The 288,358-nt window shown below is 45.9% G+C and overlaps 1 protein-coding gene across 3 annotated transcripts; it reads right to left on the bottom strand.

The window, feature by feature from the left end:
* Window positions 1-121,959: 121,959 nt before the first annotated feature.
* On the bottom strand, window positions 121,960-240,942 carry LACTB (lactamase beta). 3 transcript variants are annotated; one of them, XM_069222004.1, is made up of 7 exons: window positions 240,505-240,942; window positions 232,014-232,080; window positions 229,137-229,327; window positions 220,864-220,935; window positions 220,302-220,617; window positions 213,105-213,270; window positions 121,960-124,265 (listed from the first exon to the last, which is right to left on the bottom strand). In XM_069222004.1, exons 1-7 carry the CDS (start codon window positions 240,673-240,675, stop codon window positions 123,680-123,682), a joined length of 1,569 nt encoding a protein of 522 aa, XP_069078105.1. In that variant the 5' UTR covers window positions 240,676-240,942; the 3' UTR covers window positions 121,960-123,679. The 3 variants fall into 3 exon arrangements, with proteins under 3 accessions (XP_069078105.1, XP_069078103.1, XP_069078106.1); XM_069222002.1 differs by having other exon boundaries at window positions 213,105-213,303; window positions 240,505-240,840; XM_069222005.1 differs by lacking the exon at window positions 240,505-240,942 and having other exon boundaries at window positions 213,105-213,303; window positions 229,137-229,362.
* Window positions 240,943-288,358: the final 47,416 nt, after the last annotated feature.

The raw sequence follows: 288,358 nt of genomic DNA, 5'->3' as shown, positions 1-288,358 counted from the left end.
CACTGTATTGCATAGATATGGTGCATTAATACCCTTTCACTTTGGCATAGGGCAGCACAGCAAGGTGACTTGCTGCGGTGCCCTACATCTAATCCCCATAAATATGCCCTTAAGTGTGCACCAACGGCAGCTATAGAGTAAAACAAATAACTACACTTTCCAGAAAACAAGGCACTTTCTGAGATGCTTACGTTGATTTTGCTTGTCAAAAAGAAATCACAATGTTTTTTGTAACTATGAGCTGTTACTATTGGAGGAAATCAAAGGTGATTTAGAGTGGCGGAGGAAATAAGAGTATTTCTTTCAAGCGCTCATGTTTGCATCAGAATCCAAGGGCCTGATTTATACTTTTTTAGCGCCTGATTTGCGTCATTTTCGGACGCAAAAGCGGCGCAAACTTACTTAATTATATTTTGTATGTTTGCGCCACTTTTGCATCAAAAAATGACGCAAATGCGGCGCTAAAAAAGTATAAATCAGGCCCCAAATGTTCAAACGTCTACACCCAGGGACTCGCTAACAAAACGTATTCCTAACAGAATGAAACCCCTCTGCCCCACCACCCCACCTTTGATAATGTCTAAAGCTGAACAAGAATGTTTCTGAAAAGAAAGGATCTTCTCTGCTGGCTAACCAGTCAGGAATACATTTTAAATTATTTTACAAAGTATAGAGACTGATTTGCAATAATGAAACGAGTTGGTACAGCCAGTACTTCTGGCTTGCATTTTGAGTTCTGGTGACAACATTAAAAAGCCTGCTACACTAGAAAAACACAGCAAAAATGATTGCTCTCTTTATGCATCTATAAGGTTAAGGGGCACATTTACGAAAAAGCTGGCATCACAGTGCAGATGTGCTGGGTTACTCTTCCCTAGTGTTGATGCACAAACAGGCTGCCTAGCGTCACACACACTCCTTTGTAAATGATGTCTAGCATGGATTTTGTATTGTATTTTGTATTCAATACAAAATACTATGCCTAGACTACCTTTAAAACTTTTCACATATTGTATATGTGCTGTACAATGCCAAAAAAACAGGCAAAGCTTGAAAATGTGGTTGAAATAAAATATGACTCGTTAGCGTTGCCTCAAGGAGGTATTACGTTTTGGTGCAAAACCCTGTCTGCCAATTCTTAATAGACCGAGCTTTGCATAAAAAACCATGTAAGTGAGAAAAAAACAATGACTGTGATGAGAGGGGAAAGAAGCGTTAAAGAGAGGACAATATGTGGGAAAATTAATGAGAGTAGGGTAGGAGATGACAAGGGAATCAGAGGCATTATAAGAGAGGTAGAGAACTAGCAAAAGCTGGGAAAAAGTGGGAAATTGCAGAGACAAAAAAGAGAGTGCAAGGAAAAGAGAGTTGCTGAGTGAGGTAGAGCTAAAGTAAGAGAAAAAGCTAAAGAGAGACTACGATTGAAAGAAAAAAACATACGTAACAAAAAAAATAATTCTGCAGTTTAAACATGTTTCCATGCTATGTGTATGTGTGTGTGTTGCCATCTAGTGGCTTGACCTCGGATTGCATGTTCTCATTTCCATCAAACGTTATAGACCCCCAAGTCCACAGAGTACCTGCAGCTCGGGACCATCTTGATATTGTTATATAGTGCTTACTACCCCTAACGAGGCATCAAAGCGCTTTTCGGCGAGTAGCACACTACTCCGGAACCCAACAAGAATTAGTGATGGATTAGTATCGGGAAATATGAGTACAGTTTTAGTATTATTATGAGTTAATTTGAGCTGTGGATATGAGAGTTTGTTAGTTAGATTGACAGGAGTAATGGAGGGGTGGAGGAGGAAAGAAATCCAGAAGTGTTAATTGGGAGTATATCCCTCATTTACTCATCCCAGGGGCTTGGGATGAGTAAAGGGGGATGGAGAAGGGAAGATTCTGTGGAAGGGTTAGGAAGATCATAGTAGCAGGGTGAGATAAATGAGGGCAAATTTAGTAGGGTTGTTTGGGAGGTCATGGTAGTAGTACATGCCCGTCATCACTGAAGCACAACTAGTACCCTTATGAACTAGGTAATGGAAGAGAGTATGATTAGTCTTGGGGGGCGGGTAACCGATCAACATTGGGTTCACTCTGAACATTTTAAGAAGTGACTAGATGCTGTATAAATAAAGTTGAACTTTTATTCCACTCAGTTACAACAGCCCCTGGCATGTCAGCCATCATATCATTGTTCTCTTCTCCTCACCTCCATCATCATTGCAGAATCTTCCCCCAACATTCTTAAAAGTCATCCTTAACCAACCTCCACCACCTTACCAGCATTCCTTAACTCTCGTAGAGGTGTACGTTCTGCTTTCATTCAAATCATACAAGCAGCCATGCGCTGACAAGCTCTTAGAGAGCCCTATCAGTGTGGCCTGGAATCCCTCTATGACATAGCAACATAGGGTAACAAGTTTTGTTATCAACTGGTGTGTCATAGCAGTACCTTACCAGATACAGAAGCTGGTATAAACGACATGCATAACAATATATTTTACCACAATCAATCAATCACAACATTTGTAAAGCGCACTACGTACCCGTTAGGGTTTCAAGTACTGGTCGAAGAGCCAGGTCTTAAGAAGTCTCCTGAAGGTGAGAAGGTCCTGGGTCTGTTGCAGGGAGGTCGGAAGGGTGTTCCAGGTCTTGGCGGCAAGGTAGGAGAAGGAACTGCCACCGGAGGTCTTGCACTGGATGCGGGGAACGATGGCGAGGGCGAGGTTGGCAGAGCGGAGTTGGCGGGTGGGGGCGTAGAAGTTGAGTCTGTAGTTCAGGTAGGCTGGTCCGGCGTTGTGGAGTGCCTTGTGAGCGTGGGTGAGGAGCTTGAAGGTGATCCTCTTGTCCACGGGGAGCCAGTGGAGGTCTCTCAGGTGGTGGGAGATGTGGCAGCGGCGGGGTACGTCAAGGACCAGTCGGGCGGAGGTGTTTTGGATACATTGGAGGCATCGGATGTCTTTTTCTGGGATGCCTGTGTAGAGTGCTTTGCCGTAGTCTAGTCTGCTGCTGACGAGGGCCTGGGTCACCGTTCTTCTGGTTTCCGTCGGGATCCATTTGTAGATTCTACGGAGCATGCGGAGGGTGTTGTAGCAGGAGGAGGAAACTGCGTTGACCTGTTTGGACATGGTGAGGGCGGAGTCGAGGACGAAACCCAGGTTGCGTGCGTGGTTGGCTGGCGTTGGCGGGGCTCCCAGCGAAGTGGGCCACCAGGAGTCCTCCCAGGCGGAGGTGGTGCGTCCGAGGAGGAGGACCTCCGTCTTGTCGGAGTTCAATTTCAGGCGGCTGTGTCTCATCCACTCGGCGATGGACTTCATTCCCTCGTGGAGGTTGGCTTTGGCGGTGTGTGGGTCTTTGGTGAGGTAGAGGATGAGCTGGGTGTCGTCGGCGTAAGAGAGAATGTTGAGGTTGTGCTGACGGGCCAGTTGTGCGAGGGGGGCCATGTAGATGTTGAACAGCGTCGGGCTCAGTGAGGAGCCTTGGGGTACGCCGCAGATGATTTTGGTGGCTTCGGAGCGGAAGGGTGGGAGGCGGACTCTCTGGGTTCTGCCGGAGAGGAATGAGGAGATCCAGTTGAGGGCTTTTTCTTGTATTCCGGCTTCATGGAGGCGTGTTAATAGGGTGCGATGGCAAACCGTGTCGAAGGCTGCTGATAGGTCCAGGAGGATGAGGGCTGATGTTTCGCCGTTGTCCATTTGCTGTCTGATGTCATCTGTGGCGGCGAAGGAGTGCTGTCTCGGTGCTGTGGTTGCGTTTGAAACCGGACTGGGAGGGGTCCAGGATGGAGTTGTCCTCGAGGTGGTGGGTAAGCTCAGCGTTGACGATCTTCTCAGTGACCTTCGCCGGGAAAGGGAGCAGGGAGATCTGTCGGAAGTTTTTGAGGTCATTGGGGTCTGCCTTGGGCTTCTTAAGGAGGGCGTGGATTTCGGCGTGCTTCCAGCTTTCCGGGAAAGTTGCTGTTTCGAAGGATAAGTTGATGACCTTTCGAAGTTGGGGGGCGATGGTAGAGTCGGCTTTGTTGTAAATGTGGTGGGGGCATGGGTCCGAAGGGGATGTCGGTGATCTTTTGATAGAAAAAGGTGGACAGGGCGTCGCAGAGTTCTTGGGATGGTGGGATGTCGTTGACGTTGGCGCTGGGGTTGGAGAGCTCTTTCACGATGCAGAAGAGTTCTTTGCTGTCGTGTGCGTTGTTGTTCAGGCGTTCTGTGAAGTGGGATCGTTTGGCGAGTCTGATTAGCTGGTGGTGCTTGCGGGTGGCCTCCTTGTGGGCTGACAGGCTGTCGGGTGTGTGTTCGAGGAGCCATTTCTTCTTTAGTTTCTGGCAGACGCGTTTGGAGGTTAGGAGTTCGTCAGTGAACCAGGCGACTTTTTTTCTTTCTTGGTTGTCTGTGGACCTCTTGAGTGGTGCAAGGGTGTTGGCGCAGTCGTTGATCCACCGTCGTAGGTTGAGTGCGGCGGTGTCTGGGTCGGTGGAGTCGCTGGGTGGGTTCTGGGAGAGGGTGCTGGTCAGCTGGTCCTCAGTGACTTTGCTCCAGCGACGGTGTGGTGCTTCTTGAATGTGAAGTGGATGCAGTGGTGGTCGGTCCAGTGAAGTTCGGTGGTGTGGTTAAAGGTGACGTGGTTGCTTGCGGAGAAGATCGGGTCAAGCGTGTGGCCGGCGGTGTGGGTGGGTGTGTTGACCAGTTGTCTGAGGCCGAGGTTGGAGAGGTTGTCGATCAGAGATGCGGTGTTGGCGTCATTGTTGTTCTCCAAGTGGAAATTGAGGTCACCAAGGAGGATGTAGTCCGTAGAAGGGAGCGCCTGGGTGCTCGTGAGGTCGGCGATGGAGTCGCTGAAGGGTGCTCGTGGTCCTGGGGGTCTGTAGATGAGCGTTCCCCTGAGAGTGGTGTTGGGGTCGGTGTGGATACGGAAGTGTAGGTGTTCGGCGGTCTTGAGGGTGTCATCTGTGTGGGTGTGAATTTTGAGGGTGGATTTGTGGGCGATGGCTATTCCTCCTCCGATTCCGTTGGGGTGATCCCTTCTGATGATCTTGTAGCCGTCCGGGATGGCTATGGCGATGTCAGGTGCTGAGGAGTCGTTCCACCAGGTTTCGGTCAGGAAGGCTACGTCTGGGGAGGTGGTGTCGAGCAGGTCCCAGAGCTCGATGGCGTGCTTGTGTGCGGAGCGTGTGTTGAGGAGTATGCAGTGGAGGTGGTTTGTGCCGGTTGTTGCAGGTTTCCTTGTTCTGTCGCAGGTGAAGTTGCAGGCGTGGCAGGAGAAGGGTCCTTTGGTGTACTTTGGTGAGGCCTGGTAGCATGTTGTGGAGCAGCCGGGGTTGAGGGCGATGAGCTGGTTGGCCGAGTAGCGGCATCTGGTGGTGTGGGGGTCGTGCGGACCAGGGGGGGTGGCGCTGGGCGCGGTCCAGGCACGGACGGGCGCAGCGCCAGCCATTAAGAAGGGAGGGGGGAGGGAGGAGCAGCTGGGAGGTGGGAGGGAGCGGCAAATGGGGGCACGAGGGGTGCGGGCCGCAGGGAGGCAGCGGCGGGGAAACGCGGCGAAGGGGAGCGCACAAGGGGCAAAAGCAGTCAAAAAAAGTCAAAAAGCACAAATGGAAGCAAATGGAGCAAAAAGGCAGAATAAAACAGGGCACAGAATACAGTCACAAATACAGTGAAAACGGCACAATGCACACGAGTCTAGCGATGCAAATGTGGCAAAAAGGCAAATTAAAGCAAGGCACAGAATACAGTCACAAATACAGTGAAAACGGCACAATGCACACGGGTTCAGCAACACTTACCAGAAGCCCACTAGACGGGCCTCGAACACGCTAGCTGCAGCGTGGGCAGGGGTCAGGGACACGGACACAGCTAGATGGTGCTGCGGACGTGGGGGAGCGAGCTCTTGACCAAAATCAGGTCAGAGGTCGCTCACCCTCGACGCGCAGTGCCAGCCATTAAGAAGGGAGGGGGGAGGGAGGAGCACTGGGAGGCGGGAGGGAGCGGCAAATGGGGGCGCGAGGGGGGCGGGCCGCAGGGAGGCAGCGGCGGGGAAACGCGGCGAAGGGGAGCGCACAAGGGGCAAAAGCAGTCAAAAAAAGTCAAAAAGCACAAATGGAAGCAAATGGAGCAAAACGGCAGCATAAAACAGGGCACAGAATACAGTCACAAATACAGTGAAAACGGCACAATGCACACGAGTCTAGCGACGCAAATGTGGCAAAAAGGCAAATTAAAGCAAGGCACAGAATACAGTCACAAATACAGTGAAAACAGCACAATGCACACGGGTTCAGCAACGCTTACCAGAAGCCCACTAGACGGGCCTCGAACACGCTAGCAGCAGCGTGGGCGGGGGTCAGGGACACGGACACAGCTAGGTGGTGCTGCGGACGTGGGGGAGCGAGCTCTTGACCGAAATCAGGTCAGAGGTCGCTCACCCTCGACGCGCAGCGCCAGCCATTAAGAAGGGAGGGGGAGGGAGGAGCAGCTGGGAGGTGGGAGGGAGCCGCAAATGGGGGCATGAGGGGGGCAGGGCCGCAGGGAGGCAGCGGCAGGGAAACGCGGCGAAGGGGAGAGCACAAGGGGCAAAAGCAGTCAAAAAAAGTCAAAAAGCACAAATGGAGCAAAAAGGCAGAATAAAACAGGGCACAGAATACAGTCACAAATACAGTGAAAACGGCACAATGCACACGAGTCTAGCGACGCAAATGTGGCAAAAAGGCAAATTAAAGCAAGGCACAGAATACAGTCACAAATACAGTGAAAACGGCACAATGCACACGGGTATCAATGATAGCAGCACCACCTAGAACGCCCTCCTGCTACGAATACGAATTTTGGAGGGGCCACTGCACTCCACCACTCAAGCACACAGTTCAAGCTCATGAACTTTCTTATATAGAAAGTCTGATTGTCGCATTTTATTACACCAGCAAGTCGATCTCAACATCTTCTCCATCTGATAATCCGATTTAAACACCAATTCCATACAAATAAAATATCCCCAATGTAGTTCCCTTTCTTTCACCGCGCACCTGGCTCCAGAGATCACTCAATTCCGCCTACTTGGTCCTATCAGATGTCTTCGCTTTGTACGATCGGTTCACAGCCTTCTTCATCTTGCCTGTCTAACTGTACCGGCATCCCCCCTTGGCCCCCGATTTATACCACCTTGTCTATATTCAATGGTTATCGCTAGCACCCAGAACGCATAGTACATCCGACTGTGTGCACTTTCTTAGAGAACATGTACCCCCAGATACCCAGGCCCGTATTTATACTTTTTTAGCGCCGCATTTGCGCCGCTTTTTGACGCAAAACGGCGCAAACCTACAAAATACAATGGTATTTTGCAAGTTTGTGCCGTTTTTGCGTCAAAAAACGACGCAAATGCGGCGCAAAAAAAGTATAAATACGGGCCCCAGTATCACGCTAATCCATCGCAGTCATCTTTCCCACCCAACACACCTTCTTTCCGCAGAATGCATCTTGAGATTACTGCTTTATACGTCGCATTTATGAATGCCAGTGTATGTGTAATGCAGTTCCAGAGAGGCTGTACAGATCTCACGGAAATCCATAAATAGGCAAATAAAAGTTATTATAGCAGCTAAATTACGTTTTTCATCATGAATCAGTAATATTTAAACACTATGGGGCATATTTAAGAACCCCTAGCGCTTCTACCAACAAATTAGCACAATTTTTTGACGCTAATATTTCGTTAAATGGCAAAAATACCCACGCCATATTTACAAAGTGGCACAATGCATGCATTGCGCCACTTTGTAACCCTTTGCGCTACTTTATGCCTGGCATAATGTATGCAAAGGGGTGTTCCCCCGGTGGGGGGGGAGGGGCCGAAAAAATGGTGAATGGAAATCTAACAGATTTCCTTGTGTCATTGTATCTGCACTTATAACGCCTGCCCAGTTCAGGCATTAAAAGGGGGCACACCATAGTTTACAATGGGCCGCTATGTACTCTGCAGGAGTAGCATCAACATTTTGCCACTACTACTGCAGAGTACATCAATAGCGTCATAAAAAATGACGCTATTGCCCCCTACCCTGCACCATAGTGCGCCGTATTTTAAATACAGCGCACACAAGGTGGCAGTAAGGGGGCAGTAAAGGGCGCAAGAAAAGTAGCGTTGCACTGTGTGCAGCGCCAGTTTTCAGAAATATGCCCCTATATTTGAAAGCAATTTCCTGCCTCTGTTGGCTGCAGGTTAGGGCGTTCCCGCACCTGCGGCACGTTCTGCTCGCCTCTTCTAAGCGCCTCTTCTAAGCGCTTGAGCTTGCCGCAATAAAATATTGATTTCTTTATGAACTGTTCCCGATCATCATTTCCCTCTTTCACCAGTTTACATCGCTTTAAAATACGGAGCCAATCTGGCCTTATTGTCTGACCCATTGCTGAGCGGTCATTAGGAAGGCGCTGACAACGTGCAAAGCGCCTTAGGACTAAGGCTGTAGTGAAATGGTATGTGATTTAGCGTGAAGTATTACAACACCTACTAAATACTATTACTCGGGGGGGAGGACATTACTGAGTGTGATAAATATCTTCTGTTAGGAGTATTCTTATAGACTTCACCCAAAAACTTTAATCTAATTTTAGGAATTTCATTTTTCGTAAACCAACTAAATAGTTTTCATTAGTTCGTTGTCACCGAGATAAAATTACTTATTAGATATGTTTCTAAAAGAAACACCTGTGCATTTCGCACTACATTAGTGCTTCTTCTGGGGACTTCATCAAACAATGGGGCATATTTATGAAAAGTGGCGCTGCACCTCGTGCAACACCACTTTTCTTGCGCCCCTTGGCACCCCCCTAACACCACCATGTGTGTGCTGTATTTGTAATACAGGGCACCACGGCGGTAGTTAAGGTGACCAGCATCATAATTTTTTACGCTACTCCAATGCTATGCAGGATTGGCATAAAAAATTATCACGCTAATCGTGCAAAGCACCTAGGGCCATATTTATACTTTTTGACGCAAAACTGTGCTAACGCAGTTTTGCGCCAAAAAAATTTGCGCCGGCTAACGCCATTCTGAAGCACCATGCGGGCGCCGTATTTATTGAATGGCGTTAGCCGACCGGCGCTGCCAGGTGTGCGTGACAAAAAACGACGTACACCAGGCAGCGCCGGCATAGGGAAAAATGGCGTTTGGGCGTCCCAAAATTTGGCAAGTCAGGCTGAGGCAAAAAAATCGTCTTAACCCGATTTGCGCCATTTTTTTTGGGCGCCCAGACGCCATTAACATGACTCCTGTCTTAGCAAAAGACAGGAGTCATTCCCCCTTGCCCAATGGCCATGCCCAGGTGACTTATGTCCCCTGGGCATGGTCATTGGGCATAGTGGCATGTAGGGGGGTACAAATCAGGCACCCCTATGCCACAATTTTTTTAAAAAAAAATACTTACCACAACTTACCTTTTCTTCCCTGGGATGGGTCCCTCCATCCTTGGGTGTCCTCCTGGGGTGGGCTAGGGTGGCAGGGGGTGTCCCTGGGGGCAGGGGTTGGCACCTCTGGGCTCATTCTGAGCCCACAGGTCCCTTAACGCCTGCCCTGATCCAGGCGTTAAAAAGAGGCGCAAATGCGGGGTTTTTTGCCCCGCCCACTCCCGGACGTCATTTTTGCCCGGGAGTATAAATACCACGCACATGCCTGGGAGTCATTTTTTAAGACGGGAACGCCTACCTTGCATCTCATTAACGCAAGGAAGGTGTTCACGCCAAAAAATTACGTTAACTCCATGAACTTTGGCGCTAGACGCGTCTAACGCCAAAGTATAAATATGGAGTTAGTTTTGCGTCGAATTTGCGTCGAAAAAAACGACGCAAATTCGGCGCAAACGGAGTATAAATATGCCCCCTAGAGACCCAATGTAATCAACGGGAGCCTCTTTTTAATGCCTGCATTTAGCAGGCGTTAAAAAATGCCCATAAAAATGACGCAAAGGAATCTTATAGATTCCTTTGTGCCATTTTTACACCCCCCAGCGCCCAAACGCCCCCCTTGCATATATTATGCCTGGCGCAGGCATATTGTGGCGCAAGGGGTTACAAAGTGGCTCAATGCAAGCACTGCGCCACTTTGTAAATATGGCATGTGGGAAATGCCACCTCAACGCCACATTACGTCAAAATAAAAGCCACAAATGTGGCGCAAGGTGGCGCTAGGGGCTCATAAATATGCCCCAATATGTTTCTTTTGGACCTGATGCACTATATCCTTTATCACAATTATTTCATAATTTGTGGCAAATACTTCTTACAGATTACTGGAACTTCAAAGGGTTATGAGCTGCACCACAGTATGCAAATATATTTTTGGATAATGATTCTTGAGATTCATAGATGATTTATTCATCGTTTGGTGTGGTTCACAAATGAAACCACTGAGGTTTCTGTGGGGTTTTTGATCGAACGGATATAGTAACACATAACATGTCACAATGGAAGGCAGCATAGCTCAATTGTTTCGCATCTTCGGTCCCAGCTGCACTCTGAATGTGGGAGCATAATTTTCTCCCTCTCACCTTGAGTCTTAGGGTCATTGCGACCAGCGCCTTGCAGCAGTCCTGCTCTGCATGGCTGGACTCAGAATGCTGCTTACTAGGCGTGGATGCATTCTCCCCTCTTCCCATCCTACTTCCTGTTTTTTTTTGCGATTGCATCTTCACAACCACCCCTCGCTGTTGGTTGCGCTCCCATTATTATTATTCAGACCCTATGTGTAGGAGGCTGGACTGGCTTGTAGTGAGTACCAAGGGGTACTTGCACCTTGCACCAGGCCCAATTATCCCTTATTAGTGTATAGGGTGTCTAGCAGCTTAGGCTGATAGATAATGGTAGCTTAGCAGAGCAGCTTAGGCTGAACTAGGAGACGTGTGAAGCTACTACAGTACCACTTAGTGTCATATGCACAATATCATAAGAAAACACAATACACAGTTATACTAAAAATAAAGGTACTTTATTTTTATGACAATATGCCAAAGTATCTTAGAGTGTACCCTCAGTGAGAGGATAGGAAATATACACAAGATATATATACACAATAGCACAAATATGCAGTATAGTCTTAGAAAACAGTGCAAACAATGTATAGTTACAATAGGATGCAATGGGGAAACATAGGGATAGGGGCAACACAAACCATATACTCCAAAAGTGGAATGCGAACCACGAATGGACCCCAAACCTATGTGACCTTGTAGAGGGTCGCTGGGACTATTAGAAAATAGTGAGAGTTAGAAAAATAACCCTCCCCAAGACCCTGAAAAGTGAGTGCAAAGTGCACTAAAGTTCCCCTAAGGACAAAGAAGTCGTGTTAGAGGAATAATGCAGGAAAGACACAAACCAACAATGCAACAACTGTGGATTTCCAATCTAGGGTACCTGTGGAACAAGGGGACCAAGTCCAAAAGTCACAAGCAAGTCGGAGATGGGCAAATGCCCAGGAAATGCCAGCTGCGGGTGCAAAGAAGCTTCTACTGGACAGAAGAAGCTGAGGTTTCTGCAGGAACAAAAAGGGCTAGAGACTTCTCCTTTGGTGGACGGATCCCTCTCGCCGTGGAGAGTCGTGCAAAAGTGTTTTCCCGCCGAAAGAACGCCAACAAGCCTTGCTAGCTGCAAATCGTGCGGATAGCGTTTTTGGACGCTGCTGAGGCCCAGGAGGGACCAGGAGGTCGCAAATTGGACCAGCAGAGAGAGGGGACGTCGAGCAAGACAAGGAGCCCTCTCTGAGGCAGGTAGCACCCAGAGAAGTGCCAGAAACAGGCACTACGAGGATGCGTGAAACGGTGCTCACCCGAAGTCGCACAAAGAAGTCCCACGTCGCCGGAGAACAACTTAGGAGGTCGTGCAATGCAGGTTAGAGTGCTGTGGACCCAGGCTGGACTGTGCACAAAGGATTTCCGCCGGAAGTGCTCGGAGGACGGAGTAGCTGCAAAAGTCGCGGTTCCCAGCAATGCAGCCCAGCGAGGTGAGGCAAGGACTTACCTCCACCAAACTTGGACTGAAGAGTCACTGGACTGTGGGGGTCACTTGGACAGAGTCGCTGGATTCGAGGGACCTCGCTCGTCGTGCTGAGAGGAGACCCAAGGGACCGGTAATGCAGCTTTTTGGTGCCTGCGGTTGCAGGGGGAAGATTCCGTCGACCCACGGGAGATTTCTTCGGAGCTTCTGGTGCAGAGAGGAGGCAGACTACCCCCACAGCATGCACAAGCAGGAAAACAGTCGAGAAGGCGGCAGGATCAGCGTTACAGAGTTGCAGTATCGTCTTTGCTACTATGTTGCAGTTTTGCAGGCTTCCAGCGCGGTCAGCAGTCGATTCCTTATCAGAAGGTGAAGAGAGAGATGCAGAGGAACTCGGCTGAGCTCATGCATTCGTTATCTAAAGTTTCCCCAGAGACAGAGACCCTAAATAGCCAGAAAAGAGGGTTTGGCTACCTAGGAGAGAGGATAGGCTAGCAACACCTGAAGGAGCCTATCACAAGGAGTCTCTGACGTCACCTGGTGGCACTGGCCACTCAGAGCAGTCCAGTGTGCCAGCAGCACCTCTGTTTCCAAGATGGCAGAGGTCTGGAGCACACTGGAGGAGCTCTGGACACCTCCCAGGGGAGGTGCAGGTCAGGGGAGTGGTCACTCCCCTTTCCTTTGTCCAGTTTCGCGCCAGAGCAGGGCTAAGGGGTCCCCTGAACCGGTGTAGACTGGCTTATGCAGAATTGGGCACCTCTGTGCCCAACAAAGCATTTCCAGAGGCTGGGGGAGGCTACTCCTCCCCTGCCTTCACACCATTTTCCAAAGGGAGAGGGTGTCACACCCTCTCTCAGAGGAAGTTCTTTGTTCTGCCATCCTGGGCCAGGCCTGGCTGGACCCCAGGAGGGCAGATGCCTGTCTGAGGGGTTGGCAACAGCAGCAGCTGCAGTGAAACCCCAGGAAGGGCAGTTTGGCAGTACCAGGGTCTGTGCTACAGACCACTAGGATCATGGGATTGTGCAAACTATGCCAGGATGGTATAGAGGGGGCAATTCCATGATCATAGACATGTTACATGGCCATATTCAGAGTTACCATTGTGAAGCTACATATAGGTAGTGACCTATATGTAGTGCACGCGTGTAATGGTGTCCCCGCACTCACAAAGTTCAGGGAATTGGCTCTGAACAATGTGGGGGCACCTTGGCTAGTGCCAGGGTGCCCTCACACTAAGTAACTTTGCACCTAACCTTTACCAGGTAAAGGTTAGACATATAGGTGACTTATAAGTTACTTAAGTGCAGTGTAAAATGGCTGTGAAATAACGTGGACGTTATTTCACTCAGGCTGCAGTGGCAGGCCTGTGTAAGAATTGTCAGAGCTCCCTATGGGTGGCAAAAGAAATGCTGCAGCCCATAGGGATCTCCTGGAACCCCAATACCCTGGGTACCTCAGTACCATATACTAGGGAATTATAAGGGTGTTCCAGTAAGCCAATGTAAATTGGTAAAAATGGTCACTAGCCTGTTAGTGACAATTTGGAAAGAAATGAGAGAGCATAACCACTGAGGTTCTGATTAGCAGAGCCTCAGTGAGACAGTTAGTCACTACACAGGTAACACATTCAGGCACACTTATGAGCACTGGGGTCCTGACTAGCAGGGTCCCAGTGACACATAACAAACATACTGAAAACATAGGGTTTTCACTATGAGCACTGGGCCCTGGCTAGCAGGATCCCAGTGAGACAGTGAAAACACCCTGACATACACTCACAAACAGGCCAAAAGTGGGGGTAACAAGGCTAGAAAGAGGCTACTTTCTCACACTATGTCTCCTGGTGCCACAATCGTGTTGTGCAATACCGTTCTCCCTCTAGGGCATTGTCCCGTTGATCGCGACTGGTGGTCTTCCCCACGTTATTCCTTCCTTACCACTAAGTAATATCCTCAGGCATCATTCTGTAATGTCCTGATGATGATCCTGGTACTTTTATAGGACTGAAACGTCGTCAACTCTTGCACAGTGACCCTGTACTGTGCATATAATATTGAGCAGAGTTGCTGCTATAAACTTACTTGTGACTAAAAGGATTTTCTGATATGTGTCACACATTATTGCCTGAATCTGTCTATATTATATTTTGTGTTTTTTGTTTCTTACCACCATTATGGCCTATTTGTTGAATAAATATGACTGTGTTTTTTGTTTCTTACCACCATTATGGCTTATTTGTTAAATAAATATGATTTTATTTGCTTTCATGGACAATGTGTCTGGTTCTAACTTTTTCTTTTCAGTAAATATATGACTGCTGGCCATAGGCACCCTTATTCCTTTAAAACATTATATACCCCAGGTCCTTATATATCCTCGGATTTCCCTTGCATTTTTTGTGGAAGTTTTGGTAATGGGGCAATCATGTATACTCAATATAATGGATGGATGTGACGAGTAATTCGTAATTGACACTCAGTGTGTGCTCTCTGATGTAATTAATTTGCTAATATGACATGTTAATTGCTAATTAAGGACTTTTCTGTTTAGTAAGTTTGTGTATTTTGAATGCCTTAACCTGTTGTAAGGAAACAGCGCTATTCATTTTCTGACTCCTTTTCATAACATTTTTCTTTGAGGTTACAGCTAATCTCTAATACACATCGCTAATACAGTCTGTTCGGCAAAGGGGCCCTACTCCCAACTTCCATAATATTGAAACCCAGTATGTTGCTTCATTAAAGAGTGTTCTGTCTAGGACAGCTGGAGACAGCACACACAAAGTCACGTAACTATTACCACACTTCCCCAAACAATATGCCTCCCCTACTGGAATCACTTCTGACCCCCCTATCCCTCCTATTCACCACAACTAAATTTGAGTAGTGAGCCTAGCTCCATTCATTTGGTGAACTAGTCATTATGCTGTCAGTAAGGGATGTTTCTGGGTTTCCAAGAGGAGCCCCAGAAAGACTGTCTAGAAAGAGGTGGAGGAAATAGAAGCCTCAACCCCTGACCCACCTCAGAAAAGGTTTTAAAGCCCCTCTGTAATTCCCTCCAAGCTGGCAAGAGGTTAGACACTGTCCCTACAACAAGAGTGGCATGTTCTCTACCTGCTGAAGGAGGTAATCAGCTTCTGTTGCACATCAGATGTCCAGCTGGTGAAGGAATCATACTAAGATTTTATTGGATTCCTCCTCAGGGCAGTAGAGTAATCCTGTGTTATACCTGTAGGGAGAGGAAGGCTCCCGGGTCATGTGTACTTCAGGCAAGAAAGGCTTCAGTTGCACCCGTGGGCTAGAAAAGTATTGTCGATGCTGTTCACTGGAAAGATCCCATGATACTGACTTCAATCTTTCCTGAGGAAACGTCTCACTCTCAGTCTCTTCTCTCTTGGGAGGTGCTTTAACATATGAATCTGTAAGTTGGGTGATGATCTCCTCCATTCAGGGCAAGGCACAGGTGGAAAATATTGGGAAAAGATCAGCTACTGAGGCCCATATTTATACTTTTTCACTCAAAACTGCACCAATTCAGTTTTGCGTGAAAAAGTTTACTGCCGGCTAGCGCCATTCCAAGATGCCGGATGGGTGTCTTATTTATGGAATGGCGCAACCTGGCACAAAGGGTGGGCTTATGCCAGGAAAATGACATTAGCTGGGTGGGGGTGGCAGTATGGGAGAAGGGGGTTTTGCCCCACAAAATGACTTTAGTCTGGTTAGAGTAAAAAATTATGACTCTAACCACCCCAGCGTCATTTCTTGATACAAAACCTACCATACCACATGACTCCGGTCTTAAAAAGACAGGAGTCATGCCCACCTCCCCAATGGCCAGCACAGGGTACGAGGGTCCCCTGGGCATGGCATTGCACCCAGTGCCATATAGGGGGGCCCATTTCAGGATCCCCAATGGCATTTAAAAAAAAAGAATGCAAAATACTTACCTATACTTACCCATCCTCGGGTGTCCCTCTGGTGTGGGTGGGGGTGTCCCTGGGGCGGCCCTCAGGTCCCCTAACACCTGCCCTGACCCAGGTGTTAAATAATGGTGCTAAGCAAGCCTAGTGCCGTTATTTGGGCCTGCCTCCCTCCTGTGCACCGTTTTTGCACAGGATGATAAATAAGGCCCCTGGGCCTTTAGGTCATTTTGTGCCTGGGAACGTCTACCTTGCATCTCATTGATGCAAGGTAGTTTCCGGCTAGCAAAAAATTACTTTAACTCCATAACTTTGGCGCTAGACGGGTCTAGCGCCAAAGTATAAATATGGAGTTAATGTTTGCACTGAATTAGCGTTAAAAAAATGACGCTAATTCAGCGCAAAGCTAGTATAAGTCTGGGCATGAATATGTGAATAAAGGCTCTTCCTGACTTTCCATAAGCTTTTGCAGTACCCCTGGACTTCAACCTTCATTCTGGAATTCTGTCCTGGAACCTTGGCTCTTCATATAGACACCTGGAGGTTTTCGTATTTATTTGGACCTTTTTTCTATTCTGGAATTCTTTCCTGCAAACAGTAGTTCTTTTTTAGGGCAGGCACTTATTTTTGAGGGCAGGCACTTATTTTTTGAGGACCGGCACTTATTTTTCTGCCTTAAACATTTACTGCGAGGAAAAGACACATATGGGAAAGACCGAGGAAGAGAAAAATGAAAAAGCATCACAAAGGGAAAAAGCAGAGAGCTGCAAGAGTGAGCTGAAGGGACAGGGAGTGGCTTCAAATGGATTAAAGAGGCTTGAGATCGCTTTAAGATGTTGTGGCGGGGTGAGGCTACTGGGGATGCTCCTGGCCAGGACACCATCAGCCAAGTTTTGGGGGTCTATCAGGAGTCCCAAGGTCTGATGGGACTGGTACTTTCTGAACTCCGGGAGATGAAACAGCTGCAGAGGGACATCCATAGGGATATGCTTCAACAGTGGGAGGCCACAAATACCAACCTGGCCTCCCTAACAGGGGTGTTGAGGGACATTAGCAGTACTTTGACCAGGGATTGTCAATGCCAGCCACTGGAAGAGAGGCCCTGTCAGGGGAAGAACCTGCCCCAGACACCCTGCTTCTATAGCAGCAGTTCCCCCCACACAAGTGGGGAGGTCCAGCTAAGAATCCAGGAGGTGCAGATGGCCTGACACTGACCACTGCTAGCAAGTGACCACTTCCTGAAGGTATGCCTTTGTGTGCTACATATTCACTTTGTTGACTGTTCTTCAACCACCTTCCATTTCCTACAGGAGGAGTACACTGGACTTTGGACTTCCTGGGCTTGTTTGGGCTTGTTTGGGCTTCTTGGCTTCTCTTCTCCCGGAAGGTTCATGCCGCTGCTTCCCCGCGGCCCGCCCCCCTCCCTCCTCCTCTGAGCTCTTCCCGCTCCTGACTCCTGCTGCCCCCGCCCATTGGCGGTTTCACTCCCTCCTCCCAGCTGCCACTCCCTCCCACCTCCCATCTTGTGCCGGCCGCAGCGCGAGGTTAGAAGCAACCTCTGACCCTGTATCCTTGCAGGCAGGTCGCTTCCTCCTCACCACTGCTCTGGTAAGTGCTGCTATTGTTTTGGGCTTGTTTGGGCTTGTCTGGGCTTGTTTGGGCTTGTTTGGGCTTCTTGGCTTCTCCTCTCCCGGAAGGTACGCGCCGCAGCTTCCCCGTGGCCCCACCCCCCTCCCTCCTCCTTGGAGCTCTTCCCACTCCTGACTCCTGCTGCCCCCGCCCCCTGCACTCCCATTGGAGGTTTCCCTCCCTCCTCCCCTCCTATTCCGGCCGCAGCGCGAGGTTAGAAGCGACCTCTGACTCTGCATCCTTGCAGGCAGGTCGCTTCCTCCTCACCACTGCTCCGGTAAGTGCTGCCATTGTTTTGGGCTTGTTTGGGCTTGTCTGGGCTTGTCTGGGCTTGTCTGGGTTTGTTTGGGCTTCTTGGCTTCTCCTCTCCCGGAAGGTTTGCACCGCTGCCTCCATCCTCCTCGGATCTCTTCCCGCTCCTGACTCCTGCTGCCCTTGCCTCCCCGCACTCCCATTGGAGGTTTCCCTCCCTCCTGCCAGCTGCCACTCCCTCCCACCTCCCCTCTTATGCCGGCCGCAGCACGAGGTTAGAAGCGACCTCTGACCCTGCATCCTTGCAGGCAGGTCGCTTCCTCCTCACCACTGCTCTGGTAAGTGCTGCTATTGTTTTGGGCTTGTTTGGGCTTGTCTGGGCTTGTTTGGGCTTGTTTGGGCTTCTTGGCTTCTCCTCTCCCGGAAGGTACGCGCCGCAGCTTCCCCGTGGCCCCACCCCCCTCCCTCCTCCTCTGAGCTCTTCCCGCTCCTGACTCCTGCTGCCCCCGCCCATTGGCGGTTTCACTCCCTCCTCCCAGCTGCCACTCCCTCCCACCTCCCATCTTGTGCCGGCCGCAGCGCGAGGTTAGAAGCAACCTCTGACCCTGCATCCTTGCAGGCAGGTCGCTTCCTCCTCACCACTGCTCTGGTAAGTGCTGCTATTGTTTTGGGCTTGTTTGGGCTTGTCTGGGCTTGTTTGGGCTTGTTTGGGCTTCTTGGCTTCTCCTCTCCCGGAAGGTACGCGCCGCAGCTTCCCCGTGGCCCCACCCCCCTCCCTCCTCCTTGGAGCTCTTCCCACTCCTGACTCCTGCTGCCCCCGCCCCCTGCACTCCCATTGGAGGTTTCCCTCCCTCCTCCCCTCCTATTCCGGCCGCAGCGCGAGGTTAGAAGCGACCTCTGACTCTGCATCCTTGCAGGCAGGTCGCTTCCTCCTCACCACTGCTCCGGTAAGTGCTGCCATTGTTTTGGGCTTGTTTGGGCTTGTCTGGGCTTGTCTGGGCTTGTCTGGGTTTGTTTGGGCTTCTTGGCTTCTCCTCTCCCGGAAGGTTTGCACCGCTGCCTCCATCCTCCTCGGATCTCTTCCCGCTCCTGACTCCTGCTGCCCTTGCCTCCCCGCACTCCCATTGGAGGTTTCCCTCCCTCCTGCCAGCTGCCACTCCCTCCCACCTCCCCTCTTATGCCGGCCGCAGCACGAGGTTAGAAGCGACCTCTGACCCTGCATCCTTGCAGGCAGGTCGCTTCCTCCTCACCACTGCTCCGGTAAGTGCTGCCATTGTTTTGGGCTTGTTTGGGCTTCTTGGCTTCTCCTCTCCCGGAAGGTTCGCACCGTTGCTTTCCCGCGGCCCCGCCCCCTCCCTCCTCCTCAGAGCTCTTCCTGCTCCTGACTCCTGCTGCCCCCACCACCCACACTCCCATTGGCGGTTTCCCTCCCTCCTCCCAGCTGCCACTCCCTCCCACCTCCCCTCTTAAGCCGGCCGCAGTGCAGACGTCCACAAACATGCAATTGAACTCTGGGACCTCCTGACCACATACTTGCCCGACGTCGCATTCCTCACCGAAACCTGGATGAATTCTGCCTCGGAACCAGTCGTAGCCATAGCCATACCAGAAAACTACAAGATCACCGAAGAGACAGAATCAACAGACAAGGAGGAGGAATCGCCATAGTCCACAAAAACACCATAAGAGTCTCCACCAACTCCCACGACACCATCAACTCCGCCGAGCACCTCCATTTCAAAATCCACATCAACGCCAACAACACATTCAGAGGAACACTGGTCTACAGACCCCCTGGACCCAGACCGCAGTTCTACAACAACATCGCCGACGCCATCAGCTCCCAAGCCCTCGCCTCAACAGCCTACATCCTCCTCGGTGACCTAAACTTCCCCCTAGAACATAACAACGATATCAACACCACCAACCTAATCGACAACCTCGCCAACTTCGGCCTCAAGCAACTCGTCACTTCACCCACCCACTCCGCAGGACACACACTCGGCCCCATCTTCTCAGCCAGCAACCACGTCTCTTTCAGCCACACCACCGAACTCAGCTGGACAGACCACCGCTGCATCCACTTCTCCTACCAGAAACCACTCACCACCCTCACACACAACCCCCCCGACGCAACTGGAGCAAAATATCAACGGATCATCTGATCTCCACTCTCGCCCGGGCCCCACCCCCTGGGACCCCGGACCCCAACACAGCCACCACCCACCTGCATCGCTGGATAGAAGATTGCGCCAACACCCTCCCACCGCTCAAAATACTCCCAAACACCTCCCACAGAATCAAGGCCAGCTGGTTCACCCCAGAACTACAGGAATCCAAACGGCTATGTCGCAGAATGGAAAAAACCTGGCACCTTGACCCTTCCAACTCCAACCACATCGCTTTCAAGGATGCCCTCAGCAAACATCACCAACTGATCCGCACCACCAAAAGGACCCACTTCAAAAACCGCATCGACGCCAACGCTCACAACAGTAAAGAGCTCTTCGGCATCATCAATAAGCTTTCCACCCCCAGGACCTGCTCCAATGAACCCCCGCCATCACAGGAGTTCTGCAACTCACTGGCAACCCACTTCCGTCGAAAGATAGAAGAAATCCACAATAGCTTCAAACCCCAGACCCACCAGCTGACTACAAACACCCAAGAACCCAAGGCTCCAAGCAACACCCACCTCCTCCACACCTGGACGCCCATCAACATAGAGGACACCGCCACCACCATGGCCTCCATCCACTCCGGATCACCATCGGACCCCTGCCCACACCATATCTTCAATAAGGCAAACATCATAATCGCCCCCACCTCTGCAAAACCATCAACAGCTCCTTCGAGTTAGTCACCTTCCCAGAAAGATGAAAACACCCAGAAATCAACGCCCTGCTGAAGAAACCAAAGGCAGACCCAGACAACCCCAAGAACTACCGGCCGATCTCCCTCCTCCCCTTCCCAGCCAAGGTCATCGAAAAAATCGTAAACAGCCAACTATCCCGGTTCCTGGAAGACAGCAAGGTACTCAACACCTCCCAATCCGGATTCCGCAGAAACCACAGCACAGAGACTGCACTCATTGCTGCCACAGACAACATTAGGACCATGCTCGACGAAGGAGAAACAGCAGCACCCATCCTCCTGGACCTCTCCGCAGCTTTCGACACGGTATGTCATCACACTCTCCGCACACGCCTCCACAACGCTGGAATCCGCGACAAGGCACTCAACTGGATCTCGTCATTTCTCTCAGGCAGAACCCAGAGAGTCCGCCTCCCACCGTTCCTGTCATCCCACCGTAATCATCTGTGGCGTTCCCCAAGGATCTTCGCTCAGCCCCACGCTCTTCAACGTTTACATGGCCCCCCTCGCCAACATCGCACGAACCCACCACATCAACATAGTTTCCTGCGCAGACTCAGCTCATCCTCTCCCTCACAAAAGACCCTACAACTGCAAAGATCAACCTCCGCAACGGACTTCACGCCATCGCCAGCTGGATGAAATCAAGCCACCTCAAGTTAAACACAGACAAAACTGAAATCCTCATCATTGGCACCAACCCCTGAACTTGGAATGACTCCTGGTGGCCCACCTCCCTAGGAACCGCGCCCTCACCCTCCACCCACGCACGCAACCTAGGCTTCATCTTGGGCTCCACACTCAGCATGACTCAGAAGGTCAATGCCATCTCCTCTTCCTGCTACAACACTCTGCATGCTCCACAAAATCTTCAAGTGGATTCCCGTAGAAACCAGGAAAACTGTCACCCACGCCCTGGTCAGCAGCCGATAGGACTACGGAAACACCCTATATGCAGGAATAACAACTAAACTCCTAACAAAGCTGCAAAGAATCCAGAACACATCCGCCCACCTCATTCTAGACATCCCACGCCGTGACCACATTTCCCCCCACCTCAGAGACCTTCACTGGCTACTAGTATCAAAGAGGATCACCTTCAAACTCCTCATCCACCCGCACAAGGCCCTCCACGACATAGGCCCATCCTACCTCAACGACAGACTCACCTTCCACACCCCCACCAGCAATCTTCGCTCCGCCAGCCTCGCCCTCGCCTCCATCCCCCGCAATCGCCGCACCATCGCCGGAGGAAGATCCTTATCTCACCTAGCCGCCAAGACCTGGAACTCCCTACCGCTCCACCTTCGCCAGGCCCAAGACCTCTTGACATTCAGGAAACGCCTCAAGACATGGCTCTATGACCAGTAGCCCCTTCCCCAGCCCCTTGAGACCCTAACGGGTAATTAGTGCGCTCTATAAATCCTTGATTGATTGATTGATTGAATGCTGTGGCATCTACTACAATGATTCCATCCACAATCACTGAACCTTTCACTTTTCTGTTCCGTCATGTCCTTTATTTTTATTCTATGCACAAATTCACAATAAATGCCACCTATCAAAAAGTTTATGTCTGCTTTGTTTTGTTTCAATTGTTGCTATGTAGAGATGTAAGACCATGTGAAGCAAATGATGAAGACACAAGATACTAGTGCAAGGAGGTATGTGTTACAGGTACAATGCCCTGCTAAGCATTACAACCAACACACACAAACACATTGGTACAAGTGTCTGATCACACCCAAAATGCTATTTCATTGTACAGCACATAGGCTATCCATATATGTCTAGACTGTCATTGCCAAGAATGGCTGACTTATATTGTGTCACAGTAGATATATGGAGGTACAGTCCCCCAGACCACAGAAGAAAGGGCCTTGTCAGACATTGTCCTGTGGAGAAGGCAAACAGAGAAGTGAATGGTGTCACCAGCGTGAGCCTTATCACATACCAAAACCAAGTAATCCACATTGACATAAACCAAGATATAGATAGAGGGCAGTAAAACAGCCCCTGATCACAGGTCCACCATAATCCAAGGACCATGCATTTGGTGGTATGACATGTCAGTGTTGTGGCACAGGCACATATGTACAGCTACATAGAGGTCATACAAGAAGAGTGTTTAGCCTATTTGAATGGTGACTGCCTGGCTTGCACTTAATGACAACATATTTCATGCCCACATAATCACACAAATGATGCAACTGGCTCAACACAGCACAAAAATAACAAGTATATTGTGCACTTCAGACCTTCCACCCAAACACTATTCAAGCTGCCTTAGCACAGGTCTCATATCCCAGATCTGTGACCTACATTACCTGAAACAATCCATGTCCACTTCCTATGTTGGAACAGCATCAGATACCTGCCAATGTCACAACTCTGAAATGCCCACAAAAGGATGTCATGGTGAAGGTACCTCTACAAAGACAAAACAAAGAGTATGTATTTGAAAACATACCTATTATACAAATTACATAGCAAGCATCTGGAAATGAGGTGACATTGCAATGATACTGACACAAACAAAGCAGCAACATCAAGGTGGGGATTTGTCAAAGGCTAATTCTTCCAACAACATTTGGCTGAATACTGCAGAGAATTAGCTCTCCAGTGTTTTCCCAAAATACTCTACTCCATACATTCTGACAACTACAGTTCTTCGTACAGTCACAGTCACAACATCAAATGATATACACTCAAGAAAAGTATTTGTTAATGAGATCGTCCCGCAAGGCAGCTACTTCCTCTTGACCAATGTCATCCTCACTTGGCATTTCAGGAGGCTCACCTGGTGGCACTTCTGGCTCCCACTCCTCTGGGATGTACAGGGTATTCTTCTGCAGGGCAATTTTGTGGAGTAGAATGCAGGCCACAATGATTAGACACACTTTACCGGGTGAGTAAAGGAGGGCTCCACCAGTGTGGTCCAGACACCTAAATCTGGTCTTCAGGAGCCGAAAAGCCCGCTCCACTACCCGCCTTGTTCTTACAAGGGCCTCATTGAGCGGACTTCCCTTGGCGTAGTTGGATTCCTGATTGGCGTCAATAACCAAGAATGGTTTGGATATGCAGAGTCTACTGTTAAGGAATGGGACATATGTGCAACTATGAGTCCCTCTTATCAGAATTGTCATACCATATATTGCACACACACAAACAGGACAGATGTGACTTACCAACAAGCCAGGCCTTCTGTGGGTAGAGTTGTGACATCAGCTGGGGTATAGTGCTGCTCCACATATTGAAGGCATCATGGACTGAACCCGGATAACGGGCACAGACCTGTGAAATGTATAGGTCAGTCAAAAATACAACTTGGAAGTTGATAGAATGGAAGTTCTTTCTGTTGTGGTATATTTGTTCATTGGCATGCAGTGGGACCAAGCCAACCTGTGTGCCATAAAATAGCCACCACCAAATGTAGGATGCACGCAAATCCCTAAAAGTTAGACTTCACATGGGCTAAATTCTCACGTCAGAGAAACTAGATATAGCTGTCATTGTGCTTCGACTATGCTGAGAGGACATCCTTCAAAACCATACTGAACATAGGTTGGGACATACCACCAGTTTGGGCCACTGTATGTTGGAAGGGTCCTGTGGCTAGGAATTGCAACACTGACGTGACTTGTACAATGGGTGGTATGCAGATTGGATAACTAATAGCTGGCATCAGATCTGGCTCCAACTGACAACATGTTTGCCGATTCAGATGATAAAGGAGGATAATGTGTCTTTCTTCATGGTCTAGAGGTCTGGTAGTGGACGGTAGACAGGTGGTTGTCGCATCCTCCCTCTCCCTGGGTACCTGTATATGACAAGGAATGAGTACTGACATTAGTTACTGTGTCTACAGCAACATACATGATGCATGCCAAGTATAACATGTGACAGGACAATTTAGAAGGGATGGACATGGCAAACAGTACACATCATGTATCTGGACCCAAATCAAAATTGTGCATCACAAATGCCACTCGGATGTAACTGGATGTCCCGAGCACAAAAGTGTCCTTTGACGGGGTGGACTGTGCCCCACTGTAAATTGCCACCTGTGCCCTGCAACATAATACAATGGTGACAACATGACAAGACAAGAAAAGCAGGTTTTTGTGCTCAAAACAACATTTTCTGAGGTGTGATGCAGTTTTCTAAACCCAATCGCGCATTTGAGGCCTCTAAAATGGCGACTGCCTGATGTACTCCACTGGACTTTAGGAACTGCCCGCGACTGCCGACAGCAATCGTGGCGGTTGCTGGCCAATGGATGTGTCCGCCAGTGGTGACGACCACAAATGTGGCAGACGTGGCCACCATATTCTGCAAAATCCCTCACTTGACACCTGACACTGCTGCCAGCAACACCTCCACTACCGAGCTGCTGTGTATTGCCTCTGGGAGCAATCATGCCACGCCCAGGAGGTAATAGTGCCCCTGCCTTCTCAACAGAGGAGTTGGAGAGGCTGGTTACTGGTCCTACCCCTTTATGAACAGCTCTGTGGTGCACCAGAGGAGCAGGTAAGTGTTGAATTCATTCACATTGTGGTGTGTGGTGTTTTGTGTTCCTTGATCCACCTTGTGTTGGATGCACAGACCTTGGTGAGATGGCATTACAGTCATCCAGTGACATCTCTTTCATCATGAATATTGTATATGTGAGACAACATGTATGTACATGACAGCTGGAGCTGAGTATGCATGTTGTAGGTGTCAGTTGTGAGTAATGTGAGCTATGTGTATGTTGCCAAAGAGATTTCTTCACACATTTGCCCTTGCTAGACTGATGTTTGTAAGGAATGTCATCACTCTCTCGGCCCTTCAGATTGGCACACACAACTCATGCCAATTTGTTCTTGGCTACATGATGTATTGTAATGCATGGACGTGATGAGAATGTGGTGTCATGTAGGTTATGTCTGCTCAGCCTGCAGATACCAGGGCCTGTCACATGTATCTTCCAATATGGATCCTAGTCTAGGCTGTGGGGTGTAGGAAAGTACCCTCTTTCTTGGCATGGTTATCCCCACTTTCTGCCTGCTGTCAGTGTGTTTGACTGTGTTCACTGGGATCCTGCTAACCAGGACCCCAGCGATTATGCTCTCTCCCTACTAACTTGGTAACGTGTACCATTTCACCCCACATTTGGCATACTGGTGCCCCCATGTAAGTCCCTAGTATATGGTGCACAGGTACCCAGGGCATTGGGGTGCCAGGGGATCCCCATGGGCTGCAGCATGTATTATGCTACCCATAGGGAGCCCATGCAAAGTGTTCCGCAGGCCTGCCATTGCAGCCTGAGTGAAAGGGTGCATGCACCCTTTTTAACTACAGGTCACTGCACAAGGTCACTGTAATTCACGCCTTTGGCAGGCCCTCCTAGCCCACAGGGCAGGGTGCAAGTACCTGTGTGTGAGAGCACCCCTGCACTAGCAGAGGTGTATCCACAAACTCCAGTGCCATTTTCATGGACTTGTGATAGCCGGGATGCCATTTTATGCGTGTACTTGACATAGGTCACTACCTATGTCCAGCTTCATATAAGTAACTCTGAACCTAGGCATGCTTGGTATCAAACATGTGGGAATCATACCCCACTACTGTTGCCAGTATTGCAAGTATGATTCCATGCACTCTGGGGGCTCTTTAGAGGACCCCCAGCATTGCTCCTACCATTCTTCCAGGGTATTCCAGGCAGCCCAAGCTGCTGCCACCACTCAGACAGGTTTCTGCCCTCCTGCTGCTTGAACAGCTCAAGCCCAGGAATGCAGAATAAAGGATTTCCTTTGGAAGAGGGGCGTAACACCCTCTCCCTTAGGAAATAGGTGTTACATTGCTTGGGAGGGGTAGCCTCCCAAAGCCACTGGTATGCTTCAAAGGGCAAATTTGGTGCCCTCCATGCATAAACCAGTCTACACTGGATCAGGGACCTCCAGTCCCTGCTCTGGCGCGAAACTGGACAATTGAAAGGGGAGTGACCACTCCTCTGTCCATCATCACCCCAAGGGTGGTGCCCAGAGCTCCATCAGAGGGTCCCTGGGTTCTGCCATCTTGAATCCAAGGTTGGCAGGGACCTATGGGAGCATCTGAGTGGCCAGGTCAGGCAGGTGGCATCAGAGCCCCCTCCTGATATGTGGTCACCTAGCTGCAATGTTTAACCATGGAAATGGGTCCACAGGTCCCCTAAAGCAAGCTTTGCATCATTATTTAGCCCCTCCTCCCAACCGTGTGTCATTTTAGCACAGGGATAAATATGGGGCTATGGGGTCAGTACCATTTTTTAGATGGGAACGCCTACCTTGCATCTCATTGACTCAAGATAGGTTTACTCACCTAAAAAATGGCGCAAACTCCAATATTTTGACGTTAGACATGTCTAACATCAAAATATAAATATGGAGTTAGTTTTGCGCCGAATTTGCGTAGAAAAAAAGGAAACAAATTTGGCGCAAATGGAGTATAAATATGCCCCTGAGTGTTTTCTTTCATGTGTGTGAGTGCTGTGTGACTACAGTGGTATTGCATGAGCTTTGCATGTCTCCTAGGTAAGTCATGGCTGCTCATCCACAGCTACCTCTAGAGAGCCTGGCTTTTAGACACTGCCTACACTACACTAATAGGGGATACCTGGTATAAGGTGTAAGTACCTTAGGCACCCACCACACACCAGGCCAGCTTCCTACAGGGGGGAGTCACTGTGGCTATGCAGCTGTGGCAGTGTGCCCACTCCCAGGACCCCTGCAGATCCTGTCATGTGGCCAATATGAAGCTCTGTTGTAATATGCTGCTCAGAATACCTCATTCCTTTGATCAGATTGGGAATGGGTAGAGGGTCGGGTTACAAATCTGTGACAGATGTGCACTTAGCATCATTGTCGATGTGTGCCTCTGACTCCTGACAGGCCCTTTTGTCACCTTCGTACAGGTCATATTCGTCCTGTGCAAGCTCATTGCATAACTGACATTTCCACAATGCAGACAGTGTGTTGATTCCTGGAAGACCATGATAGGTGACTCAGTAGTTTGGTCACATAGCAGCAACGGGACAAAGCATGCCTTTGTTTGTTGGATGCCATCTCTGTAGGCTGGACACATATGTCCAAAAGCATGTTCTGTGGTACAGATACAGAACACAGGAACCCTACCCACTGGAGCAGCGAGTCTGCATTTTTTATTGCAAATGTCCACACATAGACAGGCTAGATACTTTCTGTGCCCACCATACTAGTCCCTTCATTGTTACCCGTGTGTGATGTTTGAGTTCATACTTTGACACTAGCCTGTGGGGACTGTATGGAGAGAGTAATTGTCACAGAGGCTCTCATTACAACATTGGCGGTAAAAGCTGCTTACTGCCGTGCAGAAGACCGCCAACACACCGCCGCGGAAAACCGCCACAGCTATTATGACCCAAATTTCGGAATCCGTCAAAGTTTAGACACCCACACAAGTCCGCCACACCAAAGGTCAGTGGTAACTGGCGAAAACAAAACCTCCACTGTCACGCCAACAGAAATACGCCCACAGTATCACGACACACGAATCCACGCGGCGGTCTTTCAACCGCGGTATTCCATTGGCGGTACACACCGCCGCGCTCAAAATACACACACCTTTACAAAACACAACCACATTGGACAATTACAAATACACATACACACACCACTCCCACACACCCATTACAATATAAAACACACACCCACATCACCCACAAACCCCTACGACAAAATATCTTGAAAAAAGGCCAGAGAGAGACACCACCAGCAAGGACAACAGCATCCACAGGCACACAATACCAACACCCACAGAACTTCGACGCACCTCACACAACACACCACTACATATCAGCACACTTATCACCACACAATCCACCCCACACATCACCTACACCACCCCATGGCACGGCAAAGACACCCCAGGTTCTCGGAGGAGGAGCTCAGGGTCATGGTGGAGGAAATCGTCCGGGTAGAGCCACAGTTATTCGGATCACAGGTGCAGCACACCTCCATTGCAAGGAAGATGGAGCTATGGCGCAGAATAGTGGACAGGGTCAACGCAGTGGGAGAGCACCCAAGAAATCGGGAGGACATCAGGAAGAGGTGGAACGACCTACGGGGGAAGGTGCGTTCCGTGGTCTCAAGACACCACCAGGCGGTTCAGCGGACTGGCGGCGGACCCCCACCTCCTCACCCACAACTAGCAGGTCTTGGCGATTCTGCATCCTGAGGGCCTCGCAGGAGTAGGCGGAGGAATGGACTCTGGTAAGTCAAATCTTAACTATTACATCCCCCACCCTACCTGCATGCTATCACATACCCCCTCCTCACCCCCAGCACCCCAACTCCTCATATATGTCCCAACATCACAAACCACCCATCCCAGCACCAAGCCCTGCATGCAACAACAGAACATGGACACCCATCACTAAAGCATGCACACTGCACATACCCATACAACCCCCTAAACCACCATCACACAAGCTCCCACACAGGAATGCAAGCACTGGGGTACACGCTCACCCACCCATTGCACACCATGACACATACATATGTAATAACCATCCTTTTATACCCCTGCAGGGCCCCTACCCAACGTCACCGGACAGGAGGGTCCACACATGTCCACACCACCAACAGAAGAGGCCCACAGTGATGACAGCACCTCTGTCCAACTGGATCTAGATGACCATCCCGACCCGTCGGGGACCTCTGGACTGTTGGTTCCCCTCACACTGGCACAGGCCATCACAGACCTTCCCCCCTCTGGAAACACCAGCACAGCACCCACCCTGCGGGCCCATACCTCCGTCCCCAGGGCACGTCAATCAGCTGTGTGTCCACCACTACAGGGAACCCAGGCTAACCCACCACCCCAACAACAACAGGGACCTGGGGGCAGTGGTAGTGGGCACACGGACCAGGGGACGGAGGCCCAGAAACACAGGGGAACTGGGAGGGCTGCTGTGCGACAGGGGGCGGACAGGCCAAGGGAACCCACTCTCCACGAGGCCCTCTCCTCCATCATGGGAGCCTACCACCACTCCCAGGAGACAATGGCAACGGTACTGGCCAAGTTTCAGGAGATCCAGCGCCTGCAGGAGAAACAGTATATGGGCTTCAGGGAGGAACTCAGAACCATCAGCTCCACCCTGGGCACCATCGTAGGGGTGCTGAAGGAACTCGTGAACACAAGGAGGGACACTGTGGCACTACAAGGGGCCCCTGACACTAGCATGGACGATGAACTGCCCACCACCTCCGCCGGCGCCAGTGGACAGGACGCCCCGCCACAGGACCACCACACCAGCACCCCACCCCCTGCAGAGGGAGAACCACCCCGCAAACGGTCCATGAGATCCAGGACAAAGACAGAGCACGATGCCAAGACCCCCGCCAAGAAATGAGACCACCCTGATTGTCATCCTACTATCCCACTTTGTCACCCTGCCCATACTTAAACTGCCCAACCTCCACTTCCTATGCCCATTTGGGCAATGCACCTGTGAGACTAATAGACTGGACTCTGCCATGGACATTCCTCCGCCATCACCCCTCACCATTTCACTACCCCCTCCAATATTGAGCACTTAAATAAATACACTTAAAACACAAAACAATCTGCAGTCTGTCTGTTATTTCGAAATAGTGTATTAGCAATTACAGTGACAAAATGCTCTTTCAATTGTAATGTCAACATACCTATGTCACACAGCTCAAGTCCATGAGGAATCAAAGCAGATGTCACACAGTGGGACCCACATCTGTGAAATCGTAAGGGAAAGTGACAACTCAGTGACCATACACTGGGTTAAAACGACAGACAGTAGAGAGGCAGTAGTGTTTAAGTACATGTAGTAGGCAGGTCTGTACTCTTACCTGTGTCTCACTGGAAATATTGCTGGATCACTGAGTCCCTGTTGTTCATGTCTTCTTCCTCTGCTTCCTCGTCTTCACTATCCACAGGCTCCACAACTGCAACAACACCGCCACCTGGACCATCCTCCTGCAGAAAAGGCACCTGTCGTCGCAATGCCAAGTTATGAAGCATACAGCAGGCCACCATGATCTGGCACACCTTCTTTAGTGAGTAGAATAGGGATCCACCTGTCATATGGAGGCACCGGAACCTGGCCTTCAGGAGGCCGAAGGTCCACTCGATCACCCTCCTAGTTCGCCCATGGGCCTCATTGTAGCGTTCCTCTGCCCTTGTCCTGGGATTCCTCGCTGGGGTCAGTAGCCATGACAGGTTGGGGTAACCAGAGTCTCCTGCAAATGGCGAGGGACAAGTATTAGACACACACTAATGGGAACCCCAGACCCAGACAACCATTCCCACTGTCTTGCTTCCAGGTGCTCACCTAATAGCCACACACAGTGCCTCTGTAGTTGACCCATCACATAAGGGATGCTGCTATTCCGCAGGATGTAGGCGTCGTGCACTGAGCCAGGGAACATGGCATTCACATGGGAGATGTCCTGGTCTGCCAAACATACCATCTGTACATTCATAGAATGATAACTCTTCCGGTTTCTGTACACCTGTTCACTCCTGTGGGGGAGGAAGGAGAAACCAAAGCCCCATAGGTCCCATCAATGGCACCTATAATGTTGGGGATATGTCCTAGGGCATAGAAATCACCTTTTACTGTAGGCAAATCCTCCACCTGAGGGAACACGATGTAGCTCCGCATGTGTTTCAGAAGGGCAGACAACACTCTGGACAATACGTTGGAAAACATAGACTGGGACATCCCTGATGCTATGGCCACTGTTGTTTGAAATGACCCACTTGCTAGGAAATGGAGCACTGACAGCACCTGCACTTGAAGGGGGATTCCTGTGGGATGGTGGATTGAGGACATCAGGTCTGGCTCCAACTGGGTACACAGTTCCTGGATTGTGGCACGGTCAAGACTGCATGTGATTATGACATGTCGCTCCTCCATTGTCGACAGGTCCACCAACGTTCGGTACACCGGAGGATGCCGCCATCTCCTCACATGTCCCAGCGGACGGTGCCTATGAAGGACAACAGCGAGCACAGAGTCAAACAACTCAGAGATACGTACCCACAGTTTACATAGAACACCAATCATACACAAAAGGTGGCCTGTATGTGTGTTGAGTCTAGGCCTAGGTATGTGTGACGCAGTTGGAAATGAAGCCATGTGGGCCCCTGAAATGGCGGCTGCCTGACCTCTAAAGTGGGACAATGGGATGTGAGGTAACTGCGCTGGCGTTGTACACCGTCGCGGTAGGCGGTCGAAGACCGCGGCGCAATGCTGCATTGGTTAACATTGGACCCTATGGGTCCCAGGAGCCAATGAAGATGTGCGCCGGCGGTGACGGTGCGCACTGCCGCGGACGTGACCGCCATTTTCTATCTGTTCAATCACTCGATACCTGATCTTCGACAGGAGAGGACCTACACTGCAAGTGCTGCTGTGACCTCGGTCTGGAAGAGACAATGGCTCGAGTGTCTGGGGAAAGGGCCCCTGCCATCACATCGGAGGAGTTGGAGAAGCTTGTGGATGGGGTCCTCCCCCAGTACACGCTACTCTACGGTCCTCCAGACAAACAGGTAAATACACTGTGAGCATGCTGTATGGCTATGACTGTGTGGAGTGCGGTGGATGAAAGATGGGGGGGGGATTGAGGCGTGCATGAAACGACGGTGAGTGCATGTGCATCATGGCAAGGGTAGGGATGGGGGCCAATCCTTTGACGGTGCAGTTGGTAATAACTACTCTTTTTCCCCTGTACATTTCATGTAGGTCAGCGCCCACCAGAAAAAAGATATTTGGTGTGCCATCGCCAAGGACGTACGGACCCTGGGGTCTACCACAGACGGAGCACCCACTGCTGTAAAAGATGGGAGGACATTCGCCGCTGGAGCAAGAAGACGGCGGAGGCTCAGCTGGGGATGGCCTCCCAACGTGGGAGGGGTGCCCATCGCACCATGACCCCCCTGATGTTCCGGATCCTGGCAGTGGCGTACCCGGAGTTGGATGGGTGCTTGAGGGCATCACAGCAGACACAAGTGGGTGAGTACACTCTCATTCTGCTGTCTTTGCGCGCAGTGGAGTTGTCTGGGTGGGGGAGGTGGGCTGTGGGTTTCCCTAGGCCAGGGCGAGTTCCGTAGGCAAGGCCCCTCCATAAGGCAGGCCATGTGGCACCCCAGCCCACCTCTGTAGAGTGCCAAGTACACCTAGTAATGCCCCTGTGTCATCTGTGTGTGCAGATGTCGTCCATAGCCTTGTAGGCCATTTCCCAGGAATTGAACAGTGGAGCCCAAGAGCGCGGCGTAGTGCAGGGGGCATCTGTGTCTGTCGTGTCCGCCAACGGTCGCGGTAATGCATGCACTCAACATGTCTCTCTTCTGTCTTCCCCCCCTTTTTGTGGTCTCCCTGTTCTTGTGTGCATTAGCATCATCAGGCGGAGGAGCAGTGGCACCGGAGCAGGAGGCAGCTGCATCCCACATGGCCCTGGAGGGCGACACTACGGAGTCTGAATTCACCAGTGGGACGGAGGGCGAGGGGAGCTCCATGGCGGGGACAGGAGCTGAGACCAGCGATACAGACTCGTCCTCTGATGGGAGCTCCCTTGTGGTGGCGGCAACATTTGTGCCCCCCGCATCTGCAGGTACAGCCGCCACCCCACCTACCAGCACCGCCCTCCCAGCAGCCCCTCAGGCTTTGCCCCATGCCCGCTCACCCAGGAGGGTGGGCATCACCTTCGCCCCAAGCACCTCAGGCCCTGCCCCAGTCACCCCTGCTGCCCTCAGTGAGGAGGCCATTGACCTCCTCAGGTCCCTCACTGTTGGGGAGTCTACCATTTTGAATGCCATCCAGGGTGTAGAGAGGCAGTTGCAACAAACTAATGCATTCCTGGAGGGCATTCATTCTGGTCAGGCGGCCCTTCACCGAGCTTTTCAAACTCTGGCCTCAGCACTGATGGCAGCCATTGTCCCCGTCTCTAGCCTCCCCCTCCAACTTCCTCCACCCAGACCCAATCCCCTCTACCTCAGCTCATCCCAAGCACACCTACAGACCAACATGCACACACGTCAACACCCAAGGGTAGTTCAGGCAAACATAAGCACCACACATCCCACAGGCATTCATGCAAGCATCACACACATGCAGACACACCAACATCCACTGCCTCCACTGTGTGCCCCTCCTGCTCGTCTCCCTCCTCCCTCCCAGTGACGTCTACACTTACACCTGCATGCACTACCTCTACAGCCACTACGTCCCTCTCCAGCACACCCACCACTACACCCCGCTCACGTGCAGTCACCACCCCCACTACCATTCACACGTCCCTTGTGTCCTCTCCCAGTGTGTCTGTGATGCCCCCTCCCAAGATACACAAACGCAGGCACACACCCACCCAACAGCCATCCACCTCACGACAGCCTCCAGCGCCTGCACCTTCACTCAAAGTCACCAAATGTACACCTCCTACAACCACCACCTCTTCCTCCACTCCCAAACCCCCTCCAGCTACCCGTCCCATTGTGTCCAAAAAACTTTTCCTATCCACCCTTGACCTCTTTCCCACACCTCCCCCACTCCGTCCATCTCATAGGTCCAGAACTAGCACCTCAGCCACAACATCTCCGGGACCAGTGGAGCCTGTAGTCACCGGAATCTAGAATGCACCGGCCAGGGCAGACAGTGTGGCACGGAGCCACAGCACAGACAGTCCCCCACCTATGAAGCATCAGAAGTTGGCCAGTGCCCAGCGGGAGAGGGGGAAGACTCCAGCCACCAAAGCCGCTCCCAGGGGTCCCGGTGGGAGTGTGGAGTCAGCTGTGACACCTTCCAATGTGGGGAAGGGCCACAAGAAACCTGGCAAGTCTGGGAAGAGCAGCACGGCGGAGAAGATCGCCATCATCCCAGCTGCCCAGGAGGCCACCGCCAGCACCAGCCCTGCTGCCCAGGAGGCCACCGCCAGCACCAGCCCAGCTGCCCAGGAGGCCACCGGCAGCACCAGCCCTGCTGCCCAGGAGGCCACCGCCAGCACAAGCCCAGCTGCCCAGGACAGGACCGCCAGCACCAGCCCAGCTGCCCAGGACAGGACCGCCAGCACCAGCCCTGCTGCCCAGGAGGCCACCGCCAGCACCAGCCCTGCTGCCCAGGAGGCCACTGCCAGCACCAGCCCTGCTGCCCAGGAGGCCACCGCCAGCACCAGCCCTGTTACCCAGGAGGCCAGCACCAGCCCTGCTGCCCAGGAGGCCACCGCCAGCACCAGCCGAGCTGCCCAGGAGGCCACTGCCAGCAAAAGCCCTGTTGGGCCATGAAGGACCGCCAGCAAAAGCCCCGTTGGGCCATGAAGGACCGCCAGCAAAAGCCCCGTTGGGCCAAGAAGGACCACAAGCAAAAGCCCCGTTGGGCCATGAAGGACCGCCAGCAAAAGCCCCGTTGGGCCATGAAGGACCGCCAGCAAAAGCCCTGTTGGGCCATGAAGAACCACCAGCAAAAGCCCCGTTGGGCCATGAAGGACCACAAGCAAAAGCCCCGTTGGGCCATGAAGAACCACCAGCAAAAGCCCCGTTGGGCCATGAAGGACCACAAGCAAAAGCCCCGTTGGGCCATGAAGGACCGCCAGCAGCTGAGACCCTGCAATGGAGACCGCCATCTCAAGCACCGCTGAACAGGGCACCGCCATCTCAAGCACCGCTGCATAGGGCACCGCCATCTCAAGCACCGCTGAACAGGGCACCGCCGTCTCAAGCACCGCTGGCGCATGAGTGGCAAGGGCACTGACGCAACTGAGTCCGTCACGGGGTGAATGATGCATTCTGGGCACCATGCCCCCTCCAGAACCAGTGGAGAGATACATCCACTCCCTCTGTCCTTAGCAGGATGAAGCACTCTGGGCACCATGCCCCCTCCAGAACCAGTGAAGAAGGCATCCACTTGAGAGACTGTGGCTTTGCCCTCCCCAGGATTGAACAGTGGGCAGCCCACCCACTGTAGAGGCTTGAGAGACTGTGGCTTTGCACTCCCCAGAATTGAACAGTGGGCAAACCACCCACTGTAGAGACTTGAGAGACTGTGGCTTTGCACTCCCCAGGATTGAACAGTGGGCAGCCCACCCACTGTAGAGACTTGAGAGACTGTGGCTTTGCACTCCCCAGGATTGAACAGTGGACAGCCCACCCACTGTAGAGACTTGAGAGACTGTGGCTTTGCACGCTCCAGAATTGAACAGTGGGCATGTGGCCCCCTCGTGGATTTGTCGTCGTGCACTCAAGTGGCTGAGGTGCCCCCCTTTCCCTCCCCCTGAGGTGCCTGTTTAGTTGCTGTCTGATGCCCCTGCAGTGTTCTCTCCGTCATGGTCGGGGATCTTGTGTGGGCCTTGCCCATACCGCGTGGTCCCGGTGTTCCACGGACTTTCTTAGAACACTACCTGGACTACTATGCTTGGTATATATTATGTACATGGTGCATATACCTATTTCTGCCTACTTGCTTTTAATATATTACAATGGTTACACTAATTTTCTATCGTCTTTGCATTCTTCTGGGGGGTTTGGGGGGGGTGTAACTGTGATGTATTGATACGCATTAGTGTGTGTGTTGTAGTGAGTGAGGGTGTGGGTGGGGGTGTTGCGTGTGTGTGTCCCTGTTTTTTCCCTCCGCCCTCCCCTGTGTCGTAGGTGCAGTACTCACCGTGGTCTTCGCTGCCGGCGTTCGTGCTCCTGGTAGAGGAGCAAGAAGATGAAGGCTGGGAAAATGTAAAGCTCTGCTTCCATGGCGTCCTCGTGGAGTGTGTAGAGGTGAGCGTTTTTCCTTCGGAATTCCTGTTTCCGCCGTGTTTTTATCTGCAGTGAATCCGCCCCGGAAAAGGTGGCGGATTGGCCTGTCATAATAGTGTGGGCGGTACATTGTCTCCAGCCTGTCTGTTGGCGGTGACCGCTGCGCTGTTTGTTTGTACCGCCGTGGCGGTCGGAGTGTTAAAGTGGCTCTTTGTTGGCGGTTTCCGCCATGGTCGTGATTCAAAAATGTTTACCGCCGGCCTGTTGGCGGTCTTGCCGCCGCTTTAACACCGACCGCCAGGGTTGTAATGACCACCAGAGTGTGAATGTGCTGGTCCATACATGCCTAAGGAGTCTACCTTTCAGAAGCCACAGAGGTGTGATTTGTCTCATAGTGGCTCACACCTTATTCTGGTTGCTAGAGAATATCCCACAAGATGTCTGTAAGCCTGCCTCGTCATTTTATAGCCTGAGCAGTGTGGTCTGCAGATTGAGAAATGCATGTTTGTCGTCATGGCCCTGTACTTATTGCCTTTTATGTGTCACATTTGGGGAGTATTGACAAAATGGGAAAGTTCAAGCTTGGTGTAACTGTATGTGACTCAACCATTTGTGATAAAACATGTGATCATGATCTCTTGATTTGTCTTTTGCATCCATGCAGATCAACACCCATCAAAAGAAAGGGATATGGAAAGCCATGACCAAGAAGGTGCGGACCCTGGGGGTCCACAGCCAGTGGAGCGCCCACTGCAGAAAACGATGACAGGACCCGAGACGCTGGGCCCAGATTGTGGAGGCCCAGCTGGGTCTGTCTCCCCAGCGTGGGTGGGATGCCCGTCGAAACATGAACCCCCTAGTGGCCCGCATTCTGGCGAGGGCATATTCAGAGCTTGATGGGCGTTTCAGGGCAGCACAGCAGCCACAAGGTGGTGAGTACAAGGCATATTCCTGCCTGTCACATTGTCAAGTGATTGAGTGAGGTTCTGACTGCCCCCCACCACTCCTGACAATGTCACACAGTAGATGTGAGATAATTTGTGTTAACATATCAAGTGCTTTATACTGATGAGCCTTGCTTATTGCACCAGGGACCTGGGACAAAACTAGATGGAATCCTCAAACCACTTGCTCTGAAAGGACCACATATGTCTGTGTACAGTTATCAATCATCTACTGCTTGTTGTAATGTGTGTATTTCCTATGCAACAGACCACGACTCCTTAGTGTTCCAGGCCAAAGATAAGTACGTAATGGATTACTGTCCTTAGCCATGTGTCTGTATATATGTGTATGTTGGCATCTGCCGCCCAGAAGCTTGTTTTCTTCAGTGTATGATGTGTGCTGGTGCCTCACTGCAGTCTGTAATGTGAAGTTGTCCAACATACATGTGACAGGGCTTACATTGTTCGTTGGATGCAGCTATAGATCTCTACTTTACCTTGGTAAGTGGAGAATGTCCATTAACATGAATTATGTGCCATCACTGTTGCAAACATTCCTTGTGCCTACATGTCAGCATGTGTCTCTTTCTTTTTAGGAAACATCTGTAAGCTGCAGTTTCATGCATGGTCTACCTCTGTAGATGGGATGCTGTCTGTATTCCCTCACATATATGTGCATGGCAAACTGTTTGGGTAATAGTTAATTTTCAATGGGGCTATATTTCAGGTTGTGCCACATACAGGAGTGTGTCACCATTGTGTATTGTCTGACACATTCCATCATGCGTCATAGTTTGTCATTTGGCATGTACAACTGCATGAGCAATGAGGGGCATGACAGGTAGGGCTAGAGTTTAGAGCCACAATGTGAATAGCTAGGACCTTGATGTGGCATTAGGTGGAAAAATATACTGCACATGTGGAATGGTTAAGATAAGTGCCCTGACTGTTGGCATGCATCATGGAGTGACTTCCGGTTATGGTTTGGGCACATTTGTTTGGATTCAGGCATTCATCCACAGACAGACATCTGGGTTTGCATGACCAATATGGGGACAGTGCTGTAGCTTCCCACTGGGCAACAGGTTGAGGGCATTCTACAAGCCCTTGCAACTTCTTTGTCTCCCCAACATGCAAAGGACTAATGGCTTCTACTGAAGCACTCAGAAAATGTAATTGTGAGGGGTACGAAACATTAGTGGTGATTGCCCTGGGGCTTTCCGATTCATTGTTTTGTGTACTTTGGGGACATATCTCCCTGACATATTGGACATTATGTCTACAGTGTGCATTTCCATGCCACATGTATGGCCTACCTGAGTAACATTGATACTACCGTCTTGATTCTATTGGAATAAATATTACTTGGTGAAGTGTACATTGTTGATATGTTTCCAGTGGGATATGGGCATTTCCATGTCACCTTCTCCAGGCTGTTGAACTTTTCTCATCAACATGGCTGAGTTTTGGAGCCTAATTTCTAATTGGTCGGTCATTATGTATGTGACAAATAGATGTGTGCATGACCTTGTGTGGGATCTGTGGAAATTGATTTTGGCGACTGAGGTCTGCTCCATGGGGCAAATATGTGTAAGTGATAAGGTCTCCTAGTTGTTGAATGGTTATTGTGAGTGCACAAATTCAGTCATGCAATTGTAGTTATTAAGAACAAATATCTGGTCAAAAAAAGGTGGAAGTGTATGCCTTGACTCTCACAGCAAAATTAATTTCTCAAACAAAGGAACCACATGTATTCAATCCGGTATCCTTAAATTAATTCATATTTTATTTCTCTACTATAATCTGTTGGTTTGATCACAAATTTCTTATGGTTTTTGATAAGTACTAGGTGCTCCTAAAAATAAAAACACAGTGAAGGTGAATACTGTGATGCATAAAAGTGCCAGTGTTATATACAATATATACAAAAAATGTGGTTAAAAATAGAACGTGAGCTTCCAAAAGGCTCTTTCAATCCAGGAGTCCTGAAGTCACCGAGTTATTTAACATCAATCCAAAATAATTTTTTTGTTGACGTTTCGACCCTTTATACAGATATAAATCAGCAGCGGGTCATCATCAGGACTGGAAATCTCTCTATTTTGGTAGCACCTAGAAACAAATAATATTTCTGTTATAATTGTTTAAGAAGTTTATCTCTAGAAAAACTTTATTTTTAAGAAACTTTTTCTTATATATTTGTATAAGATAGAATTTCACTCAACTATCAATTCCGATTTGTCTAATTTATTTCTTACATTTATTTCTTGGTAATGATTTCCAAAATTATTGATCGTCTTCCTAATAAGAAAATAAATAGGTTTTGAGAATATTTTATTCCTTAGTTTTGTAAAACTCACTATGCTGCAATAATCATCAGCAATAATAGTAAAAGGAATAAATAATATTGTTGAAGATTATTCTGTGTTTAAAGTTACTTACAGCGGTCAGTGACATCAATCACAATGCCTTACAAGTGCAATCTTGTTAAAGAAGGAACGCCATATCTTTAGAGTCTCCACCAGGTGTTACAGAGTCCCGTCATCTCAGCACTCTGTCTTTTTAAATGTGTAGCAACAGTAGTGACAGACCCTGAAAGAACACACAGGGTAAGGATCGTAAAATCTATTCCTAAAATGTACATAGTCAACGAATCGTGGCAGCTTAGTCTAAACTTACTTCATAACTTCTCTACGGCTGCACAGGAAGATGCCAGACTTCAACCTTCTGTGTGCGGCCTCACCGGCCATTTAAATAGAAAGTGCTCGTGCGTAACAAAATACATTGAGCAGTGCCCTTCTGCTCCGCCCGGCGGAACTGTTACCTTGTTTACGTAAGACGCTAGATAAGCGTCCTATACGTAGCGTCTTGAGTTAAAGGTGCCCTCTCTGGTCCGACTAATTGTAAAAGCCCGTTCTTTAATGGCGTGTCTAAGAACTATTGTATTTATATCAGCTGGTCTATTTTATGAGTATTTGCATGGGCGTAGGAAGTGTGGGGGACGCGGGGGATATGTCCCCCCCAGATTTTGGAGTGGGGGGGACACGGGGACAAGGGTGGGGGGGACGAGGGGACAGAAGAATTTTCCCTTCTCCTTTAATTTGCAGGGCCATTAGCGCATGAAAGCGCTACCTATACTGGCCCTGCACTTGACCTGTGACCTGGCTCCAGGACACTCGCCCTCCTCCCTTTTGTTGTGCTGCAGCACACAAGGGATTCCTTCTCACCTTGCCATCAGCTGCCTGCAGTCTGTACTTCTGAGAACAAAGGGAGACGAGAGGCCCTTTGTTGATTGCTGTCTGCATCCTGTCCCTCCTGAGCCAACCCTTCGTGTCCCTTGAAGATCCAACCCTGAAGACAGCAGCAAGATTTGAAGAAGATAAGGAGGTTTGGGTAATGAAATAAACTATTTTTAGATTTGAAGAAGATAAGGAGGTTTGGGTAATGAAATAAACTATTTCTAAGTAACTCCCTTTCTTTTTAAATACAGTGCTGTGTTGCAGAGTATCTCCCTTTCTAAAAACAGTGTTGTTGAGTTACTGTGAGATATGAGCAGGGCAGGCTTTAGCGCACTAGTGGCACCCTGTGCGCCAATGTTTGTTAGGGCCCCCCTTTCTGTCGCCTCTCTCTCACTCTTCGCTCCTCTCTCTCCAGCCTGCCTGTCCCAGTGCTAATTATTGTCCCCTAAGTTGACATCCTGCCCCCCCAACATTTCGGTCCCCTGTCTCTCCCTCAGCCTTCCTGGTATTTGTGAAAGCCTGCTCTGAAGGCTAAGGGCCGTCTGTAAATATCATTTCCTGCCAATGGCCTGTGGATGCAAAGCCAGCACTGTGGCAGCTCACAGGCTTTACAAGGACTTCACAGGCCGCGGTTGAACAGAGCCTGACACTGCTGGATAGACAGCGGAGAGACCAGCACAAAGCATGGGTCCCAGGAAGAACCAGATGGCCAGAGAGATGGACAGGGCTAGGTAAGGCACCTAGGGCGATGCAACCGCTGCTGCTGCACTTGGTGCTGACTTAGGATGGGGGTGCTATGTTTGCAAGTATATTGTGACTTTAAATGCACCTGCTGGATGTTCCTTGCCACCAACAGTTTTCAGGCAACAATACAAATTTCAAATTAATTCAGGTGATTAATGGTCTTTCTGGAGAGAGATTGAAGTTTTGTCTAGTAGAAGTTTTGACTCATCATAACGTACAGGGTTACTATGCCTGCTACAAAGGATGTCTACATGCAGATCACAGAGTGTATATAATGTGAATAGGTCAGTGGGTTACTGCTTTTGTCAGAGGCAGGAAAGTACCCTCTTTTTGGCATGGCTACCCCACTTTTTGCCTGTTGTCAGTATGTTTTGACTGTGTTCACTGGGATCCTGCTCACCAGTACCCCAGTGCTCTCTCCCACTAAATGTGGTTGCTTGGACCACACACCCCACACTTGGCATACTGGTGCCCCTTATAAGTCCCTCGTATATGGTACCCAGATACCCAGGGCATTGGGGGATCAGGGGTTCCCCATGGGCTGCAGCATTTATTATGTATTATGCCACCTATAGGAGCCCATGTAAGCTGTGTTTGCAGGCCTGCCATTGCAGCCTGCGTGCGTGAAAAGGTGCTTGCACCTTTTCACTTCAGGTCACTGCACCAGGTCACTGTAAGTCACCCCTATGGTAGGCCCTCCTAGCCCCGATGGCAGGGTGCAAGTGTCTGTGTGTGAGGGCACCTCTGCAGAGGTGCCCCCACAAACTCCAGCTCCATTTTCCTGGACCTCTTGAGTGTGCGCGACGCCCTTTTACGCTTGTACTAGACATAGGTCACTACCTCTGTCCATGTACATAATGGTAACTCCGAACCTGGGCATGTTTGGTAACAAACATGTCAGAATCATACCCGAATACTATTGTCAGTATTGATTGTATGATTCCATGCACTTTGGGGGCTCCTTAGAGGATCCCCAGCATTGCTCCTACCAGCTTTCTGGGGTTTTCTGGGCAGCCCACGTTGCTGCCACCCCTCAGACAGATTTCTGCCCTCCGTCTGCTGCTTGAGCAGCTCATGTCCAGGAAGGCAGAACAAAGGATTTCATTTGGAAGAGGGAGGCAACACCCTCTCCCTTTGGAAATAGGTGTTACATGGCTTGGGAGGGGTAGCCTTGCCAAGCTTCTAGTATGCTCTGAAGGGCACATTGGTGGCCTCCTTGCATAAACCAGTCTGTACCAGTTCAGGGACCTCAGCCCCTACTCTGACACAAAACTGGACAATGGAAAGGGCGTAACCACTCCCCTGTCCATCCCCACACCGGGGGTGGTGCCCGGAGATCCTCCAGGTGGGCACTTGATTCTGCCATCTTGAATCCAAGGTTGGCAGAGGCCTCTGTGAGCATCCGAGTGGCCAGGTTAGGGAGGTGAAGTGTCAGGCCCCTCCTAGGTGGTCACTCTGCTAGGCAGTGGCGTAGCGTGGGGGGTGCAGGGGGGTCGGCCGCACCGGGCGCAACATCTGGGGGGGGGGGGGGGGCACGCTCGCACTCGCGAGTGCTAAAATCCACGGGTTAGGGGGCGCAAATTACTTGCCTTGCCCCGGGTGCTGACAACCCACGCTACGCCACTGCTGCTAGGTGACCAATTCCCCCTTACTGGGCTATTTAGGGTTTCCCTCCTGGGTGGGTCCTCAGATTCAACGTGCAAGATTCCAGCAGGACTCCTCTGCAACGTTTACTTTGACTTCTGGCCACTGGAACCGCAACTGGACTTCACAGGAAACTACAATCTGCAGCTCCAGCAACAACTTCGACATTGTTTCTCCGACTCCTTCCAGCAACTGCAACATTTGCCCAGCTGTGCTTCCTCGGAGGGCAGCAAGTCTTCAGTCTGCATGAGAAGAAAGAAGGAAAATTCCTTGGAGTGAAGGAGTCACTTACCTGCATCCGTAGGCACCAACTGCAACAACAACCGGCTGCGTGGATCTCCTCTCCTCCTGAGCTGCGTGGATCGTGCATCAGAGGTGGTAGTCTGAAGTGGTCCCCTTGGTCCTCTCTTCCATCTGTCCAACTGTGGAGTAGGTAGGTCCTGCCGTCACATGCAGGACAGTACCCCCATGCACTGCATCTCTTGCAGCTACCAAGGCTTGTTGTTATCTCCTCCACGGGATCTTCAGGCTCCATGTAGCCTCAGCCCCCAGCACTCTTCTCTGTGAAGCACAGCCCTCAACGTGCTTCGCCTGCAATGTGGGACCTCTCTTCGGGTGTGCTGCGTAGGCCTCTCTGCAGCTCCTGGGCTCCTTGCCTATAGGTCTTCCGTGGGGGCTGCCTCTCATTCTCCAGACTCTCTGCCTTGCTGATGGTCACCTGGGACTCCCCTCCATGGGTTGAGTCCCCCTGGACCTTGCTGGTCCCTGGAAGCTCCACTTTTCTCCTACTGCGACATTTGCTTTTGCCAAGGCATTTTGGTGGGTTTTCCACACCCCAGACTGACTGTAATTCTTCATCCGGTGTGGGACATCAACTGCATCACCTAGGAACTCTTCATCGGCTCCATTGTTGCATTGCTGACCATCTTCGTCTCCCTGTCAACCAACTCCTGCATCCACAGATAGGTGGGTAGTGGCTCCTGCCACGACCAGACACTCCTACGTAAACTGGACTTGGTCCCCTTCTTTTCCAGGTGTTCCTCCTCCAGGATCCACCTCTAGTCTCTTGCAATCCTGTCTGCGTTTTGCAATATCCTTCTCTGAGGTCCTTTTGGTGGGATTGTACGACGGAACACCGACTTTAAAAACAACTACTGCCTTAACAACGAGTTCGAAACACCGACCTACTTCTTACTACTAATGATTTTACCACGAATGCCTTAACAACGATATTTCGTTGTAAAGGCATTCCTGATAAAAGCATTAGTAATAGGCACCATTCACCCTACATCCCTTCCCTTTTGGTGGGTTGGGGAAAAAACAGTAACTTACCTCTTTTCTCCTGGTCGCTGGGGGGCATTCTGGTACTTACCTTTGGGGTTTCCTAGTTCCTCCAGATCCCCTCTACCGATTCCACTTCCTTGGGTGGGGACCCGGCTTTTGCATTTCACTTTTTTAGTATATGGTTGGTCCCCTCTAGGCCTTCAGTATTGCCTATTGCTTTTCACTGTTTCCTATAGCTTTTTATGCCAATTTCTGATTGCTGCTGTACATATAATAGTGTGTTACTTACATCCTATTGGAGTATTGCCTATCTAGTGTTTTAGTGTTTGTGTTACTGTGATAAGGAACCTTTATTTTCGTAACACATGTTTCTTTCAGGTGTGTAAGTGCTGTGTGACTACAGTGGTATTGCATGATCTTTGCATGTGTCCTAGATAAGTCTTGGCTGCTCATCCACAGCTACCTCTAAAGAGCCTAGCTTCTAGACACTGCCTACACTTCACTAATAAGGGGATACCTGGACCTGGTATAAGGTGATAATACCATAGGTACTCACCACATACCAGGCCAGCTTCCTACATCAGAGAGCTCCTTTTTTGTCCCCTGCAATTTATAAATTAAAACTGAATATAGAACAGTGAACAATGAACTCCTCAAATAGCTGCATGCAAACATCAAGGTGTAGATTAGAGCATTATGATTTCCCCCCACTTTTTGATTAACTTAATGTTGCAAAACAAGTTAATTTGAGCGCAAATCAGTTCTTATTATTAAAGAGAGCCCCCAACCATGGTGTTATTTTTTAAATTCTGAGTTTGCGCTTCTCCAGATGAAGCACTCAAACTATACCTGCTACCAGTATGGATGACCTGTGACACCTACACCTTGTAGTCCTCTGTCTTATGTAACATTTCATATGCACTGATTTACACATATATGATGAATGTCTCTGCGTAATATCTGTGTGATGTAAAGTGCTTTGACACCCTAGACTGGCATGAGGGATGAATGATGGAACAACACATGCGTATATCGTGCATGCCTTAACATTGCGCTCTCAACAAAGACTGTGTCTTTACTACTATGCCTGCTTTACAACGAATTTCATTATAAAAGCATGTTTGGTGAAGGAACATGCGTGGTCAATTCTCCCTACCCTGCCCCCTTACACCTGATACAGTACTCCACCCCTCCAAGCACTTAAAACTGCCCCTGCCCTAAGCCCTAAACCCGCCTGCCCTGTCCTAAAAACTACCCTGACCCCCACTCTGAACCCTAAAACCTACCCTGAACTGCTCTAAAAACTACCTTGGCGCCCCTGCCACCACCCTGAACCCTAAAACCTACCCCACTCTGTCCTAAATACTACATGACCCCCACCCTATACCCTAAAACCTACCCCACACTGTCCTAAAAGCTACTTGAACTCCACGCCCTCCTCCTGAACCCTAAACCCTACCCCACCCTGTCCTAAAAACTACCCCGACCCTACCCTGTCCTAAAATGACCCCAACCTCCCACCCTAAACCCGGCCACAGCCCTACTTACCTTTCTCTCCTCTGCTTCTTCCTGTTCCACCCGGACAGCTAGACCGCTTTCTATGCTGTAACCACGCATATGCGTGGTAAAGATATGTGTGGTAAAGGCATGCGTGCTAGACCCATATTTGTGGTAATGGCAGCGTGGTCAATGCATTGCATTAATTGCGTTGTAAGGGATATTTCCCGGTATGAGTGGTGCTATAAAACTAATGACATGCATCTGAGAGAGAGTGGTGACGGATAGTAGTGAAGGAATCCATGGCGGAGGTGGTCACTAGGGGGCGCCAACAAACAATGTCGCACAGGGCGCCACCAGCACTAAGGCCAGCCCTGTCAGACAGCACAGCAGTTCACAGGAACGCGGCAGCACAGAGACTGCCACTTGACAGTCAGACAAGGACCTAGCAGCAATCATAGGCCTTACTGACCTTCATAGGCAGGCAGGGGCCCAGAGACTGACACAGCCTGACTAGAAAAAAGGCTCCCAACAGGCACCACAGTGCATGGCAGGCAGCACAGGAATCAACGGGTAGAACTGCGCCCAGCAGGCAGTACAGGCCTCTTAGGACTTCACACAGGCAAACAGCATCACAGAGTCTGTTGCTGCCTAACAGGCAGCAAAGGGCCCAGCAGACAGGGAATTGCAGGCCACACAGGACTCGACTGGAAGCGACCGCCTTCCCCATCTCCCCCCACCACGGCAACCCTTCTGGGTGAAAACTTTGTGCAGGGGGCCCACCTCAAGGTTGTCCCTGTCCCCCCCAGAAAGTTAGTGTCTCCTACGCCCCTGAGTATTTGTACCGTGATTTCATTCATATGTAGTATTTAGAGCGGGCAGTATCCTCTCTGGTCCCCACAAAAGGTTATTTTGTATTTATACAAAAAGAATCTATTACGTGTTCGCGTCTTCGTGTAACGAAGCACTATCTGGTCGGGCTATTTTTTAGGGTGCTAAGTCATCTTCCCCCAAAGACGCTGGTCACGATGTAATCTAGCTAAGTTATTGCTACGCTTTTGAATTTCAAATGCATGATTTAGAAACAAATTTTGAAACGTTAAATCAGTAATCATGAACTAGTTTATTCCATAGATGTTTATAACGCAATTTCTGTTTACATTATAAACTTCATAATTTCAGAGATGCCCAAATGATGTAACACATGTATGATTAATAAAAATGAATTACAAAAAGTTAATTATAAACACATTTTTGGAACGTTAAATCAATAATCATAAACTAGTCTATTTCATAGATGTTTTTAACGCAATTTCTGTTTACATTATAAAATCCATAATTTCAGAGATGCCCAAATGGTGTAACACGTCAATCATATGTTTCCTTTCACTAGGGATCTAATGTTCACAGGTCCTAAGAATCTAATGCAGGGAATAGGACAATTATATATATAACATAAGATACATACATTTCTGTTGAACATGATACCTATTTTCTAATAGACACAGGCGTAGTCACAATTAGAAAATAATGTAGTTAAATTGTCGAGGCTTGTCTCCAATCCTCTAAAGTATTGAGTCCATTGCTTATAGTTTTGCATTTTTCCATCCAGTATAGTTCACGTATAGAGAGGAGATTATTTTTATCCCCTCCTCTTGGGCCTAAGGTGATTTGTTCAATGATTTGCCATCTCAACTCGTCACTGTTGTGTTGGAGTCTTTGATAATGTTCCACTATGGGCACTCCTATAGTTTTACATTTGATTCTGCTTCTATGTTGTAAAATCCTACATTTCACTTTCTGTGTCGTTTTGCCAATATACATGAGATTACACGGACACCAGATCACGTAAATAACATCATGTGTATTGCAATTAGTGAATGAAACCAAAGTGAAAGTATTGTCCCTATAGCAGAAATCCGTTGTATTGAAACTAAATTTGCATGCCGCACAGTGTCCACATTTATAATGTCCCAGTACAGCTGGAAGACCCACAGAGTATTGTTTGGCGTATTTTGTGTTTGTGGTAAGAGTGCCCTTGTCAACTTGTCTTTTAAGTTCTAGCCCTTCTTGAAAGAAAACAGGGGGGGATCTTGTGTATGAAGATGTTCCCTGACCAATTCCCAATGGTGCATGATGATCTTTTTAATGTCATTACTGGCCGGGTTGAATGTAGTAAGACAAGCTAGACTGTTATTTCTCTCTTTAATTGGTTTAGGCTCTGAAAGACATTCTCTATGATTATACCATGCTCTCTTTCTTGCTCTTTTTACCAGTCTTTTGGGATACCCCCGCTCTATTAGTCTTTCTATAAGGGTATCTGATTCTTTAAAGTAATCCAACTTTAAAGTAATCCAACTTTTTGAACAATTTCTCCGGATCTGGAGGAACTGCCCAAATGGGAGATTGTCCCTCAGGCTTCTTGAATGATTGCTGTTATAATGTAATAAAGTGTTCCTTTCTGTCGGTTTCCGGTAGTGAGAGACAAATAGCTTATCTTCATCTACTCCTATATTTAGGTCTAGAAAAGGGATGTTTTCCTTATTATAATCCATAGTAAACTGTATGTCAGTTGACCTTTTGTTCAACCACGTATGAAACTCTTGTAATTCTGTATTTGAACCTCGCCAGATCAGAAGAACATCATCGATATATCTGGACCATTTCCTTATATTTCTTAAAAAAGGATTTGTCTGATTAAAAATATTCTGTGTCTCATAGTCAGCCATGAAAAGGTTTGCTAAATTCAGTGCAAAACTTGCTCCCATAGCCACACCTTTCACTTGGTAATAAAAACAATTGTCAAATAGGAAGTAGTTCTTCCCCACAGCTATTTCCATCAGAGATACAAGAAACCCAGTGGGTACTTGCATCGGTTGAGTACGAGAATCAAGCACCTCAGTTATTACCCTAAGGGCCTCCTTTTGAGGAATGCTAGTATACAAAGATTGTATATCCATTGTGACTAGAAAGTCTATGGCCCATATTTATACTTTTTGACGCACAACTGCGCCAACGCAGTTGTGCGTCAAAAAATTTACCGCCGGCTAATGCCATTCCAACGCGCCGTGCGGGCGCCTTATTAATGGAATGACGATAGCCGGCGTTGCGGACTGGTGTGCGGCAAAAAAAATGACTCACGCCAGGCAGCGCCGGCATATGGGAAAATGGGAGTTGTGCGTCAAAAAATGGTGCAAGTTAGGTCTGAGGCAAAATTCAGGCCTCAAACCGGATTTGCGCCATTTTTTTTGACGCCCAACCTCCATTGACATGACTCCTGTCTTAGCAAAGACAGGAGTCATGCCCCCTTGCCCAATGGCCATGCCCAGGGGACTTTTGTCCCCTGGGCATGGTCATTGGGCATAGTGGCATGTAGGGGGGCCCAAATCAGGCCCCCCTATGCCACAAAAAAAATCGGAAAAAAAAACTTACCTGAACTTACCTTTACTTCCCTGGGATGGGTCCCTCCTTCCTTGGGTGTCCTCCTGGGGTGGGCAAGGGTGGCAGGGGGTGTCCCTGGGGGCAGGGGAGGGCACCTCTGGGCTCCTTCCGACCCCACAGGTCCCTTAACGCCTGCCCTGACCCAGGTGTTAATAAACGGCGCACATCAGGCTGTGCGCCGTTTTTTAAGGCCCACCCCCTCCTGTGCGTCAAAATGACGCCAGAGTATAAATAAGGGGCACAGGCCTTAAAGTCATTTTTTGGAAGGGAACGCCTACCTTGCATATAATTAACGCAAGGCTGGTTCCCCCTTCCAAAACATGACGCACATGGTGGAATTTTGACGCCCGCGTGGTCGGCCGTCAAAGTATAAATATGGGGCAGGGTTTGCGCCGATTGTGCGTCAAAAATTTTTACGCACATTCGCCGCAAACAGAGTATCAATATGCCCCTATGTTTTTCGAGAACTCAGCATCCTCATACATAGTAATCAGATGCATGCTGTCCCTCACATTTGCACTTGTCATGGGTACAAAGGGTTTCCGAAAGAAATCTAAGTATTGGCACAGGGGTTACAATAAGGAACCACATCCTGACACAATAAGTCTACCGGCAGGGTTTTCCAACCTATTGTGTATTTTTGGCAGCGTATACAATACAGGTGTTCTAGGATATTTCTTCTTGAGAAACTGATATTCATTTTTACTCAGGAATCCCTGATCCAATCCCAATTTTGTTATCTCTGCAATTCTTATCTTCAATTCCTTTGTGGGGTCTGATCTAATTTTTTTATAACAGTTTGTATCACTCAATTGGTTCAAAATTTCTTGGCGGTAATCTGTTGTATCTTGTAGAACTATGCCTCCTCCTTTGTCAGCTGCTTTTATTACCACATCATGTCTATTTTTCAGCCCTTTCAAGGCTGTGTTTTTGTTATATGTAAGATTATATTTAACATATTTCCGTTTTTTGCGCAAAATATCAATATCTTTCAACACCATCTTTTCAAACATCAATATTTCCACTGGCATTGCATAGGATAGAGGTGTGAAGGAAGAAGGTAGTCACAAACCGATCACATCTGTTCCATCTCTACCTGAGCATCCCTTATAGAAATTATTTAGTTGAATTCTTCTGAAAAATCTTTGCATTTCTAATTTAACCTCAAAACAATTTGTACGCACAGTCGGTACAAATGATAAGCCCTTGCTCAGTACCGATAGTTCATGTGGTGTAAGTTTATGTCTTGAAAGGTTAAAAATAGGGGCCATATAAACCGGATTCACTGCATTAAGAATAGACTGTTTCTTAGAGAAGATAAATTATCAGTCGTAGTTTCATTCACCAGGAGTACTGTTGACGCCTTGTTTCTCGTTCTACATGGGATTCCTGAAAGTAAACATGGCCTCTGTTTCTCCATCTGCCTCTCCCTCTCGGTCTGTTCGCTTCTGCACGGCCTCTCCCTAAAAAAGCCTCTGGATCTTCTAAATTGGCCACAGAACTGGGCCCTTGCAGTTCACCGTCTGAACTGTCTGAAGCAGATGTTTCTGAAAAGGTGGTATATCTCCTATATCCTATTCTGCCTCTGTTTACAAATCTTCCAGAATCGTCCTGTTTATAATAATCTTCTTGGAGGTAAGGGTATGTTGCAGGTTTATCATATTTGGCTAGATCTTTAGCTAATTTGTCAAGCTTCTTACGTTGTATTATAAAAGTGAACTCACTTGCTGTTTTCTGCAGAGCTTCTAGAACCTGTCGTGCATTAACTAATGCAGTGTCTTCTAATATATCCCTTGTTAAGTCAGCAATTTCTTTTTCCAATTTTGTTATGTGCTCTAATGCTGTGTCAATCCCTAAAACCATCCAGTGTCTAGAACACTGGTTGGCTACATAACTGAAATTACTTCTGCAATTGTAGTTGTCGGAGATCCAGAATTTCCTGTGGACAACTGTTGATAATTCAGATGGCATAGACACATGTATGGGCCACTTAGGTAGAGTTTATTGCTGGGGCCTACTTGGTATCATGGTAATGTTTGCTAATCAGAGCTGTTGTTCAAGTTTGATGATGGATATGTGGTGAACCTATGTCTGTTTGTCTTGGCAGCATCAGCACAATCAAGCAGAGGAGAAGGGGCACAGGCAAGTGGGGAAGCATCTGGCTATGGTACCTCGGGTCAAGACATAACTGACATAGAGAGACCCAGTGGCCCGGGGGGGGGGGGGGGGGGGGGGTGAGGGGAGTGTCATGGGGGGAGACCAGATCTACATTCTCAACATCATCAGATTCTTCCTCCAGTGACCACTCCTTAGTGGTGGCGGACCCATCAGGCCATCCCCCTGTACCATCCATGTCTACCATCCCCGTTCTATCACCGCCCTCCGTGCTGCTCCCCACCATGTTGGCCGTGCCAGCTCACCCAAGAGGGTGGGCGACTCCTTCCCCGCAGGCACCTCCACCCAAGCCCTGGTTTCCCCTTCTGCCCTCAGTGAGGTGGCTATTGACCTCCTGAGAACGATCTCTGTGGGTCAGTCAGCCATTGTGAATGCCATCCAGGGATTTGCCACCCAACTACAACAAACCAAAGAGATCTTTTCAGCCTCTGGCCTCCTCACTGATGGCAGCCAGTCACCCCCATCTTCGGTCCCTCCTCCAGCTCCCTCTTCCCATTCCAAATCCCTCTTCCCCTTGTCGCGTAGGCTCTCATTATTCTAATGAGACTACTGGATTTGAGCGGCAGCCAACAGTGGTCAGTGTATTCCCAAGACTGGGACCGGTGCACGATAAGAAGGACCAAACTCCTTTTTCACAGCAACCTTTTCACATACTAGATCCCCAACTTTAGGAATCCAGCCGGTAGGTATTACTGGTACATCCTTAATTCCTGTGGAGGAAGCACTGGCAGAAGCGTTGTTGTCACAGAACTGTTGTAATTCCTGTAAGACAGTGACATGTTCATTTATGTCAAAGGGTGTTTCTGCCGCCTCCATGCCAGGACCATCAAGATCTGGAACATACATTCGAGTTCCGAACAGGCACCCATATGGAGTACGACCTCCCAGGGACCTTCAAGGCAGATTGTTATGTGGAATCGCATTTCGGTTCTTCACCAACTTGGGCCTAATGGGCCCTGTGATTCCCAATGACAATTGGGCCTATCTCTGTGGGACAATGTACAACTAACACAAACTATGCTTACTGATATGTTTCTGATATTGCCTGAAACGCACTATATTGTAAGGCTTGCCATTAGAACAGCCACCATGAAATATCATTGTCATTGCATGCTAGCTGAAGCAGTCTTCCCTCTTGAAGATACCATTTGTGTACGTGCTGTTCTCAGTTCTGTCATAAGATGTATCACGCGATATTAGACACGTAGGACATATTAGGTAACTTCCTTGTCTGTGCTTCAATTTACTATATATGGTGCGTTATGAAGAATTGACTGTAGCACCTTTAGCAATAGTGAAGAATTGATCATACTTCAATGTCAAGGACCAATGAAATGCTCGATTCTGTTTGTGGTTTGATATTATAAAAGATCATGCATTACTTCCTTATTCAGACTGTTCGAGCTACGTTTATGCTGCTCAGTCTCCATGTACATGTATTTGTTGTTTCTAAATAAACCTTTTTGCCAACCAGGAAGAGCTAGCTAACAGTTGTTTGTATCCTGAGATGGGTATCTAAAATTCACCTTCTACATTTTGGTGGAGAATGCGCCGCTCGTCCTTCAGATAGCTCTCTTCAGCCCAGCTCCTGCCACTGCGCAGCGGGGGGCTACGGCATCCTGGGGGCTGCTGGACGGGCCCCTCCTGCGTGGGACACTGGAGCTGTAGTGAGTATCTGTTGCTTCCGTGATCCTTCTCCGACTGCTCTCTCTCTAGTGGTTTCTGTTGTTTTTTTACGAAACGGGGGGGAGTGGAGTGTTTTGTTAATATTTCTGCTTCATAGGTTTAGTAATGGACTTGTGGATAATTTTTATATATACCGTTCCCCTTAGCCTGCTCTTCTTCATGATAATGTTTTTTATTTGTCTGCGCTGGCATGCGGATGTTATTTCTCCCCACATTACGGGCACCTCTACCTCGTGCGGATTTTCAGATGGTGGCCTATAGCTCTTCGCCGCCTGCTGGCATTTTGTATTAATATCATTGTTTCTGTCTTGCTGCACTATTTACTTCCTTCCTTCGTTGTGACTGCATAAATAGATTAGGTTTCCCGTGTTTATTGTAGATTGTTATTACTTCAAGAAGAGGTTACGTAAGTGAGGCAGCTAGTGGTGTTGTCTCGGAACGCAGCGGGAGGCGCTGTGTGATCACTGCTTCGCGAAGCAGTGACATCTCCAGCCGGCGGGAATGGAGAGGGATACTCTGGCCAGAGGGGGGTGGTAGTTGTCCACCACAGTGCTAAGGGGCAGGTGGTGCCCAGGTGTTGTGGAGTGGTAGTTTTCTATTCCAGTGGAGCAGGCAGGAGTTGCCAGGCTCTTTCATGTTTTCTATTCTGTTCCCTACCATATTACAGTCTGTGTTCTGTTTTTATTGCATGTTGGAGTCAAATTTTTTGAGTTTGATGCACAAAAACAAAACAATGTGGTGAAATAATTGCGGTGTGTATGGATGAAAGTGGCTTTGAATTATGAATGCATGGGTAGAAATGAGTGGTGTGCTGTATGATTTATTTGAATGCATGCATTTGCACTTTCAAAGACAGGAGAGAGGACTGTGACAGTAGGAGGCATTCGGAAGGGTGGGTTCCTGGTTGACATAAATTAAAAGGGGTATATAGACACTTATGAAACCTGACTGATTTTAGCTGCTAGGATACCAGGACCCAGGAGAACTAAGTGACTACCCCACAACAGTGCACTATCACCCCTCTGCACCCACCATACACTGGTACAAGGGGTGGGACCATTGCTATCTGTCAGGGCAAAGTTTTGTAGTGTCCCTCTGTCTTTTGTTTTCTTGTTATATGTGAGTTGTAGGAAGTTGGCTCGCTATATACTATTTCAAAGTAAGAAATAGCGTGCACAGAGTCCAAGGGTTCCCCTTAGAGGTAAGATAGTGGCAAAAAGATAATTCTAATGCTCTATTTTGTGGTAGTGTGGTCGAGCAGTAGGCTTATCAGAGGGTAGTGTTAAGCATTTGTTGTACACACACAGGCAATAAATGAGGAACACATACTCAAAAGACAATTCTAGGCCAATAGGTTTTTATATAGAAAAATATATTTTCTTAGTTTATTTTAAGAACCACAGTTCTTTCACTCACTCAGGTATCTTAGGAACTTTGAATCATCACAATAGCATGTACAGTTTTGGCAAAAATGGCAATAAGCTATTTTAAAAACGGACACAGTGCATAAATCAACAGTTCCTGGGGGAGGTAAGTATTCGTTAGTTTCACAGGTAAGTAAAGCACTTACAGGGTTCAAAGTTGGGCCCAAGGTAGCCCACCGTTGGGGGTTCAGGGCAACCCCAAAGTTACCACACCAGCAGCTCAGGGCTGGTCAGGTGCAGAGGTCAAAGTGGTGCCCAAAACACATAGGTGGTCATTACAACCCTGGCGGATGGTGATAAAGCGGCGGTAAGACCGCCAACAGGCCGGCGGAAAAAAATTAGCTATTACGACCGTGGCAGAAACCGCCAACAAAGACAGCCACTTTAACACTCCGACCGCCACGGCGGTACAAACAAACAGCATGGTGGTCACCGCCAACAGACAGGCGGAGGACAATGTACAACCCACACTATTATGACAGGCCAATCCGCCACCTTTTCTGGGGCGGATTCACCGCAGATAAAAACACGGCGGAAACAGGAATTCCGAAGGAAAAACGCTCACCTCTACACACCCCACGAGGAACGAGGACACCATGGAGCCGGAACTCCAAATTCTACCTGCAATAGTCTTCCTGCTCCTCTACCAGGAGCACGAACGCCGGCGGCGAAGACCACGGTGAGTATTGCACCTACGACACAGGGGAGGGGGGAGGGAAAAGAGAGTGACACTCACACGCAGCACGCAACACACACACACACTAATGCATATCAATACATCACAGTTACACCCACAAACCCCCGGAAGAATGCAAAGACAATAGAAAATGAGTGTAACCATTGTAATATATTAAAAGCAAGTGGGCAGAAATATATATATACACCATGTACAAAATATATACCAAGCATAGTAGTCCCGGTAGTGCTCTAATTAAGTCAGTGGAACACTGGGACCACACGGTATGGGCGAGGCCCACACAAGATCCCCGACCATGACAGAGAGAACACTGCAGGGGCATCAGAGAGCAACTTAACAGGCACCTCAGGGGGAGGGAAAGGGGGGGGGCACCTCAGCCGGTTGAGTGTACGACGCCAAATCCACAATGGGGCCACATGCCCACTGTTCCATCCTGGGGAGTGCAAAGCCACAGTCTCTCGAGTCTATACATTGGGTGGGTTGCCCACTGTTCCATCCTGGGGAGTGCAAAGCCACAGTATCTCAAGTCTATACAGTGGGTGGTTTGCCCACTGTTCCATCCTGGGGAGTGCAAAGCCACAGTCTCTCAAGTCTCTACAGTGGGTGGTTTGCCCACTGTTCCATCCTGGGGAGTGCAAAGCCACAGTCTCTCAAGTCTATACAGTGGGTGGTTTGCCCACTGTTACATCCTGGGGAATGCAAAGCCACAGTCTCTCAAGTCTCTACAGTGGGTGGCTTGGCCACTGTTACATCCTGGGGAGTGCAAAGCCACAGTCTCTCAAGTGGATGACAGTCTCCACTGGTTCTGGAGGGGGCCTTGTGCCCAGAGTGCTTCATCCTGCTAAGGACAGAGGTAGTGGATGGATCTCTCCACTGGTTCTGGAGGGGGCATGGTGCCCAGAGTGCTTCATCCTGCTAAGGACAGAGGTAGTGGATGACATTCTCCACTGGTTCTGGAGGGGGCATGGTGCCCAGAGTGCTTCATTCACCCCGTGACGGACTCAGTAGCGTCAGTGCCCTTGCCGCTCATGGTCCAGCGGTGCTTGAGATGGTGGTGCCCTGTTCAGCGGTGCTTGAGACGGCGGTGCCCTGTTCAGCGGTGCTTGAGACGGCGGTGCCCTGTTCAGCGGTGATTGAGGCGGCGGTCTCCATTGCAGGGACTCAGCTGCTGGCGGTCTTTCATGGCCCAGCGGGGCTTTTGCTGGCGGTCCTTCATGGCCCAGCGGGCTTTTGCTGGCGGTCCTGCATGGCCCAGCTGGGCTTGCGGTCCTTCATGGCCCAGCGGGGCTTGTGCTGGTGGTCCTTCATGGCCCAGCGGGGCTTGTGCTGGCGGTCCTTCATGGCCCAGCGGGGCTTTTGCTGGCGGTCCTTCATGGCCCAGCGGGGCTTGTGCTGGCGGGCCTTCATGGCCCAGCGGGGCTTTTGCTGGCGGGCCTTCATGGCCCAGCGGGGCTTTTGCTGGCGGTCCTTCATGGCCCAGCGGGGCTTTTGCTGGCGGTCCTTCATGGCCCAGCAGGGCTTTTGCTGGCGGTCCTTCATGGCCCAGCGGGGCTTTTGCTGGCGGTCCTTCATGGCCCAGCGGGGCTGGTGCTGGCGGTGGCCTCCTGGGCAGCTGGGCTGGTGCTGGCAGTTGCCTCCTGGGCAGCTGGGCTTGTGCTGGCGGTGGCCTCCTGGGCAGCTGGGCTGGTGCTGGCGGTCCTGTCCTGGGCAGCTGGGCTGGTGCTGGCGGTCCTGTCCTGGGCAGCTGGGCTGGTGCTGGTGGTCCTGGGCAGCTGGGCTTGTGCTGGCGGTGGCCTCCTGGGCAGCTGGGCTGGTGCTGGCGGTCATGTCCTGGGCAGCTGGGCTGGTGCTGGCGGTCCTGTCCTGGGCAGCTGGGCTGGTGCTGGCGGTCCTGTCCTGGGCAGGTGCTGGCGGTCCTGTCCTGGGCAGCTGGGTTTGTGCTGGCGGTCCTGTCCTGGGCAGGTGGGCTGATGCTGGCGGTCCTGTCCTGGGCAGCTGGGATGGTGCTGACGGTCCTGTCCTGGGCAGCGGAGCTTGTGCTGGCGGTCCTGTCCTGGGCAGGTGGGCTTGTGCTGGCGGTCCTGTCCTGGGCAGGTGGGCTTGTGCTGGCGGTCCTGTCCTGGGCAGGTGGGCTGGTGCTGGCGGTCCTGTCCTGGGCAGGTGGGCTTGTGCTGGCGGTCCTGTTCTGGGCAGGTGGGCTGGTGCTGGCGGTCCTGTCCTGGGCAGCTGGGTTTGTGCTGGCGGTCCTGTCCTGGGCAGGTGGGCTGATGCTGGCGGTCCTGTCCTGGGCAGCTGGGATGGTGCTGACGGTCGTGTCCTGGGCAGCGGAGCTTGTGCTGGCGGTCCTGTCCTGGCAGGTGGGCTTGTGCTGGCGGTCCTGTCCTGGGCAGGTGGGCTGGTGCTGGCGGTCCTGGCCTGGCAGCTGGGCTGGTGCTGGAGGTGGCCTCCTGGGCTGCGGGGATGATGGCGGTGGCCTCCTGGGCAGCGTGGATGATGGCGGTCTTCTCCGCCGTGCTGCTCTTCCCAGACTTGCTGGGTTTCTTGTGGCACTTCCCATCCTTGGAAGGTGGCACAGCTGACTCCACACTCCCACTGGGACCCCTGGGAGTGGCTTTGGTGGCTGGAGTCTTCCCCCTCTCCCGCCGGGCACTGGCCAACTTCTGATGCTTCACAGGTGGGGGACTGTCTGTGCTGTGGCTCCGTGCCACACTGGCTGCCCTGGTGGCCGGTGCACCCCAGATTCCGGTCACTACAGGCACCACTGGTCCCGAGGATGTTGTGGCTGAGGTGCTAGTTCGGGACCTAGGAGACGGACGGGGTGGGGAGGTGTGGGAAAGAGGTCAAGGTTGGTCAGGAAAAGTTTTTGGGACACACTGGGATGGGTAGCTGGAGGGGGTTTGGGAGTGGAGGAAGAGGTAGTGGTTGTAGGAGGTGTTAGTTTGCTGACTTTGGGTGAAGGTACATGCGCTGGAGGCTGTCGTGAGGTGGATGGCTGTTGGGTGGGTGTGTGCCTGCATTTGTGTATCTTGGGAGGGGGCGTCACAGACACACTGGGAGAGGACACAGGGGACGTGTGAATGGTAGTGGGTGTTGTGACTGCACGTGAGCAGGGTGTGGTGGTGGGTGTGCTGGAGAGGGACGTAGTGGCTGTAGAGGTAGTGCATGCAGATGTGAGTGTAGACGAGACAGGGAGGGAGGAGGGAGACGAGGAGGAAGGGGACACAGTGGAGGCAGTGGATGTTGGTGTGTCTGCATGTGTGTGATGCTTTCGTGAGTGCCTGTGGGATGTGTGGTGCTTATGTTTGCCTGAGCTTCCCTTGTGTGTTGACGTGTGTGCATGCTGGTCTGTAGGTGTGCTTGGGATAGGCTGAGGTAGATGGGATTGGGTCTGGGTGGAGGAAGTTGGAGGGGGGAAGCTAGAGACAGGGACAATGGCTGCCATCAGTGCTAAGGCCAGAGTCTGAAAAGCTCGTTGAAGGGCCGCCTGACCAGAATGAATGCCCTCCAGGAATGCATTTGTTTGTTGCAACTGCCTTTCTTCACCCTGGATGGCCTTCAAAATGGTAGACTGCCCAACAGTGAGGGGCCTGAGGAGGTCAATGGCCTCCTCACTGAGGGCAGCAGGGGTGACTGGGGCAGGGCCTGAGGTGCCTGGGGCGAAGGTGATGCCCACCCTCCCGGGTGAGCGGGCACGGGGCGTAGGCTGAGGGGCTGCTGGGAGGGCGGTGCTGGAAGGGGGGGTGGCGCCTGTACCTATAGATGGGGGTGGCACAGATGTTGCCGCCACCACAAGGGAGCTCCCATCAGAGGACGAGTCCGTGTCACTGGTCTCAGCTCCTGTCCCCGCCGTGGAGCTCCCCTCGCCCTCTGTCCCACTGGTGAAGTCCGATTCCGTTGTGTGGCCCTCCATGGCCATGTGGGATGCAGTTCCCTGGTGCTCCGGTGCCACTGCTCCTCCGCCTGATGATGCTAATGCACACAAGAACAGGGAGACCACAAAAAGGGGGGGGGGCGACAGAAGAAAGACATGTTGAGTGCATGCATTACCGCTACCGTTAGTGGACACGACAGACACAGAAGCCCCCTGCACTACGCCGCGCTCTTGGGCACCACTGTTCAATTCCTGGGAAATGGCCTACAAGGCTATGGACGACATCTGCACACATAGATGACACAGGGGCATGACTAGGTGTACTTGGCACTCTACAAAGGTGGGGTGGGGTCCCACATGGCCTGCCTTACGGAGGGACCTTGCCTACGGAACTCGCCCTGGCCTAGGGAAACCCACAGCCCACCTCCCCCACCCAGACCCCTCCACTGCACGCAAAGTCAGCAGAATGAGAGTGTACTCACCCCCTTGTTGCTGCTGTGATGCCCTCAAGCGCCCATCCAACTCCGGGTAGGCCACCGCCAGGATCCTGAACATCAGTGGGGTCATGTGCGACGGGCACCCCTCCCACGTTGGGAGGCCATCCCCAGCTGAGCCTCCGCCGTCTTCTTGCTCCAGCGGCGAATGTCCTCCCATCTTTACTGGCAGTGGGTGCACCGTCTGTGGTAGACACCCAGGGTCCGAACGTCCTTGGCGATGGCACGCCAAATATGTTTTTTCTGGTGGGCGCTGACCTACATGAATTGTTCAGGGGGAAGAGAAAGAAAGTTATTACCAACTGCACCGTCAAAGTGATTGGCCCCCATCCCTACCCTTGCCATGTGGCACATGCAGTCACCGTCGTTTCATGCACGCCGCACTCTCCCCCCTTCCTTCTTACATCCAGCCCTCTCCACACGGGCATAGCCCATACATCATGCTCCCAGTGTACTTACCTGTTTGTCTGGAGGACAGTAGAGTAGCGTGTACTGGGGGAGGACCCCATCCACGAGTTTCTCCAACTCTTCCGATGTGAAGGCAGGGGCCCTTTCCCCAGACACTCGAGCCATTGTCTCTTCCAGACCGAGGTCACAGCAGCACTTGCAGTGTAGGTCCTCTCCTGTCGAAGATCAGATAGAAAATGGCGGTCACGTCCGCGGCGGTGAGTATCGTCACCGCCGGCGTACATCGTCATTTGCTCATGGGACCCATAGGGTTCAATATTAACCAAAGCAGCATTGCGCCGCGGTCTTCGACCGCCTACCGCAACGGTGTACAACGCCAGCGCAGTTACCTCACATCCCATTGTCCCACTTTAGAGGTCAGACAGCCGCCATTTCAGGGGCCCACATGGCTTAATTTTCAATTGCGTCACACATACCTAGGCCTAGACTCAACACACATACAGGCCACTTTTTGTGTATGAATGGTGTTCTGTGTAAACTGTGGGTACGTACCTCTGAGTTGTTTGACTCTGTGCTTGCTGTTGTCCTTCATAGGCACCGTCCGCTGGGACATGTGAGAAGATGGCGGCATCCTCCGGTGTACCGACCGTTGGTGGACCTGTCGACAATGGAGGAAAGACATGTGATTATCACATACAGGCTTGACCGTGCCACAATCCAGGAACTGTGTACCCAGTTAGAGCCAGACCTGATGTCAGCTATCCGCTATCCCACAGGAATCCCCCCTCAAGTGCAGGTGCTGTCAGTGCTCCATTTCCTTGCAAGTGGGTCATTTCAAACAACAGTGGCCATAGCATCAGGGATGTCCCAGCCTATGTATTCCAACGTGTTGTCCAGAGTGTTGTCTGCCCTTCTGAAACACATGCAGAGCTACATCGTTTTCCCTCAGGTGGAGGATTTGCCTACAGTTAAAGGTGATTTCTATGCCCAGGGACATATCCCCAACATCATAGGTGGCATTGATGGGACCCATGTGGCTTTGGTCCCCCCCCTTAGGAGTGAACAGGTGTACAGAAACCGGAAGAGTTATCATTCCATGAATGTACAGATGGTATGTTTGGCAGACCAGTACATCTCCCATGTGAATGCCATGTTCCCTGGCTCAGTGCATGACGCCTACATCCTGCGGAATAGCAGCATCCCTTATGTGATGGGTCAACTCCAGAGGCACCGTGTGTGGCTATTAGGTAAGCACCTGGAAGCTAGTCAGTGGGAATGGTTGTCTGGGTCTGGGGATATCCCTACAGGTTAGTGCGTGTCTAACAGTTGTCCCTCGCCATTTGCAGGTGACTCTGGTTACCCCAACCTGTCATGGCTACTGACCCCAGTGAGGAATCCCAGGACAAGGGCAGAGGAACGCTACAATGAGGCCCATGGGCGAACTAAGAGGTTGATCGAGCAGACCTTCGGCCTCCTGAAGGCCAGGTTCCGGTGCCTCCATATGACAGGTGGATCCCTATTCTACTCACCAAAGAAGGTGTGCCAGATCATTGTGGCCTGCTGTATGCTTCATAACTTGGCTTTGCGACAACAGGTGCCTTTTCTGCAGGAGGATGGTCCAGATGGCGGTGTTGTGGCAGCTGTGGAGCCTGTGGAGATTGAAGATGAGGAAGCAGAGGAAGAAGACATGAACAACAGGGACTCAGTGATCCAGCAATATTTCCAGTGAGACACAGGTAAGAGTACAGACCTGCCTACTACATGTACTTAAACACTACTGCCTCTCTACTGTTTGTGGTTTTCACCCAGTGTATGGTCACTGAGTTGTCACTTTCCCTTACGATTTCACAGACGTGGGTCCCACTGTGTGACATCTTCTTTGATTCCTCATGGACTAGAGCTGTGTGACATAGGTATGTTGACATTACATTTGAATGAACATTTTGCCACTGTAATTGCTAATACACTATTTCGAAATCAGACAGACAGACTCCAGATTGTTTTGTGCTTTAAGTGTGTTTATTTAAGTGCTCAATATTGGAGGGGGTAGTAAAATGGTAAGGGGTGATGGTGGAGGAATGTCCATGGCAGAGTCCAGTCTATTAGTCTTACAGGTGCATTGTCCAAAGGGGCATAGGAAGTGGAGCTGGGGCAGTTTAAGTATGGACAGGGTGACAAAGTGGGACAGTAGGATGACAATCAGGGTGGTCTCATTTCTTGGCGGGGGTCCTGGCATCGTGCTCTGTCTTGTTCCTGGATCTCAGGGACCGTTTGCGAGGTGGTTCTCCCTCTGCAGGGGGTGGGGTGCTGGTGTGGTGGTCCTGTGGCAGGGCGTCCTGTCCACTAGCGCCGGCGGAGGTGGTGGGCAGTTCATCGTCCATGCTAGTGTCAGGGGCCCCTTGTAGTGCCACAGTGTCCCTCCTGGTGTTGAGTACTTCCTTCAGCACCCCTACGATGGTGCCCAGGGTGGAGTTGATGGTTCTGAGTTCCTCCCTGAAGCCCATATACTGTTCCTCCTGCAGGCGCTGGGTCTCCTGAAACTTGGCCAGTACTGTTGCCATCGTCTCCTGGGAGTGGTGGTATGCTCCCATGATGGAGGAGAGGGCCTCGTGGAGAGTGGGTTCCCTTGGCCTGTCCGCTCCTTGTCGCACAGCCGCCCTCCCAGTTCCCCTGTGTTCCAGGGCCTCCGTCCCCTGGACCGTGTGCCCACTACCACTGCCCCCAGGTCCCTGTTGTTGTTGGGGGGTTAGCCTGGGTTCCCTGTACTGGTGGACACACAGCTGATTGACGTGTCCTGGGGACGGAGGTAGGGGCCCGCTGGGTGGGTGCTGTGCTGGTGTTTCCAGAGGGGGGAAGCTCTGTAGTGGCCTGTGACTGTGTCAGGGGAACCGACTGTCCAGAGGTCCCCGATGGGCCGGGCTGGTAATCTAGATCCAGTTGGACAGAGGTGCTGTCATCACTGTGGGCTTCTTCTGTTGGTGGTGTGGACATGTGTGGACCCTCCTGTCCGGTGACGTTGGGTAGGGGTCCTGCAGGGGTATAAAAGGATGTTTATTACATCTGTGTGTGTCATGTGTGCAATGGGTGGGTGACCGTGTACCGCAGTGCTTGCATTCCTGTGTGCGACATCATGTGATGATGGTTTAGGGGGGTGTATGGGTATGTGCAGTGGGCATGCTTTAGTGATAGGTGTCCATGCTTTGTTGTTGCATGCAGGGCTTGGTGTTCGGATGGGTGGTTTGTGATTTTGGGACATTTGTGAGGAGTTGGAGTGCTGGGGGTGAGGGCGGGGTATGTGCTGGCACGCATGTAGGGTGGGGGATGTAATAGTTAAGATTTGTCTTACCAGAGTCCATTCTTCCACCTACTCCTGCGAGGCTCTCAGGTTGCAGAATCGCCAAGACCTGCTCCTCCCATGTTGTTAGTTGTGGGGGAGGAGGTGGGGGTCCGCTGCCAGTCCGCTGAACCGCCAGGTGGTGTCTTGAGACCATGGAACGCACCTTCCCCCGTAGGTCATTCCACCTCTTCCTGATGTCCTCCCGATTTCTTGGGTGCTGTCCCACTGCATTGACCCTGTCCACTATTCTTCGCCATAGCTCCATCTTCCTTGCAATGGAGGTGTGCTGCACCTGTGATCCGAATAGCTGTGGCTCTACCTGGACGATTTCCTCCACCATGACCCTGAGCTCCTCCTCCGAGAACCTGGGGTGTCTTTGCCGTGCCATGGGGTGGTGTAGGTGATGTGTGGGGTGGAGTGATAAGTGTGCTGAGATGTTGTGGGGTGTTGTGTGAGGTGTGTGGAAGTTCTGTGGGTGATGGTGTTGTGTGCCTGTGGATGCTGTTGTTCTTACTGGTGCTGTCTCTCTCTGGCTTTCGTTCGTGAATTGTTGTCGTAAGGTTTGTGGGTGATGTGGGTGTGTGTTTTATATTGTATTGAGTGTGTGGGATTGGTGTGTGTATGTGTATCAGGTGTGTGTATTTTGAATAGTCCAATGTGGTTGTGTTTTGTAAATGTGTGTGTATTTTGAGCGCGGCGGTGTGTACCGCCAATGGAATACCGCGGTTGAAAGACTGCCGCATGGATTCGTGGGTCGTGATAGTGTGGGCGTATTTCTGTTGGCGTGACGGTGGAGGTTTGGTTTTCGCCAGTTTATCGCTGACCTTTGGTGTGGCGGACTTGTGTGGGTGTCTAGATTTTGGCGGATTCAGAACTGTGGGTCATAATTGCTGTGGTGGAATTCCGCGGCCGCGGCGGTGTGTTGACGGTCTTCTGCACAGCAGTAAGTGGGATTTACCACCAATGTTGTAATGAGGGCCATAGGCTTCAATGGAAATAGGGGTGCCCCGGTTCCAGTCTGCCAGCAGGTAAGTGCCCGCGACTTTGGAGGGCAGACCAGGGGGGTTTTGTAGGGCTCTGGGGGGGGGGGGGGGGGAATCAGAAGCAGGCACAGAAAGTACACCCTCAGTGGCACAGGTGTGGCTGGGTGCAGAGTGCAAACAGGCGTCGGGTTCGCAATAGGTTTCAATGGGAGACCCGGTGGGGGCTCCTCGGGGTAGCCACCACCTGGGCTAGGAAGAGGGCTGCCTGGGGGTCGCTCCTGCACTGGAGTTCGGATCCTTCAGGTCCTGGGGGCTGTGGGTGCAGTGTGTTTCCCAGGTGTCGGGTTCTTTGAAGCAGGCAGTCGCGGTCAGGGGGAGCCTCTGGATTCCCTCTGCAGGCGTCACTGTGGGGGATCAGGGGGGTCAACTCTGGCTATTCACGGGCTCGCAGTCGCTGGGGAGTCCTCCCTGTAGAGTTAGTTTTCCGCAGGTCAAGCCGGGGGCGTCGGGTGCAGAGTGGAAAGTCTCACGCTTCCGGCGGGAAACGTGTGGTCTTTAAAAGTTGCTTCTTTGTTGCAAAGTTGCAGTCTTTGTGGAACAGGGCCGCTGTCCTCTGGAGTTTCTTGGTCCTTTTAGATGCAGGGTAGTCCTCTGAGGCTTCAGAGGTCGCTGGACCCTGGGGGACGCGTCGCTGTTGCAGTTTCTCTTGAAGTGGGGAGACAGGCCGGTAGGGCTGGGGCCAAAGCAGTTGGTGTCTCTGTCTTCTCTGCAGGGCTTCAGGTCAACAGTCCTTCTTCGTCTTCAGGTTGCAGGAATCTAGGCCCGTATTTATACTTTTTTTGCGCCGCTTTTGTGTCGTTTTTTGATGCAAAAACGGCGCAAACTTGCAAAATACCATTGTATTTTGTAGGTTTGCGCCGTTTTGCGTCAAAAAGCGGCGCAAATGCGGCGCTAAAAAAAGTATAAATACGGCCCCTAGTTTCCTAGGTTCTGGGGTGCCCCTAAATACTGAATTTAGGGGTGTGTTTAGGTGTGGGAGGGCAGTAGCCAATGGCTACTGTCCTTGAGGGTGGCTACACCCTCTTTGTGCCTCCTCCCTGAGGGGAGGGGGGCACATCCCTACTCCTATTGGGGGAATCCTCCAAAATCAAGATGGAGGATTTCTAAAGGCAGGGGTCACCTCAGCTCAGGACACCTTAGGGGCTGTCCTGACTGGTGGGTGACTCCTCCTTGTTTTTCTCATTATCTCCCCTGGACTTGCCGCCAAAAGTGGGGGCTGTGTCCAGGGGGCGGGCATCTCCACTAGCTGGAGTGCCCTGGGGCATTGTAACACGAAGCCTGAGCCTTTGAGGCTCACTGCTAGGTGTTACAGTTCCTGCAGGGGGGAGGTGTGAAGCACCTCCACCCAGAGCAGGCTTTTGTTTCTGTCCTCAGAGAGCACAAAGGCCCTCACCACATGGGGTCAGAAACTCGTCTCTCAGCAGCAGGCTGGCACAGACCAGTCAGTCCTGCACTGAACAATTGGGTAAAATACAGGGGGCATCTCCAAGATGCCCTCTGTGTGCATTTCTTAATAAATCCAACACTGGCATCAGTGTGGGTTTATTATTCTGAGAAGTTTGATACCAAACTTCCCAGTATTCAGTGTAGCTATTATGGAGCTGTGGAGTTCGTTTTTGACAATCTCCCAGACCATATACTTAATATGGCCACAACTGTACTTACAATGTCTAACACTGTAGGGGCATATTGCTCATGCAGCTATGCCCTCACCTGTGGTATAGTGCACCCTGCCTTAGGGCTGTAAGGCCTGCTAGAGGGGTGACTTACCTATGCCACAGGCAGCATTTTGTTTGCATGGCATCCTGAGGGGGGTGCCATGTCGACTTTGCTTTTTTCTCCCCACCAACTCACACATTCTGCAATGGCAGTGTGCATGTGTTAGGTGAGGGGTCCCTCAGGGTGGCACAACATATGCTGCAGCCCTTAGGGACCTTCCCTGGTCACAGGGCCCTTGGTACCACTGGTACCTTTTACAAGGGACTTATCTGTGTGCCAGGGGTGTGCCAATTGTGGGAATAATGGTACATTTTAGGTGCAAGAACACTGGTGCTGGGCCCTGGTTAGCAGGGTCCCAGCACACTTCTCAGTCAAGTCAGCATCAGTATCAGGCAAAAAGTGGGGGGTAACTGCAACAGGGAGCCATTTCCTTACATGAGTGCATGGGTTGTTCACCGCTATTGCTTTACCTGTGTGTCACCGGCCACGGATCTGGTCCGGGTTCCAATACCATACAGCCGCCCCCTGCCTTAGGGCAGGATAGCAAGGGTGTGGTATTCTTACCATTCTCTCCTGACTTTCTGTCATCTTTTCTAAGCCGTAAGGACGCCAGTGGTCACCGTCACTAGCACCTTTGGCACTTTACCCTTTCCAACTTGTGCACGCTTTAGGTGAACACGATTGAGTGCATCGTGGCATGAATGGAAGTAAGTTTTCGGCTTCACTAATACTAAAAGCGGTTGGCAGTAATTATCTGAGTGGATGAAGAGACCCCTGTTTATCCCCTGACATGTCATTGGGTATGAGCGGTGGGTGCAACCTGCCGACACCCGTGTTCCCTGATGTGATAGTAATTGTCTTGTATTAAGTCAGTTAAGGGAGAGTTAGCCATGGGGAACACTCTTAGTAAAAACGATTTAGACGCACATCAACCCACTCCTCCAAAAGACAGTCCTGCATACCAAGTAGCTATTAAACAAGGCCTACATGCATTACTGTTCCTAGACAAATGGCATAGACTGACAGCCAAAAGACCGGATTTACAGTTTCCAAAAAATGGCACCTATGACACGAATAAAATGTCATATTTAAGAAAGGACGCAAGATAAGGGGATTAGAAAGGGACGCTTTCTATTCTTGGAATTATTGTTTACGAGAACTCAGAATGACAGATTACGTAAAGGATAAAGTACACTAGGAATTATTGGAATTGAAGGATGATGTTATATTGCGAGAAAGAGGAGTGACAAGAGAGAGGAGTGACAAGAGAGAGGAGTGGAGAGATAAAATGCTTGAGGTGGTGAGGACATTCCCATGTGTTCCTGTGGTAGGTGCACCACCACAGGAAAACAAGGTTCAGGGAATGGTGGAGGAGGAAGAAGAGGATCCAGTCATAGAGGACCTCATAATGGGAAGACTAGGGGGAAATAAAACTGGGTCCGAGGGGATGGTGCAAAGTGCGAAATCAGCAGCAGGGGCACAGCCTCCGGAGCTATCCTCAGCTCAGAAGGCTGCAGCCCGTGGACTGGCGCAGGGCTTAGTAAAAGAGGAACACAAAAAAGTAGATTTGGAAGAGTTAACAGACCAGCAGATGCTGCGGGAGGTGAAAGAGGAAGTGGCACATATTGCACTAAATTTAGATAAAGAGAGTAAAAAGTTACTCGTAAAATTAGAAGAAAAAAAAAGCCAAATTTATTGAAAACACATTGGAAGCAGCAATTTGGGGATACCTCGGAAGACAGTTTCAGAGGGATACCAGAGCTACATAAGATCATATGGGAGATATGTGTTTTCACTCACAATACAAAGTACACCATTGACCTTATGAACTTGCCTCATGAGGAAAGTTTACTAGGAAATAGAAGGGGCAGCATATCAGGAAGCCGGTCGCAGGGAGGGTCACCGTATATCACACCGAATAACTCCCCCAGCACACAAAGAAAGAATAAGTTTCTAAAATCTGATAGCACAAAGTGTCATGCCTTACTCACAAACCTCATTGATGGTAGGAAAAAGGTGGCAGATTTAAAAACGGACACTACGAGGGCATACGGGGAAGAATTACTGGCCTTAGCACGCGCAGAACTAATGGCCCAGGAGCAGGAGTGCATAACAAATATACACAACATACAAACAATACGGACCTCCTGCCCGTAGAATACAGGTGGGACACCTCCCAGCTGAGTTTTACAGGGGAGGAATTGCAATGCTGGAGTGATGACAAAGTGTATGAAAGATTGGAATATGCCATACTGAAATTACAAAATTGGAAGAAATTGTTAGAAGGGTTACAGACAGCGCAGGTGCTAAAGGACCTGGAGAAAGGAACAGAAAAAGTAACACAAATGCCCCTGAGAGAGGTGCCCTCACCCTCTATAGGAGAGGAGGGCCATATCCCAACATATGTTTATGTACCATGGCATCGCGCTGACTTGTTTGCCTTCACCAAAGATTATCCAAAATTGCGCGAAGACCCACACAAATGATACATAGAGTAGAGTTGAACAGGATAGTGGCGATGGGAGAGATGCTTTGGAAGGATTTGAACATGTTATTCAGTATAATAATACCACAAGATCTATGGGAGGATTGCAAAAAGGTGGTAGAATGGCCAGCAGAAGAACCAGAGAGGGGCAAAGGGGGGCCACCAGGAGACGTGGTGGAGGTAGCAAGAGAAAAAGTGATCAAATACAAACGAGAAAGGTTACCAGAAGAGACAACCAAGAGACAACTACAGATTGTGGGCACCCAGTAAAGACTGGTGTGTGTCCCATGCCCATATTTTATCTTAAAGGAACATCTGCATTTCACTCACAACATAACATGTGTTTTCTCCTGACCTTTGGGTTACCATTTGTTTGGTGAAATAGTTTGTGTGAATATTCCACTGTTACTGAGTGTCATTGTTATTTATTTTTTTAGTCCGGATTTCCGTTTAAGAGTGTACTAGTATATGGGATTAGAAGGGCTATCCAATAGCATCTATTTATTCATACTTATTAAATGCCTCAGTGATGGGACTTTAGATACAGGGACAGTAACACCATATTAATATAATGTTTTCAGTAGATCTACAATGTCACTTCCGAATGTATGTCCTGTGTTACACTTACACTATAAGAGAAGGACTTGATGCATTGATTATTCACTTGACTATACAATGATGGTTGGCTATTACTATTAACATGTGTTTTCCAAATTTATTACTGCAGATTATTTTTTGAAAGTATAATAAGAGAAGTTTATGTTGCGAGTGTGAGGCAGTGATGAGAGGGAGAGAAATTTTATTTCTGTGTACAGATTTATGTCATGTTTCGATATACCTTTCTTCTTTCAGAAGCATGTGGTTACACTCAGAGTAGAGAGCCTTTCCCCCCACGTACCTCGATTGGGTTTTCCTTTCCTGATTAAAAAAATTAAAACAAGATAAAAAAAAAAAAGATAATAAGGAAACAGAAACATTGTTAGATGCATATTACCCCTAGCTCCACTTTAGCCTCACCTAGTTGAGTTACAGATTTCCGATGGAGCACATGTATGGTTTGCAGTGATAACGATTGTGCCTTTGATGTGTGAATATTACTGTCCTGCCTACATTAGTTGAATGGAATGGTGCTACTAATGGTGATGTTGTATGTTACATGTGTTATGATGATCCAGTTTTTGATATGAGTAACAGCTGACAGGTGGTACAATAGACTGTGGGATTAGGTGTGCGCAAAGAGGCGGGGTGAAATTATTTATTTGATTTCGTTACCCCATAAATCAGTCAGATATGTCCTTTTTATAAGATTTTGTGCATCTGCTGAGCGGTTCTGGATTGATGCACTACCACTTGCTTCATTGGTCAAGAGAGGAACCCTTGACAATGTTGTCAAACTGAGCACCGACTGAAATACTGTTTTTGCCTTCAGCATTAGGTGCTACAGGCCCTTCCTGGCTAGACAACACTACCTGGACATGATCTGCAACAGGGTGATTGGGCTTGGGTCACCTGTAAAGTAGGAGGGACTGACCTCCTGGATCCACAGCTCTTACACCAAGAAGGTAGCGGAACATGGACATCCGCAGCAGCAGAAACAAGTGGAACAACTGGTGGACCCACCATCACGGTAGAGTCTCCGCTCAACAATGGCTGCTCGTGCTGCACACCTCCAAGAGACCGAGGGTGTAAGCGGGCCCTGTTTGGTTCTAATACAAAGTAATCAAGTTATCCTTTGATGCCACACTGAAGAGGTACCACCGACTGAGGCACAGCTGATTGCCATTCCATGGTACTGTAACTGCAGGCTGTTGGCTCCGGGAATAGGGGCCCTCTACAACTGCAACATTTAAGGATCTCTTCGCCTCCTCCAAAGAGTGTAACTGCAAGGACTATGAGCACCGTCATCCTCATCAACTGTCAACTTCAACTTCACAACCTTCATCTCCTGCAGTTGTAGCTGAAAGACCTCACCTGGCCTCCATTCTACAATACCTTTTGCCTCAAGTACTGGTGACTTCTGGGGCAAAATATAAGGTATAGGAAATTGATCATTTTGAAATTCTCTTTTGAAATTCAATAAGGCAACAATGTCCGACACCCCTTCAAGGCCCACCAAGAAATAGCCATGGGCACTAGATTTTTGTTGTTGTTGTTGTTGTTGTGCTACTTCTCATGGTGTCTGCTGATTTCTCACAGATCACCCATACTTCAAATAGGAGCATTAAATGACAATGAGACTTTGAACATTAAAACTTTGAACTTCTTTCCCAAATTATCAGTAGAAGTAAGCGCCACAGAGATGAGCAAAGATGCTTTGAGGGACAAAGAAGAATGTTAGAAGAATGTTAAATTGAAAAAGTGAAATATGATGCAAAGCTAAATATATTGTGTCATTTGATGTTTGCGCACACCTGCTCCAACAGTGCTTAGAGAAAAAAAAAAAAAATACAGAGTAGTACCGTACATCACCTTTACCAACTATAGCTATGAAAGACATAGAACAGCATCAACATTCCCTTCCCTGTCAAATAAGAGTTGTCATTGATAATAATGCATAATATCAAGTACAGGTGTAGTTGTCATAATAGGAGGAATGGGTTGTTGTTAGGTTAAGACTGACAACAGCTAAAGCAGTTAAGTGTGAGGGTCTCACAGCCTGGATTCATAGCTCACACACCAAGAAAGCTGTCGGACCAAAGGATGCCCAGCCGCCACCTACAGTGCCCATGAAAGTTTCACCCTCACAGCAGGGATACAACCTTCAAACAACAAGTACCACCAGACAACACTGACAGGACTGCTCATGCTACACTCCTACAGGAGTCAGAGGGTATAAGCGGGTCCTCCAGTGAACAAGTACATCGTTTCAGAACTGCTCGTGTTGCACTCCTACAGGAGTCAGGAGGTGCAAGCGGGTTCTGCAGGATCTCTTCATAGACTACTCGTGCAGCACGCCTCAGAAGAAGTATATTGATATAAAATACCAGCAGGAGTGGTTTCAAGTGCTAGTAACCTCTGATACCACCCTGTAAAATATACCAGAGGAGCATATAAAGGCTACAAGAATGAAATTTCAGTAAAAGGACATTGAGGCAATTGTTATGACACAGATTCCATGATGCCAAGAAGAAGAAAAGAGGAGAAGAAGGGGCCTATGGTAATTACGGCAATTTGTACCCCGATTCCAGCTATAATTATCACAGCGATGTTGATAATATATAGAGAAGACATACAGATACCATTTCTAGACCAAGAACATTATGAGAACGAAATTGGTAAAGATGAGGGGATCCTGGAAGTAGAAAATGTGACGAATGCAAGCGTGGGGAACAAGACACAGTGGGTGAAATACACAAAATGGGATGAAGATGTGGAGAATTACAAGGAAAATACATTTGTGCAGATGACAGCTATGTATAAAGAATTAGTGAATGTGTCCGACTGTTATATTTGCACTCACCTACCGACCACCACCCAGGGGAAGAGTAACTATACTCAGATTCCCCTCATCGAATATATTGCATGTAATATACAAAAAAACATGTTCGGGAGGGAAGAGAAAGGGACAATAAAGAGGAGGCTGAAGAAGGAAAAAAACAGAGGAAAAAGGGATAGCATAATTGCAAATTGGGTATCTACACTAGCAGTGGGTAAAATGCCAAGTATATTAGAAAAGAGTGGAATTGCATATCTGATATCTGTGCTCCAGGCAGATAGCATCCGACTAACTAAGACAAGTGAAGAAGAAGGGACAGAAGGTAAAGGGATGAATACGTGTGGGGAATTTACACCAAAGGCAGGGGAAAAGGAATTCTTGGATGCCTTCAACACAGGAAGGGATAAGGGTCACACCCAGGGTGGGACTAGCATTGAAATGTCGTCAGCATCCCTTGCAATACGCAAGAAGAAGAAAACACTGTGGTGTTTCCGATACCATAAAGGCAGCACTACTACTACCGACAATAGGAGCATAAAGGTAGGAAGTAGTAGCTGCAATAAAACTTCAGGCTTGGACAATATACGGAATGCTCGACAGGTTTGTCCATAAGTCTCACGGCCCCAAAAGGAATATTTATGTGGGTCGTCCGCATATTTTAGATTACCAGTGGGTTGGCAAGGCACCTGCTACCTAGCATTTGTGTTACCTCGAATAGTACATGTAATAGAGTTGCCACAAGATAAAAAAAGGAACACCTGGGAGGGTACGCAGAGAGAGGACGCCCACATGGTTGGATAAGTTCATGGCAGTGCAGGATGTCATCGTGATGCCATTAGGAATAGCACATTCACAATATCAAATTTGCATATTGGCCGAATTAGTGGAGAAATTGGCCAGTTCAACAGCAGCAGCCTTGAGTAACATTACTGAGGAGCTCACAGACATGCGAGCTGTTGTATTACAGGCTTGTGTTAGACATCATACTAGCAAAAGACGGTGGTGTATGTGCCGTGATCCATCAGGAATGCTGCATATATATACCGGACAATAGCGGGAACATAAGGAAGGAGATAGGGGAAATAAGGAAGGTAGAAGAAGGAGTGAAGAAAGTTGAAGATGGGACAGAGGTAGGAGCAATGCTGGATGGCATAGCAGCATGGTTCAGGGGGTGGGGTACCTGGTTGATAGAAGTTCTGGTGATAGGGATAGTGGCATTGATCACATTGTGTGTGCTGATACGGGTTTGTCCGTCCTTCATAGCTCTACTGTTGAAAACAACCTGTCGTAGGAGCCACGAAGATTACCCTAAGCAAGGGTACGAGGAAATGCAAAGAGAAAAGAACAAGGTTGAAATGATGCCAATACATCAGGACCTTTGAGGTCGTCACTGAGTATCAGAGGGCGGAATGTGGAATCGCATTTCGGTTCTTCACCAACTTGGGTCTTTGGCCCTATCTATGTGGGACAATGTACAACTAACAAACTATGCTTACTGATATGTTTCTGATATTGCCTGAAACGCACTATATTGCAAGGCTTGCCATTAGAACAGCCACCATGAAATATCATTGTCATTGCATGCTAGCTGAAGCAGTCTTCCTTCTTGAAGATACCATTTGTGTACGTGCTGTTCTCAGTTCTGTCATAAGATGTATCACGCAATATTAGACACGTAGGACATATTAGGTAACTTCCTTGTCTGTGCTTCAATTTACTATATATGGTGCGTTATTAAGAATTGACTGTAGCACCTTGAGCAATAGTGAAGAATTGATCATACTTCAATGTCAAGGACCAATGAAATGCTCAATTCTGTTTGTGGTTTGATATTATAAAAGATCATGTATTACTTCCTTATTCAGACTGTTTGAGCTACATTTATGCTGCTCAGTCTCCATGTACATGTATTTGTTGTTTCTAAATAAGACTTTTTGTCAACCAGGAAGAGCTGGCTAATAGTTGTTTGTATCCTGAGATGGGTATCTAAAATTGAGCTTCTACAGTTAAGTGCTCTCTGGACTCCATTCAGGTGGTTAAGGCAACTACGACCTGTACCTAAGACTCTGGCTGTTATTGACTGCTTTAAATCACAGTTTAGTTGCTTCACTACACTATTTCCCTCAGGAGGAAATGGAGATGAATAAAGGAGTTGGACCCCTAACAAAGCCATGGCATCCCTGGATGCCCTGGAGATGAAGGCAGGGCCCTGGTCCGAGTGGAAAGCCGCAACTGCATATGTACCAATAAAGACTTGCAAATCTTTAATAACAGTCCGAGCGTCAGCCGAGCGTTGGGGCCACACCCATAAAAATCTGGAGCAGGAGTCAACAGCGACTAGGATGCATTTGCATGCACTATCTGGTGTTAGGGGACCACAATGGTCCAAGTACACATATTGCAATGGTTTGTTGGAAATTAAGAATTAAGAGGGGTGTCTGCAGTGGGCGTTTAGCAGTTTAATTTGTTGGCAGATGCCACAGCAGAGGACATACTGCTTAGCCTGTTTGTATAGATCTGGCCACCAATAACATGCTTGCAACAATGATATTTTAGCCATCACACCAGCATGGGCAGATGCTACCCCCTCATGTGCTGCTTTAATCAACTCTGATCATATGTCTTTGTTGGGAATTGATCGAACCCCTACGCCTGGTATTTTTACCTCAGCGTTTAGGCAGCCTCCCATTCGGTAGGAATATTTAGCAGGAAATGCTTTTGGATAGGGCGTACCTTCAGCTGTAGCTTTCACAGCAGCCCATAGGTCTTCGTCCGGTTTCGCCCCTAAGCGGGTTACTGCAGCAACAGTGGCCGTAGCTACTGCTGAATTTGCAGCTTCATCAGCCAGTGTATTTCCAGGAACGTGTATTCCAACACGCTGGTGTCCACGTGTATGTACAACATGGACCTTTGGTAGCGTTTCCTTCAGATCCGCTACTTTCCCCCACAGATGTCTGTGTTTAATGGTGTTGCCTTTAGAATCTCTGAACCCATTCTGACACCAATAATGCAGGTATTCATTGAAGGACTGGACACAGTAGTATGAATCACAAACAATCAGTGTTAACTGTGCAGGATCCTTATGTTCCAGTGCCATCACCAGAGCCTTTAGCTCTGCTAGTTGTGCTGTGCAATCCCTTAGGGTTTGTGTGAACCTATGTTGGGGACAAAATGTATTATCCTCCATATATCTGCTTATGACTGCGCAAGCAGCGGAGTATTGATGTTTCGTGCCAATTGCAGGTTGCGCTGAGCCATCGGTGTACATGATTCTTTGATACTGATCAATAGGCAGTGTGTTTGCTGGAACTGGGTATTCTAGTTCATATTGAAAAAATTCTTGAGTTTGTAATTTTGGGTCAAAAATGTAGTCTACATCAGTGGCTGTCAAAGACGTTGCCCATTGAATCCAATGTGGATGTAATGCTTTAGCGTTTGGAATGCTGGCTTTGGTGACAGCCTCAAGGGCCGGAATTGGGGAAACAACAATAATGGGCTTGGGCTAGAGGTCTTTCTTTAATGACAGCAGTGAGAATTTTCTCAGTGGGAGCAAAGCGTTGTTCTGCTGCTGAGTACAAATGTGATTTGTGTGCTATTGGGACGGTCTCACCCTCATTAAAAGTTACATAGGTGAAACCAATTACATCAGCAATTACTCTGATGACCAAATGTATTTTTTTGTCCCTTGTGTTTAAGTGTTGTGCTGCTAGCATGTCTGTTTGTAAAGCTCTGCGAATGCATGTGTTCGACTGTCCAAGATTTACTTGAAAAGTCAGGACGTATTAAGTAATTTAAGGGTTTTATGCGTGATGCATAATCAAGAATGTACGTTCTGCCAAAATTTAGGAAACCCAATAGAGATTGGAGTTTTTAATGGTATTTGGAGGTTGTAACTTTACACATGTTTCCAAGAATTGTGTTGCTAGGCTCTTTCCTTCACTTGATAGCTCATATCCCAAAAACAGGACGCTAAGAAAGGCTATTTTTGTTTTTTTTAAATTGAATTTGTAGCTGAACTTAGCAAATTCCACAACAATGCGGGCTACCCGTCTTAGATGTTGCAGCAATTCATTATCTGTGAGATAGATATCATCTATATAGGACAATGCTTCAGGGTCAATGTCGTGCAATATTGAAGTCACACGAGCCGCAAACAGTCCTGGACTGTTCTTGTACCCCTGGGGTAAACAACAGAAATTTTCTGGGAGCTTAATGTGCTGAAACTTGTTAAGTCTCTACTCTCAGGTGCTATATTTTGTCAGAAGAAACCATTGGAAATGTCCAGTGTTGTTTTGTAATTTTTGCGCACTATGTTGTTCATGAGTGCTTTGCTGTGTGAGTTTTGTATAGCATATGTGCGTGTATGACTGTTTAAATGTCTGTAGTCTAAGACTATTCTGTATGAATGGTCCGGTTTAGCTACTGGAAATAAGGGATTATTCATTGGTGAGACATAGGGTTCGATTACGCACTGTTGTTCCAATTGTGTGAGGATTTCACTCACAGGTGTTTTAGCATCATGTTGGATTGGATATTGGGGTTGATTTTTAATAGGAATTACGTGGTAGGGGGAATCTTTGTCCCATCCTACATGGTTGTGATATAACGTGGGTGCCTGCACCAATGCCCAATCGATGCCGTAGGATTCTGCGAGCTCCTCAGAAACAAGAGGCGAGAAAGAAGATTTGATACCATCTTCCCCATATGGGCATGTACGGACAAAGTCAGGTGGCCAATCCTGTTTGGCCAACAAAATATCATATATGTTTACGACGCAATCCAAAAAGATTGTGTCTATTGTGTGCTCTTTATCTCCTTCTAACTGTAGCGTTACTTTATACACCCTATCAGGCGTGGAGACCCGCATGACTGCGGTTTCTACTTGTAAGAAGTCATCAGTTGCTTTCACCTCCAGATGCTCTAGAAGAATCCAGCGAACTATTGTGACCTTTGCCGCGCTGTCTAATAGCGCTAGTGCCCACTTCTTGTTCTTCAAAAGATCCCTCTCCTTGAGTGGCATGTCGAATTGCAACTGCTGCCACCTTTTTCTTTTTGAATTGTGTTTTTTGTTGGGAAAGTTTCTCTTCCTTTTTAACAGAAACTTCTGTTGAGCGTTGTGATTCCTGTCTCGGCTTCACGTACTCAGTTCTTCGCTCTGACCGCCCACCTCTCTCACTGCGTTCTTCCAATGAGTCCTGAAAGGAACAAGATTGGTGTGTATCAGTATATTGATATCTGTCTTTCGTTTTTATATTATCTCTATTTCTGAGATTATATCTATTCTGTGGGGTCTCCGTGTGCAGTGATTCTCCCCTTTCTTTTTTAGGAGTTTTTTTTTTATCCCAGCGTTTCTTAGTACCTTCAGGAGCTTGCTTGGTAGAATCTTTATTAGATTTAACTTGAAATTGTGGTTTAGTTGGTCTGGCCCCCAGACTATCTCGACCAATACTAGAGTAGGTCTCTGCAATAATCTTTGGCAGCTTGCATTCTTGATCCTGTGGAGGAACGTCCCGGAGCCGAATGCACACCGCTAATGCGGCCGTTTCCCTTTTAAGATTACTTAAAATAATTGAGGATACTGTGGCAAAGTTGCCCATTAATTGCATCCCCAAGTCCAGGGCAAGGGGAGCCCCATGTTCATCTTGAATTTGTTTCAACACTTCCGGTAAATTGGCAAGTGTTGGTGTACTGTGTGCGGTAGTACAGAGGGTGGCAAATACCGTGCCCCATGTATTACAGTTGTCTACTGTGGGAACCGTCCCAAATGGCAAGCACATAGTTAATATTCTGTGTTTATCCTGAGGTCCGTATGAGGAAATATTGCTTCCAGCGCATTTATTTTTTGAGCGAACCAAAATGAAATTTCTTCTCGTTTGGTGGGTACTTTACCCATGATTGAATGTACAGTCGCAGGGTTAATGCCTGGCTTTACTGCATGTGGTTGCGCTGGAGCAGCACGTGCTGGCTTTGTGTTTAATGTTTGCATTACAAACTGTACTAACCGTCTGTATATTGCCGTCAGCTCAGCATATAAGCGACGGACTTCAGCAGCTGTTAGGTTCGCTGCAGCAGAGTGAGGTGTATATGTGGCCAACAAAGGCCAGAAAGGACCATCATTACTTAGAGGACCTAACCTAACACGTAAAATTGTTTGGGGTAGGGTGCCGTCAAGCCAATTATTATGTTCTTGATAAGATAGAGGTATTTATAAATATGCATATGCTCTGTATTGTGCAGGTACGTTTGCAGGTGTATAGTGATGAAATGTATTTGTGCTCCCATCAACTGCTGGAAATGTGACCCAAGAATAAAAAAGTTCTGTCCTATAAGCTGCGTGCCCATCAACAACAAATGTGAGTGGACCCCCTGGGCCGTTAGGCCATGTGCCAATAAATGTGCAGTAAGGGGTGGTCTCATATTGACTGCAATTGCTACCTGTTGTTGATTCGCCATTATAAATGATACATTTTCTCAGAGATATGCACACCAAATGGGGATTATCCTTTTAGAGTTCAAGCTTGAACAACCTACAGCGTTAGTTAGGTACTCCCTACTTAGCTGAGGAGGAAATCCTCAATACCACGGACGTCTCCGTATATAGTACTGAGGTGTCTTTGTATATGGTGAGACAGAGATACTCAGGAGGACCCAAAAATTAGAGCATGACCAAACGTTGGCGGCGCCATGCCGCATAGGCTCTCATTAGTCTAATGAGACTACTGGATTTGAGCGGCAGAATCGCCTGCGGTGTGGGAGACTGAGTCTTAACCCACTACAGGTGACTCCTGTCGCCCCAATCCGGGTTGTTGCTCAGGCTAACTAGCAGTGCCTCATCTCTACCCAAGAGCAGGGATGATTGGGCAGCCGAGCGCATGACACAATTGATTCCTCAAGGAAATCGTGGTCACTCAGATCTCATCTGTTTCTCTCAATTACATTGGTCTCACATATACAATGACAAACAAAGGCAGTATGTGTTTCAGTAAGGTTTTAATGAAGCAATTGCACCTTAGATAAGAAAGCATGTACTACAATAAACAAGACGACAAAGCATGACAGGATTAAACTTGTGACCAGGAGAACAAATCATAGAAATAACTCTACCATGTTGTCACTAGAGTCAATAGACTAATTCCTACCTAGGCTATTTTAGAGCACAGCATGTTAAGCTCTAGTTCTGCCCTTCAGGTTCCCCTGGGAAGACATCATCCCCCATACCTGAGCAGCTGTAGCGAAGCGTTCAGCAATCAGCATACAGTCATTGTTATCTGGCTAGAATCTCCCTCTAACGTGTATGGGACATGGAAGTGTTTTTATAATAAAACAGCAGATGTTCTGAGAAAATGTCCCTACGTAAGGATGTGTGTATTCCTATGAATACCAGAGACAAAACGTTTACCACGTTCACCGGCAACCTATCTCACTGCAGCACAGAGCACTTAGTGAACAAGAAGCACAGAGTGAACAAGAATGTCTTGTTTGAGAACGTAGTGCTAGCCTAAGCAAAGAACAGCTAGATAGGGAGACCTAAAACAAGACCGCAAAAGTGGCTATTATTAAAATAATAAACTAAGCTGAATAAAATATATCTAGGTCAAAGTGCACAGCGGCAGGCCTAGTGTGCTAAAATAATGTGCTTGGAGCTAAAACTAAAACGGCTACACAACACCCTACCTACCCAAAGCACACAGACAGATCTACTGGCATGCACATCAACAGCCAACAGTAGCACACACAAACACAAGCACCACAAAACACACTGGCATGCACACAAATAGCAGCCACCCACAGACACAACAACACTCACAATTTCCCTAGGCACCTCCCCACCCCCAGCATCACACACGACATCCAGCATACCCACAGGCACCACACCAACAGTGAGTGACCTACCCACCACACCCATCATACCCATAGACACCACCCCAGCAGATTCCCAGACATTCACCACAAACACCACACCCACAGACACCACAACTGCAAACACACAGACATCCACCACATCCAGCCAACCCATAGACTTCCCCCCAACAGGCACACACACATCCACTACTCCATCCCCCGGCACCTCCACCTCCCGTACCCCCAACACACACAAATGCAGTCACACACCCATCCCATTAGACACCCACTACACACAAGCATATCTCCAAGAAGCACTCACCCACCACATCCACACCAACACAGCCTACAACCACTCCCTCAGCCTCTTAATCCTGACCCCTTCTGATGACTGTTCCCGTGTCCCTAAAAATGTTTTTTGTTTGACCTGGACCTTACCACTGCTGCCTCCTCCCCATCCCAAACCTACAAGGTGCCCACCCAGCTCGCAGCCTGTCCCTTCCACCTCCAAGTCCTCCCCTACAAGCACCCATACCTCTCACCCCCCCAAGAAGAAGCCCACCACTCCCAAGCCCAAGCCCACACCCCCCCTCGAAAATGTAACCCCCGTCCCCACTGCCAGATAATCCCTGAGGTATCTGTCTGCCCCCTTGACGCCCCTTCCTGTGGAGATTCCCTGGCAGTTAAGGAGTCAAGTCTGAGCATAGTGATGTGCATGAAGATTTGATCATGGACTGGCCAGTGACCTTGGACATTTTACATTTTATTTTAAAATAAAACCTAATAGTTGTTTTGTTGGGTATGCCTTTTTCCTGTAATTCCTTTTCTACCTTTATGTTGTTCTTGAATGACTTGTGTTTTGTGCCTACAATTGTGTGTGTTTCAGCTTGCTTGCTGATCAATGTGCTGTTGTTTGCAGTAAGTGACTTTGTGGGCAGTGCTGGTGTCCCACACGACATGGGTATGCTGAGTCTATGGATATGTGGGTGTAAATATGTTGAGTGTATGGATATGTGGATGTAAATGCAACGGTGGTGTCATGGGATTGTGTACTGTTTGTTCAGGTAAATATTTCATCTTGTGTTGTCCAATGTGAGCATGTATGGTGTTAGACTTGTCTCCCTGATATGGCTTATGTATTAATCTGATGTGGGTTAGCTTGAGTTTTATTTGTGCAAACATGGAGTGTGTTCAGTTGGCTACTTCTGTTTGCAATTAACTGTGCATGTGTCCATTTAGGTGTGCGTCCCTTGCACCTAGTTCCTGTGTAGGTATGTCCCATGCAGTTGGAATTGTATGTGCTTTGTTGACTTGCACTTCCATATTGTGCAGATGGGCATGGAATTTGGGACTACGGACTGTTTGTCCCTGTGACACATGTAGGGCCAGTTCCTGTGCACATGTTGTTTGAGGGGTGTGTGCAAAGTGATATGTGTCTCAGTGTAGCCTCCTTCCCTGAGTGTTCCTGATGCCCCCGTTGCTATTATGCAGGTATTGTTAGCATAGTGCTCTTTGTCTATTTGTCTCTCTATGTATTGTGAATACCACTGTCCTGTGATGTGTGTCCCCATTGCAGGGCTGTTTAATGGTAGTGTTGTTTGTGTTCCATGCCACATTGATACATGTATGTGTTGTATGTGATGACAGTCCCTGACCAGAGTGGAATGTGAGTGTGTGAGTTGTATCTGCATATATGTTGTTGGTAATGTATGAGACAATGTTGTGTAGCCTTCATTGTCCCTGAGATGTGTGGTTGTGTGTTTTATGTAGTGTTGCTGTGCAATGTGAGTGGGCTGCCCAAAGGGGGTGTATTGTGACTGCGGATGTGTCCATCTTAATGTATGTTTTGGACTGTGTGCAGGATGTAATGTGTACTTGATGCCCGTGGTGTGCCCCCTATATAATGTGGACGACAGAGCTATGATCTGTTTTTAAGGTTAAGGTGTGTGTACTTATGGTCAGTTGCACCCACGGCAGCGTTAATTTGGTGGTCCATCAATGACCAGCAGCAGCAGCAGGATGTGTGTGATGGGCTCCATGGTGACATTGGACGTGTAAAGCTGCCTTCAGGTCAGTGTATCCCTTTATACTGTTTGTTTCCCCCTGTTGAAATGTGGTGGTTGGCCTGCCACGTTCACATTAGCAGTGTGCAACCTTGTAATGTATCTGGCAGCAACACAGGCTCTGCCGGCCTGTTTGTGCTACCTTGTGACCTTGACAGTATGTGCTGCATGGCAGTCTGTGCTCCATAGCTCCTTTGTGTGGCTTTGAATAGCCTCATGCATATAGAGTAAGGCAAGGTAGCGCAAATCACTAGCTTCCCTTACTCTGCTTGGGAGGCATTCTATGGCCATTGTTTGTGTGTTCCCATGCAACACCCATGGATTTTGATGCTTCTACAGATTTACAAACCCATGTAAACCTGAGGATGGGCCAAAACCTTACACCTCCCGAGGTGAGGCGTAACAAGGCTTTATTTCTCCTTGTTTTTTCCTCTTTCCATGTGTGCTGCATCCTGGAGGAAAATACCTCTCAGGAACCCCTTCCTGCACAAAACCAATCCTGCATGCAACACTGGCAGCGTTGCACCATGGCGCAGGGGTGCCTCCATTTGCGCTAGGCTACTGAAACAGCGCCAGTGAGGGGGGGGGGGGGGGGCTGGAATGCACAGTATTGCATAAATACAGTGCATTACTGCCCTTTCACTTTGGCATAGGTGACTTGCTTCGCTGCCCTAAGCCAAATCTCCATAAATGAGGGCCTTAGTATTTATGCTATGCAGTGCTGCAGAGAGACCCATTTTTATTTTCCAACACAAATAAATGCTCTTTCTATGTGTGTAAGCACAGTAATAATAACCATTTATGTAAAAAAATAATCAAATGTTACATTTCACATTTTTAGGCACAGAGTGATGTTGAGTCAAGAGCCGAAACCAGGATTCAAACCTGGGCTCTCAGATTCCAAACTTGGTTGTTCTAGCCCTTAGGCCACATCTACTAACTCAAAACATACCGCAAACTGAATTGTTTTTAATTTACTAAACATATTTATTAGTGCGTACTGAAATCCATTTTCTCAACCTCACAATAATGAAAGGTCGAGATAAAACGTGTAAACTTTTAAACATACAACTTGCAAGTTACATAGAGCTTTTTGAAGTTGGTGCATAACTAACAGCTATTTCACTAAGTTTGTAACTGGTAAACATTAATCTTTGTAGCAAATGCATTAACTCAATGAGCTGTCTTACACAAAATACAAATGTTAGACCCCCACTTACACACTATGCCCTGCAGCATGCACAATAACTTTCCAAACTATTTTACGATTATTCAAACGTGACCAGAGAATTCACACAGATCCTTTCCGTAAATGTATTTACCCACCAGTGTTATCTTACCAGTATTATAGTCTTAAAATTGCTGGGTACACATCAATCTCTGCTGCAGGTGACCAATTAGGTAAGATAAGGTAACTTTTCCTATCCCTTAATTCCTTGTTGCCCATCTGCTGAGTTTGTAAAATAACAGTAAATTCTCTTCGTCTATTTAGTAGCTGCTCTCCGCATGGTGCTGACCCTTATCCCCCAGTCCCTCATCACCCAGCGCTTGTGGCCACCCCCCATCCAAGTAATGGGCTCCCAAGGTAAGTAAGAGGGAGGGGATGGGTGATTTCCTCTGCATAGCACAGTTCTGTCTAGGAATTATGTGTGAGAGTCTCATTAGGCAGGGCTCTATGTTTTCTGCTGACCAGAGGAGAGGAGTCTGTATTCTTCTATGTCTCAGTCACTTTTACCGTATTCAGCTGTAAAGGGACCCTGGATCTCACAGACACAACCAATTGAAGAATGCGGATCCGTCTGCTGGGATTTAACTTTGGAAGGAAGTGCTGGGATTAAGAATATTTTAATAAAAGAAGCACCTCAATGGCAGACCATCACAGTGATTGATAGCTTCTCTTCTCCATCACACACCAATTCTGCCTTGTGTGCCACACTCCCTACGGGGCGCCCACACAGCTCTACCAATGCACCTCACTCTGTAATCTTCTGCTATTCAAGAACATCCAGTCAACAAATTAGAAGCATTTTGGAAAATTCAGCTGATTGTTGACATCAAAAGAAAGCAGAATTTGAGTATCATCTGCAGAACTCATGAACATCAGGCCGTAAGATCAAATCAACTGAGCAAGTGGGCAGACATACATGTTAAAGAGAGGGGGACTCATGGAGGAACCCCTGAAGAAAGTGCTTTTAATTTTGAACAGAAAGTGGCAGTATATACAGCTTAGGATCTATTAGATAAATATTCTGTAGGAAAATGGCTCCCTGTTGCGGTTATCCCCCACTTTTTGCCCAATATTGATGCTGACTTGACTGAAGTGTGCTGGGACACTGCTAACCAGGCCCCAGCACCAGTGTTCTTTCACTAAAAATGTACCATTGTTTCCACAATTGGCACACCTCTGGCACACAGATAAGTCCCTTGTAAAAGGTCCCAGTGGTACCAAGGGCCCTGTAACCAGGGAAGGTCCCTAAGGGCTGCAGCATGTGTTGTGCCACCTTAAGGGAACCCTCACCTAACACATGCACACTGTCATTGCAGATTGTGTGTGTTGGTGAGGAGAAAAAGGCAAAGTCGACATGGCATCCCCCTCAGGATGCCATGCACACAAAATACTGCCTGTGGCATAGGTAAGTCACCCCTCTAGCAGGCCTTACAGCCCTAAGGCAGGGTGCACTATACCACGGGTGAGGGCATAGCTGCATGAGCAATATGCCCCTTCAGTGTCTAAGTCCATTCTTAGACATTGTAAGTACAGTGTGGCCATATTAAGTATATGGTCTGGGAGTTTGTCAAAACGAACTCTACAGCTCCATAATGGCTACAATGAATACTGGGAAGTTTGGTATCAAACGTCTCAGAATAATAAACCCACACTGATGCCAGTGCTGGATTTATTACAAAATGCACGCAGGGGGCATCTTAGAAGATGTCCCCTGTATTTTACCCAATCCTTCAGTGCAGGACTGACTGGTCTGTGCCAGCCTGCCACTGTGGCGAGCCTTTGTGCTCTCTGAGGCTAGAAACAAAGCCTGCACTGGGTGGAGGTGCTTAACACCTCCCCCTGCAGGAACTGTAACACCTAGCAGTGAGCCTCAAAGGCTCAGGCTTCGTGTTACAATGCCCCAGGGCATTCCAGCTAGTGGAGATGCCCGCCCCCTGGACACAGCCCCCACTTTTGGCGGCAAGTCCAGAGGAGATAATGAGAAAAACAAGGAGGAGTCACCCACCAGTCAAGACAGCCCATAAGGGCCCATATTTATACTTTTTGACGCTAAACTGCGCTAACGCAGTTTAGCGTCAAAAAATTTTGCGCCGTCTAACGCCATTCTGAAGCGCCATGCGGGCGCCGTATTTATGGAATGGCGTTAGCCGGCGCTAGCAGACCGGCGCTGCCTGGTGTGCGTGGAAAAAAAACACGTAGACCAGGCAGCGCCGGCGTAGGGGGAAAATGGCGTTAGGGTGTCTTAAAATGGGGCAAGTCAGGTTGAGGCAAAAAAATCGCCTCAACCCGATTTGCGCCATTATTTTCGACGCCCAGACGCCATTTAAATGACTCCTGTCTTAGTAAAGACAGGAGTCATGCCCCCTTGCCCAATGGCCATGCCCAGGGGACTTATGTCCCCTGGGCATGGTCATTGGGCATAGTGGCATGTAGGGGGGCACAAATAAGGCCCCCCTATGCCACCAAAAAAAATTAAAAAATATAAAAAATTATACTTACCTGAATGTCCCTGGGGTGGGTCCCTCCATCCTTGGGTGTCCTCCTGGGGTGGGCAGGGGTGGCAGGGGGGGTCCCTGGGGGCAGGGGAGGGCACCTGTGGGCTCATTTTGAGCCCACAGGCCCCTTAACGCCTACCCTGACCCAGGCGTTAAATAGTGGCGCAAATGCGGGGTTTTTTGACCCGCCACCTCCCGGGCGTGATTTTTGCCCAGGAGTATAAATACGACGCATTTGTGTCGCCGTCATTTTTTTAGACGGGAACGCCTTCCTTGCATCTCATTAACGCAAGGAAGGCGTTCACGCCAAAAAATGACGCTATTTGCCCATACTTTGGCGCTAGACGCGTCTAACGCCAAAGTATAAATATGGCGTTCGTTTTGCGCGAATTTGCATCGAAAAAAACGACGCTAATTCGGCGCAAACGGAGTATAAATATGGGCCAAGGTGTCCTGAGCTGAGGTGACCCCTGCCTTAAGAAATCCTCCATCTTGGTTTTAGAGGATTCCCCCAATAGGAATAGGGATGTGCCCCCCACCCCTCAGGGAGGAGGCACAAAGAGGGTGTAGCCACCTTCCCGGACAGTAGCCATTGGCTACTGCCGCCCAGACCTAAACACACCCCTAAATTCAGTATTTAGGGGTGACCCTGAACCCAGGAAATCAGATTCCTGCAACCTACACAAAGAAGAAGGACTGCTGACCTGAAAGCCCTGCAGAGACGACGGAGACGACAACTGACTTGGTCCCAGCCCTACCGGCCTGTCTCCAGACTCAAAGAACCTGCACAGCGATGCATCCGACAGGGACCAACGACCTATGAGGACTCAGAGGACTGCCCTGAACCCGAAGGACCAAGAAACTCCTGAGAGCAGCAGCACTGTTCACAACCTGCAACATTTTTGCAACTTTAAAGCAACTTTGAAAGAACTCTCCCTTCCCACCGGAAGCGTGAGACTTCTCACTCTGCACCCGATGCCCCTGGCTCGAGCTCCAGAGAACTAACACCGCAGAGAGGACTCCCAGGCGACTACGACTTCGTGAGTAACATGAGACAACCCCCCTGCACTCCCACAGTGACACCTGCAGAGAGGATCCAGAGGCTCCCCCTGACCGCGACTGCCTGGTAACAAAGTACCTGACGTCTGGACCAAGCACTGCACCCGCAGCCCCCAGGACCGAAAGGAACCAACCTCCAGTGTAGGAGGGACCAGCAGGTGTCCCTCTTCCTAGCCCAGTCAGTGGCTGGCCCGAGAAGCCCCCTGTGCCCTGCCTTCATCACCTAAGTGACCTCCGGGTCCCTCCATTGCTTTCTATAGCAAACCCGACGCCAACTTTGCACACTGCACACTGCACATGTGTTTTGTGTACCTGTTTGTGTCCCCCCCGTTGCTCTACAAAACTCCCCTGGTCTGCTCCCCGAGGACACAGGTACTTACCTGCCAGCAGACCGGATACGGAGCACCCCTGTTCTCCATAGGCGCCTATGTGTTTTGGGCCCTACTTTGACCTCTGCACCTGCCCGGCCCTTTTTGCTGGTGCGGTGACTTTGGGGTTGCCTTGAACCCCCAATGGTGGGCGGCTTATGCCCAGGAGACTGACTGTGTAAGTGCTTTACTTACCTGAGAAACTTAAACATACTTACCTCCCCCAGGAACTGTTGATTTGTGCACAGTCTCCACTTTTAAAATAGCCTATTGCCATTTTAACCTATACTGTGTGTACTACTGCTTTAATTAAAAGTTCCTTACTTACCTGTGTGGAGTACCTTGCATGCTATGTATTTACTTCAAATAATTAATCTTGTGGTTCTAAGAAAAATTAAGAAAATATATTTTTCTATATTAAAACTATTGGCCTGGAGTTAAGTCTTTGAGTGTGTGTTCCTCATTTATTGCCTGTGTGTGTACAACAAATGCTTAACATTACCCTCTGATAAGCCTACTACTTGACCACACTACCACAAAATAGAGCATTAGTATTATCTAATTTTGCCACTATCAACCTCTAAGGGGGACCCTTGGACTATGTGCACACTATCTCTCACTTTGAGATAGTATATACAGAGCCAACTTCCTACATATTCCTTAATCCAAGCTAAAGCAGAGCTATGAATTCCAGTTTCCTAAAGGCGACAGTGCTGAATTTGGTAGATAGATCCAGCAAAGCCAAAGCAAGCTCTGCCCTAGTCCGCCAGCATTTGTAGATCAAGTACCGTAGCCAAAATGGTTACATGATCAAATGTCGATGTCTAAGGATGGGTTTATGGGAGGCAATGCAGAGGAGGCAAGCGCTACCTGGAAAGAATAAGGTGAGAGTTTACGAGAGCGGAAGGGGCGCATTGAGATACAGTAGGAAAGTGGGGTAATAGAACAAGCATTGGCAAAGTCAATGCGTCTCGCTTATGGGCGAAATATTGCTTTTAGCAATCAGGTGGGGGTGGTGAATGGGAGGGCAGGTGGGGTTGGTGAACGGAAGGATGTGTGTGGTAGGTGGGGGTAGTGAATGAGATGGCATTTGGGGGTGGTGAACGGGTGGGTGGGAATGGTGAACGGGTGGGAGGGCAGGCGGTGTGGTGAACGGGAGAGCAGGGGGTGGTGAATGAGAGGGCATGTGGGGGTGGTGAACGGGAGGGCAAGGGATGGTGAATGGGAGGGCGTGTAGGGGTGGTGAACAAAAGGGCTGGGGGTGAACGGGAGGGCAGGTCGGGGTGGAGAATGGGAGGGCAGGTGGGGGTGGAGAATGGGAGGGCAGGTGGGGGTGGTGAATGGGAGGGCGTGTGGGGCAGGTGGGATTGGTGAAATGGAGGGGGGTGCGGGTGAATGGGAGGGTAGGTGGGGGTGAAGAACAGGAGAGCAGGTGGGGGTGGTGAACGGGAGGGCAGGTGGGGGTGGATAACAGGACTGGCAAAAAAGTGTTCACCCGAAATAGGTCCAGTTACTTCAAAAAGAAGATCAGATTTGGGGCAGATAGCAGTTGTACACATTAATGGATTAACAATTACACCATCTTGACAACTGGGGTGGGTGGGGGGGAAGGTAAAGATACAATGTCTGCCACCCACATCCCTACAACTGTACAGAGGGGACCTATTAATTACTAATAACTGCCTAAAAATGCCAGAAGACTGCTGCTTACAAAATAGTCGCTTAAATAAGCAAGTCAGTGATGAATACATGACAAAAACAGAAAAGGCATGTATGAAGACTACAGATGTAGGATATTTGGTAAAAAAAACTGGTGAGGTCCAATAGTCAGAATTTATTGACTGGTTGACCGCAGTTAAGGATGTATGTTTAGAGGTGCGGCCCAGGGATTGTCTAACATTTGGTTGAACTTTCTGTTAATATAAAAGTATTAAAATGAGCTGCACCCTTATTTGTAGTAAATGTGTTAGTGATAAGTAACCATCTTAAGTGAAGGACATCTTGATGTCAAACTCCCTCTTCCTTCAACACTTGTACTGCTATTAACCTGAAGGCGACTCTTCTACATCCAGATTTTGACCTTACTCAGAGCATGCTGCGGCCCTGCCTCCTTTGAAAAATCAATGTCTAGTGATATATGTGAAGGAACTCTGCATGTGACAGAAGTATGACCTGAAAATTTGTCAGTAAGTCAGAGGCACCAACAACATAAATTGAAGGGAATTTGTTAGGTCCGAGAGCCTCCTTAGAAACAGAGCGACACATTCTGACTGTCTTGAGAGTAGTCTGACAAAATGATGAAAAACATTTAATGGTGTTTCCTTCAGCATGGGCATGTATCTGGGTCTGGTAGTCCACGGTATGGAACCCTGCAGAGAGGTCAAGCATTACCAGGAGGCATTCAGCACAATCATTTTGAGCGCAGGGCAGCATCCTAGGAACCAGATACAGGACTCTTAATCCCATGACGATGGTAAAAACCTGAAGTATACGTGGAGTTGAACATATCCAGATGTTTCTAGCACTGGGTCACCACTACTGTTTCTAAAACCTTGGCAGCGACCAGAAGATTGTTAATAAACCTGTGGCAAGTAATGAAGAGCGTAGCTTGGATGTTTTCGAAAGAGGAATAACTAGAGCTTGTTTTATGTGGACTGGCAGTCACTAAGATTGGAGGAGGGTTTAAGAGGACTGGTAGACAGTCTTTTTAAGAGCTTACTGTTAGAATGGTTAGGAGAACATCAGCAGGCATCAGAGAAGTGTCTCAGCATCTCCCAGTCAGCTAATTGAAGACACTTACTGATGGTTTCTAGGAGAATGCAATTTATTGGTCCCGGGGTTCAATCCTATTTCTGCTCCTTCAGCAACTGGATCCTAAAACTTGCCCAATCATTCTGATGTGGATGCACTGTGCAGTCAGTACCCCTTCATATTGTACTGCGATGGCTAGCCACAGTAACTTATCATTAAAGAGGATCATATTTGCTTAGCTGAAGCCAGAGATGGTCCTCAAGTACATTCGACACTGATGAGGGGGGATTGGCCTGACCAGTTTTCTTGCATCTCTTACACAACACATAACTATTCGGAATGTAATAATAAATGATGGATCCCCAGCTACCTTTCTTGGTTGTATGACAGAACCACGCTTGGCAGAACGACGCATGGCTTAACAACACGGTCGGAACCACGACCGTATCTTTACCACGCATGTCTTTACCACACAAGCCTTTACAACGAATTTTGCTGTAAAAGCATGCTTAGTAAAGGTATATGTGGTAATGCCATGTGTGGTTGTGTGATAAAACCCCCTCTCCCTAAACCCTATCCCATCCTAAAAACGACCACACCCTGTCCTAAAAACTAACCCCTACCCTGTCCTAAAAACTACCCTGCCCTGTCCTAAAAAATACCCTGACCCCCTGCCGTAAACCCTACCCTGTCCTAAAACCTACCCTGACACCCCCAACCCCACCCTAAACACTAAAAGGTACCCACCCTGTCCTAAAAATGACCCCAACCGCCCACGCCTGCCCTAAACCCTAAAACCTAAACTGTCCTAAAAACGACCCCATCCTGTCCTAAAAACTACCCCGACCCCCCACTCTAAACCCTAAAACCTAGGCCTACAAACTACCCCACTCTGTCTTAAAAACGACCCTGACCCCCGCACCAAACCCTAAAACCTACAACACCCTGTTCTAAAAACTACCGCAACCCCACCACCCCCAACCTGATCCCTAACACCTACCCTGTCCTAAAAACAACCCCCGCCCTGACACCCCTAAAACCTGTGTTCTAAAAACTACCCCACCCTATATTAAAACCTACCCCGACCCCCCGCTCCTGTCCTGAACCCTAAAACCTACTCCGCCCTGTCATAAAATCTACTCCGTCACCTCGCCCTAAACCCTAAAACCTACCCTCTCCTAAAGACTACCCCACCCTGTCCTAAAAACTACCCCAACATCGTGCCCCCACCCTAAACCATGAAACTTACCCTGCCTTGTCCTAAAAACTACCCCACCCCTCTGCCCCCACCCTATACCTTAAAACCTACCCTTTCCTAAAAACTACCCCACCCTGTCCTAAAAACTACCCCAACCCCCGCCCTAGACCCCTTTAACCTACTTTGTCCTAAAAACTACCCCAACCCACCGCCCCTCCCCTAAACCCTAAAACATACCCCACCCTGTCCTAAAGTACCTGCCCCCGCCCTAAACACTAAAACCTACCCCACCCTGTCCTAAAAACTACCCTGCCTTGTACTAAAAACTACCCCCCTGCCCTGAATGCTAAAACCTACCCACCCTGTCCTAAAAAGTACCCCTACCCTGCCCTGAACCCTAAAACCTACCCCACCCAGTCCTAAAAACTATCCCCACCCACCCTAACCCCACTTACCAGGCCGCCGCGTTCCTCTCACTGTTGTTCCTGTTGTGTGCCTGAACCACAAATATGTATGGTGCCTTACCCCCGCATTTGCGTGGCTCTGGCACATGCGTGGTTCAGGCAAGCACGGTAACGCTTGCGTGGCTACGCTACGTGTTGCTCCGGCCACATAGAAAAGGCTGTTTCCCACCTTTCTTTCCATTTCCAAGTATCAACAGTGTTGGATCCTAGCCAACCCCCTACCACCACTCAATAAATGTTAAAGAACTCAACTGATATGATCAGCACCACTCTCAAGCTGTTAAAAGGGAGCGTTTTCCTGGGGTGCAATGCAGCATTACAGGGAACTGGGCTATCAAATGTACATATTTAGATAATAATTGGACTGGTGTTGCTTGCCTCTAAATTGGTCATGGAACTCCTATTTAACAATGTCCATATAATGTATGCTTAGGAAGTATTAACCAATATATAATACAAGAAAGTTTACAATAAATGTATAAAAACATGTCTATAATATTGGTATTATGATTTAGTTGTGATATGACCAATCTCGTGTCTGAGAAAAACTAACATAGGTACACAACATATTACATCTGAGCAGTGGCATCACATTGCTAGCAGACAGTATACATTTTGGATAATGGAACAGAATTACAACTGCTTTTTAGACAACTGCTTTAGCCTGTAAACTATCCTGCCAGGGGGTGTCTGGGTAGGCATTAAGAAAAAGTTATTTATCTGTAACCGCAGTTCTCCAATATTTGCATCTTTTATAGATTCACATGCTGGAATCATCCCCGTTGATGAGCTGGGTGTCCCAAAGTTACCATAGAGAGCAGTGTACTGTTAGACAGAAAAGCTTTAGCATAGTCACAAAAGTAGCCTATTTGCATCTCTTTAAAAGGATCTAAACTTCAGCATACAGCAGTCTTCACATTACCTTTTTAGTTGAAGAGGTTTGTAAAGTAGCTGAGCCTGAGATGGGAAAGAGGTTGGGTTTCATGTGAAACTATCAAAGATGTTAATATTGAAGAGTTGCAGATCGGATAAGGAATGGTTTCTTACCTGTAACTCCAGTTCTCTCGTAGGGGTATTTCCATGATAGTCATAAGCACTGAATAGTTCCGCGCGCCTGCGGGGACCCCGGAGCACTGTTGTGTAGTATATTCTTAAGTGCAATCATCAGCTCCTTGACAAAAAAGGTCTGTGAAAAACACTTAAGAATAACAATGTGCAGCCTATGTGAACAGCTACACAGGCCAAATTGTTAGAAGAAAAAACAGTTGTAGTGTAAATTTCACGTTTAAACCTCTATTTATTCTATAAATACATAAATAAATACATTCTCATATTTTATTTACACCTCTCATGAGAATAAAACAATGTAGGGCAGTGTAGCCCATAGGCTGCCATTATACAGAATGAAAATAGAGCTGTGCCTTTAAGAAAGTAAAGTCTTCCTGTTTCCCATCATGCACAGCAAAAGGCAGTTGCCTCAGTTCTTTTTTGGAGGCTATTAACCTGACATGAAGAAAAACAAAACATTTGTTGGAGTACCAACCTCCATAATATTCATATTCTATGTCAACTCCACCGGGGAGGAGGGAGGGTTGCTTATGACTATCATGGAAATACCCCTACGAGAGAACTGGAGTTACAGGTAAGAAACCATTCCTTCTCTCGTAGGGGATTTCCATGTATAGTCATAAGCACTGAATAGAGTAGCAAGCCCATCCCCATAACCGCGGTGGAGTAGATATAAGAATACTGAGAAAAACATGAATCATGCAAACAAATTCTTGAGCAAAGCCTGTCCAACCTGAGCATCTGCCCTAGCGTCTGTATCAAGGCAGTAATGCTTAGTAAAGGTATGGACCGACCTCCAAGTGGCAGCCTTGCATATTTCTGCCAAAGGGACATTTCTCATCAAGGCTACAGTAGCTGCTTTCCCTCTGGTAGAGTGGGCTTTTGGCCTACCACCAAGGGATTTGTTTGCTAACTGATAACATAACATTATACATGAAACAATCCACCTGGATAAAGATTGTTTAGATGTGCCCAAACCTGTTCTGATTGGGCCATAGTTAATAAAAAGCTGTTGTGATTTTCGTAAGCTTTTTGTCCTGTCCAAGTAAAATTTCAATACTCTCTTTACATCCAGAGAGTGCAGAGTTCTCTCAGCAGGAGTAGCTGGATTTTGAAAGAAAGTCGGTAATGAAATTGTTTGGTTCACATGGAAGTCGGAGACTACCTTAGGTAGAAATTTTGGATGAGTTCTCATTACCACTTTTGTAGAATGAAAAACCGTGTAGGGTTCCTGAGCGCAAAGGGCCTGGATTTCGCTGACCCTACGCGCTGAAGTGATTGCCACCAGAAAAGCAGCTTTCCATGTGAGATGCTGCAGCGATGCCTTGTGTATCGGCTCGAATGGCGTCAGCATCAGACGTGATAAGACAACGTTCAGTTCCCATGGAGGAGAAGGCTTTCTAATGGGAGGAAAAACCTTCTTTAAACCTTCTAGGAAATCCTTAATAATCGGAATCCGAAAAAAGGACGTTTGTGAAGGACTCTTTCTGTATGCCGTTATCGCCGCCAAGTGAACTTTTATTGACGACAGTTGTAAGCCCGATTTTGCCAAACTTAACAAGTATGGCAGGATAGATTGTTCTCCACAGGAAACCGGGTCAATGTTGTTGTGTAAACACCAAATGCAGAATCTCTTCCACTTGCTTGCATAGGCTGATCGTGTGGAAGGGCGTTTTGCTTCCTTCAGAATTTCCATACAGTCCTGAGGTAGGTTCAAGTGTCCATATTGCACTAGCTCAGGAGCCATGCTGCCAAACTCAACGATGAGGGGTTGGGATGAGATATCTGCCCTCTGAACTTCGTGAGAAGGTCCGGACGATATGGTAGCCTGATGTGTGGTTTGAGTGACCGGTGAAGAAGGTCTGGGAACCACCACTGGCGTGGCCACTCCGGAGCAATTAGGATCATTTTGGTCTGAGCATTGGACAGCTTCTGGAGGACCGCCGGAATCAGGGGAAGCGGTGGAAAGGCGTAAAGAAATGCTCCTGACCAGCTTATCCACAGGGCATTCCCCAGTGTCCCTGGATGGTAATATCTGGAGGCGAAGTTTTGGCATTTTTTGTTTTCTGGGGTTGCGAATAGGTCTGTAGAGGGGGTACCCCAGAGTGCGAAAATGGAATGAACGACGTCGTCGTGTAGTACCCATTCGTGGTTCTCGTTCATTACCCGACTGAGGGCATCCGCTTGAACATTCTGGATGCCGGGCAGGTGAGTTGCCACTAGCGACAGGTTCCTGGCTAGAAGCCAATGCCAGATTGTCTGAGCCTCTCTGGATAAAATTCTGGACCTGGTGCCTCCTTGTTTGTTCACGTAGTACATAGTGGCCACGTTGTCTGTCTGAAGAAGGAGAGTTTCCGTTCTCAGAGAGGGAAGGAAGGCTTTGAGCGCAAGGTGGACTGCGCGAAGTTCCAGCAGGTTGATGTGATAGAGACTCTCTCTCTGTGACCACTCGCCTTGGACTCGAAGATGTTCCATGTGCGCCCCCCATCCGAGCAGTGACGCATCTGTTACGATGGTTTGAGATGGAGGCCGTTGTTGGAACGGAATCCCCACCAAGAGATTGCTGGGTAAACACCACCACTTCAGGGATTGTAGGGTGTGAGGAGAAAGAAGGACTTTGTTCTCCCAATCGTCCCTCAGTTGACACCACTGATCCTCTAGATTTTCCTGCAATGGTCTCATATGGAGGCGAGCATTGGGAACCAGATGGATACAAGACGCCATCGAGCCCAGTAGAGAAGCTATTATTCTTGCAGTGGCTTGAGGTCTTTCCTGCAGTTGTTTGCACTTTTGGAGAATCGATAACCGTCGTTCCTCCGAAGGAAACACCTTTCCTAGCCTGGTATCTACAATGGCCCCTAAGTAATGCAACCTCTGAACAGGTGTTGCTGTAGATTTCAGAAGATTGACTTGAAGACGAAGTTTTTGTAGCAGTTGTAGAGTCCATTCGAAATGCTGCTGTGCCTCGAGACAGCTGGAGGCCTTTATGAGCCAATCGTCTAGATAGGGGTAGACGAATATTCGCTGTTTCCTCAAGTGGGCGGCTACTACCGCCATGCATTTGGAAAAAGTTCTTGGCGCTGATTTTAGGCCGAAAGGTAGAACTGCAAATTGGTAATGGCGTTTTCCGACGGTGAACCTTAGGAATTTTCGGTGTTTCTTGGTTACTGGGATATGAAAATAAGCGTCGCAAAGATCTATCGCACATAGCCAGTCGCCCTGACGTAGATGTGGGTAAATTTGGTGTAAGGCTAACATCCTGAATTTTTCTTTGCGAATCCATTTGTTTGCTGTCCTCAGATCTAAGATGGGACGAAACTCTTGTTTGTCTTTTTTCGGTACAAGGAAATATCTCGAATAAATCCCCTTCCCTTGTTGGCTGATGGGAACGGGTTCTATGGCTCTTTTCTGCAATAGGATATTGACCTCTAACTGCAGAGCTTCGAGATGGTGGTTGGTTGTTTTGGGTGGAACAGATGGTGGAGAACTGGTGAATCTGAGAGCGTAACCATGTCTCACAATATTCAATACCCAGGCGTCTGTTGTGATGCGTTGCCACTCGTCCAGATGATTTGAGATACTTCCCCCTACCGGAGTGGGTAACGGAGGAGGGGGAAGCAAAGATTCAGGGCTTAGACGTGGGAGCTTGTCGAGGTGTCTGGGTCTGAGGTGTTGAACGACCCCTTGTCGACCTTCTGGAGAAGCCCCTCTGATGCTGCTGCTGTTGCTGAGGGCGTGAAGACGTCCAATGTGGAGCCTGATACCTGTGGGTGAACAGTCTTCTTTGATATGGGCGGAATCCTTTTCGCTGTTCTTTAGGTCGCTCCATGCCTACCGCTTTCAGGGTATCCAGCTCCGACTTCATTCTGGCCATCTCATCATCGGCATGAGAGCCGAACAAAGTGGAGCCTGAGAAAGGCAGGTTCTGTATCCTCTGCTGTGCTTCGGGTTTAAGCGATGTAAGCCGCAGCCATGCATGTCTCCTGAGCGCTATACCATGAGCATAGTTATGTGCAGATAGTGTTGAAGAATCCGCCGCAGCACTTATAATCTGGTTAGAAACCATAGCTCCCTCGCTCACGACCTCTAGGAAATCTTCCCTTTTGTCCCTAGGGAGATGCTCCGCGAACTGCAGTATAGAGTCCCAGAGGGATCGATCATATCTCCCTAATAAAGCAGTGGCACTGGCTGCTTTCATGGTGATGGATGCCATCGAGCATACTTTTCTTCCTGCAGCATCGATCTTTCTGCTCTCTTTGTCTGGGGGAGCAGAGGAAGACGGTGACGTCGAATGCGATTTCTTCGCTGCCACTATAACTACCGAGTCTGGTACTGGGTCCGACCTCAAGAATAGAGGATCTTGCTCTGGTGGACCGTACTTTTTAATGAGTCTGGAAGGAGCAGAGTTTGTTGTAGCCGGCGTGAGAAAAATGTCCATTGCTGGCTCAATAAGACCCGGAACCAGTGGAAGTAAAGGTCGTGAAGATGTCCTTTGATGCAAGGTCTCAAAGATCACTGATGTCGATGGGGCCGGAGCTGCTAGCGGGATATTCAGCTTGGTTGCCCCTCTTACTAAGACCTCCTGAAATGTGTTGACATCATCTATGGGAGACACTCTTGGGGACGGTGAGTCCGATAAGGTTGGAGAGTAGTCTCGTGTGGACGATGAAGAATGTCCATGATGTGATTCCTGACGACGGTGCCTAGAGGTAGATGTACGCCTCGAGGAATAACCAGAACGCCCTGCAGATCGCGTTGGAGTCCTCGGAACAGGTTCTGGAGGAGGCGCCGGAAGAGGAGCCGTAGGTGTTACCGGCGTCTGTGGTAACGGCGACTGCCTTTGCGAGAGCTGTGGCGATGCTGGAAGTAGGATAAGCGAGGCCGAGGATTCCGAGGTTGTATAAACCCTTCTAGGCCTCTTAGATGGTCTTCTCGACGTCGAAGCACTCCTCGACGTCGAACTGCGGTGACGGCGAGTGCCTCTAGACGTCGACTCGTCTCGCCGCTGAGAACCTCTCGATGACGAACCTCGACGTCGGTGCAGTGACGGTGAACGCCTCCGACGGCGAACACTCTCTCTCGACGGCGATCTCCCTCGCCGTGTCGACGGCGAGCCCGACTCGGATCTCCTTGGCGTTGAATGTGTTCGCCGTGTCGACGGCGACCCAGATCCTCTCGACGTCGGGTGTCTTCGCCGCCTCGACGGCGAAATAGCTGTCGACGGCGAACGATGCCTTTTTCTCGCCGGCGAAGCACTCCTCGACGGCGAACATGTTGGCGCCGTTCCCTGCTTCGACGTCGACGCTCTCGACGTCGTCGGAGATCTATGTCGTTTTTCAGCAGGTCTGGAAGGAGTCATGGAGGAAACAGGTTGAGCCCTGGTAGAAGTCTGACCTTCTCCTCGCTCTGTAGTGGAATGGCCACTTTTTCTCCTGTCCTCTCTCGCCTGAAGTCGGATCTTCTCTCTATCACGAAGGGTTCTTCTAGAGAAGGTTTTACAAATGTCACACGACTCCGGTTTGTGGCTGGATGGAAGACAAATTATACAGACCCTATGTGGATCTGTTTTAGCCTTCTTTCTTCCACAAGAAGGACATTTATCAAAAAGTGAAGGCATTTCTAATTAGAAAAAACCTCAAAATTCTGTCAGAATTTAACAGATATCAGTAGAAAATGATCACTCAAAGTTAAAAACGTCGAGTGAAAATGAAATTCAGAAGATATTTCAATGAATTTCTGTCACAAAAGCTTTTGTGAGGTAGAGCTCAATGCTTCAGGGTCCTGTCAGCAGGAGCCGGAAAAAAGAACTGAGGCAACTGCCTTTTGCTGTGCATGATGGGAAACAGGAAGACTTTACTTTCTTAAAGGCACAGCTCTATTTTCATTCTGTATAATGGCAGCCTATGGGCTACACTGCCCTACATTGTTTTATTCTCATGAGAGGTGTAAATAAAATATGAGAATGTATTTATTTATGTATTTATAGAATAAATAGAGGTTTAAACGTGAAATTTACACTACAACTGTTTTTTCTTCTAACAATTTGGCCTGTGTAGCTGTTCACATAGGCTGCACATTGTTATTCTTAAGTGTTTTTCACAGACCTTTTTTGTCAAGGAGCTGATGATTGCACTTAAGAATATACTACACAACAGTGCTCCGGGGTCCCCGCAGGTGCGCGGAACTATTCAGTGCTTATGACTATACATGGAAATCCCCTACGAGAGAACTAAATTTTCCTTTCTCCAATATTGGACCTTTCATAGATTCACATGCTTGAATCAGAGTAGCAAGCAGTAAATATAAAGTTGGTAGCAAATGGTGACAGATCACAAAATGAAAACAGGCTCAAATTATTGGAATGAATGACGCAGGACTGCTTGCCCCACAGCTGCATCTCTGTATACTACTGAATCTACACACTAGTGCACTGTATAGGTGTGTCTTTTCTTTCAGGTTGCTGGCCCAGCAAATGCCTGCCAAGAGCACTCTTACTAATTAGGTTGTGGATGTAACATTTCCTTGGAGAGAGTGGACTGCTTTATAATGAAAAAAGACAATTGCAGCAGCCACTCAGCATGCTATAGCCAGTTTTTAAAGAGATTGTGCTTTCCGTAGATGGTTGCCACTAAAAGTTGATCACTACGTCAGAAAGATTAGGTCCTGTCTGTATAAAACTTTGTGAATCTTTTTACATTCAAAGTATGTCAAGCTCTTTGAGCAGTATTACTTGGATTTTGAAAGTACTCCTGTCTTTAAGGCTACTGGGCCCTCATTTATGGTCACCTTGCTGCGCTGCCCTACGTCAATGTGAAAGGGCTAGAATGCACTATATTTATCCAATACGATGCATTCTTGTCCACCCCACCCCCGCGCTGGCGCCGTTTCGGCAGCTTAGCACCAATGCAGCATCCTTGTACCATGGTTTAAGGGTGCCTGTATTGTCGGTAGGATTGCTTAAGTGCAGGAAGGGACACATTCCTGCACAGAAACAATCCATAGAGGCGTTTTCCTCTTTCTGTGTGTGCTGCAGAATCAAAACACATAGCAAGAGGAAAAATTAGGAGAAATAAAGATATTTCTCCTTGTTACGCCTGCCTTGGGGAGGTGTAAGGTTTTGGAGCATCTCCAGGTTTACAGGCTCTTGTAAATCCTGGGATGTGTCAAAATCCATGGGTGTTGTGTGGGGAAACCCACCACAACGGCCATGGAACACTTCCACGGTGTAGAGTAAGGCAACACAGTGATTTGGCTTTGCGTGGCCTCATAGATATGGTGGAGAGGTTTGTGCCACCGTGTCACTAAGAGTGACCCAATGGCGGTGCAGGCCTCTCATAAATATGCTTCTTGGTTTGTTTAAATGAAAGTCAATTGGTATTAAATTAGGTCAATTAGGGATAACATGCATATTTTTTCATAGTAGGACTTTGTCATCTCTAAAATGCAGGAAGAGTTCCTTGATTGTAAAGGATTCAGTTTCGCTAACCCGCCTAGAAGAGGTTAGAGCCAACAAAAGCACCATCTTAAAAAAAAAATTGAGATCTAAATTAAGCCTTGTGATTTGATGCAAAATGATTTCTTATCAATTGGGATAGAAAGGTGTTAAGTTGCCATGGATTAAGAGGAGGACTTATTGGCGGAAAGACTCTGACAAGACATTTAAGGAATTACAATGAGTCTATTATAAAACCTCTTCTAAAGAAGCCAAAGCTTGACCCCTCTGTCTTGGATAATTACAGACCTATCGCTCTTCTTCCTATTTTAGCTAAGATCTTGGAGAAACATGTAAACTTGCAACTGATGAGTTATCTGGAGAGTCATGAGCTCCTACACCCGACTCAAATGAGCTTTAGAGCCCAACATAGTACGGAGTCGGCGCTTCTTACGTGACTGAGTCTGCTCGTCAATTATTAGACCAAGGAGGACATGCTGCTGTCATCCTCCTTGATCTTAGTGTAGCCTTCAATACTGTTGATCACTCTCTCCTTTGTGACAGACTTTCTAAGGCAGGCGTGGGAGGCCTGGCCCTCTCTTGGCTCTCTTCCTTCCTCATAGGAAGAACCTTCCAAGTCTTGGTTTGCTCTTTCTTGTCTGATACTGTTCCTTTGACCTGTGGGGTTCCTCAAGGTTCCTCCCCGAGTCCAACTCTTTTTAATATTTATTTATCATCTTTGGCTAAAATAGTCACTCCCCATAACCTTTCAATGGTCACCTACGCTGATGACACTCAATTAGTGGTTTCCCTCTCTAGTACTGGGGATTCTTCCTCCGCTAATTTGGCCTGCTGTGTGAAGGATATCGGTGATTGGATGACCCAATCCAAACTTAAATTTAATGATGGTAAATCTGAAGTACTGATTGTAGGCAATGGCTCTTCAGCCTCTCCTTTAGCACTGCATTCAGAGGCCTTCATTAGTCTGCCCCCTCCTAAGGCACAGGTATAAAGCCTAGGTTTTTTGCTTGATCCCCGCTTGACGATGGAAATACAAGTAAAAATAATCTCCTCTGTCTGTTTTGGTTTTATTAGAGCTCTTAGGAAGATTTTTAATCTTCTTCCTGTCTCAGCCAGAAGAACTCTTGTCCAAGCATTGGTTCTTTCCCGCCTGGATTATGGGAACTCTCTTTATCTTAGTTCCCCAGAGTATGTAATAAAGAGGCTGCAGATTGTGCAGAACGCGGCAGCTAGACTTCTTACTAACTCTCCTAGGCACCTATCTGCCAAGCCGGCTCTTGCAGCACTTCATTGGCTTCCGATCAAACAGCACATCCATTTTAAATCTATGTGTATCACTCATAGAGCCCTACACAATAGGGGTCCACTCTTCTTCAGAAGGCGGATCTTCATCTATGCTCCCCCTAGATACTTGAGATCATTATCTACTCGGCAGATCTATATACCCCATGTCAAGAGATCATGGGGAGGTAACTCTTTCATCATCAAGGCTGCCCGTCTCTGGAATGCCTTGCCTTCTGAACTCCGCCACGAACCATCAGAATCTCTTTTTAGGAAGAAGTTGAAAACTATTCTTTTTAGTAGCTAATCTGTCTTTTCCTGCTCCTTCCAAGAGTTATTGTGTACTATTAGCGCTGGGATGCCCTAGGGTAGCTATGCGCTCTATAAATCCATAAAACTAAACTAAACTAAACTAATTAGACCAAAGGGGAGGCTGATTCAGTGTTTTCTTAAAGTGTGAAATGGCATTTAGGTGGCCCTTGACTGATGCATGATTTAAACCAGATCTTTTCAAGTGAAGAATGTAATGTAATACCTGCTGGGGAAAATATGATATTTGGTGTAAACTATCTTCAGTAAACTGAGAAAAGAATCTCTTTAATTTTGCTCTTTAAGTCTTATTTGTACAGGCATCTCTGTCCTTACCTAGGATGCCTCTGCAATCATTTTCAACACCTGGGAGGTGAAATTAATTGAATTCTTGAGCCAAGCCATTATGCTCACCAAGCCTGGATTCAGTTGTGGAACCTGACATTGCAGCAAGATAGTAGATCGGGTGATGGTTTCAGCCGAATTCGAGGCTGAACTGAGGGAAGCTGCTTGAACCAACACGGTCTGCTCAGCTTGTCATAATTTACATTAGAAGTATCAACGTGAGGCCATATTTCTGCTACTCTTATATCTTATATGGGGGGAATAGAACATGTCCACAACATGTTACAATTTAAGACACCGAAAGTGCGTAGGCAATTCCTGGCCTCATTTTACAGCAGCTCTGATCATTCAGGACCACACAACTTCTATTCAAAAGTATATGAAATGCTGGACGAATCAAAGAGACGGAGTACTGTAGGAAAGTCCAATCTTTCTGTGCATGGTTGCCCCCATTTTCTGCCTGTTGTCAGTGTGTTTGACTGTGTTCACTAGGATTCTGCTAACCATGACCCCATTCATTATGCTCTCTCCCTTCTAACTTGGTAACTTGTACCATTTTCACCCCACATTTGGTATACTGGTGCCCCCATGTAACTCCCTAGTATATGGTACACAGGTACCCAGGGCATTGGGGCTCCAAGGGATCCCCATGGGCTGCAGCATGTATTATGCCACCCATGGGGAGTCCGTGCAAAGTGTTCTGCAGGCCTGCCATTGCAGCCTGCGTGAAAGGGTGCATGCGCCCTTTTTCACCATAGGTCAGTGCACCAGGTCACTATACGTCACCCCTATGGCAGGTGCTCCTAGCCCAGAGGGCAGGTACCTGTGTGTGAGGGCACCCCTGCACTAGCAGAGGTGCCCTCACGAACTCCAGTGCCATTTTCATGGACTTCATGAGTGCAGGGACCCCATTTTATGCGTGTACTGGACATAGGTCACTACCTATGTCCAGCTACATAATGGTAACTCCGAACCTAGGCATGTTTGGTATCAAACATGTCAGAATCATACCCCAATACTGTTGCCAGTATTGGAAGTATGATTCCATGCACTTTGGGGGGCTCCTTAGAGGACCCCCAGTCTTCTGGGGTTTTCCGGGCAGCCCAAGCTGCTGCCACCCCTCAGACAGGTTTCAGCCCTCCTGCTGCTTGAACAGCTCAAGCCCAGGGAGGAAGAACAAAGGAAATAGGTGTTACATGGCTTGGGAGGGGTAGACTCCCCAAGCCACTGGTGTGCTTTGAAGGGCACATTAGGTGCCCTCCGTGCATAAACCAGTCTACACCGGTTGAGGGACCTCCAGTCCCTGCTCTGGCACAAAACTGGACAACGGAAAGGGGAGTGACAACTCCAATGTCCATCACCACCCCAGGGGTGGTGCCGAGAGCTCCTCCAGAGGGTCCCTGTGTTCTGCCATCTTGAATCCAAGGTTGGCAGGGACCTCTGGGAGCATCTGAGTGGCCAGGTCAGGCAGGTGATGTCAGAGCTCCCTCCTGATAGGTGGTCACCTGGCTAGGTGACCAATCCCCCTTCAGAGCTATTTAGGGTCTCTCTCTCTTGGGTAGGTCCTCTGATCAGCTTGCAAGATTCCAGCAGGACTCCTCTGCAACCTTACTTCAACTTCTAGATACTGGAACTGCGACTGAACCCTCCAGGAACCAACAATCTGCATCCACAAGGAAGACTCTTCTTGCAACATTGTTTCAATGGCTCCTTCCAGCTTCTGCAACATTTTCCCGGCTGTGAGTCCTCTGAGGGTAGCAGGTCTTCAGTCTGCATGAGAAGGAAGAAGGAATCTCCCTGGGAGTGAAGGAGTCACTCCCCTGTATCCGCAGGCACCTACTGCAACGACGACCGGCTGCATGGATCTCCTCTCATCCCGAGCTGCGTGGATCCTGCGTCGTGGGTGGTGGGCTGGAGCAGACCTCTTGGTCCTCTCTGCCAGCTGTCCAACTTTGGTGGAGGTATGCCCTTGCCTTCCCACGCAGGACAGTACCCCCATGCACTGTGTCTCTTGCAGCTGCCAAGGCTTGTTTGCATCTCCTTCAAGGGATCTTCAGGGTACGTGTAGCTCAAGCCCCCAGCACTCCTTACTGCGACCCACAGCCCTCTGTGTGGTTTCTCCTGAGGTGTGGGACCCTTTTCCATTTGTGCTGCGTGGGCTCTTCTGCGATTCCTGTGTCCCCATCCTGTGGGACTCTTGTGGGTGCTGCCCTTGCTCCTGTGGGCTCTTTGTGTCGCTGAGAATTCCCTCTGATTTCCCCTCATGGGTGGAGTCCTCCTGGGGCTTGCTGGTCCCTTGTAGCTCCACTTTCGGCCAACCGCGACATTTGCCTTTGCCAAGGCTTGTTGGTGGAATTTCTGCACCAACACCCGACTGCAATTCTTCTTCCAGCGTGGGATGTCATCCGTATCCCTCAGGAACTCTTCACCGACTTCAAGGCTGCAGTGCTGACCTTCTTCACATCACCGTCAACCAACTCCTGCATCTACAGCTGGGTGGGTAGTAGCTCCTACTTCTCCTGGACTCTTCTGTGACTTCTGGACTTGGTCCCCTTCTTCCACAGGTCTTCCTCTTCAGGAATCCACTGCTGGTTTCTTGCAGTCTTGTCAGGGTGTTGCATTTTTTTCATTTTCTTCCTCGAGTGGTTTGGGGAAAATCCAGTAATTTACTCTTTTCCCCCTGGTCGCTATGGGGCACTGTGGTACTTACTTTTGGGGTTTTCCAGTACCCCTAGCTCCCCTCTACAAATTCCACCTACTTAGGTGGGGGTTCTGTGTTTGCATTCCATTTTTTCAGTATATGGTTTGCCCCCCGTCACTATTGTCTAACTGCATTTGCACTGTTTTCTATCACTTTCTATGCCTATTGCTGATAGCTAGGTTATATCTTTAGTGTGTTACTTACCTCCTATTGGAGGGTTGCCTCTCTAGTACTTTTTGGTATTGTGCCACTAAAATAAAGTACCTTTATTTTTGTAACACTGAGTGTTTTCTTTCATGGGTGAATGAGCTGTGTGACTACAGTCGTATTGCATGAGCTTTGCATGTCTCCTAGATAAGCCTTGTCTGCTCATCGACACCTACCTCTAGAGAGCCTAGGTTTCTAGACACTGCGTACACTAAACTAATAGGGGATACCTGGACCTAGTATAAGGTGTAAGTACCTTAGGTACCCACCATACACCAGGCCAGCTTCCTACAAGTACCCTTCAGAAAGCATGGCAAGTTCGCGGCCCCAGCATTGCAGAAACCGTGAAGTGACACCTGTTTGCAGATCATTGGTTGACTAACTGTAGTCTACCATTCACTTCTCTCAGAAAGACCCCTGTTTCGCCGTTCAGACATTTGAACTTGAAAGGCAACTCACCCTCTTCTTTTATATAGCTATTTCCTAGTCGCTCATATCTGCCCACAGCAAAATGTTTCAAACACTTTGTGAAACGAAAGGTGGAAATTGGCAGATTTATGACCCCATGTATGAGCCATACTGTTGATGGTGTTTCCTGTTATGTTGAAAGGCAGCTTTTCTATCTTTTCATGTTAAGCAAATGGTGTCATTTGCTTCCTTTTTAGCCATTATCTGTTGCTCCATGGACAAATTAAAACCAGAAAACAAGTCACTACTGTTGATGTATTTCCACGGGCCACAGCCATTTTTCAGAATCTGCAATGTCCCACCCAACTGCATGATGGAGTGCCGCTGACTTTGCCCATGTTGTAAAAAGGATATGTCATTCTGAATGATATCAATTGTAGAAGACACTATGGCCCTCATTACGACCCTGAAGGTCCGATGACTGGCAATCTCACCCCGACGGGTTGGCAGTAACGACTACCAAATTATGAGTTCGGCGGTTTGGCCAAGGTCAAACTGCTGATACTCAGGCCGTCCCACAGCTTTTCCGCGGTCCGCCGGGCTGGAGGTGAGCACCTCCAGCATGGAGGACGCCATAATACCGCTAGAGAGATACCACCATTATTTTTCTGGTGGTCACACTGCCAGAAAAAGCTGGCAACAGGAATAAACATTTGTGTCACCAGGACACACTCGCACACATTTCCACATACCTGCACGAACGCAATTACACACTTCTATACACAAACACACCCCACTCACCGATGCAAACGTGACATACACACCCATTCACACTGACATACATAAACAAAGCTGACACGGACGCATTCACTACCACCTCCCTCCTCCCGCGCATACACACATTCACGCCCCCTCCACCTGCATGCACCCTATTTCGGGTGGAAATCTGACAGTAGTCATAATGCGACGGTCCTAAGACCGCCAGCACTGACGGTCTTTCGGCACCTTAGGCTTTGGCGGTCTTGTAAAAAGACCGCCAAAGTCATAATGAAGGCCTATTCTGTTGGACAGAGTATTCATGCCATTATCAACAACAGCTAAAGCCTTTTCCATATTCTTCATCTATCTGCCTTAAACGTGTAGCTGTTTCCATTTGAGAAATTATCCAGATCTCATTATTTATGGCATACAGGAATCATTTGGAGTGGGGCTTCCCTGGACCTAGCAAGAAATCCTATTTGTCTACTTCCTCTTATAGGAGACTAAGATGTTCTTTAACTGCTGCTAAGGTGTTAGTGTGTGACCATTGTTGGCATAGTTTACCCACACTGGATGTGGTAACTATACCAGAATGTTGACCTGAGACATAGTGAGGGTCTGGCCGGCTAATCTTGAAACTCCCTAAGGAATTCACAAAACACGCCTGACATCCATTTGTGTCTATTGGCCACCACCAGACGGGACTTGAAAGTGTGGAATTAAAGGTACCATTCTGAACCCAAGCATTTAGTTCTTCCTCTGTGACATTTAGGAACGATTGCCAATTGGTGAATTTGGCTGGTGTGGGGATACTGGGTGTATTCATTTATTTTATTTTAGCCAACTCTAAGCAGGATGTTTGTTGAACTGTGCCATTTAAAAATATAATTTAGACAGGAATAAGGCATTCTCTAAACAAAGCTTTCCTACCCTGACTTTGCCAATCTTGTGTCTCCCATACACTCTTCACATCAAAAGTGCTCTTCCAGGATTCATAACTATCACCAGGAAGTTGGGAAACAAAGGACTCTAAATAAATTAATTTAGTGTTGGTTAGCAAAATGTTCCTCATTATGGATGGTGGTAGTTTGAAATAATATGACTGCATTTGTAGTGTCATGCCTAGAAAAGTATGCAAATTTGTCTACATAAGCTTTGGGTCTCCCCACAGGTGGGGTCAAGCAATGTTCCCACTGTGTGTAGTTAAATACCGATCTACGTCTAGTTGCTCGGTTCAGAAAGTAATGCCTCCAATAGTGATAACAGAACATTTCCCCATAATTCACTGTGTTCATGTACACATCTTTGCTTTTAAATAGTGTAGTCCTGCAACTCAGCAAGCATAGAAACAACTGTTTGAAATCACAGTCATCGGAAACAACACCAGGTGTAATTACACAGTAATTGAGATTTTGAATACATAAGGAATTTAGATAACTTAAGTAGGCCTGTATGTATCAAAAGGAACTTTATCCCAAACAATCCCATCTGGACTTGGTACTGCTGAAATGTTCACAGGGGACAAGTCTCTTCGGACCTTATCTGAGGAAAGTCACGGTGTTAAAACATCATCCACTGGCTCGACAGAGGAGCGTTCAGGAAGATAATGATCAGTTATCCAGAGAAAGTAAATAGTCACAAAACCAATCCTTAACAGAAAGGCAAGCAATGTCACAATTATCCAAAGCTAATGCCATAGATAAACCAAATAGTTATTTTTAAGCCATATGTACAGCTTACTTGTCCTTGGAAAAGTTTCAGTTTTGCAGGTGCAGATGGAGTTGAAGAAAAATCATCAAGGCTGATGCATTATTGGTGGAGACCAGCCACATATTGGACAGGTCTTGTTGGTGAAGTGGTAACAGGAATCAGCAGAAGCTCATTTTCCACCCTCCCCATGCTCAAGGAGGCATTGTAGCATTGTTGTACATGCTGGTGTATTCAGAAGTGTTGTTGTTTCTTCTTTGAAGAGGTATGTCCTGTTGGGTAGTGAAATGGGTCCAGGGACTGCCCAAGGGACCGATGGGTCTACTATGCAGGATCAGCCCCATGATGCAATTTGATGTTGTCGATGGAGACAAATCTGTTCCCTTTGGAACCTGGCAGCGGTGGTAGAATGACAGTTCTGGTGCCTTGTATTCCCAGGACTGAAACTGGTGCTCTGTAAAATGGTCTGAATTCCTTCTTCACAGCAATCTTCTCACGTACCAGATACCCAACTATAGGAATCCAGCCTGTAGCAGTTGTTGGCAAATCCCTTATTCCTAAGGTGGCAGCACTGACAGATGAATTATCATCACAAAATTGTTGAAGCTCCTATAAGACAGGGAGACATTCATTTATTCCAAAAGGTGTGTCTGCTGCCACCATACTAGGGTTATCTGGATTTGGGACATATATAGGTATCCCAAAGAGGACTTCATAAGGAGTGTCCCCCCCCCCCCAGGGACTGTCTTGGCAGATTATTCAGTGCTCTCTGGACCCCATATAGGTGATGAAGCCAACTGCGGCCTGCACCTAATACTCTAGCTGTTAAGGACTGCTTTAGGTCACAATTCCCCCTCTCCAGAACCGAATTTCCCCCAGGATGATATGGGGAAGAGTAATGGAGTTCAACAACCCTCATCGTCATGTTATCCCTGAATGCCCTAGCGGCAAAAGCAGGACCTGGTCCGAGTTGAATGCTGCAACCGCATATGTACCAATAATGACCAGCAAGCCTTTTATAACAGTTCAAGCATCAGCCGACCACTGTGGCCATACCCACAGGAATCTAGAACAAGAATCAACAGCAACTAAGATATATTTGTATTCACAAGTTGTAAGGGACCACAATGGCCCAGTTACACACATTGTAGTGGCCTATTGGACACTAAGATGGATGTCTGCTGTGGGCGTTTGATGTTTGAGCCTTTTATTTGCTGGCAAATGTCACAGCAAAGGACATATTGATTGGTCTGTTTGTATAGACCGGGCCACCAGAAGCGTATCTGCAAGAGTGATATTGTGAGCGCGACACCAGTATGAGCAGATCCAACACCCTCGTGTGTTGCTTTGATGAGATCTAACCTCTGGTGTTGGTTGGGGATCACTCGATCTCCAACCCCAGGGGTTGTCGCAAAGGCAACATTCTGTGCACTGATATGGTAGGAATATTTTGTAGGGTATGCTTTTGGAAGAGGCTTGCCATCACCCGAAGTTTTCACTGCAGACTGAATTTCATTATCCAATCTTGTGTGAGAACGAGTCACTGCAGCAACAGAAGCCGTAGCTACTGCTATTTTCGGCCGTTTTATCAGCCAGTGTTTCCAATAATGTGTACTCCTACATGTTGGTGACCCAGTGTATGTACTACATAAGAATCTGGTAGCTTATCCTTGATCAGACACGCTCCCCCACAGAGTTCTGTGTTTTATGGTGTTGCCCTTTGAGTCACTGAACCCATTCAACTGCCAATGATTGAGATAATCATTGTAGGACTGGTCACAATAGTACCAATCACACACAATCAATGTGAGGTTTCCAGGATCCGTTTGTTCCAGTGCCAGGATAAGAGCTTTGAGCTCAGCCAACTGAGCTGTGCAGTCCCCTGGGGTCTCTGTGTAGGTATGTTGAGGGTGGAATATACCATCCTTCATCACTTCGCTCATAGCTGTGCAAGAGGCTAAGTACTAATGTTTTGTACCTACAGCTAATTATGCTGAACCATCAGTGTAGATGATAGTTTGGTATCTGTCAAGTGGCAAGATGTTAAGAGGTGCAGGGTACTCCTGTTCGTATTGGAGAAATTCTTGTGTTTGAAGTTTTGGGTAAAAGATGTAATAAACATCAGTGGCAGTCAGGGAGGTTGCTGACTGAATCCAACGTGAATGTAATGCTTTAGCGTTAGGAACGCTTGCTTTGGTGACAGTCTTTAAGGCTGGTACAGGGGTGAAGACAATAATGCGTTTCCCTTGGGCAAGTGTCCTCTCCTTAATGACTGCCATCTGTACAGCAGTCAGAATTCTCTCTGTGGGTGCAAAGCGTTGTTCTGCGTTTGAGTACAAATGTGACTTGTATGCTATGGACAGGCGGTCGCCCGCATTAAAGGTGACACAGGTAAACCCAATGGCACCAGCAATTATTCTGATGACCAAATTTGTTTTGTCACATGTTTAAATGTTTTGCTTCTAGCATGTCCTGCAATAATCCTCTAAGGATGCGGTGTGTTCAACCATCCAGCATCTGCTTGAGAAATCATACAATGGTTTGGTGCATTGTGCATAATCTGGAATGTAAGTTCTGCCAAAGACTGCAGTTTCTCGATAGTATTTGGTGGTTGAAGTTGATCGCATTTTTCTAAAAAGGGTGGGCGGGGCCAGGCTGTTGCCCTCATCTGATAGCTCATATGTCAGGAACAATACAATGAGAAAGGCTATTTTAGATTTCTTGAAATTGAATTTGTAGCCTAAGGCGGCGAATCCTAAGGCGATCTGAAAGACCCTGGCAAGATAAATATTGAGGTCATCATCTGTGAGATAGATGTCATCCACATAGGACAGCGCCTCAGGATCAATATCCAATATTAATGTTACATGGACAGAAACCAATCCTGGGCTGTTCTTAACGCCCTGGGGCAAATGGCAAAAAACATTTTTGTGAGCCAAATGAGAAAGCACTCAGGTCCAGACTTTCATGCACTAAATTTTGGCAGAATTTATTTTTGTATACATTCAAGGTTGTTTTATATTTTTTACGCACTATGTTGTTAAGTAGTGCGGTGCTGTGTGAATGTTGTATTGTGTATGTGCGTGTGTAATTATTTAAGTGTGTCTGTAATCTAAAACTATTCTATATGAATGGTCTGGTTTTGCAAAAGGGAATAACGGGTTATTCGTTGTAGAGACACAGGGCTCAATTACTCCTTGGAACTCGAGCTCAGCGTGGATCTCTCTCGCTGGAGCTTTAGTCTTGTGTTTAACAGGATACTGGGGCCGAGGCTGGGGTGTAGACCTAATAGGTATTACATGATAGGGGGAATCGTTATCCCACCCTACATGGTTGCTGTATAGCGCAGGTCCCTGTGCGAAGGCCCAGTTAATAGCATAGGCTTCTTTTACCGCCTCCAGAACAAGATCTGAGAAAGAAGGCAAAATTACATCTTCCCCATGTGGGAGCTTACCGACGTGTTCGGGTGGCCAGTATATTTCTGCCAATAGGATATCACAATTAAATTCATCCCAAAGTATTACACTAATAGTGCGCTCTATGTCTCTCTCAATTTGGATATTTAAGTCATAAACCCTGTCTGGTGAGAGAACACGCCCTTCCGCAGTCTCGACTGCAAGAAAGTTGTTTGTTGCTGTCGCATCCAGATGATCTTTCAGACTCTGGTGACATATCGTAACTTCTGCCGCACTGTCCTGCCTGGTCACTGCCCATGTCTTGTTCCTCAGCAATGTTCTCAAGTTTGTTGGCTTGTTTTATAGAAATTGCTGTCAACTTTTTCTTTTTAAATTGTAACTTTTGTTGTGGGTATTTGTCTTCTTACTTGTTTGAAGACCACTGTAAGTCTTTCTTTTGTGTCACGTAGCCAGGACATTGCTCTGACCGGCCCACTTTCTCACTCCGTCGATCCGGTGTGTCCTGAAAGGAACGTGAGGGACAGTAATCAGTATATCTGTCAGGTGTCTTTAACGTGTCTCTATTGCTGAGATTATGTCTCCTTTTGGTCCTCTCCAGATGCGGAGAGTCTGCTCTCCGACTTCTTTGGTCTATATTTTGTTTTTATTTGTCCCAGTGTTTTTTAGAATCCTCTTGTGCTTGCTTAGTACTGTCCTTAGGGGTGGTACCCTGAATTTCAGGCTTCTTCGGCTTGACTCCCAAACTATCCCGTCCTATACTAGTATAGGTGTCGGAAATAATTTTTGGTATTTGACGCTCCTGTTCCAACTGTGGAATCTCCCCGAGCCGCTGACGAATAGCCAATGCTACCGCATCCCCAAATCTAGGGCTGGATCAGCCCCGTACTCATTTTGAATTTGTTTTAACACTTCCGGCAAGTTGGCAACTGTCGGGGTACCATGTGTGGCAGTGTACATTGCAGCAAAGACTGCACCCCATGTGGTGCAGTCATCCACTGATGGAACTATTTTGAATGGCAAGCACATTGTGAGAATTCTATGTTCATCTTGGGGTCCCGTATGGAGAAACACTGCTTCCAACTGGTTTGTTTTTTGTGCTATCCAGTGCGGAATCTTCTCACATTTCGTGGGCACTTTGCCCATGTTAGAATGTACCGTTTGAGGGTTAATCCCAGTAATGGCCAATTGGTGACCAGCTGGTGCAGCCCGTGCTGGGGCAATATTGAGGGTCCGCATAGCAAATTCTTTTAATTGTCTGTAAAGTTGTACTAGCTCATTATAAAGTGTGCGTATATCAGCTATATGCATTGCCTGCAGGCCAGGATGTGGTGTGCATGTGACAAGCACAGACCACATTGGTCTGTCATTACTTAATGGACCAAATCTCACGGGTTGCATTACAAGAGGCAGTACGCCACTGAACCAATTTTGATGTTCTTGATAGGAGAGCGGTATCTCCAGATACCGGTAAGCTTGGTACTGCTGCAGTACGTTCGCTATTTTATATGTGTGAAATGTATGCGCTCGGTCATCTTCCTCTGGAAAGATAACTCAGGAATAAAATGTTCCTTTTTGGTAAGCTTCGTGAGCTTCTATGATAAATATGACATCCCTGCCCTCATTTGTTAAGCGATGGGCTTCTAGGTGTTGTTTTAATGCGTGTCTGACATTTTCTGGAATGTTTATGGCGTTAGCCATATTGAGTAATGGATACAGAGAAGGAACACCAAATGAGGAGAAATCCTTTTAAAGGGTTCAAGCTTGAACAACCTACAGCCTAGTTAGGTGCTCCCTGTTCAGCTGAGGAGTATTATCCCCAAGACCACGGACGTCTCTGTATAATGGCACTCAGAGTACTTGCTGTGCGTGAGACAGAGATACTTAGGCTATCCATAAATGAGTGCCAAAAAACATTGTTGGTGGTGCCATGACGTAGTTGGACTCTCGCTCCTAAGCAAGCATGCTGGTTTTGGCATGACAGCACTTTTGTTTGTAGACGAGTGAGTCACTCTTACAACAAGTCACAACTGTAGACCTAACCCTCCCAGCTCACAAGCAGTATCTCAACAAAACTCAGAAAGCAAAGGTGATTTCTGGCAGCCTTACGCATGGACTCAAGATAAGACCTCTCAGGGAATTTGTGGTGGAACGAAAGTTACCCTTTGCACTCATTAGCAACAAGTCTCAGTCAGGAGATGCAGCAAAGTTTTCAATATATTTATCGGCAATGATTAGGATAATGAATAGTAAAAGAAGCATAACTGTGAAGATGAGAGTTGTGAATTCGAAAACCCCCACCATCTTAAAATAAACATGAGCTGTAAAATTCCTAGCAAAGAGAACCTAATCTCTACCCTAATGAGAGCTAGGTATGATAAACCTAATCTGCCAGTACCATGTCCATGAGAAGCACCCCCCAACCCTCGTTGCCTTGGAATGATGTCTCTAGGGCAGATGCTGTGTTGACACAAAGGCTGAGTTGTACAGCACGGTGACGTGCAGTGTAAATGGCATCTGGAAGGAATTCCTCTCATGACCTTGTCCGTGTGAGATGTATTTATACAGATCACGTAAGACCCCTGACACAGTGATGTTCCCAAACAAATGATAAGGAGGCTGTCTTTTGGTGGCAATTATATAAACAATCCCCAACAAGTGTAAATTATGTTCCTATCATACATAAGTGAGAAAGAGCCATGATATTAATACCTATGTACATCACTGATCATGACGTTGATAATGACGCCTTCACAGAATAGCACTGATAATGCAAATCAAAACATTTCTATAACTATAAACAATGGCAGCCATCTTAAAAGAATAAGAACTAAAATGGATTTACCACAATTATTTGTTGTGCCTTCATTGATGGTTACGTTGTCAATGGGTCTGAAGACAATATTGTTGACTGTGACTTCATTGTGGGTGTTATCTCCAAAGAAGTTTACCTGGAGTCAAAGTTGATGACTGGATCTCAGCAGTCTTCAGTCTTCACCAATGAAGTTGTCAGTCAATCAGTCATTCAGTCAACTAACTTTTTTTTAAAAATCATATAAGTATACAACACAATGAATATACTACAATACATAAAAACAGAGAAAAATCCATATATGACAAGAACCAACCGAATTTTAAGATGTCTAAAGCGAAAAAAAAATACATCAATAATACATATTGTCATAAAGTACATTAAGTTAAGTGCTACATGCAAGACTAAGCTACTTTACAGGGCTATCCAGAGGAAAAAGCAAACGAAAAAAGGAGAACAAGCTGGAAAACTTGAAACTTGCCATAAAACCCCTCATCAGAAACCATTACATATAAAAACACAAATTTGGTGTAGATAAAAATTGCAAATATAAAAATGCAGGTTTAGTTTGATACAAAAAAAACAATGGGCAATAAGAGAGGCCTGAAACACCTATGGTGTAGTGAAGCAAATCTAGGACAGATAAGCACAACATGCATTGTGTCACATACTGATACATTATCGTAAATGAAAGGGAGCAAATTAGATGGTTTGTGCCAAACCCCACTTGGAAACAAAAGTTGATAAAAGGTACCAAGTCTAAAATAAGTCAAAAGACGCTTGTGATAGCAAGGCATTTCCAAAAGTAAATAAGGCTCAATACCTTCTACTGATCTGACCATTACATATGATCTAAAGGACTGCTTTGTCAGAGCTACGGCCTCTTCCATCTGCTTCCATCCTGAGGGAAAAAGCCTGCTTTACCCACACAATATATTTTTTCTTAATTCCCTCAGGCTCTGAAAAACAGCATGGACTTCTGAAAGTATTAAAAATTGATTTTATATAGAGAAGCCACATAATCTGAAATGAAATATACAGGCATAGCCAATCCCGGAGAACTAATCTATTTAATTCCAGCTCCTCCTTACACAACACAGAACACCAAAGTAAAAGCGGACGTACTTGAACAAAATAGGAAATACATTTCATGCTTAATTCCTCCTGTACAATTGCTACAGAAGTGTACTGACCTACCCCTAAGAAACCCCTCGGAAACGTAGTTTCCGTGACCTCAATTTTTTCAATAGCAGCATAGCCCTAGATCTTACTACAGGAAGTTGCCATAGAAATACATTTGGTCTTATACACATTCAACATATTTTTAAAGGCCTATGACCAAGACGATCGTCAAAATCACTTAAACCAGAACTAGCTCTCTTTAATGACCCTACGTTTTTTTTTATCAGAGTTGCCAACTAAGATTTGAATTTAATAGAATCCCCAAATAAGAAATTCTTCACCCTACAAAAAGTCAGCCAATGACCCTGAAGTGTTGCACTTTTCTTATTTTTAGGACCCACCACTATGAAGTGAGATTTTTTTTTTATTTGTGGATAGGTTAATATTATCCATAAAAGTAACAAGTAAATCCAAAAGCTGCTGAAGACTTCCGGCTGTTCTAGCAATTAAACCGCGTCTTCAGCATATAAAGGCACAGGGATTAGCCTACCATTAACTCTAGTCTGTTATTGGAAAGGATCCTCCTCAAACGATTAATATACATAATAAAAATGGAGCAAGAATGCAAGCTTGCTGCACACCTCTTTTTAAATGAAAGGGTTTGGAGCACTCACCCTTGTCCCTGTATTGGACCACCCCTGCCAGATCTGTATGAAGGTCTAAAAAAATTAAACAAGAACTGGCTCAACATCCATGGACACCAGCTCAGCCCAAAGCTTCTCACGATTAACCTGATCAAAGGCTGAGCTGAGGTCCATGAAGACCAAGTGTATAGAGCCTTTTCTATCCACTGTATATTTGGAAATCAATAGGTACAGATTTAAATTTTGCTCCACAGTATTCCTACCATGTCTAAACCCGTGTTGGATGTCAGACAAGATTCTAATCTCTTTGGCCCAGCTAGTCAGTCTCTGCAAAATAACACTCCCTATTACCTTAACTTATATATCCATAAGAGAGAAAGACCTTTAACAGGCTGGGTCGCCTCTATTTCCTTTTGAAAAACTGGGATAATAACCAATTGCCGCCACGCCACTCCAAAGGATCTCCGACTGGCTGCATTGATGTGTATGGTAAGAATAGGGGCCCATACTTCAACAAAAGATTTTGATAAGTCTCCTTAGACCCCACTCCCACCCAGCGCCTTACCTGAACGCAGGGATAAAATTGAAGTTCTGACTTCTTCCCATGTAAAAGAAAGACTATCTTCCTGTAAGTCACAATGGGCCATAAACTTGGGCCTATCAAAATCATAGAGGGAACAAAAATGATCTACCCATACCTGAGCAGGAATTGTGGCTGTCTGATCTGAAAGCTGCTTCTTCTTAAAGAAAGAATGATTCAAAATGTGCCAAAACTGGGAACTATCCTTCTGGGTACTAGCTGTCATCAGTTCCTCCCATAGCCTAGACTTTTAAGTTGTTCTTCCTGTCCCTTATGGCGGTTCTGTAAGCATGCCTACACCATCTGACCTCCACCCCATCCATTGTTTTTTTTTTTAAGTGAGAAAAAGCTCCTTCTTAGTCTTAGAATATGAATCAAGCCACTTACAGGGCTTAGAAGGACCAACTGCCCCTGGTTCAGCAAAGGCTGAATTTACAAACTTACAGATAGAATCAAAAGCCTTGCAGATACTCACATTGAAGGCCGCTACATCTAAAAAGATTTTTTTTTAAATCATTCTGACATGTCTGTATCAAATTAGTATTAAAGGACTCAGGCACGATTTTGTCCCATTTTAATCTCCCCCCTCTGTCCTTACTGAAAGTCACGGTCTTATTCAGAGCACCGTTGTCAGCTTGACTTTTCTCCCATGAAAATGTAACAAACAGGGAATTATGATCGCGGAGGACATGCCATTCTGCGGTAGCAGAGAAGAAACTTTTAGAGACATAGCTATAATCAATAGTGGAGCCCTCTAAGTTGACTAAGTTAAAGTCCATGGCCAGGTCATTCAAAAAGTCCCCTTGGGGAGTTTGCTTAATATGGCCCTTATCTGTATCAATCCCTGCATAATCCCTAGAATCATACAAATAACAATCAATGCACAGTCGAAGATTAAAATCACCTGCTATCAAAAACATTGTTCGTTGATTCACATGAGGGGTAACAAAAGCATTTAAAAACTGTGCCAATTCTATCACATCATCTGTGGTCTCTCTCCCATGTATAGCATTAAAATATATTAATACAAAAAATACAATATTTTTGTCCAAAGGTTAACAAAACACTAAGTAAAAAAGGGGATTTAGTCGGGATCACCATAGGGTTACAATCCAAATTTAGTTTTATAAGGGTAACCAGACCCCCCTCTTGTCTGCCCACTCCTCGGTGGGATACCCTTTTTACTAAATGAAACATAGCCGTCCAAGCAAAACTCAAGCCAATTAGAGTCCCCCAGTTTACCCTGAATTCCTGCATATTCCAATTCAAGACTTTTAGTGTCATCAGTGATTCAGGGAACTTTGATCCATATGGGTATCCAGTCAATCCTGTTCGTCTAATCTGCTTAAAGGTTCAAACCCATTACTCAGCGCAATAATGGGTCTTTGAGCTCAGGTGTTGTTAAAACCAGGTCCCTGCCTTGGAGTTGGATTAAATTCTCTCTGTTGAGACACCCCAACCTTCTGTGGCTTGTGAAAAAAAGTCCAATAGTAATGCAATGATATTGCTATTGGGGTCCAGACTGGGCAGGGACTCATTCAAAATAAAACCCACCCTATAAGCGTTTGAAAAATTTACCACAATGCAATCTCCTTTATAGACTTTTTGGGCACACCCAATCCATCCCACCCTTCTAATCATAACGATTTCCTTATCCAATTGAAGATTGAACTGGTTTGTAAACCTTCTTGCTAGCCAGTGAGCCACTTTATTCTTAAGTTGATCACTGGATTCAAGTTGTAGATCTACAGGGGGTATATTTGCCAGAACCAGAACATATGGTGTGCAAGCAGGAGGAAATTGAATAATGACATCACTGGGGATTGGAGCCGGGGAATGGGATGGATTGAACTTTCTGGCTCATTCCTGACCCACTTCCCAAAGGGGCCCAGGATTTAAATCAGAGATACCTCCTTCCCTTGTACTTGGGGCTCTACTGTCCATCAGCAAAGGGGCTGATGAGAATAGAACTAGCAGGCTCGAATCCGATGTACTGTGACCCATTGACCGAATATCTCCTGTCTCCTCAGAAATGTTCAGAGAGTTTGTACCCTTATTGTTACTTGGTGGAAGAACTTGGGCCCAAATATAAAGTTATTGGGGGAATATCCTTTGGAGCTGAGATTTGTAACTGCAACTGAACTTGCAAGTTTTCCACTGTTTTCACTAAAGAACCGACCGTTGCCTCCAGATTTGCTATCCACAAATTAAGAGCATCAAAAGCAAAAAGGTGTTAGCTTGAGATGCGCTATATAGTGTGGACTGTGATGTGACAGGGCTTCTTCACCCACCCTCAGTGGCCTCGACAGGGTTCCTTGAAAAGGTAGTCCCATGCAAAACAGCAGCAATTATCCTGATGTTGTGATCGATGATGTGGTCTTTGCTAATGGAAACGCTGATGGTGCTCTCGTTGACGGCAATGGTGTCATCATTTTTAATTTTGAGCTTGATTCCTTAGCTATTCTCTTCCTTGGTGTGGGTGGCTCAGAAGATGGCTTGTTGGCGGTTTTTGAGGGCATTTTTCCAGTCAGTAAGATTTTTTCAAGAATTACATCAATGTTTGTGACTATAATAAAGCTTTTCTGTTTATGTTTAACATTGCACTGCTCTCTATGGTTAAACTGACACTCCCAGCACGACGATGGTGATGACTCAAGCATATGAATTTATGAAAGCCTCAATATTTAAGAATACTGTTGATAAGTGGTCTGCTTTGCATAACTCCAACAACAGATTCCTCAGGGAGACTAGGCTGATATATTATAATTAAAGATTTGCACCCCTTGCACTGAACCCCTTGAAACTGCATAGAGCAGGGCTACTCCCGCAGTATAGTTGGAGATGAAAATGGCACTGTCCCAAACTACAAGAATAATGGTCTGTAGTGTGGACTTGGGTACCAGAATGCTATGGATCACTCACTACTTCACCAGCCTACCCGTCCACTCTGCATTACGAGACCGACACACCCGGACTAACTACACGTAGACATAAGTGGACAGTCACAGTAACAGCAGTGGCCAAAATCTGCATTTTTCACACTGGCGATCAACTACTGAATTGAGGAATGACTAAGATGTCATGGATTGCCTGTTAAAAGGTAATCTATACGACCAATGATCAGCTGGTGATTTCTGAATTGATTTGGAGTGTTCTTAGATGGTTAGTCAGATATTCAATGATTACCAAACATCAAAGACCTGATCTCCTTGTGCTCCTCTTACATAAATCCATACCCTAAGAGGGCCACACTATTGCAGTCTGTCATTCTAGACAGCATCCTGTGTCTGATGCTAACATTTGGTGCACTAATCCAAAGGCCCAGCAACATACCTATCCGACATACCTTGCTCACCCTCTCAAATGAGTTTATTGAATACATATACTTGCTACATACCCCTTCCCCACACCTATGCCAATGTAAAAGAAGGCCAATATTGCACCCAGTATCTTACAAAATAACGGCCCATCTCACTGCTTCTAGTTCTTGGAAAGTTGCTGGAGGGTCAAATAAATAAACACCTTATTGGCTACTTAGAAGATAGTAAGTCCTGGATCTATCACAATCCTGGGGTCACATCCCCACACAGCACTGAGACTGTCTTGGTGGCGGTCACAGATCATATAAGACTCTCTTGATGCTAATGTCCCATTTATGTTTGTGCTGCTGGATTTATCTGCAGCGTTTGACACTGTGTCCCATGCCAGTCTGCTCCAAAAGTGGTATGAGACTGGAATCCAAGGGGTGGCATCACAGTCGTTCTGGGATTTTCTAAGAAATAGAACTCAAACTATCTCTTTGGGTTCTTTCAAATCTCGCACCAAGCTGATAGACAAGGGGGTCCCTCAGGGCTCATGCTTAAGCCCCATGCTTTTTAACATATATGTAGCCCCCCTTTCCCAAGATTGTCAAATACTTTGGATTTGAAATACTGTCCTATGCCGATGACACGCAGCTTGTCATCTTCTTTGACAAAGACCTGGTCAAAGTAAAAGAACGTTTCTTAACATGGATGAAAGCTATTGTAACCTGGATGACTAAGAACTACCTACAGTTGAATGCAGGAAAAACCGAGATGATGGTGTTTGGTAAGGCCCAACAGCTCTGGTCTTCTGATTGGTGGCCTTCAGAACTAGACGCTGTCCAGACACCCAGATAGTCAAGAACTTGGGTGTCAGCTTGGGCCAAGCCTTAATTATGAATGAGCAGGTGCTGTCTACCACTGGCACTTGTTTCCATATGATGTGTCTGCTGAGGTAAGCTCTTCCTTTTCTTCCTCTTTCGGCGAGGAAAATCTTGGTTCAGGCACTGATTATCAGCAAATTAGATTATGACAACGCATTACTAGCCTCTGCAAATGAGACATTATTAACCAAACTACAAGTTGCTCAAAACACAGCAGCCTGTCTCATCTGCAACCTTCCATTTGGCTCTGCCTCCACACCTCTTTTGAGATCCTTACATTGGTTGTCTGTACGGAAAAGATTATTCTTTAAAATCTGCTGTCTTACCCATAAGTCATTAATGGGGAAATGCCCCATCTACCTAAATCTGAAGATCAAACAATATTGTCCAGTCAGGCTTATGAGATTCAGTGATAAAGCTTTGCTCACTGTCCTGCTTATCAGAAGGTCAAGAGAGGGTGGTAGGTATTTCTCTTATTTAGCCCGCTTTTATTGAAATGAGCAGCCATACCACATTCAAACACATACTGACCATATTAGATTCAGGAAACTGCTCAAGACAGTTCTCTTTTAACTCACAATTTATTTTTTGGCTGAAATGTGACCAAATGCAAGATACCCCACCCGGTGTGATTGTACGCAATATCAAATTAAATTAACATAACATAACGGATCCTTGGGTAGATATTTCCTGGAATGGGATGGAGAAATTGCTACTACATGTTGGTCTGTTTATCAGTGCTCTTTAAACATCTTGTTACATATTATAGGGCCTGTTAACATACAAAATTACCCTTCCATTACTACTGTTTGCCTTCTACTCTAGACTATGTTATTTGATACTGTGACAGTCTTGTTTCTGGTACCCTAAACGCTTAGTAAAGAACTGTTGCAGAAAAAAATCTTTACTGCTGTTTAAACAGTAAAAGGAACAACAATCTTTTTTGTTCATTTTTTCTCTTAACTGTTATTTCCTGAAAATCAACAGTTGTTTGCAGACAAGGAATAATTATGTTAGTTTGTTAATTTTACACTGCACAGTTCATAACACAAAAGCAAGATTCAGACAGAGCTGCTGTCGGCTTCCAAAGTGACAAATCAAACTGCTTAAAATGTTTTTTGCAACAAATTACATGCTGCATTAGAGGATGTTTATTTTCCACAGGATATATTCACATGAAGGATCAAGAGACCAATTATTTTATAAGTTTATGGAAGATGTAACACTATTATGAGAGTAAAATACTTCTATGCTGTAGGTTGAAGGGGAATTGTAATTCAGCAACCAACTACATGCCCTTATAACGAAATTCGGCCTTCGGCCTCCCATATGTCATATTTTTTTCATTTTGTGATAAATATGAGTAATCTTTAGATCCGTCCAGCTCACACATCTCAGTACACAATACTCCTGCTACCACTTACATTACGTACTGTAAGGCAAATGTGAAAGAGTGACAATAGAAGAGCATTAAACCACAACAAAAACTCAAAAAACTAGGGCAAGTTAAACATGTTTATTTTAGATTACTTAAAAACAGTGCAATACTAGAGATGATCTGTATTTTTGCACTCCAACAATATCGCAAAGCATACAGTAAACTGTTGTTGAACAGGGAGAACAAGAATGAAGGTACAGTTCTCTCGAAATCTGAGAGGTTACAAAATTCATGAGCACCCGAAGCAGTGGCTTCTCAATGGAGGAACTAAAGGACACTTTTCAGTTAGAACAGATGCTGGTGTAATGATGGCTGAAAGATGCAGTATAACAAGGACTTCAAATATATCTGTATCTTGTACATGGTAAAGTAACTTTTGTTCTTCCAATTTCAATGCACCCTTTCTCAGGACATGAAAAACAACCCAGGATGGCAGACACCACTCAGAGCAGTTAACCAAAAGGTAAAAATATACGAACGTTTACTTGTGAAAAAGCGCTTTTTGTAACTGGTGAGGCCAGCAACATATAGCAGCTGTTGGAGCCCTTGAAAATGTTAAAAACACATACTTCATAGGGGCGGAAGAGGTGCAGTGGAGCAGCAAGCGGGGTGTGATGGGGAAGTCAATGCAGAGGGGGGAGGGAAGCAAAGGAAAGTGAGAAGGTGGCAAAGGAACAAAGGATGTGCTGGGGGGGGATACGGGGAGAAGGGAGCAAGCAGCCAAAACTCAGCACACTGGAAGGGAGGCGGATACTTCCGGGGGCGTTGAGTAAGTGGAGAGAGAGCAAGAAAACACATGCAGTCATAGAGAGCTTAAAGTAAAAGAAAATAGTAGCTCCCAGAGCCTGAGGATGGATACAATCCCATCAATCCTAAAGGAGGAAATTCAACCTATCCTCCAGGGGAGGAAGGAACACAAGAAAAAGAGGAAAGGTTGATGAACTAGAAGCAAGCAAACAAAGGTGACAAGAAAGCGAACTAGTGGTAATCAATGGAATGGATATTAGCCGAATGCATCGTATGTATGATCCACAGGAGGTTTCTCACAAATGTAAGCCAAACCTAAAAATGACATTAAGCATTGTGCACCATCCTTTTCAGCAAGAACCTGAACACAAAAGCACAAGCTCAGTCGATGGATCAAAAATATAACATAAGGTTCTTTTGATTTTAAGTTGCAATTTTCCACTGAATAACTCATTTAATTTTTTTAAACAGAGTTAGTCTGTAAACATCCGATTTACCAGTTTTATGAAGTTCACATGCTTTTAAGATGCTAAAGTGCAACCTCAAACTAAAACGTGAGCGGAGATTTAACTATCTATTCGTACTACTACAAAGGGTACTAAACCTGGCTTCACCTTTATCCTTCAGGCCAACAAATGCTAAAATACAAACTCTAATTCAAGTTCCACAGTGTCTACTTGTGTCAATATATAGAGTGCAGATCACCAGAGAATAGTTTGTCACTTTAAAAGCATACCTCTTCCATCAGCCCAAGTGGACATCCTACAGTGTGTTTTGGGGTGTTTTGCTTTAGAAGCAAAGAAATGAACATGGCTGGTGTATACTCTTTGCTGTGGTCAAGTGGATGAGCAGATTTCTATAAACAGATTAGTGCAAATTGCACTGTAACATGTCCTTGTCTCACTGTAACGATGGTAATATAAAGAGATGTAAGGCAGTTGGTTATCACGCACCTTTGTCGGTGGCCTTGGTTTGCAATCAGTCGTCGCAACAGCAGCCTGACGCGGACTACAAGTACTACCGGTTATTTTTCAAGTACATTTGTCTGTGACCTCGGTTTGCAAACAGTTGTCAGATTGGTAACATGATGCTAATTTGTCTTTATCAAATTCTCTTGCAATTTTGAGAGCTGTGCTGTTGAGACCAACAGACTGCATGTTGGTGATTAGGGAGACCACCACTCCTCTGGGGGGAAGGTGACCATCAGTGTCTAGATGTGAACTGTCAGACTCCTCAGGAAGGATCAGCAGGACGCTGCTACCACCTACCGCACCCCCAGTGTGGGAGACATAATGTCTCTGCTGGCGGCAGTGACCATACTCTTGCTTGCTCTCCACCGCGGCCCATCCCATGGCGTACTTGCCATCCTTGTCCCAGGACATCTCGGTATTTGGCACTGGGGTCCACATCATCGTAATGGTTCCTGGTTTGAGATAACCAGGTAGGAGCTTCCTGCCGGTGTTCCGAAACCTCTGCACCTGATAACTGTACAACAAGACATTCCCAAATGTGAGCAGGTCGCCTACTGTAGACAGAAAGCCACCGCCAGCCCACTTATAAGAGTTGTCCACATATGGTGCGTTTACCAGGCGGCCTTTCTTATTATACATGTAATATCTGAAAAATAAAATAAAACAATAATGAACAGGCTAAGTGGAACTCAAGAAAGAAAAAAATAAAAGTGAATGCAGTTCTCTCTCCAAATGCCTTATATTGTTAGTCATCACTCTTGTATAGACCTCTACACAGTGAGGAAGCTCAAGGCACCATGGTCAATATATATCTGTATCGACTGCTAATTTCTTATTACTTAGCATTCTAAATGGAGAAATGTACATGTGTATTTCGTTACTACCAACTTCACAAAATGTTAGCAAGAATTTGATAGCAAATGCATTAACAAAATAACCATTTTGGGTTGCTTCTATTAAACTGAACTGTGCTTAAGCAAACCTGGTGATCGTGTAAATAAGATATTATAAAATTCTCACATATCAAAGTAATAATGGTTCTTATTTGTACCAGACCCCATCACCACATCACTTATATAAACAAATCCGAAGTGATTTATCAAGGCCTTTTTTTGGAAGGGTCAGAGGCAAACATTATTAAAAATAAATTCTTTAAACAGTCAACTAGTTTATCAAGCACATGTGCACTAAGAGAAAGTGCAGAATATGGAATTTGTTTAGGAACAGATCTGGGAAAATTAAATCTGGATTTCTATAGTTCTGCAGTTTCAGAAGCCAAGTGAGAGTCCAAAAAAAAATCAAGAGATGTTGGTGTCAAGAAAAAGGTTCCTCTGCAACTGTAAGTTGTTATGTCTCTCATATCCGAGTGTTAACTATTCTTAACTGGTGGGGTTGTGGCCAACAAACAATCCTCTTGTACTCTGCTATTGTCTTCTGGTATCACCAGCGGGAAAGTGGTGCCCAGGTTGTTTTATTTTACCCAGGATGGGTGATGGTTCTGCCTGCTGCACCAGGGATGCTGTGGTCTCATGCTTTGGCTGGTGCGCTAGATTAAGGTACCTTAGAGATGGTTCAATGTGCCTAGTGACTTAGGTGTTTTTGTTGTCACCCTGTGTCCATGTCTCTTGTCATGTGTGTCATTCATTTTTTCTTAGCTGATGTACTTTTTGAGGTTCCCACCATGCTGTGCTACAGTTTGCAAGATGGCGTGAATCTTTTATTGTGCACATCCGAGCGAGTTTGTGTATGTTTGTCTCGTGTGGCTAAATCTGGCAAGAGACTGTCATTTTGTTACTTTTTTTATTTCATGTCCAAAAGATGGAGATGCCTGATGTTCTTTCTCCCTTTAACTGCACGAGTGATGTCAGTGTTGAGAATATGTGATGCATGTGGCATGTACTGTGTCTGTTCTACATCCGTTGGAGGAGCTCATTCCAAGAAGGGTTGAGCTAGAGTCATCAGGGTCCTGTAGCTAAGCCTGGGCCTGCACTTCAGGGTCATCTGCAACCTGTATCCTTATGTGGATTTAATGTAAGCAAAAAACACTTTTTACCTGCTATTGTGTGAATCGCCCGATCTTAACAAGCTACCTAATGAGAAGCATGATCTAATTTTAATTACACAAGCTGCACGCCACAATTAACACTTACACATTTAAAATGTTGTGTTCTAATCTTAACGCAGGTTGAGAGGCAGCACTGAAACGCTACATATATCTCTTCCTGGGAGCCAAATATATTTATAGTCTTTGTAGAACACTATGGGCCTCATTTACAAGGCCGAAGCAGCACACTGCGCCACTGAGGCATCATTTTGTTTGACGCTCCAGTGGCGCAGAGTGCCCAGATTCTGCAGCACACATAGAAAGAGGAAAACACCTCTTGTGATTTCTTTTGTGCAGGAAGGTGTCCCTTCCTGCACAAAAGCAATCATCCCCACAATGCAAGCACCCTTGTACCACAGTGCAAGGGTGCCTGCGTTGGCGCATGGCAGCAATCTGTGCGGCAGCGCAGGGGGAGAGGACAGAAATGTGTAGTATCTTGTAGATGCAGTGCATTGCTACCTTTTCCTGGTGGTGCAGCAAGGCACTTGCTGAGCAGCCCTGCGCCACAGACCTTGTAAATGAGGCCCTAGTTTCCTTTGTTTGGTACACCATAGTGCTAGATGAGACGAAGAGTGCAGAATCCAATGACTGAGAGGACTTTTCCAATCAGTGAGGGGATGATCCCTATCCAATATTCTTGCATCATTAACCCTGGCTTTAGGTAACTGCATGATGAACAGCTCAGTTTTCAGGCCTTTCCTGAAAAGGATCTAGTTAAGTTTCCCCCTGAGGCATGGCTTCAGGGAGTTCTACAGTCTGGTTCCCACGGACCTGCTTCTGTGTTCCATCTGAAGGATCACTCACTGTACTCAGGGGCGGCTCCTTCACAATGGTGAAGGAGCGTCGCCTCCCTGGCTAAGAGCCAGCATGTGCAGGGTGGGGCGGAGCTTGGCCATGGGAGGGGGGAGACGAGTCACTGAGTGCACTTAAGTATGGATATCAGTTTGGCTGGCCGTCTGAGGCCGACCAATATGACATATGCACTTAAACTGCACAGCCTTCCATGCAGTGTCTGAGCTGTAGACCAAGCCACTTAGACCAATCCTGGTGCTGCTTTCATGCTAGGTATAGCATGAGAGCAGGGCCAGGATTGTGTGTGCGGGGGGGCTGTGCTGGTGTCCAAGGGACTGCTGGGACACCATCAGAAGCAGGAGAGAAAAGGAGCAAGACAGCCAGCAGCGTTGGGACAGGTAAGTTTATTTGTTTACTGCTGCTTTTGGGGGGGCTCGAGGGCCCGTGGGGAACTTTCGCCAGGAAACTCTCGGGTGGCTTGAGGCGCGGAGCTTGGAGCTGGATTGAGCGGCTCCTCACCAGTCAGCGGCTCCTCACCGGCGCACACCCCCCAGCACGAGACCCTCCCGCACGCCTCTGCTGCGCCACACCCGAGAGCACCGAGGGACGACCCCAGGGGCCCGGAGACAGCCCTGAGACAGGCTGAGGGATGTCCCCGGGGGGGCACAGAGACCGGCGGAGGGACGACCCCAGGAGCACAGAGCACAGAGAGCACAGAGAGCGGCCGAGGGGTGAGACCGAGGGGCAAGCCCGGGAGAGGCAGAGGCCCCTCAGGACCCAGAGACAGGCTGAGGGACGACGCAGAAAACTCGGGGGCCCCCGGTCTCCTCGGGGAGGTGACCCGACCCCTGGTAGGCCCCTCTGACGCCCTGTTGTCTCCCGGGCGGACTGAGACCCTTGGAGGAGAGTCGAGAGCGCCCCCGGAGACCGCTGTCCCGCAGACCCACTGTGTGTAGGGGTAGCCGGCGACCCGCGCCCTCCACCGAGACCTCCACGGACCTCAAGGGCGCCATATTAGACCCCATCATACACTCCTTCACCTAGAGGGACCCGTGGAGCCAGCGACCCGAGCTCTGGGGACTGACTGTGGTACCAGAGAGAGGTCCTGGAGACTGACCCCTCACCACAGACTGACCCATGGCGCCAGTGACTGACCCCGGTCACAGGGCATCAGAGACTGACCTCGGCCACCAGTGACTGACCTCCAGGCACCATAATCTGGGTACCAGAGACTGACCCCGAGCACCTGAGTCAGGACCCACATCAGAGACTGACCCCGGGCACCACACCCCGGGCACAAGAGGCAGACCCCGGGTACCGGAGACAACCAGCCGCGCACCCCTGCAGGACACAGGGCTGCCGGTTTGGACCGCTGCCGCCGTTGTAGGCTGCCTGCTAAAACACGCTGGGAGGACTACAATACCCAGAATTCTCTGGGTTTCCTGTGCGCCAAGTGGCGCGAAAGTGCTGTTACACCCTCCGGGCCCTTAAATTGCAACAAGGTACACCGCACCGCGGGACGCGCGAGGGCGGCGCCGGGCAAGGGGCGGACCCTCTGTGGCCCTCAAAGGCCTGAAGAAACGGGACTGGACACGGGACTCTGCCTAAACTGTAAATTAGTTGTATTACATCTTGATTACACGGTTTTGTGTTTTGTATTGCTGAATTATAGCTGGTGGTACTTACTGCAACCAACTTATGATGGCTAACTGTAATAACTCCGCCAAAAATCTAGGGGCTACTACGCTTGATAACTACCTGGTTAAGGTGGTTAAAAAGATTAATAGCGATGGCAGAGTCTCCCTAGGGAAAGGAGGTTCCCCCGTTCAGACACACCCTAGTTCCTCCCCAAATATAGTGTCTACCTTTGAGGATCTGGGCGCCAACAATGATAAGGTTATGATACTAACTGAGGCACAGATATATTCTAATCCCTTAGACTCAATGGGTATAACTGGCTAGAGCCCATCTAGCCCCGTGGTTATGGCGGAGACTCCCCCCCAACCAGCAAGAGCAGTTAGGGCTTGTAGAAAGTCATTGGGCAAAAGAGGAGTGGGGAAGGTCAGCAATTCTCGAAAGCCCCTCGAAGCAAAAACCCATACTATTAAAACAAAGGGTCTAGACGGGGGATCTGACAAGCCAGTGGGTTGCCGTCATATCAGGCAGTATATAGAAAATATACTGGCAACAGTAGAGGATAAGTTAGCGACAAAAATGACTGAAATTTTTTGTACATTATTGTTGAAAATTGAAGTACTTACCCAAGAGGTTCATAGTCTGAGGGTACAAGCCACATCGACACCAGCAGATGTACTAACGGTACCTCTAGATTTACCATCTGGAAATTGTGTTGAGCAGGCAATACTCGCGGGCAGCAGTTTAAGACATAAAGCCCCATCTAACGAAACAAGTTTGGAGGCGGAGCCCACTATACCTAGGGAACCCGAAGTGATTCGAGGGTACCTAGAGGGTAGGCCTCAAACAACTCGAGTCCATAAGGAAGCAAGAAAGCACAACAATAATTATAATGTTAGGATTGATCTCCCACCGGAGGCCGCTCCATTTGTATGTATATTGTCAGGAGTCCCAGAACTTAGTTCAGGTAAAAAAGAAGGTTACAATGACTTAAAAAATAAAGTAGCCTTCTGGCTTACTAAGAATAGACCTCTCCCCCCTACCATTGATGGTAAAATCTTAAATGTGAGAAGGGTGGGTTGGCTTGGCCACATGATTAAAGATATTCCAGGTGATCTGGTAATAGTTAATTTCAGGAGTACAAATGTGGTCCCATTTTTGAGAGGCTGGTGCCCGCAACTTGCAGATGGACCAATAGTCACGTGGGAACTCCCAGATTTTTATCCTACGGTTTATCCCGAGGTAAAGGTGCCTCCCCAGATTAACAAAAATGTCACTAACCCTCCCAGGGGTTGGTTCGTACCAGAAAGCATTGAACCCTTGATTACTGCCGGGAGATATGGGCCGTTATCCTGCCTAGATGAGAATGATTGACTCATTGGTAGAGAAGAAATAGTTAATTTAACTTTATTGAAATCCCCCCACATAGAAGATTTAAGTTGGAAGGCTATCGCCACAGATCAAAGTAATAATTCTGACATTACCCCTGTTGGTACATTGTCTGCATTACCCAATTTTAGTACGGACTCACCCACTGCTTTAGCTGAGCCTGTTGACATGTTATCAAGATATATATCCTGGAATATAGCCGGTCTGGAGTCCAGCCAGTGTATTCCTGATTGGAGGGACTTCATAGATCAGGGCGATAGAATTGCATTCCAGGAAACATGGGCTATCACACCGATATTTCGGGTGGGATATCTGAACTTTAGCAAGCCAGCAATTAGAGGCCAGAAAGGGCGTCCTGTTGGAGGTCTTACAATTTGGGTCCGCCAAAGTGCGGGTGTAAGAGTTGAAGAAGTGACAATTGATAGTCCAGACATAATTGCCTTAAAGATAAAGTCCAACCAAGGTACAAACATCCTGTTGGTTAATATTTATGTCAGGGGCCTCCAGGGAGGAAGGGTTTCTCCGACCCTCCTCCTGTTGGATGACATTTTATCAGGATCAACGACCGATGGCCACAAGATTGTGATGGGGGATTTGAATACTTGTTTTGAGCCTTTGGGTATTGAGGACGGCCCGCTCACCGAGGATGAGGATCTATCCTGGGGTATTCCCCAACTCGAGATACCCTCGATTGCTAAGTGGTCGAGCTCAGCCACCTATATCAAGGGGCTATGCCTGGATATGGGTCTAAGAGCTGTTAATGGAAGGGTCAAGTCAGATAGGAAGGGCAGGCATACGTTCAACAACGGCAGACACAGTAGTCGTATCGACTATATTTTGGTCGATGTGAGGCAGTGGTTTGCAGTTGTTGATATGCTAGTTACAGAACGCCCAGAGAGCGATCATGACCCGCTGGTTTTGACCTTAAGGGATTCCAGCTTTCAGAGGTCAGACGGCAGTGGTCCTAATATAACAGAAAAAGAGGTCATTGTGAGCAATGATATGCGCAGGGTACGTTGGCCTAAAATAGCTGTGGACGCTGGGGCCCGTAGGGCGATAAGAACCTTAGTGTCTAGTTCTGTGGAGCTTTTAAACAATTGTGGCTCACAGGACGAGATTAACAGCGAACTTATACGTACCCATTCTGACTTGTTTCAGGAACTTAAAAAGTTGTTCATCAAATTTATCCCTAAACAACCTAGGACCAAGAAATACTCATCCATTACCTGGTTTGATAAAGAGTGTAGTAAGACAAAAAGAGTTCTCTTTGAGGCTATTAAAAACAAAAATCATAGCCAGATTAGATCCTGTAGAAAACTCTTTAATGAGGCAAAACGCAAAGCAAAACAAAAGTGGGACGAGGAACGCTGGCTTATGCTGTCAGAAGCCTGTGGTAAACGCAATATGCAACAGTTTTGGTACCTCATAAAATGGGGTATCTCGCAGGACGCCCACTATAGCCCAGCATCTGTCTCTAATCATCAGTGGGTAAAAAAATGTGAGGATCAGTTTAAGTGTCATACAGTAGAAGTGACTATACCCTATTGTCTTGAGCCCGCCGAGCCGTTAATATTCTCAGCTACTGAAGTTATCAATTGCCTGCAAAACATTCCCAAAGGGAGGGCCCCTGGCCCAGATGGTATTCCAGCTGATATTTTTTTGGAAGACCAGGACCTGTGGGTACCTTATATACTCCACCTGGTGAATGCAGTTGCAGCAGGCGGTAAAATTCCTGACTCATGGTATGGGGCAGAAATCCTTCCTATATACAAGAAAGGCGATCGCTCAGTACCCTCAAATTACCGGCCTATCAGCCTTATTGATGCGATCCAAAAAATCATAGCGCGCCTCATTTTAGGGAGGATACAGAAATGGATAACAGACTCAGATATTTTGACTCCGTTGCAGGCGGGTTTTAGACCTCATGTAAGCACCCTTGATCAAGCCTTTCGTTTTGCCCTTTTATATTGAAAAACAGTTTTTTTGGGTAAGGGCAAGTTGTATGCAGCTTTTGTGGATCTAAGATCTGCATTCGACTTGGTCCCCAGGACTAAATTATGGGATTGCATACTGGAACAGGGAATGCCCAGGGCTCTAGTGCGACTCTTAATGAATCTTCATGCACACACTTATGCCCAAGTCCGCTGGGGTAAGCCTGGTGAGGTTACGGACAGGTTCCATGTCTTGAAAGGTGTTAGACAAGGATGTGTCCTGGCTCCCACTTTGTTTTCCCTGTTTATTAACGGGGTTACCAAATATTTTGCAACACATCCCACGGATGCTCCCCAGATAGCGGGAATGAAAGTACCATTGCTCATGTTCGCCGATGATACCCTGTTATTATCAAAGACAAGGCAAGGGCTCCAGCAGGCCCTACTCAGATTTGAGTTATTTTGTGACGAGCATGAGCTAGAAGTAAATGTTTTTAAAACAAAATTTATGGTACTAAGAGGTCGAACACAAACTGTGGCAAGGGTCAAAATGGGTGGTGCTATTCTTGAGCAAACTAATGAATTTACATATCTGGGTGTGCATTTTAGTGATAATTTTAGTTGGAAACCCCAGATTGATATCCAAGCACTTAAACATGTTCAACTATGCGGTGCCCTTCTTAAGGAATATAAAAGATCATTTACCCACCCGATGTCCCCACTTATGGAAATCTATGGGTCAAAAATTCTTCCCTCAGTCTTGTATGGGGCAGAGCTTTGGGGTTATAGCAATCTGGACCGACTGATGCTGGCCCAAAACAGATTTACAAAAGGGGCGGTTGGTCTTCCGAGGTCATCCCCACGTATCCCGCTCCTTTATGACCTTGGGCTCCAACCGGTGGAAGATCAAGCCAGATTACGGCCCTTGGCCTTCTGGCGGAGGTTGTGGTCTACCCCAGAGCTGTTATTATATGCGAAAGCATGCCTCGAGGTAAGGGACACCCTAGGATCCGATAAGATTGGTTGGTTTAAGGGTGTTAGAACCACCCTTTGTGCCATGGGTCTAGGTGCCCTTTGGCACAACCCAGACTCAGCTACTTTTCCTTCAAAAAAAGAGCTGAAACAACTATATTGGGAATGGGTGGTAGGCATAAGACACTCATCCCTTATAGGTAGTTCCCTTACAACAACATTTTTACAGGTGAAAGATGCCTCTGCAATTGAAAAGTACTGGGATGTTATTACAAAACCTATGGACCGTAAATTATATCACCAAGTTAGAGTGGGCTCAATACCATTAAGGTGTTTAACCTCAACCTGGGGCACTGGAGGCCCAGATAATTGCCCATTGTGTATTGAAATGCGGGAAAATGTGAGCCATTTGTTTTTTGTCTGTCCATTATATGCTGCCCCAAGGAGGAAGTGGTTGGTACCCCTATGCAAAAGTCTGGGCACACAATCGGCTGAGACTGCTTGTAGGATCCTTAAAACTGATCTTTCACCTACTATAGCAATAGGGGTGGCCAAATTCCTGGGGTGGGCATGGATAATTCGTTCTGAATTACTAAAATAGCTACATGTTTTAGATAAGTAAATTATCTTGAACTTTAGAACTGAGTTTTTAAAGTAATGTACTCCTTTTTTTTTTATATGTTAAAATATTTAACAAATGATGCATTAGATAGATTTAATACGTTCTTAGTAGCTTTTATGAAATATTGTATTTATTGTTATAATCATTAGCACTGACAATTTTATAAGTATTATGACGTGTAGCATGTCTTTTATGATGAAATATCGAATAAAGACTTCATTGACTTGATTATTTACTTTTTGATTTGTACCCCCCCCCACGAGGGGTCTTAAAGACACTGGCTCAGTACCATCATCATCATCACACTGCCTCAAGACTATACCCAGCTTAAGTCCGCGGCTCCTCTCATCCACTCTTTGGGTGTCACAGCAACATCACCCTAGTCTGTGCGGCTATGCCTGGTCGCTAATAGGAGCTTCCTGAAAACAGACCTGTCAATTTCACAGGGAAAAGACATTCCCAGGGAAGTCACTGCGTCGTCTCGGGGTAGGAAAAATATTGTGAACCCCTTCATTAGGCACAGGGTTTCGTGTGCATGACAGACACTGACCTTACTGCTAGTGAGGAGTTGCTTAACCCTTTCAATGAGGTCCACTCCAGGGGTGCTTAGAGCGTTTTTTGTCACTTGTGAATTTTGGCTAAGGTTGCAAAACTTCTCATATATCCTTCACAAGTCTTTTTGTGCGTTGCGAGTTAATATTCACGTCCAACAAATTGGAAATCATATGCACAGTTTAACCTACATTTTGCAGAGATTTACCATTCACAAAATCATTGCACAAGAGAAAGCAAACTTTTTAAAATGAATCTTATGCTGAACTATTTTGTTGGTGTTAAATAAGAAAATATACGACATAAAGATATCAGCAAAAGTCCATTGCTTACAAATAAACAAATACATTAATTTTATATAGCGCTAGACTTCTCACATGGGCCTTTCTTTATAGGCTAGTTGCGTAAAATAATAAAAGATTTGAGCCACAAGATGGCAGTGTGCGCCTTTGTTTAGTCTCCTTGATTAACAATTCGGAGCCGCAAACTTCTCTTAGTCCATAAATGTCCTTATCATCCCAAAAACATGCATTTGCAAAATCCAAAAGTCTGGATTACATTTTAGGTCCGGACTAAAATATTGTTAAAAAAAAAAAAAGCCTGCTGCAGTGGGGGAAAAAATACGTGCTTTATGTACAACATGCGTTTATGAGATAACGAATTTAACGTCTAATTAACTTTGAAGACTCAAAATAATACCTCATGCATTTCAGTGGGATCACGGCAAGGCCGCACCTCAAGCACGCGGCTTTAGCCCCCCATTCACCTCTTTAAAACTCTTGCTCGCAACCCCAGCTGCAATTACTGTTTACTTATCCCGAAGGGTTTAACTCACTTTTAGATCCTCGTGCACTCACAAACTCACACGTGTCGGACAGCTCACTGCAAATAATGCTTGGAAACCCCGGCACTTAGCAATACACACAGCTTCCTAAATGTTTGTCCCCGAGGTGCACCACTCCTCTCTCACGTGCTCATCCTTAACCACAGTGAATGTGCACACGGGCAACTGTGCCACGCAGCACGCACGCACTCTCAGGCCGGCCCCCCTCGAGCACATAAAGTTGGCATGTGTTTGTTCTAAAAGTCTTGCTCTGGTTTCCACATAGCTTCTCGGAAGCACCGGACCCACAAACTGTCACTTTCAGGTTCTGATATGCGAAATGTGCACACCCTCAGTAATGCAGACTTTCACGTTTTCAGAAAATCATTCCACAAACCATGGGCCGTAGAGTTAAATTCTGCATCCTAAAATGTGCCAGTCACCAGGAACCTGTCGCCTGCTGACGGTTATCGCAGGATCTGATGCTCAGTCACAGACTGGTGGCTGGAGCTCAGCACTGGAGGTTTTGTGACTGATGTGTCTTAGGTAGTGTTTCTTTCCATCGCTTAGTGAACCGATTTTTGTACTTCTGGACGAATCAAATGCTCAAAAGCTCTATCCGGATTCAAGATTAAGTGACAAGTTGCATTTATGCAAGGTTTCTTAAACTGTTGTGATAGATGTGTTAGATGTTACGTTGTCATGACTGTTTAAAGCACTAACTGCTATTGTGTGCCAATGTGGTCATGGCGGTTGTATTCGGTTGTTGTTACTCTAGGCCAGAGGTCTTCAAACTGGGGTGCCTCAGGTGATCCCAGGGGGGGCGCTAGGGTCTGGCCAAAAGAAGCATTATACAGATAACAGGCCTTTGTTTTAAGCAGAAGCATGTTATATGTCCTGACATATTTAAACATTGCCATATTTATAAAACAATTGTGAAAAATTCTGAGGGGGCCCCAATGATTTTTATTTTTCAACTTGGGGGGCGCGGCATTTACAAGTTTGGAGACCACTGCTAGGCCCTAGGAACCCAACAGACGCGTGTCTGTGTCACACGGAGACATTTACTATTGTCTTCAGACTGTAATGGCATTGTATGGGCCACTCTTGCACTAATCTAGTCTTGAAAAGGAGGGGTACTCTAGAGACTGACTTTAGAACTAACAAGGCGGAGTTCCAATCTTGACTCAAAACACAGTGAGTCACCGTCTCCTCGTTACTCACATTTTATACTTGTGCAGTTTAAGGCCCACATTACTATAACATTGATGTGCAGCCTACTGCATCCCGGCTGCATGTCCTACTCCCCCACAGCCTCATACACTCGTTTTTACAATCTGCTCCCAACGAGACCATACACATAACATTGTTCTCTGTACATCACTGCAGGTGTGACAACCTCCTGCATTAATACCCTGTTTGCAGCATTGCTTTGGCTTCCTTAAATCCAGGGCTGTAGGCCCTAGCTTGAATTGTGTTACAGGGTGGGATGCAGAGACTGCATGGCAGAATATTCCAAACCAGAAAGGTGTAAGGAAAGGAGAGTGAATATTTTGTGCCCTTTTTATTCCATTGATCTAGTGTACGGCGAGGCAGAAAAACGGAGGTGTAAATAGGGAAATGGTAAAACATTTATCTAAAAAAAAAAAACTTACATAACAAGTACTATAAGCTGCCTAGACTATGGATTGATTTTAAGGCAAACTATGTGTAATTACATTTAAAAGAAGAATGGTCTTATGGCAGTCATACATGCAACTTTACTGTTACATTATGCTGTCTTATCTCTGCCTGCTGGATAAAATTTAGGTCTAATAGTTTTCATTTTTCTTTTATCATGAATGTTTTGTGTTTCATACATAATATGATTAAAAAAAAAAAAAAAAAAAAAAGTGTGTGCACTATATTAAATATCTAAAATAAAACAGGTTCACATACATTTTGTTTTGTGGCCAGATTCTTGCTCCTTGTATTTCATAAATTCTCGACAGATGTTCATGGATTCCTCTCATTTCTCAAACATAAAGAAATATGATGGTGTTTGGCACCATTTACAGTCCCACACTAAGTTTTCATAACTGATGTGCTACCTATATATAGGATTCCAGATGATTGAAATCCTACAGAGAAAGCCAGGCCACCGGTCTCCTTAAGTTAAATAGTTTGAGCTATCAGGGAGTATAAAGCTTTGAATGTGGCCTCCGTCGCGCGAGGAGGGAGCAGTAAACCCACTAATATGCTGACGCTACCAACTATATATCCACTAACTTTTGAACAACATATGACCGAGACAGCAATGAACTGCTACAGCCTTTTCAGTTTCAGGATAAGGTGGAGTTAATCTCAAGGATGGTTAACTGCAATGCAGAGATGTGAACAACTTGTGGATTTAGCTATGAACTGTGAAACAGACTTGACACAAAATAAGAACAAATGGCAATCTAAACATCAAATAAGGGTAGGAAATAAATTGAGTGATAATGATTATATATTTTTTAAGCAGGGTTCTGTGTTTATTTAAATGGAACAGGGGCATATTATATTTATAACACACTATTGTGTAAGCACCTCTTCCCAAAATCAGATTACATCAAAAAAGGATGAATATAATAGAAAGACAAATGGGATATTGTGCAAGGGGCTAGAATAAATACATCAATCCACAGGAATTTTGTAGAAATTAAATGCGGAGTTGCAAACAGTGGCGGCCCGTCCTTTAGGGCGGAGGGGCCACGCCTCCCCACCTTTTGCCCCTCATGAAGAGTGTCTGTCAGGCTGAACAAAGGTCAGCCTGACAGACACTCTTCCATGTTCAGCTAAGGCAGCCAGGAGCAGACATGCGTGATTTGCGCAGACTCCTGGCTGCCTAAGCTGAACTTTGCTGGGCTGAGGAGATCACAGCTCCTATGGGCGTGACCTCCTCTGCTCAGCAAAGGTGCCTCAAGGCCCTCCCCTGGGTGACGAGGAAAGCGTCACCAATTGACACTCTCCCTGGGCGCTTCAGGTTTAAGCCCTGAAGTGCCCAGGACGAGTGTCAATCAGTGACACTTCGTCACAGAGTGGGGTGGGGTCAGCAGTCTCACTGACCCCATCCCACTCTGTGACGAGGCTGGGACTACTGCCTTCCCTCATTGGCTGACGAGGGAAGGTAGCAGTCCCAACCCTCTTGGGACCTGGAGGCTGAAGGTAAGTGTGTGTATATGTATGTGTGTGATGTTTTAAATTGAATGTTTGGTGCGCGCATGCATGTTTGAGTGTTATGAGTGTTGTTAATGGATGTGCGTGCGTGCATGTGTGTGTGAAAGAATGTGTGCGATCTTTTAAAATGAATGTTTGGTGCGTGCATGTTTGAATGGTATGAGTGTTAATGGATGTGCGTGCGTGTCTGTGTGTGAAAGAATGAGTGTGTGTGTGTGTGTGTGTGTGTGTGTGTGTGTGTGTATTTATCCCGCCCACCCCCCTCCCTCCTAAAGCTGCCGGCCGCCACTGGTTGCAAAATGTATGGTCAGAGCATGTATGATGGGAGAGAAAAGAATCAAAACAGGAACCTCCCTGGCATTTATGAATTTGCACGATATAATGTCTTTATTTAAAGTTTAATAAAATATTAGGGAGTTAACATTGTCTCAAATTTTGGGACCAGCTACCTAACCATTAGCAATAGTGAAACATAACAGTTAGTGGTCTGAGTATCATTTCAGTCCTTTATTTACGTTTACAGTAAAATATGTAGATTATAGCAGATTATTGCAGTGGACTTTAAAACCTGTACCTTTGAAAATAGAGATATTTTTACATTTTAGAACTAGAGATTTACTAACCTCTGAAATGCCCCTTCTTCGTCTGGTGTGCCACGCAGTAGTCTGAAGGAGCAACAGTCAGTTGTAATTCTGCTTCACCACCTTCAGGGTGGTGTTTGACCTGGGTAATAGGGCTATCTTGTGGAACAACATCTAGGGCTGGGGTATTCCTTTGGGCCTTCTCTGGATGCTCAACCAATTACATAGTAAAAATATGACTCTGGTATTTGTACGTAAAAGGGGAGTCATATAACACATGGTCTTTGTGAAGGATGAGCCTTGTCCCATTTATAGCTCGCTTTATATTTGGTGGATCTTACCCACAATGTGGCTGCCACAAGGTTGTTGTATCCTACACTTTGTAATAAACAGTCATCGTCATCTCTAAGCCGATGAACTGATCTTGATTAATCGGACTCAGACGGGTTTACGAAGAAAGTTGGATGCCAAGGAATATCCACAAATATGCAATTTGATTATGTAATTAGAGTGCATATTAGTGAACATCACATGACATTAACCCCTTCGCTGACAGGCCTTTTCCCCATCAGGTGCCAGGCCTTTTTGTGGCTATTTTGGGCAATTCGCGCTTAGGCACTCATAACGTTTTGTCCACATAAGCTTCCCACGCGAAATTTGCGTCCTATTTTCCAACATCCTAGGGATTCTAGAGGTAACCAGAAGTTTGTGAGTTCCCCTGGAGGAGACTAAGAAATTAACCAAAATACAGCAAAAAAGTAGTTCTTTAAAAAAGAAATGGGGAAAAAGGGATGCAGAAGAAGGCTTGTGTTTTTCCCCCTGAAAATGGCATCAACAAAGGGTTTGTGGTGCTAAAATCATCATTTCCCCAGCTTTCAGGAACAGGCAGACCTGAATCAGAAAACCACATTTTTCAACACAATTTTGGCATTTAACTGGGACATACCCCATGTTTACTATTTTTTGTGCTTTCAGCCTCCTTCCAGTTAATGACAGAAATGGGTGTGAAACCAATGCTGGATCCCGGACAGCTAAACATTTCTGAAAAGTAGACAAAATTATGAATTCATCAAGGGGTCATTTGTGTAGATCCTACAAGGTTTTCCTACAGAAAATAACAGCTGAAATAAAACAATATTTAAAATGAGGTAAAAAAAAAAAGTAATTTTTCTCCACGTTTTACTCTGTAACGTTTTCCTGCGATGTCAGATCTTCAAAAGTAATATACCATTACGTCTGCTGGACTCTTCTGGTTGCGGGAATATATTGGGCTTGTAGGTTCATCAAGAACCCTAGGTACGCAGAGCAAATAAAGGAGCTGCACCTTGCAAAGGATTTTCATTGTATACGGGGTATACAGCAATTCATTTGGTGAAATTTAAAGAATGAAAAATAGGAATCAAGGAAACCTTTGTATTTCCAAAATGGGCACATGATAAGGTGTTGAGAAGCAGTTGTTATTTGCACATCTCTGAATTCCGGGGTGCCCATACTAGCATGTGAATTACAGGGCATTTCTCAAATAGGTGTCTTTTTTACACACTGTCTTACATTTGGAAGGAACAAATGTAGAGAAAGACAAGGGGCAATAACACTTGTTCTGCTATTCCGTGTTCCTCCAAGTCTCCCGATAAAAATGGTACATCACTTGCGTGGGTAGGCCCAATGCCCGTGACAGGAAATGCAACATCGACACATCACATTTTTACATTGAAATCTGATGTGTTTTTTGGAAAGTGCTTAGCTGTGGATTTTGGCCTCTAGTACAGCCAGAACCTAGGGAAACCTACCAAACCTGTGCATTTTTGAAAACTAGACACCTAGGGGAATCCAAGATGGGGTGCCTTGTGGGACTGTCACAAGGTTCTGTTACCCAGAATCTTTTGCAAACCTCAAAATTTGGCACTAAAAAACACTTTTTCCTTACATTTCGGTGATAGAAAGTGCTAGAATCTGAGAGGAGCCACAAATATAATTCCACCCAGCGGTCCCCCAGGTCTCCCGATAAAAATGGTACCTCACTTGTGTGGGTAGGCCTAGTGCACGTGACAGGAAATGCCCCAAAACAATACGTGGACACATCAAAATTATCAAATACAAAACTACCTGTTTTTGTGTGTGTGTGGGGGGGGGAGGGGCACCTGCGTTTTGGTCCTGGGCTCAGCAGCCATCTAGGGAAACCTACCAAACCCAGACATTTCTGAAAACTAGACACCCAAGGGAGTCCAGGAAGGTGTGACTTGCGTGGATCCCCCAGTGTTTTCTTACCCAGAAGCCTTAGCAAAGCTCAAATTTAGCTAAAACAAATAATTTTTTAAAAAGTCACTTTTTCCCACATTTCTGTGTGGAATCACTACACCGGGACAAATTTTCTACCACCCAACATTCCCCTCAGTCTCCCGATAAAAATGATACCTCACTTGTGTAGGTGGGCCAAGTGCCTGTGACAGGGAAGAGCCAAAAAATGTTGAAACTGAGGGGGAACCAAAGCGGGTCCAAAAGAGCAGTTGAAAAAAAATATTTAGGCTGACAAGTTGGGGCAGAATTTTTATTGGTATATAGGAGACAATGCTGGGTGGTAGGAATGTTGTGGATTCCTGCAGGTTCCATCACAAAAATGGGGAAAAAATGTGTGATTTCCAGCAAAGTTGGAGGTTTGCAGGGCATTGTGGGTTAGAAAATGGTGCAGGGTCCATGTGAAGCACACCACCCTGGATTCACCCAGATGTTTACTTTTCACATGTGTCTAGGTCTCAGATTTTTCTAGATGGCAGTGTCCTAAAGTCCAAAAAAGTGCAGCCCTCACCATTCCAAGTGGGACCATTTTGAGAGTTAGACGAGCTCTCATGGCCCAAATGTAAAACCAAAACCCAAAATAATCAAATGTCCCCTTGCTTGCCATGGAATAAGATGTTTTAGTGTGCGGGAGAAGAGCTGAAAGACTGTTACACCCTTCAGTTGGTGTGGGGGCATTACCATGCCCATAGTGGTTGGTAGCCACCATCCCACTATTATTATTTTTTTGATACGCTGACATCTAGTAAGCTTTCTGCCCCCCGCCAGGGAATGAATCGGGGGTAATTGCCCCATTTGCCCACCAGTGGGCAGAACAACTTTGTTTTTTATTTTTTGGGGGTGGGGGGTTATATAGCCATACCCCAACCCTCTTTTTGAAAACAAATCTTCCCTGGTCCCTGGTGGACTTTTTGCCCCGCTTGAGGGCAGGTGGGCCTTATAAAAATAGGCCGATCTGAAACGGCCAACAGTAATGTGCTCCATGGGGAGTGAACTTGCCCAAGGGGCTGCCCCCCCCAAACAAAACCCCCCCCCACACACACACCAATCCCGGGTGCAGGACGAGCTGGTCCCATCCTCGTCAAATGGCGACCGTGGCCAAGGGTGAGACCAGCTCGCCCACGGCACCCAGGGGGTTAAAGAAAATTCAAGTAACTATGCCTATGCTATGAAAGAAATTAGCAGTTGGTTGGATAGAGTACCTTGCTGAGAAAACATTATATTTCTTTGATTGCAGGATGGGTGGAGGCAGTGTTTACTGCAATTATTGAACTTTTTTGTATGCTACTGTTACTTTGAAGGCCATACATCAGGAGTTATTATATCATAAGAATTACATCTCAAATTATTGCATCACAGGTACGTTTTTGAACCTTTACTTTGAAGGTAAGTTCAGTTTTTAAAGATTTAAATCACCTGCCATAACATTATAGATTATCTGCATGAGTCGCCACAGGTAGCTATAGTTAGGACAACGTTTCCATAGAAAAAGCGTTTTTTGACTTGCCTATATCTTTGGCACTGTTTGATGAATCTTCATAACATTTTCCCAAAAAAGTGTGCTGGTGACTCTTGCTGCGCATGGGACGTTTTGGTGTGATCCGTCAAGCAAGGGCTGAGAAAAAAAAGGGGTAAAAAAACGTGGCTACCCCTTGTTAATTCTTCTAGGAATTTTGAACATGGCTACAGCCAAAAGTGCTGGATGGAATAACACCAAATTTGGCAGAATGCTAGATTTTGTTCCGCAGATTGTGCTTTTGGTTATCTGGTGTATATCCGTTCAGTAGTTTTTTAGATATTAAAGGGAAAATAAAATTGTATGTCCATGGCCGCGGATCCTCCTTGACAACTTTGCAAATAACTCGGATTGGCTGCCAACACTTCAAACCAGAAGTGTTGGCAGCCATCTTGGGACTTGGCTTCAGCTTAGTCCCCCAAAAAAAGGGAGAGAAAAAAGAAAAGGGGCCAGGGTATGTACACCCTGACCCCTTAGCTCTCGTGCTGGGGTCCCAGAGGGACGCCGCCAGGTCAAAAGAGCACTTTTTGTAAAAACATTTGTGCACTGAATTCGCAATGTCTCAAATTCAATGCACATATTTTTAAAAAGCGCGGGGTCTAGCGCTTGTTTTTTATGAAGTCACAGGGTGGGCCAGGTCCCGCGTGCATTATGAAGTAAAGAGGGGCTGGGGGTTGCACGGGGCCTCCCTACCAGGGCATTTTGATGCCCCAGGGACCACCACCTCTGCCACCTTCGTGTGAGTTCTAGTTACCTTAGGGCACTAGTTATAGTTACTTGCGATAACTCAAACTATGTGAAATTCTATGGGTTTGTACGTTTAAAATGTGATCCATAGGCATGTGGCAACTAGTCAAACACACTAACTGTAACACTAGGAATTGTGAATATATGATCACCTGCCCATGTGATTTACAATACATAGGGATGATCACAAGAGCAGTGAAACTTAGAATCAACGAACATCGCAGCAATATTAGATGTGGTCATGCCACAACTAAATTGGCTCTCCACTTTCTTGAGATTAGACATAGCCCTGACGACATGTGGTGGGTTGTCCTTCAAACTAACTCATGCAACACATCAAACTCTCTATTTGAGCTAGAACAACGATGGGTGTTCAAACTACGCACTCATGTGAAGGGATTGAATGATGATATTCCGTGGATGAGTTTAACGAATTGACTACACCATCGGTCTTTAGTTGTGTCATAATCTCTTTATCACCACAGTCCCCTGCCTTATATGTCGGAGCCATGACCAATTTCTGGAGTCTATACACATATTTGGTTGTATTTACACCTTTACTGATATTGCTTAGTGAGAGGTGGCTTAACTGCATTATCATTATTTTTTCTCCCTCAGTCCCCCTCTATGTAATGGTACTTTAGAGGTTGCCCCCTCGGTTGACTCTATCAATCTTTTGAGTCCGTTTTCTTTGTTTTTTTCCCCAGGGACTCCGTTTGGAGCCCTTTGTCTCTTTCCGTGTTCTTTTGATTGACGCACGGGCGCCGCACAGTTGTTTGACCCCACGTATACTGGAAACACTAATCTGTTATTTCCGGGACGCGGCGTTTAACACCGGCGCGGACTTGGTTCCTTTAATTCTACAGGAACCACGGACCCGGGTAGGTTCCCGTCTGGCAACTGCAGCAATTTCAAGTAAGTGCATTAATGTCAACACGCATGTGGCCCGCGCCCATGATTTCGGGACTCGGCCCGTTACTTACCATTTTTGTTCGTCTCTTTTGTTGACCTTATGTAACTCGATAGGAGTTTTGTCTTCCGGAAATTCCGGTCCCTCCACCTATAAATTTAAGCAATTTTTAACCATATGGGACCCATTTAACTTTGCAATTCAGGATATAATGAGCTAACGCTCTTTTTCTCTAGTACTTTCTGTCATCTGTACGGGTTGTTCTCTATGCTAGCCCATTATTGAAGGATTTGATTCACTATACCTCCACTACTCGCTGGGTCTTCTTTATGACTTACCAACGCTGTGAGTTTTTTATTGATCATGAGCACACATTCCATTGACCCTTACAATAGGAACTACAATGTTTTCCCTTATAGCAGGTCTACTCCTCCATGCTACTCTGCACGTAATTTACCCTGACATCTAATTGGTGTTCCTCTCTCTTTTAATTTCCTCTTCCCTAGACTTAATTTGCGCCTGACCATTGGTCTCTGTGTTCCTAGGAAGCTCGTTCTCTAATTTGGGACGGTAAGCTAAGACGATGTATAAATGCATGCGTGTTCTTCACCAGTTGTCACTTTCACTGTACAGCACGGTTGCCTTCTTTCCCACAATTTATTTTTCAACCTTTAGTAACTTGGTTATGACTCGCCCTTATTTTTGATTAACCTGTGTAATTTCATTTACAGGGCGACAGTTAGGAATTATTGGTTCCATACTGATGTAAGTGGCTGGTTACTTTTTCCTGATACTCTCTGGTCACTAGTAATCTGTACACCTTTATGATTAAGGAGACATATGTGGCCCTTTTAATTAGGAGATACACATAGTCATCTAGGTCCTGATGAAGCATCACTGGATCCGTATGGACCACCAGGATGCGAAACATGTTGACCCATGACAGGGTTGGTTTTGGAAAATCTCCAATCCCTCCCTTTGTTACCTTTAATATAGAGTGATTGATCATTATCTCTGTTTCACTCTCATGACTATACTTTTTAATCTTGGTCCCGACCTTCCATCTGGTCTAATAAATCAGTTGACCCAGTGGAGGTTCTGAGAGCCAATTTTAACCACTATCCCTTTGATCTCCTCTGTCACTTATTTACTTCTGGGGTCACGGCACCATCATTGAAAAAGATCTCCAGCAAAGAGCCCCCCCATTTGGGGTGGTGACCGTCAGACATTGCAGTGCCGGTCTGACGAGGAGCAGCTCCGATGATGAAGCATGACATCCTCATGGATGTGTGAGGTTTCTTGCTCCTAAATTTTAGGACCCCTGCCATTAGTTTCCTTTCTTTCTGTTTGGAACAGTGTATTATATATTTTTTGACGTTTAAAATGTGAGCCTAACTAAAACGTCCCTGTCACCTTTGATTTTAAAATTAAATGTCTATGTTTTTTTAAATTCTATTTCCTAACTATAACGTCCCTGTAACCTGTTTTTTCAGTGAAAATATATTTATATACACACACACACACACACACATATATATATCTTATATACATATATAAATATACACACACAGATTCACACCCATAAAAGGCGGTGTGCATATAATTAGTTATAGTGCTCTAAACTAATTTTAATCAATTTCTAAGATTACGTGTAGTTTCAAATAATTACCATTTGTGAAAATTTAAATATACTGTATTAAAAATATAGCAATATTAATTAAGAATAACTAAAAGTTGTTTATATGTATGTCTTTGGTTAAATTTGTTTTCCATAATAATGTTGTCAGTGCATGTGATGAGACAGATCACCAAGTTTCTCGCACCACTCCAGAGAAAATTCTGGAAAGATCTTTTTTACGCTTAGCATAAGGAGGAAAAGTAACTGATTTATACCAATAAAAAAGCAATCCCCAACAGCCCCATCATATTTTATAAATTATCTGAGTACTCGACCCAGGCTGACCAGCAGGTTTCTTATATAGTGTTATATCGCCTGCAAATAATGGGATAAACAGATTCAATTTACACCTCAGAACGGAGGCTGAGTGGTGTTGGCACAGCTTAGCTTCTCGTGGGTCTAGGATCAGTGCAAGGAGTATAGGGGATAAAGGACAGCCCTGTCTCGTGCCTCTAGAAAGGTTCACTGTGAATTACATCAATCCATTGCTTCTGAATCACACCAAGGAACTTCTGTATAATAATCTAATCCAGCCAATAAATAATTGTAACAATTCCATACGCCGGAGGACAGTAATTGTGGTTTAATTGTGATTTTGTAACTGTAAATCTACATGTTTGTTCAAATGTAAATTCATTATATTGCTTGAACATTCGATAAGGCTCAGTTCTAAGTATTCCAGATAGTTAATGAAATTATCTTTCTACCATCTGTTCCAAGAAATGCCATTTCATCTTGATTGGATAGTAACAAAACTTGCAGAATTTGCTTTAGTAATTGGGATCTGCAGTACTTGCCAAAATGTTTTTAAGATACTCAATGAACCTAAATGGGTTTATTGTGAACACACAAAGCCTACACACAAATGTTGAACACATCTAAAGTGTTTTCTTAAACGGAAGAGGGTGCTTTAACTATTTAGACATTGTCCAAGTAGATTATATGTGGGTGTCAAGATGGAAACCGCTTTGAATAATTCATGCTTTACGTCAACAGTACTCAAAGTACGGCCCGCGGGCCGCCAGCGGCCCCACGGACCTAACTTGGCGGCCCGCGAGACGCACACCAAACGCAATAAACAATGGCCGCCGTATGTAAACATAGAGGAGGGCCGCGGGAGCATGCTCCCGCGGCCCTCCTCTATGTTTACATACGGCGGCCATTGTTTATTGCGTTGCCCTGACGATCGTGGAAGCCAAAGCCCCATAAAAGTCAGCGCTTGCAGCTAACTTTTACGGGGCTTTGGTCGTCTGCTTGCTGTCACCGGCTCCACGTCTGCTGCCCGCCTGCCTGCCTGCTGTTCCAGATTTGTGGCATCTTTACAGTGCTTTGAGTCAGGTAAGGCTCTTTGGTTATTTATTTATTTGTTTTTAATGTAGTGTGTGTTACTGGGGTAGGCGTGTGAGCAGATTGCGCTGTGTGTGTGCGCTGTGTGTGTGTGTTACTGGGGTGGGGTGAGAGCAGATGGCGCTGTGTGTGCGCGCGCTGTGTGTTACTGGGGTAGGGGTGAGAGCAGATGGCGCTGTATGTGTGCGCGCTGTGTGTGTTACTGGGGTAGGGGTGAGAGCAGATGGCGCTGTGTGTGTGGGCGCTGTGTGTGTTACTGGGGTAGGCGTGAGAGCAGATGGCGCTGTGTGTGTGCGCGCTGTGTGTGTTACTGGGGTAGGGGTGAGAGCAGATGGCGCTGTGTGCAGATGGCGCTGTGTGTGTTACTGGGGTAGGGGTGAGAGCTGATGGCGCTGTGTGTGTGCGCGCTGTGTGTGTTACTAGGGTAGGGGTGAGAGCAGATGGCGCTGTGTGCAGATGGCGCTGTGTGTGTTACTGGGGTAGGGGTGGGAGCAGATGGCGCTGTGTGTGTTACTGGGGTAGGGGTGGGAGCAGATGGTGCTGTGTGTGTTACTGGGGTAGGGGTGGGAGCAGATGGCGCTGTGTGCAGATGGCGCAGTGTGTGTTACTGGAGCAGGGGTGAGAGCAGATGGCGCTGTGTGTGTGCGCGCTGTGTGTGTTACTAGGGTAGGGGTGAGAGCAGATGGCGCTGTGTGCAGATGGCGCTGTGTGTGTTACTGGGCTAGGGGTGAGAGCAGATGGCGCTGTGTGTGTGCGCGCTGTGTGTGTTACTGGGGTAGGGGTGAGAGCAGATGGCGCTGTGTGCAGATGGCGCTGTGTGTGTTACTGGGGTAGGGGTGAGAGCAGATGGCGCTGTGTGCAGATGGCGCTGTGTGTGTTACTGGGGTAGGGGTGGGAGCAGATGGCGCTGTGTGCAGATGGTGCAGTGTGTGTTACTGGGGTAGGGGTGAGAGCAGATGGCGCTGTGTGTGTTACTGGGGTAGGGGTGAGAGCAGATGGCGCTGTGTGCAGATGGCGCTGTGTGTGTTACTGGGGTAGGGGTGGGAGCAGATGGCGCTGTGTGCAGATGGCGCAGTGTGTGTTACTGGGGTAGGGGTGAGAGCAGATGGCGCTGTGTGTGTTACTGGGGTAGGCGTGGGAGCAGATGGCGCTGTGTGCAGATGGCGCAGTGTGTGTTACTGGGGTAGGGGTGAGAGCAGATGGCGCTGTGTGTGTTACTGGGGTAGGGGTGAGAGCAGATGGCGCTGTGTGTGTGCGCGCTGTGTGTGTTACTGGGGTAGGGGTGAGAGCAGATGGCGCTGTATGTGTGCGCGCTGTGTGTGTTACTGGGGTAGGGGTGAGAGCAGATGGCGCTGTATGTGTGCGCGCTGTGTGTGTTACTGGGGTAGGGGCATTGTTTTGAAAAAGGGGGTGGGGTGGTTGTTCCCCCTCAAAGCCCCGCCCCCTCTAAGCCCCGCCCCCCGCTGTCACTTCAGTTTTGGCCCCCGAGAAAAAGTTTGTGAGTACCCATGCTTTACGTGATCCATGAATTAACTAATATAAAATTATTGAGGTGCACTGGTACCAATGGCATCCTGGCGTTGGGGCTCACTATTTAAGAATTAAGCCTATAAATTGTGGTGAGATAGTTGATAATTTTCGACTGAAATGATGACCGATCTTAATTTGGGCACAAAGATGGGGAGCAAATTCCACTAAACTGCTTTTGAAAAAAACAAGGAGCAGCCGCCTAAACAGGAACATCCGAAATGGAGACCCTTCAGTTTCTCAGGTTGTACTCACGATAGAATATGGAATTCCACCAACCCTCTAGCAGGATGAACTCTCCACGTGCCACCATCAAGTGAGAGTTTGAAACCTACTCCTTCAACACCGCTTCCAGTTGTAACTGGATGCAAGAAACTCCCCACTGAACTATCTCAGCTTAAAATGTTGTAAGGAGTTTTTATGACAGAATGTCTCCCCTTTTTCGTCCCTGCAATTTATTTGTCTACGTTCCTCGATAACTGGTAAGCCAGAACCTCTCGGACATGAAATCCACTTCTCTGTATTTTACACTTTACTGGCAACTCTGTTTTACTCTTTAACCAAGCATTGCAAATGTATTATTTCTGTACTCATTATGGAAAGGCACTACATAAAACTGCATAAATAATTACATCTATTAGCGAACCAAAGATTTCATAGGAGTGGACTTAAAGAGAATTTCTGCAGCACATTCTTTGGTCTAGCTGCACGGATGACTGAGTGGATCAATCATGGATCTAAAAGAAATTATTTTTGGCTAGCTAGAGTCAATTCAGCTCTGTCAGAAGAGAACCTCTTAATTCAGTTTTACCTGGCTGTATAGTAGACAGTCCGACTGAACCTTCTCAAGCCCACATAATGTATGGACATGTTCAGCTAAAAGGCATTCTCATAATCTAACCTAGCTGAGATAGTTGAATGGCAATTCTTTGCCATCTATGTAGAAATATGGGAGAACATCCTCATCTTGACATGCTCAGACTTCATAGTTCCTATTCTTGAGACATGCCCAGTACCTAAAGTACTCCAGATATCATTAACAGCTGGGCATGGCTATGCCTAGTGGTCATTGTGATGATACTAAACCATGCACTGTGCCAGTACCCTGCTTCCAGTGTCCTGCAGCTGTCCACAATGGACAATGTCATGGCCTGCACTCATGCCCTGTGACCACTAGCTCTGCTTGTAGCATGGAAAACGGTCCTCATCATTAGACTCAACATTAGACTCACTATCCCTATTATTTTAGAGAGTTCAAAATTGCCTAAAACAGCTGATCTCCCAAAACCCTACATTTGTTTGCATGCTCCACCACATATCTTCATCACCCTAAAGCATAACCCCCGGCTAAATGATGGTCCTCCCAGTTACAGAAGGTATCTGGCAGAAGGTAATGAAATGTGTAACTCAGACATGAGGGACATGAGGGGCTGTGACATTTAAATCATGCTGGAGATAATCCATAGAAATTGTTTATCCAAAGGGCACTTTCTTGTGACCTTTGACCTACACAAAACTATGCAGACATTATTGGGCCGGAATTTTATTTTAGCTGCCTTTGCAACAAAATTACACATTCAGACGATCTAGGAAGAGGCCAGCTGATGGCAGTGTTTCTCCTCAATCTTAAGATTTCCTTCTTGTACATTTCATAATTTGATTTACAGGGAGAGCTTGCCAGGTATAACAAAGGGGCCCTTCATACAGTACTTTTTATTGAGCATAAAAAAGATTCGCAATCCACAGCAAAGCACCGTGTCTTGCTTGCTAGCCAAGACTTTCTGGCAGACATTTAAAGAGCCTTTCCCTCCCTAATAATACACTGGTGAAAAGTTTCAGTTTCTTGATCTCGTGTGCACTCGTTTTCATGACTTAAGAGCACATTATTTAGAATATCGGTTTAGCTAACATTCTCTCTCACTTTTGCCATACACATAAAATCTAGTCTTAAGGCTGTATAGATCAAAATAGATTTATGGAAGTAAAAGATGTAACATCTACCGACACAAAATATGCATTGATGAAGAGTCTTTGTTAAAAGGCAGAGCATCCAGAACAGTCATGGGTATAGCTGACCAGCAATTAATCCTGGATGCATGAAAGGATGCACAAACCTAGTTTTAGAGGGGAGGGCATTCATATCCACTCTTTTGTTGAGTTCATGCAGAGTACCCCCATAGACAAACTGTCTGTCTCCTGAGCCTGGACACCAGGGCTGGCTCAGTGAGCTCCATGCTAATCTAGCTATTCGAACTATATGGTGGATAAAACATTTTGTGACATTAATTCACCTCTAATTCTAGCCAGGTTCCTTCACCAGTGTTTTGGGTTTAAAAGCAAGACTGAGGCCCACATTATGACCCTGGCTGTCCATGGGACCGGCGGGTCAGACCGCCATATTACGACTGCAGCGGTTTGGCCACCGCCAAACCGCCCATCCCCGCCCATTCTGCTGGTTTACACCTGCAGCCCAGTGGCAGTCGAATAACCGCAGAGGTTATTACGACTAGGGACACCGCCAGTATTTTCCTGGCAGTCTCACTGCCACGAAAATGCTGTCAGAAAGGTATCCCGACGACAGGAACTTGTGTTCCTATCGCCAGGATACCCTCACCCAAACACCTCCGCACACATGCACCCACACACACACGCACTCACAACATTCTCCCATAGACAAGCATACATACCCAAACACATCACACACACACTCCATCCCCCACCCCCTCCCTTCAAATACATACCGCACGCACACACACACCATATACACATACAAACATACACGCACCTGCACGCATGCACTCCCTTACACCTTACTCATTTACCCATGCACACCCCCACCCCCGTCCACATGCATACACACACACATCACCATTACCACATTTACACACAGACACACATGCCTGCACAAACACTCCCCCTTTCTCCTCTCCCACATTCATGACACGCATGCAGATATATGGTGGCAGTCATAATACGGCGGTTGGAAGACCACAAGCACAGGCGGTCGTCAGGTGGCGATCTTCGGAAAAGACCACCGCAGTCGTAATGAGGGCCTGAGTTCTTCAGCTGGCTCCTCCTACGTGTAATACCACCACTGGATGTTGGCTGAGCTGTAACCAGTTCCTAGACATTTCTATACTACACTAGGAATGGAATGAGATGACCCTAATTGTTCTTCTGAAGAAACCCCACCACAAGCTCCTGGTGACTGTGCTCTAGATCCTGCCCTACAGTGGTGGAACCCTAAGGCTTGCACAACTGTGTTCTATTTCTGGATTTTCTACTTGACCACAGTGTGATCCTGGGCAACCGCTTTATCTTCTTGCACTTTCTTTCTAAAAAGATATTCAGACTCTCACTGCACATCTGACAAGATGCTCTCCTCCACCAAACACTGACCACGCTCCAGAGGCTATGTGCCTTCATTTCAGTCCATAACAGTGGACCCATTTGACTCAATGAATCAGTTCGCCCACATTCTAAATACGCCTTAAGAAAATGTAAAACACGTCATCACTAGCTAGGGCCTTCTATTCACTTATTTGTAGAATTTGGTACTTCTGCATTTGACATATTTACACATGGTGCATAAGATCTTTTTGAAAGGGATACAGTACTAAAGATAAAGAATTTTGCAAAAATAAGCTCCACATTACACTTTAAATTGAGCAAGAGCACAGAAGTGAGTATTACTGGCACCATCTAGTCTTACATTGACAGATTTCGTTTTTTAACCGTGGACTCCAAGACGTACATCGACAAGGAGGCACATTCCTGAGAGCCATGGAAGTAGACTGGGTGTGGGAGGGATAGTGGGACTTTGGTTCTACCTGCTTCAGTTTGCTTCCTGGCATACCCTACCTGTTGTCAATATAGGAACCCTGTGGTCCCTAACAGAAAGGGAAGTAGAGCTGAAAATTACAATGCAAAGGATATCTCAGAACCTTCTGAGAATCAATCAATCAGTAATTTGTTAAGTGTGCTACTCACCCGGTAGGGTCTCAAGGCGCTGGGGGTTGCTACTGCTCGAAGAGCCAGGTCTTGAGGCGCTTCCTGAAGGTCAAGGGGTCCTGGGTCAGACATAGGTTGATGGGGAGGGAGTTCCAGGTTTTGGCAGCAAGGTGGGAGAAGGATCTGCCGCCGGCTGTGGCATGGTGGACGCAAGGGACGGTGGCGAGGGCGAAGTTGGCGGAGCGGAGCTGGCGTGTCGGGATGTGGAAGTTGAGACGTTCGTTGAGGTAGGCAGGTCCGGCGTCGTGGAGAGCCTTGTGAGCATGGATCAGGAGTTTAAAGATGATCCTTTTGTTGAGGGGGAGCCAGTGAAGGTCTCTAAGGTGGGCTGAGATGTGTTCGTGGCGAGAGAGGTTGAGGATGAGTCGTGCTGAGGCGTTCTGGATGCACTGAAGTTTTCTCTGGAGCTTGGCCATTGTTCCTGCGTAGAGAGCATTACCGTAGTACAGTCTACTGCTGATGAGGGCGTGGGTGACCGTTCTTCTGGTTTTAATGGGGATCCATCTGAAGGTCTTGCGAGCATGCGAAGGGTGTTAAATCATGAGGATGAGGTAGCGTTGACTTGCTGGGTCATAGTGAGCGATGAGTCCAGTATGAAACAGAAATTATGTGTGTGGGTGGTGGGCGTTGGGGCGGTCCCAGAGTGGCAGGCCACCAGGAGTCGTCCCATGCTGCTTTGTTGGAGCCGAAGGTGATGATCTCGGTCTTCTCGGAGTTCAGTATGAGGCTGTTTGCCTCCATCCAGTTGGCGATGGCGTGAAGTCCGGTGTGGAGGTTGGTCTTGGCGGTTGCGGGGTCCTTCGTGAGAGAGAGGATCAGCTGAGTGTCGTCCGCATAGGAGACGATGTTGAGGCCATGGGATTGGACAATGTTGGAGAGCGGTGCCATGTAGACATTGAAGAGTGTGGGGCTGAATGAGGATCCCTGGGGGACTCCGCAGATAGTCTCAGTGGCTTTTCACAGGAACGGGCGGAAGCCAGACTGGGAGATGTCGAGTAGGCTGTTGTCCTCCAGGAAGCGAGATAGTTGGCTGTTGGCTATCTTCTCGATGACCTTCACAGGGGAGGGGAGTAGGGAGATGGGCTGGTAGGTTTTGAGGTCTTCGGGGTCGGTTTTGGGCTTTTTGAGCAGGGTGTTGACTCCGGCGTGTTTCCAGCTCTCTGGGAAGATGGCAGTCTCGAAGGAGCTGTTGATGATGGTCCGGAGCTGGGGAGCGATGATTTGGCTGGCTTTATTGAAGACGTGGTGAAGGCAGGGGTCGGCGGGTGAACCGGAGTGGATGGTGCTCATGGTCTTCGTGGTTTCCTCGTCGTTGGTGTGGGTCCAGGCACTCTGGATGTTGGTGCGTATGGGTGCTTTGGGGTCGGCGTTGGCAGTGGTGGTGGACGGCGGTGTGAAGCTGCCATGGAGGTCTGTGATCTTGCGGTGGAAAAAGGTGGCGAGGGAGTCACAGAGGTCTTGCGAGTGTGGGGGGTCAGCAGAGCAGGACTTGGGGTTGGTGAGTTCCTTGATGATGCTGAAGAGCTCCTTGCTGTTGTGTGCGTTGTTGTCAATTCGTTCTTTGTAGAAAGATCTTTTGGTGGTCCGGATGAGCTGGTGATGTTTGCGGATGGCGGATTTGAGGGTGGCGTGGTTGTTTTCTGTTTATTCTTGGCACCAGATCTTCTCGGCTTTCCGGCATTCCCGTTTGGAGGCCTGAAGGTCTGCGGTGAACCATGGAGCTTTCTTACTGGTGCAGGTGTTGGTGGTTTTCCTAAGTGGAGCGAGGGTGTTGGCGCAGTTGTCGAGCGATTGCTTGAGGTTGAGGGCGGCAGTGTTGGGGTCGCTGGTGTTGGGTGGCGGGGCGAGGGTGGAGATCAGTTGGTGCTTGGAGATCTTGTTCCACTTGTGGTGAGGGGTCCGATGCTGTTGGTGGTGGGTTTCTGGAAGGAGAAATGGGCGGTGGTCGGTCCAGTGGGGTCCGGTGGTGTGGGAGAAGGTGACATGGCTGCTGGTGGAGAAGATGGTGTTGAGTGTGTGGCCGGCTGAATGGGTGGGCGTTGTAACGAGTTGCTTGAGGCCGAGGTTGGCAAGGTGGCCAGTAGGGCTGAGGAGTTGCTGTCGCCAGGGCTCTCCAGGTTTTTCCCTACTCATTTAAAACGATATATGATTCTAACATCATTGCTAAGCACTGAAAGGGTAGCAAACAGGATGCTGGTTGCCTGTTATGCACCTACATTCCACAAGGCAGGTAATGGAAAATGCAGCCAGGAAAAGCATAGAATGGGGGGAAAAAGCATATATTCCTTCAATTTAAAAAAAATGTTTGCTGGTTTATAAACCGCCTGGACTCAGGCTGTGAAGAATGCTTCAAGTTGTTTGCCTCAATAACATCCTCCCTCCCAAGAAATTATATTCTGAAATCTGAACTCTACAGAAAAAACCCCAAAAAGGGTTTCATTTGCATCAATGCTGTTTCTCTGAGCTACTCCCCTCTTTTTGAAATGTTTTGCTGGCCTTTTCCTTAACATCAGCAAGATGACAAGGTTCATAGTCATCAAAACAGACATGGACAGAATGAGAGCTGTAGACTATATGAACATGACAGCTGTAAAGCATGAACAGGCTAGAATATTTGAGGAGTGGAGACTTGGAACTATCATTCCAAAAACAGGAAAGTGATATGATACTGAGATTCAATACTGTCAAGCAAGGGCTAAATGAGGATGCCGAGTTACACAATTGTTTCCTTTAACTAACCAAATTTCTGAAAGTTATAAATTCTTAGCCAGAACAAAGGACCAATCATAAAGAAAGTGACAGCCGACATACTTCAGGCTGACAGAAGCATCCCAGCATGAGATGTATCACCTCCCGAAATGCATCGTTTATTGACCCTTCTCGCCAAATAACATACTATCTGATTATGTAACTATCTGAACTAGATAGTGTATCATTACATATGAAGAAACAAAACTAATGGGTACTTGATGGTGAGGGGAGGACTCATACTGTCACCAGTGTAGCAAATCATATACCATAAAGGAAGCTATGTTTGTATTCTAAATAATAGAGTATGTGATTACTTGAATGTTATGGTACATATTGAGATATTCTGATAGTCTGCAACATCAGATGACAGCTGTCCAAGATATGCTGTTTTGAAATGTTTTGTTTTATTTCTTTTGCTTGAGTAATTTTACTAAGCATAACACCAATGTAATTTATTTGTGGACATCTAAAAATATTCCTATTTCATTCAAACTATAGTATGGGTTAGACTCAAGAGTTTGATAAATGATAGTTAACAATCAATTAAAATACCATTGTGAACTAATGTTGAAATTAGATACTGAGGTCACACAATAAGCAGCATTCACTTTAATTTTTTAATACAAAAAATTATTCACTGACTAATCCCTGTCCAACATGGCACCCAATGATGAATATGGGAGAGCTTTAGACCATCAAAACACTAAAGAGGACCACCATGATGGAACATCACCAACAAATGACTATGCTATTGCATTCAACCACTATAGACTTATTTCTAAACATTATCCTGGACCATTAAAAGTAAACATGTAGTGCCACCACAAAAGAAACGGTTAAAAAACAACATAAATCAAAATACTTGACAATAGGGATTAAAAGTGACAAACCGATTTCCAACATGGCGCCCACCGACCTGTGGGAATGGTCAAGACATAGTGACACTAAGGTAGGACTATCCTTACACATCACTACAAAATGGCGCTTGAGTAGAATGCCAAACATGGCTGATATTATACCGTAGGGATTGGTACGTAAACAGGACTGCACAGACTTGCTTTCTTTTGCTTGGGTATTAAATACTGAAACTGGTAAGAACTTAATAAACCTAACTATGACCCTGAACAATACACTAACCTTTGTATTTGATAATTTCACCATTAATATCTGTTAGACTTTATGCCCTTTTTAAAATGTGATAAGTGTTAAGAGTATGCTGCAAAACGTGCTAACAAATGGCAGCAAATCTCTCTCGTTACTTATCATGAACACAATCCATAATATGATATAATTTTGGATTTGTGAGTCGCAACTAATTGCAAATCGGACCTCCACTATAATATAGTTTACTAACATCACCCTTCCATCTAAATGTAACTACTCAGACTCCAAATTCCCTATAATATTCTCATCCTTATCACTTACTGTACACATATCAGTGTCCAATTAGTCAACATCGTCCTCTTGTTTGGATATGATGATATACACTTAGGTTTTCCTAAAGCATCACATCTATCCTACTCTATTTGACAGGACATATACAGGATTCCCATTAGGAACATAATGTGGAATCAATATATGGATCTTCCGTTCTTAAAGTAATGATACAGAAATCTAGAATATCTTAAGAGCATTCTAGTGGCCGGTACCAATAAGAGTATAACAACTCCAATTTTAAATTGAACTAAAATCTTTGAAATCCTAGCTTGAGAAAGTACCAGTCACTCACAGCCCTAATTTAGAGAGGTAATAGGTTAAAGTACAATTAAAATACAGGACACTTGTCATGGACACTAATATAAGGATAATCATATGAGCACCATTAGGAAAGGAACAATGTGGTTCAGGAAAATCCCTTATGGTGTGTGACACTATACTTTAAACATCTTGAATCATATTGATTTTCAGCATTGAGAAAGCGTAGGCTATACAGGGGGCAAAACACGCATTGGCTGTTTATTAAAATACATCTCCAAATATTTTGTGCAAACCAGCCAAGTGAAAAGTAAATCCTGATTGCCAATGTATTACCACCTATTTTATGAAAATATTCAAGAGCACTGTAATTGTATCCTATCAATTGTTTGATGTAAGGAGAACAACGTAACACAGTGGAACTAAGAGTAACCAGGAAGAACTTGATTAAACATGACTGTATAGGACTGCATTATAGTTTAATGTAAAGATAACTATGAGAGACCACCAAAACATTGCACAGCATCAACTATGTATCACTTTGAAAATAGCAACTAAAATAAAGATCTAATTATCAATACACAAAGGACTTTGTGAATAGTTGGGAAAAAACATTACAGTGTAAAGAACGCACTTACCTCGCCTCATTAGATACAGACTTAAGTCGGAATTTATGCATATATAATAAACATCTAAAAAGGGTTATAAACAAAAATTGGATGTCCAGGGGGACAACAACGATGTATATATTAAAAAGATTGTTGGAAAATTGCCAACCAATACACTAGTTTTCAGAATTGCTGGGACATATATACATCTTTATGAGTGCCTATAACACACTTCTTTCTCTGGCACATGGTCAAGGATTGGAGTTTGAAGACTTCCGGGGAGAGAGGGAATTCAAAACATGAAGGATCTCAGTATGGTTGGAAATTGTGTTTCTGGTTCCTGTTTTGCCACTGCTGCTGCTTCTGAGTGCTGCTCCTCCCTAAAATGCTGTGGCTGTTGTCGGCAGTTGCCGCCTGCGGCCACTGCTGTTAACAACAGATGCTGATGCTGCCCCATGTCCACTGTGCTGCCCAGTACGGTTGCCTTGGTGGTTCCAGCGGCTGCTTCACCATTTACTCTGGTCTGATCTGTGGCAGCCAGTAGTTTTCTCTTGCATCCAACTGAACTATCTTCATTGCTCAGGCTAGCTCAGGAGAGTTGGAAGGGGAGATCAGAAGACCAGTGGACGCAAGGAAGGTCCTTTCTGTGACCTCATTATACTGCAAGTATCACAGCCTTCCAGATTTACCATCCCTGGTCTCCGCTGGCGTTAGGGAGGACTGATGACTAGTGAGACAGCCGGGATGCATATGACACGCCTGCTCCTCCCACCCTCTATTAGAGCCATTACATGAGCCTTTCGAGTCCCTGAGCCCCTCGCACCTACACCCCATAGAGTTTTGCGCCAGGCAATTGTGCCCCCAGTGGTGTCTGTGGTCGATGCCCCTTGGTGGAGGGTGCTGGACTTCTTTGTACATTGCTAGATATTGTGGGACACGTCTGATTTTCCTTAGAGGCGGAGGACAGACGTCTGGCGGCCTCGGTGACAGCGGTGATTTGAGCAAAAGGTGAAGAGAAAATTGCCTGTTTGCTACATTTAATAAAGGACACCCCCTACCCTCAGGATCTGGAAAATGTGTTTCTAGTAAACTACCTTTATCAGCAAGTTCAGGCAGTGGCTTTGCCACCTTGATCAAATTAGATTGAGTGGGCTTCACTGTACCAGCTCAACTTTCATCTTTTTTGCCTCATATATAGTCCACCACATACCCAATGACATGATAACTTCAAGCTCACTTCTTGTGCAAGCACACCTCCACAGGAACAAGTATGGCACTCAAGGCTGGATCTTCCAGAGGCAAAGCAAATTAGGGCACGATCTAGGAGAAGGTCCCTCTCGAATGGAGAGATGGGTGCAGAGCAGATCCTCCCCACACCTGACCTTAAGCTCAGGGGCATTGCGGAGTACTTCAAGTCCCCCAGTGTATTCACCTCTCCCTAGTGGACAAATTCTTCTTTACACAAATTTCCACCTCCATAAATGCTAGCCCTATGAATGGTCAATTCCCTTCGAAAGCTGAATCAGCCTGCAATAAGTATGTCTCAACTGAGGTGTTTGGTCTAACAAATGTGGGTCACAAGCCCCCCCAACAACTGGTCGACTACTCCTGTGACGTCGCCCTGCTCCCTCTGTCTCTGATCATCATGGGGATCTGACGAGTGCCTCCAATATTGTTCTCCAAGGTCAGGTGAACTTTAATTGCCCCGTGGACCACAGTGAAGGCAAGGCCAACAGTGTAAAACCACAGGCTGACCCCACCAACAGCGGACCCTAAAGCTCAGCTGGCTCAGAGAGACTGTCTTGCGATAAAGCTGAAAAAAGTGACAGTTGGTGTGGCTCTCCCTACACCCCTGCCCAACAAGGAGAACTGGATCTCCTGTGAAAGGATATTGATTCAGCTATCCCTGCTGCTCATAATAACTCAATCCTATGCAGCTGCGATGGGAGCAGGGGCTCCTAATCTAAGAATCCAAGTGCCCTCTCACCCAGTTCATGCATGTTTCACCCCAGAAGTGTTGACGTCTACTCAGATTCAAACAGCGAATAAAGTGGACCCAGGAATTATCTCCTCCACATGGTGGCCCGCGCTAGACAATGCCTTTACCTCCATAGCACAAGCAGCACAGCTGCATGCTAATAAGCATGATGTACAATTACAATTCTGCAGACAATGGTTGAATAGATAACAGCTACTGATAATAAATTAATCAACTTGAATAATTTATTCTACAAGTTCCAGAAGGGCAATACAAATATGGAGGATCGATTTCACTGACAAGGGAGGCATCAGCTGTTATGCCGTCCCCAGTGAATCCCCTGCAAACAATAATGAAGAGGACGACCCAGACAACCAAAGACCCTTTTTAGGGTCGAGCCTGCGTTGCATGCGCTTGCGCATACGTATCGCAGCGAGACGCTTTAGTTATTAGAAAAGGGCTCCGAGCCCTGTCGACGTCACGTCAGTGTGTTTGATTGGTTTGTGGGCTTGCCTAGTAAAATCTGCTTGCTTTCATTAGTGGAAGGCATGCACACGTCATGCCTTTTCCGGTGGCTGGCCCTCCTCGAGCGCAGCAACCAAGTACAGAAAACATGCGAGGCTCGCTGTTTTCTGTCGGATCGTGGACTACTTTTTCTCTATTTTCTTAGCGCGATTTCGCTTGGCAGAAGTCGAGCGCTTTACACTGTTAATTTCACTTTTATGGGTTACGTACATAAAAGCACTTTTGCCGATAGATGAAAAGTCGGGTTAGGAGTTTACAACGCGATCAGCTCTAACATGAGCAAACGCGAGACCCATTGCATTGCAAATGCTTGTTTGATGTAGTTAGTAATATTTCAAACTAAATGAATGGCTTTATTCTCCCCACAGGGAAGGAAACTAAGCAAGTCCAGCAAGATACTCCTGCCGTTGCAGCTAATTTCCAGGCTGTGGACAGGCCTCCGGATGTCATTTTAGACTGATGATGACAGTTTAGTGTCTGATTAATAAAAATCATTACAATGTATATAAAACTTTAATAAAAAGTTAACAAGGCCTAACATATAGCTATAAAAACATTTGCAAATTAAAAAGAAGAAAATAAATACCATAAACCATTATTAACGAAGTTCGTGCAAAGTGACACTAAATGCTTCAATGATCACGATCCTTACTAAGCAAACGTGATGCTTTGGAGGGCAGATCCAGGAGTTATGGCGACCGATGCTCTTCTCCAGGATTGGTCAATGTAGCAGGCATACACCTTTCCCCCCTTTGCGATGATCATGCAGCTAACAGCATAGGTGAACAGACACCTATGCTCCAGGAATCCCCATCACCTGATCATAAGTGGCAACCTCCAGCTTATGGCATGGAGGATTACAGGCCTTGAGGGCAAGTCGCTGGCCTTTCAAGAGATGCTGTGGACCTCCTCTCACAAGCATGGGCCGACGGTACGGTCAAGAGGTATCGATCGGTCTGGGCCCATTGGATGGGCTGGTACCTGTAGTGGAGTTTGGATCCCGTGGGGGCAGACATTGTTCACATCCTGAATTTCCTTGCCTCCTTAGCATCAGAAGGCTTAGCTTACAGGTCTGTCAACACATTTCGCCCGGCCATATCGATGGGCCAATCCGTAATTGATGGTCTGCGGGTGAGGGAACATCCCCTGGTTAAAAAAATGCTTTGCAGCATTAGACTGTCTCTTCTGCCAGAACCTAGGTATTCCACATTCTGGGACATGAATAAGGTCCTGCACCTTTTTTCCTTGTGGCCAAGTACCAGATATCTCTCCCGCAAGCAGTTGTCTGCTAAGCTGACCCTTTTGTTGTGTTTGATCTCTTGTAGATGAGCACCAGATGTCAGAGCCTTAGACATCACGGATGGACAGTTACACCTGATGGGGTTAGGCTCGATGGACAAAGTGTCATTCGCGATTTATTTCCTACTCAGCCTTTCCTGACTTGCCCGAATTGTGAGTGGTACGAAGTATTAAGGCTTACAAGACCATGAGTGAACATGTCCACTTGGAGAGCGGCAGTTGCTGATTGCCCTTAGGAAACCTTTTTGAGGAGTTCCTTCACCGACCATCGCTAGATGGGTGCGATGGATAATGCAGGAAACAGGTATTGATACCAAAAAATTTGGATCACACTCTACCCAAGGAGGGATGGCCTCAAAAGCCATTGCTTTGGGAGCTTGCTTGGAGGATATTATGAACGCAGCGGACTGACCCCCAGATTCAACCTTCAAGAGGTTCTATTTCAAACCAGTCTCTGTCATAGCAGCTCTGGTGGTGGAAAATCTTTAAACTGGCATAATCCTCGCCTCTGGGTCCTGACATAGAATGAAAAATGTCCTAGCCATTGGAACAGAAAGTTTCAATTATATTAAGGAATCGGAGGCGAGGATTAGCCCACCCTCTAATTTTCAGGAACTGAATCCTCTAAGCACGAATGGCATCTTCCATGGTCGGATTTGTTGCAGGAAGAAAAAGGGCCATAGAAGAGGGACATCACCCTTTAGAGACACTCAAGGAGCCTGATTGGTTATTGGCTTGTTTATTTGTGATCTCATATTTCCCTGTGGCTATGGGAAATGAAGTATGTTTTCTGACATGTTGCTGCTGCTAAATAAACAAAGAAAGTGAGGCATAATCCTCACCTTTGAGAAGTAAATCGAATTGAAGCTTTCCGTTACAATAGCTAGGAAATTTTTCATTGAGGTCCGCGATCATGACAGTGAGTGCCTCATCTTGAAGAATAATGGTGTAGAGTGCCTCTATACCAAATATGACAAGAAAGTCGGTGACATTATGGTAAGGGGACCTCTCTACCTTATTAATGAGATCCATGGAATCTATCTAGAGACTACGGGCCATATGTACGAACACTTTTTCCCCATAGACACACAATGGGTAAAAACCTTTGCTACATCTGGCCCTACATTATGTAGGTGCAATGATATCTGGATACTGGTGACTGCAGTGGGCAGAGGGATGGCCCTATATGGGAAACAAGTCTCTTTGGTACCTCAAAAAGTTTGGAACAAGCATATGAAAAGTTAGTAAGTCTGCCTTTAATATATTAACTCGTGCAAATAGAGGCATGCCCAAATATTGTTTGCATGAACCAGTGTTTTAAAGCCAGACCTGTAGGTTTTAACAACGCATGTTAACATAATGAATCTGCTCTTAAAGAGGCTGGTACAAAAATTAACTCAGTATGGAGTACTATATAAAAAAAACTAGGAGCTGGAATCCGCAGACTTCTATGAACTGCTATATGGTTAATCCTTGTAGATATGCCAGTGTCTTCCCTAACGATGGAACACCCTTCACCCAGATTTCCACTCTCATGCTATGACTGCTGTGTGTAAGCACATATTGAGCTTACACGTGTTTGCCACATTAACTAGACAACTGAGTGCTGTTAGACAATTCTCCATACTTGCCACTCCTTAGCTCACATATGCAGAGTTGGAGTGCTCCAACATTGCTCTCAACTTTGGCACAAAATGTTGTACGGTTTTCAGACTTTAAATTCTAGGAGATCCTTCCACAATCGGCCCCCATAGCTTAATTCAGCCACAGATTTGCCCTGTAGCTTTTAGCACTGTGATAGCGCGGAATAACTCAGGTTGTTTTCCCACTTTTGCAAAATTTTTACTTTACAGTAGTTCAGACAGGTGACAAATCATAACCTTGAAGGCAAACTTTAGGGTTTTGCCACCAAAAAAGAATAGGCGGCAACATCCAGCAACAGAATGGGTCAGAAAACAATAATAGAAACCCACTGTCTACACTGTCAGGAACCCAGTATTCTCGATCACTGATGGAAGATAGGTTGATGGTGAAACAAGACACATAACATGTATGATAGCTATGTGTAAGGTCAGCAAGAGAAACGTCCAGTTGAATTTTACATGAGCTTGAACCAGTATCACAAGTATGTCAGACGACATACTGTATTAATAGGAGGCCTGTGTTATAGTTCCCTCTAGAAAATCGCCTTGCACTGTCCCAAGTATATGGCGGTCTCCTCATTCAGGACACAGATAAGGAAGGGCAACAGGTTCATACTGCCCAAGTGAATATTCTACACAGTGAAAGCATGAGGCTCGCTTACGTGGCCATGCGACTGTACCCCTGAGTTCTCAAGATGTCCGCCCCCACAATGGATGACACATAGTAGATGCATGCCAAGCTTGAAACAAGTCAACTGGAGATGTGGGTACCATCAGCACAAACCCTGTGTAAGGTTCCTTGCCTCGCGAACCACCTAAAAACCAGTTGCGTCATTTACAAACCTATCACAAACACCACCCGTTTGTCTTGCAGAAAAGCTCAGCATTTCTAGTGCTTCATGGCACCCCCCTCCGTCAGGAAAGCATCAGACTGCAGTTTAACAAATTCAAAAAAAGAAAAACAAGAAGGCAGGGCAGTGCTTAATTCGTAAATAAAAATGTGCCGATGCCCAAAGCCCTCCCCTTAAACACGCTGCTGCTGCAATTAAATGTGCGAACATGGATACTGAGGCAGAGTAATCCTGAAGCCATCTGGGGCCTCTTCAATCCATTTAAAGCCACTCCCTGCCCCTTGAGATCACTCTTGCTGCTTTCTGCTTTCTCCCATTGTGAGGCTTTTTCGTATTTCTCTTCCTTCGTCTTTCTCATATGCGTCTTTTGCTCGCAGTAAATGCTTGCGGCAGAGAAATAAGACTCAGCCCTCAAAAATAAGAGCTGATGCTCCACACCGGAAAGAACAAGCACAAATTAAGCACTGTGGCAGGGCTTTTCTATCTATGCACCTATGACCTGGAACAACATCCCCGTATCCATCACGACAGCCCTAACGCAGCATGGCAGACTAACTTCTTTAACAATGTATTAAACATTCACAACTAGCCTTCTTTCCTATTACTTGTTGACGTTGTTTGTCTTTGACCATGTAGAGCGCTCTGCTGCATTTTGACTAGGTTTGTGCTATAGAAATACCATACACATAAAGAGATATATACTTATACATATTGCTTCAGAAAAAACATACCGACTACTTTCATATCAGTGCCCCCAGAATAAATGCTTTCCTAAAACATAACAATTGCTCGTGCTGCCTAAATACATTTCATGCAGCCACAGAATAAATATTATTTCTTAAATTACACCTCAAATGCCTAATTTCATTTCAACCCGACTGAAAAACAATTTTTTCGTAAAGTAGGGCTGCCTGCCTGCCCTTGCTGCCTTCCCCATTTCCCACTCTTACCCATACATAACTAAGACGATTACAAGTCGAATTGAGATACTGTTTAACTTGCACGCTAATGTCAACCTCCCACAGTCTAAATTACAGCAAGCAGCAAAATGTGCTGTTTTGCAAAATATTTCTTACATAATGAAGAATGTAACGCCTATTTGTTAAAAACTAAATTAGAATTCCATTTCACACGTACTTGGTAAGAGGTACTGTGACTACGTAATTTACTTGTTATTAAGCAAATGTTCTCTGAGTAAGAAGTTGCCTGGCAATACTCAAGTGCACTTTTACAAACTAAAGGCCTGATTTAGATATTGGTGGATGGAACACTCCGTCACTAATGTGACGGATATCCCTTCTACTCTATGAGAATCCCCACAGGATACAATGGGTTCATAATACGGCGGATGGACTATCTATCATGTCTGTGACAGAGTATTCCCCTCCGCCCTAAATCAGGCCCTAAGACATCGGCGTTTTCTCCCGAAAGTCGATTGTAATTATAGAGCCACACTCTTTATGGAAATATATTTAACAGTTGATTTTGAAGGTTTTAGCACATTGTTCACTTAATTCTATCCAAGCAATGCTTACTGCCTATTAACCATGACTTGCCTATACTGCTGTTAATCACTTCATGGGAGCCCAGGCGCAAAGCTGCTCGTACGTTACATTTTAATAGAGGTTAGCTAAGTTCCCAAGAGCATCCTGGCCATGCTACCAAATGACTCGTACATGCTATGGTATGTTTCACCAAAGAGTTTTAAAGAACTGAAAATAAAATAACCAATATGAGAGATATGAACACAGAAACATCAACATGTAGCGACGCATAAAAACAAGTGTTACTGCATACGCACGCTGAAACGCGAACAACCACTGAAATCCTCATAGAAAGAAAACCGCTGCCACACACACACACACACACACACACACACACACACACCATAGATGGTTAGACATGCGTACACATCTGCGCTGGGACAAGCACCCCCCCCCCCCCACAGCGCCTCGCAAGCTCAGAATGCAGTAAATCATTACATATTCCAGTTTTCGTTTACTCGCCTTGTCCCTTTGCCACCACTTCCTGCCCCTGTTCTCTTCAGAGCCTGCTCTGCCCCTGCAGCTTCCGGTTTCTCGCTGTCCCTGCTCCAGTCCCCAGCAGTGGTCCTCTCCATCTGGTGCCCTTGTATCTAATGCTGCTGGCCCCTGGATACCAGCCTTTTATACCACGACACGTCACAATGGAGACCTCTCCACGCGTCATCATATATCATCACTGTGGGTGATACCACATTCCTCCCGGTAACAGGGGGGTCAGGACCAGGCGGGAACACCATCCGATTTCTTGAGGAGATCCAGCTCCTGTCGCTAAAAATGATCCAGCCGTGAATAGAAAAGAAGACCCGCTATTATTTATAACGCCCCCAACAGTGGTTTTCTCTTCTGTCTGTCGCAGTGGAGGTCATTTCTCTGAGCGCAATAGGGGCCTCGGGACACCACATTCCAAGCCTGCCATATCATACGTGTCCCAGTCCCAAAGTTCTGCTTCTGGTGCAAGTGTGAAGTCACGGGAGGCTTTAAATAAACTTTTCGATCGTACTTTTTTCTCAGTTTTAAATAAGTGATATACTGAACATAATGCCCATCATCAGAACCGGTCTGCATACAGCTTCTCATATGTACCTATTAAAGGATTCTCAATGAACCACTCTTGCGTGTGACCAACCGTCTCTTCTAGTAATGTCCAGTGACCCTCCTCACTCTTTTCAAAAAGTTCAATATCATTGGAGCCTCCTAGATTTTAGGAAAGATACACATCAAGTTCTTACACTGATTATGTAATCCAGAGGGCAGGATGAGTCTGTGAGTTTCGCCTCTGGAGGCCTGTGGATCGAACTATGCCTATTGACCCTGGTGCTTCTGGGGGTGTGGCTTCTCTGTGTGGACCTGGTACTGATGATGAGGTCTGGCTTGCGACCAGTGCACTCTTGTGTTACCTGATGGTGATCTCCTGTGACCTGTCGGTCTTTGCCTGTCCGATCTCTCTAGTGTTGCTAACTCGCTCACAGTCATCAGCTGTGAAGTTAGGCTTCCCCCTCAAGCCTGACTACTGATGAGGCATTCCTTCATCTAGCACCCACCCACATGTTTACTCAAAACGGTTAATGAATATTTTGGGGGGATAATTAATTAAGCAAATTTACATTTTGGTACGGACTGGATCCTTATAGATAATGTACAGATGCTTACGGTTTTTTCTTTTACAAAAGTTCTGCTTTATTTTCCATATTTTTATAATTTCTCACTGTAGCGCTTTCCCTCTAATATGGCTTCTATGCGCTACATAGCTCACCTGAAGAGTGTAATATCCTCTTATTGGGATCCTAACACGCAGAAAGATTGATAATCACTATTTTTTTTACTCTTCTGTGGGGGTAGATTACTAGACTTCTTTGGTGGTTTGGCAACATTTTGGGTTCGCTATACAGGTGGATTAAAATGTGGGGTGCCTGATATTGTGTCACAATTAAAGTTTTTCACAAACTGATCTTTTTGCTGAGTCAATCGTTCTATTTAATAAGTGGCACGTGTAAGGGCACTGCCAAACCGAACAAAAATATCAACTGTTTTTGTATTTTACTGGTTACTTTCAAAGTTCTTTGTGTGAACATGTAGAAGAGCAGAGAGAAGACGGCAGAGCGATGTGGAGAAAGCTCATTATTCACTTCAGTGACTCTAAAGGAGGAAGCGCCGACTGAGCCTTGCCACAATACAAAGTTGCGAGGTATAGAGCGCACCAGATGTTCTGCAGCAAGTGCTCAACTTGCTGAGATATCCTCGCAGTAGCCAGCCTCCTCTCTAGTCCTATGCTTCCCATTAGCATCCGGGCCTCCACAGTCATGTGCTCCACCACTGTGGAGCTACTGGCCCCTGGGCTCCAGCCAAAGCAGTAACATAACGAAAGTTGAGGGGGCTCCCCTGCCAAGTGGACTAAGGAACTCTCCTCCAGAATCATTCAGGAGCTCTCAGGCCAGGGTATTGTGCTGAGAGGGCCCTCGGAGCTCGAGGTCCACCTTGCACCTTGCTTGTAACCTATGTTACGCCCCTGAGCCAGAGTGTCCAGGGGCTCAAGATGTTTGTACCCCTGGGAAGCCCGGCCTCGGGGCCTAGGGTTCCAGGATCTCCATGTCCAGGGTCTCCACCATGAGCTCGGGCTATGGAGGGGACATGGTGGGCTACGGCAGGTTCAGAAGCAGCTTCAGCCTATTCAGCTTTGGGCAGTCCAGAGCGAGAATATCAATCAGGACCTCAAAGACCACCTGACCACCTACCTGGATAAGGTGCGCAGTCTGGAACGAGCCGACCAGGGCCTGGATGTGAAGATCCGGGAGTACATGGAGAAGAAGGGGCCAAGCACCAAGGGCAGGAGCCCCTACTACTAGACCCTGGAGGATTGGAGGCGGCAACTAAGAGATCAGATGAACAAACTGCAACCCAGCTATGCAAGAAGGGTGCGCTCTTCAAGGACAGGAATCCTGAGGTGACAGGTACGAGTTCCACTCAGTGCCAACCACAGCCTCACACTAAGCATAATAGTGCAAGAAAGGAGCACACATCTAGGACCAGGGCCCTGAGGTTACAAGTAAGAGAGACAAACCTGACGGATCCGCAACCCTTGCTGCATAAGAAAGGTGCACAAATCCATGACAGGTGACCATGGCAGGTAAGTGGTCCACTCCGCGCCAACCATAGCCTCATCCGTCACACTAACCATACTTGCGCATGAAGGGTGCACACACCCAGGACAGGGCCCTCTTCCATGCAGTGGAGGTGTATTGCCTGCATTCTATGGCTTGAGGGCGGAGACAACAGTGAAGCGAGGAACAATGCAGACAGGACTCCCATTAAAAATTCAAAGAGGGCCTGTGAGGAAGGGGCTGCTTATTATTTCTTTCCTGAGCACTGAAGGATTGGTGCACGGGAAGCATAAGGATAAGTCTGCAGTTTCTGTTGTTGAGGTGGTGGTGGTGGTGGGGGTGGGGGGAGGGTCCCTGGGTAGGTCCTTTCCTTTGTGTGTCTGATTGCTGCTACAGGAATGCTAAATGACACTCAGACACAACATCTTGCGCTTCATTGTGTTTATGCTGTGGGTGCTCCAGATTGGAGGCAAGCCCGGTGCTACCTGCCCCTGAGAAGACTTACTTATCACCAACTCACTAAAGCAAACTCTGTTCTCCTTCATCCTGCCCTGATCATCAGAGGGAAAGCAGAGGAGCATCTTTAGCACAGGCATTTAAAATAAAACATTCCCGTTTCGGTGGTATCCTTCATCACATTTTACGGGAAAATTAAACCATATTTAGGTTGTGTTTGCCTGTGGGCGGTGATGGGTGGGATGGGTGAATGGGTGGGTTCTCATGGTGAATAGTGGTATTGTGATCAGTGGCGGCCCGTCCTTTAGGGCGGAGGGGCCACGACCCCCACCTTTTGCCCCTCATGAAGAGTGTCTGTCAGGCTGAACAAAGGTCAGCCTGACAGACACTCTCCATGTTCAGCTCAGGCAGCCAGGAGCAGACATGCGTGATTTGTGCACACTCCTGGCTGCCTGAGCTGAACTTTGCTGGGCTGAGGAGGTCACAGCTCCTATGGGCGTGACCTCCTCGGCTCAGCAAAGGTGCCTCGAGGTCCTCCCCTGGGTGACGAGGAAAGCGTCACCAATTGACACTCTCCCTGGGCGCTTCAGGTTTAAGCCCTGAAGGGCCCAGGGAGAGTGTCAATCAGTGACACTTCGTCACAGAGTGGGGTGTGGTCAGCAGTCTCACTGACCCCATCCCACTCTGTGACGAGGCTGGGACTGCTGCCTTCCCTCATTGGCTGACCTAAGGTCAGCCAATGAGGGAAGGCAGCAGTCCCAACCCTCCTGGGACCTGGAGGCTGAAGGTAAGTGTGTGTGTGATGTTTTAAATTGAATGTTTAGTGCGCGCGTGCATGTTTGAGTGTTATGAGTGTTGTTACTGGATGTGCGTGCGTGTGTGAAAGAATGAGTGTGTGCGATCTTTTAAAATGAATGTTTGGTGCGTGCATGCATGTTTGAATGGTATGAGTGTTGTTAATGGATGTGCGTGCGTGCATGCGTGTCTGTGTGTGAAAGAATGAGTGTGTGTGTATATACGTATCCCGCCCGCCCCCCTCCCTCCTAAAGCTGCCGGCCACCACTGATTGTGATCCATGCAAATAATGTTTCCTTCTACAGTTTTGCATGCTTTCTCATAAACCTTCTACAATATTCCTAAAAACCCTGAATAAAAACGGACTTTAACTTGCATCTTCTGACAAACCTCTGCTTCCTTTCCATCCTCTGCATACTTCCTCTCTCTGAGCATAACCTACTCTAAGCCACATTAATGTTTTGCCTTAACCCCTACTACTGTATTCATGCAGGTTCCCGACAGCTCATTATAAAGATTACACCGTCTAGTTTAAAAGCCTTGCCACTGCATTCTAATACTACATAATTTTCTGTAGCTTCCAACGTAGCCCAGTCTCTATCCTCCTTCACTTTACTTCAGTGTTTGGACCTCCATCCTTTAGCCTCAGGAATGCAGTCAAAACACTTCTATCTGGGGAAGCTGTTTCACCCACCATCATAGGCCATGCTAAGCCAGAAGTCATCCAAAATGGTTGTTGCGGGTCACAGTACTCAAATACCACACAGAGAGTCCAACTACAATACTTGCTGCAAATTCATGCACTCGACACACACACACAGAATGTCACTGCAAGGATCTGGGGTTCACATAATGGACATCTACACGAGAGGGTTCAGTAGACCCTCCTCTCGCTGACACAGAGAAAATGTCTGATAACACTACTGACTCACAAAAACTGACTATACTACCCCACTGCTTTATGTAATTTACCCAGGGCATGGACAGAACTAGGTAAATTATGAGGGCACTCTTTTTGTGCCCCTTCAGGCCACAGAAAAGGTTCTGGCCCTCGTATTACCAGGGACAGGAGTAGGCATCTGACCACACACTAGATTAGTGTGATGCCAGGGTCAAAATAAAAAGTTCCACATAGTCGGGCACTCAGGACAGGGTTAAACACCTGTTCACTATATAGGGGACATTCTTGTCCCAACAGCATGTGTAAGAAGTGATGTTGAGAGACTGGGGTTTCAGCAACCAAAGTTCTTTCAACATTTTAGCTTTGCTGATAGCTGGTGCCAATAGGGCACCCTTCCTTAGAATTGTGAACTGGTGCAAATCTTGGAGTTTATGTATGAGGGCTTTGAGTTGGGCCTGGCAACTTCTAGCCTTAAGCTTCCTTTGGACTTTGGAGGACATCAGTTCCTATTATGAGCCCTAGATGGGGTTGGGGTGTGAGAAAGTGTCCTTTGCTTCGGGGGTACTGAAGAGTTTCTCTTGGTCTCGTTCCAAGCTTAAGTCTTGTACTCCACTCTGCCTCACTTAAATCTATTGTTTCGACCCTCATTGCAACTTCTTTCCCACGCTGTCTTGTTTTTGGTGGCTATTATCTGCATTAGACCCCTATGGGAGCTTGATTCATTGTTGCCCTCACTGTCTTATTTACATATATTCCTGAATCTCCTGCTTTTGCATCATAGTTTTTCATTCCAAGGGTGAACTTTTAATTCCTCTGGGCACTGCAACCAGGAGACTGTATATCTTGGTTTAATTCTTTTATGAGCCTACTTTCCCTGAGGTGGTTATCCTCCATGACGTGGATGTTCATCAGGCAGGGGCCAGTTACTTGACTTGTACCATGGATATTCAATGAGACAGTTTGTCAACTCTGGGCTGGCTACACATAGCCTAAAGCTGTCCACTGCTACTTCAGGTATATGGCTGTGTTCTGTCATCTTGATGGCCAATGGTTTGATAAACTCGTCCCTCCCTTAAGGTGCTGTGGCTAAGTCCACTAGAGGTATGTTGGTCTTTTGGGCAGAGGCTAAGTGTGTAGAGACTAAGGCCCTCATTATGACTTTGGTGGTCTTCTCAGGGGAGGGGGGTGTTGTGTGTGCGTGTGTAACTGGGTGTTGTCTGCATGTGTTAAATTAAGTGTGTATGTGTGTTTGAATTTGTGTCTATGGGTGTTTGACTGCGTGTATGATTGTTGAAGTGAGTGCATGTTGGAATGTTTGTGTTAATGAGAGTATGGATGCGTGTGAATGAATGCGAGTATGGATGGGTGTGAGTGAATGGATGTGTGTGAGTGAATGCGACTATGGATTCGTGTGTACTGGAAGGGGGGTGGTGGGTGCTGTACTGGAAGGGGTGCGGTGGGGGGTTCTGGTATGGAAGGGGGGGGGGATATTGGGATTACAGGGGGGGATTAGGGGAGTCGACTGCCGGTGACAGGAAAGAAATTTCCTGTCAGTGACAGCCTTTCCACCAGGGTTTTCATGGCGGTGCTACCGCCGCGGAAACCCTGGTGGAAAGCCGACGTGTGGTACAGCTGGCGGTCTTGAGTGGACCGCTGGGTCGGAGTTGCTAATCTCCGTCCTAGCTGTCCAACTGCCCTGGCAGTACAGGAAGGATGTGGCGAGTTGCCAGAGGCCAGCCCGCCACACTCATAATGTGGCGGTCTTCACCCTGGCGGTCTTTGGACCACCGGGGTCATAATGAGGGCCTTAAGTGTGCATCCTGGCAGAATATCTGCTATTTGAGATTCCCTACCTAATTTCATCTCTCACTAACAACTAGAAGGACAAGAATGAAGGGGCCATTGGACCCCAGACTGGACCCATATGTTGGCATCTGTTAGGCCCATGTCGAGGGAGTTTGTTGCTTGCCATTCTCAGGATTAAGGTTACTTGAGTACTGGCTATCTCATGTGGTGATTACCTTTTGGATGAAGCACAAGTCGGCTTGGGTACATCAACATACAAAATATGGACTGGGAAGAGTAAAGTGTTGGATGAGACAATGCCCTGATTACATATCATCAAGAACATTCCTCTGAATCAATTTCCTCACCCAGTCACCATGAAAGTCCAGGCATATGTATTTGTCTGAAAAGAGACGCCTTAGGCAAAGCACAATAGGGTAGTAAGGGTGAAAGGCGCCGCACATCTAGGCAGTAAAACAATAATTTTACACAAGTAACAAAGTAACAGCAAGATCAGGTGCAAACTGGCCCAGTGCCTTACTACCCGGTAGGCACCAAAAAGGGTATTGGGATACCCGAAGACAAAATTGGACAAGAATGGCCACAGCACACCGATAGTATAGTCCAATAGTGTGGCAGGGATGAGTGACCCTTATCTTATGTTACTATGAAGCAAAGTTGAAAGGAGTCTCAAGTCCTGTTTGTAGAGGGTGTCTTTTATTTGTAGATACTGGAAATCATTGTGTCATCAGCGTGATACAGCCAACACGTGTTTCGTCACACCAGTGACTTTATCAAGGCTGGGCCAGCCGGCCAGGAAGGTGCGTGACAAAGGTAAGTAATGGGGGAGCCGCGTGATCGGTTGAATGGGCTCAGGGACGTAAGTGGTGACTTCTTAGAGTGGAACTAATGAGAATATGGTTGAGTGAGAGAACATGAATGCAGACCCTGGTAAGCCTGTGGTCGGAACCTGAAGTGGCGAAGGGACGTGTGTCAACGAGCTATTTTGGACGAGTACTGATGTATTTGTCTGTATGGGACTTGTGTAGTCTATACAGTTGTCTCTGTGATATTCCTAAGACCTCCAGCCCGGTGTGTGATAGTACCGTGTGCGAGGTAGGAGTTTGAGTAGTGCCACTGTTAGTGGCTTCTGGATCAAGGTTAGACAAACCAGTATGAAGATCCAGTTGCGTTTGATTTAGGTAGGCAGTGGGGATAAATGGGAGAGAGACACTGACGATTCTGATATATTGAGAGACATTTGGAAGAAACTCACAATTCACTCTTCACAGCACCAATGTTGTAATGGCACGCAGCCTCACTGTGTCACCCATAACATTTACAAGACCAGAACAAAGACTGGTCTGATCCCCAGAACAACTCTCACATGCAGCCACTTGCATGCATTTTTGCATAGATCCCCATTTGGTCATCGTATATTATACTGCCAGCAAGAGCTACACAGCACTTCAGAATGTGCATCCGCACCAAAAGGAATAACAAAACAAAACCTTAAATCTGTGGTAAGGTGTCCATCATTGATCCAACATACATGTGGCACAGAAATGTGCAGCACTACCAATCCCAAATCATAAACAGGCATTCTGCACCACTAGGATGTGCCAGCATTACACTACAGCTATGTGGTCTGCTGACCCCAACAGAAACCACATGGTACTACTGAGAGAAGCCAAATCATTTAATTACTTATCGAAGAAAAACTCTGTTAAAATGAATACTTCTGACTTAAGTGTTCCAAAATTATGGATTTTCCTTTCCTTATTAATTTCAAATACATTTATTGAGCTACACTTATATATTTATTGAGCTGCATGTGTTTCCCAGCAACATAGGGGGTACTGAAGATTTCTGAACCCAGGGTTGTTTACATAAGTGTAGCACAATTAAGCATACATTTTTTCTGAGTTTGTGCAAACGTCTAAGAGGTTTAGAACAATGACAAGCCCACCTAGTGGAGGAAATGCTAGGAGAGGAGCCATAGGGTGTACTGTGAACTAAGTTGCCATCTAATTTAGTGTTTAGTGGGAAATGTATTATAAGGTTGTACAGGGGAAGCGCAAAACTGCCCTTAAAGAGCTTCCTATTTCTGACAGAACCCAGTAATCATTATCATGTGAACTTGAAAAGACATTTACATGCTCAAGAGGCCCATATCTGTGACCAAGCTAGAGATTTTAATCAGACATAATTGAACATATTTTTTAACATATTTACAAACACTAACATTGTGCATACAGATGTACAACACACACCACCTAAAATAAATAAAAAAAAACATAAAATCGTTCAGCAAAAAAGAACATCAGTACCAACACAAAAATGGCTGGGGCTGGACGGAAAACACAAAAGTATGCAGCTCTCTGTTCTTGGCAGATGGTAAAGTCATTGTTATAATGCAGGCTGTCTCCTAGATCAGTGGTTCCCAACCTGTGGTCCAGGGACCTCTGGGGGTCTGCGAAGCCTCCTCAGGGGGTCCGCGACTGCTTAGAATATTAAATAATAATAACAGATTAGGTCCCCAGCTTTCAGTAATGACTCAGTGGGGGGTCTCCTTATTCCAATAAAGATTCAGTGGGTTTCCCTGGGCTCCAGTAATGATAAAGTGGGGGGTCCACAAAAGTCAAACGGTTGGGAACCCCTGTCATAGATGATATAGCTGATGTTTTCGGCTAAGTACCTCAACCACAGGACTCCTTCCAACCATCCACCCCAGAACTTTCACAACCATTCTACTGAGCTTGGTTATAGCATGACAATCAGAGGGGGGAGGGGAGGGGAATAAAAGTAAAGGAGTGTAAAGCAGTAATTTACGTCAATGATTTGATTTCTAGATCAGAAAGGGTTTACATGTTTAGGACATCTTCCATGCCCGGCTACTTAAATTAACTACTTAAATTACACACAAAAAATACATGCCCTGACACACAGAGGGAGGAGTTCACATGTAGTCTGGGAAAGAGGACAGATCACTGTTTCAGCTCAGCACGAATTGGCGAAATAACATCACAGCGGTGTTGTGGCAGAGCAAGAAACATGGGTTTTTGGGAGTTGTACCACTTGGAGATGGAAACATTTGCCAATCGTGTGTGCACGTGTTTATACTTGATGGCACAGATGTTTTCATCACTCATGTTCATAGCTAAAAATAATCAAGAACTGTTGTGAAAGAGAGAGAGAGCGAAAGTACAACCCTTTAACTGTCCTGCTGAACACCTCAAATTGCAAACTGTGGACGAACAATATTTTGGAGATGCTACAAGTGATAAACTGTGAATAACTCCAAAAAAAATAAGACCTTAACCCATGTAGCTTCTTCAAGCCATCTTTCCACATTGTTCCACAGTGCTAACCCCAGCCACAGTAGCTCGATAAGGGCAAAGAGCAGTCATACGTAAAGCAATCTTCATCTGTACTCGGATCATTGCAATGTAAGATTACATTTACCATTCCTAAAGATTATAAGTGTTGGCCTTGCCAAAAATAAATTAGAGTCTGTGCTAAAATGCTGCTTCAAAGAGTACTCTTTCCATTTCCAACTCGGTCAAGTGTACTTGGAATGCTGCTCTGCTATCAAATGTTATTAAAACAAGCCACAAAGTACCATGTTTCTACAAAGGGCAGAGACTACTAGAGCCGACAAGTAAATCTGCTGTTTCTGACTTGCTGATGCAGCCCAAGAAAAATTAAATCTCAGACAAAAATTATGAAAGCTGAAATTCTACACGGGCAAAGTAAGGTTGAAGTGAGCTGATGTCCTGCTGCTAGAAGTAAAGAACATTCATCTAAAAGGCCTGCACTCAGGAATGAGACTGAATCCCATCTATGCATGCAGAAAAAAACTAACCAAGATGGAGGTCTGAGGTAAGAGGAAAAATTTATCAACTTTATCAATTCTACAATGTTTCATGGGTAAAAAAAAAAAAAAAACTGATATGCGGTAGTTGAGCTGTGGTGAAAACACGTCTTGTGGGCTAATTATGACCCTGGCGGATGGAAACCAGCAGAGCAACTCAAAACTTTAGTCCATCCCCCACCCACCCACTGGAGGACTGCTCACCTGACATAAAAGCACATCGGCTGGAGACACTTAGCCAATCTGAACGTCGAGCGGGCTGCCATATTGTTGCAGCATGTTTGGCATTCTTTTTTTCCACCCAGGAACAAACCCCTAAGGAAAATGAATGTCCCTCTGTGGCAGAGGCATTTTTGTATTTTTCAGCACAGCAGGCAGGAACATCCAGTGGTGGACATCATGCCAAAAAAAGGCAGGGCAGGGACTTCCAACAGCAGAGTAAGCTGAGGCTCCACCGTTGGAAACTCAGTAGTTTTTTCACCTCTAAACTGAACAAAGAACCGAACGGTTTGGCAGAGTGGGAGCCTCGCCAATTTATGGTTAAGCTCCCACTCCACTAAACTGACCCCTAAAAAACTTACCAAGGCTTCAAACAAAATAAACTAAATTAATAACCAGTCAAGAGTGATTTATTACATTGCTGACCAACGAGATTTGCATTGGCTGCACAGAGAATCACCATTAAAGACACATTTAATATAACTTGCACCAATTTAATTGAAGCTCCTAGCAGCAACATCACAAAGTATTAGTGATGTCAGCTCAGTAAAACACAACTTTTTGCATACAACCTCTCAACTGCTGCTCTCTGCGAGCCAAGTAAAGCTGGGGAGTGACCCTCTTTAAGGGGATGAGGGCTGGGGTACATATTCTGTTTATCAAAGAAAGAGAGTACCCTCACTCTTCATAAATTATACCTGGGATAGTGTATTATAGTAACGTATCAACTTTATTAATCATGCAGACATTTCATTGAGTAAAAGCATTCAATTGATTTTTATACACAAGCCAGGTGATTCTCTAACACAGAGCAAAAGTAAAAACAATGTTTAACAAACTAACAACCAAGACAAGTACATCACAAAAATTAAAGATAATTGCATTTTAAAAAACATGACGTGCAGCGTTTATCTCCTAACAGTCAATTATGGGCACACTGAATCTCCAATCTGATTCTAGATTTTAAGCAGACCATTAATGTCACTGTCCAGCTTACACCCACATAGATCATTCTATGATAGTGCCTAGCAAGGGTGCTTGCCCATTTTCATGAGCCTAGTACAATATTTTATGGCCTTGTCCTTCTCCGCCAAGCCAACACGTATAAATCTCAAAATGGGGGACAATAAGTTCATTGAGATCTTCCTCAGGGCTCCTATAAACTTTACATAAGCTGAGTGTGTCTGAAAGGAATCAAAACATCATGTATTACAGACAAATTGTGCTGGGTGCTTAAGCATGCCTGCCAAAATAATGATTGGCTGCATACCAATTATCTCCTTATTGGTTCTTATGTCTGAATGCCAATAATTTCCTTAATGCTCAAAGTTCCTGAAACACAATCAATAGGTTTGTACATGTTCCTTCAAGTTTAGTTTCCCTTCACCTATCACCCTGTGTCCACCAGACATGTGGTCTAACCTGAATCAACAAGACAACACACTAGGGAAAGGAAAAAGTGTGAATACATTTTTGAAATATTCTTTATCATACATATCATGCTGCCATTTACATTTCCCAGTACTGAAGACTTACTTGGCAGATAGATGGAGAAGGGTATTTTGCAGGGGTTCAGGATCTCCAGTGTTACCGCCGGGTCTTGAAGCCTGCTAGTGTTCCCTTCATCGTTTCTCACCTTACTTGCCAGTTGATCAAGTTATTATCCCGCAAGAGGATGGAGTTGGAGGGACACTAAGGTACTCTAGTCCTACTTCACCTGTCAGTGACTTCTGGCATTGTTGATCATATGGTCATCTGGGAAAGACTCACTAGTGCAGCTGATTCTACTCCAACCACAGAGAGCTGATTGAAAGTAACTCTTGTAAAAAAAGCTTCTAAGTTCAAAAATAGCATTATTCCTCCAGGAACTCTACAATGGCCTGCAGATTTCCTATTGGCTCCTTTCCACTTGTGGAAAGTATGCAAAATATGCAAAAACTATGGATAACAGGGTCACAGTAACCTGCATAGCCCACCAGTGCTCTGTGGCCTTGTATGTGTACCTAGTGTTCTTCTCATGTAAGTTCACAACACATTACAGACAGGGTATTTTTTATCTGTGTATAGCTGTGTGGCAGATCTGAAGCCTCTTTGAATAGAAGAAGCTTAAGAAATATTTGCTACGGATACATTTAATGGAGCCAAATACAGATGTATATTTCTCCCATCTATTCAGAATTTCACTTCCCCTAAGTCTCCTACAAGTGTCACTCCAGCATTACTCAACAGCTAATACTTGGGGTATGGGATTGAGAGGAACGTGAATAGAGGGTCATTAGTGCTAAAAGTATAAATGTTACTGCCACAGACAAGTTACAATTTTATTACTTTCACATCTAGATAAATCTTTTACTAATGCATGGGAAATTACAAAGCCAGAAAGGAAACATGAAAAGGAAAACAATGAAAGCCAGAGGAAGTCCTGATGGCGGTCTGGTCAAACCGAGCATTCAGCTTGAAGCTGTGTCCAGGCATCTGTGCACCCCATAAACATAAATCACCATCACCTCGACTACCACTTATGTTCTGTTCAAACACTAAGTGGCTGGTATGAGTACTACAGCTAATAAAAAGTGAAGCAACTGAAGCTGCCTGAGCTCTCTTTGTGAGTAGACACCCTCTACAAAAGAATGGGAGCTGGAAGGGGTAGCAGAGATGAGGAGACGGTTGAAAAACCTTAGCGGGTAAAATGATCTTGGTGAAGGCCAAGAATATTTTGTATGATTGCAATAAAAACTTCAGGGTCTGTGACATTCAGTTCCAGAAGGGTTTTCAACCCAGTGAACATATATGGTAACCAGAAGTACAAAGGAAAAGTGAACTTTTGTTTACACTACAGGTCTAGGAGTGCTATAGGTTAGAGGGGGCGTTTCACCTAATGTCTGAATCAATGTTTAACAATCTAATTTTAAAAATGATTACCATTTACTCACAAGTTCAGCCTAAATGACAAAATCTTAAAAAGAAGATTAACATGTAAATAGTTTGTCACTGAAACCGTCATGGACAAAATGCAAATACTACAGTGCCGAAAAAGAGGAGAAGAAGAACAATGAACTGCAGCAGTTGCCAGGGCCACCCATACCAAAGAACACTGTCTTCAGTCCAGGAATATCACTGCCAGGACCCACTGGACCTGTGGTAAGGAGCTAGCTGATAACCATATGGTTGCCTCTGCTGGAACACACAAGCACATGATCAGGACGCATTACCTATAACAATTCAGTAAAGAAAGGCAGTGCACTGCAAACATTAAATGCAATTTACCCCCTAATTTGCCTAGTTCCTGTATGCACCATACCTCTATTTGCAAGAACTGCCATAGATACATGTGATTGACAGCACACTTTAGGATTTCTTCAAAGGTGTGTGCAATTTCTGCTACTATTAAGAGATGACTACAACTGTATTTCTTCTCCAAGTATAAACTCTTGTGGTCCTTTTGAGGTGTCAAAAGCTCCCACTCACTGCATACTTATAAAGCATCAGACCCTGTGGAACATCTAACACTGAAGCTACTGCTGAAGGGCAGAGCGGTCTTTGGCGAGGCAGGTGCATTGTCTCATGATCCAGGTGTGTGGGGTCTAATGGATCCCAGTTCTCTGGTCTTTTACTATCTGAAATTGCTGCAAGGGGACTCATTTTTCTTATATGTAATACAGCCAAATGGAACCCTTGTCAAGCCACCCACACACGTATAATATGATAGCACAGCAGGTCACTACGTGAATTGCTTTCATACAAGGTCACCTTTAGTCAATTCTTGCACAGGCCCAGTACACTGAGATTGTACTCCTAACTACCCAGCACTCTAAGACAAAAGAGCACAACAGAAAGAATAGCAGTGACCTACTTGAAATATCCAGGTTTTTAGGATTCGATGCTTGACTCCATCACATAAGTGTGCTACTGAAATTACATGTTTAACGCAGGGAAAACATACTAAGATCCTTGTAGAATACAAAACACCCAAATATCACAACATTCTACAGCATCACATCCATCACCCTCTTGGCTGCTAACCATGAGATTTTAATACCACATGAACCTATCCAGTCTGGGTCCTGTCACCGGCTTTCAAAACTAAAGAGATGAGGTGGAAATGTTTCCACGGGTATGATGGGCCACCTATCACCACGGTACTCACCGTAGACCTACTTCTCATGAATGGTACCTGCATCTGGGAACCACGTGACACTTATGCCATAATCCAGCAGTACTATTTATTCTGTTCGAGACTCCATCACCTCTTAAGAATCTGGCTTCCAAATAGGATTTGCGCACCTACACATCCACACTTAGGGCCAGATGTAGTAAGCGTTTTGCATGGCGCAAACTGCGAAGATCGCTATGCAAAACGCGCATCGCGATGCACATTCCCTTTTTGCGAGTCGGTACCGACTCGCAAAATGGGAAAGCGACTCGCAAATAGGAAGGGGTGTTCCCTTCCTATTTGCGACTCGCACCGCAATGCAGAATTGCTTTGTGACCGCGAACGCGGTCGCAAAGCAATTTGCAGTTACCACCAGTGTCACACTGGTGGTAACCCATTCGCAAAAGGGAAGGGGTCCCCATGGGACCCCTTCCCCTTTGTGAATGTTGCCGTTAATGTTTTTTCAGAGCAGGCAGTGGTCCAATCTTATAAAAGATTCCGGTAAGCCTGCCTAGGCCTGGGGCCTTAGACCTGTCTAATGTGTCAATGGATTGCACTATCTCCTCACTCGAAATCGTCTCACTGAGGAACTGCCTCTGGACATCCGTGAGCCAGACCATTGCTATCTCTGCTAGGTAGTCCGCCAGGCCACCAGTGTCACCCATCAGACGGGAAATATACTGGTGTGTGTAGTATCGAAACAATGTGGGGGGGGGGCTCACTATTGTCAGTCACCTGCGCCCCATCAGCTGTTTGTAGTTCCGGGATGTAAGTACGGACTCTAGGCTGCTGGAGCCACCTGACAATGTAAGGCCTGGCCGCTCCCCCCCTCCCTATAGCGGCTGGCTCCAGCATATTTCCCCAGGCTGTGTGTTTCGCGCTCAGACAAGTCGTGATATTCGGCCAGGAGGATGTAACGTCGGTGCAGTTGTGACCCGTGGCGTTATTGGGGGGCTTCACAGACTATGTCTGTCGCTTCAGTTTCACCTGGGGGGATTCGCAGTCAGTGTCTGTAAATTCAGTTTCTATATGAATTAGACTATTACGTATGTTGCTCAGTACAACAGCGTGCTTGGAGATACACACCCCACGGACGCAAGGCTTAAAGGCCTCCCAGAGTGTTAAACTCGAAGTACTCCATGATTGACTGGACTGAGGTGCGTAAAAGTGTTCAGCCACAGGGCAAGCGTGGTGATTTGCCAGTAGTGTATAAGAGTCTGTGTGCCATGGGGTTCGGAGTGAAATGTGTATGCCGAGGTGGAGGCATGGTGTAGATGCCAGGAATCTCTGAGCAAACAGGTATCACAGACATTGCAGAGGACCCACTACGTGCGCCGCTTACCAGTGGGTGAGGCAGTGGTGTTATCCAGCAACGGGTCAACTAGCATACTGAAATCACGACCCATTTTGATGTGGTCAGCATCTATGCGTCCAATCAGGGATAGGAGTGTTTGAAAGAAATCTGGGGAGTCAATATTCGAGGCATACACATTAGGCAGTAGTATCCGCTGTCCCGCCAGGGACCTTGCCATTTTGACGTAGCAACCATCTTTATCCAGAAAGCTAGCATTCGGGTAGAAGGGGAGGCTTTCGTGTATCAAAGTGCAAACCCCACATGAGTAGGTGCTATAACTCAAACATCTGTGGGGGCCCCATGAGGAAGTGAAAGTGTGGGAGTCCGAAGGGGGAGGTGCGTCTCTTGTATGAAGGCTATCTGGGTACCTTGTTGGGTCAGATACTGCAAGATGTCCTTTCCTTTATGGGGATTGTTGAGTCCCTTAATGTTCCAAGAGAGAAAGGAGAATTCCGCCACTGACCTCCCAGTGTTATGTGTCATCACCACCCAACAGTATAATCATAACGTGTCACCACTGCAGATATACAGTGATCTCTACTGTGAATGAATGCAAACATACTAGAACAAACATTCCAACAATTGCCCCGCCCCACCCACACTGGGCAACAACAAGCCCAGCAAATCCCCTTACCGACGCCCGAAGGAAACAAAAAACAGGCAAACAGGCACCAGTTTCCGAATGGACTGGAGGAAGGGAAGGTAGTTATGGGTTGCATAGTTATCATTAGGGATTTTGCAATCTGGGTGGCCAAGTGACCTGTGGGCCCGCTCCACGATGAAGGAATTGGTGAAGTTCTGGTGATCAAAAAAGGTCAGTAAGCAGGCGTTCTGCTAACAGGTTGTGGCGGCCTGTGTCGGTGGATTCCGGCTTGCCCAGAATACAGACGTTGCTGTGGCCACGGGCTTCCAGGTCCTCGTTTTTTAAGCCAAAAGTTATGAATAGGCCCTCCAACTTCTCCAGCTGTTTAGCAGTCATTGCAACTCCGTCTTCCAAGCCCAATATGCTCTCTTCTATGCCGTCAAGATGAGTGTTGTGGCGGTCCAACCCTTCCCTCATGCGGGTGAGGCAGCTAGCAAGAGTGTCGAAGAGTGTGTCGATGGAGCGGAAGCCCACGCAAAGCTTCGGCATGATGGCATTGGTGCCAGTCTGCTGTTCAGGGTCTGAGCCTCAGGCCACACCCACTTCCAACTCCGAAGTGGTCCCCCACCTGTCCATCACCCTGGTCGGCTGGAAGGGCAGCTTAAGCTCCTTGGAGTAGCCTTATACCATGTCTGTAACAAACTACTCAGCTCAGAAACACAAGCGGCAGGGCTGGCTCGACAAAGGCGATGGGGCTTTAGCACTTGTCATACGACTCAAGTTATGGGAAATCCCATCAGGAATCGGAACAGCTGAAATGTTACCAAGGGACACATCTCTTTGGTACTTATAGGAAGACATGTAAGGTGTTAAAACCTCATCCACCAGTTCAACAGTAAAGTGTTCAGGAAGATAATGACCATTTATCTACAAAAAGAAAAAGATGACACAGCAAGCAATGTCAGTAGCATCCATACATAGTACCATGGACGATAATTGTTTTTAAGCCAGTTGTAAAGCTTACATGTTCTTGATGTAGCCACAGATGCAGAAGAATTTGAAGAAAAGTGTCAATGTTGGTAAAGTAACCAGTCTGTGCACAAACAGGAGCCGGTGCAGAACTGGTAGATAGACCCCAAGTTGGTGGTTCGTAAAAAATGATGTCATACGTTTGTGTTGAATTGGAATAGCAGAGATCTACATTTCGGACATTTCTGGTCCATGGAGTGGTGACAGAAATTAACAAAAATTCATTCTCCGTCTTTCCCAAGCTCGGGGAGACAATTGTAGCTTTGGTACTTGTGGAAGCATAGTTGAGTGCTTGAAGAGGTATATACCGTTGGGTAGTGAGAGCGGCAAGGGAACTACGCAGGAATCCTCGTGGTCTACTGTGCAGGATTGGCCGCATGGTGGAATCTGAGGTTGTCGATTGAAACAAAGCGGTTTTCTTTAGAACCAGGCAGCGGTGGTAGAATGACAGTTCTGGCATTGTATATTCCCAGGACTGAAACCAGTGCTCGATATGATGGGACAAACTATTTTTTCACGCACTAGATCCCCAACTTTAGGAATCGAGACGGTCAATGTTGTTGGTAAATCCTTCATTCCCATGGTGGCGGCATAGGCAAATTAATTTTCATCATGGAATTGTTCTATTTCTCTATAACTGAATTTCCCTCGGGATAGTAGGGTGAAGAGTAGTGAAGTTGAACGTCCATCGTTCTCATGGTGTTCCTTAATGTCCTGAAAGCAAAAGCTGGGCCCTGGTCTGAGTGGAATGTTGCAACTGCATTTGTCCCGATGAAGACTTGCAAATCTTTTATAACAGTTTGAGTGTCAGCCGATCACTCTGGCCATACTCATAGGAATCTAGAACATGAGTCAACAGTGACTAAGATGTAGTTGTATGCACCATCAGGTAGTAAGGGACCGCAATTGTCCAGGTACACACATTGTAGTGCTTTGTTGGACACTAAGAGGGGTTTCTGTGGTGGGCGTTTCATTGTGGACCATTTAATTTTGTTGAAAGATATCACAACAAAGGACATACTGTTTGGTCTGTCTGTAAAGACTTGGCCACCAATGGTGTTTTTGTAATAGGGAGATGGTAGCCACCACACCAGCAAGGGCAGAAGAATCCCACTCATGCGCTGCTTTAACGAGATCTAATCTTTGATCTTTGTTAGAGATAACACGATCACCCATCCCTGGGATCGTTGCAAATGCAATATTTGGGGCACTGAGGTGGTAGGAATATTTTGCAAGGTATGCTTTTGGTAAAGGCTTGCCATTCAGCCAAGGCTTTCAAAGCAGCCCATGTCTCATCATCCAGTCTCGTAGGAGAACGAGTAACTGCAGCAACAGAAGCTGTAGTTACTGCAGATTTGGCAGCCTCATCAGCCAAAGTATTTCCTACAACCCGGGGTATGGAGTTCCTATAACCTGACGCCCAGGACATATTGTTTGGGGTCAAGTACAACAAGTTTTCATGTTTATTTTTTCCTTGGGACAGGTAAGCCTAACTCCCTGCAGCACAAACCCTTTGGTTGCCACTTTACAGGAAGGTAACTGTCCGCAGTTGAGGTAATATATGTGTCCATATCCTAATGATGTTCGAGCTTGTATTTATGTTTCATTAAAGCAAAGCCTTATTGTTAGGGTGAGCACTCTAAATAAAAGTTGTAAGATCACACTGTACTACTGACAATGGTTCCAGTAAAAAAAAAAAAAGTGTACACACATTTGAAAAGTTTAATACTATGAGGCTACGTATAATTCTCCCAGAATGTTCTCTGATTAGATGCAAATGTTTGCAGAAGCTTGTAAGCAAGACTGATGATTCTTTGCTTTCAAAATAAACTGTTAAGAAAAAAATGTAAGTTGGAAAAAAACGTTTTGCTAAATTACTGTGAAGTTTTAGGTACTAATTCCTTGAAGCATCATTTACTAAAATGTATTGATGCATGCTAGCATTTTCAAAAAATATTCATAATGGAAAATCAGTATGACCATTTTCAACAAGGTTATGGGAAACATAAAAATAAACTATTGTAAGTTTACAAGTTCACTTTCCCTCCAATCACTTTTTTCCCCAACTCTGGAAGCACTTCTACTTCTGCCCTGGTCAAAGGTAAATTTCCAACATTACTTAGTATGGGAAAAGAATAAGAGAAGAGCTGGTGAAAATCCCTTAAAATAAGAAAGTTAGTAGGTTTGCACAGACTCAAAGGCACTCCAGCAATCAAACTATTGATTACTGCTTCCTCCAGCCCCAGTGCAAAATAATAAAATTGCTATAGTAGGGCTTGAAATTGCTAGTATTTAGGCCCCACTATAGTATTAGCCCTGGCATAATCAGAGCTCTTACATAATGAGATTGCTGTCAAAATTTGTCGCTGTACTAAAATTCACCTCAGGGATAAGTAGATTTTTTTTTACAGGGCAAGTAGATTTAAGAAGCAACCTGTCTCATGGAAAGTAGATATTTTATTAATCTCCACACCCCGTACAACGTGTACTCCTATACGTTGATGGGCCAATGTATGAACTACATGAGCGTTTGGTAGCCTGTGTTTAAGATCTGCTACCCTCCCCATTCAGGTGCCAATGATGTAAAAAGTAATTGTAGGACTGGACACAGTAGTACAAATCGCACACAATCAAAGTAGAAAGTTCAGGATCCGTATATTCCCGTGTCAGAATTAGAGCCTTGCGCTCTGCAAGTTGTTCTGTGCAGTCCCCTAGGGTCTGTGAGTAGGCATGTTGAAGGGAATGTACCATCCAACCCCACTAACAGCTGCGCAAGCGACGGAGTATTGGTGCTTAGTACCTACAGCTGGTTGTGCTGAACCATCAGTGTAAATGATGATTCTGTATTGGTCAAGAGGCAAGATGTTCGTGGGCATGGGTACTCAAGTTCATATTGAAGGAATTCTTGGGTCTGGTGTTTGGGGTTGAAAACGAAACGTAATCGACATCAGTGGCAGTCAGGGAGGTTGCCCATTGAATCCATTGTGGATGTAATGCTTTTGCATTGGAGATGCTGGCTTTGGTGACCACCTCAAGGGCTGGTACCGGGGTAGCGACAATGATGTGCTTCCCCTTGGGCAAGTGGCCTCTCCTTAATGACCGCCACCTGTACAGCCGGCAGTATTTTTTTCTGTTGATACAAAACGTTTTTCTGCATTGGAGCACAAATGTGATTTGTATGTTATGGGTATTGTGTCACCCTCGTTGAATGCGACACAGGTGAACCCAACGGCACCAGGAATTATTCTGATGGCCAAATTTATTTTGTTGTCATGTGTGTGTAAAAGTTCTGCTTCAAGCATGTCCTATTGTAATGCTCTGATAATGTGTGTGTGTTCAGGTGTCCAATGTTTACTTAAAAAATGTGGACAAATTAAATCATAAAGAGGCTTTATGCGTTGAACTTATTCAGGAATGTATGTTCTGCCAAAATTTAAGAAGAAACCCAGCAATGACAGTAGTTTCTTAATGGTGTCTGGAGGTTATAGTTGAGCAAATTTTTTTTCAGAAAGTGTGGGGCTAGGCTCTTGCTGTCTTCAAATAAGGCGTATCCTAGGAATAGGACACTAAGAAAACCAATTTTGGTTTTCTTAAAATTGAATTTATAGCCTTGGGCAGCGAATCCTAAAACAATGCGATCCACCCTGACTAGATGTGTATTGAGGTTGTCAACTGTGAGATAGATGTCATCCACATAAGACAACGCCTCAGGATCAATATCATGTAATATTGATGTTACACAGGCAGAGAACAACCCGGGGCTGTTCTTATACCCTTGGGGCAAATTACAAAATCTCTTTTGAGAGCCAAACGCACTGATGGCGCTTAAATCCCAGCTTTCAAGCGCTAGATTTTGGCACAAAAAAACATTGGAAACATCCAACGTTGTTTTATATTTTTTACAAACTATGTTGTTAATAAGTGCCGTGCTGTGTACATTTTGTATTGCAAATGTGTGTGTGTGAGACTGTATAAGTGTCTATAATCTAAAACTATTCTATATGAATTGTCAGGTTTTGCTACTGAGGAGATGCAAGGTTCAATTAGTCCTTGGTACTCAAGTTGTGTGAGAATTTCTCTCATGGGTGCTTTAGCTACGTGTTTGAATGGATATTGAGGCTTGATCTGTGGAGTTATTTGAATTGGTATTACATGGTAGGGGGGAATCTTTAGCCCATCCTACGTGGTTGCGGTACAATGCAGGAGTCAGTGCCAAAGCCCAATCAACGGCATAGGTTTCCTTAACTATATCTGGAACTAGGACCGAGAAAGAAGGCAAAATGACATCTTCCCCTTGTGGGAGCATGTGGGCAAATTCAGGTGACCAATCTTTTTTTCTACCAATAAAATGTCATAATTTAGTGTTAATCTTCTCTAGAAGATAACTTTAATAGTGCTCTCTATGTCTCCCTCAAGCTGAATGTTTAATTTAGAAACCCTGTCGGGCGGGGAGACGTGCCTGTCTGCTGTTTTAACTTCAAGAAAGTAGTTTGTTGGTGTCACATCCAGAAGATCTAGAAGACTCTGGTGACATATTGTGACCTCTGCTGCGCTGTGTAATGGAGTCACTGCCCACGTCCTGTTCATCAACAATGTTCTCAATTTGAGTGGCATCTTTGACCAATAGTACTGCAACCTTTTTCTTTTTCAATTGGGGCTTTTGCTGTGGAAGTTTTTCTTCCTTTTTGTGAAAGTTTCTAAGAATGTTGTGAGTCCTTTTTGGCTTCACGTAGTCACTTCGGTATTCTGACGGCCCTCCTCTGTCACTCTGTTTATCTAGTGTGTCCTGGAAGGGACACGATGGGCGATTTTCAGCATATTGAAATCTATTGGGAGTTTTTAAAGTTTCCCTATTTCTAAGAACGTAGCCTTTCTCTGAGGTCTCCGGTTGCAAAGAGACCCCTTCTTTGGCCTCTTCTTTCCTCATTGTGTTTTTGTTTATCCCAGCGTTTTTTTAGAACCCTCTTGTGCTTGCTTAGTACTCTCCTTGCCAGAAGTACTTTGTGATAGTGGTTTGATTGGTCTGGCCCCCAGGCTATCCCGACCGATACTAGTATAAGTTCCAGAAATAATCTTTTCGCACCTCGTGCTCCAGTTCCCGTTGAGGAACCCCCCGAAGAAACTGTCGACTTGCCAGTGCTGCTGCTTCCCCTTTAATATTACTTAAAATATTTGAGGACACTGTGTCAAAATTGCACATCAGTTTCATCCCCAAATCCAGGGCTGGGACTGCCCCATTTTCATTCTGAATTTGTAAAATTCAAAGTGTCGATGTACCATGCAAAGTGGTATATATTGCAGCAAAGACTGTGCCCCAAGTGGCACAATCCTTTATTGAGGGAACAATTCCAAAAGGCAAGCACACTCTGAGAATTCTATGTTTATCTTGGGATCCCGTATATGGTACCATTACTTGCAGCTGATTTATTTTTTGTGCAACCCAGAACTGAATCTTCTACCACTCAGTGGGTGCCTTCCCCAATACTGAATGGACAGTTTGGGGATTTATCCTTGTAACGGCTAACTGACTGATAGCTGGAGCAGTCCTCATTGTGGCGGTGTTCAAGGTCCACATTACGAATTGTATTAAGCATCTATAAGTTTCTACTAGCTCATTGTATAACATGCATATTTCAGCTGCTTGTATAGCTTGTACATTGGGATGTGGTGTATAAGTGGCCAATGTTGGCCATGTCGGTCCATCATTACTTAAGGGACCTAATCTAACAGGTTATAGTACATCTGGGAAGGCGCCAATGAACCAATTATGGTGTTCTTGATAATTTAAAGGTATTTCTAAGTATTGGGATGCTCTATATTGATGTGGTACATTCGGTATTCTGTATGTGTGCAATATATCTGAGTCTGCGTTGACTGCTCGAAAGGTGACCCATGTGTAAAATATTTCTGTTCTGTACGAGTTGTGAGCTTCAACTACAAATGTAACGTCAGCGCCCTCATTTGTTACTCCATTAGCTAAAAGAAGCTATGTGACAGGTTGTCTACAGTTTTCTAGGGTATTTATAGGTTGTGACATATCAAAAGATAGGGATCAGAGTTGGGAACACCAACGGGGTAATCCTTTTGAGGTTCAAACTTCAACAACCTACGGCCTAGACATGTGCTCCAAATCCTAAGCCCACGGACGTTTCCATATAATTGTACTCAGAGTACCTTTAGCGTGTGTGAGACAGAGATACCCAGGAGACCTGTATAATTAATACCTTACCAAAGTTGGGTGCCATGACATAGGACTTTCATTATGGGAATGAGACTGCTGTCAATCCTACACCGTTTGGTAGCTAACCCTTTCGGCTAGCAGCACCTCACCCAAACCTAGACAGCAAAGGTGGTTTGTGGCAGCCTGATGCATGACACTCGATCACTCCTCAGGGAAGTCGTGGTCGACAAATCTTACCCTTTTCTCTCGTTAGCAAAAGTCTCATACATACAAGTAGGCAAAAGGAAGAGATGAGGGACAGTTTTCAATGCATTTATTGAAAAGACTGCAATCTACAATAAAATACATGAGCTGCAATTATTAGGAAGATAAGACATAGCACAATTAGGATTGTTACTCTCAGTGAAAAAAAAAAAAATAACTTAAGCATACTGGAATATACATGTGCATAGGAATCCTACCTAACACCTAGCTTCTAAGCGAGAGCATATTGGCAATAGCCCAATTCGACCCGTACTTTGACCACGCAAGGATCACCCATCCCCATTACCTGAAAAAAAGGGTCTGCCCGCCATCTCGTTCGCTGGCTGCAGAGACAGGACTGAGGTCAGCAAGGTAGCAATGAAATGGCAAACCTTGCTGACCTCTGCCCTATCCTGGATTAAATGACCTCTCTAACCTTCTCCGGCCTGTATGATGTTTTTATAATAAAACATGTTTATGTTCCGTGGAACAGGCCTGATGTGATCATGTGTCTAAGTGTTGGGCTGTCTGTACATGCTTATGGTGACAATACTACATAAATTATCATGTACCGTTCTTGTCAGCCCTAAGCTGAAGTACACAGTGAAATGTTGTGCACAGAAAATAATAACACTTTCCCAGAATAACAGCTGATTAGGAAAATAAAACATCACCGCTGAAAAGTAGGCTGAGCTAAAATGAATGAAATGAGTAAAATGGCACAGGCCATAGACCTAAGCTAAGCTAAAACATGTGTGCCCAAACAAGGCTCTAAAATGAACCCACAACATGGTACTGTTCACAAAGCAGTCCACCCAGTAGAATGAGTGAAAGTAGGGCCCTGTCAGCTGTCGCTATTGACAAGTGTGGACAACAGGAGTGAGATCCAATGGCTGACTGGCAGCAGGAAGACAGGCCGGACTGTGAAGTGGCCCTACCACTTCGGTAGGGCCCATGCCCCAGCCACCAAGAGCGCAGGTTGGGTCAGAGGGGCGTGCAGAGCAAGCCTGGGTCCCAGAGGTGCAGTGGCAGATGCAGGGCTCCTAGGCATGTCCTGGTGTGCAAGCGGGGCAGCCGCCACGTGGAGCAATAAGAGCCGAGCTGGAGCCTGGGGTCTTACCGGCAGGAAGCATGCACTGGGTTTTGCAACCAGGTCAGTCCCTCACGGTCAGGGTGCCAGGCGGTATCGCAGTCGCTCCAGGGAACCATCAGGCAGCGCTGCAGCATTTATTGGCCTGGTTGGGAGTGCAGCACGGCCCCAGGTGAAGCGTCAGGACGGCTAACTGCAGTGCAGTTGCGGGCGCGGAAAGACCCTGCCGAGATGGGAGTGGCCCGAACAGCCTAGTGAGGTGGCCTCATGCCTCAGGCTCACCCGTGGTCCCTGTCGCAGCAGGGCCTCTGAGGCGAAGTCACGGCTGCCGGTGCTCTGCGCCAGTCTGCCACATGTTATGTGCTCGAATCCCCCAAACCGCAACTTCGCAGGTCAGACATGGACGAGACTGCAGGAGCTCACCCCTGATGTTCAGGAATGCGAATTACAACCCGTCACTTATGCACTCGGGCCAAGTGCACAGGAGCTTCAGCACCAGTGAGCCATCTTGGTCAACGGTGTGGCCATGCACCCGATTTGATAAATTCATAACATGAATATACATCTTTTAAAGGAAGTCATGATCATCTTCTTTGTGTTCCATTTCTTTCAACCCCCTTTAGTCGACACAACCACATACCGTGACTCAACATGCTTATTCACCTTAGATTTGCATAGCCTCTAAGTTAGCCTTTAAAAGGTTCCTTTAAAGTCACTGGTATGCTCTGTACCTTGTGAACTACAGGAAGGCCCATTTGTTGTCCTTCTGTGGTGGACAAATGACTTCAAAGACTTGGAACTCCTCGATAACAGCTCAGCTTAGATGGAGTAATTAATTTTCAAATATCTTTGACATGGATGTTCCTTGATATCACCTTTAACTATGATACATGCTTGCAATGTCTTTGGACATCAAGAAAGCAGTTAACACTGTGGGGTGGCCATACCTGAGGGCAATACTCAAACGCAGGGGACTTGGCCCGGGAATGAGAAGTTGGATTAGTCTCTCATATTCTGCACCGATGGCAAGGGTTTACATGGGCAGAGAATTCTCCTAAGCCTTCCCTATAAGCCGTGGCACCAGAAAGACCCTTAATATTTGCACTAGTTATCGAGTTGCTTGTGGGTCTCTTTAGAGGCTGGGGCCCAGAGTGAGGAATACCAAACAATGATACCTGGGATATTGTTTCCCTCTATGCGGATGAGGCACTCCTATACCTTTGAGATGCTCAAAGGTATAGCCCTTGCTGCCGTACTGACCAAGCTGGAGGAATTTGGAGATGTAATGGGTCTGAAACTAATCCAAAACATGCTTATTTCCATTACGGAGCTTTTCTCTCTCAGAAATGGAATAATTAATGGGCATAGGGTTGGAACTGAGACATGATATGATTAAATACATGGGGTGTATACCATACCAACCAGGACCTAATGTCGTAGTTTGATTCTTCCTCTAGGCAAGACTGCTGGTTGAAGGATGACAGTACTTATGTTTGTAAGCGCTTTTGCCAGTCCTACAAGAAGTCGCAACTGTCGTCCCAACCCTCTCGGCTCACAAGCAGAACCTCACTAAAACCCAAAAAGTAAAAGGTGATTTGTGGACCCAAGAGTGGGAAATCTGAGGGAGTGTTGTGGTTAAACGGAGATTACCCCTTTCTCACATGAAAAACATGTCTCAATCAAACACAGGCAATGAAGGAGATGCAGTGAAGTTGTCAATAGGTTTTATTAACAAAACCGCAATCTATGATAAGTTGAATGGGCTGCAATGATACAGATAATGAATAATGCAAGAAACAGAATTATGAACACGAGAGTCATTAACACAAAGACCCCCACCATCTTGCTTAACATGGAATGACACGAAATATGAAATATGTCCTAATACCCTAGCATGATGAACCTAATCTCTAACCTAAAAGAGAGCTAGGTGTGTTAAACACAATCTGCCAATGCCATGCCCATGAGAAGAGCCCCCCTTGTTACCTTGGAATGAGGTCTCTAGCTCAGACTCCGTAGGGACATGAAGACTGGGTCAGCGTCAAAGTATCGTGCAGCATGGATAGAATCGATGGTATCTGGTAGGAATCCCTCTTACTATCTGTCTACGTGAGGTGCATTTATACAGATCTGCTCGGACCCCTGACGTAGGTCTGTTCCCAAATAATAGATAACAAGACATGCTTGGGGCGGCAATTAAATAAACAATTCCAGCGCAAGCACAAAGTGGGAAAGTACCTAATGTGAATACCTACATCTTACCCATCTCTGGCGTTCATAGTGAAGCCTTAGCAGAGTGGCACTGATAGCAGGAAACTAAAACTTTGTCCTAACTAAAAACAATGCAGCCATCTTGGAAACATATAATTAAATAATTGCACTAAAGCAGAGCAAGCTAAGTAGGGTAAAAGTCACTGGGTGACGGGGGCACAGGTCTGCAGCCAGAAGGCTAAGTTAACTCCTGCTTCCCTTTAAAACAAGGGAGGATTACTACACTAACACAAGGGAATTTGACAAGGGCGGTAACTGGCACTATACAATCAGTACACTTCGGAGAGATCCTTACACTATCAGCTATAGGAAGGGTGGCAATAGCCAAGTTGTTGGTTCTACCAAGGTTGCTATATTACTTCACAGCGCTCTTGGTGAAGGCCCCTGGCACCTCCTTCAAAGAGCTGGACAGTGCCCTGAATAAGTTGGTCTGGGGACATGGCAGGAGGAGGGTGGTGTTGAATATACTGTATAACCCACTAGATAGGAGGGGGTTGGGGAGGGGACCTAATTAAGAGCTGTACTATGGTTCTGCCCAACTTCAGTGGCCCATACAATGGCTATCAAACAATACTGTCCCTGAGATTGTGAAGGTCATGTCAGGGCTTGGAACACAGTCATTACTAGAATGGTTGCTGGACCTGGGGGAAGGAATTGAGGTTTTGGTGGGGCTGATGATGTTGCAGCTAAAAACTGGCCAAGGTGACAAAGTACTGTTGGCATAATTATATACATGTTGGAACTCCTAAAACACCATATTATCCGGCCTTGCAGTTGAGGCCACTCTCAGACTTTAATGCATTCACCTTAAAACACGATACACGGCACTGGTCAGACTGTCCACATTGGGAGGCATTTTCATGATTGGGTGGATTTAGAAGAACGACCTGAGGTGCACCACTTTCCTCCCGCATTGAAGATCCACAGATGTGGGCTGTAATACTCACAAAGGATACCCTGTGGGTAGTGCAAACATTCACTGAAGAGATAAAAAGTACAATGGGCGCATATATTATGAGAGCCTGGTACCCTGCCAGGTCAGGGTTTAGTGGGCGGCTGCACCCGGAATTGCTAGGAAAGGGTGATCCTCGAGTAGGCCACGTTGACTAAGACCCAGCTTTATAGTTTAGTTCTCCAGATGAGGGAGAGTTGTTATGGTTCCCTCTTATTGTTTGTTCTCTATATAGGCCTCGGGGCCACCCTGTGTCTCCCAACTGCAGATGATCAACATGAATATAGCCTATAAGTCAATATGTGTACTCTTGAGGATGGGGGGGATGGCACATACCTCAGTTGTTGCTAAAATATAAAATAAACAGCTGATCTGCTGTACATATAACTGAATTGTCATTTGTTATGCCTGCATGCTCTTACAAACCACACACAATTGCTATAATCGTATTAGAACATTAATAAATAGCTACTTGGAAAAAACTATGATACATGCTTGACCTTCTGGCTGATTCCTCTAGAATACCAAACCAGTAACATATCACCTCTTGAAGCATTTGACATAACCCCATACACTCTTGTCTGACACCTGTAGCTTCACCTCATTATCAATCTCTAACTTTTTTCAGCAAAGTAAGCTTATATTAAAAATTATCTTGTTGACTTCTGTGCTATTCGCTAAAACTAAACTGAAGTTCTTTACATAAATCCTCTCCACTCTGGAATAATTTTCACAGCATTTCTCTGAGAAACCTTTGCGCTACAAAATCTGCACACCACAAGCTATTTAGGCACCAGTAACAGTTTCAATACAGATTTGTCTTTTCTATTAGCCTTCATACTTACACATCTATTCTTTTTGCCACCTTCATGGGTTAGAGCATGAAATTCACTAACAAAGGCATTCAATATGCTTCTCTAATGCCTTTACACACACCATTGAGCATGGCACACTCTTCGTCACCACTGCAACAAGGGGCAGACCTTCACCAAGAAAAGAGGATATTTCAGTCTTTCTGTGTTTCAAAACTGTATGTGTTCGCCAACCCATCAATGAAGAGATGTACTAATCCACACAGTCACAAGATCTCTGTGTTCATCTCCCAGAATAGTGTCTCTATGGCACTAAACTAATGGTTGTATTCAAATATGCATCTAATCTTCAAATGTAAACCTTATTTTGGTATGCTTGACTTTCAGTGGCTCTGGCTAATGGCAAGGGTTCATACACAGGCTGCTCTTCTGGCCCTAAACAGTAGAGTATGAGTAACTTCTGCATGATTTTGACCACTCACACCAGATGAATAATAGGTAAATACTTTTCCATGGCTCCCATTTTACGGGAGGACCTTCTGGCGTTGGGTGAAAATATGGCAGGGCAGTACCCGGAAAAAGCACTGCTTTAGTGACCCACACCACTGGTAATAAGCACTTGTACCAGATATAATATTAGTTTTCCTCAGGTACGCAAAGCAGTATGTGACTCATACACAAGTAGATCCCCCAAGCTCCTTCTGAGTTCAGAGTATATGGCTTAAATCTTCCAGTTCTAGTGTCTTTACGCAAGACCCATGAAACATGGCTTTTGATAGAAATTGAAAATGTCACTTACCCAGTGTACATCTGTTCGTGGCGTCAGTCACTGTAGATTCGCATGTTTTGCAATAGCTCGCCATCTGGTGTTGGGCCGGAGTGTTACAAGTTGTTTTTCTTCGAAGAAGTCTTTCGAGTCACGGGACCGAGTGACTCCTCCTTTTGTGTCCATTGCGCATGGGCGTCGACTCTATCCTCGATTGTTTTTCCCCGCAGAGGGTGAGGTAGGAGTTGTATTGTAGTAATAGTGCCCATGCAATGGAGTGACTAAGTATGTACCTATATAAGGTTGAAATGATATATATACAAATAGTTGAAGGTAACTTCCGAACTGCTACAGGCTCCCGGGGAGGCGGGTGGGCACATGCGAATCTACAGCGACTGACGCCACGAACAGATGTACACTGGGTAAGTGACATTTTCAGTTCGATGGCATCTGTCGCTGTAGATACGCATGTTTTGCATAGACTAGTAAGCAGTTATCTCCCCAAAAGCGGTGGCTCAGCCTGTAGGAGTGGAAGTAGTCTGAAACAATGTTCTTAATACGGCTTGCCCTACTGTGGCTTGTTGTGCGGATAACACGTCTACACAGTAGTGCTTGGTGAATGTGTGAGGCGTAGACCATGTGGCTGCCTTACATATTTCTTGCATTGGGATGTTTCCTAGAAAGGCCATGGTAGCACCTTTCTTTCTGTTTGAGTGTGCCCTTGGTGTAATGGGCAGCTGTCGTTTAGCTTTAAGGTAGCAGATTTGGATGCATTTAACTATCCATCTGGCTATACCTTGTTTTGATATTGGGTTTCCTGCATGAGGTTTTTGGAATGCAATAAATAGTTGTTTAGTCTTTCTGATGTTTTTAGTTCTGTCAATGTAATACATTAATGCTCTTTTGACATCTAATGTATGTAGTGCCCTCTCAGCTACGGAATCTGGCTGTGGGAAGAACACTGGAAGTTCCACTGTTTGATTTAGATGGAACGGTGAAATAACCTTTGGTAAAAATTTACGATTAGTCCTTAGGACGACCTTATTCTTGTGTAGTTGTATAAAAGGTTCTTGTATTGTAAACGCCTGAATCTCGCTTACTCTTCTTAGGGAAGTAATGGCGATGAGGAATGCAACCTTCCAGGTTAGGAACTGTATTTCGCAGGAGTGCATGGGTTCAAAAGGTGGACCCATAAGTCTAGTTAGGACAACATTTAGGTTCCATGAAGGAACAGGTGGTGTTCTTGGTGGAATAATTCTTTTAAGGCCCTCCATGAATGCTTTAATGACTGGTATCCTATAAAGGGAAGTTGAATAGGTAGTCTGCAGGTATGCAGATATTGCTGCAAGGTGTATTTTAATGGAAGAGAAAGCTAGGTTAGATTTTTGTAAGTGAAGCAAGTAACCCACTACATCTTTTGGAGTTGCGTGTAATGGTTGGATTTGATTAATATGGCAGTAGCAAACAAACCTCTTCCATTTACTTGCATAGCAGTGCCTGGTGGATGGCCTTCTGGCTTGCTTTATGACTTCCATACACTCTTGTGTAAGTTGTAAGTGTCCGAATTCTAGGATTTCAGGAGCCGGATTGCTAGATTCAGCGATGCTGGATCTGGGTGCCTGATCTGTTGGTTGTGTTGAGTTAACAGATCCGGTCTGTTGGGCAGTTTGATGTGTGGTACTACTGATAGGTCTAGCAGCGTTGTGTACCAGGGTTGCCTTGCCCAAGTTGGTGCTATTAATATGAGTTTGAGTTTGTTTTGACTGAGTTTGTTTACCAGATAAGGAAGGAGAGGGAGAGGAGGAAAAGCGTAGGCAAATATCCCTGACCAGTTCATCCATAGGGCATTGCCCTGGGACTGCCTGTGTGGGTATCTGGATGCGAAGTTTTGGCATTTTGCGTTCTCTTTTGTCGCAAACAAGTCTATCTGAGGTGTTCCCCAGATCTTGAAGTAAGTGTTCAGAGTTTGGGGGTAAATTTCCCATTCGTGGACCTGTTGGTGATCTCGAGAGAGATTGTCTGCGAGTTGATTCTGAATCCCTGGGATAAACTGTGCTATTAGGCGAATTAGGTTGTGAATTGCCCAATGCCATATCTTTTGTGCCAACCGGCTCAACTGCGTTGAGTGTGTCCCCCCTTGCTTGTTTAGATAATACATTGTTGTCATGTTGTCTGTTTTGACGAGAATGTATTTGTGAACTATTATTGGTTGGAAAGCCTTTAGTGCTTGAAAAACTGCTAGCAGTTCTAGGTGATTTATATGCAGTTTTGTTTGATGTACGTTCCATTGTCCTTGTATGCTGTGTTGATCGAGGTGTGCTCCCCACCCTGTCATGGAAGCATCTGTTGTTATTACGTATTGTGGCACTGGGTCTTGGAAAGGCCGCCCTTTGTTTAAATTTATATTGTCCCACCATAGAAGCGAGAGGTAAGTTTGGCGGTCTATTAACACCAGATCTAGAAGGTGACCCTGTGCTTGTGACCATTGTGATGCTAGGCACTGTTGTAAGGGCCTCATGTGCAGTCTTGCGTTCGGGACAATGGCTATGCATGAAGACATCATGCCTAGGAGTTGTAATATCATCTTTGCTTGTATCTTTTGTGTTGGATACATGCGTTGTATGATGTTGTTGAAGTTTTGAATTCTTTGTGGACTTGGAGTGGCTACTCCTTTTGTTGTGTTTATTATGGCTCCTAGGTACTGTTGTACTTTGCACGGCAGGATGTTTGATTTTGCGAAGTTGACGGTGAACCCCAGTTTGTAGAGGGTTTGTATGATTTGATTTGTGTGGTCTGAGCACTTTGATAACGAATGGGTCTTGATTAGCCAGTCGTCTAGATACGGGAATACATGTATTTGCTGCCTTCTGATGTGTGCAGCGACTACTGCTAGACATTTTGTAAAGACTCTTGGTGCTGTTGTTAAACCGAAAGGCAATACTTTGAATTGGTAATGTATTCCTTTGAATACAAACCTTAGGTATTTCCTGTGCGATGGATGTATTGGTATATGGAAATACGCGTCTTTGAGGTCTAAGGTTGTCATGTAGTCGTGTAGTTTGAGCAATGGTAGCACTTCTTGTAGTGTGACCATGTGAAAGTGGTCTGATTTGATGTATGTGTTTACTATCCTGAGGTCTAGGATTGGTCTTAGCGTCTTGTCCTTCTTTGGTATTAAGAAGTACAGTGAATAAACTCCTGTGTTTATTTGTGTGTTTGGTACTAATTCGATTGTAATCTTTTGCAATAGTGCTTGAACTTCTGTCTCCAGGAGCTCGGAATGATGTTGTGATAAATTTTGTGCTCTTGGTGGTATGTTTGGAGGGAATTGTAGAAATTCTATGCAATAACCATGTTGGATAATTGCTAGAAACCAAGTGTCTGTAGTGATTTCCTGCCATGCTTTGTAATAATGACCTATTCTTCCCCCCACTGGTGTTGTGTGGAGGGGATGAGTGACATGTGAGTCACTGCTTAGTTGCAGGGGTTTTGGGGCTTTGAAATTTTCCCCTATTCCTAGGGAATTGCCCTCCTCTGTATTGGCCCCGAAAGCCTCCCCTGTACTGTCCCTGGTAACTGGACGGTGTTGCCTGTGAGGTGCTGGCTTGTGTGGCCTGACCCCGAAACCCCCCTCTAAAGGGTGTCTTGCGGAAGGTGCCGTAGTTTCCTCTGCTCTGCGGGGAGTAGAGTGCGCCCATTGCTTTAGCAGTGTCCGTGTCCTTTTTAAGTTTTTCTATCGCTGTGTCCACTTCTGGACCGAACAGTTCTTTTTCATTGAAAGGCATATTGAGAACTGCCTGCTGTATCTCTGGTTTAAACCCAGACGTTCGTAGCCATGCATGCCTTCTGATGGTCACGGATGTATTAATTGTCCTTGCAGCTGTGTCTGCTGCGTCCATGGAGGAGCGTATCTGGTTGTTTGAAATGTTTTGACCTTCCTCAACCACTTGCTTTGCCCTTTTTTGTAGGTCTTTGGGTAGATGTTCAATGAGGTGTTGCATCTCATCCCAATGGGCTCTGTCATAGCGCGCAAGTAGTGCTTGAGAGTTAGTGATGCGCCACTGGTTTGCAGCCTGTGCTGCGACTCTCTTTCCAGCTGCATCGAACTTGCGGCTTTCCTTATCCGGGGGTGGTGCATCCCCAGATGTGTGGGAGTTGGCCCTTTTCCTAGCTGCTCCTACAACGACAGAATCTGGTGGCAGCTGTGCAGTGATGAAAACAGGGTCTGTAGGGGGCGCCTTATACTTTTTTTCCACTCTTGGTGTGATTGCCCTACTTTTGACCGGCTCCTTAAAAATTTCTTTTGCGTGCCGGAGCATACCAGGGAGCATAGGCAGGCTTTGGTAGGAGCTGTGGGTGGAGGAGAGGGTGTTGAATAAAAAGTCATCCTCGACCTGTTCTGAGTGGAGGCTTACATTGTGAAATTGTGCTGCTCTAGCCACCACTTGAGAATACGCAGTGCTGTCTTCTGGTGGAGATGGCTTCGTAGGGTATGCCTCCGGGCTGTTATCTGACACTGGGGCGTCGTATAAGTCCCATGCGTCCTGATCCTGGTCACCCTGGCTCATGGTGGTGTGAGCTGGGGAATGTGATGGAGTTTGTGCTGGTGAGACGTGAATTACAGGTGGAGGAGAGGGTGGTGGAGTAACCTTTTTCACCACCTTTGTTTGTGGTGTTTGTTCAGTTTGGAACTCCAGTCTTCTCTTTCTTCTAATAGGGGGAAGGGTGCTTATTTTCCCTGTTCCCTCCTGTATGAAGATACGCTTTTGCGTATGGTCTACATCGGTAGATTGCAGCTCTTCCTCGAACCTATGCTTTCGCATTTGGGAGGTTAGTGAATGCTCCTCTGTATAAGAGCCTGAAACTGGGTCGGTTGCAGGTTGTTTTGGCACCGAAACCCTGTCTGCATCTTTTTTCGGCTCCAAGCTGACTTTTCTTTTTTTCGGGGCCGAAACCTCTCGCCGTCGATCTTCGTCGGTGCCGCTGTCTCGGCGTCGAGCCGTGTCTACACCGCTATCTCGGTGTCGATGCTTGTCTCCAGCACTTTCTCGGTCCCGAGAAGGCTGCGTACCGGTGTCTCGACCGGAGTCGGACTGTCTCGGCACTGTTTGGGCCTTTTTCGGTGCCGACGGTCGGTCACCGAATTTATGGGTCGAGCCATGGCCTGGTGGCAGTGGCGTCCCCTGGGCCTTGTCAATCTTCTTATGTGTTGTTTTCGACGTCTTACTCACGGTTTGTGGGTCATCGAATTCCTCGGAGTCCGATTCGTGGATCGAGAAGGTACCTTCCTCTTCTTGTTCCTCGAACTCTCGGTGGGCTGTCGGCGCGGACGCCATTTGAAGTCTTCTGGCTCGACGGTCTCGGAGTGTTTTTCGGGACCGGAACGCACGACAGGCCTCGCAGGTGTCTTCACTGTGCTCAGGTGACAGGCACAGGTTACAGACCAAGTGTTGGTCTGTATAGGGGTACTTGTTGTGGCATTTGGGACAGAAACGGAACGGGGTCCGTTCCATCGGCGTTCTTCAGCACGCGGTCGGGCCGACCAGGCCCCGACGGGGGATCGGAAAACTACCCCGAAGGGCACCGGAGCTCTTCGATCTTCGATGCGGTGTTGAATCTAACTACGCCGATCCCGAACGCAACAATACCGACGAAAATCTTCCGAATTTAGCTATCTTTCCGTTCCGAAACTCGGAGCGTCAGGAACACGTCCGAACCCGATGGCGGAAAAAAAACAATCGAGGATAGAGTCGACGCCCATGCGCAATGGACACAAAAGGAGGAGTCACTCGGTCCCGTGACTCGAAAGACTTCTTCGAAGAAAAACAACTTGTAACACTCCGGCCCAACACCAGATGGCAAGCTATTGCAAAACATGCGTATCTACAGCGACAGATGCCATCGAACATAGAAATTCGATAAGTTGCAGTAAAGCCTCCCTCACAGGAACAGTGTTTCGCCTAACTCTGCTCAAACTGCAGGGTAAGAAACAAAATACAAAATGACAAGGCACAGCACAAAAATTCCACCAAGTTCACCCACACTGCATCCATAGCCAAAACAACTTCACATCCCTGAAAAAAATGCCTTCAAGAAAATGACCACATCCCCTCGAGTTTAAAAGTCACAGTACTAAGCGCATTACATGAATACAAAAATTACTTAAAGGATACTATTATAGGTTCATGTTTTACCCTTTTAAATGTGACCAAGTACCTCTTCACTGTTAAGGACCACCAGAAGAAGACAAAGGCAGCCCTCTACCCCTTAATTTTTGCAACACAAATTTGATAGCTCCAGAGCAATACCAACTATACACACCAGAAAAAGACAAAGAGCGGTGCATGAAGATGTTGTGCGCACGGAACAGATGAACATCAATGTGAAATTTGCACTTGATGCTACAATATTGATACAGAATAAAAACAGTAATAGCACAGATAGGCACTCTTCTCGGGCTACATTTAACCAGATGCATCATGATTTAACAACTGTACAGGAGGCATCACCATATCACTGAAAAGATCCAAATGAGGCAAATGCTTCAGAATGCTGTGGTTTAAGTACAGGAGGTATCTGGGTTTTTCAGCAGAGATTCAAAATCGATGGAATTTTAAAGTGGCTAAATTTTCTAAAAATAAGAAACCTCTCCTTGGCTCTTAGCAAACACTGTAGTGGCAAACACAAGTGGAATTATCAGATGGACACGCTGTAGTGGTAGAGTTCTGCTGGACTCTTCTGTCTTCTGCAAATCCAGGTAAAAGCGGTCAATAGATCCCTGTGAGATGAGTCACTGGACCACGTCCTCACCAGTGGAAAAAGGTGGGTTCACGCGGTGCGTGGCAAATATTTATTTAGGATAAGTTACAGAAAAGCAGCTTAAACATCAACCTATACCACCTGCCAGTTCTACTTCTTAATAAGCCAACATTGCAGAACTGTACAGAACAAACCTAAGTTTAAAGAATAGTGACAAGTATGGAGGATAGATTATCCTCGGAGATCATAGGCAATCATTCACACCTGCAAAGTGATTTTTTTACTTGACAGTGTTTAAGTGGTTACAGAGTTAGGGATGTTAACATTCTGCAGGCATTCCCCTTTAAAATCTAATTGATATTACCCACAAACAGGAGTTGGATGATTTCAAGGGCCAACATATCTACATTGTTCTCTCTTTATAAAGAGTACCCATTCCACTCAATCATGATTGAGGACGGTAACATGTTTCACCTTATTCTACGTACTTAAGCATCACACTGAGTAGGCTATGGTTTGTAAAGTAGCAGTTCCCATAATTTCTTCAATAATGGGCTAGATTTTGAATATACCATTCTAACAACGTATTGGTAATTTAAGTGCCCTGTATGGTCCTGCTAGTTTGCTTCTTTTTCACGCTTGGTTCATGATTAGGATATGTTTATTTTTCCTATGAAGACTGGCTATGCATATCTTGCATTCCAAATCTTTAGCAAAGCAGACATTCCCCTTAAGATAATGACAACTGAAAAACCAGATACCCAACCAGTAGTCTGCTCCCTAGATGTTCATTTTCATTCTAAGAAAAGGCCTGTCCTTTCTAAGGGACCTAAGTGCTGTTCTCAAATCCGTGCAAGTGACTTCATCTTGATTGAAATCCACTTCTTTTGTTCTGATACTGTTAGAACGTGTTTTGTAATAGAGTTTACATGTAGTGCTATGAAACAGTAAAACCACAGTGTCTTCTGAAATTGGCTAGCGCTTTATAAAACTTGTTATATTTATGTAATCACTGCAACAGCAGCATTAACATCCAAGAAAAGCAAGTTTTACTTTTTTGTTTAAGATTTAACAAACATTTTCCTCTTTTTTTCCCCCTGAATTGCAATATGTGTGATCAAAAAAGGCAGACGCAAAACAAAGATAACATTTATTTAAGCACAGGAAATCTGCTCTCCATTCCAAATCCACATACCTCAAAGGTTTTTCCACCTCCTAGATCCAGTTACAGTCCATTTCCTAAGCCAGCTGAGTCAACAAATCTAGCTTAAACCCTTGCAGGCAATTTTGTGGCAGAGAAAAGTCAGACAAAAAAAACTGGGCGCAGGTCAATAAAGTTTAGAAAAAGGAAAACTTCTACAGCAATCTTATTTTTCCTAAAATGTGTTTAGATAGCAAAAATGTTTTCTCCTAACATGAAATTAAGCAATTTGACATTTTTATCATTCATCTAAAACTATACACATGCAGTATAGCTGTAGACAGTCTAATAAAGTGAATGTTTGCAATTCTGCCTCCTACCTCCAAAGCAAACCACCAAGTGCAGTAAGAGAACTCATGGTAGCTGCAAAACTGTACTTCCTTAGAATTTTCTGGGCCAAGCACATGCTCAACTGTGTGCTCCGTCACAATTGTTTTTGCCAACGGTCCAAAAATATAATTTGGTTCGCTTGAAGGCAGAGTAGATGGGGAACAAGAGAACCTATAATCTCCAATATCTTACTTTCTTCAATTTCCAACATAATGGGGCAGATTTCTTTTATAAGAAAAAAAGTTTTTATTAGTTTCCCCAACAACTCATTACAGAACGTTAAACAACTCTTAATGGAACCCAATACCAATATACCCAACCCACCATACAAAATATTCTTGCATCCAGCAAGTATTTGGTAAAGCAGCAGCTGGGCCCCGTCGACGCGCCTCTTAAGGCCTTCTGTTCGTCAACACCAGTCAATTTCTCACATGGTGGATTTGGCCACTCACCCACCTCCCCCGCCCCCGAAACCCAAAAGACGCACTATGTCTCTCCTGGCCACGGCCAGGACGAAGTTACACCAAAAGAGGATATATTTAGAGAGCATCCGATTCTCCCCTCCCCCACAATCCCCAGTGTTGCCATCGTGGGAGTGGGACTTATATTTTCCCATGTGACTCCTGACATTCACCGGCTCATCCCGGACCAAAAGGGCTGAATGTGCAGGCACCCTCACAGCATGTGCAGTAAAGCCTAGCATCTCTGCCCTGCAGCAGCCCCTCAACCATTTGTCCACATCAATTTTCCTTATACAGTCTAGTCTAGTCCTGGTGTAGTATGCACAATGGAGAATCTTAAGTTGCACCAAGTGGAACCCGGCCCTAATGATCACTTCTTTAAGATATCAGCAGGCCTCTCCCAGTCTGCATCTTAGAATTGCCCCAAGTCTTGCGCACAACTTTCTTACAAGCGTTTTGTATACTTGTGAGATGACTTGGATATGCAATGGGTCTGCTAGTATCTTGAATTCTAGTGGCGATTCCCCTCCATAGTAGGGCAAATCTGGAGGTACCTGAAGGTTGAAGTTAAAAGAATGAAAGCATTGTCTAGCTGAACAGGGAATACAGCCATTGTCAAAGTAATCCTCACAGACAAGGGACTTGTAACATTTTCGGAGGTTCACATTTTCCAGAAACGACTAGCTATTAAGATGAGAACTATATAATCAAAGCCCTAAAGGGGTAGATTTAGATGTTCTCTAAACAGGTTCTGGTTAAACTTAGTGGAAGATAGAGGGTGTTACATGATGAGAGGCACTCTGCAGCTGAATGTTCTTTATCAGATGTAACCAGTACCAGCTAAAGTTCCAATCTGTGTTTTTCATTTTTTTTTTATATAGCATGGACTTGGCGTAAGGGCATTACAGTGCTTTAGATGAGTACCAGATTACATTACACAAAATAAGATTAATATATTTAACCAGGTGGATCTTTGACCAGAATTACAGGATTACTATACGCAGGGAATCAATCCTGGTTCCCCGGTTCCAAAGTCAGCAGATCTGGCTGGAAGGCAACAACTTCCATGGAGATGAGAGAGAAACCTATCTGGAAAAGAACCACAAGAGTACTTTGGACTGGAAACAAGACTTGGCGGACAGTAACAGTTGCAGGTTTCCTCAAGCCTCATGCTCTGTAAGTAACCATATCACGATTAAACAAGATAGCAGGGCACCAGCACAGATGCTCTTCGGTTTGCAATGGAGCCCCAGGCAGCACCCTGATTGACATGGGTCTGCTTCAAGGGCAAGGTTGAGAAATCCAACGAAACACATTCACAGACAACACTTTTACTTTTAAAATAAGACTCCTAAAATGAAACCACAACATCAAGTTCTCCTAAAACATTGTAATATATTATCAACATTCTTCTAGATCTTTACCCTAACCTTAATAACATTAAAACTTAGTACCCCCTAGCAACATGAACTCTAAACTTCACCTATTTTTTCTTAACCCTGTCCCTTACCTTGATTAGTACCAGAACCACATCACTCATATTAAATTGTACCTCAATATCCCTTTTTAGCACCCTTAACCCATTATTTAATTGTCCTTTTTAACTAACCCCAAAACATAAAGAAAAATATGTTTGCTGTAATGACTCTTCTGTGTAGTTGTTCCTCTGTAAAAGCATTTTCGTCCAGGTTTCTTCAGTAAGTAAATAATACTAGGGAGAGCTCTCTGTGCAGCACTTGTTTCAGCCTGAAGGAAAATGGACAGAGTTCTCAGCTATCCCTGGGCCAAGTGTTGTCATATTCGCTAGATAACATCTGCAGTCACTGCGCAAAGACAGAGAAACTGTGCAGCATTGAAAGGGTTAAAGATAGTGGTGTGGTTAGGACATCAATCCATACATAATTGGCGACAGAGGGGCAGAGACTTGACAAATATGTAGGAAAGGCGACTGATGTCAAGAGCCCAGATTCCCCCACAAAACAATAGGCAGAATTAATGCAGGAAAGTTATAGGTACAGCACATTTATGTAAAGTCCATATCATCTCTATTTTGAGATCAATCGGGCAAGGGCACTCACTGCAGACAATGGGTAGGTCTTGTCCCACAGGTGGATGTAAGAAACAAACTGCCCTCAGGCATATCCACTGCAGTGAAAGTATAGATAGGCACTGTACGTCCTCAAAGGAGACCATTACAAATTTCCTTCTAAAACACAGACACCAAAGTAGCCATGACACCAAGACCAGAGTCAGGTCATGTCGAATTAATAAGTCTAAGCAAACCCAGATGAAAGGGATGAAAACATCCCAAACCTGCATCACAGCATGCGCGGGCCCACACATGCTAGAACTAGGGGTGGATGAAATATTCCGTTCTGCCGGCACAATTGGTGGAGTTTTGGCGACGACGCGTTACTCTGGTAACACGGAGTTCCAGCTAAATTCCACCAATCGCCACGTGGTGGAATTTTTTCTCACACTCAGCTCCGGGGTGGTAAGTTGGTGAGCAAAATTTGGCATCCCCAAGTGAGATTTCTGGTCGCTAGGAGGACATCAGGTTAGATTTTTCTAACACGGGCATTCGCGAGTAGAAAATCTACTCAAGCAGCAGCAAAATCAATTCAAGTACATGAGCATGGAACATGCTCCAGGCAGTAAATCACAGCGTGAGTAGCGTGACGTGCCTATACCCGCCAATTGGTGGAACTCCACAGAATCTCGCAGAGTTTTTATGTAACTCTGCAGAATTCCGTGGAATCAAATTCAGTTAGCTAGATCCCAAAGACAGCTAACTGGGAGAGCACAAAAAGCAGAAAAATGTTCAGGGGAATGCATTCCGCGAACCACACATCTGGAGGAAGGACTAATCTGCTAGACTGTAGGTGTTTGCCCATGCTACTATGATGTCTAATAAAACGATCTGGCACAGATGCACTGGAAAATGGAAGGTAGATCAGAGTTGAAATACTGCTAGCCTGCAGAGAGATTGTGCAAAACTGGACACAAGCTAGAGTGCCCAGTTATAAGGGCTGGGTCAGACATGGTATATTTCAATCAAGTCTTATGTGCCACAATCAGAAACCAATGGAAACGAAATCGGTGGTGAATAACCTGTATTGCTAATGGCTGTCTGCAGCGGCTAGGATATGAGTGCAGACCTGCTCCATAATCTCTCAAATCGAGCCATCGTGGAAACACTGATACATCTGCAAAATGTAATGTTAACACTACTCCCTTTTGCCAATAAAGTTGCTTTATAGAAGAAAAAATATATACATATCAATAAATAACAACAAAGATTTAAAAATGCAAACCTTGCAGCACTGAACAATGCTAGAGGCATTTCAATAAGCCATAAACAAATTCTTAGAAAACACAAAAAGTTACAAACAACCCGGGACAGAAGCTTTTCCTCTGTGCAGCTTAAACTGAAAAACATGTTCCTGATTATTATAAAAGCAAAAGTCAGCATAAGGTATGATTACAATTTTTCATTTTTTAATGACTGTATGGACCAGAGTCAGACAAGACTTGAGGTTCCCCATGTTGGATAGAATTCCATTGGCAAAGCTCATACTAAGTTAACTGGTCCTAACTGAGACTAGTCCAAAAATAGTAGGGTGTTGGGAGAGCAAATTGTATTGGGAACTACTATCTGATTCTGGTTTGGCACAATAACAGGTAAAATTATTTTCAGTTCGAAAAACTGATACAGACTGTGAAGAAACCTTGGTGGTGTGACCTTAGACCAGTATGGGCATAAAGAGAGCAGGTTACAGAGGACTGGCTTGCTAAATGCTGCATCTGCTCACACGCATATATCCAGAGTAGTCTACCAGCAGAAGGTGTGTGTGTTGGCTTGCTTAGTAGACTGAAGAGTTACTTGAAGTCCCTGAATTTCAACTACGGATCCCTGTTGAGCCTTGCCGAGTGTACCATGTATTATTTTTTTTGCCATACGCAGATGTCTGCTGACAGAGCAAATGGCCAAAACCTTATAAACGTCATTCTCAACTAACAAAAGGATGGCTAGGGGCAGTCCCCCACCTTGCCAGAGTGACCAAGACTGAGTGGTTTGGTGTAGACCAGTACTACCTCCTGAAGTATAGAGAAAATGCTCAGTGCTAGAAAATTGGCTCTCAACTATTGCATGATAGTCATCAGGGTGCTGTCCTCTTTTTGATAAACATGGTTCCATAAGTTGTTCACAAATAAAAGTTGGTAATGAATAATAACCTGAGTTCTGGACTTGAAAGAGGACATTTTTAGGTCAAGTGCAGCAATGTGCAAGAGCTGCTTTCCATCGTTTAGTTATCTATCTGTGCTTTAACCACACCCACCTCGCGCCCATCACTTTCGAAAATCCCTTGATGTTGTTGGTAAATACTTTATGTTTGTCCTGCCTGGTTTGTTACCAGGAACACACAAAGGACAATAAATCAAAGTGGAGATCCAAAAGGGTGGGCCTCACCAACTAGAGAGACAGCATACATGTTAGAAAACCTGACCTCACCCACTAATCGTGGCATGCTTCATTATAGGGCTATGCTGACACATTCCCACGCTGACCAACGTAAGGAATGGAGCAAAAGAAAGGGGGAACAAAAAAAATAAAAAGACAAACCGGGATCAGACATACAGAACACCACACAAAATTGTTAAAACTATCTCAAGTGAATCCATAGTTAATCTTTATTCCGGGATTCACCGGATAGGATTAGAAAAATGGTGGTGAAATAGGGATATAATCACCCCTTCACCCCTTCACCCCAAATATCTGTTCAAGGGTCAACATGTTTCGGCTGCTTCCATCGCCCATACGGGTCGTTCGGCCTTCATCAGGACCATCGATCCACTCAACATAAAATTCCCTACCTGCTGTCAACCAAATTTGATCAACAGATGAGCTTGGGTACAATTGTCCCCTTTTAGTACACACACTCAGGATTACCGAGTTATCATTGTATGCCTCCCAAAACTGGATAACAAAATGTTAAAAAGAGGTGGGGGAAGTGAAAAAAGATGGGTTTTCAATTTTTGCTCCAGCAGGAAATTTTGCTTGCGCCTTCAGCCGAAACAACTTAAAGGATTTACACCAAATTTGGAATGAAAACAGAACTTTACTCAGAAAGCTTTCTTTCTTATGTTTAGTGTAAATATGTTCAGTATTTTCGTTTTAGACATAGTATTTAATAAACATGTAGGCTTCAAAGGGTTTACACTTTTAAATATCTTCACCGGTTTAATCACAAAGGATTTGTGGATCTGATCCAAGGACACTGGGTTATCCAAAAAAACAACAAAGTAATCCAACTGGATGAGGAAGCTTTTCTCCCATCTGTTTCAGATCATTGGTTCCAAACCTCAAACCACTGATCAGGACGCTCTGATTGGCTGGCCGCAAGCAGAACATATATTTTGTGAGTGCCATATCAAATTTCAAAAGTCACATAGGGAGATCACACACTAAACCTTGCCATTGTGGATTTGGGGGCCCTTAATGGAGCCCCTCATGATATAAGTAAAAATGTAAATAAAAAGTGTTTCAAAGTCTTTGGATCTTTGACACTTTCAATGGTAGCTGGGGTAAGCAATACTGGTACTATAGACCCTGGGTGGCACTGTAGATGTCAAGGTACCGCAAATCATGAAGAGCTCCACGGACAGGTTAATCTTCAGCAAATTATGCCTCAATATGGAGGGGTTTGTGATCAAGAATTTGGAACCATGAAACCCCAGAAGGAGATGCATGGTAAATAAAAGCGTGTACCTGGGTATGACCTTTGCCCAGCATTCCAGTATCAAATTTAAAAAACGAAACAAAAAAAACAGGGTAATGCAAGGCCTGAAGCCGAGCGTTGTGGGGTTTGGTTGCCTGTGGTGGTTTGGGAACTGGGCCTGGCCTTTCTATGCGTTGCGGGTGATAAAAATTAACAGTCATAACATAAAAACATGAATTTCACTGAAAAAACAGTTAGAAATAGAGTTATGGTTATGGTTCAAACACAAAAGAAGTGAAATGCGCCAGCCATTGCATGCAATGCACACAATGACTAATTTTTGCCTGCCATACAGGAAACACAAAACTGAACATAAAACACAGATTTCCAAATTATACAGGAAAAAGACAGACTACAAAGAGAAAACCATGGCAGGTGGCCTGAGTTATGGCATGTGTTATGTGCTTTTCATGCAACAAACAGTGAACTTCAGTGGTTTTGCCCCGTTGAAACAGAATCATAACTCGGTTTCTAACTGTCTCTTTCAGTAAACACATATATGAATTTATCTATGTATATACCGTTTTTTTTTTACAGCATGAGTCTGGCCAGAAAGTTAAGCTATCTCTAGGCTAGGCCTAAAATGAAATAGTAACTTCTATCAAAACAAGCTGGCAGAAAGATGCATACTGGAGATCAATTCAAACAAATCATTAATCATTTTCAATTAAAAGCTATGCTTTCTGCTTAACTCACTATTTGAGAATCATTTATCTGGAAAATAAGCTTTTTTGGAAAAAGCTCACAGTAGGTCGCAAACATCCAATTCCTCTGGCACAATGAATGATGGACAATTGAATCCAGCCAATCTCTGTCCTATGGAACTATTTTAATTGAATTTCCAGGAGGTTGGTGGCATGGTTGGGCAACAACCGCTACAGGCGCATTCGGACTCCCACTAAATACGCAATACAATTTGTGTATGATCCTTCAATGCTTGCTCTATGAGCCCAGTGCTGCATGGGAGCATCAGAATAGCGAATGGTTCATCTGGTGACTGGTGGGTTAAAGGACACCCACTGCATCGCTAGGAAATCAGAGTTTTAGCAGAGAACTGGTTCTAGCAGGTGACCTAAATATGACCATTAACTCTTCACTGGACAGGTCTTGATTGGACTGATACTGGTAAAAGATGGCTTTAAAAGAGACTGACCAGGCACTTTAGAAATTATCATTCTGTGATGAATGGCAAGACATTCACTTGGGGTGAAAGATTATACTTTCTACTTCAACTTTACTCCAATTCTCACGATTTCCTCTAGGATAGAGTCTACCACTTTTTAGACCACACCCTATTGTGATGGATGTGGCCTTTAGAGCTGAAGTACAAAGTGGGCATTAGAAAAGAAATTCCTTTTGCTGAATGGTGCCTGAGACAAGGCTTAGGGTCTGATTTAGAACTTGGCAGAAGGGAATAATCTGTCACAAACGTGACCAATATCCCATCAGCCATATTACGCTCCCATTATATCCTACGGGGATTATAATATGGTGGATGGGATATCTGTCATGCATGTAATGCAGTATTCCATCCACCAAATTCTAAATCAGGCCCTCAGTTTAGCCAGTAAAAGTCATTCAAGGTGACCAAGTGTATAGCTCACACTGTGCACCGAAAACAAATCAGGAAACTGGAGCAGGAGAAATTGGAATGCTATTAAGTGAACAAGAGAAATTATATGTAGTTTTGATGAATCGAAACAAAGGTAGAGTACTTCAAAGGATAAGGATACTATGCATTGGCTCGAAGGAGCGAAGATCCTCAACTGAGAGAAAAGATAAATATGTATCATATGATGGAGCCAACACAGAGTGGCGACGGGTGATGAGTGAGTGTACCACCGGCTCAAAATTCAGACAAGACAATCTGAATATGGAACAGAAGCATGTTTCAAAAGTGCAAGAAAATTATGGGTCAGCAATTATATCCAGCCCCAGAAAATTATGCTGTGATCTAGTCGTAACAGATATAAAAGAGAACAGGATAGCAGAAAGGAATGGAGCCAACAAGTGTAACCCCCAAGCCCTCCTGCAGGGAAGTACCGGAGCATGCAAGAAGACTAACTGGTCAGGGAAATGATCACATAGGATATATGGCTGCACTTTCTACCCTCATGTAGTGTGCCGACAAGTATGACAACAAGGACTAAACCTGGATTATCTACTATGCAGAGTGCTATTTTGTTTGCATAGAACCTATAGTAGGTGGTGACCGGTTCAATAGTCAATGACTATGGAAACTAAGTAAATTTTTCACAATTATTATGGGCTACTGTAATCTTTGAGTCGCAGTAGTTATTAGGCTTGTAATTATCACATGCTGAAAATTTCAGAGGGGTCGGAGTTGTAGTTCCCGTGCAAACAAGTTGGCCCCGGGGTTGATATTTAAGCCCAATCTTGTAAATGAGGCGTATGTATTTTGGTCCCATACTACTTTCTAACCCATGCCTTATACTTATTTTTATTTTTTCATTTTCATACTGCATCTGCAGTTACACTATTACTGAAAACTTAAAACAAAATTCTAATTCACTTAGCATAGAAACTGATAAAAAGTTATTCTAATCACAGTGTGAAATTTCTTTATCAAAACCAGCTTTTGCTCTTTCCTAATCAAACGGTTTTGTAAACAAATTGCACAAGCAAAATTCAGGCGCACACTAGTCAGCACAAAGTTTATGCCTCGTCCTCTGACGAGCTGAAGATTTATTTTACAAGCCCTACCAAGCATCCATACAAACTGTTAAATCTGTACTAGTCAGCCACAACTGACACATACATCCTTGTAAAGCAGCTAAATGAAAACCACGTGTTCTGTTAAAGATGATGCATCAGATTACTCACACAACCCTACACCTTCCCATTTACCTTGCTCGATTGTAGATCACTGGCTCGTGTTCATCCTGAAGAGTGTTGCTCATGCCCATCTCATGGAACATTTTTAACATATAATCCAAGAAGTTCTCTCCCGACGCTCTCTCTACCACAGCACTCAGAAGGGTCCAGGCATGTGTTGAGTAGAAAAACTGACTGCCTTTAGAAAAGGGGATCACAGGAAAACAGGGGGCTAAATAGAAACAAGTTTCAACAAAAGTATAACATCTCAGAACACATATCTTCATATATATAATGGTGCATGGTGATACAGTGCTATGCATTCATGATTATTCTGCAGCTCTAGGGTGTGCCTGGAACACCAACATAGCATGCGCAACAATACCTTAAGAAGCTTGATTTGCGATTTCAGTTTGAGAAAAATAATTATAAAGGTAAATTAAATAAATTCATCTGCACAGGCTCCTTATTGTATAGGACCAGGTCAGTCTAGGGAGTAATTCACTTTATATTTTATCTTTAACAATGAAAGTTGAACAATGTCAATTTTTCTTCATGTTAAATCTGTTGCAACCATTTAATGCTCTTTCCACACTTTGTCACATGTACACTCCCTTTAGTACACAATAAAAGGGGCAGGGTATAAATGCATCCTATATTTGGTTTTCCCTTGAGCAAGATCAACAAAAATATGTTATTTGTAGTCTACAGATTGGAGGTAAATGCCATATTGTTGAAATACACTGTTGAAAGGATACACTTAACTATAGATATTGACATTCCATTGACTAAATCTACATAATTCAGTAGTACTGAGGCTAAAGCTGCAGTGCTGTATGATAGGTTATCTAAGCACTCTGATTTGGGGGCTGGAGGGGAGTGGCAGGGAAGCCAAAGATGAAGGACATGCCTAAGCTCAGCGCAATCCCCAGCAATATATAAAACAAATAAAATAGAAGGCTGTCCATCTGACCTTGTACCTCAGGCCTCTGCATGCTGAAGGTGTCTAGATGACATCCCTGGCCACAGTATGTCAGCTACAACTTACACTAAGTGCAGGCGTGATATGACAGGGCCTGGAACTCATCCAAACAGCTGAGCGGTCACCAGCTGATATGAAAGACAATCTCCAAGTTAAGAGCTGCAGCCGTTGGAGAGAAATAGAAGCAACAGGGCTGAGTAATGAGACAGGCCCATGACTCCTGCCAGATGATGAATGAAGCTTCAGTGGAGCCAGTAGAAGGAGCCTCTCTCACACACGTGTGCCCCTCTCCAAAGCAGGAATTTGAATGGACTGTATTGGGTACCAGCTGCCGACGGGCGGTGACCAGAAGTGGTAAACAGAGGCTTTTCTTTCCCTTCTTGAGCATCTCCTTAAAATGGGGTGGTATTTTTGAGAATAATGATCATACCCAGTCAGCAAACTGAGTAAACAGCAGCCATTCTTTTTTCTCCCACCAGTTTCACCACTCTTTGGGGCTTCTCCCTGCTCTGGGAGAGCTTGGACCTGAAGGTCCTGATGTAACTAAAAGCCTTACTGTCGGTGGTCACACTGAGCCCCTGGCACTCCAGACTAACTGGGGTTACAGTGAATAAGGCTGTGTGATTGCTGGACGGCATGTAGAAGGAAGCATTGAGTTTATCTTTTTAGGAATATTATCTATGAACTCAGGACCAAAAAGGCACTCATTATTGTTGCCCGCATGAACATTTCCTATACATACCTTTAAGAAACCTATAGCAGAATCCTGTTCTAAATTTCTTTTTTTGGTTGATTGGAATCTCTTGTGAAATGCGGCCTGTGTCAGATGGTCACAACCAATTTTACATTTGGAGCCACCATCATCAACGTTGCAAATAATAGTTAGTGGGCCTGTATTTGCAGAGTGGGAGGATTACAATCAACAAGAGCTTCAGAAAGACTAGGCTGTGGTAGGTTTGGTAAGGATGCAGGCTAATGAGAAAATGGAACAAAAAACAAAGAAGTTGCGGCAGATGAGTCAGAGACACAGGTCAAACTAGACAAAATAATGGTAGTAATATTGTATATTAGGGAAATACTAAAGCAGAAGATCAACAATTCTGCCAAAGATGCGGGTCTACTCAACCAATAGAAACGTTGAAGACAGGGTAAAACAGACTGCAAGGTGACTCAACGAGCTAACCCCAAGACGCAACCTCACTGCAAAATGGAGGAACTCATAAATAGAATCAGATTTTTGGAGGGGAGCTCCAAGGACTTGGGAGGGGCAGAGCAATAATAATAATTCACAGATTGTAATTGTAATAGTATTTATAAAGATACTGCACCTCGCGCAGAAGATGGGCCACGATGCAAAACTTACGTTGTTCTTAGATTATACCCTAGTGGTACAACGCCAAAGGTTGTCTTTTCTGGAAGTAACAAGGCACCTGAAGGAAGTGTGGATCAAGTACACTCTTTTACTCCCAGCGAGACTCAATGTGAAGAGAGACAATGAGACCCTGTTTTTTGAGGCTGCTACAGATGCTAATGATTGGCTGGAAAAACAAATTGACAGAGAATTTATAAGACACCCTCTCTGAGACAACAACAACAAAAATGTGGTGTGATCAAATATCCTCTCCTTAACAAAAAAACTTAATCAACACTACAACAGGTCCAATGTGAGGGAGGCCTGTATTACAGTAGGGATGGAGAGCTTGGCGGACTGGCAAAGTGACTCCTGGAGAGTACCCACAGGTTCAGAGATGGATTCCGATGAAACACTGAAATCTGAATTGCTACGGTTGACCCCTATGGCAGAACACGACTTAGCATAATTATATAAGGCTCATTTACACTCTGTTACTAATAAAACACTCCATTTCTAGTAGGTATGTTTATATGTCACCTAATTACTTATACACGGGGTGTCTACAAAAGCATACACTGTGAACCCATAAGAGTATAGGAGTGTTAATCTGTAGGTCACCAATAATTCACTGCTGTAGTGTAAACACCACGGAAGATAGCATATGACCTTGTTAGTCTAATTACATAAATTCTTCAGGAATTGAACTATGGATTTGGATGGGTGGGGTTTTGTTCGGTTGAGGGTTCAGTTGAACAAAGTGGTAATGACTACGCTCAAGGGGCAAATAGGTAGAAGGCTACTAATGAATCTGCGAAAACAGCATGGGGCGGAAGCACAGGTTGCCTGACGCAGTGGGTTCCACCCACAATAGGTTCATCCTACATACCCACTGAACATGACTCATCACATACCAGCCTGAACAAACATAGGGTACTGACTTGGAATATCAGAGGAGTGAATAAAATCTCAAAAAGGCATAGCATACACACCTACTTTAGATGTGGGTGGTGGGTATAGGCCTTATACAAGACACACATTAGGGGATGAAATAATTAAGGTAATGAAAGCTTTGGCAGCATGCATGGCTCAAAGAGCAGTGGCAGCTTCATGACTCAATGCCCACCCTAATGTCACAGAGTACTCCTTTTACTCCCCTATGCACAAGATATACTGTAGTGTCGGATAACTCAGAAGAACTTATTTGACAACCATAGGATGCTTTTACATATGACTTAGGACTACAAAATAACAGCCATGCTGAACTGCATGTTAGACACGTATGGTGTTAGTTGCAAGCAACAAGGGGGAAGCCTTTAAGGTAGTGATGAGGGGAGCATTCATTTGTGCGACATATGGGTCAGAAAGATTTATAGCTCATGATGGTGTGCCATAACATAAGCCTGTCTCACAGATTGTGGTCTTGTTGGATGGGGAGGGGCACCTAGCGTGCTACTCTCTTAGTGGTGAAAGGATACTGCCTTTGACAAGGGTTGAGGAACATTAGCACAGTAGTGACAGCATACTGTGTAGTGATCAGTAGAGGTGAATAAGCCTTTTTACCCGTGTCACTGGAATAAGGCCTACAGGCTCACCCATGCAAAATTATGCTGCTGTATCTATAATTCACTTATGGCCTACATGATGTTAATATGTAGTGCTATGCAGTGCATGTGTGCTGTGCACATGTGCTGGGTGTATGTGTGCCAGTGAGTGGTACAATAGGTGAAAGTTTCTGGGTTTCATTTTGGGGGACCCGGAGCTGACTGGAGGACCATGAGAAGTAGGAGAATCCCCCAAGACAAATTTGTGGATTGCTGCATTCCTGTGAGCTGGATGGGACACACACATACACACTGAACGAAGGCGAGCCAGGCTCTCCAGCACACTTTAAAGGGTGACCTTTGATTCAGAGAAAGGTCACTGGAAAAGGGCCTGGGCACACCTCAGGAAGGCAGAGGGGCTGATAAAAGAATCATAAAGAGTAGGGCTTGGTCCCTGGGATAACATTTTGATACACATATCACTGCGGCTGACATCCAGATGTGACCCTCTCGTCATCCCCATGGCCTGTTTTGTGGGGCTATCGGATTTGGAGTCGCTCCTGATGTGACAGACTGTTTTCTGGAGGAAGAGTAGGACAGAGGAGAGGGCATCTCAAAAGGAAGCAGACACCCAACACAAACTTCAAAAACTCAGACCATAAATCACATTTGGAGTGTGGACTATAAGAAAGGAACCTCAAGGCCCCCACAATTTGTCAACTGTGAAACAGCAAGATGGGCTGTGTGAGGAGGGGAAGCTCTGTAGGAAGTCTGCCAGTGACCATGGCTGGAGGCTAAGGCCTGCTTTTCTCCTGGTTGGGTGAGGGATCATCCAGTGACATCCAAGACCACCTGACCCTGGAGCACCAGTGTCTGTCGGATTGCCAAGAACATTTATCCCTGTAGGAAAGAGGACAGCTGTAAGGAGCAGATCCACAGGGGGAGCCTGGTGAGTGGATCCCTGTAGCAAGGTGTGAGGAAACCGCTGCTGCATCAATTGGGTCATTGCCCACAAGCAGGTTTAAAATCGGCAACTGCCGTATGCCACAGGAGGGCTCCGGTGAAGTGAGCCGTGAACTCTGCCACACCGATCGGGTCATTGTTTTTGTGTAGGTTTAAATCAGTGATCCCTGTATGCCAGATGGAAGACTGTCAAGAGATTTGCTGCTCTGAATGGGTTGTTCACAGTGTACAAGTCTGAGTCGGAGACCATGTATCGCAAAGGAGGCTGCTGTGAAGACTGACGTTCCGATCAGGCTGTCACCCATGTGCAGAGTAAGGCGATGACCCTGGCTGGCAGAAGGGGCTGCCGTGAATATGAACCTGCTGCTGTGCTGATCGGGCCATCACCCGAATGAAGAGCAGAAGTGATGACCAGTTTGCCAGACTGGGCCACGGAAGGAAGACAAGGAGCGCTGCCTGGTGGATGCCATCACCATGAGGAGAGGATGCTGTGGTGGTCCCTGCAAGCCTCACCATGACTAAAGATTGGAACCAGGAATCACTGACAATTCCTCCTGTGCCGTTCCCCAGAGGGGAAGACTAAAGGAAACTTATCGCTGCATCTGATGAGGGCTGACAAACTCCGAGCCGAGGCCCCTGCAGAGCCGTTTGTGTGCTATTCACCCGAGGCAGCAGCTGCAGCCGCCATGCCCATCAAAGAGACACTGCAGGAGTCTGCAGTCAAAGAATCCTTGCCGTTGCAGGTAAGACTAAACTACAGGCCAGAAGGCCCAGGGGAAACTTGTCTGCCAGCTAACACTTTGGCGGGGGAACACTTAACTTTTCTAATAGAGTCAGAGTAGGACTCCTTTGACTCAGACTTCTAGTGGGTCCTAACCTGAATGTCACCTAAAGTGAATGGGGAATAACCACTACTACTAGTGTGAGGGAAGCTTGAATCGGGGAACTGCCATTAGAGCACTGAATGCCGGGGGCTGTGTGTGTTGTTTGTGTATGCCGTATTTCATTTTGTGTTTTAATATGAATACTACTTTGCTATGAAAGGAAGTATGTGACTGTACAATAATTTATTACTGCTATTGAACGTATTTTGAGTGTGAGCCTGCTTTCAACCCCTGTATCTACCTTCGTCCCACAAGAAGCCATGGACTGCTCTACCTGGGCTACCACGGAGAGTTAAGTGCTGAAGGGCTACTTGGCCCAGTTGATCGGGATCCATAGGTCAGGCCTTGGGGCATCAGGAGTAAAAGGCACCAATCCCCATGTTTGGGCCCAGTAACTTCTGCTTGCCCCATAGCACTGGGCTTGGGGTACTGGCAATTGCCAGCAAGCAGTGGGGTACCTAACATTTAGGAGCCTTGGATACAGGTAAGGCATTGGCCATTTCTAATTTATGCCAGCGGAAAGCCGGAAAGCCTAGTTGTTACTCACAAGCGGACATAAACAATGGAGAGCACATGCCTGGGAACAGACCTCAGCACCATGTCCACAGATCACATCAAGGATCTATGTAGGGTCAGAGGGTTCCCAGGATTAGGGACAGAGAAGTCTTTGCTAATTTCACTAGGGATCCGATTAAGACACAGGGTGAAAAGGAGGAGGCTGCAGTTGTCTCATTAGTTTCTGGCTAGACAAAGATTGTAATTAATAACACTAAGAGGATGAATTTGGGCATGTTAATTAACTAGTGAACAGAACTAGGTGAATTAGAACAGTATAAATGAAAGAATTGTGGATTTTGGACAGTTGTAACGTCTTCAATGAATAATAACAAATGTATTTTTAAAAAAATTGCCCATTTCCTTATTCCCTTCATCAATTAAAACCTGCAATGAGATAACATAGCATAAAACATGTATTCACAGGAAGACCTAAATCAATGGTTCCCAACCTTTTGATTTCTGTCGACCCCCACTTTATCCTTACTGGAACCCGAGGACCCCCACTGAATCATTATTGGAATCCGAGGACCCCCTGCTGAGTCATTACTGAAAGCCGGGGACCTAATCTGTTGATATCATTTAATTTTCTAAGCAGTCGGGATCCCCCTGAGGGGGCTTCGGGGATCCCGAGGGGTCCCCGGACCACAGGTTGGGAACAACTGTCCTAAATAATAGTTACATTTGTTTTCATATAAGAGGCAGAATAATCTTTGTGAGCATGTGTACTTTGGACTTTTATATTTAATTTGGACTTTCTTGGAAATTTATCAAATTAAAGAAGCACCTAGCACTTCAGAGGAAAAAGTGGCAATTTACTGAGCAGTCAAGGTCTCCAGAGGTCATGAGCCCATCCCATTAAGAGTTCAGAAAAAACAGCTATTTCACCTGCTAGCTTACTTGTTTCAAACTGTGAATAACTATAATGTTTAAAGAACTTCAGGAGCTTACCTGGTTTAAAGACCAAAGGATCATTCTTAAACAGCTTCAGGGACTCGATCACACTTTCAAATTTTTCTTTCAAGTAATACTCTTCTGCATCAAATTCCTTTTCTTTTTTAGCAAGAAAAGAGCTCTGTCCTTTACTGTCACTCCCTAGTTCTTCCTTGGCTTCAAAAGCGGTACCCTTGTCAATGGTGTGATATGCTTTGTCACTAGCTTGTTTTCCACCGCTGGCAGGCTCCTTGCCTTTCACAGCTTCTAGGGTCTTCAAACTGGTGGCATCTTTGGACGATTTCAATCCTTTCTTGGAAATTTTCTCTCGTGCCTTGTTACAGTTTTAAAGTTTGCATTAGATATATTTTACGTCATGTCACAAACTACAATAAAAATAGCAGTATTTATCAAGGCATCTGTTTATTTTACGTAACAAGTTTAGAGGGTTAATATATAAACAGAATGGCACAATCACGACAAAACAGAATTGGAGTCAGCTCTTTTTCCAGTAAACTGGCATATATTGCTTCCAATATTAAAAACACTTTGGAGTTGTAAGTGATTTATTATTGCATACCTTTGTCACATCCTTTTCATAATGACGAATCCCACTCAAATGTGAAACCAACAGCCTGGTGGTAATGGTGACCTGCCAAAACCAAACACAATTACCAAATTAAATAGCATTCACATCAAAGAAATCAGTTACTTGCATAACTCTGGAATATCTACCATCCTCCCTTAAGAATGTGTCATATAGTTTGCCTGCTTGAATGGTCTCTTCAGTCCATAAGATTTATTTATGTAATGTTATATAATGAGGACCTAACCACATAGGCAGTGGAGAGCTTAACATAGAACGGAACAAGATGCATTAAAAGAGTGTACAGAGGCATCAATCGAAAGGGGCAGCAATATTACAGTAGAACAGAACTGGGCTCAGGTGTTATCTAAGAAGAGATTAGATAAGAAAGGTGATGAGACAAAGGGTGGAGTAAATGTGGCATGGGATAGTTTAGGTAGACAAGGAGGCATGTCCTTAGTCTAGTATGCAAATGTTATACCTTAGATACCTATGTTTTAGGAATTTTCACTAAGAGACAGGGCATCACTCATCTATTAGCACAGGTGCAATGTGGTTTGATGCTTTCTCATCAGAGTCCCAGAGTACTGCTGCGTGAGCATGGCCTTCACGGGTGCAATTGTGATTGTGGAAGGCCTGCTAAATGGCATTCCCTCCATCGAGGTTGGAGTACCAGGGTTTGTGCTGATGTTCTGTCTTGATTTTTCTTAAGCTGTGGTGGTGGTAGGTTGTTTTGTTTTTAATAGATTAGCAAAGTATTTGCTCTTATTGGAGTATTGATCGATTGTGAATCCTAGATATTTGGCAAATGATATAAGTGACTGTAAGATGCATACCTGGAAGGTATGCACTAGAGGATGTAGGACAAAAAAGTGATGCCGAGCAGGTTAGGATTTTGCCTGATATGTTCTTTAAAGGTTTTGAGGGCACATGTGAAATCCTACAGCAGTGGTTCCCAACTTTTTTACTTCTGTGGACCCCGACTATCAGTACTGGAACCGAGGGACCCCAACTTAATTATTACTGGAATTTAGGGACTCCCCCAATGAGTCATTACTGAAAGCTGTGGACCTAATCTTTTAATAATATTACAATTTCTAGGCAGTCGTAGACCCCCTGAGGAGGCTTTGCCTGTCCCCGAACCAAAGGTTGGGAACCACTGACCTAAAGAGTGAACCCCCTGTTGAATGCTTCCTGTTCTCCTTTTGGAAGAAGCAGTCATGGTTCATAAACTAGAGCAATTCCTGACCTGTTGATTCCTAATTGGAGTTTTAGTAGGGTTGATTTTCAAATATACAGCTCCCAATCAGGGCTGAATGGGATGCAGATGAGTGATCAGTGGACAAGTGTCGACAAGGTTACAAAACAACTCTAAGTCACTGGAATTTTGATAGCTGTATATACCCTGCCCGATCCTTATTCAACAGTTTTTTTTTTTTTTTTTTTTAATGAGGTAATCAGTGCTTCCAAGCCAATAGCTCCGCTAGTTAGGTTTAATTAGGGGGGGAAACTTCTGTGATTGTAACAGTGTACAGCAAACTGACTACCTTAAGCTTTACAAGCTTTAGGTTTGAGCAAAATATATCTTAAAGCTCTAGAAGTCTTGTTCTAACTATTTAATTGAAGACTGGATCTATGACCTAATAAAACTAGCTAAATATCTAATAATAAAAAGATTCGGTGTCAGAGAATGAAATGTCAGGACAAATATCAAACTTAATGAATGGATATGTGTCTTTCTCCTAAAACATTAGGTTCCTCCTACAGCCTTGGTGTCTCAATAATTCATAATATTTACCCATTCTTGAGTACAGTAACTTTTAGATATAAACAACTGAATCCTCGCCTTCATTTCAGCTGTTGCTAAATGTGGTATATTATGAACTGTTCCTGTTCCTCATTTGTAGGGTTTTTATGGTCAATAAAATATTATAAATGAGGAACAGTAACAGTTAATAATATACCACATTTAGCAACAGCTGATTTTTATGGTCAATAAAATATTACAAGAAAAAAGAAACATCTCCCCCAATGCAATGGTGGGTTTGATAACCTACTGTGTGAATTCCTGCGGTTTGGGACCCCACACAATAGCCTTGAAAATCGGGTAGCTACAGCCTCAGGATGATGGTAAAATGAGATGTGGACAACCACATATTTCGGTTCAACAAGGAAAACAATGCTGAAAAAGAAAAAAAAAAAAAAACACAATTGTGAAGCTCAATTGTGGGATCTATTCTACATTTTACTGAGCCTCTGTACATGAAAGTAAGCCAACCAGGGTAGAGGCATGTCAAACGTTGTAGTTCCACTTGCAGCCAAGAGGAAAGGGGTCCAAGAGCACAGGAGAGACAGTTGTAGTAAACCACAATTCTGTTGGAAAGTCATTATCTATATTTCTGTCTAATGCTATTATGTTTTTTTCCCAATCGTGCATCAAACAGGGTGCACTAAGAGTCCGTCTCCAGTCCGCTCGTGGGATGAGGCAGAAGAGAACTGAGACGTATTTCCACCAGACTATGGAGGAATGGCTTATGGCGCCTTGCAAGAGGCTTGTAGGACACGTGGCAGCAGTGCTACTTTGTCCTTCAAGTTTCCTTGAGAAGATGCCTGGTAACGTTCTGCATTCCAAAAGCATTACCCAGGGGTGTGGAATTTATTAAAATATCTACTTGTCCAGTGGACAGGTTGCTTCTCAAATCTACTTGTCCTGTAAAAAGATCTACTTGTCCCTTTGGTGCCATGTAGTGTGGCGACAAATTATGGCAGCAATCTCATTATGTAAGTGCTCTGATAATAGCCTCTCTGATTATGCCAGGGCTACTACCATAGTAGGGCTTAAATACTTGCAGTTTCAATCCCTACTGTAACAATTTCCTTATTTTGCCACCTTTCTGCAGATCTGCATACTGGGGCTGGAGGAAGCAGTAAGCAATAGTTCTAGGGCTGGAATGCCTTTGAGTCTGCAAACCTACTAACCTGGTTTTTTTAAAGATTTTTACCAGCTTCTCTCTAATATTTTCCCATAATAAGAAAGGTTGGACATTTACTCCTGACAATGGCAGAATTAGAACTTCTTCCAGGGTTGGGAAGAAAGTGGCTGGAGGGAAAATGAACTTTCAAATGCTCAATAGATTTTTACATGAGCAAATCTACACATCGTATTTACCCATGCTAAAATACAGTTCACAAATATTTTATAGGGTACAACATATACCATGGGTGCACTTTTGTGACTTTCTTTAAGAATTTGGGGCCACATGTAGGTAGGTTCAGATTTGCGACCTGCAAATTGCGAGTCGCAAATCCGAATGTAGGATGGTGTCCCTGACACCATCTGTGATTCGCAAGGGCTTCGCAAATGCCCACCTCATGAATAATCATGAGGTGGGTCGCAATTTGCGACCCCCTCGCGAATGGCGGCCCTCACAGGGATGGTGGCCTGCTGGAGACAGCAGACCACCATGTCTGTGACTGCTTTTCAATAAAGCAGTTTTTTTTTTGTAATGCAGCCCGTTTTCCTTAAAGGAAAATGAGATGCATAACAAAAATGAAAAATGAAACGTTTTCGTTTCATTTTTTCAGAGCAGGCAGTGGTCCACAGGACCACTGCCTGCTCTGAAAAAATGTTTACAGTGACATTCACAATGGGGAAGGGGTCCCATGTGGATCCCTTCCCTTTTGCGAAAGTGTTAGCACCCATTTGAAATGGGTGCAAACTGCGATTGGTTTGCACCCGCGTTCGCGGTCACAAAACAATCCTACATTGCACTGCGAGTCGCAATTAGGAAGGGAACACCCCTTACTAATTGCGAGTCGCAAACCCGTTTTGCGATTCGGTAACCAGGTTACCGAATCGCAAAACTGGGTTTGTGCATCGCAGTGTGCTTTTTGCATGTCGCAAACAGCGAAAGTCGCTGTTTGCGACATGCAAAAAGCTACCTACATGTGGGTCTTGGTCCCTAATTAGGTCTGGTGTTAACAAAGACATTTTGTTTTTATTAAACTTCTATTTCTCTCTCTTTCGGCCGGCTTTACTGTGAGTGATCGCATTCTGCTCTTCCACAAGGAGCATATTGCCACACAAAGTAGTTTTGTTCAGTGTCAGGAACTACAGTGGCAATCAGTGACGTAACTAAACTGGAGGGTGCCCCTTTGTAAAGAACATGGAGGAGCCCCCTCTCCAGACTCACTCTGGGCAGGTGCTGTGCTGAAGGGGCCCCCTGGAGGGCGGCTGCGGGGCCTTTGTTATGCCGCTGGTGTGCTTTTAGAGAGTTCAAAAACTTTTTTGGGGGGGTTTGCCAGTGTTTGTTACAATGTTGAGGGCCTGGTAGCTCCCACAACAATAAAGTGTTACAAAAGCCATGTCAAAACAAGACACGCATTGATGAAACTAAAAGACTTATAAAAATATGTCAGATCAGTTGGCTTTGTCAGTGTTTGTTTATTTTCATGCTTCCCATAATCGTGTTGAAAATGGTTACACTGATTTTCCATTAGAAATATTTTTGGGAAATACTAGCATGCATCAACACATTTTACTAAATGACACTTCATTTGCATATAATCAGAGAGCATTCTGGGAGCATTATACTTAGCCTCATAGCCTAAACTTTTCAAACATGTGTATACACGTTTTTTTTTTTTTGTACTGGAACCAACGTCAGTAGTGAAGTGTGACCTTAAAACATTTATTTACAGCACTCACCCTAATAATGAAGACTTTCAAATAATGAACCATAAATACAAGTTCGAACAGCATTATCTTTTGGAAACACATTAACTCAACTGCAGAGAGTTCCACTCTCTGTAATCAGGCAGCCAAAGGGTTTGTGCTGCAGGGGGTTGGGCCTACTTGTCCCAAGGACAAAGTAAACATAAAAACTTGTAGCCCTTGACCCCAAACAAGATGTCCCGGGCGTCGGGCGATAGGAATTCCACATCCCTGATTACCTCTTGCCAAATAAGTTCACTGAAAGCTGCTTCGTCCCTCAGCTCTTTTGTTTTAAACCTTGACCGTTCCCTTATTACTGGCCTTTAACTTGTACCAAGACCATGATTACAGATTTTAATTTGGCTTTGTTGTTTGGATTGTGTTGGTACCCGATCCTACCTTACTTTAAGCCTATCTTCAAAAATGGGCTGTTAAAAACAATTGCCTTGCTTCCTCACCTGTAATGGCTTAGGTTCGCAGCAGATTGAAACCTTGAACTAGGTAAGCAAATGTTATTGTTATTTCAGATTGATTACTTATGTGCATATGCTTGTTAATGGCGCCAATACATATCTGTACTTCACCTACATTTCCTATGTGCCCTTCACCTGCCGAGAATGCCAAAATGCGTAAACCTCTTTGAGAGATCTCCACTTGTAGAGGCCGAGAAGTATTGGCGATTTCTTGTTCTCTCTCACTCCCACCCCACCTCCCCTCCAGTTGTTTGTTCTGCTCTATGTATTCTATGTGCTAGCAGGACCATGTTATGGCCTGCGGGGCAGAGTGTTGTCAGACTGTGCTAGGCACCAGTAGTGACTCCTGAGTTATTGTAAATAAGGTGTGGCCAGCAAGGACTGAGGCATCCTGTAAAACAAATATGAAGCTGGTGGTTCGTGGAGTGAGGAAGTCCTCACATAGGTATTCCATCAAATGTTAGTCATAGAAGTGCTAATTTTTAAGTATTTGTGTGCTTTGCTGATGCTAATCATGCCATTTTCTTATATTAGAGTCATACTAGTGGGCCCGCGAGCTGGTTTTTGGTGGGTCGAGAAAGTCTGGGTAATAAAGATGCCTTTAAATTCTGTGTTAAACTTGTCACGTTTGCGACGGCTTCAAGACAAAGGTCAAATGTCAGGCTATGTCTTCAGATAAACTGATGTGGGATTGGTGTTTACTTTTCTTTCTCTGACTGCAAAGTGAGAGGAGTTTTTAAAGTGAATTATATGGCAGTCTTGTTGGAGTACGTATAAAGTGAAAGAAAAAGCTATAGGATGTCATGTTTTGCAACACACAACAAAATGTAAATGAACTGTATGCATTCAGCAGTGAAGGAAGTAAAAATTAAGCACATTTTTGTGTAATTCTGAAATGTGCTGGAAACAGAGATTTTAATAGGATCAAAACAAATCAGGATGATGCACAAGGTAGTGGCCATTTCAATGGGAAATATGCTGTCTGTATATGCCAATGCGCTACCACACAAAGCTTTAGTTATATTAAAAATAATCACCCCTCCCCATGTCTAAGGAAGGTCGGTCATGAAGGTTTGTTGCTCTAAAAAGTGGATCATGGTTCTAAAAAGTTTGGAAACCACTGGTGTAAGGCACTTCAGAACAGCAGAGAGTTGAATCAGAGAAAACCTAGTAAGTAACTTACTAGAGTCACTGAGTGGGCATACTTACAGAATGGGTTCATATTGCACAGGAAATGAGAGTTGCAAGGAAGGAATGTGAAACGTATTTAAAAAAAGTGTTCTCCAACAATTAAATGTGTACCCGCTCTCTCATGGGAAGCAATCCAGTGCATTACAAAGAGCATAAAAGCTCCAACTTGCATTGCATTGCATTAGACAATGGAATGACAGGTAACTGCACCATAGACTCTGGATACTTAGTAAAGAGTACCTCACTGAATCTACTTCCTGGCTAGAAGAGATACCCCCCACAGTACCACACTCAGAACATAACCACTGATGGTAATCAGCTCTAAGAGGCTGATTAGATAAGGCAAGATCACTGGGAAGAGTGGCCATATATTTTCACATAGGTGTTATTTGAATGATATGTGTATGTAACAAAGTTCATGTTAGTGCTTTCAGATTACAATACACGAGGTCTTAAAAACATGTTCTAAACTAGAATCACTATCGGTGGGTTTGAGTACAAATTCTGTGAATGATTCTGGCTTTTCTCACATTGCCCCCAAACAGGGCAACAAGATGGAAAAAACACTTATCCCATTGTTAATTGCTGTTGCAGAACATACTAATACATCAACCTGTATTTATAGTATGCTGGTAGGTAGGAGTCATTATGACCCCGATGGTCAGTGTACTAGTGGAGGTATTACCGCCAACAGGCTGGCGGTACATACCTCCACTATTATGACACTGGCGGTTTGGCCAAAGCCAAACCGCCAAGTTAACACACTGACGGTCATGGCGGTAACAACTGCATGGCTTGAGTCTACAGTCTCCAGCCCGGAAGCCGTCTCTAGGCCGCCCATGGCATTTTGACCATGCCCACCGCCATGGTTTCCGTGGATTCTGTACCGCCACGGAAACCATGGTGCTAGGCACTATCAGTGCCAGGGAATTCCTTCCCTGGCACTGATAGGGGTCCCCCCCTCCCCAGAGTTCTCCCCACCCCCCTCCCAACCCCACCTCATATACACACATACACGCACATATATACACACACATTCACCCACGCATGCATACATTCACACAGCCACACACACACAGCACCCCCCACTCCCGTCAGAGAACCCGGCTTACCTGCTTGCAAGGGGTCCTCCGGCAGGAGACGGGACGCGGCGCTGCTGCCAGCAAAACACCGGCGTATCATGGAACATGATACAGTAGGTGGTGTTTTGCTGGTGTGGCGCTGCTGTCAGCAGCGCCACCTTACCGTTGTACGTCGCCATGACCGTAGCCGTAATTCTGCCAGCCTTCTGGCAGAATTACGGCTACAGTCATAATGCCATGGACGGTCGGTAGCCATGGCGACGGTATGTAGGCGTCAGTCGCCGTGGCGGTAGGTGGCATTTGCCGCCAATCTTGTAATGAGGGCCTTAATCTGGTTGACATGGCTACTAATGGTTCAAGACAGTTATATTTGCAAACAGTTTAAGAACCCAGTGTATCCACAGTTAAAAGTTATTAACCTAATCCTGATCAGTGTCAATTTAATGCCACATTTTTGGTGGACATTAAAAGCTGCTTTTGAGAACTAATGGTATTATGTAATGGGTTATCATATCATAGTATAGTATTTAAAACTGTATTACATTCAATATGTTGTCCCTTGTTTTATGATTCACATTCATGACTGTTGAATTCTCCAACCTGAAAAATAGGTGGGTTTGGGTGGTTAAGAGGAGGCCCCAAAACATTGAAAGGTTTTTAAAATCTCACCGTATGATAATCTCAGCCCTATTTTACCCAAGATAGTCTAAAATTGTTAGAGCTGCTGGTCTCCCTTCTAGATTAAATAAAGAACTATGCATATTGTAAACTGAATATAATGAAACAGCAACAAGATTCAACTTCTACCTTTTCCCCTTCAAATTCTTTTTCAGGGAATTCTGGGACATACTTCTGTACAGGAGCATCCAAGTCCAATTTTCCTTCTTCCCAGAGTTTGGCAATAGCAGTCATAGTGAGACTTTTGCTGATACTGGCAATTCTCATGACTGTCCCAGGCTTACATGGCACACGATTCTCAACATCAGCAAATCCCATACCTGGAGGAAGAATTATTTTAGTGAAATGACATCTCCTGTAACAGAAACAAGACTCTATTTAATGTTGGTCAACTAGCAATAGCAGATGCATACTGACGGATCAATCATATTTAAAAGAAAAACATGCTTCCAGGAGTCTGGCGCCATGCAGGTAGGAGGTACATTGTTCTAATTTCATGATAGGCGCTGTCACGGCTTCATCTTCCCACCAACTGCCCCTATGCCCTAGTGTTCACTCCAGACCACACCCTGGCATTCAATTACATTATCTGCTCTCGGCATTCCAGACACCGGCTCATGCAGGCAATGGGGGCACAGAATACTACACACCTCCCTTTCCTACAAACAACACAAAAAAGAACACACCCACTACCTTATGCATAACGCACAGAACCAACCATTTACAATCACTCAATCTCCAACATATCTAGCTTACACATTCACCCCACGACAACCAGTTAATCCCTACATTGCCCACACAGACATGGCAAGACTTCAGACTCCCACATCTCCGCTACCACTGCGCAGTGGTAGAAGTCATGCAAGTCTTGAGACCACCTTGGACATAAGACCCTACCACATGTTTGTACACACATAATGACCTCATACAATATTTATGAATGCAGGTCATGTAATCAAGATTCTCAGTCATGCAAAAGCCAGAACTGGGAATCTATCAGTTTCCTTCAACAAAAGTGTTCCCTGTTATCCCTAAGTCTACACATTCAAGACACAAATAAAAATAAAGGGGGAGGTTAACCAAACTCAAATTAAAAATTAATTTGACCATTCTCCAACACAAAAACGTACCTCACAACAGCGTTCGTGCACAAAGTCCCCAGACTTCTACATCACACCACAAAACTATGCAGGTGACACAGACAAAAACAACTCTCGCATTTTCACTGCCTTTTTCTAGCAACACACAAGCAATGCCAAACAACACACAAAAAAAGGCACCTCAGCACTCCAACACACCTAACACCCAGTCACACTAGCTGGCTAAATCTACACGACAAAGAGCCAGCCAGAATGAAGCACTTCATCTGCTCTCAATGCCACTTCTTTGAGAAGTCTTCCAAGCAAAATGAAGCCAATTTCCAGTAGATCCATACTCAAAAATTGACACAACATAACACAAACACTAGGGTAGTTTAGCAAGACAACTACTGCCTCCAGATCATGTAAGAGACTATGGGCGTGCTTACCTGAAACACACTACAGCTACAAAACAACCACAAATGTATTCTACCTCCTGTGCCACACATTTGTCAAATCCTACTATTTTTACAGGATGTCGACTGGTCGCAGAACACACTCGGACAAAATCTGGGACTATCAACCACAACATCACAGGAAACAACACTTACCCACATTTTTACTCCAAGGGCTACATCTCCTTACAAATTCAGACAACATGCCACTTGTCTTCTCCCACACTGCACCCATGGGGTACTCTTCCTCAACTAAGCACACAAAAGGGTGCTTCCCCATGCAACTTCTCACAACAGGGTAGTACATCCCTAACTTTACATACCATGGGTACTCCCTGCATGCAACATTTAACAACAGCTCCTGCCTTTAACAACAACTAGTGTTCTTTCTCTAGTTCCTGCTAACACACATATGTACTACACGTTTCTGCCGTGACAGGGTACTACTTTTCCACACATCTTCGACACCCAGCCATGCACAACAGAGGTGTCTACACAACATGCAGATGGGTATTACATTCTGTTCCCTAAAGTAGGCTCCATATAGAGTTGAAAGTAAATGCTCACACTTTAATCCCAAAACAACCTGCAAATTGATAATTTACATTTCCAACCTGTCCTGCAGCACTAGGAATTCAACATTACACAATCATTAACATAAACTGCACTTCCCAAATAGGAGTCGACTTACACTGAAACGTATTAACCCAACACATACATTACTAAAAAGATGTATATGGTGCGTGTCAATATGCAGCAATCAGAGCGTTCAGTGGAGTGGTTGCAAGTTGATACCCACCGAGAGCGGAATAGTATTGATTAAGCCACCTCAGATTTTAAGCATATTATTTTGAGATAAGCACACAGAGAACAAATCTGAATGCAACTAATTTACATACTCAATAGCTAGCCTGAAAATGTGACACTGGCCAGATCTCTACAGATTCTGTTCTAGACCAAGATGCTTTCTCAAACTTTAAAAAAAAAAATATATATATCAAATTCTATTTCCCCACACAGACACTTTCACAGATATTCAAAGAACAGAACTCGAATGCAAATGCTGGGATTAGGTGTTGCCAAGAGGAAGCTTCATCACATGAGATGCACTATGTTTTCAGGGCGAGCCAACTGTGTGTGTTCAATGAAGGTTTTGGTTAAACTTGCCCAAAACACACAGTGAATGAGATACTTAGGTTTGGCACGCCTCAAACCACAAGCACCACATTTGCAGATAGAGGAGCAAAGGGTCGGGTGAATAACCAAGGTCTCATTTATAACAAAATACCAGTTAATAAATCAGTAAGCTAAGAGGGACCGCCCTCTTGTTTGATTTATATTGTACAAGATTTTATGACTACACAATGAGTTGGGCAAAGAAAGCTGCAAAACGTAGACAATACAATAAATTAAACATAGTCTCTGAAAACAAAGTGCCGTAAAAAAACAACACAAAAATTCCGTACACCTACCCTCTGACCACACTTCCTTTCCATCCACAGAAACACCAACAACTATGCCGGGAGCTCCAACTTCAACCTGGAAAGAAAGAGAAAACGAGCATTGGCAAAGCCAATAGTATGGCCTTTTTAAAAAAGCGTTTCTTCATTGGTTCTAGATCCTGCATGTGTGGCTGCGCAATCAGTGCAAGGAGGCATGCTGCTTCATAAATAGTGCAATACAACCATCATATTCAAGTGCCCAAAGGCTTGGTGGAGCATCATGCAAAGCCATGGGGTAAAATATACTTTAAAATGCATAAAGGAAAATAAATTGCAGTAACTATGAAATGTTTGCAGCCACGATGCAAGTCTCTGCCATAGCCATCAGGTTGCCTCATGGCATGTCCAAAGATTTCAGTCCACGAATCTTGGATTGTTGGCGTCACACCAATCCTTCCTGCATACAAAGTATAGGCCTACGAGGCGATTAGTGAGAGGAATGTTTTTCTAGTATTTTACATTACTTCTTTACACCGGGGCATACCTTGCGAAAAAACAATCTTGTGACACAGCAGACAGAGACTGATTTGGAAATAGAATGTTTCTTAACTAGCTATTTTCTCCACAAATCCATCCCTGTCTGGTAATGTCATTAAAATCTTGCAAAGGCCTAGTATTCTTATCTCAGAACCAAGCCTGCTAGGCCATCTAAGAGTCATAATTACAATGAAACCTTAACAGTCCTTGTATCATCAATGAAACCCGCAGGGCAGCCTAGTTTAAACTCAATGTAGTCCCACCCATTTAGCGACTAGTGAGAAACCAGCTAGAGCCTCAGAGGTAAAGCACAGCCAATCCCCCTGGTCAGCAACATAACTCTCATTGGTGCTACTGGAAAATTTGCTTTCAGTCTAACCCACAAATGTAGCTTCACAATAATAATGAACTTCTGAAAAAGGGAGGAAGCTTTAATCTGCTCATATGGAGGGATGCCCTTGGCTGGCGTTAGTGTGGAGAAAACAAACACAGATAGTAAGTAGGTGTCTGTTCCCAGCACCTCAGAGTGTGATCATGCCCCATAATGATTCATCTTTCAGCTGAACATGCACCTGTAGGTTTGTCTGTTCAATCTGAGGCCTTTGTACAAGGACCACACATCTCCTCCACTTTACCGCAAACGGCCTTGGCCACAGAACTGTGAGTGGAATCCCTGCATCAAAGAAGACTGTTTTGTAACTACACTGGTGAGACCTCCATATTGAATGAGGTACCCAGGGAGGTTCTGCAGGAGCCCACACACGAGCTGCAGACAGGTCAAGTGGTGTACCCCTAAACTAAATTGAACGGAAGACCCACGTGGCACAGTGCAGAGCTGAAAAGAAAATGCATGCATTCAAACTCCTTTTTGTTAATAGGTTTTAAAACATATCTGTTTCTAACAAAACAGTTGCTATGTTATAACCCCAATATATTTAACCACTTGTACAAGTTCCAACAAGAGGAATAAACAGTCACACAAACAGTTCTGGAAAAAATGTTTGAAGTACAAATTTACCAAATCTTGGTCCTTCATGGATTATTGATGTAACAGCGCCTATGACTGCAGCGTTCCAATATATGTTAAAAATAGGCAGCAAAATGTGAGTTCAAATTAATAAATGTAAAATGGTACATACAGGGAGTGCAGAATTATTAGGCAAGTTGTATTTTTGAGGATTAATTTTATTATTGAACAACAACCATGTTCTCAATGAACCCAAAAAACTCATTAATATCAAAGCTGAATATTTGTGGAAGTAGTTTTTAGTTTGTTTTTAGTTTTAGCTATGTTAGGGGGATATCTGTGTGTGCAGGTGACTATTACTGTGCATAATTATTAGGCAACTTAACAAAAAAAAATATATACCCATTTCAATTATTTATTATTACCAGTGAAACCAATATAACATCTCAACATTCACAAATATACATTTCTGACATTCAAAAACAAAACAAAAACAAATCAGTGACCAATATAGCCACTTTTCTTTGCAAGGACACTCAAAAGCCTGCCATCCATGGATTCTGTCAGTGTTTTGATCTGTTCACCATCAACATTGCGTGCAGCAGCAACCACAGCCTCCCAGACACTGTTCAGAGAGGTGTACTGTTTTCCCTCCTTGTAAATCTCACATTTGATGATGGACTACAGGTTCTCAATGGGGTTCAGATCAGGTGAACAAGGAGGCCATGTCATTAGATTTCCTTCTTTTATACCCTTTCTTGCCAGCCACGCTGTGGAGTACTTGGACGCGTGTGATGGAGCCTTGTCCTGCATGAAAATCATGTTTTTCTTGAAGGATGCAGACTTCTTCCTGTACCACTGCTTGAAGAAGGTGTCTTCCAGGAACTGGCAGTAGGACTGGGAGTTGAGCTTGACTCAATCCTCAACCCGAAAAGGCCCCACAAGCTCATCTTTGATGATACCAGCCCAAACCAGTACTCCACCTCCACCTTGCTGGCGTCTGAGTCGGACTGGAGCTCTCTGCCCTTTACCAATCCAGCCACGGGCCCATCCATCTGGCCCATCAAGACTCACTCTCATTTCATCAGTCCATAAAACCTTAGAAAAATCAGTCTTGAGATATTTCTTGGCCCAGTCTTGACGTTTCAGCTTGTGTGTCTTGTTCAGTGGTGGTCGTCTTTCAGCCTTTCTTACCTTGGCCATGTCTCTGAGTATTGCACACCTTGTGCTTTTGGGCACTCCAGTGATGTTGCAGCTCTGAAATATGGCCAAACTGGTGGCAAGTGGCATCGTGGCAGCTGCACGCTTGACTTTTCTCAGTTCATGGGCAGTTATTTTGCGCCTTGGTTTTTCCACACGCTTCTTGCGACCCTGTTGACTATTTTGAATGAAACGCTTGATTGTTCGATGATCACGCTTCAGAAGCTTTGCAATTTTAAGAGTGCTGCATCCCTCTGCAAGATATCTCACTATTTTTGACTTTTCTGAGCCTGTCAAGTCCTTCTTTTGACCCATTTTGCCAAAGGAAAGGAAGTTGCCTAATAATTATGCACACCTGATATAGGGTGTTGATGTCATTAGACCACACCCCTTCTCATTACAGAGATGCACATCACCTAATATGCTTAATTGGTAGTAGGCTTTCGAGCCTATACAGCTTGGAGTAAGACAACATGCATAAAGAGGATGATGTGGTCAAAATACTCATTTGCCTAATAATTCTGCACTCCCTGTACTTATAACCCTATAATAATCTAATAATTGAAAATAAAACTTGATTCTTTCAGATGTGAAAGAATTCTAAATATTTACAGTGCAATAATCACGTCATGGAGAGAAGTAACAGCATCTGTACCAATCATCAATAAAATCCTTCTACAATCATTTCTGAGAATTTCTCAACTTTGTATTAGGCAGGCTTTCATTCGGTGATACTTTTGTTGAGTAGGGAAAAAAAACTATGAAAAAGTAAGGAAGAACTGATTAGCAAATCAAATACTTGTGGACTGATGATAATATGTGCCCCCTCCCACAGGAAAACTGGATTCTGCAACTACTAGTTAGTTCTGTGGTTGGACATATAATTGGACCAAAGACGTCCTTCCTGCTCTCTACCATTCTGTACAGTGGTACTGCCAGTGAGTCCACTGAAGGAGAACTGCTGGTCTTAATGGAGTTCACTTGCACAGAGGTATTGGCCAGAGTTTACTGTCATGCAACTTTAATGTGATCCCAGGCCATGCCGGTTTTCCCCACTTTAGGTCCGATACTGCCCTTCCTGGCATGCTTCCTGTAAAGATCTGCTCTCAACTCTTTACATCCCTCAGCCCAGCAGGCCCTCACTGATCCCGCCATAATTTACTTCACTGACTGAAGTTGGGTGTCATTTGCATGCTGGTCTACACCTACATGCCGGAAGCAACGTGGGCAACCACTTGCATGCCCAAAAAGAAGCTTGTCGTGCTGCAAGGCTTGCCACTGCACTTCATCCATCAGACAAGTTCCAAATGTATTTCTCATCTGCTGCAAAGTCTTTTACTACACCTCTGTACAGGCTTGTACAGCCATGTACAGGCTCTGGGTGCTTCGAAAGATCTGTAGAAAGCCAGACATGAGCAAAGACTCTTAGTATAGTGTCTTTGTCAATGCAAAGCCACACACACCAATAGTTTATTGATTAACTAGTCTTTTGGTGATACAAAACCACACACACCAATAGTTTATTGATTAACTAGTCTTTTGGTGATACAAAACACTGAAAAAAAACGGGTCACATTATTACCCAATAGACACATCTTAAGAGAGACCGAAGACTGCTGGCTCGTAATTACCATCCCCTCTGCGTACAGCCCTGGGCCATGTGCAGATGGTTTTGCATGCAAGATCTGGTCTAACCCACGCTCGGTGGCTATTTCTGCTGTTTACGACCTTTGGTCATGCACAACAGGCGTTGAGAAGAGTGCGATGCGAAGAGACAGAGAAAGAGAACTGATGGTAACTTTTTCAACTTTTTTTTTTAAATTACTTTTCTAAACTTTTTGGACTCCTCTTCACTTTTTCAAACTTGTGAAGAAGGCCTTGTGGTATTTTTAAGAAGTGCTGGTTCGTAGTGCCAGAGATGATGGTTTTGTTCATCTCATCGAAATATATATATATTCTTTTTTACACGTATTGCAGTCTGTTGCAAAGATATGCAACGCTGGGTCTTCTACCTTCTCTGCTGCTAGAAGTATTTGCGGTGGAAACGTTTTCTCCCGCTCTCCATCCCTTTGATCTTTTTCTAGTTCCGCTCGGGAATACTCATTCTGTTGCATGACTCCTAGCTGCTTGATCATTCCACTTATTCTAATAGAGTACATACAGAGATGACATGCTGCATCTCCTAGTCACATAAATTCCCACACTAGTGATTCTCATACAGAATGATCAGGCCTTGCCCTCCATGAATTTGTTGGACTTCCAATAAATCATCTTCTTGCTTTACCACGACAGATGATTGCCCTAAACTTGATCATGTTGCTTGCTAACTCTGTCAAAATTATCCTGCGGACATTGTGGCTAGAGGAGAAGCTTGTCTCTCTCTGTCTCAGTAAAGATGGTGAGCTCCAAAAGATGGGCTCCTAGTTTTTGAAAGACTATGAACTTGTTTTTTTTTCATTGTGTGGCATATTAGCCAATCAGATGCCCCTCTTTTTGTCTTTTGCTTTTTTAGGACTTGTGATTACTACGCCAACGCCGTCTTGCATGGTAACAATAATTTGGGTGTCATCAGCATATGAGGACACCTAGAAGTCAAAAGATCGAACCAATTTAGTAAGAGGGGCAACATACAAATTAAAGAAGGTCGGACTCAGGGTTGATCCCTGGGGAACCCCACAGGGGAGTTTGTAAGGAGCTGAGCAGAAGTCCCCGCACTTAACTGACCGTATTCTCTCTTGGAGAAATGTCTCCATGATGCTCAAAGCCAAGACCTCCCTGTGATAGGTGGTGTTTCCGTATCTGGGGCAATATAGTGTTGAATGCAGCTGACAGATCTATTAGAATCAGAATAGTGCATCACTTTTGATCTACCTCTTTTCTTATAATATCAGTGGTGACAAGGCGGACTCAGTGCTATGATGTTTTCGGAATCCATGTGGAGAGATATCCAGTTGGTCATGTGCCTGCAAGAAGGTAGCAAGTTCTTCATTGATGTGCTTTTCTAACAATTTAGCCAGCATCTGTAGGAGAGCAATTGGACACAACTTTTTTGGACCTCCTCCTGGCTTTTTTTTAAATGGCCATTATGACAGACTCTTTCCAGGTGTTGGGAATCTTTCCTGATTCTAATATTTCTGCATAGATCTTTTTTAACAGCACTGCTATGCATTCACTGACCATTTACATTACTCTGGGGGGACAGTGGTAGTTGGGGGAACCCGAGTGAATCTTAGCCAGATAAGAGATGATTTTGGTAGGTGTTAGGGGTGTCAATTTTCTCAGAGTCGCACCCCCAGCTGTTTTATCATTGAGCTCCGAATCCTGTACTCCTGGGGCCAGTGTGAGGGCTGAGAATTCAGCAAATATCTTCATGACTTTGTCTTTGAAAAAGGTAGCTACACTGTTGCAGAATTTCTGCCAGTTTTCTAGCTCCTGATAGGGGCAGCTAGGTCCTTTACAACGTTAAACAGCTCTTTCGGATGTTGCCTGCATTTCTGATTTTCTGGGAGAAATAACATGACTTGGTATGTTTTATTGCACTTTTGTAAGTACCCCACAGTTCTCTGAGTTTCGTTCTTTCAAAAGGTCCCGGATCAAGTTTACATTTCCTTTCTTGTCATCTGCAAGACCTCTAGAGTATCTCAAGCTCTTTGGGTGTACCATGGGGCAGATTTTTTTCCCCAGATTTAAGATTTGGTTTCCCTCAAAGGTGCTACTATATCAATTGTTTCCCTAACCCATGAGTCAAAGACTGCCACTTGCTGCCCAGGACTTCCCTCAAGTTTCTCCTTACATGTCTCTAGAGATAGGATGAGATCCTTTTTCACTATGTGGTTCCAGTTTCTGCTGGGAGTGGTGGAAGTCTGCCAATGCACTTCAAAAATGTAACATATAGAATTGTAGCACTTTGCAGCCTTATCAGGAGTGGTATCAAGTGCTATACAAATGCTGTATGATCTGGAAAGTGACTGCACATGCCATTCCAGGCAGTATCGTATATCACCCATATGTTAACAGTTTAGAAAAATGCACTAACACAATGGTGAACTACTGGCTATGGTTGGTGCTCGTCGGTGGTTGTAAATGGAAATAAATAATTTAGACGTAGCTGTCAGCATACAGAATACACTAGAGGCCACCATTTAGACTGTTTACTATGTTATGAACCCCCATGTAAACTTTGCTTGGGGCCAGAAAAAAAATTCAGACTTGACTTGGACATCACAATCAAAACAAGCACAAGGGCAGGCGATAGCCAAGGAAGGACTTGGTGCGTAAAACCTTCCAAATGCGATACAAGGTCTCCAAGAAAACTGTAAATCACAATACATTGCTACTAAAGTGTGCAGTGACTTGACGCTACACATAAGAGGCTCAGCGAGAAGCTGAGGACCTGGTTTCTTGAGTAGTCCCACTAGACCCTAGGTGTGGCTAGACTCCCACCTACGCAGCGGCCAGATACCCTCCAGGGTGATACTGCGCTCTGCAAAATTGCATAACCTTACAGAGAAAGTGAAGCATAGATCATAAGACTCAATGGGCCAGAAGTATGACGCCAGTTTGCATTTCTTAATGGTCCGAATCGCTATTTCGGGCAATTAAGAAATGCAAGCTGGGCTTTTCTTATGTACAAAGCCCTTTAACTAATTGCAAATTGTGATTTCTACCGTGTAGAAATCGCAATTTGTGATTCCCAGAATAGGAAATTGCAAATAGGGATTACCTATTTAGAGTCCTATTCTGATGTACCAGGCATTTCCTAAATGCAGCTTGGGCATTTAGGAGATGCAATTACCATCGACTCGAAGTTGATGGTAACCAGGTGCTATTTTAAAAAAGCACCCAAAAGTGTTTTTTTTTAATTGCAATAGAGCAGACACATGCCCCTTGGGCACATATGTGCTCTCCAGGTGCACCCCTGTTTTTGAGGTGCACCAAGGGGTGCCTTTTGCCCATTGCTATCCTTGGTTTTGTATTTCATCAATAGCGATTTCCTAATAAGAAATCGCTATTTGGGACATGTAAAACCAGCCCATTGATTCAAATGCAATGAGATTTCTTAATAGCGATTTCCTAATAGGGATTCCTACTTTCAATGAATCGCTATTAGGAATTCGGTATCTTTGTACATTGCATTTTGCATTTCTTAATTAGCGATTTCTATGAAGTGGCTACTTAAGAAATGCAAAATTGCATTTTCGTACATCTGGCCCTAAGTCCCATGATAAACTGGTAACGTGTGCACTGTGGTCCGTATAAAGGGCGCTAACACATTTCTTAAGACTGTCGGGTGCATATACTGTTTGTAACTCAGCAGTGCTGCAATACTTGCATTTCACAACAGGGTGCTTTTCAGAGACTTGTTGATAAATCTCTTCCTGCCCGGAGTAATGGGATTTGCCTCTTCACAGGTTCAATCCACAGCTGTCCCAAAAGCAGTAGGATGACCTAAGAAAACAAACAAACCTGCAGGCTGGTGTTTTGCAGACATCAGTAGCCTGCCTGCTTAAATCAGGCTGGTTAGCACCTTCACCCCCCCACCCATCCAACTTTTCTTCTGTAGATCCATATCCTGCCCCGATTCTCAGAGCAGATCCGCAACACTCACGCCTTCCAGAAACGCACTGACCGGAGCAAGTCAATAATTAAAACAAGGTGATTTAGAGAAAAAAAACGGTGGAGATTAAATCTGCCACTAAGCACTAGGGTGGCTGAAGCAGAAGACGACGAAAGGTTGAATAACACCATTTTTCGAGAGATCCTGTGTGTTTAACACCCCAGTAAGTGATCAGGATGGCCCGTCCCTGCCAATCTCACCCTGATTCTCCGCACCAGCTCCCTGCTTGCCTCGATGGCTCGGCTGAAGGCCTTCGGCTCCTCGCGGTCTGGTGTTTCTCCGCTGCTGCCGACAGCAAGCCCGAGAGTGAGGCCCAGTCCGGCCCCCAGTGCCCAGAGCCTGTGGGCCCCGGGCCTCACCGCGACCAGCATGGGGGCAGAGGGTTGTAGCGCCTTGAACAGCGTTCACAGCGCACGGCAAGTCAGTGGACCGGAGCCACGCCCTCATTGTGCTACTCGCAGCAGTAAACACGCCCACAACACCCGGGGCCACTCCCACCGCAGCACATGACCACGCCCCGATGAAGCGAACCACTCCCACTGCCGCTTCCCGTGTTCCGTTTACCTTCCATCAATCAGTTTCCGAGCGAGCAACGCGCCTGCGCCACCCCCCACCTCTCAACCCCCCCCCAAGTCTGCGCATGCGTACGACCTACCAAGCGGAACCGCTTTCGGAATCGGATACTGCAGAAGAAAGTCTAGCATGAGGAGGAACTCTTCTTTCGACGTTTTTCATTCAATTAAATATTTTTTGCATTACTTTGCGAGATACAGTTTATTTAGCAGACATCAGAGCTATTTATGAATAGGTTAATATAAAGCTCTATTTGACGGACGGGGAGCAGTGTTAACACCCACATGCCAATAAACCCTATTCTGGCGGGAGACTCCCGATTTTTTAAACCACAAGTTGTTCATTTCGGCCGTCTTCTCCATGAAATTGTCTCTGTTTCAATAGACGTGAACAGGGAAATAGGTTCTCCTGATTGTTTTTTTTTTTTACTCTCCCACTTTATTGTTCTAAAATGTTGGCATATATGTCCGCTGGACCTGTCCAACAAAATTCCATGCACTTTACAAGTCAATAGTTAAACTCGTCGGGCTTTACAATGAAAACCAGACAAGAATCTGAAATAAAACTATTAAGGTTTATTAAAAGGATTCAGATGAAAAAAAGCAAAATCAAATAGTTCAACTCAATTAGTCTCAGAACAAAATGCAAGAAACAAGGGGAACAGATATAGTTCAGCTCTAAGGAATAAATCAAAGTTACAAATCAGAGGTTAGACTATCACTGTGTTGCCTTGTAAAGATCAAGGGAAGTGAGCCCACCGAAATCTGCTGCCCTTATAATAAAAAAAAAACAATGAAAACTATACATTAATAGAACTGTATAAGGGCCCCATCATTTGGACCAATCAGGTTAATGAAAGAACAGTACAGTTTCTGAAATCACATTATTCAGCATTATCCCACAGATTCACATAATGCAGCTCCTACAGATTCACATAATGCACTGAGATCAAAATTGTTAGTACAAATGTCGCTACTGGTTACACAAGGACAGTGGACACTCTCCTGGTGATCTGAATTTTTAATATATCATTTGGAAGCCCATTTAGGTCCCTCTCAGGGAAATGAGAACAGGGCGGATGTGAGTACCTCCCCAGCCAGCAGTAAGAAGAAAAAAGAAGCTCCACTCATCTCTACACTAAAAAACACCAAGTCTAACACAGCACAAGGTGGGCATAGCTCGATCTCACCTTTGACCAAGATGTTTGAAAATGTGTAAAGGTGCCTGACAAATTTAGCTTCCTAAAGAATCCTGGTGAAGCAATTTTTTCATCATCAGTGGGTCTGGTGGAACTTCCAATCCCGATCTCCGCAAACGTCACAATGAACAAAGTGACTTTGGAGAAAGACTACACAGAAGTCAACAAGCCGAATGCAATCGCGGTTTTCGGACCTGTGACGAATCTTAAATTAATCAGTCTAACATTTTTTCTTTGATATTTCACGGCCCTCACCTTCTCAGTCCCCGTCTCCACTATAAGAAAGTGTGGTGACAGTGAGTCAACTAATGCAGCAATTGCAACAATTAGGCTTGCAACGCCACAAGGGAAATGAGGAAGCCACATTTCGACCCTCATCTCCCTGAACCTGTGAGCTTAAGAAAGAATGCTGAGACTGAGCAAGAAAAATAAATTGAAAAACAATCTGTCCTGCTGAATATGAAACATCCTAAAGTTGTCAACAAAGCTCTTAATGAACTGAGGGCAACAGACTCTGCCCTGAGTGTTGCCCAGGGTTTATTTCCTCAAAAGGGTCCAGAGCAAGTGGCCGTAGAGGCTCAGCTGAAGGAGGGGACATAGACTGCAATTGACACCCAAGAACATTTATGGTCTCCGAAATATGACACGCCCAATTCAAGGTCTAATTTGGAGTGTGAAGGTGAGCAAGAATACACATGCTCCCCTTTTAAAACGTGACCAAAACAACCAGTCCCGTACACTGTTTAAAATCTCAATTATACCTAACTTCTTCAGCTGCACTGGTAAAGCATCCACTTCCATCCTCTCTGAAGTTCCCCAAGTAAGACATCGGAGTCTGGAACTTGGCAGACTTGTTGGAGTGTGACTTTTATAATCAATATTAACATGAAAATCTTGCAATGTAATGTCTAACAAAACCACAATGTAATAATAATGCATGCGTTTGAAATGTGCTCACGGGGAGTGGCCACCAGTGTATACGATGATTAATGAAACTGCCCAATAATGAATCAATAATGTACTCATGTATGATTTTGTATTAGCATTAAGAGTTATGTGTTAAGGTTCTGCTAAATTAATCACTAGGCCTTAGCTAGCAAGGGTCTGGGCCTAGCTTCCTGGTCTCATATTAACTGTGTTTTTCTAACGTGCAATGTGCTGCTTTTCCTGAAGCACATGAAGCTGTACTTTTCCAGAAGCTAGAGATATGTGTGTAACTGTAGTAAATCCTTTCTCATGGGACCCGACTTGCTCAAGGAGACATTCTTGCCGAACCCAACAGTGTAATTCGCAATAGGTGCATGGTCGCCTAGACTAGGGGAAGACAATGGAACTACTGACTGGAGCGACAAGTGTAACTTTTCTTACCTGATATTCCACCCGTTGAAGACGTCAATCACAGGAACTAATAAACTGCATGAGAACTGTTTTAGGTGAAGATTCTAGTAAGGTGTGTGACAGATTATTGGACAGAGATAACGATGTACCAAATATTGCCCAATGGGAAATTAGGGACTTGTTCGACAACTTTAATATAACGGCGTGACCCAAGGAGAAATCAGCCATTACGGAGCTATTCTTCACCATTCTTCCGCACCCTTTGCCATTCTGAGATACTTTGTCTTTAGATGTCTTATACTTTAAACCATCCTCATCCCGCCCCTTGCCTGCTATGCATTTCTCCTCCTTATGAGGGCAGAGTTCTTGCTATGCCCTGCTGAGACTTACCTGTTCTATCCTGGCTGATGGCGAATCGACTGATGTCCTGAGGATGAAGACTGACACTGTATGTTGCCCCATTTGGATGGACAACTATCTGCTGATGAAATGTAATTGTCTGTTTGCCTTTTCTTTCTAGGTACCAACTGCTCTTTTGATAGAGGCCATAGTTAGATGTTTTTCAAATTCATGTTGCTAAATTGTTTTGCATGAAGTCCAACATGCTGATGCTAATTAGAGGTTAGTTAAGGAGTTCACTAATATCGGGTGCAAATAGACCAATGACTGAATCTTTGCTTTGTTGAATAATGTACTAATGATACTCTGCTAAAGTTGATCCATGTTGACTTCGTGCTTTGTCCTAATGTTCGTGACCTATACTTTGATAAAGTCTTATTCGAGTTGCCAAATAATAGTAGTATTGATGTGCTTATTGATATTGAGACTAATAAATATGATACTAGAGTGTAACTGATAGGGACTAAATATCGCAACTCTTACTAGATTTGTGTGGTTATTCATGGCTGAAAGGTCATGGTGTGTTTCATTCTTATGAAATGTTATTGATTAGCTTGATTGATTAGTTATTGTGAATATTGATTAGGTTATTGACCTATTGATTGAAATGCTAAACGGATATCTCATTCTGGGAAGTCCCCAAACGTGGTCAAAAGATTCATTGGCCTAAAACGAGTCCCCTTGTAAGTTAAACTACCAAGGTTTGGAGGCGTTATCAGACTCACCCTCTAAATTGATGAATGTAGAGTACAAACCACCATCAGATCCTACCAAAGGTGTAGCCAGACAATTAAAATACCTCCGACTTTGAACCAAAGCTCTTGTGACAGGAAGCAAACAAAGCAAGTCATTACAACCCTCTTCTAAAGAGCTCTCTTGTCTCTTAAATCCAAAAATCTATCCATTCATCCTTCCATCCACTTGCTGATATCCACAATTTCATCTTTACATTCTGTCATCCATTCAGTCTTTCATCTATTGTTCAGCCTTTCACCACCTTGAGGTATTTGTGCACACACCAGAGCCATACCCCAGTCCACTACTAGAACATGTAGAATGTAAAGAAAATAAAAGGGAAAAAACATTCAAACATGCTTATTTAGTTATTAAACACCCAATAAGCTGCATAAAAAAGGAACAGAACCATCACAACCTACACCGACACACCAGTGCTGACTCACCCAAATTAATGAAGACAGACCTCACCTGGATCACAGGAGCCCTTTACAATCCCAGGAAGGGTTGACACATTATTGCTCAATCAGTTGCCCAACTGAGGTTCTGCTCCTGAAACATTAATGGGCTCAGAAATAAAATAATGGACGGAGCATAGTAAGATGTCTCAGTTCCTTCGATATAAGCTTTTTGCAAGAGACTTGATCAAGGCTGCCCCTCCCACTTGAAGGCTTTCTTGGCTTTTTAATGCCACTACCAAGACAAATAGATTTGGTCATCCCAAGGGGGGCTTGGCACTTTATATTTTTGCTTCCTTAACAATAGACATAGACATATTAAAAACAATGGCACTCAAATGATGACAGCTCCACTAAAAGGCTGGCACTCTGAAGCTGATAATCTCCTACTACTTGTTAACGTTTATGTACATCCAAATAACAATTCCAGAGACTCTTTCTCAGTTAACTTGTCCACTCTGCTGATAAAATGGCTACAAACCTATCCACAGCTGAACATCATTATAACAGGAGATTTCAATTGGAATCCAATGCCAGTAATGGAACGAGACGATCCTTAATCAAACAGGACTTTGTTTGGTGCATTCCAAACCAGGCAGAATATAAAACAAGGTACAGGGATGAAAAGGGCAAATCCACTGTGAAAGAAAATGAGACACTTGGTCTGAGAATTTTAAATGGCCGCTTCTTTTTTGATCAACAGCCGCCCTGGACCTATCTTTCATCAACCACAATCTTCATCATTGACTTCACAATCGCATCAATGTCCCTCTTCTCCTCAATAGAGTCATTTTGAATAGGTGACAACTTGAAAAGTGATCATTGCCCGAACATTTTTGAGCTTGCCACCAAATGTCTCAAGTACACGCCCACGAACAGCTTGCCTGGTAATTAATCTAAAGAGGATCAGATGGACAGAGTGCACAATTATCCCAATTGAATCTCTGGCGTCATGTGTTCTACAATGGACAAACATGTATAATCAATCTCTTACAGATCTTTTTTATGGTCACCTTATTAGATATCTACTTGCAGTATAATAAAGGTGAGCAGCATCATTTAGAAACTTTGACCCCAGTGGACCAAAAAATTCAGTCATCTCGCTCCTGCTTCAAAGGCTGTTAAAAAGGAGCTGAATGGAGCTTTGTGCCTCCTGAGGCAATATCCCAATAAGCAACGGGATTAAAAGAGATTAAAAAAAAAAACTCTTGTGGGCAGACAGATTTTCCCAGGAACAGGTATTCTGGGCCAAAGCTCTATTACTTAGTAGGAAATCAAACCTGAGGGACTTTTGGAGGCTGGTCAATAGTCTGAATAGGGCCCTCAATACGGTCAATAACTCGAACATATCAGAAACTAGCTGGGCTCATTATTTAAATAGTGTTTTATGTCCATGCAAGGAATTGGTGGATCTGTAGACACTGAGGCTCTATCTTCTGTTCCTTTTACTCTGGAGAATAGATCTCGCTGCACAGGAAGCTAGTCTGTCGCTTACTGAAGAGCAAGTGTTAAAAGAAATGCAGGCCGCTCAATGTGATGGGGGCCCCTAGTATAAATGGCATCTGGCAGACACTATGGGCCTGATTCTAATTCTGGCGGGCGGCGGAAGCCGCCCGCCAGAATTCCGCCCCCATAATACCGCTCCGCGGTCAGAAGACCGCGGAGGGTATTATGAGTTTTTCCCTGGGCTGGCGGGCGGTCTCCAAAAGACCGCCCGCCAGCCCAGGGAAAAACTCCCTTCCCACGAGGATGCCGGCTCGTAATCGAGCCGGCGGAGTGGGAAGGTGCGACGGGTGCAGTAGCACCCGTCGCGTATTTCAGTGTCTGCAAGGCAGACACTGAAATACCTTGCGGGGCCCTCTTACGGGGGCCCCTGCCGTGCCCATGCCATTGGCATGGGCACGGCAGGGGCCCCCAGGGGCCCCGCGACCCCCCCCCTACCGCCATCCTGTTCATGGCGGCTTTCCCGCCATGAACAGGATGGCGGTAGGGGGGGTCAGAATCCCCCATGGCGGCGCAGCAAGCTGCGCCGCCATGGGGGATTCTGAGGGCAGCGGTAAACCGGCGGGAGACCGCCGGTTTACCCTTTCTGACCGCGGCCAAAGCGCCGCGGTCAGAATGCCCTGCGGGGCACCGCCGGCATGTCGGCGGTGCTCCCGCCGACCCTCGCCCCGGCGGTCGAAGACCGCCGGGGTTAGAATCAGGCCCTATATTTAATAAACCAAGGCATATTTTCTAAGGCAGTGACCGCAGTGTTTAATAGTGCACGGGTGACACAAGTTATTCCCGACTCGTGGTGAGGATCAGGGATTTCCCAGGAACTGGAAAATGTCAGATTAATAGCTCTTATTGACAACAAAGCCAAGTATTTTGCTGATATGCTTTCAAAGGACCTAGTGGATTGGGGGACCGGGAGGAAATTCATCCCACAAAACCAAAAGGATTTACACAAGGAGCTAAGCCTTCAACAAACATCCTGGCACTTTCTCTTTTATTTGATAAAACAAGATCAAGTAAAAAATCCTTATATCTTTGTTTTGTTGACTTTAAGTCAGCTTTTGATCGTGTACACTGTAATTTCCGGTGGACGAAACTATCATCCTGGGGTATCTCAGCTGCACCATTAAAAGGCATTTAACTCCCTTCTACAAGCATGTGGGCAAGAATAAAAATTGGTGCAGGCTCAACCCTTTTGATAAAAATCTACACCTGAAAAGGGTTGAAACAATGTTGTGTCCTGGGCCATTATCTGTTCAGTTTATTTTTGGCTAGCCTCCTTAAAGCCCTCAATGAAGTCAATGCCCATCCACTGAAGTTAGGACATAAATCAATCTCGAACCTTCTCTTCACAGATGACGTATTAATCAGTCAAACAAAAATTGGCCTGCAACGACTGATAAATGAACTCTCACAATACACCCCAAAGAACTGTATGGAAGTCAATCACAAAAAAACAAAGGTCCTGAAGATAAGAAATATTTGGCAGAACAATCTCGCTGGGTATTTATGTAATCAGCGGCTGGATTACGCCAAAAACTGGAAATACTTAGGTGTCTTACTTGACAACAGTGGATCCTTTCTTCCATATAAACAGAACTTAAGCGGAAAAACACCTCTCTTCTAATTGCCTTACTAACTTTAAAAATATCTATGGTTGGCTCCAAATTTGATCCCCTGCTTAAGGTTACCTCGGCCAAACTGTTACCATCATTAACATATGGCAGTGAAGCCCTCCGTGGGTGCGATGCAGCCACCCTCAATACAGACTTCTCAAACATTTATAGACTTCTCTCTAGTTTACCATTGAATGCTTCCCATGCCCAAATTCGGGTAGAACTCAGTCTGACAAAACAGTCTACTTTAATGATGGGGGCTTACCTTAAAATTTGCAAAACCTTATGGATAGAGCTCTTTAGGAATGAAACCACTCTTCGTGCTTTCAAGTATGGGATCCCAACATCACCCCTGCAGTTTTTAAAACATCGATTAACCGTTTAATGAGGTAACACTCAGCAGTTATAGATAAAGAGCTACTACCAAAAAGATTATATGGCTGGACGATCTTGAAATGATCCACATCTGAACATCTGAAGAAGAAATTGATGGGGTTTCGCTTTGGTAATTTTCCTGTACGGTCGCACACTGTACCCTGGCTTCACACTGAGACCATAGGCCCCTGTTGTTTATGTGGGTCAGGTGCAGAAGATCTGATCCACCTTTTACACACCTGCCCTAATCTTTTAACTGAAAGGAGGGCCCTCTTTAATACGGGAAATAGGATCATATAGACAAGCAGTCTTAGCCTGCTTTAATTCCCTAGACACACCTTTAAATTGTCAGATTACAAAATGTTTAATAAGCTCCTGCCAGAAAGTGAGGATGAAAGAGGTCCTCCCCATCCCATGACCTAATGATTAGTGGATGGGCATCTAGACTGTGGACAACACCTTTGAACAGTCATCAGTGGTGTATAAACTTGTATTTTATTTTGTGGCTCAAACTAGTTGATACGTTTTATAGAAGTCGATGATGTAGAAGGTTTTTATCTATTTGAAAACACTGTAAAGATTTAACTTAGTCGGGTAACTTCATTTTACTTTGAGGACTTCCTATTTTTTTAAATTACATTTAACCAGTGTGTAAGTCATGGGATGATCACAACCCTCGGTTTTTCTAGGTGGGGTAAATGCAATAAGATAATTGTGCAAAATGGGAACAGTGCACTATCAGTCTGCACTTGGTGGAGGGGAATGAAGTGGTATAAGGACAATGTTCTGACAATTCTGCCCCCTAACATTTTAGTCTACTGAGAACGTTTGAGGAAATGGAGCACCAATTACCATAAGAATGTTCCTGGAATAAATGGTGGGGGCTGGAAAGGTTTGGTTTTATGATTAGTTTTACGATATGGAACGATTTAAAATTTTCAAACATCAATAAACTTGACTTGACATTGCAACTCAAAGCAATGTTTAAAATGTTGCATATGCATATGAATAGTCTGTGTGCAGAGTGAAACAAAAGCAGATGACCATGTACTGAAAAAATGGAGGCAAACAGCACCAGCCATTTTGAAACTGAGGCCTACATTAGCTTATGTCATCACAAGCACAGTTTCCTCAGCAGAATGTCTTGTTTCAGCTACATGTTATTTATTGTTTTAACGCTAGAATGCATTTTATTCATATAAATCTACTTCACAGGTGAAAGGTGGAGTGCTGCGTGCACTGCTTTAAAGCAAGAAGGCGGTCATTTGAGAGAAAGGGAGTGCCTGTGTCTGCAGATGCATGTTCAATGTATTGGATAAAGTTGGATTAGCAGCAAGCAAGAGCAATACAAAGGGCCAGATTTATAAGGCCCTAGCGTTCCTTAGCGCCACACTAGCGTCATTTTTTTTATGGTAGTGTGACGTTAAGGAGGCCATTCTCCTTCGCCATATTTACAAAGTGGTACAATGCTAGCATTGCACCACTTTACAACCCCTTGCACCACATTATACCTGCGCCAGGTATAATGTGTGCAAGGGGGGCATTCCGAAGCAGGGAGGCCACAAAAAAGGGTGCAGTGAAATCTACAAGATTTCACTGCAACATTTTTTCAATCATTTTTAATGCCTGCTCGGGGCAGGTGTTAAAGTGACGGGCTCATAGTAGCCTATTCGCCTCCCTAGAGCTTTGCTGCACTAGCTCCATAATTTATGCCACTAATCTAGCAAAGCACCACAGCAGCATCATATATTATGACGCTATTGTGGAAATAAGTGCCATGGTGTATAAATACGGCGCAACCATGGTGACATTAGGTGGGGCAGGGTCAGCCCAAGAAAAGTGGCGGATCGGGACCAATGCGTCACTTTCTTGTAGATCTGGCCCACACAACAACACCTTACAAAAACACCATGAAAGCATTTATGAATGGAAATTGTATCACGCTTCTGCAAAACGTTTTGCATACCACTGTACAAAGCATTTGAACTGTTTTAGCTGCAACGGTGAAACAGGTTTCGAATACAGTGCCCATAGCATTGCATCTGTTTTACCTGTAAAAATAAAACCTGTTTGAAAGCATGAACCAGAGCATTTTATGGAGGTTAACAGTTTTATGAAATGCTTCATTTTAGGGTACTTTTGCAAAGCCCAAAATGTTTTACCGATACAAACCATGCATTTTGTGATTAAACAGAGTGGCCTTGTTTTCTTAATGCATTAGCAAAGCAAAGTACTAGCAAAAAGTACTTTAGAAGTAATGTTAGTTAACACCATAGGAAAGCCAATCCTTCTGTAGCCCAGATCCAGTGAATGATGTCAAAATATGTCTCAAAGCCCTACCAGGTGTCATTAAACAAAACAACATTTTAGAATGCCTATTGTTGGTGATTGTTAGCAATCCAGGACTGGTTAAAGACAATGTTTTTTTTTATTTACTGGATGGTCCCTCTAATGCTATGTTATATTGCATATTGTGGCCTGTATATGTTACTTATTATAGCTTATTTAGTGTTTATTTTGCTGGTTTGCTGCCTGCCTTGTGAGTACACAGATGACAGTACTACTTTATTCCAGTTAAGGCCTTAAACAACTTGCTATTACTATTATACATGGCTCACAAATATAAATACTCATTTGCTGTCGTTAGGCAGTGTGTCTAAAATCTTCAAGAAAGCTCAGATTTTTCCTCTTTCGAGAAATCAGTTTGATAATCATAACATTGTTGTCAATTATATGCCAATTTTGCTTTTACCAGCCCCAGCTAAGATTTTTGGAATGTTTTCTGAATACCCACCTATCCACATTTTGGAGTCTTAACTCCCATTTTTATTCTCATCAGTCTAGCTTTCACCTTTCCCTTGGAACAAAAGCAGGTTTGGTGGCAACAGACAATACAACTCAATGAAGGCAGGATGGCCGCTTTGACACTTTTTGACCTGGCTGCATCATTTGGTTACTGTCTTTTACCATTTCCTGCTAGCCAGATTCAGGAGGGGTGGGTGGGAGGCAGTGCCATAGAATGTCTCACTTCATTGGTTGCAGATCGAGTTTCAGCTGTTTCATTACCTCCTTATCAATCGGATTTAGAAGCCATTACATGCAGTCCCACCTTGTTGAACCTGTTTGTAGCCACTCCAACAGCTTTTATACAATGTTTTGTTATCAGTTTCTGTAGGAAAGTACCATCTTGTCTGGCATGTTACCCCCATTTTTACTTGTGTGTCAGTTTGTTTTTGCCTGTGTCACTGGGAGCCTGCTAGCCAGGACCCCAGTGCTCATAGTTTGTGGTCTATATGTGTTCCCTGTGTGGTGCCTAACTGTATTACTGAGGCTCTGCTAACCAGAACCTCAGTGTTTATGCTCTCTCTGCTTTTAAAATTGTCACTGCAGGCTAGTGACTATTTTCACCAATTCTGATTGGCACACTGGAACACCCTTATAAATCCCTAGTATATGGTACCTAGGTACCCAGTGTATTGGAGTTCCAGGAGATCCCTATGGGCTGCAGCATTTCTTTTGTCACCCATAGGGAGGTCAGACAATTCTTACACAGGACTGCCACTGCAGCCTGAGTGAAATAATGTCCACGTTATTTCACAGCCATTTTACACTGCACTTATGTAACTTATAAGTCACCTATATGTCTAACCCTCACTTGGTGAAGGTTAGGTGCAAAGTTACTAAGTGTGAGGGCACCCAGGCACTAGCCAAGGTGCCCCCACATTGTTCAGCGCAATTTCCCCGGACTTTGTGAGTGCGGGGACACCAGTACACACGTGCACTACATATAGATCAATACCTATATGTAGCTTCACAATGGTAACTCCGAACATGGCCATGTAACATTTCTAAGATCATGGAATTGTCCCTCTAAGCCAAATCTGGTATTGGAGAGCCAATCCCATGCATCCCCGGGGTTCCAGCATGGACCCCGGGTACTGCCAAACTAGCTCTCTGGGGATTTCTCTGCAGCTACCGCAGCTGCCAACCCTCAGACAGGTTTCTGCCCTCCTAGGGTCTGGGCAGTCCAGTCCCAGGAAGGCAGAACAAAGGATTTCCTCTGAGAGCGGGTGTTACACCCTCTCCCTTTGGAAATAGGTGTTAAGGGCTGGGGAGGAGTAGCCTCCCCCAGCCTCTGGAAATGCTTTTAAGGGCCCAGATGGTGCCCTCCTTGCATAAGCCAGTCTACACCGGTTCAGGGAGCCCCCTGCCCCTGCTCTGGCGTGAAAATGGACAAAGGAAAGGGGAGTGACCACTCCCCTGTCCATCACCACCCCAGGGGTGGTGCCCAGAGCTCCTCCAGTGTGTCCCAGACCTCTGCCATCTTGAATGCAGAGGTGTGAGGGCACAATGGAGACCTCTGAGTGGCCAGTGCCAGCAGGTGACGTCAGAGACCCCTCCTGATAGGCTCTTACTTGGTTAGGTTGCCAATCCTCCTCTGAAGGCTATTTAGGGTCTCTCCTGTGGGTTCCTCTTCAGATAACGAATGCAAGAGCTCACCAGAGTTCCTCTGCATCTCTCTCTTCAACTTCTGCCAAGGATCGACCGCTGACTGCTCCAGGACGCCTGCAAAACCACAACAAAGTAGCAAGTCGACTACCAGCATCATTATAGCGCCTAATCCTGACGGCTTTCCCGACTGTTTCCTGGTGGTGCATGCTCTGAGGGCTGTCTGCCTTCACCCTGCACTGGAAGCCAAGAAGAAATCTCCTGTGGGTCGGCAGAATCTTCCCCCTGCTAACGCAGGCACCAAACGTCTGCATCACCAGTCCTCTGGGTCTCCTCTCATCTTGACGAGCGTGGTCCCTCAAACACAGGAGCTGGATCCACGTGACCCCGACAGTCCAGAGGTCCTTCTGTCCAAATTTGGTGGAGGTAAGTCCTTGCCTCCCCACGCCAGTAATCCTGTGTACTGCGTGATCTGCAGTTGCTAGGGCTTCTGTGCACTTTTGCAAGAAATCCTTTGTGCATAGCACAGCCCAGGTCCCCAGCACTGTGTCCTGTATTGCTCATCTCGCTGAGTTGACCACCGGCTTCACTGGACCCTCTTTTGTTGTGTTGCGACGACCGCCGTGCTCAGATTTCTTGAACGCCTGTTCAAGTGCTTCTGCGGGTGCTGCCTGCTTCTGCGTGGGCTGTCTGTGCTGCTGAGCACCCCCTCTGTCTCCTCCTCAAAACGGAGGGGCCCGGGCAGCACCCATTAACTTAAACCGTGACTCTTGCAGCTAGCAAGGCTTGTTTGCGGTCTTACTGCGTGGAAACAACTCTGCATCCTCCAGCACGCCGTGGGACATCTTCTAACCAAAGGGGAAGTTCCTGGCACCTTCCGTTGTTGCAGAATCTTCGGCTTCTTCCACCCGGAGGCAGCCCTTTTGCACCTTCATCCGGGGTTTAGTGGGCTCCTGCCCCCCCTGGACACTTGCGTGACTTTTGGACTTGGTCCCCTTCCTTTGCAGGTCCTCAGGTCCAGAAATCCGTCTTCAGTGCTTTGCAGTCAGTTGTTGCCTTTGCAGAATCCCCTATCTCGACTTTACTGTCTTTCTGGGCTAGTAGGGTAACTTTACTCCTACTTTTCAGGGTCTTGGGGTGGGGTATCTTGGACACCCTTAGTGTTTTCTTACACTCTCAGCGACCCTCTACACACTATACTAGGCCTGGGGTCCATTCGTGGTTCGCATTCCACTTTTGGAGTATATGGTTTGTGTTGCCCCTAGGCCTATTGTCTCCTGTTGCATCCTATTGTATTCTACAGTGTTTGCACTACTTTTCTAACTGTTTACTTACCTGATTTTGGTTTGTGTGTATATTTTGTGTATTTTATTTACCTCCTAAGGGAGTATATCATCTAAGATACTTCTGGCATATTGTCACTAAAATAAAGTAACTTTATTTTTAGTAACTCTGAGTATTGTGTTTCTTATGAAATAGTGCTATATGATATAAGTGGTATAGTAGGAGCTTTGCATGTCTCCTAGTTCAGCCTAAGCTGCTCTGCTATAGCTACCTCTATCAGCCTAAGCTGCTAGAACACTACTAATCTACTAATAAGGGATAACTGGATCTGGCACAAGGTGTAAGTACCATCAGGTACCCACTATAAGCCAGGCCAGCCTCCTACAGTTTCTACTCAAGTATAATATATTAAGAAGCATGATCCTCCTGAAATAGGAAGCGTGCAGCGGGGCAACTTGTCCAGTGCAGAGAAGTAGAAAACAGTTAGGTCCAGAGAGAGGCACTGTACCCTTGACGAAGTGAGTGGAAGGGGCTTCCTTACCTAGGATGTCCACTCCTGTACAAGGTAAGAAACGAGGGCCACACCAGGTGCCGAAAAGCAAATGGAGGCATGGAAGCAGCATGAACGTCAATTCACCAAAGTGCCAGGGGTAGCGAAAGTGATTTCACACACCCATTGTGATCTTCAATTCCACTCACACACACATGCCTACACATACACACACTCACATTTACACACATACATTCAGTCATCTAAACACACATCCTCAAGCACCCACAGAACGTACATTTAAAAGCATTTTTTTTGCTTTTCTAGCTATGCGGGGTGCTCTAATCCAGCTAATTGTGCTTCATTTTTGTAAATTACACTACTAGTGAATAATTAAACATTCTTCATTATCAGTGTAATAAAAAAACGAGAGAAAACAAAAAGAAAGGAGCCCCAACCAACAGTGGGGCTTACAGGGGGCGGGGCGGCGCACGGGGTGGGGAGGAATATTAATAAAATGCAAAAATAAATTTTAAAGAACTTACCTGCATGCCGCGCCACCTTTCCTCCGGCTCTTCAGCAGGCACAGGCTCCAGCCTGCCCTGCGACCAATCCTGACGCTGCTCAGAGCAGCGTTAGGATTGGCTGGGAGCGCCCAGCCAGGACGATCCCAGGCAGACTGCGATCCTGTGACTGCTCTCTCCAGCCCAGCAACACAGTGCTGGGCTGGAGAGAGCACAGTGCGCCGGCCCAAGAAGGCCGGCCAAACTCACATGCGCCCTGAGGGGAGTTGACAGTGCACTTCCCTCAGTGTTCGTCATCCCCAATACCCCGCCCCTTAAACAACGAAAGGATAATAAACTCTGTTTATTATCCTTTTGTTGTGTTGCTGGAGGGGAGGGGCCACCACTGCCATCCAACATCCATAACTACGTGCTGCTCCTGTTTTTTGCCACCTCTGAGGCCAGGGGCCCAACCACAGTGCCAGGGGTCGCAAGGGGCAAGCCAGGAGTTGCAGCTGCAACCCTGGTGATCCCCAAATGATGTCCATGGGAAGCAGGCACAACCACGAGCCCAGGGTCAACAGAGCAACAAATGGGGAAAGTAAAGCTCTACTTTGAGGTGAGTTGAAGCTTTCACATGACCTGACAACTGGCTCACATCTCCCCAGTTTTTTCAAAGTCATTGATAACACTGCCTGCCACTCCTCTCTTGTACAACAGACTCCAAGAGATGCTGCGAGATCAGCCAAAAAGTACACCTGGTGTTATGTTATTCTAAATCCCGGGCATATATTTGCACTAGAAGGAAACAGAGCAAGAGTGCTCCTTCTGAGCTAACGTTTGACAGATGTTGTGTTTTAACCGTCATTGCCTGTTGTTAAGGGTCAGTTGTCTACTGACCAATGAAATCGAGGATGTCGTGACATATCAGCCCTACTGTTTGGAGGTGAGTGTGTACATCGAAGCTGGATAAAAACTGCTGTGAAATAAGTAAGTAATGCTAGTTGGTAATTAAGCATGTATACTTGAGTATTATTTTTCTTCAGAGTTGGACTACATGGAGGTGCCCACTAAGTCTTCTGATGTAATAGGAACAAAAGTCCAAATAGGTAGAATGACCAGATTCTGAGAAGCAAAAACGGGGAGAGGTCAGACACAAAAGTAGGACTAAAGCTTAGCCTTACTTCTATATCTGGCCTGGCCATTTGTTTTTTGCATAGCCTTGTAAATATATATGTGTGTGCATGACTAGGGTTGTAAATCTTGTAAATTAGGTTATATGTAAACACAGTTACAAATACATATATGCACACACACACACACACACACACACACAAACGTACATGACCACATTAACATCATCAATGGCAGGATCTGCGCCCTTTGCCCACTCCTCCCCACTTTGCCTCTCTGCTGGGAGCATGCTCCTCCTGTGCTGCCTGGCAGAAACAGATACATTACTTAAACAATTTCATACTTAAGCAGCACTTCTGGAAAGCAATGCTTCGCAGGGTGGCATGATCTTTCAATAAAAAACAGGGACATTTATTTAAAATTAGCAAAAGCGTTGGGACACCGGGACAGTCTCTGAAAAATGGGGCTGTCCATGGAAATCCGATACGTTTGGTCACCTTACAAATACGCGCGTGTTGGAACTCACCTGCTGTACATGTATGTTCACATACGCAATTCCTTGCAAACATGCATCTTTGTGTGTGTATTTTTGAAACTGTGCAGTGTACACTATATAAGAAACACATTTTTTTATGTATGTGTGTGGGGGGGAAGTGTGCAACAATGTTACAGAAACCTATGCTAATTTAAAGGATTTGTTACTTTGTATCTACTTCGCAGGTTTTTATAAACAACAAACAGGTGTGAGAGCCTCTACTTTTAAGTGCATGCCTTCTAGATGCACAAGCATGTAGACAGGGAGCTTATAACCCCCGAAGAACGGTGGAGAATTAATTAGACTGGCTAGTGGTTCGGATCAGCGGAAACATGTAGACAGTTATGAGTAATGATTGGATGTAAGAACCATTGTGTTCCTTAATGCGTCCTCCACTTTTGTTTGTAATCCATTACATGGGTACCCTTCGAAAAAATTGAGATATCTTTGGGATATACCCCTAGGCATTTTTTTTTTTACACAACTGAATCTCTGCACCTATTCAGAACAAAAACCTTATAGCAAGCTCCTTTCTAGTTGTTGAGCCTATTCATTTAAAAAAAAAAAAAAAAAAAAACTTTTGTTTATTGGCATTTGGCTTTAAAAAATAAATTCATCAGTTAACTTTCCTTTCATACTTGTTTTCATTTACCACGAAAACACAGAACATGCTACAGTGGCCCAAGTGTTGCCTAATTGATCATGTGGCTAATAACGTGGAGCATGGTCTCATTGTCAAAGAACTACTCAAAGCGATCTTTAGCTTATCCCTCTCAAAGGCACTGCACCTGGATGGGTATCCAGCCACTTTTTATAAGGCCTTTAGCAAATCTTTACTACCCATCCTTCACAAAGTCTATCAGGAAATTATACAAAAGAAGAAGGACACCCCTACAAGGTCAGAAACAATCATATTGCTTATCTCCAAACCTCACAGACGACCTGATGATTGTGCCTTACAGTGTTTCCCCCCGTCGGCCCAGTGGGGAACAGGGCCCTAACATTGCAGCCGGCTCCATTAGGCGGTGCAGTGGGTGCAGCAGCACCCGTCGCGCATTCAACTGCCCGTAATTCGGGCAGTGGAATGCGCAATGGGGCAGTGCATGGGTGTTTACCGCCATGGACAGGGTGGTGGATGGGGACTCGTAATCCCCAGGGCAGCGCTGCTTGCAGCACTGCACTGGCAGATTACAACCGCAAGGACTGCCAGGCTGCAGGCTGGTGGCAGCATCGTGGTGTAGGCAGTTGGACCGTGGCAGCTCCGCCATGGCCATTATGTGGCGGTCTGGCCATAACCATGGCAGTCATAATGACCCCCAAGATGCTTAAAATACATGTTTCAACATTTGTATCTGTTTATCTATAAATAGTCCTTAGGAAAGTGGAAGGTGTATTTCAACAAATCTAATACAAATGTTAAGGTTACTTTAGTATGGCATCATGGAAGATGTAGCTCAACAAAGCAAACATATTTTTTTTAAAGTACAATTTATTTAAAATTAAATGTAAAGTCCAGAAGGCAGGCGTATAGGAACATGAGTTCCAGCAATATTTTCTATAGATTATCAAACTAATTTTCTAAACATTTTAAACAGATATTTCTGCACAAAGAGCCATAAACCTGAAGGCAAGGGGTGGGAAGACACAGAAATGGTCATTGATTAAGGCAATGATTCCAACTCTCTGATTTTACCCCTGAAGCACAGACTTACACTCCCAGTTGGCACCCAGAAACAATCTGTTAAGTAGGCGTTTGAGGCAAGGACTCAAAGTTGCATTGAAGACCCAGCAGTGAGGCCCAGACAACTGCGCAGAAGAATTAGAGCGCAACATTGCAGTGTCTTCAGTGCTCAAATTGCATGCTCTGTTCCCACTGGAAATGGGGTAGAAAGTATGCAGATGTTTAGAGGTTTAGAGGCATCTATATTGTGGATCCAGTGTCTAAAACACAAAAAATATGAATACTAAATTGGTGGGCATTGACCAAAGCATCACAATGGCTTGCAACATTTGACTAATAATATAGAGGCAAGCCAAAGGTCCATGGTTTAGAAAGTGGACAGTATGACAGAGGCTGTGAGTAATTTATGTGGACAGTTACAGAAGGTAAATGTAACACAATAGCTTAGGCACCATAATTATTTTGCCCGAATAGATGCTTTAAGTAACTCTGTAAATTGTCTGCACATGCAACGTCCACCTTACCTCACCATACTGCAAGCTTACAAGTAGAAATGGGTTACTCTAGCAGAGATGTTGCATGTGGCCTTGTACTAGTGACAAATGTGTGGAAAGTTTTTAAACTGGCGAATTGCAAGGGGGGAGGGAAGTTGGAGCTAGATGAAGTGAGGATCCCCCAGTGTGAGCATTATTCCTGTGACAAAGGCGTTGCAGTAGGAACTGTGGTAGTATGGAGGAAGTGCAGGATCAACACCATCTGAAAGACACACTGCTGGTCACAGTAAATGCAAACACTTAAACATTGTGAATGTCTGAATTTTGTGTTGTGTTCACATTTATGATAATTGATATTATACTTGTGAAGACATTTTTTAAACATAAATACTTGAAAGAATGTTGAAGCTATGTTTGTGCATGCATATGGATACCTGAAAACAAAGGCATTGTTTTTGTAAGCCTACCATTTAGTTTGTCTATTTTTCAAGTTACTATTTTTCATCACACTTAAACTTAATGATTGGTTACATTGGCACGTGGTCCCCTCCCTTCTGATGCACTTTAGGCATCCTTTGTGGGAGATGCTCGTGGCTGATGATCCTCATTACCTGAGTCTGGCTCAAAGATGATTGCTATTAATTGTTTTTGAGTTACTATGTTGTGCAGTATTGCACATCTTGAGATGATCTTGCAGCTTGTTTCTGGTGTTTGTTGCAAGGCACCACCACTCTTATGAAGACACCGAAAACAACTTTTGAGGAAGCCAAATTTCCTTTCGATCCCAGATCTGTTTCATTAGTGTACAGCATTATAATGACACTTACTTTGTGCGGCAGGGTTAAGGTAAAGCGTCAAAATTAATTAGCACAAGCCACCTACAATGAATATAGACATATTAAGCAACAAATAAACTTTATGAGCATGTGGGTCTTTATAAAATGTGAAAGAAAGTACCAAGTAAATAGCCATCTCCAAAATCTCCTCTAAGAAGGGATGCCGCTATGCCTAAACAAAAACAGAACCAAGGTTGCTGCCTGGGTATCTTGCCAATATATCTGTCACTAAATTTGAGGCATCACAGACCACTTTGATGTTTATGGAATGAACAGTTTTCCTATTTCGAAACAGACACTCACTGTCAGAATGCAGGCTTACAACAACATGAGTTCCAATACAAGGACTAACGTGGAAATTGTGCAATCCTGTCAATTGCAATTTTGTTAACTGTAACTCCTGTGCAGGGCCAGAAAAACTAATATGAGAATTTATTCTGATTACCATAGCATCCAGGAAAGCTCAAAAAATCCTTGATAATGCGCTTTGGGGTCACTAACTAGTTTGCGACTGGTCACAAATTTCCAAATACTTTGTACATCTGGCCCCAAGGTCATTGAGCATCATGGACAAGTCTAAGCTATTTGACATTACAGGGAAGGGGATGCCAAAGAGTGGAAGGGTGACACGAGACTGTTGTTAATGACGGAGCTGATGGGGATGCCAAAAAAGGGCTTTGGGGAAACTTGGGCCTTGGGAGGGTGGAAGTGGGGGAAGTTGAGGGAGGGGAAGGTAATGAGAAGTGGAATTTATTTTTATAAACTTACATTTGGAAAACCTGCATCAAAATGTTTTTAACCCAAAAATATTGATGGGTATCTTCTCTCCAAGAGAAGTTCTTTTTAAGAAGATATTGCCTGTCTTTAAAGGCACACTCAGTATAACCTTGTGAATGTATGGGTGCCCCCACAGCTTACAGTCTCTGCACTTGGCAAGATAAGAGAGAAAGTGTTACACCTCCCCAGTGGCTGCACCATTCTGGGGGCTGACTTTAATGCCTGTAATGGGGTGACTGACTGTTCAAGTGGGGCAGAGGAAACCGACAGACTGAGTTAGTTTGGGCAGCTTGGAGCGGTGCCACATATGGAGGGTATGGCATCCATCTCAGCAGGAATACATGCATACTTCAGCAGCCCATGGCGCAAGGTCGCAAATTTACCTTTTTCATATGCCAGCGACAGACTTGTTGAAGACCACAGGCGCAGAAATCCTGTACAGGGGCATTTGGGATCGCTCCCCAGTGGTGTTAAGGGACGGAGGCCATGGCGAAGGCTCGCCACCTTTGCAGCAGTTGAACGCCTGGCACCTCCAGGACAGACAGCTCTTACACCTCCTGTATGAGGAACTGAAGCTATTCCTACGAGAGCTCAGTAGACTTTCCTGGCTCACTGTGGGGGGGAGGGAATACTTAGTTGCAGGAAGTGGCCCGATCCCACATCAGAGCCTGAGATGGACACAGATGGCAGCATATTGGAGAGCTAGAGGCCCGCGTTGCATGATTGGAGAGGGAGACTGCACTGAACGGACCTAAGAGCTGCCAGGTGACACTTGATAGGGCGATATTGTGGCAACTGTATCCAAAATGAAGCCCGTCAATGTTGAAACGCTCCCAGTAAGGAATACATGAATGGGGGCATAAATTGAGTAAACGTATTTAGTAGCTGGCGACTTATGGCAAGGCCAGCCAGGTGATTCCTGGGACCAGGAGTTCCTCCCCAAAGGAGACTACTCGAGGCCGCAGCTATTGCCTTCACAAATTGCTGCCCAGCCTTATACGCGCATTGTTCATGGTCCACCCTGTAGGATGCCCTCGATAGGTGACTTGCTGCTGGCGTCCATGTTGAGTACTGGAGTGGAAGGAACTGGACACACAATAGAGCTGGAAGTGCTGGAGGAGGCTGTGGTAGATATGAATGCAGGGAAAACCGAGGGCCTTACTGGGTTCTTGGTTGAATATTATGCTCACAACTTTTCCCACTCCTTCTGGCTATCTATAGAGAAGCCATTGACAGGGACGGTTCTTGAAGGGGCTTGATGTGGCCATGCCTGTAGTCCTCCTTAAGGAAGGGCGCCCCCTGGAAGATTGTGCCGCCCATCACCTATCTCGCTGATTAAGAGCAAACTTAAGCTTTATGCTAAGGTATTGGTGAATTGGCTCCTCAAGGTGCTGACAACCCTGGTCCACCTGGACCAATGCAGCTTTGTCCCGCACAGAAGTAGTAGACACTACATCTGATGAGTGCATGCTGCGCTGGCGTACCGTTCTTGTGTGACAGGCCCAGTGCCTTTCTTCTCATTGACTTTGAGAAGGCATCTGATTCTCTTGACAGATAATTCCTTTGGGATGTGCTCATTCGAATGGGGCTAGGCACACAGTTCATATCTTATGTGAAGGCACACTATGCCTCTCCTACAGCTTGGGTCCGGGTGAACGAGGTCCTATTCCGAGAATTCCAGCTAGAGAGTGGAACCAGGTGCCCCATCTTGCTGCTGCTCTTCACACTCGTGTTTGAGCCTCTGGTGACATGGATAGGATGAGATGCACAAGTATGGGCCCGGGTGGAAGGGTTGAGTTTGTGCACCACATCACACTGTACGCAGATGACGTCCTACTTTTTTTGTCCTGGCCCAAGACCACTAGTCCTCAACTCCTCTGCATGCTCGGTCTTTAAGGGCAGGATTCGAGTCTCATGGTTGATTGGTTGAAATCTCTGCTGTTCCCGATTAGTGGCTCAGTGGCAACAGACGACTGGCACCACAGTGTGCCTATCTGATGCCTCAGTTCATATTCCCCTGTTACCAGAGCTAGCCTGGACTCTAAACTTGACACTATTAGTGATCAGCATGAGGAGAGAGCTGGCCAGATGGAGCAGCCTGTTGCTGAATGTCCTGGGCAGGCCGGCCTTCTTCCAGATGATGATATTACCCTGTTTCTTGTATACCCTACAAAATGTCCAACATGAAATCCCCTGCAAATGGTTCTCTAACATCCAGGCCATGATGCGGTCCTTTCTGTAGGCAGGTAAGCCTTTGCACATACCTTTGACAGGTGTATGCAATCAACATATGACAGGGACATGGCTGCAGCTAATGCTCAGCTCTACTACTGGGCATCACAGGTGGTGGTCATTAATGACTGGCTGTGCAGAAGTGGGACGGGCCCAGCAGTCAGGAGGGACGTTGGTGAGATAGGGTGGGATTCTATCATGGACGTGCTGTACAGGGCCTCTATCCCCCGGTCTCTTCCCAAATTATTGAGGTTGGTCTTTTTGGTACAGAGAGTGACGGTATGCTGGACGGAATGGGATGGCAAACTCATCTGAGAGACCCCACTCTGGAGGGGACGATGGCCGTGCAAGGTAGCCTCACTAAAGGGATTTGATAAAAGGGGTCTGATTGGAATTTCAAAGCTGGGGGATGCCTGGGGAGGAACCCACATGAAATCCTTTCAAGAACTACAGACAGACCATGGACTTTACCACTCGCAGTTTCTGTAATTCCTTCAGTTCCACCATGCACTTGAGTCTTATAGGGACTCAATAGAGGAGGGTACTAAATTCAGTCCCATGGAGGCACAGGTACTAATGGGGCCCCTGGGGGAATGGGGGATATCCTGCATTTACAAGTCATTCCTTTGTAGGTTGTAAGATGTAGGTGTGTTCGTCTTAGTTACCGGTTACAGGTAACGCCCCACCAGGGGCAGTATCCTTGCTGCTCAGCCCACTCTCACCAACTGACCATTCACACCAACCAGGTATCAACATTCCCTGACCTCACCCACACACTGGCTGAGCATCAGGGAACTGGTGACCAAGGAGAGAATGCATAGCAACAATTCAAGTCGCAAAAGATTTCGTACGGGCTCTGCCTGCTTCAATTAAAGTACCTCCACACTGCATATATGATGCCTACCAAGCCGTGAAAGGCCCACCTACATTCATCCAGACTGTCCACGATGTGGGGAGGAAGGAATAGGCTTCTTCCACATGGTGAGGGGCTGTCCTGTGATCGAACGGGGACGCTGTCAGGAGGGTAGGTTCAACAACCTACAGACGCGAGACAACTAATATTTGTTCCAGTTCCTGACATGTGATTCCTAGGAGCTTTATCCTAAGACCGGGATGGGCGACCTTGTTTGACATAGCAAGTAGACTAAAGTAAGTGACTGTTATTTTGTATTCCTCCCCCTAATAGGGTCTAATTAATTTATCGTTTGGAGAAGTTGTTGTTTTTCTTTGGTCCTGATGAAGCGTCAATGAATCCGGATGGACCACCAGACGCGAAACATGTAGACCTTATAATTAGAGGCACCATAATTGGTTTAATACTCTAATATTTTTGTTGAGAGTATGTGAGCATCATTACTCACTTTTTACTCCTATTTTGTTTTTATTCTTGGTCTCCATCCCATTAATACTGATTAAACTAGTGATTTACACTTGTCGATGGATAACCAATTTTATATTTCTTTCTCTCCATTTATGCTCAGGTGCTTGAATTCAAGTACCTTATCTAAATGATCTGATTCCATCAACTATTAACAGAGCACAACGGTTAAGAGCCCCCCTCGGGGAGCCCGTTAGGCATTGCAGCGCCGGCCTAACGAGGAGCTTTTCCAATGATGAAGCCAGTCATCCAATGGTTCTCGCTCCTGTAGAATTATATCCTCCTTCTCTTTTTTGTTTGGAACAGTGTACCCTCTTTTTTTCAATACTCACTTTGGGAGACTGTACACTGGACCATTAACCTCCCTGATCCCTCCTCTTTGTATTTCTGCTGTCCGGTGATCTCCCGATACTGGAGGGCTGTGTTCAACATCCTATCTCGGGTCTGGAGCGTCCCATTGCAGCTTCACCCGGGTAGCACTATTGGACTTACTCTAAGTGGTTGGGGGATCCAGAGGGGAGATGACATTTGTGGGCTTGGGTACCCTCATGGTCAATAAGACATTGTCTATGCCTGGACAGCACCAGAACGTCCGTTGACACATGTGTGGTGCAAAGAAATGGACTAGTGTGCAAAGTTTGAAGAACCGGCGTATGTGACCAGAGGCTGTCCTCACAAGCACAAGAGAATATGGGGACGATTGTGGGCATACTGTGGCATAGAATGAGTGTAACTGTTGCTGAGATTTGTACGGCTCTTGACATTAACCATACGGACCATTTGACATGGTTGGCTTATTGTATTCTAAATATTTGGAATGAAAATACAAATATTTATAAAAAGAAAGCACATCAGGCAACTAATGGCCTGATTTAGATTTTTGCGCACGAGACACTCCGTCACAACAGTGATGGAGTAACGCATCCGCTGAAATCTAAATCTCTAAATCAGGCCCTAAGTGTACTTTAATGATGTTACCCATGCATCAAAATAGGAAAAATCTGTTATGAGCGATTACTCCTTGTTGGGCACCTAGGCTTTATTTCATAGTAGTTTGAGGAGTAAATTAAGGAAATAATCTATACAGTGTAAGTGTGCTATGCCAATATTGTTTATGTAGTACTCTAAATAAATGTTACTTCTATCAGTTTTTGAGATAAAGTGAACGTGAAATAATATACGGCCAGATGTACGAAAATGCAATTTTGCATTTCTTAAATAGCGATTTCATAAAAATCGCTATTTAAGAAAATACAAAATGCTATGTACAAAGATACCGATTTCCTAATAACGATTCCTGCAAAGTATGAATTGCTATTAGGAAATTTCTATTAAGAAATCCCTTTGCATTTTAGTCAATGGGCCAGTTTTGCATTTCCTAAATAACGATTTCTTATTAAGAAATCATAATTTAGAAAATGCAAAACCAGGGATGGCAATGGGAAAAAGACCACCCTTGGTGCACCGCAAAAATAGGAATGTAGCTGTAGAGCGCACATATGCCTAAGGGGCATGTGTGTGCTCTTTTGCAATTAAAACAAGCATTTGCAATGCAATGGGTCTAACGTTTGCTCAAGTTAAAGCCCTTAGCATTGTAAACTCCTAACCGGACTTTTCTTGCCATATAAACTGAAAATGAAAAGTAAAACAGTTTCACTTAAGCAACCTGACGGCTGCCATGAGTGCAAAGCAGAGACACAAAAGGAAACAGAAGTTCACTCACAGTGAAACGTATCAGCAAAAGTGCAATTATCCATGTAACCGGCAAAAGTGCAAATTACCCATGTAACAGGGTCATGCAAAGCGCTCGACTACTGCCTTGTGAGATCGCGCTGCCTACGAAATAAAGAGAAAAAGTAGTCCAGGAACCATACTGAAAACATAGAGCCTCGTATGTTTTCAGTAGTTGTCCGGTGAGCTTGAGGCAGGCAAAACACCGGTATGTATGCCTTTTACTAATTAAATCAATCGAATTTTAAAGGGAAAGCCCATGAACCAACCAAACTGATGGATGTGGTTAAAAGTCCACAGAGAGAGTACACCAGGGACAGAGCGCTTTGCGCGCTTGACCCTAAAAACAAGCACCTTGGGGTGCTTTTTTGAAATTACACCTGGTTACCACTGACTTCAAATTGGTGGTAATTACATCTCCAAAATGCACAAATCGCATTTTGAAAATGCATAGTATATCAGAATAGTAAATGCAAATAGGAAATCCTTATTTGCATTTCCTATTCTGGGAATTGCAAATTGTGATTTCTACAGGGTAGAAACCGCTATTTGCGATTCCTTAAAGGGCTTTGTACATTACAAAAGCCCAGTTTGCATTTCTTAACGGCCCGAAATGCCTATTCGTGTGTGATATCACTGTCTTCCTAGTGTTCCTATTCCAGCTCTATTTGTTTTTCTTTTTACTTTCCACTGTACAATAAATACAACGTGATTATATTGTAGACACATACGTGATAGTGTCCAAGTGAGCTAAAGAGAGAGAGTGTACACTTACAATGTCAGATCAAGAAAACTGATGACCCGGACGCATCTGGATTCCTGCTTGTGCCTTGGTTCAAGGGTGTGCATTCTCTCACCCTTGAACCAAGCCACAGCCATGAGAAATGCATCTTTTCTACTGCGCGTTCAGTTAGGGAAATACATCTTGACCGCAAGAGGGCAGACCTGCGCCATTCAGATGCAAACACACAAAGGCTTTGACTTATTTTTCTGGTGAAGGGGCACGTTAAACACGGAGCTAACACCTCACTCCATGTCATTATGGACAAGTTTCCCGGTCCTGGGCTTTGGAGGCATAAACTGTTCCACTGTGGTAGTTGTAGTCTGGTTTTATTGACCAGTTTAGACTAACACATCTAATAGCAATTAGTTGTTGGCTAAACTTCTAGGACTGGAGCTCTCCAAGCTATTGCAACAATTAAGGGTTTGACAAATGTAACTAACATACAGTTGGCGCTTTTCTCGTCATGCTGTACATGGCCAGGTTCTTTGATTGGTCGCATCTAATCGTGTAACCAGTGCTACAAATGTAACAAGCATTGGCAAAGCCAACAGGTCTCGCCTATGCGAGAGGTATTTGCTTTGGCATTGTGTTTTAGCCATGTGGTACACCACTGTGGTGCTGTTCAGCACGGCTAAACGTTAGTGGGGTGGGGGTAGAATGGAGTGGGGTAGATTGGGGTATAGTGGAACAGGGCAGATTGGGGCAGAGTAGAGTCCGGTAGATTGGTGCATAGTGGAGTGTGGGTAGAGTGGGATAGAATGGAGTGGGACGGACTGGGGAAGATTAGGCTAGACTGGAGTGGGGTAGATTGGAGTGAGGAAGTTGGGTAGATTAGCATGGTAGATTAGAGTGGGGTAGATTGAATTGGGGTGATTGGGGTGTAGTGGGGTAGGTTGGAGTGGGGTAGATGGGGTGGAGCAGATCAGGGTAGAGTGGAGTGGGATATATTGGGGTAGACTGGAATAGAGGGGGTAGATTAGGGAAGAGTGGAGTGCAGTTGATTGGGGAAGATTAGAGTGGAGTGGGGTATATTAGGGTGGAGTGGGGTAGATTGGGGTGAAGAGAAGTAGATTGGAGTGGAGTGGGGCACATTAGGATGGAGTGGGGTAGAGTAGAGTGGGGTAGATTTAAGTGGGATACATTGGGTGATTATAGTAGAGTAGATTGGAGTGAAGTGGGGTAGATTGGAATGGAGTGGAGTAGATTGGAATGGGGTAGTTTGGACTGGTGTAGACTGGGGTAGTTTGGAGTGGAGTAGATTGGAATGGGGTTGGATAGAGCGGTGTGGGGTAGATTGGGTTAGGGTGGGGTAGACTGGAGTGGAGTAGATTGGAGTGGAGTAGACTGGGGTAGATTGGAGTGGGGGGGCTGGATGGGGTAGATTGAAGCATGGTAGTGTGGAATGGAGTGGGGTAGGTTAGACTAAAGTTGAGTGGGGTGGTTTCGAATGGACTAGAATGGGGAAGATTTGAGAGGCATGTGGTACCTTGAGGTGGAGTGGAGTAGATTGGGTGAAGTGGAATGGAATGTGGTAGATTGGGTAGAATGGAGTGGGATAGATTGGGTGGCTGGAGTGTAAAGCATGGAGATGGCTAGTTTGGGGTAGAGTGGAGTGGGGTAGGTTGGAGTGGAGTGGGGTGGAGTAAAGTTGGATGGATTGGATTGGAGTCAAGATTGGAGTGGAGTGAGATAGATTGGGGAAGAGTGGGGTGGAGTGGATTGGGGTAGATTGGGTCAATTAGAGTAGGGTTAATTGGAATGAGTGGGGTAGATTGGAGCGGGTAAACTCAAGAGGGATGATTGGAGTGGGGTAGCTTGAAGTGTGGTATATTGGAGTGGAGTGGGGTAGATTGGAGTAGAGTGGGTTGGATTTGAGTGGGGTACAGTAGGGTGGAGTAGATTGCAGTGGCTGAAGTGGGGTAGATTGGGGTAGAGTGGGGTAGACTGGAGTGGAGTGGAGTAGATAGGGGTAGATTGTAGTGGGTAGATTTGGGGTGGGGTAGATTGGGGTAAATTTGGGAGGGGTAGATTGGGGTGGAGTGGGTGGGGTAGATTGGAGTGGGTGGATTGAAGTGGCATGGGTTAGACTGGCGTGCAGTGGATACATTTGAATGGAGTATAAGTGTTTGAATAGGGCAAATTGGAGTGAAGTGGAGTATGATAGATTTGGGTAGAGTGGTAAAGTGGAGTGAGGTAGATTAGACTGGAGTGGGGTAGACTGTGGCAGATTGGAGGGTGGTAGATTGTGGTGGAGTGGGGTAAATTGGAGTAGGGTAGATTACAGTGGAGAGGGGTTGCATATATTTCAGTGGAGTTCAGAGTTGAGTGGGGTACACTGGAATGGAGTGGTGGCAATTGGACTGGGGTAGGTTGGAGTGGAGTTGGGTAGACTGGGTAGAGTGGAATGGGGTATATTAAAATGGAGTGAGGGAGATTGGAGTGAAGTGAGTTGGATTGGGGTACATTGGAGCGGGATGGATTAGGGCACATTGGTGTTGAATGAGGTAGACCGGAGCAGAGATGGATAGATTTGAGTGGTCTGGGATGGAATGGAGTGGAGTGGGATAGACTGGATTGTGGTGGAGTGGACTGGGGTAGACTGGAGGGGAGTGGAGTAGACTGTGTTGGAGTGGGGTAGATTGGAGTGGGATATATTGAAGTGGTGTAGCTTGGAGTGGGGTGGGTGGGGTGTGACCCCGAGCACTTACCTGAGACTTCCAGGGAGGGATCCATGGTGCCACAACTGTGGAACAAAATTAAACAAAAGTCAGAGGAAACATCAACCGTGACCCCGGTGTTATTTTTCAGAATGAGGCCAGCTCTAAGGAAGACCCAGAAAAAGAAAAGAGAGGACGGACAGAGAGCAACAGAGAAAGGGAGGAGGGGGTGGGAGGGTCGCAGAAGTTGGAGAAGAAGAAGCCAAAGACGTCAGAAGAGAAAGGCAAGAGTGGCTAGACAGAAGAAGGTAAAGGAGGTACTGGAAAGCAAGGAAGGAAAGAGCGAGGACGAGAAGAAGATAAAGGAACAGCAGGGCGAGGATGAAAAGCAGACGACAGGAGAGCGAGGCCAGAACAAGAAGCAGATGGCCAGAGCAAAGAGGAGGAAGAAGACAAGAAGCAAGAAGAGTGGTTTGAGTCCTGGGACTCCGCCAGAGAAACCAAGGCACCCGCCACGGTTCTGGAGAACGGGCTGGAAAACGGAAAAAGAGGGGGCATGAAAATAAGAGAGCACTATCTTAATAAGGTCTTCTGTGCACAATACGGATAAAGAACAGAAAAAGGGGGAGAAAAGAGGGCTGTCGGCCTCAATTAAATTCGGTACATTTTCACTCTGTATGAGTGTGTAGACTGAAATCTCCCTAGTGAAGAAAAGTACTCTGCAAAGCTTACCCACCTTGAGAATAGTTTGTTAAGGTGGGCAGGTGAGCGAACAGTCCTTTATTTGTCAAGTTTCTTTGAGGGATGTCACAAGCACCTCTTCCACTGTGTAAGTTTTTTCCCCACCCCCATCTGTTGTATGAGACAGTAGGATCACTTCAACTCACTAAGGTATTCACTTCTGTGTTTGGGCGAAAGGTGAATGCCCATAATCTTTCCTGGTATACTTACCACAGGATTTATTTTCCTTTTCTCTCTCTCGGTTCCCACGTGACGAGACTCCGGCAGTAGTCTCCACTCCTGGCCTGCACCGGTACGCCTATAAGGGAAAAAGAAAGAAGAGAAAGATTAGAACTATTAGGATCAGATCAACTCCAGAAGCTTACATCACTGTCACTACCAGTATCCCTGCAAAGAAAATCCTACAGTATACAGTCTATTATTTTTGCACAACTTGAAAGAAATAAAAACAGCCAAAATTCCACACCATATCAACCCTCTGAAACATTATTTCCAACCTGGTCTCCCACAGGTGGGTAAATTGGTGTGAGGTAGATTGGAGTGGAGTGGTGTAGATTGGAGTGGAGTGGGGTAGATTACAGGGGAGAGGAGTTGGATAGATTTCAATGGAGTTTGGAATAGAGTGGGATAAATTGGAATGGAGTGGGGTAAATTGGAGTGGAGTGGAGTAGATTGAAGTGGAGTGGGGTAGATTGAGTGGAGTTGAGTGGGGAAGATTGGAGTGCAGTCCGGTGAATTGCAGTGAAGTCCATCTGGATTGGGGTGCATTGGTGTGGGATGCATTGGGATAGACTGGATTGGTATGGGGTAGACTGGAGCAGAGTTCAGTAGATTTGCGGACAATGCATTAGATTGGGGTGGAATGGGGTACATTTGGAGTGGAGTGGACTATACTGGAGTGAAGTGGAGTGGGGTAGATTAGAGTGGAGTAGAGTAGACTGGGGTAGAGTGGAGTGGGGTTGATTGGAGTGGGGTAGATTGGAGTGGGGTAGACTGGTTGGATTGAGGTAGATTGGAGTAGAGTAGATTAGGATAGATTATAGCGAAGTGGAGTGGGGTGGTGTAGACTGGGGTACACTAGAGTGGAGTGTGATAGCTTGGAGGGGGATTGAGTGGAATGGGGTAAGTGTGTGGAGGGGCATAGATTGGAGTGGCATGATGTGTCGTAGAGTGAGTGGCGTAGATTGGAATGCCGGATGGTCGAGTGCCGTGTCATGTCGTAGAGTGTCTGAGAGGGAAGGGGCATAGAGTGGAGTGGCATCTTGTAGAGTGGAGTAGAGTGTCGTAGGATGGAGTGGCGTGGCATAGAGTGGAAGGGCAAAGAGTAGAGGGGAGGGGCTTAGTGTGGAGGATGCATGGTGTGGTAGTGCACTGCCACTACAGACAACTCAGTTTCAGTTGGAATGACCAGTACATTTGCACTGAAACCCGGTTTCACTACATGGAAACCATAATGTGTGCAACTGTCATCACCTAGTGTATTGGTGTGTTTGATTGTATTCAAATATTTGTTTCCACCACACTTCAGAATTACAAAAAAATGTGCTTCATTTGTGCTAGTTCTGATATGTTCTGAAACATCAGCTCAAAGTTTTACGATCAGGCTGCAGAAATGCCCACTAGACATCAGGGATTTTGTGTATATGTGTTAACATATAAGGGGAGCGGCTCGTTAGGCAAGGGCGACTCCCCATGGGGGCATTTTTTTATTAGGCTTTTTCTGCCACCCCTGGGGGCAGATCAGCCTATTTTAATTAGGCAAGGGTCGCTCCCCTGGGGGCTAATTTTATTTTAGGCCATTTCTGACCCCCTCGGGGGTAGAGCGGCCTATTTTAATTAGACGAAACCACTAGACATCAGGGATTTAAAAAAAATGTTTTTTACAGATGGGGAACAACCACTTAGGCAAGGGGTGCTCCCGTCTGGGCACATTTATTTTAGGCCATTTCTGCCCCCCTTGGGGGCAGATTGACCTATTTTAATTAGGCCGATCTGTCCCCAAGGGGGGCAGATACCTCTAGGCACCAGGGATTTTTTTTTCAGATAGGGAGCAACCCCTTAGGCAAGGGTCGCTCACCTGGTGGGGAAATTTATTTTAAGGCCATTTCTGCCCTCCTTGGGGGCAGATCAGCCTATTTCTATTGGGCCGATCTGCCCCCGGGGAGCAGAAACCACTTAGGCACCAGAAATTGGTGTGAGGGTCGCTCCCCATGGGGCACATTACTTTTGGCCATTTCTGCCCCCTTGGGGGCAGATCAGCCTATTTTTGTATGGCCCATCTGCCCCCATGGGGGGGCAGAAAGCCCACTAGACACCGGGGAAGATTATTTTTTAAAAAAAGAGGGTGGGGGTATGGCCATACCTCTACCCCAAATAAATGGGGGCAAAGTTGTTCTGCCCACCGGTGGGCAGATGGGGCAATTCCCACGGTCCACTGCCCGGGGGGGCAGAAAGCCTACTAGATGCCAGGGAATAAAAAATATAAAAAATAGTGGGGTGGTGGCTACCAACCAATATGGGCATGGTTATGCCCCTCTCCCAACTGAATGGGGTAACAGTCATTCAGCTCTCCCCCCACACACTAAAATATCTTATCCCAACGGCAAGCAAGAGAACATTTGATTATTTTGGGTTTTGGTTTTACGTTTGGGCCATGAGAGCTTGGCTAACTCTGAAAATCGTCCCCCTTGGAATGGTGAGGGCTGCACTTTTCGGACTTTGGGATGCTGCCATGTAGAAAAATCTACAAGACCTAGACACATCTGAAAACTAAACATCGGGGTGAGTCCAGGGTGGTGTGTTTCACATGCACCTGGCACCATTTTCTTACTCACAATGCCCTGCAAACCTCCAACTTTGCTTGAAATCACACATTTTCCCCACGTTTTTATGATGGAACCTTCCAGAATCTGCAGGGATCCCCAGAATTCTTACCACCCAACATTGTTGCATCTAAACAGATAAAAAGTCTGCCCCACTTGTCAGCCTAAACATTTTTTTTTTTCAAACTGCTCTTTTGGGCCTGCTTTGGTTCCTTTCAACTTTAACATGTTTTTGGCTCTTCCCTGTCACAGGCACTTGGCCAACCTACACAAGTAAGGTGTCATTTTTATTGGGAGACTGAGGGGAACATTGGGTGGTAGGAAATGTTTTGCAGGTGTGGTGAGCCCAAACAGAAATGTGGGCAAAATGTGATTATTTTAAGCTAAATTTGAGGTTTGCTGAGGATTTTGGGTAAGAAAACACTAGGGAATCCACACAAGTCACACCTCTCTGAACTCCCTTGGATGTCTAGTTTTCAGAAATTTCTGGGTTTGCTAGGTTTTCCTAGATGGCTGCTGAGCCCAGGACCAAAAACGCAGGTGTCCCCCCCACAAAAATAAGTAGTTTTGTATTTGATCATTTTGATGTGTCCACGTAGTGTTTTGGGGCATTTCCTGTCACAGGCATTAGGACTACCCACACAAGTGAGGTACCATTTTTATCGGGAGACCTGGTGGAATCCTGGGTGGAAGGAAGTTTGTGGCTCCCTTCAGATTCCAGAACTTTGCAACACCAACATTTGAGGAAAAAGTGTTTTCTTTTTGCCAAATTTTGAGGTTTGCTAAGGATTCTGGGTAACAGAACCTGGTGAGAGCGCCACAAGTTATCCCATCCTGGGTTTCCCTTGGTGTCTAGTTTTTCAAAAATGCCCTGCGTTTAGTAGGTTTTCCTAGGTGCCGGCTGTAGGAGGCTGGACTGGCTTGTAGTGAGTACCAAGGGGTACTTGCACCTTGCACCAGGCCCAGTTATCCCTTATTAGTGTATAGGGTGTCTAGCAGCTTAGGCTGATAGATAATGGTAGCTTAGCAGAGCAGCTTAGGCTGAACTAGGAGACGTGTGAAGCTACTACAGTACCACCTAGTGTCATATGCACAATATCATAAGAAAACACAATACACAGTTATACTAAAAATAAAGGTACTTTATTTTTATGACAATATGCCAAAGTATCTTAGAGTGTACCCTCAGTGAGAGGATAGGAAATATACACAAGATATATATACACAATAGCAAAAATATGCAGTATAGTCTTAGAAAACAGTGCAAACAATGTATAGTTACAATAGGATGCAATGGGGAAACATAGGGATAGGGGCAACACAAACCATATACTCCAGAAGTGGAATGCGAACCACGAATGGACCCCAAACCTATGTGACCTTGTAGAGGGTCGCTGGGACTATTAGAAAATAGTGAGAGTTAGCAAAATAACCCTCCCCAAGACCCTGAAAAGTGAGTGCAAAGTGCACTAAAGTTCCCCTAAGGACAAAATAGTCGTGTTAGAGGGAGAATGCAAGGAAAACACAAATCAGCAATGCAACAACGATGGATTCCTGTCTGAAGGTACCTGTGGAGCAAGGGGACCAAGTCCAAAAGTCACAAGCAGCTCGGAGATGGGCAGATGCCCAAGAAATGCCAGCGGTTGGTGCAAAGAAGCTCTTACTAGGCTGAAGAACTGTGAATACTGCAGGAACGACAAGGGCTAGAGACTTCCCCTTTGGAGGATGGATCCCCCACGCCTTGGAGAGTCGTGCAGAAGTGTTTTCCCGCCGGATGGACGCCAACAAGCCTTGCTACACGCAAATCGTGCGTTTGGCGTTTTTGGACGCTGCTGGGGCCCAGGAGGTCGCAAATTGGACCTGCAGAGAGAGGGGACGTCGAGCAAGACAAAGAGCCCTCACTGAAGCAGGTAGCACCCGGAGAAGTGCCAGAAACAGGCACTACGAGGATGCGTGAAACGGTGCTCGCCGAAGTTGCACAAAGGAGTCCCACGTCGCCGGAGACCAACTTAGAAAGTCGTGCAATGCAGGTTAGAGTGCCGTGGACCCAGGCTTGGCTGTGCACACAGGATTTCCGCCGGAAGTGCACAGGGGCCGGAGAAGCTTGCAAAGTCGCGGTTCCCAGCAATGCAGCCCAGCGAGGTGAGGCAAGGACTTACCTCCACCAAACTTGGGCTGAAGAGTCACTGGACTGTGGGGGTCACTTGGACGGTGTCGCTGGATTCGAGGGACCTCGCTCGTCGTGCTGAGAGGAGACCCAAGGGACCGGTAATGCAGCTTTTTGGTGCCTGCGGTTGCAGGGGGAAGATTCCGTCGACCCACGGGAGATTTCTTCGGAGCTTCTGGTGCAGAGAGGAGGCAGACTACCCCCACAGCATGCACAAGCAGGAAAACAGTCGAGAAGGCGGCAGGATCAGCGTTACAGAGTTGCAGTAGTCGTCTTTGCTACTATGTTGCAGGTTTGCAGGCTTCCAGCGCGGTCAGCGGTCGATTCCTTATCAGAAGGTGAAGAGGGAGATGCAGAGGAACTCGGCTGAGCTCATGCATTCGTTATCTAAAGTTTCCCCAGAGACAGAGACCCTAAATAGCCAGAAAAGAGGGTTTGGCTACCTAGGAGAGAGGAAAGGCTACTAACACCTGAAGGAGCCTATCACAAGGAGTCTCTGACGTCACCTGGTGGCACTGGCCACTCAGAGCAGTCCAGTGTGCCAGCAGCACCTCTGTTTCCAAGATGGCAGAGGTCTGGAGCACACTGGAGGAGCTCTGGACACCTCCCAGGGGAGGTGCAGGTCAGGGGAGTGGTCACTCCCCTTTCCTTTGTCCAGTTTCGCGCCAGAGCAGGGGCTAAGGGGTCCCTGAACCGGTGTAGACTGGCTTATGCAGAATTGGGCACATCTGTGCCCAACAAAGCATTTCCAGAGGCTGGGGGAGGCTACTCCTCCCCTGCCTTCACACCATTTTCCAAAGGGAGAGGGTGTCACACCCTCTCTCAGAGGAAGTTCTTTGTTCTGCCATCCTGGGCCAGGCCTGGCTGGACCCCAGGAGGGCAGCTGCCTGTCTGAGGGGTTGGCAGCAGCAGCAGCTGCAGAGAAACCCCAGGAAGGGCAGTCTGGCAGTACCAGGGTCTGTGCTACAGACCACTGGGATCATGGAATTGTACCAACAATGCCAGGATGGCATAGAGGGGGCAATTCCATGATCATAGACATGTTACATGGCCATATTCGGAGTTACCATGGTGAAGCTACATATAGGTAGTGACCTATATGTAGTGCACGCGTGTAATGGTGTCCCCGCACTCACAAAGTTCAGTGAATTGGCTCTGAACAATGTGGGGGCACCTTGGCTAGTGCCAGGGTGCCCTCACACTAAGTAACTTTGCACCTAACCTTTACCAGGTAAAGGTTAGACATATAGGTGGCTTATAAGTTACTTAAGTGCAGTGAAAAATGGCTGTGAAATAACGTGGACGTTATTTCACTCAGGCTGCAGTGGCAGGCCTGTGTAAGAATTGTCAGAGCTCCCTATGGGTGGCAAAAGAAATGCTGCAGCCCATAGGGATCTCCTGGAACCCCAATACCCTGGGTACCTCAGTACCATATACTAGGGAATTATAAGGGTGTTCCAGTAAGCCAATGTAAATTGGTAAAAATGGTCACTAGCCTGTCAGTGACAATTTGGAAAGAAATGAGAGAGCATAACCACTGAGGTTCTGATTAGCAGAGCCTCAGTGAGACAGTTAGTCACTACACAGGTAACACATTCAGGCACACTTATGAGCACTGGGGCCCTGGGTTACCAGGGTCCCAGTGACACATACAACTAAAACAACATATATACAGTGAAAAATGGGGGTAACATGCCAGGCAAGATGGTACTTTCCTACACAACCCCCCCCCCAAACGAAGGACAATAAGACTAGCCATTCCCTGATGAGTCTTCATTGTCTAAGTGGAAATATCTGGAGAGTCCATCTGCATTGGAGTGGCTACTCCCAGGTCTATGTTCCACTGTATAGTCCATTCCCTGTAGGGATATGGACCACCTCAACAATTTAGGATTTTCACCTTTCATTTGTTTTAGCCAAAGTAGAGGTTTGTGGTCTGTCTGAACAATGAAGTGAGTGCCAAACAGGTATGGCCTCAACTTCTTCAGAGCCCAGACCACAGCAAAGGCCTCCCTCTCAATGGCAGACCAACGCTTTTCTCTAGGGGTCAACCTTCTACTAATAAAAGCAACAGGTTGATCCTGGCCCTCAGAATTAAGTTGTGATAGGACTGCCCCTACTCCTAATTCAGATGCATCAGTCTGGACATAGAATTTTTTAGAGTAACAAGGGCTTTTCAGGACAGGTGCAGAGCACATGGCCTGCTTCAGCTCCTCAAAAGCTTTCTGACAGTTTGCTGTCCATAATACCTTTTTAGGCATTTTCTTGGATGTGAGGTCATTAAGAGGGGCTGCAATGGAGCCATAGTTCTTAATGAACCTCCTGTAATACCCAGTGAGGCCTAGGAAGGCTCTCACCTGAGTCTGAGTGGTAGGGGGAACCCAATCAATAATAGTTTGGATTTTCCCCTGAAGTGGTGCAATCTGTTCCCCACCAACAAGGTGTCCCAGATAAACCACCTTACCCTGCCCTATCTGGCACTTTGAAGCCTTGATAGTGAGGCCTGCCTTTTGCAGGGCCTCCAAAACTTTCCAAAGGTGGACCAGGTGATCATCCCAGCTGGAGCTAAAGACAGCTATATCATCCAAATATGCTGCACTGAAAGCTTCCAGCCCTTGCAGGACTGTGTTCACCAGCCTCTGAAAAGTGGCAGGTGCATTTTTCAAACCAAAAGGCATTACAGTAAACTGGTAATGTCCTCCAATGGTAGAAAATGCAGTCTTAGGTTTAGCATCTTCTGACATTTTGATCTGCCAATACCCTGCAGTCAAATCAAAAGTGCTTAGATACTTAGCAGATGCCAGTGTATCTATTAGCTCATCTGCCCTGGGTATAGGGTGAGCATCAGTTTTGGTTACCAAGTTGAGACCTCTATAGTCGACACAAAACCTCATTTCCTTCTTTCCATCTTTAGAATTGGGTTTTGGTACCAGTACCACAGGAGAAGCCCATGGACTGTCAGAGTGCTCAACCACTCCTAGTTCCAACATTTTCTGAACTTCTTGCTTTATGCAGTCCCTGACATGGTCAGGCTGCCTATAGATCTTACTTTTGACAGGTAAACTGTCTCCAGTATCTATAGTGTGCTCACACCAAGAAGTGGTGCCTGGCACAATGGAGAAGAGTTCTGAAAATTGTCCTAGGGGATTTATGCAATTATCTTTCTGCTCAGCAGTAAGACAATCAGCCAAAACTACACCTTCCACAAGAGCATCTTGTTCTGTGGAAGAGAAGAGATCAGGTAGAGGATCACTGTCTTCTTCCTGTCCCTCATCTGTTGCCATGAGCAGGGTGAGATCAGCCCTGTCATAGTAGGGTTTCAGGCGGTTGACATGGAGCACCCTAAGGGGACTCCTGGCAGTGCCTAAGTCTACCAAGTAGGTGACTTCACCCTTCTTTTCAACAATTGTGTGGGGTCCACTCCATTTATCTTGGAGTGCTCTTGGGGCCACAGGCTCCAAGACCCACACTTTCTGCCCTGGTTGGTACTGAACCAAAACAGCCTTCTGATCATGCCATTGCTTCTGGAGCTCTTGGCTGGCCTGAAGGTTTTTACTGGCCTTTTTCATGTACTCAGCCATCCTTGATCTGAGGCCAAGTACATAATCCACAATATCCTGCTTAGGAGCTTTTAAAGGTTGTTCCCAACCCTCCTTTACAAGTGTGAGTGGACCCCTAACAGGGTGTCCAAAAAGAAGTTCAAAGGGGCTGAAGCCCACTCCTTTCTGGGGTACCTCCCTGTAGGCAAAAAGGAGGCATGGTAGAAGGATATCCCATCTCCTGCGGAGTTTTTCAGGGAGTCCCATAATCATGCCTTTGAGAGTTTTATTAAATCTCTCCACCAGTCCATTTGTTTGTGGATGATAGGGTGTTGTGAACTTGTAAGTTACACCACACTCCTTCCACATGGCCTTTAAGTATGCAGACATGAAATTGCTTCCTCTGTCTGATACTACTTCCTTTGGGAAGCCCACCCTGGAAAATATTCCCAGGAGGGCCTTTGCCACTGCAGGAGCTGTAGTGGTCCTTAAAGGAATAGCTTCAGGATATCTTGTGGCATGGTCCACTACCACCAAGATAAACCTATTGCCTGAAGCAGTAGGAGGGTCAAGGGGGCCAACTATGTCAACCCCTACCCTTTCAAAGGGAACCCCAACCACAGGCAGTGGGATAAGGGGTGCCTTTGGAGTGCCACCTGTCTTGCCACTGGCTTGACAGGTTTCACAGGACTTACAAAATTCTTTTGTGTCCTCAGACATCCTAGGCCAATGAAACAATGGTACCAATCTGTCCCAAGTTTTCATTTGACCCAGGTGCCCAGCTAGGGGAATGTCATGTGCCAGTGTTAGGAGGAACTTTCTGTACTCCTGAGGAATCACTAATCTCCTGGCAGCTCCAGGTTTAGGATCCCTATGCTCAGTGTACAAGAGGTTGTCCTCCCAGTAAACTCTGTGTGAGTCACTGACATCCCCATTAGCCTGTTTGACAGCTTGCTGTCTGAGACCCTCTAATGTGGGACAGGTTTGCTGTGCCACACTCAGCTCCTCTCTGGCAGGCCCCCCTTCACCCAAAAGCTCAGCAGTGTCTGCTTCCAGCTCCTCTGGTGTAGGTTCTGCACAGGGAGGGAATTCTTCTTCCTCAGAAGTAGAATCCACTGTAGAGGGAGGGATAGTAGGAAGTGGTTTGCTTCTACTAGCCCTAGCTTTAGGGAGCACTTGGTCCATTGTTCCAGGATCCAAGCTTCCCTGTCCTTTTTGCTTTTTGGCCTGAGCCCTTGTTAAAGCAAAAATATGCCCTGGGATGCCCAGCATTGCTGCATGGGCCTCCAACTCCACATCTGACCAAGCTGATGTCTCCAAATCGTTCCCTAATAGACAGTCTACAGGTAAATCTGAAGCTACCACAACTTTCTTTGGACCAGATACCCCCCCCCAGTTGAGATTTACAACAGCCATGGGGTGGCTTTGTGTTATGTTGTGAGCATCGGTTACTTGGTACTGGTGTCCAAGTATGTGTTGTTCAGGGTGCACCAGTTTCTCAATCACCATTGTGACACTGGCACCTGTGTCCCTGTAGGCCTGGACCTCAACACCATTTATTAGGGTTAGTTGCTTGTACTTCTCCAAGTTATGGGGGCAAGCAACCAAAGTGGCTAAGTCAATAGCCCCTTCAGAGACTAAAGTAGCCTCTGTGGTCTCCCTAATCAGACCAACCCCAACTAAATTACCAAAAGTGAGCCCAGCTACTCCCTTGGATTGGCTATTAGTAGGTTTGCTCCCACCACCACTGCTATTAGTAGGGACACTAGGTGTAGCAGTAGGGGTTGTAGTGGTAGGAGCTGTGGTGCCTTTCTTTGGACAACTGGGATCTGTTGTCCAATGGCCTTTTATCTTACATAAATAGCACCATGGTTTCTTTTCCTTGTTCTGATTAAAGGAGGATTTGGGCCCACCACCCCCACCAGAGTGTTTTTGTGGGCCTGATGAAGACTCATTTTTAGATTTGTCCCCACCCTTGTCAGAAGACTTACCATCCTTCTTTTTGTTGCCATCTTTGTCACCCCCTGTATGAACTTTTCTGTTCACTCTTGTTCTGACCCATTTGTCTGCCTTCTTTCCCAATTCTTGGGGAGAGGTCAGATCAGAGTCCACCAAGTACTGGTGCAACAAATCAGACACACAATTATTAAGAATATGCTCTCTCAGGATCAAGTTATACAGGCTGTCATAATCAGTAACTTTACTGCCATGTAACCACCCCTCCAAGGCCTTCACTGCCTGGTCAATGAAATCAACCCAGTCTTGTGAAGACTCCTTTTTGGTATCTCTGAACTTTATCCTGTACTGTTCAGTGGTTAAGCCATAACCATCCAGGAGTGCATTCTTAAGAACTTGGAAATTGTTGGCATCATTTTCTTTTACAGTAAGGAGCCTATCCCTACCTTTTCCAGTAAATGATAGCCATAGGATAGCAGCCCACTGCTTTTGAGGGACATCCTGTACAGCACAGGCCCTCTCAAGTGCAGCAAACCACTTGTTAATGTCATCCCCCTCCTTGTAAGGGGGAACTATCTTATGCAGATTCCTGGAATCATGCTCTTTTGCAGGATGACTATGGGGAATACTGCTGCTGCCACCATGGGTATCTAAACCCATTTTCTGTCTTTCCCTCTCTATTTCTAAAGACTGTCTATCCAAATCCAGCTGTTGCTTCTTGAGCTTCAGTCTGGTTTGCTCCACTCTCAATCTATTGAGCTCCCTTTCTAACAATCTGTCATCAGGGTGGGTGGGAGGGACATTTCTAGATACAGAGGTGTGGTGGGAATGAACAGAAGGAGACCTGTCCCTTACAGAGGGCACCCTAACAGCTTGGCTACCAGTATAATGTGAGAGCACACCATCAGTATGGTGTGATTCAACCTCTGTACCAACTATGCTAGACTGTCTAGTAATGGGCAGGCTGAGAAGTTTCTTTCCTGAACCTTTTCCTGGGGGAGTCCCTGGATCAGATTGAGAACCATTAGCTACTTTTTCTACAGATTGGGCACTTATGGCCTTATCCTGTACTCTAAGCATATTAATTAACAGTTCTAAGGAAGGATTCTTCCCTACACTCAAACCTCTCTCTATGCAGAGACTCCTTGCTCCTTTCCAGCTAAGGTGATCATATGCAAGTTTGGACAGTTCAACTTTTTGGCCTGTGCCAGACATTTTTAGAGAGAGTTAAAGTGATAGACAAAGAAAAAAAAAAGTTTTCAGAACTTTTTGGAAAGACAGAAAAAACTTTTTAAACTTTTAAGAACTTTTTGAAAGTTTAGAAGTACTTTTCAGCACTTAGAAAAGAGTGAAAAGAGGAAATGCAAAACTTTTTGGCTATGTGTATATACACTGACCTTGTTTTGTATATTTTTCTCTTATGAAAAGTACAATGACAAGAGTGGTAAGTAGTCTCAAAGCACTTATCCCACCGCTGCACAACCAATGTAGGAGGCTGGACTGGCTTGTAGTGAGTACCAAGGGGTACTTGCACCTTGCACCAGGCCCAGTTATCCCTTATTAGTGTATAGGGTGTCTAGCAGCTTAGGCTGATAGATAATGGTAGCTTAGCAGAGCAGCTTAGGCTGAACTAGGAGACGTGTGAAGCTACTACAGTACCACCTAGTGTCATATGCACAATATCATAAGAAAACACAATACACAGTTATACTAAAAATAAAGGTACTTTATTTTTATGACAATATGCCAAAGTATCTTAGAGTGTACCCTCAGTGAGAGGATAGGAAATATACACAAGATATATATACACAATAGCAAAAATATGCAGTATAGTCTTAGAAAACAGTGCAAACAATGTATAGTTACAATAGGATGCAATGGGGAAACATAGGGATAGGGGCAACACAAACCATATACTCCAGAAGTGGAATGCGAACCACGAATGGACCCCAAACCTATGTGACCTTGTAGAGGGTCGCTGGGACTATTAGAAAATAGTGAGAGTTAGCAAAATAACCCTCCCCAAGACCCTGAAAAGTGAGTGCAAAGTGCACTAAAGTTCCCCTAAGGACAAAATAGTCGTGTTAGAGGGAGAATGCAAGGAAAACACAAATCAGCAATGCAACAACGATGGATTCCTGTCTGAAGGTACCTGTGGAGCAAGGGGACCAAGTCCAAAAGTCACAAGCAGCTCGGAGATGGGCAGATGCCCAAGAAATGCCAGCGGTTGGTGCAAAGAAGCTCTTACTAGGCTGAAGAACTGTGAATACTGCAGGAACGACAAGGGCTAGAGACTTCCCCTTTGGAGGATGGATCCCCCACGCCTTGGAGAGTTGTGCAGAAGTGTTTTCCCGCCGGATGGACGCCAACAAGTCTTGCTACACGCAAATCGTGCGTTTGCCGTTTTTGGACGCTGCTGGGGCCCAGGAGGGACCAGAAGGTCGCAAATTGGACCTGCAGAGAGAGGGGACGTCGAGCAAGACAAAGAGCCCTCACTGAAGCAGGTAGCACCCGGAGAAGTGCCAGAAACAGGCACTACGAGGATGCGTGAAACGGTGCTCGCCGAAGTTGCACAAAGGAGTCCCACGTCGCCGGAGACCAACTTAGAAAGTCGTGCAATGCAGGTTAGAGTGCCGTGGACCCAGGCTTGGCTGTGCACACAGGATTTCCGCCGGAAGTGCACAGGGGCCGGAGAAGCTTGCAAAGTCGCGGTTCCCAGCAATGCAGCCCAGCGAGGTGAGGCAAGGACTTACCTCCACCAAACTTGGGCTGAAGAGTCACTGGACTGTGGGGGTCACTTGGACGGTGTCGCTGGATTCGAGGGACCTCGCTCGTCGTGCTGAGAGGAGACCCAAGGGACCGGTAATGCAGCTTTTTGGTGCCTGCGGTTGCAGGGGGAAGATTCCGTCGACCCACGGGAGATTTCTTCGGAGCTTCTGGTGCAGAGAGGAGGCAGACTACCCCCACAGCATGCACAAGCAGGAAAACAGTCGAGAAGGCGGCAGGATCAGCGTTACAGAGTTGCAGTAGTCGTCTTTGCTACTATGTTGCAGGTTTGCAGGCTTCCAGCGCGGTCAGCGGTCGATTCCTTATCAGAAGGTGAAGAGGGAGATGCAGAGGAACTCGGCTGAGCTCATGCATTCGTTATCTAAAGTTTCCCCAGAGACAGAGACCCTAAATAGCCAGAAAAGAGGGTTTGGCTACCTAGGAGAGAGGAAAGGCTACTAACACCTGAAGGAGCCTATCACAAGGAGTCTCTGACGTCACCTGGTGGCACTGGCCACTCAGAGCAGTCCAGTGTGCCAGCAGCACCTCTGTTTCCAAGATGGCAGAGGTCTGGAGCACACTGGAGGAGCTCTGGACACCTCCCAGGGGAGGTGCAGGTCAGGGGAGTGGTCACTCCCCTTTCCTTTGTCCAGTTTCGCGCCAGAGCAGGGGCTAAGGGGTCCCTGAACCGGTGTAGACTGGCTTATGCAGAATTGGGCACATCTGTGCCCAACAAAGCATTTCCAGAGGCTGGGGGAGGCTACTCCTCCCCTGCCTTCACACCATTTTCCAAAGGGAGAGGGTGTCACACCCTCTCTCAGAGGAAGTTCTTTGTTCTGCCATCCTGGGCCAGGCCTGGCTGGACCCCAGGAGGGCAGCTGCCTGTCTGAGGGGTTGGCAGCAGCAGCAGCTGCAGAGAAACCCCAGGAAGGGCAGTCTGGCAGTACCAGGGTCTGTGCTACAGACCACTGGGATCATGGAATTGTACCAACAATGCCAGGATGGCATAGAGGGGGCAATTCCATGATCATAGACATGTTACATGGCCATATTCGGAGTTACCATGGTGAAGCTACATATAGGTAGTGACCTATATGTAGTGCACGCGTGTAATGGTGTCCCCGCACTCACAAAGTTCAGTGAATTGGCTCTGAACAATGTGGGGGCACCTTGGCTAGTGCCAGGGTGCCCTCACACTAAGTAACTTTGCACCTAACCTTTACCAGGTAAAGGTTAGACATATAGGTGGCTTATAAGTTACTTAAGTGCAGTGAAAAATGGCTGTGAAATAACGTGGACGTTATTTCACTCAGGCTGCAGTGGCAGGCCTGTGTAAGAATTGTCAGAGCTCCCTATGGGTGGCAAAAGAAATGCTGCAGCCCATAGGGATCTCCTGGAACCCCAATACCCTGGGTACCTCAGTACCATATACTAGGGAATTATAAGGGTGTTCCAGTAAGCCAATGTAAATTGGTAAAAATGGTCACTAGCCTGTCAGTGACAATTTGGAAAGAAATGAGAGAGCATAACCACTGAGGTTCTGATTAGCAGAGCCTCAGTGAGACAGTTAGTCACTACACAGGTAACACATTCAGGCACACTTATGAGCACTGGGGCCCTGGGTTACCAGGGTCCCAGTGACACATACAACTAAAACAACATATATACAGTGAAAAATGGGGGTAACATGCCAGGCAAGATGGTACTTTCCTACACCGGCTGAGTTAGAGACCAAAATCCACAGCTAGGCACTTTCCAAAAAAGAGGTCAGTTGTCAATGTTATAATTTGATGTGTCCATGTTGTGTTTTGGGGCGTTTCCTGTTGCAGGCTCTAGGCCTACCAACACAATTGAGGTACCATTTTTATCAGTAGACTTAGGGAAATGCTGGGTGGAAGGAAATTTGTGGCTCCTCTCAGATTCCAGAAGTTTCTATCACCGAAATATGAAGAAAAAGTGTTTTGTTTGCCAAATTTTGAGGTTTGAAAAGGATTCTGGGTAACAGAACCTTGTGAGAACCCCACAAGTCACCCCATTCTGAATTTCCCTAGGTGTCTAGTTTTCGAAAATTTATTGGTTTGCTAGGTTTCCCTACGTGCCGGCTGAGCTAAAGGTAAAATCCATAGCTAGGCACTTTGCCAAAAACAGGTCTGTTTTCTTTGGGAAAATGTGATGCGTTCACGTTGTGTTTTGGGGTATTTCCTGTCGCGGGCAATAGGCCTACCTACACAAGTGAGGTACTATTTTTATCGGGAGACTTGGGGGAATGCTGGGTGGAAGGAAATTTGTGGCTCCTCTCAGATTCCAGCACTTTCTATTACCAAAATGTGAGGAAAAAGTGTTTTTTGCCAAATGTTGAGGTTTGCAAAGGATTCTGGGTAAGAGCCCAGTGAGAGCCCCACAAGTCACTCCATCCTGGATTCCCTAAGGTGTCTAGTTTAAAAAATGCACATGTTTGGTAGGTTCCCCTAGGTGGCATTTTCCAAAAAACACGTCAGATTTCAATGTTAAAATGTGTTCATGTTGCGTTTCCTGTCGCAGACATTAGGCCTACCCACACAAGTGAGGTACCATTTTTATCAGGAGACTTGGGGGAACACAGAATAGAAGAACAAGTGTTATTGCCTCTTGTATTTTTCTACATTTTTTCCTCCCAAATGTCAGACAGTGTGTAAAAAAAGACATATGTTTGAGAAATGCCCTATAATTCACATGCTAGTATGGGGACCCCCGAATTCAGAGATGTGCAAATAACCACTGCTTCTCAACACCTTATCTTCTGCCCATTTCGGAAATACAAAGGTTTCCTTGATATCTATTTTTGACTCTTTATATTTCACCAAACGAATTGCTGTATTCCCCGGTATGCAATGAAAACCCATGGCAAAGTCAGCTCCTTTACTGGCTCTGGGTACCTAGGTTTCTTGATGAACTTACAAACCCTATGTATCCCAGCAACCAGAATAGTCCAGCAGACGTAATGGTATACTGCTTTCAAAAATCTGCAATAGCTGGAAATAGTTATAGAAGAAAACGTGGACAGAAATGGCTCTATTTTACCTCAATTTCAATATTTGTTTTATTTTAGCTGTTACTTTCGGTAGGAAAACCTTGAAGGATCTACACAAATGACCCCTTGCTGAATTCAGAAATTTGTCTACTTTTCAGAAATGTTTAGCTGTCCAGGATCAGCATTGGTTTCATACCCATTTCAGGCACTAACTGGAAGGAGGCTGAAAACACAAACAAATAGTAAAAATGGGGTATGTCCCAGTAAAATGTCAAAATTGTGTTGAAAAATGTGGTTTTCTGATTCAAGTCTGCCTGTTCCTGAAAGCTGCGAAGATGGTGATTTTAGCACTGCAAACCATTTGTTGGTGTCATTTTCAGAGACAAACCCACAAGCTTTCTTCTGCAGCCCTTTTTCCCCATTTTATTTAAAACAACGTAATTTTTGCTGAATTTTGGCTAATTTCTTGGTCTCCTCTAGGGAAACCCACAAACTCTGGGGACCTCTAGAAACCCTTGGATGTTCGGTAAAAAAGGACGCCAATTTGGCATGGGTAGCTTATGTGGACAAAAAGTTATGAGGGCCTAAGTGCAAACTGCCCCAAATAGCCAAAAAAATGCTTGGCACCTGAGGGGGAAAAGGCCTGGCAGCAAAGGGGTTAAAGTGCTTCTGTTTTGTGCAGTTCTGCAACTGCTCTATTCCTCCATAAAAGCCTATGCCCACGTGCTTTCAAGCGCCCTATATTCATATGGGTTTAGGGCCAAGCGATGTAGCCTAACGGCCACAGCTACCCCTCACTCAAATCTACCTCACTCCACTTAAATCTACCCCACTCTTCTCCAATCCACTCCAGTCTACCCCACTCCACTCCAATCTACCCCACTCAACTCCAGTTTACCCCAATTGACCCAACTCCAACCCGCTCTACCTAAACCCACTCCAATCTACCACAATCTCCACCACTCCACCACATTTAACTGCAATCTACCTCACTCCACTCTACCCCTCTCTACCACAGTCTACCCCACTCCAATCAAACTCACTCTAATCCAATTTACCCCACTCCACTCCACTCCAATCTACCACACTCCACGCGATTCAACCCAACTCTTCTGCAATTTACCCCAACCTACCCAATCCCACTCAAATCTACCCCACTCAACTCCAACCTTCACCACTCCCCTCCTCTCCAAGCTACATCACCCCAGTCCACTTAAATCTACCCAGCTCCAATCAACTACACTACACCCCACTCCAGTATGCCCCATTTACCCCACTTCACCCCAATCGACTGCACTCTACTCTAATCTACCCCACTCAAAATCACTCCAAGCTGCCCCATCTACTCCACTCTACCCGATTCTTCCCCACTCCACACCACTCTGCCCCAGTCTACCCCAATCTACCCCAGTGCACTCCTCTCTGCTCCTGTCCATCTCACAACACTTCAAGCTATCCCAATCCATTCCACTCCCCCCTCCACTCCAGCCTACCCCACTCCACTCCAATCTAGCCCACTCCCCTTCACTAGAATCTGCCTCCCACAATCTAACCCACTTCAGTCTGTCCCAGTCTACCCTACTCCACTCCACCCCAATATATTCTCCTCCACTCCAATCTACCCCAATCTACAATGCTCCAACCGCTGCAATCTACCCCACTCCACTCCCCTACAATATATCCACTCTACTGCAAACTACTGCACCCCACTACACTAAAATCTACCCCAATCTACCCTACTCCAATCTACCCCACTCTATTATCCCCGTATTTATCCCACTCCACTCTACCCAATCTATCACACTCCACTCCTCTCTATACCAATCTACCCCACTTCAGTCTGCCCCACTGCACTCCAATTTACCACCCTCCACTCCTCTACCTCAATCTATTCTACTC

Source organism: Pleurodeles waltl, chromosome 3_1, assembly GCF_031143425.1.
Source record: "Pleurodeles waltl isolate 20211129_DDA chromosome 3_1, aPleWal1.hap1.20221129, whole genome shotgun sequence".
Lineage (NCBI taxonomy): Eukaryota > Metazoa > Chordata > Amphibia > Caudata > Salamandridae > Pleurodeles > Pleurodeles waltl.
Note: the sequence above shows the minus strand (reverse complement) of the source record. Positions and strands in the feature narration are given on the sequence as shown.

Bases quoted from the DNA above. Each gene is read 5' to 3' on its own strand.
- LACTB (XM_069222002.1), bottom strand. From the start codon at position 240,675: ATGCTGGTCGCGGTGAGGCCCGGGGCCCACAGGCTCTGGGCACTGGGG. The intron at 232,081-240,504 runs GTGAGATTGGCA...CTTTCTTTCCAG, and splicing joins AGCTGGTGCGGAGAATCAGG to GTTGAAGTTGGAGCTCCCGG. The intron at 229,328-232,013 runs GTAGGTGTACGG...TTCTTCCTCCAG, and splicing joins AAAGGAAGTGTGGTCAGAGG to GTATGGGATTTGCTGATGTT.